General features: G+C 38.3%; 6 protein-coding genes, 1 long non-coding RNA gene, 1 pseudogene and 12 gene segments (V, D, J or C); 17 read left to right on the top strand and 3 right to left on the bottom strand.

Moving 5' to 3' along the window:
- Window positions 1-368: 368 nt before the first annotated feature.
- sez6l2 (seizure related 6 homolog (mouse)-like 2) lies at window positions 369-12,836 on the bottom strand. The gene is made up of 18 exons (XM_041062829.1): window positions 12,779-12,836; window positions 12,452-12,580; window positions 12,136-12,351; window positions 8,791-8,936; window positions 7,923-8,115; window positions 7,273-7,458; window positions 7,010-7,193; window positions 6,580-6,743; window positions 5,614-5,808; window positions 3,864-4,002; window positions 2,840-3,036; window positions 2,453-2,647; window positions 1,934-2,128; window positions 1,638-1,829; window positions 1,293-1,331; window positions 785-902; window positions 519-630; window positions 369-398 (listed from the first exon to the last, which is right to left on the bottom strand). The coding sequence occupies exons 1-18, from the start codon at window positions 12,834-12,836 to the stop codon at window positions 369-371; spliced, it is 2,688 nt and encodes an 895-aa protein (XP_040918763.1).
- Window positions 12,837-13,864: 1,028 nt separating this feature from the next.
- asphd1 (aspartate beta-hydroxylase domain containing 1) lies at window positions 13,865-18,461 on the top strand. The gene is made up of 6 exons (XM_041063098.1): window positions 13,865-13,929; window positions 15,552-16,023; window positions 16,296-16,502; window positions 16,974-17,181; window positions 17,971-18,084; window positions 18,352-18,461. Exons 2-6 carry the CDS (start codon window positions 15,571-15,573, stop codon window positions 18,459-18,461), a joined length of 1,092 nt encoding a protein of 363 aa, XP_040919032.1. The 5' UTR covers window positions 13,865-13,929; window positions 15,552-15,570.
- Window positions 18,462-22,461: 4,000 nt separating this feature from the next.
- cabp5b (calcium binding protein 5b) lies at window positions 22,462-26,036 on the bottom strand. The gene is made up of 7 exons (XM_041062966.1): window positions 25,961-26,036; window positions 25,475-25,744; window positions 24,065-24,095; window positions 23,819-23,962; window positions 23,126-23,235; window positions 22,805-22,952; window positions 22,462-22,490 (listed from the first exon to the last, which is right to left on the bottom strand). Exons 2-7 carry the CDS (start codon window positions 25,523-25,525, stop codon window positions 22,462-22,464), a joined length of 513 nt encoding a protein of 170 aa, XP_040918900.1. The 5' UTR covers window positions 25,526-25,744; window positions 25,961-26,036.
- A 3,571-nt stretch (window positions 26,037-29,607) lies between these two features.
- Window positions 29,608-30,064, top strand: LOC121197994. The segment is given in 2 exon segments: window positions 29,608-29,672; window positions 29,763-30,064. Coding segments are annotated over 2 exon segments (345 nt in total).
- Window positions 30,065-31,854: 1,790 nt separating this feature from the next.
- On the top strand, window positions 31,855-32,289 carry LOC121197993. The segment is given in 2 exon segments: window positions 31,855-31,909; window positions 31,988-32,289. Coding segments are annotated over 2 exon segments (351 nt in total).
- Window positions 32,290-33,903: 1,614 nt separating this feature from the next.
- On the top strand, window positions 33,904-214,422 carry LOC121197996 (immunoglobulin mu heavy chain-like). Its single transcript, XM_041061787.1, has 13 exons — window positions 33,904-34,019; window positions 34,128-34,434; window positions 170,513-170,525; window positions 201,944-201,989; window positions 203,583-203,894; window positions 211,098-211,406; window positions 211,517-211,819; window positions 211,915-212,226; window positions 212,329-212,613; window positions 212,702-213,028; window positions 213,199-213,516; window positions 213,786-214,073; window positions 214,265-214,422. Exons 1-13 carry the CDS (start codon window positions 33,977-33,979, stop codon window positions 214,420-214,422), a joined length of 3,021 nt encoding a protein of 1,006 aa, XP_040917721.1. The 5' UTR covers window positions 33,904-33,976.
- Window positions 41,232-43,570, bottom strand: LOC121197998. Of its 4 annotated transcripts, none has more exons than XR_005896307.1 (3): window positions 43,522-43,570; window positions 42,017-42,209; window positions 41,232-41,901 (listed from the first exon to the last, which is right to left on the bottom strand). It is a non-coding gene; the product is annotated as an uncharacterized LOC121197998 (long non-coding RNA). The 4 variants fall into 4 exon arrangements; XR_005896306.1 differs by lacking the exon at window positions 43,522-43,570 and adding an exon at window positions 42,886-42,946 and having other exon boundaries at window positions 42,017-42,238; XR_005896305.1 differs by lacking the exon at window positions 43,522-43,570 and adding an exon at window positions 42,886-42,937.
- Window positions 58,189-62,177, top strand: LOC121197984. The segment is given in 2 exon segments: window positions 58,189-58,248; window positions 61,635-62,177. Coding segments are annotated over 2 exon segments (372 nt in total).
- Window positions 70,416-70,833, top strand: LOC121197995. The segment is given in 2 exon segments: window positions 70,416-70,483; window positions 70,580-70,833. Coding segments are annotated over 2 exon segments (297 nt in total).
- Window positions 73,122-73,584, top strand: LOC121197986. The segment is given in 2 exon segments: window positions 73,122-73,177; window positions 73,266-73,584. Coding segments are annotated over 2 exon segments (366 nt in total).
- Window positions 82,088-82,727, top strand: LOC121197990. The segment is given in 2 exon segments: window positions 82,088-82,143; window positions 82,232-82,727. Coding segments are annotated over 2 exon segments (363 nt in total).
- Window positions 84,711-85,283, top strand: LOC121197988 (annotated as a pseudogene).
- Window positions 86,151-86,673, top strand: LOC121197985. The segment is given in 2 exon segments: window positions 86,151-86,223; window positions 86,312-86,673. Coding segments are annotated over 2 exon segments (372 nt in total).
- Window positions 93,480-177,902, top strand: LOC121197983 (Ig heavy chain Mem5-like). Its single transcript, XM_041061785.1, has 8 exons — window positions 93,480-93,512; window positions 94,737-94,766; window positions 94,856-95,164; window positions 98,630-98,638; window positions 174,917-174,973; window positions 175,831-176,154; window positions 177,341-177,679; window positions 177,781-177,902. The coding sequence occupies exons 1-7, from the start codon at window positions 93,494-93,496 to the stop codon at window positions 177,670-177,672; spliced, it is 1,080 nt and encodes a 359-aa protein (XP_040917719.1). The 5' UTR covers window positions 93,480-93,493; the 3' UTR covers window positions 177,673-177,679; window positions 177,781-177,902.
- Window positions 111,948-112,439, top strand: LOC121197989. The segment is given in 2 exon segments: window positions 111,948-112,023; window positions 112,113-112,439. Coding segments are annotated over 2 exon segments (363 nt in total).
- On the top strand, window positions 114,524-115,033 carry LOC121197992. The segment is given in 2 exon segments: window positions 114,524-114,606; window positions 114,695-115,033. Coding segments are annotated over 2 exon segments (360 nt in total).
- LOC121197991 lies at window positions 115,761-117,740 on the top strand. The segment is given in 2 exon segments: window positions 115,761-115,881; window positions 117,397-117,740. Coding segments are annotated over 2 exon segments (363 nt in total).
- LOC121197979 lies at window positions 123,083-207,014 on the top strand. The segment is given in 9 exon segments: window positions 123,083-123,156; window positions 123,246-123,424; window positions 136,965-137,087; window positions 163,398-163,416; window positions 174,188-174,235; window positions 193,335-193,625; window positions 194,720-195,046; window positions 205,317-205,637; window positions 205,763-207,014. Coding segments are annotated over 9 exon segments (1,749 nt in total).
- Window positions 129,063-158,734, top strand: LOC121197977. The segment is given in 12 exon segments: window positions 129,063-129,158; window positions 129,235-129,541; window positions 145,458-145,471; window positions 145,864-145,911; window positions 153,599-153,895; window positions 154,036-154,320; window positions 154,484-154,783; window positions 154,921-155,253; window positions 156,338-156,637; window positions 156,774-157,100; window positions 157,671-157,825; window positions 158,323-158,734. Coding segments are annotated over 12 exon segments (2,430 nt in total).
- LOC121197976 lies at window positions 181,144-189,391 on the top strand. Of its 7 annotated transcripts, none has more exons than XM_041061775.1 (18): window positions 181,144-181,989; window positions 182,100-182,396; window positions 182,492-182,803; window positions 182,906-183,190; window positions 183,387-183,683; window positions 183,773-184,090; window positions 184,193-184,477; window positions 184,674-184,970; window positions 185,066-185,377; window positions 185,480-185,764; window positions 185,961-186,257; window positions 186,353-186,664; window positions 186,767-187,051; window positions 187,140-187,466; window positions 187,637-187,954; window positions 188,216-188,503; window positions 188,695-188,843; window positions 188,998-189,391. In XM_041061775.1, the coding sequence occupies exons 1-18, from the start codon at window positions 181,851-181,853 to the stop codon at window positions 189,004-189,006; spliced, it is 4,812 nt and encodes a 1,603-aa protein (XP_040917709.1). In that variant the 5' UTR covers window positions 181,144-181,850; the 3' UTR covers window positions 189,007-189,391. The 7 variants fall into 7 exon arrangements, with proteins under 7 accessions (XP_040917709.1, XP_040917707.1, XP_040917710.1 ...); XM_041061773.1 differs by having other exon boundaries at window positions 182,486-182,803; XM_041061776.1 differs by having other exon boundaries at window positions 181,145-181,989; window positions 183,779-184,090.
- Window positions 214,423-216,820: the final 2,398 nt, after the last annotated feature.

The raw sequence follows: 216,820 nt of genomic DNA, 5'->3' as shown, positions 1-216,820 counted from the left end.
TTTTGGCCTCATAAAGATTAAACTAACTAAATAAATCCATTTCCCTTCACCCTTTCCCCCACCTCCTGCTCTTATTTTGTTTCTTTGTTGTCAATCTCTTACCCTTGTTAAGGCACCAGTCCTAATGATACAGAAAGCTGGACCGTGAAGTAGGACCCATGTCTGACAGACCACCATATCAGTGTAACAAAATCAAAATAATGCACTTCTACAATTGATAAACCAGAGATACTGTGATGTTAAAATGGAAAGATAATTAAAAATGAATGATAAAAGGGGGTGTGAGGCCTTATTATACTAAGGAAATTGACTTCCAAAAGAAATTAATCTTTGTGTGTTTTTTAATTCTCACCAAGACATTTTCTCCTTTAAATGGACACTTCATACTCCCGTGTATCCTGTGGTCAAAGTAAGAAATCAGTCAGTAAAAATTCAGTTGAGACTCTGAATGAATATACATGACATTGTCTAAGATCTCAATGAAAACAAATTAGTATCAGTGTTAGCATTTTACTTACCCCTGCTTCATAAAGAGGGTTGTTGAAATCGGACTCGACCGTGATGGGACTGTAGGAGTGTGTGTGAGAAAGAGACTTCCAGAAGAGCGGCTTCCATTCTAGTCTGCATATGCTGTGGGCGAGAAAATAAAATGACATGTAACCTCATCAATAAAGGCTACAGTCCCTTCATTCTTGTGAACTGATGTGAAGAAAAGTAAACGCTGTTGCTGTAAACTCATTAATGATTAAATATCAAATGTCGTTTGGGTAACCAGGGTACTTACTTTGTATAGTACATATAAATTCCTCCAATCAGGAGGATGACCAGGATAATTGGCAGAATTATTGCCAAAGCAATGTTCTCACTCAGGATCTGATGGGACGGCTCGAATGACTGGGACACTGTGAAATAATCCAGAAGACATAAGAAAAGAAAAAGATGTCTTTGCGACCTAACGTCTTTTTTTTTTTTTGCTGTTCACAATTCACTCGATTTGGCTTTCAATCTGAACTTAGAAAAACATGAAAAATTAAACTGCTAAATCCAAAGAAACACTATGTTTTTAATACACCAAATTAGCACTTTTCCGGAATTTTAATTTTATTATAGCACTGACAATTGTTAGTGTTAAATTGTCCAAAAATAACAAACCTGTCTACCAAAGTGTTGTTCTTAATACCATCACTAGATGGTGCCAAAGTAAAGGATTCACAGATTCAGTGGCTGTTATAATATCACATGTAAAAAAACTTGGACCTTATACACGTCACAGATAGGAGAAGAGGAATCACCTTCTAATTTGTGATCATCCAAGAGCTCTTCGTACGCCACTGTGTGAAGTGAAGATACGAGACAGAGAAATAAAATTAATTATTATAAATCACACCTGGAAGTCCTAATACTATTTCTAAAATAATGGCAGGTCAGATCACAATACTTTGATAACCAAGAAGCACTGAAATAAAACATTGTTAAAGGCAGCTCATCTCAAAAACAGTTAAAATTAATCCAAACCTGGACTCAGTGAATGAGATACTTAAAGCCATTTTCCTGTTCTGTCCCTCGATGGTGAAAAGTGTTCAAACAATGTCCAGGGTAATAAATAAAAATGTTTGTACCATAATGATAACCTTTACCTTTGCAAAAGGGCGGCGGGCTGTTCCACTGAGAGGGATGGCCGGGAACACAGCTGATAATGACCTCACCGATAAGTTCGTAGCCCTCATAACAGAAGAAACGCAGAGTCTCTCCTGCCTGGTAGCTGTGCTTGTACAAGGTCTGGTAACCATTGTCAGGGACTCCAGGGTTTGGACATGGGTCATATTTTACTGTCCAGAGGACAGAAAAAACACAAAGAGGACAGTCATGTATTTGGAGGTTATTTCTAAATGTGCAGAGATAAGCATCATAAACAAACAGCAAAGGCACTTACAGACACACTTTGGGCTGCGGTCACTCCATTTGGGGGTCCCAGTGTCTCGTCCATGGCAGGAGATTTGGCTGGGACCTTCCAGCTGGTAACCCTGGTTACAAGAGAAACGGACGACTGTTCCAACTGCAAAACCTGCTTCCGGACGCACAGAGCGTGCTCCGTTTACCACCTCTCCTGGATCAGGACACTGCTGGACTGTGGGGGACAAAGTGGGACACATATGGAAAAGTCTGACATTTTGGGAAATGCTTATTTGCTTTCATGCTGAGAGTTAGATGAAGACATTGACAGCAGTCAGTTAGCTTAGCTTAGCATAAAGACTGTAAACAGGGGGAAATAGCTTTGATTACTTCTTGGCTGGCTGGTTGAGTTGCTGGGAGGTGGACTGTTTAAATCTTTGGACACCTGTTTACAGTCTTTATGCCATGCTAACACAGGCTAACCAGCGGATATATATTCACCACACATAGATGTGCAGCGTTAAGATCTTTAAAGTATGTCCCAATATCAATGTCTCACCTTTAACACAAGTAGGTGGACTGCTGCTCCAGGACAGGTCCCATTGGCAGGTGATGATGTCAGAGCCGCTGATGTCATATCCTGGTTGGCACTGATAGGTCAGCACGCTGCCTCTCACGGGGGACGAGTGGGAGGAGCTGATCCAGCCGAACTCAATTTGAGGGAGGGTAGGGCAGGTGTCGTTCGGCTCAACCTCTGCACAGCACGGAAAGAGAAAAATTCACTGAAAGAAATTTAAGAAGGCTGTTCACGATCTTGTCTCCAGCGGTGGCAGATCACATTTGTCATGTTCAATTTTCATACAGACTTCTACATAGGCCTACTGTATGGTTTAAAAGGAAGATGTGTATGCTTTGAGCCACAAAATCAGTTCAGGTGTAGACTCACCACGATAATGAATGAGGAATCCCTGACTTAGGATAAAACTGGAATCATCTGGATCACTCTGAAACTGAATGGTGACCTCTGACCCCCCTGACACGACCTGAAAACGCTCTCTGGACCCCAGGTATTGCCCGATCACGTGAGACATGAGATCACGTCCGTCAAACACGGTCAACACATCGGTGTGGCGGATATTTAAGCTTTAAGGAAGAAAGATGAGAATAAAAAAAGAGAGAAATGAGGTTACTATTCAGAGAGATTCTGTTTTTTAGACGAGCAGTCCACCCACCTGCCGCTTTTTATTTATCAGTGCACACTACAGACGGTAAAGGCAGGAGAGTCAGAAGATTATATAAAGCTGCAACATGATAGTATTTCTCTTTCTTTTTCAAGTTCTATTTTATTTTTAAGGCAATTTACAGTATATGTTCAGTGTAACTTATATATGTACACGTGTGTGTGTAAAGACACAGAATGAATTTAATGTTCGACTGCAGATTAAATGGACTTTTGACTGTTAAGGCTGTTCATTTGCAATCAAATGAGAGGTGACCCTTTTTCCCTAAGGGGTAAATGATATTTAAGCACATTCATTTAGGAAAAAAATCTGTTTCTGTGTCATCAAAAGCATTTCTACCATCTCCTACCGAAGCTTTGCAAGAAAAATAATACAAAATGTTGTAGAGTGTTGTCCTGAAACATATACTCCCACTGATACAGATCAGATAGTTTGCCAAACTAGATTTAGCTTTTCAGTGGTTTGATTCAGTATATGAAACACAAAGTTGGATCATTGAATCTGTTGATACATGTACGTAATAACCCTACAGGTACATCACCTGTGCTCAGTGAGATTTGAGCTCAGCAAATTAGAAAATTAGAAGCAACATCTGAGATGTAAAGGGATTATGTTACTATACCTGTTGGGCTACTGGGTTTTTTTGTTTTTGCATTCACAAAAACGTTGTTGTTGGTTACTTTTTAAATTGCCAACAGTTAAGCGATACTTTTTATTAGCAATACTCACATCTGGACATCCAGTTCAATGCGTTTCTCCTCGTTACCATGGATCTGCCATACACAGTCTAGCCCCTTGGAGTAGCTCTGGGGCCAATCAGGAGACAGGATGGTACCCGAGGGCTCGGTCAACTCCCCTCCACACAGAGCTTAAAGAGCAAAAGAGCAAAGAGGCACTGACGTGAGGATGTGGACTGGGAGACAGGGAGAATAATGAAAGGGGTGATGAAATAACAGAAATTAGGGAAAGGAAAGCAGCTAGAGAAGAAATTAATTATTACTGGATGGAGAGAAAATCAAAAAGATACACTATAATAAAGGAGAACTGATCAAGGAGAGGTGATAAATTACAGACAGCACATAAGGGAGAGAGATGTGCAAAATGGTACATGGCATCAAAAGCAATGGTTTACTTCAAACATTCATCAAGTACACGTCTGTGATGTTTGTCCTTATTAGAAACAGTTGTTCACTTATTTGTAGTCTGTGTTAGTTGATGAACATGAAGAATTATCACTTTAACATTTTTACCCCGTTACTGGACAACAGACACATCAACCTGGGGCTCAAACAGATACACAATACAAGCAAATAGGAAAGTATGTCAGCAGGGAGATGACAACTCTGGGCGCAAACTGCAGTAACAGGAGCCAAATGCAGCACTTCTGTTTCAATGCAAAGCCACAATTTTGCCTGTGAGAACATATTTAATTTTTGCTGTGTTTGGAGGACACTGCTGACTTCACATACAATGCCAGGACTCGCTGCTTGCTTCCTATGAAAACCGAGGCATGAAACTGTGAAGCCACACAGACACGTAATCAGCCTTGGCTGTGGAGTGAATCCAGGATTGTTCACGGAAAACATGCGCTGGAAAAGAGCGTGAAGACATTTACATCCTACACACGCTACTTTAGGAACATTTCAACCGTAACATTTATCAGATATATTTCAGTAAGAGCATGGGTAGAATAAGATCACCAGGAGTAAATGCTCGGAAACAGTTTTGCTTTGAGAACACCTATATTTGGGTGAGATCTTTTAAATATGACCAATCACAGGTACAAGCTCTTGATCCCTCAGTTTGTAAGCAGTTAAAAAGTTTCCTCTCTTGAGAGGGACCTCCTCCATCCTACGTGGATGCTCAAGACCTTGTTGATAGCCACATAAAACCTATGACCTCTTCTCTTCTCCATGCGGAGCACTCAACTTAATGGCATGCACTTCCCTATACATCACTGAGTAGGAGCCACTTGTGTCTTTCTGCAAGCAAAAATAACCCACAGCATATGGCTTTCAGAATATCTTTCTGTCACTTTAATGCTTGGTTGAAACAATAACACCTGTGTTTTCAGCCAGTCCCTGACCCGGTGCAAAGTCTCTGCCAGTTTTATATCTGCCACAGTCTCTCTGCTACTCTCAGTTTTCACAGCATGCCAGCAGATCAGCAGATGACACAGACAGCATGGCTGTAGTCTTCGTGCTACAACATCTTGACGCTTCAGGCACCCATCTCAGCACAATTCAATCTGAATATTAATGAAGCAAATGACTTTATCACTTCTTGCGAAAACTCACAATACTCCATGTGTTTGGAAATATGGATTAGCAGAAGATTTAGATTAAGTTAAATCAAGAAAATGGAGCCCAGAAAATAAAACAAGAGGAAGGACATGAGTCTGATTAGAAAACATAAAAATAATTCAATTTCATAAAGGGCTGACATTGAAATACAGCCAAAGCACAATCCCGAAACTCACCTCTGCACACAGGTTCGCTATCATTCCAGTGGGGATTGCTGGGGTCGACACACTCAATCGTCCCTGAGCCTTGTTCCATGACGAAGCCTGGAGAGCAGGTAAAGGTGACAGTGGTGCCCAGCTGATATGTGATGTCACTGCTGCTGAAATTTCCATGGGGCATGTAAGGCTCCCAGCAGTGTTCATCATCGAAAGCTACAAAAAAAAAGAAGAAGAAAAAAGAAATTAGGCGCTGTTTGTGCATGCATATACTGATCACAAATAGTATTTACCTATTCCCCTATTTTTTTTTGTATTCTAGTAGTTCTTCTCCTGCTTGACAAAATTAAATGATCATACCATTTAATTGAGGAGGGAGCAGTGTAGTTTTTCACTTGGGATGAACCAGAAATCTCAAACCCTCTTGGCTAGAAAAAACCAAGGTTTAAGGCGCTAAATGCTTAAGCAGTGAGCATCTCCAAAGCCTAAAATAAATCCCACTGAAGCGTGGGCAGACTGTAAGCACTTATGTGGCTCATTATGGCCCTCTTAAACACAACAACAAACTAATGCGAAGAAGGCCTTGTTTTTTTTTAGAGGGCTGTAGCCTGTTAAAGTCCATTCCCACTAAAGATGTAATATATAACACATCAATTATCTAGCTTCTGTAACAAAATTATCTCTAATTCTAACAAGATTAGAATGGTCAACCTTGAAAAGCCTTGTTGAGATTAAAATACCTTGTAACAATTGACAGATCACCTCAGAGGCTTTTGACTTCATATAGCAGGTGGGCCTGGAAGTTCTCTAATGATTCATTTCCAACTTGTTGTCAGGCAAAATGCTAACCCGGGTATTGATGATTATACAATAATCAGGTTAGAAGGATGAACAGCTCTGCTGCTGCCTTTGTGTTTTGCTGAATGTGGAAAAGGCCTAATGCAATGAAAAGGATGCAAGCTGAGTGTGCGAAGTCTGTGTGCTTACCCTCGTATCGCAGTGCCAGAAGCAGAGGGATGGAGGAAGAATCAGCTGTGAGCTCCAGGTACAGTGTGGAGCCCTCACTGAGCAACCCACGTTCTGGGACATCATCCAGGTCTGAGTCAAAGAGTGGTGAAGACAGGGGACTGTTTCCACTGCGCACAATTAACCTGAGAGGAACAAACCATGGAGACAGTTCCAGAATAGAGGGAGGTCCTACTATGAGTGTCTGAATAAGAAATGAATGAATGTGCATGCGTAGCAGGTTGAAGGTATAGCAACATCAACAAATCTGGTGTAACATACAGAATAAAACAATTTTGCTTTGGTCTAGGATAGTTTTTTTTATTCAAATGGTTGAACTCTGTGCGGTCTTAAAAGCACAGTCAGAAAACAGACTCTGTGACACACAACTTAAAGGAAACGAAAAACTTACTTATCATCATCTTCATCCAGTGCAATCCTCTCAAAGTGTAGGTGAAGTCTATGTCCTTCTTTGGCTTCTATTAACCAGTGGCAGCTCAGGTTGTTTCCATTGCTGTGGTTGCTGACAGATGGCGGGGGTGGAGACAGTATCCGGCCCACTGTTGCATTACGAATCCACCCTCCACAAGACACCGCTAAAAACCACACCCCACGTATTATTTTACGAAATCCAACATTGTTACATTTAATTCGAATCTAATTCAGTCTACTGACCGACACACTGAGGTTCAGGAGTGCTCCAGTGTGGCTGTGTTGTGTTGACACATGTGGCCACCTCATGGCCGCGAACCTGGAAACCTGGATCACAGTGGAAGTGTGCCTGGCCTCCAGGATGGATGTCTGTCACTGTCACTCCACCGCCCTCCGGAGACAGAGGGAACGGGCAGGAGAGCAGAAAGGCTGTTGATGTTGATGAGACAGGAAGGAAATGAAGTTTATTTTGTAAAATGGAAGATAAACAGCTGGGATAAAAGTTAAAAAAAATTCTCTCTCTCGTTATTCTCTGTTGTTGTCAAAACTTCTTCTTTGTTGCTTCTCTGTTGCTTTGTTGACTCCCAGTAAATGTTTTTATTCATCTCTAATCTATTTCTCCTTATTGAACTTAAGCCACAATGCGAAGTTCATTGTTGCTTGGCTGAACAAAGGAGGGCTGAGAACAAACAGAAGAAAGCGTGATGTCTCACTTAGAAACTTTCAAAATTCAAGTGGGAGAAACACGCTCCTTCAATCACAAAGGGAAACATAATTCAGTAAAATCACCTTACTATTAAACAAACAAATACAAAGGGATCTATTAAATCTGGTGCAGTCTTTGGTTAACAAAGAAAACCTGTATAAAGTCATTAGAGACCTGCTGCTTTTACCTTGATAGTGGAGGCTAAACAAGCCGTGGTTGCTCTGCCGGAGACTGCGATAGTGAATGTACACCTGATTGGTTGTACTGCGAATCACCTGACCCTCTCTCATCAGGGTCTCGTTGGCTAACAGCTCTGGTCCTGTGCCTCCGTACCCCATGATCGTCAAGGATTCTTCCTTAGACAGATTAACTTTTCTCACCTAGACGGCAGAGAGAGGAAATAATGACATGCAGTTCTGGAGGCTGTCTCTAACACATAAGCTTGACAGACGTTTCAGCAGTAGGTGAAATTATCACTGATCTACACCTTATCTAACCCATGACATACTGTGTTACTGTCTTTATATGCAAATACTGAAACTTTAAGATGAACAAATGAAAAACACAAATAAAGATAGTGTGCTAGGTGAAATGGTCCGAACTTAATTATCAATATGACGCTTATGTCGCTATTTTTGAAGTATGTATATATATATAATTTTGGCTGCAATTAACTAACATTTTTCTTGAGTCTCCTTGCTAAAAGTTAACACAGTGTAACTGACCATATTGCTGCTGTAACATTACTACTGTCTCTTCATTATTTATTAGACACAGCCTATGTTTCAAAATTAGCATCTGATTGACATGTCACAGGCACAAACTGCATATGCAACTTTTCACCCACTAAATGCCTTAACTATTCTTTATTTGACAAAAATGTTTTAAATCTCATTTTTGAATTGTGTCTACATTCTTGTCAGTAATTAGAGAAGTGCAGAGACCTAGATACTCAGTTCAAAGCCAACATTAAATGGACCTCTGATCATTTTGCAGTGGAAAAGATATTTGAAAAGATTCATGTTTATGGATTCATAGCAGATAATGCACATTACCTGAATTTCCACACCATAACCTGCATACACAGTAATGCTGTAGGTGCATTCCAGAGGGGAAAAAGATGATGATGATGATGATGATGATGCAGGATCTGGTGACTCGACAACATCCTCCATCGCTGACAAAGTCGCATTGCACTGTACTGTGAAGAGAGGGAAAGGCAACAGAAGACAAACTAAGACTGTGGGTTGAGAAACACACACTTTAGCAAACACAGATTTTTTTTTTTTTTTTTTTTAAGCAGCACGATGACTCACATTAATGTAGTTTAAGTACTTTGCTCAAAGGCTTCTTGGCAGTTCATGCCACAGATTTCTTTTTCCCCAACTGATATTTTCCACAGTCAGTCAAATGATTTTTATGACTCAAGGTGCATCATGCAAAGACTAGTAAACATGCATGAACTGTGCTGGCGGATACTGACAAGACTTATAAGCATAAGGGTCAGACTCTGCTTGTCTGTCATTATTGCTGCTATCAAATGCACTGCACTGCATTTTGGGTGTGCATTGAAATGCATGTACTGGTTGTTATGTACACAGACAATAATAACATGTATAGAAGATGTTTTTGTGTGATCTACTGAAACCCTCCACACAAACGGTGCATAGCCAAGTTTAAATGACACAAAACACAACATTGTCCTGTGCTGTTGAACTCTTACAAGCACTGACAGCAAAAAAGCTTGATAGCCAGTGACACAACCCCTACTGTGCAAATAATCAAAATACCAAACAGATAAACTAATATGACTGAGCTCTCCTCTCACAGAGCAAAGTAAGGACCTTTGTGATAAGCATACCCTGAAAACGTGTACAAACATGCACATAAAGTCGATGTGAAAATTCAAGTTATGTTCTGAATTGCTTACGAGTTTTACGAAAACTGGCCCTAACTGCTGTCTCCATACTGTTAGATAATACTGGATGTCAAGGACGAGAAAAACTCAAAGCCACTGATCAATTAGGGTTATGTGTACTAAAGGGGGTTAGTCAGCATTTGCCATGAGTTGCAAGGAAATTAAAAAGTGTGAGGTCTGTGAAGCTAAATTTCAAAAACAAAGGAAGGTTAATTTTTAACATTAACCAATAAACTACAAACTACAAAAATGATCACATCTTTCATCTAGGAAAACGTAAGATAAATTAAATTAAAATCCAATAAAAAAAAATGTAATCAAAAAATATTTTGTACTTCTGAGTACTGGCTGAAGACATGTGATGTGCTGCATTGCCCCACATTAAATAATTTTATTGACCGCATTACTGACTGAAACTGCTGCTATGCTCTGGCAGAATCAAATTATTGACCACCTCTTGTAATACAAATGGCATCTGGGGAGGAAAGGCTTTTGCAGTCCATCTGGCAAACAATGACCAGAAACCAAAATAAAATTGTTAGCTAGAGGCATCAACAAAGGGAAAACAACCCCAAACTTAACACTGTCAGTAAATTATCTGACAGTATGAACTCACCATGCAGACAGGTGGTAAATAAAAAATCTGGCCCTTTAAAGCAGCACCTCAAGCACTTTGTAAGTATGGACATGATTTGTGTGTAACAGGTGTGTAACAGGATTTTTCATGTTAAATAGTTAGCTTTAGAGGTGCTGGTAGGCAGATTTCGTTACCTTTGGAAAGAGACAGGCCCGTTGTTTCATCCTGTTTCCAGTCCTTGTGCTAAGCTAACCTGACCAGCTGCTCTTGTAGCTTAATACCAGTGTTCATCAATCTTCTCAGCTAAATCTGGACAAGAATGTAATTAAGTATATTTCCCAGATTATCTAACAATTTCTTTAAGGTATGTTCGTGTTACCATGAAAGGGTGATTGTGTTGGAAGATATTTTACAGTGTGTTGAAACCACAGTTCCCAAAATTAAGATTCCAGAGGAAGCAGATGACAAACACTCTCTCCTCTCTTTCTCTCGCATTCACCACACACACACACACACACACACACACACACACACACACACACACACACACACACACACACACACACACACACACACACACACACACACACACACAGACACACACACACACACACACAGACAAAAACCTCACTGATCATTCATCTTGTGTGACATTTCTCTCCCCACATCTGGTGTAAATCAGCTGATGCCCCCCCTCCTGCTCAATCACATTTCGTTAATTCTCATCATAGCTATCGCTGTATAGCTCTCATACACCTTCAGTGAGAGCTGCAGTCATCTGAGCCAAAGGAAATGCTGTAATGTTGTCTCACTTAAGCGCATTTCTGACAGCCATTCATACAAGACGCTATTGTGCTCTTCGCCACCCCCTATTAGTATTCTGGTCATGAATGCATTGTTGACTGACTCATACTGATTTGTCAAATTAATACTTCTCTTCTTACAATATTAGGACAATAACAGTGCTGATATTAGTATTTACGGGTTCAGCTGGTTGCTCTTTATTTGGTTAATAAATTGTTTTCATGCCCATTGATTATTATTTGTTTGTTGTAGTAATAACTTAAAGACAGGGAGTTCATTTAGATTTTACTGTCAAGATTGGATCTGGATACAGAACTTTTCATGTGACACTGTCAGTCAAAAGTCACATGATAATAGACATATTTCATGCACAAAATGCTTGTAGATATTAGCCAAAGCCCCTCTTGTATGTTTCATCTCACTGGTTTCAAAACAGCAAGATCTTTTTATAAGTCATCTGATTCTAGTCATTAGTATAAATCTTGTGTTTTGTGACTGACAGGATTTATTGAAGGTAATAAGTAAAGTATAATGACTTCTATCATCTTCATCACCATTCAGTGTATACACTCATCCCCTTTAAAGCTCCCTCGACATTATTTGTCTGTGTCCCTCCAAAAGTTTAAATGAATCCTGCAATGCAGAAGTACAAGAAGTATGTTATTTTTGCAGAAATAAGATCAGAGGCATCAACATACATGTCTGTACTTTAAGTATTGTCACTAATCAGCTAAAAATGTCCCAAATGTTAGCAGTGAGCAAAACAGCCAAAAAAACAAATCAACACTGGATACTGAATATGTCACAGACGGTCACAGACTGCCTCCACGAATTATATATATATGTGTGTCGTAATTTTCTAGAAAATATTATGTACATATGCATCTTTTTCTTTACAAGTAATTCACATTACAGTAAGTAAGTGATTCAATAGGAATTTGTTGTCACTGCTGGTGCCAGTCAAATCTGAGCAGCTCTAGAGCCACAGGTGAGATTCTTAATCACTTGTTCAAGCTTTTTTTTTTTTTGGCAATACTTTATCAGAAACATATAAATCAATAAATAACTGAGACTGAGGGGAAGACAGGTGGTGGCAAGTACCTGGCATGTGCATTGTGGTTATGGTGGTTGTGGTGATCAGAGTGGTGGTTGTCTCCTCCTCTAAGGGCAGCAAAGACATGGTATTCCTTGATCCTGTCTGACTGGCAGTAGAAGAGGAACTTAAAGCTGTGGTGAGCAGCCCTGGTGATATGACTGTCGCTGCTGCCTCGGTCTGTCCAAGCCCAGGCACAGCCTGTGTCGGGTTGGTGGTGGTACCTGCAGAGTCCACAGGTTCAGTTCAATGCATGTCATTTCCAATAAGCAAACACCTGTATCGTACTGTAGCTGTATTAACTAAGCCATAGTCTTAGTGTACCTGTGCCAGCAGAAGCCCGTCCTAAGTATTCCTTACTCTGCAGGGCAGCATGGATCAGGTCACCCAGTGGGTAAGAGTCTGGGGTTGATGTTGGTGGTGTATCAGGCTCGGGAGTCATAAAGCGCATACCTGAAATAACTAGGACTAATTAGGGTTTTTGTTATTTGCAAAAATGAAAAGAAACCTCGTCAGGAGGACAAAGTATTTTGTTTTCCCCAGGTTTGAGATTAACAAAGTCTGTATTAGTCCATGATTGTGGTAAGGACAACAAATGTGTATGCATTAGACAACTTGCTTACACACACACACACACACACATACAGTTACCTGAAACTAGGTGGATCATGGTGACATACAGCATCACAGCAAAGCGTGTGAACCCCATGGCTTTGGATGAAACTGAATGACCTGAGAAGGTTAACGTGAGCAGATTGATTAGCATTAACTATTATGCAAAAATGTAAATACAACAATTGCTGTGGTTGCGTGTATTAGTAGCTTATGATTACTGTAGGAGGTACAGAAATAACCCACACTAACTGGTGTGATAATGAATAGCAAATTATTAGTCCTATCATTCACTATTCTTTTGCAATTCAGACACTGATCATATGTTTACATCACACAGGCCACAATGACTCGGATTAGAGGATCACTGCGATGTGATACTGTAAAAGCTCAGCTCCATCAATCTGGAAAACATCCGTTCAGTTTATTTAATAGACAAGCATGAATAACAATTTAATAAAAGTTATTTTTACAGGTCGTGGAAAAATGAACAGAAACACATCGCACACGGTATAAGGTTAAATATTCCGCTTTCCCCCCCCCCCGCATTTTCTCATCCAAACCTGCAACAACATGCCCGAAAATGCGCTATTCCAAAATTCAGCAAAGGAGCCTACCCTCACCGCAGGTATCTAGACTCTAAACCTTATTGTATTCTCAACCTGTTAATGCTAATGTGTCAGAAGGCACCTCCGCTGTTATTCGAGGCGTTTCCTCGGTGAAAATGCCAGCCTGGTGTGTGACAAAATGATGGGGCTATACGAGGCAGCATCACTCGCACCTCCCCCGGCCCTCTTTGTGCGGAGGACGATTTTTGGCATCACTCATCACTAGGCTACAGTGAGACCGACATTCATCTCGGCAACGCTGAAAGGTGCCTGCCGCTTACCTTTGACCTCCAGGCTGCGTCCTCTGTTCTTTTACTTGCACTGTACCCTGTTGATTTAGGATCCGAGAACACGGCGGGGTCTGTGCTGGTGAGATGCCCCTAGCTGGTTACCGTGTGGTTGACGCATTCGGCTATGATGTGAGGGCATTTGTGTGGAAGCTTCAGGTGCGCTCTAGCGGCCGCACGCGGTAACTGCAGCGGCGCGCGGCAAAAAGCCACATTTTGTCTGTGGGGGCTAGAGGAGCTGTCCACCAGCACGGTGCTGAAGTGGGTCCGACACAGCGCTGCACGGTATATCAAGGTAATCAGACAGATGAGATGAGAGATGCGGCACGCAGTGGGTAAATAGTGTATGTTTCCTCATTTAAAGGCCTGCATGTGCCATACTGTAGCCTGTGCATGGCGCACACTTTTGTGTGCCGTGGTTTCCCGTTATGGGGTGGATGTTTGCGCTAACATGAAATGCGGACATTAAACATGAACCATCGGAGCTGTAGGGGCTGGTGCAGAACAAAAACAAAATGAATGCCGAAGCTACTGCAAGAAAAACGACCACAAGTCCACAGTTTATGTACCACCTTTACGGTGCTTGGCCATGCTGTAGCCTATAGGTGTTTCCACTGGGCAGTATCGTCACTTGGCATGTAATTGATGCAACTACGAAACGAATCCGATGGAATAAGCCTATTAGGAAAGAGCCCTCCCACCTTAAATGCATCCGCACACGCGCACACACACGCCACGCGCGCGCCCAGACGTGCACACTCTCATGTCCTCCCTTATAGGCAAAATGACAAAATGAAAAGAAAATAACAAAAAACAAAAACAAAACACACACACACACACACACACACACACACACACACACACACACACACACACACACACACACACACACACACAGAAACCAACAAACAGAAAACACATTACTACACAATGTTTACTGCTCATGGAAAGTCCTGGTGACAAATGTTATGTACATGGACACATTTTTCAACTAATAGGAAAGGGAACACTTCAGAGTATACTACAAGGGCTGGGCAGGAATCACCATTAGACAAAAATTGGAGGTGAAAAGGAAAATTATTTGAAAATTTGGTAGGTAAATAGAGGGAGATAAGCAACAAAAAGCAACCATTCATAAGTGGTTAAACTTTAGCCTGTTTACTCTACAAACACCTTGGTGTGGCTAAGGAAAACACAATGAATCTAGCACATTAAAAAGAGGAAACAAATGTTTTCATTAGCAGCCAAGGTTGAACAATAGAAGGAAAAGTCAGTGTATGACTTCAGAATATTGCCTGTTGTGAAAGCTTTAGCTACAGCCTCAGCTAGTTTGCTCAGGGCAGCAATGGGTCCAAGATCAGGACTTACATAACACCATGAAGTCAGTCTCATGGGAAACTAAACCAAAGGGTCAGTGGCTAAGTGAGGGACCCGTAACCTGTCCTGAATATTTCACTGATTTCTTCCAAGTGCATGCTGGGACAGGCCTCAGTCCCCCTGGTGACCCTGTAGCGGATTAAACTAAAGAAAATAAATGAATGAGTTGGCTGTTTGAAACCAGGGCAATCCATCGTTCCCTTTAAGGCTGAGCTTTTTGGCACAGAGCCTCTCCTCCCACATAACATGATCTGTAAGATTTTGACAAGCCCCAAAAACTGTTTTTGAACTGGAGGAAAGACCTCTTACTACTGTTGTTTTTATAATGAAGATAAAGAAAAATTAAATTAGAACATAAAAACAAGGCTAATCGTACAGGGCCTCGAAAGTCTGAAATCACTTATAAAATTAGTTTTAGTTAAGTAAAAACATTATTTTTTATTTTATGGTAATACTATAATACAGTACTGTGCTGTGCCTTATTACACATTTATATTCATTGCTATAATTTCTTAATCTCTTTCTTCTTCAATATTTTAGTGTCTCGCAAATTTAAAGGATGCACTGGTCAATGAACACACTGCCCTTGCCTCCATATGTTGAACTGGGTGTCCATTCATTGAGTGGCCTTCTGTGGACTCTACTGCTCCTGTTTCTGTGGCACTGTTATCGGATGGGCTCCGACCTGCCAATCCCAGGCCATGCACATGCTGGAAAGCTCAAGTCGGGCACAAGGCGGTCCATGATGTCCCGCGGTGGTAGCTGTGCTGGAACAAAGTGTAGCGCACGAGCCAAGCTGTCAAGAAGTGATCAGATTACTCCCTTTATTTCCATGGAAACAGAGGAGGATGAGGAGCAGGGACAGGGCTACCTCACCCCTGTGCTGAGTCATGCCTTGTTCCCAGCCCAGGCATCTGCTGAAGCCAAAAAACTGTACGCAGCACTGCAAGAATATGCCAAACGCTACAGTTGGGTGGGCATGGGCCGCATTCATAAGGGCCTCCGCGAGCAGGTACAAGTTTATTCCATGCAGGCCATAAGCCGGTGCTTGCTATTCGCAGTGAATCTTGTGTACATGTGTTGTTCAGTAATGTATTACTTGAATTTCACTGTGATGCCAGATTTGTTTTCACTGCACGCATGACTGCATAATGTTGTAGAAAAGCAGGAGTCCTAACACCTCATTTGGAACCATTTTTGTTCAAGGGTAAACAGCAGAGGAAGGAAACATTGTCAAGAATTAATTATTGATTTCTCACTCTCACTTTTTCGTTCTCACTTTAGGTCAGGCTAAATGATCACTCTGCTATACAGAAGCCTCATCTCTTCTTCCTGCCAGATGTCCCAAGTGTTCCTTTCTTCCCACGTGATGCTCATCGACATGACATTGAGGTCTTGGAAGCCAACTACCCTGTGATCTTGGCTGAATTTCAGGCTGTTTATCAGCGTGGAATTGACTCAAAACTAGGCTGGACCTGTCTGGGACCAAAGGTACACAATGAAAACCTTCAGGGCCACTATGAGAAAGAAGCAGCGCAAGAAACACTTCCATCCTTTGTATGAAAATTATTATTATCTATTATGAAAAGTACTGTGGACAGAAACTGGCGTAGTACCAGCGTAAACATACAGTAGCATTATGTTGATGGAGAAATAGGGAAATTTGTTTAATAATTCTGGTATTTGTGATACAGAGGTTTTTTTTGTTTCTTTGCTCTTATAATTAAGCTTGATAGTGACTTATAGAATGGACTTATGATTTTTTTTTCTCATACATAAAATGTATGTATTTAATTTAGGTATATTTGTTTAGGAGTCTTTGTTTTTTTTATTACAGTTCATTTTCTCTTCACCTATCAGCTCTGATATCAGAGGAATAGAGGAATTGATTGAACATGAGTAATTCTGTTGTACGTCTCTCATTTGAATCATATGTTAATTTAAGGTCATTGTCTCTTTCAGGGCCAGGCAGTGTTTTCCTTGTACAGTGCAGGTGTCTGCGTGGCAGGAAACTGTCGCTCTTGTCCCTGTACCTACCGGACCCTTCTCTCTCTACGTACTTTTATAAACAGCAACTCATTGGGATCTGCAGGATTTTGGCTGTTGGGGCCTGGAGCTACATTGGGGAGTTCATATGGACCCACCAATACGCGCCTCCGTTGTCATCTTGGTTAGTAAAAGAATTATTGTCATTTATGTGAATCTGGCTCTTTGAACTAAAATCTGCCAGATCATGCTTTTTCTTCACACGGTATACTGGACTTTGTTGCTCCAATTTGCTCCAGAAAATGATCACATTATATGGAAAAGAAACTCAAAACTCTATTCTAACACATAGATTTACCCTCTAACTCATAACTAAGTTTGCATGACATTTCCTTACCCTCCTTTTTTAGTCAGTCAGGAGACCCCTCATAAAATGAAGGATATTTCTTGACTGATTTTGAAGGGGATTGCCTGCTACAGTGATGAGTGCCTTGGCTGTCAGATTGCTTGACTCATATGCCAGTAACTCCTTGCTTTGTGCCAGGCACTTTGTAGCAAAACATTTCAGACAAATTGAGGCACAACATGGTTTGAACCATTACAAGACTTCAGCAAATGAATATGTAATATATAATGACTTCAAAATCACAGTAGGAATTATTCATAGTAATGTAAATTAAGTACTCAGTATTCACTTCAAAATGCTAGGGGGCATTTTGGAACTGTTCCGGCCCAACTAATATGTTGTTGTCAGACTTCACTCCACCAAAAAAAAAAAAAAATTACTAAACCACTGCATAATGTGGTACTTTGTGGGGGAAGGTCACCCCTTAGCCCATTTTGTATTATGATCCATCTGGCTATAATCCTCTCTGTTTTAAACACAGACGGGAGTGGAGTGCATGCCCTTCTTAGCTCACGCAAAACGTAATATTCTGTAACCAAAGTTTAAAAACAGACTTCACTTTTCTAGGTCTGCAGACTCCACCTCTGTGTGAGCTGGTGGTGGGAGGGGAGCCTCAGTGCTGGTCAGAGGGACACTGCCTCCTGGTTGATGACTCGTTTCTTCACACCATCTCCCACAAGGGTCAGTGAATCACAAACAACTTTTATTTCTGGCTTTTCAGTTTACTGTATTCATTAATTTGTGGTAATTTGTGGTAGGAAATAAACATTCATATCATTAATTTTACTCTCATTTTTGCTCTTTTGAATTCTCATTGTCAAAATAAAATGCAATGCATAACATCTGTGTAGTTTTTATTTATTTGAAGCTTTTAAGCACCATTTTCAACAGATGAATCAGAATGGCTGTCACATTTTTACCTAAAATTGTACCTGTGTATTTTGAAAGGGCCACCAGATGCCGGACCCCGCGTCATTTTGAGTGTGGACCTCTGGCATCCAAATGTGGCTGCAGCTGAGAGACAAGCACTGGACTTCATGTTCAGCCCTGACCTCTGAATTTGCTCCTGCACTACCAATAAACAACAAACAACATGCAGGGATGCCTTACCTTAGCCCTGCTTGTTGTGGGTCATGCATCTCAATCAAATCTATGGATCACTGTGTGAATTTGCCCTAAGAATTACACAAGCCATCAGCCACGCTTTCAAGTGGTGTTGGATTTATGGTCTACACCGGGAAGTGCCACTTGAAATCATTATCATGGATGATGTTAGACAGTGCTACATGCTAGACGATTTGGCCGCAAACTACAATCTGACATCATTTGCAAGCACAAAGAGATTTAATCTAAGACAAACAGATCTGGTGTTAACTAATGTAAATCTCACAATACCATTAACACTATCTTGACATCATATACTATGCTAGTGAATGCTATTTGCATGTGAACCTATCTGTCACGATTACTGGACTTTGTTTTAAGTTGCTCATGCATGTGCCAAAATGCCTTCACAATAAGAGGCCATTATTTATTTTGAAATGTATGTAGATTACCTATGGCTCAACCAAAAAAACTGTGAAAACATGAAAATCATATAAATGTAAATTTCAATTTATTTTCTTTCTCCAAAATGAATGCCAAATATGTAGAAACTTTTGCATACTGTGGTTATTCTTTCTCTTCCTGTTACTCTCCTCTGTGTATGCTTGTATGTTTCTATCTATAAATATATATTTTTCTTTATTTGTTATTATAAGTGGTGGTCTGTCAGTGGTTTACATATTATATGACATGCATATATCAGGGTTTCTGTCAATTCCATTTTTTTGGAATCCAAATGATAAATAAATAACAAAGACAAACTTATTGACTCTGTGCATAGTTTAATTTTATGAATAGGCGTCAGACTGAAAAAGCTCAGCAAGAGATGAAAGATGATGATGATGGAACTGTGGACTGACAATTTTCAAGGGAGTAATACACTCGTTGACGTAATAAGCATATAGCAGAGCTGATTGGTTTGTGACATACAGAATGAGTTTATATGGGGAAAGACATTTATCTTAATTAAATGAATACTGTTCAAGTAGATTATTTTCATTAGAAAAGAAATTGCACATCTACTGCTTTACGTTCTCTGAAAAAAGAAAAGAAATATATAAATTATTGTTTTATGATAAATTATTGGGGGAAAAACATGTCTGTAGCTTATAACACACATTTCTAATGAATATGCTTTTTTAAAAATTTAAACACACTAAAAAACTAAACATTTTGAAAACACATTCTGGTTCATTAAGCTTGCACAGCTCTTTTTTTTTGGTTACTTTTTTCAGTCACTAGATGAGAATTACTGCAGTGATTTTGTCTTATCTGCCATCTGCTCATCTGAAGGTCCCATGATGAGGATTACAGGGACTGAACTAATCCACCCCATGAGACAGATTATTCCTGTGATTGTTTATATGTAGTTGCATTGCATGTTGCATGTTTCTTCATGATTCAACACTGAACAGCACAGGACATTTACTCTGACTTTCAACTCATATGGAAGCAGTATGACAACGCAAATACCGAATTTTACCATCAGATGTCTGTTCTGGAATAAAACTTTTATCTTAAATCTCCTGTGACTTGTGATGAATTTAACTTGTGATGACTGTCCTCCCAGTCATCACAAGTTAAAGTTCTGAACCTTGCCACGTCACAGCAAGTTTTCAAAGCAGCAATGGCACCTGCAAATCCAAAGCATGGCCTTGTTCTGTATATTGTGCTGATATTGGTCACCAGATACTTTCATTAAGTAATATGTTATGTTTTTCCAGTGGGTACATATCATTTCATTGATTCTATTTCACACATTTCTGACATTCAGTGCCAATCTTGACATGAGGCTTTAGCCTTAAAAGACTTTGACAAGAACATTAATTTGAAAGCCAAAAATAGCTGTTGTCACAACAATTTTCATGTTGTTCTTTTGTTATGCAACAGCTTTAGCAACATCAGAGGGATTATTTTCAGCAAAAGATGCCAAATGAACAAAGTGGGTGGAAAATAATTTTATTATTGTTATTGTTAATCTTCTTGGTATATCCAATATTCATTCATGTTTAGTTAAGCCCTATTTAGTAAGACCTGTGGCCCAGACTGCTATGCATGCCCCATGAAAGGGCAGTAATCAATAGATTGGATGGATGGGTTGAAAAAACAAAGGACTTTCAGACAGAAGACCGCTCTTTATTTCCTTCATGAAGCCTTAATTGCAAGTTTATTATTGCACCCATGACAACAAAGATCCTCTAACCTCAAAGAAGTACTTATTTTAACCCAAAACACAACCTTTTCCTAAATCTATGCAAGGGTAGGGACAAGCAACCGATATGATTTCCCTTTTTTTTCACAACCTTTTTTTATCTCAGAAAAGCAGGTTCTTCAACATGGGATCTGTGAACTCTGAGGCGTTAGTAATCACTGAAAAAAGATTTTTAACTGAAAAAAATGGTACCATTAATAGTACCACTCATAAAGAAAGATAAAGCAGATGGTGAGCAGTATTTACACCCTGGTGATGTGGCAGTAGAGGACACTCTGTGATCATCCAGGTGTCACTGGACGACAGATTGTTTCAAAGCCAGGGTCAAGGCTGCTGTCACGTTAAAAGACCTGTGGCACAGTCAGCCACTACTTCTAGGAGGTCAGTGCTGAACATTTCCTAAATGAACATAGTTATTGTACTGGCTTCTGTTGGCTGAGGCATGTTCATGTAATATTGGGGTTAATGTATTTATGAGTTTCCAAAACTCAGACTTTTTTTGAAAGCTCCAGTTTTGTCGTTTGTCCCTACCCTCTAATATAACCCACCAACCCTATGGCAACAGGTGTACAATAATAATAATACTAAGCTTCGGGAAAAGACGGTTTGGATTAAAATAAGTTGTTCATTAAGGGTAGATGTGTCACGATCACAATAATAAACAGTCAGGTAAGGTTGTGGCTCTGTGGAAACAAACAGCAGTCTCCTGTGTGAGAGTGTTCTGTCGACGCATCCATCCACCCGAACTTCCTCCTAATCACCTGACTTCCTTCTTTTCTTCCATTATAACTGCTGTGTCCACCAGTGGTTGCTGAACAACAACATAACTATATGGGTCATAATGAGCTACTCCTACAGACATCTTGTTTTTTTTTTTTAATCTTTGTGCCCTTTTACACATCACCGAGCCAGTAAACTACATTATCTGTGCTGAGTTCAACGGTTTCAGGGATTAATCCGTATTTTCAAACAAATGAAATTCTCCTCTCTCCTCTTGGGCCAAAACAAATGACTTATAGGATGACCAGTTCTATTAATTGTAATTGTGTGGAAGGAAAAAAAAAGAGGAAAACCTCTAGGAAGGGATACTTGTATCACACACACTACTTACAACATGTAACTCTACAGCATGTTTAGTATAGCACTGCCCGTTTCACTTTAAAGACCATTTTGTTTTACTCTAGTTGTTCAAGGCCAGCCCACAGTGCGGCACACCCACAACAGCTCCACAACACAGATTTGCTGACTCTGTACAGCATCTTCTGCCGAAAGACTTACTAGCTGGACATTACAGACTCCTATATAGACACCTCTAATTTTACAACTGCTATTTATCTGCAGTGCAACCATATTTATCAATTCCTTACCAAGGCAAAACAGTGCTGCCATTCTCGTGGTACAATGACACTCTGTGGGAGTCTGTGAAATTCAGGGCAAATTAGTTGACAACAAACTTGGCAAATTTGCTGAATTGTAAAAATTTAAAAATGTTATGACTATCTGGAGCTACCATTCAAATTCGAATAATTTCATATTCATCACCGTTACAGCAAGAGCAAAACTTCTTTGTTCACTGAAAATGAATAAACTCCAGATGATTGTGTATGAGACAAATGCCACTTAAATAACAGGAAAGTAAAGTAAAATTACTCATAAGAAACATCATCAGCATACCATTCAATAAAAATAAAAAATAAAAATACATCCACTCCATTCACATCCATACATTCATTCTGTAGTCTTCATTTCTGTGACATCATTTTCACAAACTCTGTAAAGAGAATGGACAAAATAGGAATTAGTTAAATTCTTGAGGTTCATATAAAACTGAGAACATTTCTCTCATAGCTGTTGTAAGAACACCCACACTACGTCCTACTTTCTGGTTTTGGCCCTGAATGTAACTATGGGTCAAATTTAGTCATTTTAACGACTGAGCAATGTTTTTCCTTTGAGGACTGTCATAATGATGAGTATACAGTATCTGAACAAATGACAAACATCAGTTATTGAGAGACCTTTTTCACGGCACACGTTATGACTTGTCATTGCAGCAAAAGAGCAATGACAAGTCCTGTATCTCACCCTCAAAGTCAACTGTTCCATCTCCATTGTTGTCAGCTTCTCTGACCACTGCATCAATTTCATTTTTGCTGGTTTGTTCACCTAATAACTTTATCATGGCATTTCTCAGCTCATCAGATGTGATAGAACCATCACCATCTATGTCAAACTGTAGGGAAGGGGAAGAAGAAAAAATATTGCAAAGCTTTAGGGCCTTTTGGATACAAATTCCAAGTATAGTGATGCTATAAATTCTGAGTTGTAACTTTTACAGTGTGTTCATTGAATGTCCACCAGGGTGTGCCAAAGACTAAAAAGAGAGAAACAGTAAGACAAGCTCACCTCTTTGAAAGCATCTTTAAGTTCCTTCAACCCAATCATCCCTGCAGTTTCAGCCAGAAGCTTGGGGGTCATCAGTTCCACAAAATCCTCAAAATCCACCCGTCCCCCCACTGTGATAAGACAAATGATATAACCCATAACTTTCATGTAAGCAGGTAGTAATCAGAAAACACAACTTTTCCAGCTATTTATCTTCTTTGTTTTAAATGGTTGACTTTGAAATGTCAGTGGAGTGAAATACATTTACAGCATGTAGCAATGTGTCACATTAAAACAATGAAAGTCTTCTGTTTCCAATAACTTATTTTTTAAAGTAAAACTATAAATTATTTTTAAAGATTTTTCCAATAAAAACCTGAGTGATGTACTTCTACATTTACAATTTTTTAAAATCATTTTATTTATGACATACTCATTAAGACATACATATAAATCAATCAATCAATCAATAAAATTATATATTCCTAATACATATTCTTTACAAATGTTGTGGTTTTTAAGTGGTTAAGCACAACCACAGCATTTCTTTTTTTTTTAATTCTAACATGCAAAAATGCATTAAAATTGTGTTAAGGCTACACTTCAAAATGCCCATTAAAGAAATGGATTGCATTTTCCATCAGTTCATTAAATTAAAGGATAACTCACTCTGATGTTTTTTTACTTTTTTAGAGATTAGACGACATTACTCACAATTCATGTTGATGTTCTGGCTCAGCTCTATCAGCTCCATTTCAGTTGGCATGTAACCCATGGTCCTCATTAGGTTCCCCAAGTCTTTACAGCTTATGAAACCATCCTTGTCTTTATCAAACTCTACAAAAGCTTCACGTAACTCTAGAGAGCAGACATATGGAAATTGAGCATGGTTTGTGACTAAACTTTGAGAAGGTAAAAAAAACATTAACAAGTACATGTTAAAGCAGTAAAAGACCTTACCTTCTATCTCATCATTTGTAAGACTTCTGGTCTGCAAAACAATGAGGATATGGATACAAATATAAAATTAGTATGTTTTAGAAACCAGTAGTTCACCACAAAATGTGTGCTTCTGTGTGGATATAACCTTGTTCTTTTAAAAAATTAAAATTAGTTGTAACTCAGGCACAACAAATGTATAGATAACCTTAGTTTAAGCTTTTTTGACCACTTCCATTAAATTACATGTAACATTGCAGCAAGCTAGGTTTTAGTGTGACGCACTTAATTGTACCTTTGTTCAAAACGTCACATTCATTCCAACATGTGCCAGCACCACATTATGTTCTCTGATGAATATTTTTCATTTTTACTGTAAATCCTCACATTAAACTGTTTACGTAGGCTTTTAATTTTTGTGCCCTTGTAATATTGTGGCACACATGAACTTACAGTATATAGTGTCTTCATGAAAAGGATGGCATAAACCCACATTAATTCCTGAAACATGTTGGTTTAAACTCATGAGTTTTCATAGGTTTACATTTACATTGCTACACTGCAGAGGTAGAGTCCTGGACTTTTGTTGTCACATTCTACACAAATCAGCCTTAAGTTTCAGATTAACAAATGTTAACGTGTACAGTATTTTTGTACATTCTATGAAAATGGATTGGTGAATTTCGCTGGTAATCTGTAAACATGTTTGACATGAGGACTGACACTTGAATTCAGGTCAACTGTTTCTGTGTAATCCGTTAAATCCTTGCACTTATAAACACTTGTTTATAAGTTGTTCTTACATTTTTAAAAAATCTTTAAGTATCAAACTGATTACAGTTGTATAAAGTATTTTCATTTTGGGATTAATATCATCACAAATGTGCTATATATTTCAATTGCTGGTCAAAATATGACAAAAGTGATGAGTGCACAATGTAGCCTGTGTAAATATGTTTTCATTTGTATTTTAGCTTTGTGTTAATGTAATTTGTGTAATTCTATAAATTCAGGCACAAAGCACACAAACTGACCCATGCATTCGCCTCATGCATCAGTTAAAAAGTTTGCCCTCCCACCTCTGCTCCAGAATGGGACTAGTCCTTTAAGCTTCTTTTCCCATTAGCTTAAAATAAAACCATGTAAAAATTAACAAAAACATAACTTAACCCAACCCCCCCAAAACAAAGCAAAACAACAAAAAAGAAAATATAATCACAAACAATATTTGTACCGTAAATGATCAACGGATGACAGTAAGATCGAAATCCCTGGTAAACAGGGTAAAAAGATGATAAGAACAAAAAATGTGTACAAATAATTATAATAAAGACATTTGAGATTTAGAAAACTCTTTTCTAAAGCTAAAGGCAAGGTAGTAAAAAGCTACCACAAAACCGTGAACTGTACTGTAAAACCATACTGACTTACTTGTCTCCTTGTTCCTCCTCTGAGAAAGATGCAAGCTTGTTTAAGACTCATGATGGCAGCCTTTGTCGAAATCCTAGGCTACTTGTGTTTGTGAGTTCTTAGAAAAAATGATAATAATAAAAATTAAATTCCCTGTGTTATATGTTGCTGTATCATTTGGCTTCTTTTTTCAGTGCCAGCATGTGTGTGTGCAAACTGCAATCTGTAGTGATCTGTGTATGCCAGAGAGGAGGGATGAAGTCTCTTATGGATTATCTCTGCAGCTTTGGTCTAGAAAAGAAAGATAGGCTTAATGCTGCAGATACACACGATTTCATATACGCAATCAAAGATTATGGTTGTTTTTAAAAAGCTGGGTTTTTTTTTTTAAATAAAGAATTAATGTATCTAAATATCATAAATACATTTTACTGCAACAAGAACTGTTTTAATTTGACACTGTGTACTAAGGATAACAATAGCTATGTCACCACCTCTTTATCTCACCAGTCTTTATCCATTTGGAAAGAGGAAACCCATGTAGAATACACATTCTTGTTTGCTTTTTGTTTCTGGTTTGTTGACTCCATCCATTCTTTCACGTGGTACTTGTGAGTAAACGACAGAATACAACAGAAGGGAAAGCAGAGACAGAAAAGGTCTTGATTTGGATTGTGGTTCACATGCCAGTGCATAATATGTCATTTAAAATTATTTAGTCATTTAAAATCATTATTTAAAAAAACAGCTGTGTGTGTGTGCAGCGTGAAAAATAAGCTGTTTTACACATATAAAAGTTTTTTGGAATCAGCTTTGTTCCGTTAAAACTTAATTTCAAATGTCATGAATTTTGTCTGGATTCATGTATGTAAACAGGATCAGTATTATCTGGCATCATGAGCAGGCTGCCAGATAATGCCATGAAATCACTTTTCATATCTTTTTACATAACAGCATTGATTCTGTTCATATGTGCTCTCAACATAGGGACAGATTAAGTCCACCACACGAAATAAAACCGCATTTATATTGCCATGTAAATTACATACCTTTTTATAATGTGAAATGTTAGTGAAAGTAGCATTTCACCCAGACTTATATCACTGTTAACCTTTGAATATGTTCAAAGAACCTGGTGCTGAGTTTTGTCCATTTAAAGAAACTGTGTCTGAAATGACTTTCAGAGTTCCAGTAGCTGACAAGAGGTGGAAAAAAGACGGACACATGAGATTTAATTGCATTACACATGCAACTAAAACTGTACTTAAAAAGATTAAAAATGTCTAATTTCTGTTGAGAGGAGTTGGTTAAATAGTGATGAGTAACTTAGATGTGTCAGGGTTAGGGAAAAATATTTGCCCCTCCCTTGTAAAATCCCAATGCAAATCCAGACTTTTCACATATATCCTGCTGTCCTCTCGTCAACTGACACTTGTGTTCTCATCTTTAGTCTGAAGAAGATGGACAAACTGTCTGCTCTGCTGACAGTTCTCTGTCTGCCCTGTAAGATGCTTCACGCTATAATACTCATCAAAAAATGTTCTTGATGTTCTGGCATTTATTGCTCTTTCGTTCCTACTCGTCTTTGTTTTATTTCTGGTTCTCTAGCAGGTTTGAACGGTCAGGCTCTGGAGTCCATTCCCTCCACTTCAGTGCTGAAAAAGCCTCAGGAAGCCCTCAGTCTTTCCTGCAGGGGAACTGGATTTGATTTCAGTCGGTAAGGACTGAACTGGATCAGACAACCTGCAGGAAAAGCACTGGAATGGATGGGGCTTATTTACTATGATGCAAGTAAAACAAATTATGCCAGCAGTTTTCAAGGACGCATAGAAATCACCAGAGATAACAGCAACAGCATGTTGTATCTGAGACTGTCCAATCTAAAGCCAGAGGACTCTGCTGTGTATTACTGTGCCAGACACACACAGTTGTTGAAGTCAGCAGAGAGGCTTCACAAAAACCTCAAATGACCTATGTCTATAATGGTCTACAGGGCGGAACAGCGGATCAGAAAAGACAAAACTGTTTGGCACCATACTCACATATTCAAAGGAACAACACAAGGAACAACCCAATGTGAAAGCACCACCTGAGGTTATGGGCCAAAGGCCAAGAAGTGTGAACAGCTGACACAGCCAGCCTCTGTGACTGTACGGCCAGGTCAACGTCTGACCATCACCTGTCAGGTCTCTTATTCTGTTAGCAGTCACTACACAGCTTGGATCAGACAACCTGCAGGGAAAGGACTGGAGTGGATTGGTAGCGCACGCGTTGGATCCACAACATTCTACAAAGATTCACTCAAGAACAAGTTCAGTATCGACTTAGACTCTTCCAGAAACACAGTGACTCTAAATGGACAGAATCTGCAGCCTGAAGACACTGCTGTGTATTACTGTGCCAGAGACCCCACAGTAACACAAAGCATGCATAGATATATATTAGTGCTGGGCAACAATTAAAACGTTTAATCGCGATTAATCGCATAATTTTTCTGTGATTAATCGTGATTAATCACATTGTTATGGGAAAAGTTCAATGATGAATTCAAAAGGAGTGTATTGCGCACTTTCATTTTAAAAGTACTGCTATGTGAACAAAAGTGCAATAACATTTGGCTTGCATACACTATTTCTTATAAATATCAACTTAAAGATGAATGTAATCAAATTAAATATAAAACCAAAGCTATTTGCCACTGCCAGGGCATTAACGTTTTATCTAGTTAGTTATAGAAAAACGATTTCCTTTTTTTTCCTGAACAGGTACCAGAAGAAACATTTTTCTCTTATCAGGGAGCAGCATAAACAGTCTACGTTCAGTAGCAAGTGTTCCCGTTAGAGTGAGCTGAAGTGGTCGAACACAAAAAAAACGTACATTACTGGGATTTACTGTCACTGTTTGTTTGGGTGTGTGTTGCATCTAAGTGATACTTCAGACTCGAAGTACTCCAGTGATAAGAAAATTCAACTTTGCAGTGGTTACAAACAACTTTGGTTCTATCAACTCCGCCGTCTGGAAGAGATTTAAAATGAAAATAAGACTTGGTTACCTTTCTCCATTTTCTGGTCACTTCTTTTCTGTTCCGGTTCACGTGAGCGCTGCAGCAGTCTTAGGCCCACCCCAAACGCTCCCATTGGTTGAGACGCGTGATGACACCCATCCCAAGCCAATGCTGATCAACATCCCACCTCACCTGTGGCCCATTGTCTGTACGTGTATTCGGAGCAGGTGAGCTACGGAATATTAAAAATAATAACAATAAAAACTGCGTTAATGCGCGATAAAATAATTGTCGACCTTAACTAATTAATGCGTCAACACGTTAACGCATTAATTAATTAATTATTTGTGTCACATTTAGATATAAAATTAATAAAACAAACTGAAACAACAAAAGACTGATTTTTGTTTCTCATACAACCACACACAGGTGAAGGTAAAGTGTGGTAATTGTTGCAAAAAGTCACTTATAAATGTGTGAACTACCACATTTTCATTAAAGCTAAGCTTCTTTTTGCATTTTGTCACACATGTTGCAGTGCAGCTGTTTTTCTCCAGAGGCTGGATGTGTCTCTGTCTGTCTGTCTCCAAAAACATCTACAAACACTGAAGCCATTAGAAGTCGTTTAGGCAAACCTGCAAACCAGCCACAGCAAACATCAGTTTCTATACTGTTTACCTGAACGTGGTTGATGTCAGTACATGTGTTTGCAGCAAACAAATAAGTAGGCTATATACAGAAAGTGAGAACATCAAGAGATTAACATATAAATGATGTGATGCTTAAAGTGAGAGATAGGAGTAAACCAGTTCTGTCAAGAAAGCAGCAATTATCATTTTATAGGTGGATTTTAATAACTTTAAAAAAAATACTATACAGGCTGTAAACAAGCAAACAGTTGTTTCATTGACTGAATGGAGAGTTTCAAACTATTACAGTTGAGTAATGAAATCAAAATATCACAATCAAGACGGAGGTGATGTCCAGGCATGTTTTCACTCTGCAGACTAATAACAGTGAACAGGCTCTTCTACTGGCTCCAGTAAAATCAACACTGATGGTTTACGTGTTTAATTCTAAGCAAACTCAGTGACCTTCCTCGTCACTCAGCTATAAAAACTTCAGATCAGACTGTCAGTGGAATTCACAGCACGTCAGTTTGACCACAAACCATGTTTTCTGTAGCTCTGCTGCTGCTGCTGGCAGCTGGATCCTGTGAGTCTCTCTGGATTTAGAATAGACAACATTTCTTCTTTCACAATATAACTTGATAATTTATAACAAACAATGTTCTTCTTTTAACAGGTGTGAAGTGTGAGCAGTTGACACAGCCAGCCTCTGTGACTGTGCAGCCAGGTCAACGTCTGACCATCACCTGTCAGGTCACTTATTCTCTTGGCTACTACACAGGTTGGATCAGACAACCTGCAGGGAAAGGACTGGAGTGGATTGGAATGAGACATACTGGAGAGTCACACTACAAAAATTCACTCAAGAACAAGTTCACTATTGACTTAGACTCTTCCAGCAACAGAGTAACTCTAAATGGACATAATCTGCAGTCTGAAGACACTGCTGTGTATTACTGTGCCAAAAAACCACAGTAACACAAAGCATCAGTAGACCTGAACAAAAACCCCTCAGTACCTGAACACTTGTAACATGAAGCCACCAGAGGAGGAGCCCTCAGACCACTAATGATTTCAGACCGTTTCACTGTTAAAGACAGAAACACTCTTTAGTGCTCAAGGAGTTAAAGAAATATAAGTAAATTGGAGGCATTTTCCAAAAAGTACCTTTTCACAATGTTTATATTTTGTGAATCAGTGACAGCATGATTTCAGCTGAGAACTACATTTTTCAAATAAGAAACACGTCATTGACTCCTAAATGATGAATGCATCATGCAGCTTCCCTGCATTTTGAGCTTGTCCAATCTGGATACAATTGAATTTACTAAATTACTAATTGATAAGTTATTGATAAGTTAAAATGCTTCTTCACTCTATTTTTTAAGATGAGGACATACATCATCAGCCTGTTAGATAACCATATATCCTTATATACCCTAAATTATAGGTTTTGTGCAACTGAAGAAGATATTCTCAAAGGCATGTAAGAAGCATTTTCTGTTATATCTAAAGGAAAAACAATGTACTTGATTTACAATGATTCCAAGAATGCCAATTAAGCATAAAATGAAAAAAAAGATGAGGACATAACTGTTTGTCAGATGTAAAAATGAGGTCTCATCCAGGAGGGAGAAAACAATTGGCACAATGTGTTTTTGTGCAGGCAAAACTGGGGAAGACAAAGAAGAGTGAACAGTTGACAAAGCCAGCCTCTGTGACTGTGCAGCCAGGTCAACGTCTCACCATCACCTGTCAGGTCTCTTATTCTGTTAGTGACTACTACACAGGTTGGATCAGACAACCTGCAGGGAAAGGACTGGAGTGGATTGGTAGCGCACGTGTTGGATACGTCACATCCTACAAAGATTCACTAAAGAACAAGTTCAGTATCAGCACAGACTCTTCCAGCAACACAGTGACTCTAAATGGACAAAATGTGCAGGCTGAAGACACTGCTGTGTATTACTGTGCCAGATAATGTGTTTTTGTGCAAGCAAAACTGAGGAAAGCCAAGAAGTGTGAACAGTTGACACAGCCAGCCTCTGTGACTGTGCAGTCAGGTCAGCGTCTGACCATCACCTGTCAGGTCTCTTATTCTGTTAGCAGCTACCACACAGTTTGGATCAGACAACCTGCAGGGAAAGGACTGGAGTGGATTGGAATGAGATCTACTGGAGATTCATTCTACAAAGATTCACTCAAGAACAAGTTCAGCATCGACTTAGACTCTTCCAGCAACACAGCGACTCTAAATGGACAGAATGTGCAGCCTGAAGACACTGCTGTGTATTACTGTGCCAGAGACCTAAAGTGACAAGATGCATCAGTAGAGCTGAACAAAAACCTAAACAAAAGTATGTTTCTCACAGTGTTTATGTATTGTGCTTCAATGACTACACTTTGTCAATTTCAAATAAGAAGAAACATTTCATTAATTCCTAAATGATAAATGAATCATACAGCTTCCCTTCATTTTGAGTTTGACTTATCTGGATACAATTTAACTAACTAAATTAATAACTGATAATGATAATAAAATGAGCTCTGCTTTGCACTGACTCATAGAGCAATAAACTTAAATAATGAAAGGTGCATGAAGGCCTCTCAATGACTCATGTACGGTAAACATTCGTTTTCCAGTTCCACTAAATAACTGAGAGCTATACTGAACCTCCCTGTGAGGAGGAGTCAATGCAAAACTCAGATGTCTTCTACCTCTACTTATCTGACTGCAGAGAGGATGACAGAGGACAGTGGACACACAGTTTAACATGATGGACTATAGGACAAGACTGCTGCTTTTAACTCTCTGCTGGGCAGGTGAACAGTTAAGTTGAAGTTGTCTTTAAAACACTACCAATGTGAAACACTTGACTATTTTCCTTTTTGTCTTGACAGGTGTTGATGGTCAGACTCTGACTGAATCTGAACCAGTGGTAAAAAGACCTGGAGAATCTCACAGACTGACCTGTACAGGCTCTGGATTCACATTCAGTGACTACTGGATGGCCTGGATCAGACAGGCTCCTGGAAAAGGACTGGAGTGGGTTGCAGCTATCAGTTATGACAGTAGCAACATCCACTACTCTCAGTCAGTCCAAGGCCGGTTTACCATCTCCAAAGACAACAGCAGAGAGCAGGCGTATCTGCAGATGAACAGTCTGAAGACTGAAGATTCTGCTGTATATTATTGTGCTTGAGAACCACAATTCGGTTCAATTTTATTTATATAGCACCAAATGATAACAGAAGTTATCTCAAGGCACTTTCCATATAGAGCAGGTCTAGACACTGACTGAAGCTGGTTGAGCTGCTTTAAAGAAAATCCTACAGTTTTCAGCAGACTCCCATTTCCTCACATGATGGATGTCCTCAGTTCAAGTAGTTAAAGAAATTCCTTCACATCCAAACATCCTTCTTTGGAATCACAGCTTTCTATCTTCTCTCACTAAAAGAAAAATAACAAGATAGAACAGATGGGAAAGTGGAGCCACACACACACACACACACACACACACACACACACACACACACACACACACACACACACACACACACACACACACACACACACACACACACACACACACACACACACACACACACACACACACACACACACAAGAGCACTGTTTTACAGCTATAGGTTTTGCTGTTAATTTATGCAGCAGTTAAAATGCTCCTTCACTGTATTTTTTAAAAATGAGGACACACATTATCAGCCTGTTACGTAACCATATATGCTTTGGCAAAATAATAGGTCCTGTACAACTTAAGAAGATATTCTCAAATGTACACGCAGCCATCACATTTGTAGTTGCATTGTTTGTCACATGGCATGAGAGGCCAAAGACTGAGAGAAAGGAGCACATGACACGTTTGATCGCAGAAAAAAGACATTTTCAGTGCAAATCAATTTCAGATACAGTGAATTTGGTCTGGCTTCATATGGTGTATGTAAACAGGATCAGCATTATCTGGCATCATGAGCAGGCTGTCAGATAATTTCATGAAATCACTTTTCATATCTTTTTACATAACAGCATTGATTCGGTTCATATGAGCTCACTACATACCGACAGATTAAATCCACCACATGAGAAAAAAACACATTTCTAATGTATGTAAGTTACATACCTCTTTATAAAACAAAATGTTCTCGAAAGGCATTTGACCCAGAGTTATATCATCATTAACCTTTGGATATAGTCAAAGAATTAGCTGCTGAATAAGTTTAGTCTATTTAAAGAAACTGTGTCATATGACTGTCAGAGTTACAGTAACTAACAAGTGGTGGAAAAAAGGCTGAGATTTCAATGCATTGCAAAAGTCCTGCAACAAAAACTGTACTTAGATTAGAAATGCCTAATTTCTGTTGAGAGGGGTTGGTTATATATTGATAAGCAACTTAGTGAGATCAAAGCTGAGGTGTTTTCTAGGTGTCCCTGTAGTTTTTGTCCACTACTACCTTCTTCAAACAAACTCTTTTTCAGACATGCTTGATGAGCTTGGTAAATCTGGAACAAAAGAAGAGGCATTAAACAAAATGACAGACATGATTTTAATTCATTGGACCGTTTTTCAGGATTTTAATAATTTTAATAATTTTAGCACTTAAGAATAAAAAGTTTTGTGGTGTGTCCATGTTTGTTGGGAAAACCAGTGCTTTAAAAAAAAAGCATGAAATTGAATGCAACATATTTTCATCTTAAAGATGTGTCATTTGACATAATTTGACTGATATCAGAGCCAAAAATATTTGCCCCTCCCTTATAAAAATCCAATGCAAATCCAGACTTTTCACATGTATACTTCTGCCCTCTCGTCAACTGACTGTCTTCCTGGTTAGTGTGAAGCACTTGTGTTCTCATCTTTAGTCTGAAGAAGATGGACAAACTGTCTGTTCTGCTGACAGTTCTCTGTCTGCCCTGTAAGATGCTTCACGCTATAATACTCATCAAAAAATGTTCTTGATGTTCTGGCATTTATTGCTCTTTCGTTCCTACTCGTCTTTGTTTTATCTCTGGTTCTTTGGCAGGTTTGAACAGTCAGGCCATGGAGTCCATTCCCTCTGCTTCAGTGCTGAAAAAGCCTCAGGAAGCCCTCAGTCTTTCCTGCAGGGGAACTGGATTTGATTTCAGTCAGTATGGAATGCACTGGATCAGACAAACTGCAGGAAAAGCACTGGAATGGATGGGGCTTATTTACTTTGATGCAAGTAAAACAAATTATGCCAGCAGTTTTCAAGAACGTATAGAAATCACCAGAGATAACAGCAACAGCATGGTGTATCTGAGACTGTCCAACCTAAAGCCAGAGGACTCTGCTGTGTATTACTGTGCCGGATACACACAGTTGTTGAAGTCAGCAGAGAGGCTTCACAAAAACCTCAAATGATCTATATCTATAAAGGCCTAAAGGGGGCAGCATCAGATTAGAAATGACAAAACAGTTTTGCACCGTACTTACTGAAGCAAAGGAAAAAGCACCAGCTGAGGTTGTGGTCTGTGACTTCTTCATTCTTCTTTTTTTTTTTCTTTACAAATGTGCTTTTCTACAGCAATGGAGCAGTTAATAATATCCCCATCTCTTTTTTTTTAAAGTCATATGAAAGACATTTTGTGTTATATTTCAACTGCTAAAAGAAGAAATTATGCTTGCTCTACAATTATCAAAGGCCACCAATTAAACACATAATGAATGAAAAAAAAAACCATGATAAAAACATAACTGTTAGATATAAAAATTATGCCTAGTCCATGTGGGAGAAAACAGTAGGCTCTACAATTAAGGAATGCTAAGACCATTTCATTTTTAATGCATTTTTTTTTTGCTTGTTTTAGGGAGCAGATACTGTGCAAATATTTCCACTGCATATATTCTGGTGGATTTATGCATCATGCTTGTTGTATTCCACGGGTGTGAAAACTAAAAAGCTGATTTAGCAACCATTTCTGACGGTTCAAAGACAGACAGCATGTCAATGTCCGTGTCTATGCAAACTGAACTTCCTCACAGTCTGCTATAAAGACTTGATGTTATGCTGTCAGCTGCGGCAAAAGAGAAGAAGCTCCCATGAGATCACCCTCAATAACAACCATGTTGTCAATAGCTCTGCTGTTCCTGCTGGCTGCTGCATCCTGTGAGCTTCACTGAGACAGAGGCACTGACAGTATGATCACAGCACACTGACTGTTGAAGGTGATAATTCTAACGAAAGATTTTCTTCTTTCAACAGGTGTAAAGTGTGAACAGTTGACACAGCCAGCCTCTGTGACTGTGCAGCCAGGTCAACGTCTGACCATCACCTGTCAGGTCTCTTATTCTGTTAGTGGCTACTACACAGCTTGGATCAGACAACCTGCAGGGAAAGGACTGGAGTGGATTGGATATGCAGCTGGATCCACAGCATACTACAAAGATTCACTAAAGAACAAGTTCAGTATCAGCACAGACTCTTCCAGCAGCACAGTGACTCTAAATGGACAGAATGTGCAGCCTGAAGACACTGCTGTGTATTACTGTGCCAGATACACACAGTAACACAAAGCATCAGTAGATCTGAACAAAAACCCCTCAGAGCCTGAACACTTGTTACACGAATCCACCAGAGGAGGAGCCCTCAGACCACTAATGATTTCAGACGAGTTCACTGTTAAAGACAGAAACAGTCTTTCAACATATTTATCAATGAAGAAGTTGATAGGACTCAGAAGGATGTATCATAATATTGAATATTAATATTATGTTGTTCATATACTGTTTATGAAAATCCCCATCTACTGAGATGGGTAAAAACTAAATATAATGTCACTTTATATGTCAATATATATATATATATATATATATATATATATACACACAAAGAGGAGACAGTTCAAATTTAGCACGTGTCAATTTTACCTTGATCAACTTCTATCAATTATTGCCTTTAAAGTCCAAAAGACAGGTCATTCTGAGAATGAACTCAGAAGACATATTTGTCTTCCACTTTTTCTAATTTGACTTCAGAGAATATGAAGAAAAATCATTAGATTATAATTATTTGAAATAGTTACTGTAGGGCCATGAAAAATTATTGTTCATGTGATGCAGATTGTGTTTAGTGATGAGGAGAAACCAACTTAAATTTACATAATGTGTTTGTCAACCTATAAACTATAAACATTTACCGTCCAGTTTCACCAAACAGTAACTGAGAGCCAAGTTAAATCCAGTTCAAAACTGTGAGGAGGAGTCAATGCAAACTCAGATGTCTTCCACCTCTATTTATCTGACAGCAGAGCGGATGACAGAGGACAGTGGACACACAGTTTAACATGATGGACTCTAGGACAAGACTGTTACTTTTAACTCTCTGCTGGGCAGGTGAAGAGTTTGACTGATGTTGATCTGACATATTTTCATTTGGGCAACAACTGTGAAACATGACATGCATTTGTTTTTTGGTTTGACAGGTGTTGATGGTCAGAGTCTGACAGAATCTGAACCAGTGGTTAAAAGACCTGGAGAATCTCACAGACTGACCTGTACAGCCTCTGGATTAATCTGGTTCACATTCAGCAGCTACCCTATGAACTGGGTCAGACAGGCTCCTGGAAGAGGACTGGAGTGGATCGCTTTTGTACACACAGGCAGTACCTCTACCTATTACTCCCAGTCAGTCCGGGGTAGATTCACCATCTCCAGAGATGACTCCAGTGGTACAGTATATCTACAGATGAACCGTCTGAAGACCGAGGACACAGCAGTGTATTACTGTGCCAGAGAGACACAGTGAGAGACAGTAATAGGAGAGTCATACAAAAACTACTTCTTCTTTTTACCACCACTGGGCACATAAAACACACATGGAGAAATGTTGAATTTAACACATTTCATACTATTTCAAAAAAAAGTATCTTAAAAAGTTCGACAAAATAGCACAAAATGATGGTTGAAAATTGTGTGGAATCAAAAGTGAATCATAATATGAGAGAGAAACATAATATCACAGTGTCTGTTATAACGCTGCAGTAATCTGAGAGAGAGAAAACAAGTGATGGCTGCTCATTTAAATTCAACATTTCCCCCCCAAAAAAAGTGAAGAGTTAAATTGAAACAAAACAAAGAAAAGAAAACAACAACAAAAACAACAATAATAATAACAAAAAGCCCCTCAACATGTTCATCTTTTAACAGATGTGAAGTGTGAACAGTTGACACAGCCAGCCTCTGTGACTGTGGAGCCAGGTCAACGTCTGACCATCACCTGTCAGGTCTCTTATTCTGTTGACAGCTACTTCACAGGTTGGATCAGACAACCTGCAGGGAAAGGACTGGAGTGGATTGAGATAAGGAGTGGAGATATACTGGAGGCTCTGACTACAAAGATTCACTAAAGAACAAGTTCAGTATTGACTTAGATTCTTCCAGCAACACAGTGACTCTAAATGGACAGAATGTGCAGCCTGAAGACACTGCTGTGTATTACTGTGCCAGAGAGTCACAGTAACACAAAGCATCAGTAGACCTTTAACAGTCTTTGGATAAAAAGGAAGTTGCACAGAAAATGAAGATATGAACAAAAAATTCCTTATTGTAAAGAAAGCATGAGACATTAAGAGAATCAGGTTTTCTGACTGTTACCAAATACATAACTTACTTTGTCTGGGAGCAATTTTGATTTAGAACTTTCTGTGGTCACAAACCAACCACCAAAAACCTGCGTGAGAATCCAGTGGCCTACATTAGAGACAGACCATGTTTCCTAAAGAAATGTAAATACCCCCCCACTCTCTCTGCTGCTTGTTGCTTTCTCTCTGACCTGTGAGTTATTTCTCCTGCTTTTTGATGTTTGTGTGAAAGTGTGAACAGTTGACACAGCCAGCCTCTGTGACTGTGCAGCCAGGTCAACGTCTGACCATCACCTGTCAGGTCTCTTATTCTGTTAGTGACTACTACACAGCTTGGATCAGACAACCTGCAGGGAAAGGACTGGAGTGGATTGGTAATGCACGTGTTGGATACACCACATTCTACAAAGATTCACTAAAGAACAAGTTCAGTATCAGCACAGACTCTTCCAGCAAAACAGTGACTCTAAATGGACAGAATGTGCAGCCTGAAGACACTGCTGTGTATTACTGTGCCAGATACACACAGTAACACAAAGCATCAGTAGAGCTGAACAAAAACCCCTCAGTGCCTGAACACTTGAAGTCTCTGAGAACATTTCAGCATTCAGGTAATTCAGTTGAATCTGTAGCTCACATTCTCCCTTTTACTTGTGTGTAACAGTATGTAAGACTCTGACAGAATCTGAATGGTCTGGAGAATCTCACAGACTGACCTGTACAGCCTCTGAATTCATATTCAGTGACTACGCTATGAACTGGGTCAGACAGGCTCCTGGAAAAGGACTGGAGTGGATCGCTTATATAGGCACTTCTAGTTCTCCTATCTCTTACTCCCAGTCAGTCCAGGGTAGATTCACCATCTCCAGAGATGACTCCAGCAGTAAGCTGTATCTACAGATGAACAGTCTGAAGACCGAGGACACAGCAGTGTATTACTGTGTCAGAGACACAGTGAGAGACAGTAATAGGAGAGTCAAAAAAAACTATTAAGACACTTCACACTACTTCAAAAGGGTTCTACAAAATGATGATTGGAAATTATGTTGAATCACAAATGAGTTATGAGAGTGAAAAAGAATATTTATATATAAAATCACAAGAGGGCAGTCAGTGTCACGTGTCTCTCTGTTACTAAACAGGGACACCCAGATCTGGTGTTCTCACTGATCTGAACTGACTGACACTTGACCCTTGAACTAAAGCAGGTCATACTTCTGCTGGTCTTCTACATGTGATATGATCATAGTCAACATATTTTATTCATTTATTTAAAAAAAAAAAAACAATTCGATGATAAGGTGTTTATCAGCAGCAGTGATTGTGGCTCCGTCTCTCAGTGTTATTAAAATTTCTGAGTGAAGGCTGCAGTGATCTATAAAGTGGACGACACGTGACGGCGGCTCATTTAAATGTATTGTTTCCAAACAATGAATTCTCTTGAATCTTAAATTATTATAATATATTTTTTTCATTTGTGAGTAAAGTTAAAATAGTAAAGGTAACTTAATTATTAACTTTGTGATTGTGTTATATTTCAGCTTTAACGTTACAGTTGTAACGTTTCCTGAAATATTATTAAATTGTAGAAACAAAACAAGGATATTTCCTGGCATATTTTTGCTCTGCAGATATAGTAAGAGAGAAAAGACTCTTCTATTGTCTCCAATACAGCCAACATTGACACTGAACATGTTTGAGTCTATGCAAACTCAGTGACCTTCCTTGTCACTCAGCTATAAAAACTTCAGATCAGACTGTCAGAGGAGTTCACAGCACGTCAGCTTCACCACAAACCATGTTTTCTGTAGCTCTGCTGCTGCTGTTGGCAGCTGGATCCTGTGAGTCTCTCTGCATTTGTCATAGACAACATTTTTTCTTTCACAGTCTAACTTGATAATTTATAACGAACAATGTTCTTCTTTCAACAGGTGTGAAGTGTGAACAGTTGACACAGCCAGCCTCTGTGACTGTGCAGCCAGGTCAACGTCTGACCATCACCTGTCAGGTCTCTTATTCGGTTAGCAGCTACTACACAGCTTGGATCAGACATCCTGCAGAGAAAGAAATGGAGTGGATTGGACATGCAGCAGCTGGATCCACCACATACTACAAAGATTCACTAAAGAACAAGTTCAGTATCAGCACAGACTCTTCCAGCAACACAGTGACTCTAAATGGACAGAATGTGCAGCCTGAAGACACTGCTGTGTATTACTGTGCCAGAGCGCCACAGTAACACAAAGCATCAGTAGATCTGAACAAAAACCCCTCAGAGCCTGAACACTTGTAACATGAAGCCACCAGAGGAGGAGCCCTCAGACCACTAATGATTTCAGACCAGTTCAGACAGAAAAATAGTTTTTCAAATAGAATTTACACTTAAAGTGTGGAAAAATGTAATGTGACATTGAAGTTATAATTTCTGATTAATTTACTCTGAGAACATTCAGCTGAATCTGTATTTCACATTTTCAATTTTACTTAACACAGAACAAAAAAGAATAAGAAAAAAGATCAGTGTAAAGCGTTTTATAACTTCCAGTTTCTGCAGATTTTACACAAGCCTTTTCTACAACAGCTTTGTCATTTAATACCCATCAGCTGTTTTGTTGAGCCATTAAACTTTCAGTTCAACCAAAAATGAATTGATACAGCCATTATAGACAATAAACTTTGTGAAAGTCATGATGCTGACTTTGCTTAAATAGTTCCACACTTTTCTCCATGTGAGGAGGAGTCAATGCAAACTCAGATGTCTTCCATCTCTACTTATCTGACAGCAGAGAGGATGACAGAGGACAGTGGACACACAGTTTAACATGATGGACTATAGGACAGGACTGCTGCTTTTAACTCTCTGCTGGGCAGGTGAAGATTATCACTGATTTTGAGTTGAAGTTGTCTTTAAAATGTTACCTACCTTAAGGCAACAGATTATTTTTCATTTTATTCTCTTACAGGTGTTGATGGTCAGACTCTGACTAAATCTGAACCAGTGGTGAAAAGACCTGGAGAATCTCACAGACTGACCTGTACAACATCTGGAATCTCATTCAGCAGCAACTGGATGGCTTGGATCAGACAGGCTCCTGGAAAAGGACTGGAGTGGGTTGCAACTATCAGATATGACAGTGGCGACATCTACTACTCTCAGTCAGTCCAAGGCCGGTTTACCATCTCCAGAGACAACAGCAGAGAGCAGCTGTATCTGCAGATGAACAGTCTGAAGACTGAAGATTCTGCTGTTTATTATTGTGCTCGACACTCACAGTGACTGAAGCTGGTTAAGCAGCTGTACAAAATCCTACAGTTCTCTTTAGACCCCCATTATTACACATGAATGTTATCCCCTATCCCTTGAACCACTCATATTTTCATAGAGCTTTAAAGTTATATTTTTGGGAGAGGAATGGGTACATATTAAACAGCTTGAACGTACACTGTTGCCCCTAAAGTTGTAGTAATTTTGTTTTCAGACACAGTCCTCTTTTTATTCCTCTTTATACATATCAGTAGTCACTTTGGAAGAGATTGATCAATAAAGTTTTAAGATATACACCATCTATGAAGAATAAACCACATTGTCACAATCATTTCATGAGAAGAGGTAAAATATTTTATTCCAACTTTAAGGGCAACAGTGTATAAATCATGTTATGAATCCTGTTACTTTCTCAGTGATGTAGCTTTAGAAATTCAACAAAAATAATCTTCAAAGAGTGAACTCCCAGAGCTACACATTGTAGACAAATTATTAGAGACTGACAATTTCTTAGTAATTTCTGCATTTATAAGAACTAGAAGTCAAATACATCACAGTCTGTGGTTATTCTTTGATGGCAGCTATGCAACAGGTTGGATCAGACAGCATGAAGGAAAAGCAACTTCAGTAAAATTTAAGTTAACTTGGCTCAAGTCACAACTGTCAATGAACATAATAAATGTCTGGATTCAAGAAACAAACGGTCTAATATGGCAAACTCCAGTCCACTTGTGTCCTCCCTGTGAGGAGGAGTCAATGCAAAACTCAGTTGTCTTCCACCTCTACTTATCTGACTGCAGAGAAGCTGACAGAGGACAGTGGACACACAATTTGACATGATGGACTATAGGACAGGACTGCTGCTTTTAACTCTCTGCTGGGCAGGTGAAGATCAACTTTTCTCAGATCCTGATTTGATGTTTCCTCTTAAGCTGTGAAGAAAAAGCACATGAATGAATTCCTTTTTTCATCTTGACAGGTGTTGATGGTCAGACTGACTGAATCTGAACCAGTGGTGAAAAGACCTGGAGAATCTCACAGACTGACCTGTACAGCCTCTGGATTCACATTCAGCAGCTACGAGATGGTCTGGGTCAGACAGGCTCCTGGGAAAGGCCTGGAGTGGATCGCTTTTATAAGCACAGCTAGTACTCCTATCTACTACTCCCAGTCAGTCCAGGGTAGATTCACCATCTCCAGAGATGACTCCAGCAGTAAGCTGTATCTACAGATGAACCATCTGAAGACAGAGGACACAGCAGTGTATTACTGTGCCAGAGAGACACAGTGAGAGACAGTAATAGGAGAGTCATACAAAAACTACTTCCTCTATTTACCACCACCACCACTGGGTACATTCAATTGTCTGAGAATCACTTTTCCTGCATTGCTGTTTTTAATGAACATTTTAATTATCATTCATGGCTAAATTTTTTCTTAATAGGGTCCAGTGGAAGAAAATTAAATAAAAATCAAGCTTTGTCCATTATAGTTGTAAGAAGAGTAGACAATTATCATATCGGTGTCTTCAGGCTGTGTCATCAAATTAACAATAAACATTAAACGATTCAATTCAGATAAATTCTTGTCTTAGTAATCAATATTTGATCTTCACTGCTGCAAAAGAAAGAAGAAAAGGTGAAAAGAATACGTAACTGAATGAGATAGTTAAAATATACTTTATTATAATCTATATACTAAAAAGGAGGAAGGCCTCGACATTCAGTTAAAAAGACAACTTCAAGTTAAAAAAAATTCAAGTTAAAACACTAGGCAGAGGCCTCATGCAGAGAGACAGACTACATAAAAGGAGTGCCAGGAGTGCTACCACCACTCACCCTTGGTGCAGCAAATCAAACTCACAGCAACCTCACAGCAAATGGTGCAGTCTACAGTGTCCCTGTGTATTAACTCACATGCATTTCAGTGAAGGGCCCTCACCACAGGTGCCTAGCCTCTCCGCAGTAGCACTTCACCTAGAAAGAAAAGAATCTCAAAACAAAACTAAACCACAAGCAAATGAACAATGGTGGTAAAGCAAAAAATATAATGTAACCCAATAAACAATAACAATAATCAGCAAAGCAAAAATACAAAGTAACCCAGTTGGCCAGAAGCAAATTCAAACAAAAGGATTCAAAGAAAGATGACTAAAGGAACAGAAACCTAAACTCAAGGCAAAAGTCAAAAGCAAAAGGTCAAACTAAATCTACCAGCCAAAACTAAATGTAAAAGACACATCTAAACAAGTAGACAAAGGTTAAACTAAGGTCCAACAAAGGCAAATTAAGGGGCAAACTAAGTCTAAAAAAGAGCAAGGGCAAAACAAGGGGCAAACTAAGAGCAAGCTACATCTAAAAAGACCAGGGGCAAAACAAGGGGCAAACTAAGAGCAAGCTACATCTAAAAAGACCAGGGGCAAAACAAGGGGCAAAACAGCAATAGTGCAGGTGAACCTTAAAAGAAGGGAGGGGGGGGGGCACCATTAACCGAGTTCACACTGCTCATTTAAAAGGCATTAAAAAAAAAAGAACAGTCACAGGCCAACTCACCACAGGATGTTAAAAACTAGTATCAAAACCCCTCACAAGCAATGCAGCACCTGGACAGCCACAGCTGGGACAGAGCAGGAGGCAAAGAAAGAGACAAAGGATCACAGGTGTCTTATATAACCTGCTCCTGATTAGGAGGAGTTGGGAGTGACGTAGCTCAAGGCTGCACTCAGCAGCTCCACCTAGAGTAGGGGAGGATTCCCCAACCACACATGATTATCTGGAGTTCATTATTTGTAGTTACTATTCATGAATCTGAAGTTACAAAATAAATAACATGTTTTTCATATGTACAAGATTTTCAATTCTGATGGACAATAATCGCCATTTCATTACTTACAGGGGTTTGGAGTGAGATCAGACTGGACCAGACTCCCTCTGAGGTGAGAAGACCAGGACAGACAGTGAAGATTTCATGTGCCACATCTGGTTATACCATGACAAGCCATGGTATGAACTGGATATGACAGAAGCTAGGGAAAGCTCTGGAGTGGATAAACACAGAAACACACACTCCAAGCTACACCAGCTCCTTTCAAAGCTGTTTCAGTTTTACTCAAGATGTGTCCAGCAGCACTCAGTATCTCCAGATCAGTAGTTTGACAGAGGAAGATTCTGCTGTTTACATCTGTCATTGGAGCAGCTGTTCAAAAAACCCCACATATAACCCCACACACTGTGGAGTGAACACAATGACACGTTTTTACATTTAAATGTGAAAAAAACAGCACTTTAAATAAATAAATAAATAAATAAATAATAGCTCATTATTGACAAGCTACTCAGGTAGAATACAAATGCACTCCACTTCAGTCACAAACATATCTCTATCTATATCTATCTAACTACTCCTCCTATTTTAAAACTCTAGAGGGCAGACAAGGACTGCGTTAGATACTTATCTACATATAAGAAGCAATGGTAGGGACTTTGTAAATGGTTTGTTAAATTATATGCAGTCACAAACATGTTAATGTTCTCTCCTTAATGATTATTTGTTAACAACATTTTTCTGTCATGAAATTACTATAAGTCTATCACGTTGTCCCTTCCAGTTTTGCTGAACACCACTGCTTCACTAATTGTTGCTTATTGTTTCAAAAATAATCATTCAGACTACATAAATTGTGCTTTAACTAATGTAGTGGTAATCTTCATAACCAATTAACTCAATTTAAAACACATTTAACAACACAAGAAGTGAGATGAATCTCACAGACTGACCTGTACAGCCTCTGGATTCACTTTCAGCAGCCACCACATGGCCTGGGTCAGACAGGCTCCTGGAAAAGGACTGGAGTGGGTTGCCTGGATTCATAGTGGCAGTGGTAGTGACAAATACTACTCTCAGTCAGTCCAAGGCCAGTTTACCATCTCCAGAGACGACAGCAGACAGCAGGTGTATCTGCAGATGAACAGTCTGAAGACTGAAGATTCTGCTGTTTATTATTGTGCTCGAGAGCCACACAGTGACTGAAGCTGGGAAGTTGTACAAAATCCTACAATCCTCACCTTTCAAGCTGGTCAAGCCAAAGCATTAATAATGTTTTGGTAATATTACTAATTGTTTTATAATATGTAATTTATGTACATATTGACAATATATTTACAATACAATTTTCTGATAAAAATAAATGAATCTTTGTCCCTGCAATTTAGAAATTCCTGAAAAAAAATTCAAAAACACAAAACAGATTACTTGTTTGTGAAATGGTCAAAAATAGCTCAACAACATGTCTGCTGAAATTGATCTATTTTCTACCAAATAACACAAAATGAAGATGGCAAATTAAGCAGAATTAAAAGTGAGTCACAAAAACAGAACAAAACAAAAAATAAATAAATAAAATAAAAAAATGTCACAGTTATTTATTTATTTTATACAGTGACTGACACTTCAACCCTGGACTGAGATAAACCTTCATACTTGTGCTGGTCTTCTACACCACATATTATCACAGTCAAAATGTTTTTTATCTGCAGCTCCATGTGTCAGCTCCATCTGCAGGGAAATGTCTAGAGACAACATGGACAGTTTTATGCAATAAAACAGTAAATAAAGTTTTCTATATCTAAATATAAATAAAGGGTAACATCTGTCCATGGGACCGCCTGGTGAGCTCAGTTGGTAGAGCATGAGACTCAATCTCTCAGGGTCGTGGGTTTGAACCCCACTCCGGGCGGCACCACCTCCCATGGGCTCACCACCCATGGGAGGTGCCATAGGACTTCTGTGCATTGTGGACTGGGCGGCAGTTGCCCCTGCGACCTGGGCCTGGACCAAGATAAGCGGCAGATGATGACATGACATGACATCTGTCCATGGGCAGGAAGAAACATGTGATTTTAATTGTTCCAGTTTTTGTCATACTTTATTTTATTTTCTCATAAAATGAAAATAGACTAAAAACAAAACAAAATAAAAAAAAGATTTGTAACTTGTTGATTAGTGCAGAACATAAGCATGAATGCATGACTTACCATGGTTTCTTGTTAGCTAAAAGATTTAGTTTTTTTGCACATTGTCATACAGGTTTCACTTCACTTCTTTGGCTGTTTCCCTCCTGGGGAAAACATTTTATCTGTCTGATGCTTCATCCACCTGCAGACACTGAGACATGAAACTGTCTTTTTATGCAAACCAAACATCTATCAGCTGCAAAGTTAACGTTTCTGCCATGATCATGTCTTTGACTGACATGATCATGGCTGCTGTCATTACTTATTTGCATCAAATATGCAAGTAAGAAAGTAAGAAAGTTAATACAGGCTGTATTATGTGAATGAAAATATGTTTTTTATCTTTGAATGAATGCAAGGACAATTTGTTGAATTGTAGAAACACAAATTTGATGAGGCCACTATTTTGTCATAATATTTTATTATTTATTTAATATTTCTTAATACTTTCAGCTCTTGTTTCATTATTATAAATGTAGGGACAATCCACAAGTGTTTAGTGTGAAATGAAGTCAAAATTTCATGGTATTTTTTACATTTCAAACCTCAGTAACACTGAACAGACTCTTTTACTGACCCCAGTTTCAGCAAAAGCGATGCTTCATATGTTTAATTCTATGCAAACTCAGTGACCTTCCTTGTTACTCAGCTATAAAAACTTCAGATCAGACTGTCAGTGGAGTTCACAACACGTCAGCTTCACCACAAACCATGTTTTCTGTAGCTCTGCTGCTGCTGTTGGCAGCTGGATCCTGTGAGTCTCTCTGGATTTCAACATGTAATCAGCGTTTATTCTTTTTAAGTATAACTTGACAATTTGTGACAAAACATTTTCTTCTTTTAACAGGTGTGAAGTGTCAACAGCTGACTCAGACAGCCTCTGTGACTGTGCAGCCTGGTCAACGTCTGACCATCACCTGTCAGGTCTCTTATTCTGTTGGTAGCCATCACACATCTTGGATCAGACAACCTGCAGGGAAAGGACTGGAGTGGATTGGTGGTGCACGAGTTGGATACGCCACAGACTACAAAGATTCACTAAAGAACAAGTTCAGTATCAACTTGGACTCTTCCAGAAACACAGCAACTCTAAATAGACAGAATCTGCAGCCTGAAGACACTGCTGTGTATTACTGTGCCAGAGACACACAATAACACAAAGCATCAGTAGAGCTGAACAAAAACCCCTCAGTGCCTGAACACTTGTAACATGAATCCACCAGAGGAGGAGCCCTCAGACCACTAATGATTTCAGACCAGTTCACCGTTAAAGACAGAAACAGTCTTTCAACATATTTAGCAATGAAGAAGTTGTTAGGACTCAGAAGGATGTATCATAATATAGAATATTAATATTAACCTGAAAATATTATGGAGACATTTTCTAAAAAGTATCTTTTCTGCCTGACTCAGTTTTTATGCATGCTGCTCATAACTACATTTTATAATAAATTTAGTTGTAGGTAGTCTTTGGATAAAAAGGAAGTTGCACAGAAAATGAGGAGGTGATTTAAAATGGATTCTCAGTTATGATGATAACATAAGACATTAAGGTAATCAGGTTTTGTTGCCAAATTCATATCCTCTGTCTGGGAGCAATTTCTCTTAACAAAATTTGTTCAGTTTAAAGTCTTAAAGACAAACAAAACTCTTACGTGATTTTTAATTAAATTAAAATCCGTGAGAAGTTACAGTTATTTACTGTCTTTTGTAAAGATGCAAGATAAAATTTCCACATATCACTTCAATAAAATCTTAATTTTCAAAAAAGTCAGTGAATTTAGTTAAAATTTTTTGGATTAAAAAAACAAAACAAAAAACAACATAGCTAAAAAAATGCAGGTCAGTTTCTTCTCCCCTTTTGTAAACTGAGCAGTTTATCAAAACAGTGCAATCTGCCCATAAGCATGTCGATATTTAAATTAACATTAACATGTTCAGTACTCAGTCAGTCTCACTGGGATGTTAAATGTTAAGAAATGAAATTATTACATAATGCGTACGATTCAATCTAGAAGCACTCTCTTTCAGTGAACTGAAGAAAAAAAACTTAATTTTGATTTAGAACTTTCTGTGTCACAAACCAACCACCAAAATCCTGCTTGAGAATCCAGTGGCCTACATCACAGCAGACCATGATTCCCAATGAAATGTAAATACCAACATGCACTTTACAACAAAATTCTATTGAAAAAAAATTCACATTAATCAATACACTGTCAGGAAGATCATGTCATTTAGTTTGTTTTGATCAGCGGTTTGTGGCAGTGTTTTTTTTCTACAGGCATTTGTTTCACATATTAAAACTAAGAAAATAGCAATGTTATGTACAGTATATTCATGTAGTGGCTATATGGATCAAAAAGGAAAAAAAAGATTCAATTAAGCTTAAACAGCACTGGAACAATTTGTCAGCATGAGTGCCAGGACATAATAGGGAGGGCCCCATGATGTCCTGATGCAAACCTTCAGTGTGTGCAGTGTACTTCTGTCCTGCTCACTGGTCTCATACTTTGTGTGGAGCATCAGACGTCACATCTCCAGCCTCAGGATGATGAACACACTCACTCTGCTGCTGGTTGCTCTCTCTCTGACCTGTGAGTTCTTTCTCCTGCTTCTTGGTGTTGGTACCTTTTATCATACAACATGGACTGATGGTCAGTCAGTGATGCCAGAAAACCTCCCAGATGACTTTCTCCTGTGGTCTCTCTCTCCTTTCATCTCATCAGGTTGTACAGGTCAGAGTATGGAGTCCATTCCTCCCAGTTCAGTGGTGAAAAAGTCTGGAGAGACTCTCAGTCTGTCCTGCAGAGGATCTGGCTTCACATTTAGCTGTTGTACTATGAATTGGATCAGACAACCTGCAGGAAAAGCATTGGAATGGATAGGAGTTGGCTGGTCTGATGCCAGTAGAAACACATATGCCAGCAGTGTAAGAGGACGTGCAGAAATCAGTAGAGATGACAGCAACAGCATGGTTCATCTGAGACTGTCCAACCTACAGCCAGAAGACTCTGCTGTGTATTACTGTGCAAAGTACACACACTGATTAAAGTGAGCAGAGAGGCTTTACAAAAACTCTACAGTTGTTTTTACAATGACCCACAGGTGGCAGTAGAAGGTATGAAGCCAGATGACACTAACCAAGGAGAGAATGACAGTGCATCTAAACACAGACACATGTAACACACTATCAAAGCAACAACTGATGCTGATTTTTTTTTAAACTTCCTGATACATAGGGTTGGACTTAACAGTCTGCATCAAAGGTCAATAATGTTCTCATTATTAATTTTTAACAGCAGATGTCAAGAATTGTATGGAAAGCTCACAAAATACTGCTGAGCAGAACAGAGAAATGAATTGAAAATTGGTTCTAAGTGAACATGATGAATAAAATAAATTGTGTCCTCATCCTTTCCAAAACATAATTGCAATCAAAATTTCAAATGATTATCAAACATATTATTTTCCACAGATGAGTGAAATATGGAGTGTTACTTATCTCTACATATGTGTTGCTGAGTGAAGGAAAAGGAGTAAAACAGTCATATTAACACTCTAGAGTGAGCAGAGATTTATTCATTCATTCATTTTCTACCTCTTAATCCTCTGTCAGGGTGGCGGGGGAGCTGGAGCCTATCCCAGCTGACTATGGGCGAAGTAAACTGAAGTAAAAAATTTAGGGAAGCCACTGTCCAGTTCGCCACAAATCCCTCCTCGACTTAGAGGAATGTAAAATAAACATCCTCATTCTGTTTTAACCAAACAAAACAAAATAATAAGTAAAATACAGCTGTGAACTCCCTGTGAGGAGGAGTCAATGCAAAACTCAGATGTCTCCCACCTCTACTTATCTGACTGCAGAGAGGATGACAGAGGACAGTAGACACACAGTTTAACATGATGGACTATAAGACAGGACTGCTGCTTGTAACTCTCTGCTGGGCAGGTGAAGAGTTTGACTGATGTTGAGCGAAAGTTGTTTTCAAAAAGGTACCAATGTAAGACACAATTTTCCTTTTTGTCTTGACAGGTGTTGATGGTCAGACTCTGACTGAATCTGAACCAGTGGTTAAAAGACCTGGAGAATCTCACAGACTGACCTGTACAGCCTCTGGATTCACACTCAGCAGCTTCTGGATGCACTGGGTGAGACAGGCTCCTGGAAAAGGCCTGGAGTGGATTGCCTGGCATGATAGTGGTAGTAGCAGCAGCACATCCTACTCTCAGTCAGTCCAAGGCCGGTTTACCATCTCCAGAGACAACAGCAGACAGCAGCTGTATCTGCAGATGAACAGTCTGAAGACTGAAGATTCTGCTGTTTATTATTGTGCTCGACACTCACAGTGACTGGAGTTAGTTGAACAGCTGTACAAAATCATACAGTCCTCATCTTTGCTAGTCTGATGGACCACAACTTTCCTACAGGATTACTGTCATTGTGTTGACTATCAGGACAACACTGTGCCAGCTTTAGGAACAAATGCAGACTCAACAGACTCTGATAAAGATATAATTATTTTCTTTAGACACACATACTTTCTGGTTTTGTAGAGTACAAATATTAAGAATTATTTGTTTCATATATTCTAGCCCCTCAGACTGGAGACCTGCCCAGGGTGTACGCTGCCTCTTGCCCAACTTTCAGGTGGGACTGGCTCCAGGCCCTTATAGGATGAACACTACAATGGATGTATGTTATATATATTTTTAAGATGCTGCTTTTGTATGAATTCTTTATTTCATTGATTTATTTTTTTTTAAATAATAAATTAATCTTTGCACTGCATTGCACAAATTCTTGAGAAATATGACAAATAAGAATTAAACATATAAATTAAATAGATAGATTGATAGATAGATCTTTTATTAAATCACTAGAGGGCAGTCACAGGCCAAAAAATGAAATAAAACAACTGAAAATAACAACTTAGATAATAAAATAAAATAAAAATCAAATGCATGATATACCATTGTTCATTCCTTGGCTGTTTCCCTGTGGATGAAAATATCTTCTCTGTTGGTCTGAAGCTTAAAATATCTGTAAACACTGAAACTTGAAACCTTCTTTTTATACAAACTCGGCTGGTCATGGCTGCTGTCATTACTTATGTTTGCATCAAATATGTTAAGTAAGTAAATGTAGGTCAAATTACACCAACACTGATGCTTCATATGTTTAATTCTATGCAAACTCAGTGACCTTCCTTGTTACTCAGCTATAAAAACTTCAGATCAGACTGTCAGAGGAGTTCACAGCACGTCCGCTTCACCACAAACCATGTTTTCTGTAGCTCTGCTGCTGCTGTTGGCAGCTGGATCCTGTGAGTCTCTCTGGATTTAGAATAGACAACATTACTATCTTTGCAAAATCACTTGATAATTTGTTTTAAAACATTTTCTTTTTTTTTTTAAACAGGTGTGAAGTGTGAACAGTTGACACAGCCAGCCTCTGTGACTGTGCAGCCAGGTCATCGTCTGACCATCACCTGTCAGGTCTCTTATTCTTTTAGCAGCTACTACACAGGTTGGATCAGACAACCTGCAGGGAAAGGACTGGAGTGGATTGGAATAAAATATACAGGAGCTTCATACTACAAAGATTCACTAAAGAACAAGTTCAGTATCGACTTAGACTCTTCCAGCAAAACAGTGACTCTAAATGGACAGAATGTGCAGCCTGAAGACACTGCTGTGTATTACTGTGCCAGAGACCCCACAGTAACACAAAGCATCAGTAGAGCTGAACAAAAACCCCTCAGTGCCTGAACACTTGTAACATGAAGCCACCAGAGGAGGAGCCCTCAGACCACTAATGATTTCAGTTGAGAGAGAAAAACAGTTTTTCATACAATAGAATTTACACTTAAAGTGTGGGAAAATGTAATGTGACAGTTTCTTTATGTGAATGATAATATAAGAAATGTTGAGGAAGTTATAATTTCTGATTAATTGCAAATTCTTAACTTAATCTGAGAACATTCAACAACAACTTTCAGATAATTCAGCTGAATCTGTATTTCATATTTTACTTGTTTATAACACAGAACAAAAAAGAATAAGAAAAAAGATCAGTGTAAAGCATTTTATAACTTCCAGTTTCTGCAGATTTTACACAACATGAGCCTTTTCTACAACAGCTTTGTCATTTAATACCCATCAGCTGTTTTGTTGAGCCATTAAACTTTCAATTCAACCAGAAATGAATTGATACAGCCATTATAGATGATAAACTTTGTGAAAGTCATGATGCAGACTTTGCTTAAATAGTTCCACACTTTTCTCCATGTGAGGAGGAGTCAATGCAAACTCAGATGTCTTCCACCTCTACTTATCTGACTGCAGAGAGGATGACAGAGGACAGTGGACACTCAGTTTAACATGATGGACTATAGGACAGGACTGCTGCTTTTAACTCTCTGCTAGGCAGGTGAAGATTGTCCCTGATGTTGAGTTGAAGTTGTCTTTAAAATGTTACCTACCTTAAGGCAACAGATTATTTTATTCATTTTATTTTCTTACAGGTGTTGATGGTCAGACTCTGACTGAATCTGAACCAGTGGTTAAAAGACCTGGAGAATCTCACAGACTGACCTGTACAGCCTCTGGAATCTCATTCAGCAGCAACTGGATGGTCTGGATCAGACAGGCTCCTGGAAAAGGACTGGAGTGGATTTCTACTGATACCAATAGTGCCAGCAAACGCTACTCTCAGTCAGTACAAGGCCGGTTTACCATCTCCAGAGACAACAGCAGACAGCAGGTGTATCTGCAGATGAACAGTCTGAAGACTGAAGATTCTGCTGTTTATTATTGTGCTCGAGATCCACAGTGACTGAAGCTGGTTGAGCAGCTGTACAAAATCCTACAGTCCTCATTATTTCACATGACTGATGTCCCCTGTATAATAGTTTATTTTTAATGAAATACAGCAAATGTGAATTTTGAAAACCACAGATATTTTAAATGGGCTATGAAGTTATATCTTTGTGAAAGGAATGGATACAGAAGAAAAAGTTTAAAATATTGATGATATTATAAGCATTCAAAATAGCTTGAATGCACAAATTATGTTATGAATCATTTTAGTTTTTCAGTGACATAGCTTTGGAGATTTAATAAAAAACTTTTCACTCACAAATACTGTTGCTGGCAGCTGGGTCCTGTGAGGAGCTTTCAGTGGATTAACACTAATAAACTCATCAGAAACACTCAATACTCAGATGAATGATGGAGATAATGTTGATTTCTGTTTCCACAGGTGTGAACAGTAATGACCTCAAGCAGCCAGAATCCATGGTTGTGCAGCCTGGACAGTCTTTGACCATCACCTGTCAGGTCTCTGGTTATTCTGTGACTGATAGCAGCTATGGAACAGGTTGGATCAGACAGCGTGAAGGAAAAGCACTGGATTATACATCGTTATGGTGGAGATGGCTTGGATCAGAATAATCGTCAGAACACACGTTTCTTTACCACACATACACTTCTACTAGTTCAGTGACAGTGACAGGACTGAATCTGCAGCCTGAGGATAGAGCTGCTCATCACTGTGTATCTGGTTGTACAGCATCTGGATTTACATTCAGCAACTACTGGATGTACTGGGTCAGACAGGCTCCTGGAAAAGGACTGGAGTGGATCGCTTTTATACACACAGGCAATTCTTATATCTCTTACTCCTAACCTGTCTTTTAGTACTATTATTTTGCAATATAATACAATGCGATGAACAAAAAATTTGCTTCTATTATCTCCAGTTAGACCAATACTGATGTTTCAGATGTTTGCTTCCTTGTTACTCAGTTATAAAAACTTCAGATCAGTCAGTGGAATTCACAGCACATCAGCTTCACCACAAACCATGTTTTCTGTAGCTCTGCTGCTGCTGTTGGCAGCTGGATCCTGTGAGTCTCTCTGGATTTGTCATAGACAACATTTCTTCTTTTGCAGAATCACTTGATAATTTGTTTAAAAAAATTTCATCTTTTAACAGATGTGAAGTGTGAACAGTTGACACAGCCAGCCTCTGTGACTGTGCAGCCAGGTCAACGTCTGACCATCACCTGTCAGGTCTCTTATTCGGTTGGCAGCTCCTACACAGCTTGGATCAGACAACCTGCAGAGAAAGAAATGGAGTGGATTGGCAGCAAACACACTGGAGATTCATTGTACAAAGATTCACTAAAGAACAAGTTCAGTATCGACTTAGACTCTTCCAGCAACACAGCGACTCTAAATGGACAGAATGTGCAGCCTGAAGACACTGCTGTGTATTACTGGTATCAGTCAGATTACACAAACTGAGCTATAATTAAGTGGTAATGTTGATAACTCAATTTAAAACACATTTAACAATACAAGAAGGGAGATGTCTTCTTCCTGTGAGGAGGAGTCAATGCAAAACTCAGATGTCTTCCACCTCTACTTATCTGACTGCAGAGAGGAATGACAGAGGACAGTGGACACACAGTTTAACATGATGGACTATAGGACAGGACTGCTGCTTTTAACTCTCTGCTGGGCAGGTGAAGAGTTTCACTGATGTTGAGTTGAATTTGAGGTCAAAAAGTTACCACCTTATGGCAAATCACTGTTTTCTTTCTTGTCTTGACAGGTGTTGATGGTCAGACTCTGACACAATCTGAACCAGTGGTTAAAAGACCTGGAGAATCTCACAGACTGACCTGTACAGGCTCTGGATTCACATTCAGTGACTACTGGATGGCTTGGGTCAGACAGGCTCCCGGAGAAGGACTGGAGTGGGTTACCAGGATAAGTAGTAGTGGTGGTAGCAGCATCTACTACTCTCAGTCAGCCCAAGGCCGGTTTACCATCTCCAGAGACGACAGCAGAGAGCAGCTGTATCTGCAGATGAACAGTCTGACTGAAGATTCTGCTGTTTATTATTGTGCCAGTGATTGAAGCTGGTTGAAAAGCTGTACAAAAAAAGTTTATTCTGTATTGTGTTTAAATTTAATGTAGTTTGTCATTTTTTGTGTTTTGTTTTGGATTTCATTTTACATGTATTTTTGTAAGTACTAACTTAATCTATTCCCCTGCATCAGACAAATTCTTTAAAGTTCCTGAGAAATATGAGAAAAATTGCAAAATTATGATCATTTGTTCAAAAAAGGGTCAAAAACAGCACTGACTGCTGAAAAGAACTACTACTATAATACTAATACTTATATCTGTAAATTATATGGATTCTAAATTCGACGTAATCAGTAGGTCTCTGTTAGTGTAAAGCTTCTTTGTCTCACTAAAACAGCGTTTGTCAAAAAAAGAAGGACCAAAGTTGAATTTTAGTGAGATCAAAGTCAACACAACAGCATCAGCAAGCACTTGTTTCTTAGTTTTCCCCATAAAATCACATTCTATAACAACTGGTGTTCTCACTGATCTGAAATGACTGACCCTAGAACCCCAGGCTGAGCTAAAGACTTAATCCTCCTCCTTTGAAAGTCAAAACAATAGAAACTCTTACACACCCCTGTGACTGTGCAGCCAGGTCAACGTCTGACCATCACCTGTCAGGTCTCTTATTCTGTTGACAGCTACTACACAGCTTGGATCAGACAACCTGCAGGGAAAGGACTGGAGTGGATTGGACATGCTGCAGCTGGATATCCCACATACTACAAAGATTCACTAAAGAACAAGTTCAGTATTGACACAGACTCTTCCAGCAACACAGCGACTCTAAATGGACAGAATGTGCAGCCTGAAGACACTGCTGTGTATTACTGTGCCAGTGACCCACAGTAACACAAAGCATCAGTAGATCTGAACAAAAACCCCTCAGAGCCTGAACACTTGTAACATGAAGCCACCAGAGGAGGAGCCCTCAGACCACTAATGATTTCAGACCAGTTCACAGAGTGAAACAGTCTCCCAACATATTTAGCAATGCAGAAGTTGATAGGACACAGCAGGATGTATCATAATATAGAACATTTATGTTGTTCATGTATATGAATACACTTAATCAATTTCATAAATTTAACAACCACTTAATCAATTTAACCTTCATCATTTCTATCAGTTATTGTTTTTTATGTCCAACAAACAATAAGCCAGCTCTGTCCTTTCTGTGAGAACGAGTCAGTGCAAAACCTGTTTGTCTTCCACTTCCTGTAATTTGACTGCAGAGAAGATGAAAAGAATCTTAGTTTTACACAAGGTAAGAGAGTTTTTATGTCTCCCTGGACATTTGATTTTTATTGACTGAAGAACAAGAGCTTATGGCATCTGTGTTTAATGATGAAGAATAACCAACTCAGATTTACATAATGTGTTTGTTAACCTGTTTTTTGTCCAGTTTCACCAAACAGTAACTGGGAGCCAAGTTAAATCCAGGTCAAAACTGTGAGGAGGAGTCCTCCTAGGACAGGACTGCTGCTTTTAGCTCTCTGCTGGGCAGGTGAAGAGTTTCACTGATGCTGATCTGACATTTTCATTTGTGCTACAAATGTGAAACATGACATGCATTTGTTTTTTGGTTTGACAGGTGTTGATGGTCAGACTCTGACTGAATCTGAACCAGTGGTTAAAAGACCTGGAGAATCTCACAGACTGACCTGTACAGGCTCTGGATTCACATTCAGAGACTACGCTATGAACTGGGTGAGACAGGCTCCTGGAAGAGGACTGGAGTGGATCGCTTATATAGGTCCTTCTAGTTCTCCTATCCATTACTCCCAGTCAGTCCATGAAACACACGGAAAAATGTTGAAATCGTTTTACACTATTTCAAAAATATACACTTTGTGCTGAAATAAGTCAATCAAACCCTAAAAACCTTTAAACATCTACAAGCACTGAAACTGTATTTCTATGCAACCCTACAACACACTGGATTTTTCATTGTACTGGCAAAATCATGGCAACACAATACAACATGTGTTTATTTAAATAAAATGTTATAATGAAAGCGGAGGTGAATCCCCGGCATGTTTTTACTGCAGATATAACAACACTGACTCTTCTATTTGCTCCAGTGAGACCAACATCAACACTTCATATGTTTGATTCTATGCAAACTCAGTGACCTTCCTCGTCACTCAGCTATAAAAACTTCAGATCAGACTGTCAGTGGAGTTCACAGCACGTCAGCTTCACCACAAACCATGTTTTCTGTAGCTCTGCTGCTGCTGTTGGCAGCTGGATCCTGTGAGTCTCTCTGCATTTGTCATAGACAACATTTCTATCTTTGCAGAATCACTTGATAATTTGTTTTCTTCTTTTAACAGGTGTGAAGTGTCAGCAGTTGACACAGCCAGCCTCTGTGACTGTGCAGCCAGGTCAACGTCTGACCATCACCTGTCAGGTCTCTTATTCTGTTAGTGGCTACTACACAGGTTGGATCAGACAACCTGCAGGGAAAGGACTGGAGTGGATTGGAAGTGCAGCAGCTGGATACACCACATACTACAAAGATTCCCTAAAGAACAAGTTCAGTATCAGCACAGACTCTTCCAGCAACACAGTGACTCTAAATGGACAGAATGTGCAGCCTGAAGACACTGCTGTGTATTACTGTGCCAGAGACCCACAGTAACACAAAGCATCAGTAGAGCTGAACAAAAACCCCTCAGTGACTGAACACTTGTAACATGAAGCCACCAGAGGAGGAGCCCTCAGACCACTAATGATTTCAGACCAGTTCAGAGAGAAACAGTTTTCCATACAGTAGAATTTACACTGGAAATGCATAAATAATATAAAGCAATTTCTTTATTTGAATGATAATATAAGACAAATCCATAATTTATTCAGTCTTTGAGAACATTACACTATTCAGATAATTCATTTTACTCTGTACCTCACGTTGTCCATTTTACTTGTTTGTAACACACTGAAAGAAAAACAGAAAAAAGATTAACATGAAGTTGTGTTTTATGATGTCAAGTTTTCCTTTATTTAGTCAACATGTGCCTTTTCTAAAACAGCTTTGTCATGAAATTCCCATCAGCTGTTTTTTAACACTCAGTTTAGCTATTTAATTCTATTGGAAATGAATCGACATAGACATCATAAAGATGACAAACTTTTATCAAAGTCGTCTCAAGGTACAGACTTTGCTTAATAAACCAACTTAGTTCCACGCTTTTCTGCCTGTGAGGAGGAGTCAATGCAAACTCAGATGTCTTCCACCTCTACTTATCTGACTGCAGAGAAGATGACAGAGGACAGTGGACACACAGTTTAACATGATGGACTATAGGACAGGACTGCTGCTTTTAACTCTCTGCTGGGCAGGTGAAGATTTTACATATTTTCATTTGTGCTACAAATGTGACACTTGTCCATTCATTCATTTCTTTCTTGTCTTGACAGGTATTGATGGTCAGACTCTGACTGAATCTGAACCAGTGGTTAAAAGCTCAGGAGAATCTCACAGACTGACCTGTACAGCCTCTGGATTCACATTCAGCAGCTATGCTATGAGCTGGGTGAGACAGGCTCCTGGGAAAGGACCGGAGTGGATCGCTTATATAGGCACTTCTAGTACTCCTATCTATTACTCCCAGTCAGTCCAGGGTAGATTCACCATCTCCAGAGCTGACTCCAGCAGTAAAATCTATCTACAGATGAACAGTCTGAAGACAGAGGACACAGCAGTGTATTACTGTGCCCGAAGAGACACAGTGAGAGACAGATATAGGAGAGTCATACAAAAACTACTTCCTCTATTTACCACCACCACTGGGCACGTTCTGTTGTCTCAGTATCACTTTTCCTGCATTGCTGTTTTTAATTAACATCTGAAGCATCAACCATGGCTACATTTTTTTTAACAAGGTCAAGTGAAAGAAAATTAACTGAAAAAAAATCAACTTTTATCCACTGTCACTGTTAGACAAATACCACATCAGTGTCAAACCCATGTTTACAAGTAATTTGATGCAAAACAAAAGGGAAAATGTCAAGAAAGAGTCAACATGTTCTTTCACTCAGTTTTTTAGGGTGTGTCATCACTTTAGTTATCAACTTCAAACAATCCAGCTCAGATAAATTGTTGTCTTAGTTATCAGTCTTCACTTAAGGCCTCAAACACCCCAACATGAAGCAGTTTATTTCAGTGTTTTTACTCTGCACAAACAAGATCGATAAACAAAGTACTTCAAGTGAATCATGGCATAAATAAATGCTGATTTATTTACCTCATTTGTCTGATTTTTTTGCTTTATCTTTCTTACTATTTGTGGCCTCATCAGCAGAGGTGGGACAGATTGAATAAACTGAATATGTCGGATTGTCTTCATTTTCTTCAAACCAAAACAAAACTAAAAAATGTATCATCGTATATAAAATGAAATATTATCACATAATAAGATTAGAGCCACTTGGTGAGGGGGACATGAAGGTTGTGTTAGAGAAGCAGAGGCTGTGGAAAAGAGTGTGGAATAATATTGGTAGAGAGGTCCAGGAGGATGAGAATGCTGTTCGCACGACAAACAACAGCTAAAGTACATCGATCTTCCACGTTTCCTTTTTAACCCTGCAGAGGGAGGTCTATGCAAACTCTTCCTTCTTTATAAACACACCATCAATAGCTGCCAAATCATTGGAGGCAGAGCAGCTGAAACTGTTCTGTACATTTTTGGAGACTTTGATCAGAAATCACTGAATTGGAGTCTTTAATGGAAAACATGATTGTCTGGAGTTTATTATTTGTAGTTACTATTCATGGTAAGAAAATCAGTCTGAATTTGAAGTTACAAAGTAAATAATAGGTTTTTAAAACGTTCAACATTTTTCAATTCTGATAGACAATAATCACCCTTTCATTACTTACAGGGGTTTGGAGTGAGATCAGACTGGACCAGACTCCCTCTGAGGTGAGAAGACCAGGACAGACAGTGAAGATTTCATGTGCCACATCTGGTTATACCATGACAAGCTATAGTATGCACTGGATACGACAGAAGCCAGGGAAAGCTCTGGAGTGGATGGGGTGGATAAACACAAATACAAACACTCCAACCTACGCCAGCTCCTTTCAAAGCCGTTTCAGTTTTACTCAAGATGTGTCCAGCAGCACTCAGTATCTCCAGATCAGTAGTTTGACACAGGAAGATTCTGCTGTTTACTTCTGTGCTCGACACACAGTGAATGAAATCAGTGGAGCAGCTGTTCAAAAACCCTCACACAATGACACCTGTTTGTTTGTTTGTTTGTTTTTTTCCCAACCAGCAATAGACAATATTACCTACATATTTAGACCTTATCTTTAAATTGTTACTGTCATCCCACGTCATGTTTTAATATTACTAATAATATTAGTAAAATTATAATTCTAAATTAATATTAATAATAACAATTTTACATATGAAAGTGAAAAACAACACTTTAAATACCCAAACAAATAACAAACAACAAATAAATAAATAAATTAAATAAATAAATAAATAAATAAAATAAATGAATAAATAAATAAATAAAAGTTTATTGACAAGCTACTGAAACTCTTAAAATTCTAGAGGGCAGACAAAGACTGTGTTAGACACTTGTGCACATATTTCTTATATGTGCATAAGTGTCGAACACAGCAATGGTAGGGAATTTGTAAATGGTTTGTTTAATCATATGCAGCAACTGAAAACAAGTGGTGTAAATGGTGCTTGAATTAATGTAGTGGTAAAGTTGATAACTAAGTAACTCAATTTAAAACATATTTAACAACACAAGGAGTGAGATTCAAGACAAAACTTTTCCTCTCCTCCCTGTGAAACCCCTCATTGTCAGAACACTTGTAACGTGAAGCCACCAGAGGAAGAGCCCTCAGACCACTGTTTTCAGACCAGTTCAGGGTTAAAGGCAGAAACAGTCTTTCAACATATTTAGCAATGTAGAAGTTGATAGAACACAACAAGATGTATCATAATATAGAGGCATTTTCCAAAAAAATATTTTCTGTCTCAGTGTTTTAGTGTTTCATACTATATTTGATTTGAATGTTTCTTTTATTTCTGACGCATCTATAAACACCAACCATTTGTGCAGTGTTTATAATCTTACAATATAATTTACGGGATGTGGGCCTGGTCATGGAGGGCTTTGTGAGTAAAGGAATTTCATTTGTATCTGTTGAGCAAGGGAGAGGTGGTCACCACAGTAGGCGAGCCTCAGAGTCCTGGATATACTGACGTTGGTTTAGGACTGTGGAATGTGTGCCATATAAAATAGTATTGCTGTAGCTGAGTCTGGATGTGATCTGTGAAGGTGTGGATTAGAGCTTCAGCAACAGAGAAGGAGAAAGATGACCAGATACAAGCTTTGTTTGTCAAGTGGAAATAGCAGTTACAGTGATGACTTTCACATGGAGAATGAAAAATGAACATCCTCATTCTGTTTTCACCAAACAAAACCTGAATGATAAGCAAAAGATAGTTGTGAACGCCCTGTGAGGAGGAGTCAATGCAAAACTCAAATGTCTTTCATCTCTACTTATCTGACTGCAAAGAGGATGACAGAGGACAGTGGACACACAGTTTAACATGATGGACTATAGGACAGGACTGCTGCTTTTAACTCTCTGCTGGGCAGGTGAAGATTGTCACAAATCATAATTTTATAGAATTTTACATAGAATTTATTTGTATCACCAGCTTCTTTCACTTTGTTTTTTATTCCCTTGACAGGTGTTGATGGTCAGACTCTGACTGAATCTGAACCAGTGGTTAAAAGACCTGGAGAATCTCACAGACTGACCTGTACAGCCTCTGGATTCACATTCAGCAGCTACCACATGGCCTGGGTCAGACAGGCTCCTGGAAAAGGACTGGAGTGGGTTGCCTGGATTTATAGTAGTGCTGGTAGCAGCACACACTACTCTCAGTCAGTCCGAGGCCGGTTTACCATCTCCAGAGACAACAGCAGACAGCAGCTGTATCTGCAGATGAACAGTCTGAAGACTGAAGATTCTGCTGTTTATTATTGTGCTCGAGATCCACACAGTGACTGAAGCTGGTTGCGCAGCTGTACAAAATCCTACAATCCTTTCAGGCTGGTCGAGCCCAAGCATTAAGAATGTTTTTGTAATATTCATAGTATATTTCAGATATTTCTTTTAATTTTTAATTGTTTTATTCTATGTAATTTATTACATAATAATTTATGTAATATGTACACAATTTTCAAATAAAAATAAATCACTCTTTGTCCCTGCATTCAAGAAATTCCTGAAAAAAATTATTACTAAACATTAGAAAAGCAGAATACAGATTACTTCTTTGTGAAATGGTCAAAAATAGCTCATGTCAAACAACATGTCTGCTGAAATGAATCTACTGCTAATAATATGCAAAAAAATAGACTAAAAACAAAACAGAAAAAAAAAAGATTTGTAACTTGTTGATTAGTACATGAATGCATGACTTACCATGGTTTCTTGTAGTTTTTTGCACATTGTCACACAGGTTTCACTTCACTTTTCCATCTGGAGGAAAAGATTTTATCTGTTTGAGGCTTCATCCACCTGCAGAGACATGAAACTGTCTTTTTATGCAAACTCAACATCCTTCAGCTGCAAACTTAATTTTTCTGAAGTATTGATAACAGCCATGATCCTGTCAAAGACATGATCATTGCTGTTGTCAATACTTCTTTGCATCAAATATGTAAGCAAGTAATAAAATTAATAAAGACATGAATGAAAATGTTTTTATGTTTGAATGAATGCAAGGAAAATGACCTTGTTGAAACAAAATTTGATGAAAATTTGTTTGACAGGATAATATTTTAATTTTTTAATAAAAGACATGTATTTCAGCTCGTTTCATTATTGTAAATGTAGAGACAAACCACAAGTGTTTAGTGTGAAATGAAGTCAAAATGTCTTATTTTGTTTTTGTTTTTCCAGGCTTGCAGACCCTCATAACACTGAACAGACTAATTTCTCTGTATTAAAAACAGTAAAAACATAGTTTTCAGTAAGTTAACATTCCTGATGAAATGTTTTTACTCTGCAGATAGAATAACACTGAATACTGATTCTTTTATTGGCTCCAATTACACCAACACTGATGCTTCATATGTTTAATTCTATGCAAACTCAGTGACCTTCCTTGTTACTCAGCTATAAAAACTTCAGATCAGACTGTCAGTGGAGTTCACAGCACGTCAGATTCACCACAAACCATGTTTTCTGTAGCTCTGCTGCTGCTGTTGGCAGCTGGATCCTGTGAGTCTCTCTGAATTTTTCAGAGTCAACATTTTTTTCTCTGAAAAATCACTGGATAATTTGTTTTCTTCTTTTAACAGGTGTGAAGTGTCAGCAGTTGACACAGCCAGCCTCTGTGACTGTGCAGCCAGGTCAACGTCTGACCATCGCCTGTCAGGTCTCTTATTCTGTTAGCAGCTACCACACAGCTTGGATCAGACAACCTGCAGGGAAAGAAATGGAGTGGATTGGTAGTGAACGTGTTGGATACACAGCATACTACAAAGATTCACTAAAGAACAAGTTCAGTATCAACTTAGACTCTTCCAGAAACACAGCGACTCTAAATGGACAGAATGTGCAGCCTGAAGACACTGCTGTGTATTACTGTGCCAGACACACACAGTAACACAAAGCATCAGTAGAGCTGAACAAAAACCCCTCAGTGACTGAACAGTTGTAACATGGAGCCACCAGAGGAGGAGCCCTCAGACCACTAATGATTTCAGACCAGTTCACTGTTAAAGATGAAGATAAAGAAACAATCTTTCATTATATTTTGTAAAGCAGACGATAGGACACAGCAGAATGTATTATAATATAGAATATTTATATTATGCTATTCACGCATATGAAAATATCCATTAACTGACATGGGAAAAAATATATATATCTATATTGTCCGTGAGGACAAGTCAATGAAAAACACGTCTTCCATGTGTTCTAATTTGACTTCAGAGAAGATGAAAAAAAATCAGGAAAAAAATCTTACAGTTAATCTTATGTTACACAAGGTACCATTTAGTTCTTTTTCATTTTTTCAAACAGTTGAATATAATTTGAGAAAGTACCTTCAGGAGCATGATGAATTATTGCCCATTTGATGCAGACTATTAGTTTAGTGATGAGGAGAAACCAAATTAAATTTACATAATGTGTTTGTCAACCTATTAATAATAAACATTTATTCACCAGTTTCACCAAACAGTAACTGAGAGCCAAGTTAAATCCAGTTCAAAACTGTGAGGAGGAGTCAATGCAAACTCAGATGTCTTCCACCTCTACTTATATGACTGCAAAGAGGATGACAGAGGACAGTGGACACACAGTTTGACATGATGGACTATAGGACAGGACTGCTGCTTTTAACTCTCTGCTGGGCAGGTGAAGAATTTCACTGATGCTGATCTAACATATTTTCATTTGTGCTACAAATGTGACACATGACGTGATTTGTTTTGTGTCTTGACAGGTGTTGATGGTCAGAGTCTGACAGAATCTGAACCAGTGGTTAAAAGACCTGGAGAATCTCACAGACTGACCTGTACAACATCTGGATTCACATTCAGCAGCTACTATATGGCTTGGGTCAGACAGGCTCCTGGGAAAGGACTGGAGTGGATCGCTTATCTAGGCACTTATAATTCTCCTATCAGTTACTCCCAGTCAGTCCAGGGTAGATTCACCATCTCCAGAGATGACTCCAGCAGTAAGCTGTATCTACAGATGAACAGTCTGAAGACTGAGGACACAGCAGTGTATTACTGTGCCAGAGACACAGTGAGAGACAGTAATAGGAGAGTCATACAAAAACTACTTCCTTTTTTTACGACCACCACTGGGCACACAAAACACACATGGAAAAACACCTTGAATTGACTTTATTCATTTATGAGAAAAGTATAAATATTAAAAGCAATTTAAGTGGGTTGATTTTGTGTTTGTGTTGTCGTGTTTAAACTACACAGAAACATCCAGAAACATCTAGAGACAACATGGAGAGTTTTATGAGATAAAAGTCAGTTTGAAGTTTCCTGTATGTGAAAATGAACAAAGGGTAACGTCTGTCCATAGACGAGAAGAAACAGTGATTTTAATTATACGTTTTTTTTTTTTATTCTATTTGGCCCTAAAAATGAAAATAGACTAAGATTGCAACCAAAAAAAGAAAAAAGAAAACAACAAAAAGCCCCTCCACGCCTCACAGCCTGAAATATTATTTAAGTTGTAGAAACAAAACAAGGAAATTTCCTGGCATGTTTTTGCTCTGCAGGTATATTAAAAGTGAACAGACTCCTCCACTGACCCCAGTTAAACAAACAATGATACTTGTATGCACTGAAGGTCAGAATATATTTCTGGATTTAGCTTTTAAAGCTCAGTGTGGAACTGAAACAGACATGCTCCATATGAAAATGGTTCATCTAGTTAGATCATTCCATTTTGTCTGTTTTAAATTAGGAAAGAAAGAAACATCCCAATCGTCCACTAGCACTCTTTTTGAAATTTAACCCCAAACAAAACTTACAAAGTGCTCACATTTCTGTTTAACATTTAGATATGAATGAAATTGTATATACATATTAAAAAAACAGTTGAATTATTTTAACCGATTGAGATGTTTCAGTAAATGCAAGACATTGATTGAGTTATGAGATGACGTCATTAAACTATTGAAATGTAATTCTCAAGTATGTTTTGTTTTCGTGATTGATTTATAATCTGGAATCAAAGCGTGCAACAACATTTAAAAATGACACTGGTAAAAACTGATGTAAATTAGGCAACAATAATAAGACCAATGATAGATTCCCTTATTTAATATAAAACTGGGCCACATCCATGTGACCAGCATCTGTCAGGTCTCTATGCAAACTCTTCCTTGTGACGCAGTTATAAAGACTTGACATGAGACTGTGGAGGTTAAAGAAGCTCACGTCTCTTCAGCTTCACCACAAACCATGTTTTCTGTAGCTCTGCTGCTGCTGTTGGCAGCTGGATACAGTGAGTTTCTCTAGATTTGTCATTGTCACAGTAATCATTTCTTCTTTTGCAGATTAACTGTATAATTTATCACAAAACATTTTCTTCTTTTCACAGGTGTGAAGTGTGAACAGTTGACACAGCCAGCCTCTGTGACTGTGCAGCCAGGTCAACGTCTGACCATCACCTGTCAGGTCTCTTATTCTGTTAGCAGCTACTACACAGGCTGGATCAGACAACCTGCAGGGAAAGGACTGGAGTGGATTGGAAGCAGACGTGATGGAGGGAGCACATACTACAAAGATTCACTAAAGAACAAGTTCAGTATCGACTTAGACTCTGCCAGCAACAGAGCGACTCTAAATGGACAGAATGTGCAGCCTGAAGACACTGCTGTGTATTACTGTGCCAGAGACCCACAGTAACACAAAGCATCAGTAGAGCTGAACAAAAACCCCTCAGTGCCTGAACACTTGTAACATGAAGCCACCAGAGGAGGAGCCCTCAGACCACTAATGATTTCAGACCAGTTCACTGTTAAAGACAGAAACAGTCTATTGTAATGAAGAAGTTAAAGGAATATAAATAAAACTTTGGAGGCATTTTCCAAAAGTATATTTTAACAATGTTTATCGTTTGAGCATCAACGACAAAATTATTTCAGCTGATAACTACACTGTCATGTTCAAATAAATGGAGATACAGATAAGCTGCAGTATACATTAATTCTCCAGTTTCACAAACACTAAATGAGATATACTGTTTAATTCAGTGTGAAACTCAGATGTCTTCCACCTCTACTTATCTGACTGCAGAGAGGATGACAGAGGACAGTGGACACAGTTTAACATGACGGACTATAGGACAGGGCTGCTGCTTTTAACTCTGCACAGGTGATTTTTTTCATTGATCTTGGTTTGTAGTTTTCATTTGTGCTACAAATGTATGACATGCATTTATTTTTTGGTTTGACAGGTGTTGATGGTCAGACTCTGACTGAATCTGAACCAGTGGTTAAAAGACCTGGAGAATCTCACAGACTGACCTGTACAGGCTCTGGATTCACATTCAGCAGCTCTTGGATGGCCTGGATCAGACAGGCTCCTGGGAAAGCACTGGAGTGGATTTCTTCTATCAGTGATGGTGGCAGCTACAAATACTACTCTCAGTCAGTCCAAGGCCGGTTTACCATCTCCAGAGACGACAGCAGACAGCAGGTGTATCTGCAGATGAACAGTCTGAAGACTGAAGATTCTGCTGTTTATTATTGTGCTCGAGAGCCACAGTGATATGAGCGGCTGTACTAAATCCTACAGTTCTCATCTTTTGAGCAGATAGAACCAGCACATGATGCAGTTTTACATATATACTTTCTTCATAAAATAACCAAAGACAGCACCACAATCTTGTTGCCCAATTCTACAAACTTCTGAAGATAATACACACTTCTACAAATAAAGAAACAGCAATGTTTGTAGTTATGTGGAACCTAAAGTGAGTCATGAGAGGTAGGTAAGAAATAATGTTGTAGCTTCTGTTATAAAATCACTGGAGGACAGTTTCTCTCTCCTCTGATACTAAAATGAAACAGACCTGGTGTTCTCATTCATGCAAACTGACTAACACATGAACCCTGGACTGAGCTAAAACTCAACTCTCTGCTGGTCTTGTGCACTGGATGTTGTCATAATGTTTCTACGCTAAAAAAGGAAGAAAAGAACTATGAAATACATTGCATGATATTTTAGTATGACTAATTTTTATTTCTGAAAAAAAGTAAGTTGTAAATGCATGAACTAGGATTTTCATTTGAGGCAGTTTTTTTTGCATAGTGTCACCTGTTTCAGTTCCTGTGCAGCTGTTTCCCTCAGAGGATTGAAGTTTCTCTGTATGTCTGTTGTTAAACCTGCCAAAGAAAACATAATATTGTCAGCTATTTACATGATCCTGACCACTGTCATTACTTGTGCTTGCAGTAAAATTAATGTTATAAAAGAAATAGATGAATTAATAAATTGAGATATTAAAAAATATGTTGTTCAAACATGTTTGAAGTAGCGTAAATATATCTGAAGTAGGACTAAACCAATTCTGTCAAGAAACCAGCACATATTATTTTGGATTTTAACAATTACTAAAAAGACATGCTGACAAACACGGCTTATGGAAAGAAAAATCCCCAGTGTTTTAGTTTCCATGGCTGGTGTACTGATTACTGGTTATAAATTGTTATATGTAAGGCAGACGTGATTCCCAAGCACGTTCTCCCTCTGTAGATAAAATAACACAACACTCTTCTACTGGCTCGTTAGAACAAAATTGATGCTTCACATGTTTAATTCTATGCAAACTCAGTGACCTTCCTTGTTACTCAGCTATAAAAACTTCAGCTCAGATTGTCAGAGGAATTCACAGCACGTCAGCTTCACCACAAACCATGTTTTCTGTAGCTCTGCTGCTGCTGTTGGCAGCTGGATCCTGTGAGTCTCTCTGCATTTAGAATAGACAACATTGTTTTGGGGTTTGTTTTTTTTTGCAGTGCAAAAAAAATTTTTTTTTTTACAAAACATTCTTCTTCTTTTAACAGGTGTGAAATGCGAACAGTTGACACAGCCAGCCTCTGTGACTGTGCAGCCAGGTCAACGTCTGACCATCACCTGTCAGGTCACTTACTCTTTTAGCAGCTACTACACAGCTTGGATCAGACAACCTGCAGGGAAAGGACTGGAGTGGATTGGTAGCAGATCTACTTCGTATACATACTACAAAGATTCACTAAAGAACAAGTTCAGTATCGACTTAGACTCTTCCAGCAACAGAGCGACTCTAAATGGACAGAATGTGCAGCCTGAAGACACTGCTGTGTATTACTGTGCCAGAGACCCCACAGTAACACAAAGCATCAGTAGAGCTGAACAAAAACCCCTCAGTGCCTGAACACTTGTAACATGAAGCCACCAGAGGAGGAGCCCTCAGACCACTAATGATTTCAGACCAGTTCACTGTTAAAGACAGAAACAGTCTTTAGTAATTAAGACATTAAAGAAAAATAAATAATATAATGATGTGAACTGAGTCATAAGGAAGACCTGTGTGTGTGTTTTACTTGTCCTCACTTTTATTCCTACTGGTGCTTCCCTCCAATAATGTCCTTAAAATGGTACAATATATGAAGACTTTGTGAGAAATCAACCAGCAAGTCCTCCAACCTAAACAACTGAGTAGATTGTTTGACCCTACACTCTGATATGACCTGTAGAAGTGTTTCTAAGCAGGTAAACTTAAATTTAAATAATGACAGAGGTATGAGGGCCTCTTAATGACTCATGTACTGTAAACAATTATTCTCCAGTTCCACTAAATAATAACTGAGATCTATACATAACCTCCCTGTGAGGAGGAGTCAATGCAAAACTCAGATGTCTTCCACCTCTACTTATCTGACTGCACAGAGGATGAGAGAGGACATTGGACACACAGTTTAATATGATGGACTATAAGACAGGACTGCTGCTTTTAACGCTCTGCTGGGCAGGTGAAGAATTTCATTGATGCTAAGTTGAAGTTATCTTTAAAAAGGTACCAATGTGAAACACTTAACTATTTTCCTTTTTATCTTGACAGGTGTTGATGGTCAGACTCTGACTGAATCTGAACCAGTGGTTAAAAGACCTGGAGAATCTCACAGACTGACCTGTACAGCCTCTGGATTCACATTCAGCAACTACTGGATGAACTGGGTCAGACAGGCTCCTGGAAAAGGACTGGAGTGGGTTGCAACTATCAAATATGACAGTAGCAGCATCTACTACTCTCAGTCAGTCCAAGGCCGGTTTACCATCTCCAGAGACAACAGCAAACAGCAGGTGTATCTGCAGATGAACAGTCTGAAGACTGAAGATTCTGCTGTTTATTATTGTGCTGGAGATCCACAGTGACTGAAGCTGGTTGAGCAGCTGTACAAAATCCTTTGTTATAATTAGTTATTCTTTCACCTCCAAACACCCTTTTTTGGAACCAGTGATAATTCATTGGGCCTTATTGGCAGAAGATTATCTCTAAATAAAAATTTTAATGTCTTCTACATACAAATCATATAACTTTATAACTGGCAAAGCTTTAGAGCTTAATCAAATATAACCCTCATTGCATGCAATCATTAAAACATAAACACTTTAAAAGTTAAATAGTTTTGACATCTAACCTGCATTTACAAGTTGTTTAGTCTACAGGGGATTGGAGTGAAATCAGAGCTTCCCACCTGCAAAGAATGTGTTTTAAGTTTTAAATCAAATCATAGCACCATTAAACATTCACTAAATTAACAATAGATCAACATGATTGTACATATTAATACAAGCCCTTTACAGGAACTACATAAAATGTTCTGCTTCTTTCTGGAAACGTCTGTCCTTTTCAAATTTAACAGTTTATCCAACAATTTGTAAAATAGAAATTCCTCTGTGTGTCAGTGAGAGGACACACAGACATCAGTTCACATCAGTTCAGCTTCAACATCAACCATGTTCTCTGTAGCTCTGATACTGCTGCTGGTAGCTGCATCCTGTGAGGAGCTTTCAGTGGATTCACACTAATAAACACATCAGAAACACTCAATACTCAGATGAATGATGGAGATAATGTTGATTTCTGTTTCCACAGGTGTGAACAGTATTGACCTCAAGCAGCCAGAATCCATGGTTGTGCAGCCTGGACAGTCTTTGACCATCACCTGTCAGGTCTCTGGTTATTCTCTGACTGATAGCAGCTATGCAACAGGTTGGGTCAGACAGCGTGAAGGAAAACCAATGGACTGGATTATGCATCGCTGGGGTGGAGGTGGCTTGGATCAGAATAATGCTCTGAAGAACAAGTCCCTTTACCAAACATACACTTCTAGCATTCTGTGTCATTAACTGGGCAGAAGCCACAGCCTGAGGACACAGCTGTTTATTACTCTGTACATAGCTCCAATGTGATGGAAACCACCAACAGACCTGCATAAATACCCAGTAGCCACTAATTTCACATGAGGTCACTGATCCTTGAGTTCAACTCAACGTGCACCACACAAGTTATCTTTCTTTTTTTGGTTATGTGACAAAATCCTAAAAAAACCCCAAAACGCTTCCTGTTCATAAGCCCCTCCCTCTCCATGATGTCCTGATGCAAATCATCAGTGTGTGCAGTGTACTTCTGTCCTGCTCACTGGTCTCATACTTTGTGTGGAGCATCAGACGTCACGTCTCCAGCCTCAGGATGATGAACACACTCACTCTGCTGCTGGTTTCTCTCTCTCTGACCTGTGAGTTCTTTCTCCTGCTTCTTGGTGTTGGTACCTTTCATCAGACAACATGGACTGATGGTCAGTCAGTGATACCAGAAAACCTCCCAGATGACCGTCTCACTTTCTCCTGTGGTCTCTCTCTCTCCTTTCATCTCATCAGGTTGTACAGGTCAGAGTATGGAGTCTATGTCTTCCAGTTCAGTAGCAAAAAAGCCTGGGGAGACTCTCAGTCTGTCCTGCAGAGGATCTGGCTTCACATTTAGCTGCTGCAGTATGCACTGGATAAGACAAGCTCCTGGAAAAGCACTGGAATGGATAGGAGTTGGCTTCTCTGATGCCAGTAGAAACAGATATGCCAGCAGTGTAAGAGGACGTGCAGAAACCAGTAGAGATGACAGCAACAGCATGGTTCATCTGAGACTGTCCAACCTACAGCCAGAAGACTCTGCTGTGTATTACTGTGCCAGATACACACACTGGTTAAAGGCTTTACAAAAACCTTCAAGAACTTGTTTTCAATAAAACCTCCAGGGGGCAGTACAGCACCTAAATATTTGATACCAGACGTACTGGGAAAAACAATGAAGGCAACAGCCTTGAAGTGGGTTGTGACTGAGATCTTCAGACATTTGCAGTGTGATTTGTACTTACTGCAGGAGTAAAATGATATTTACAAATGGGTAGAAATAGATGAGAAATTATATGGATTTTCCTCAGGTTTAAGGAAATTACTGTATTAACTAATGTAAGAACAAAATGCTGAACCAGGGGGTCAAGGTGGAAACTCCAGTCAAGATACAATGATTGAATGAAAATGCTGGTTCTGATACAGAGATAGAAAGAAAATGGATTGCAAAAGATCACTGATACCCCTCAGAGATGGATTGTAGTGATATTTCCAGCAAACTATTGTCTTCAGTTCGTATCACAGGTATCCTCAAACTTGTTATAAAATCTCTGCTATATAGATTTAACAGAGGGATAGCTGAAGCTACGAAAAACGGACTGCACCATACGTTAGTCTAAGTCCCAGGTCATGGCTCCTCCAACAGGATTAGGACCAAAAACATACATCTAAAAGCAGCCAAGAAGGGATGAGACCTTTCTGAAGTGGCCTTCTGTGCTGAACTTAATCCAATTGAATATATATGGAAAGAGGTGAAACTCACTGCTAGGACACATTTTGGACACATTTGTCCAACGCTTCTTTATTTTTCCATTTACATTTTGGGAGGAAATGTAATTTCCTTTGTCATATTTTGTGTCAAAATTGATTGTGATGGCTTGATGAGGGTGGAAGTAGATTCAGAACAACAAATAAGTTGTATCGTCGCTCTAAAGCGGACTCTTCTCTCTCTGGGCAGAAAGTGACAGAATCCTCAATCCACAGATGAAACGATTTCTGACCACTGAACAAACTTTATAAACAAATGCACGATGTCTGTCTTTATGCTGAGACTAGAAAATTACAGTCACTCATTCTAAACGCTAGGGGTCAGTCTAAGACTGGCTAAGTTTGACATTAGTACTGATCATATGATTAAAAGCTTGTGCACGGGAAGTAACATCAAGAAAGATCAGAAGTGATCTGACAGGTTTTATCTGACATTAATACAAATACTGATGGTGGTATGTTTGTCAAATCTCAATATACGTTTTCACTTGATTTAACTTCATTTTCACTGATGATGTAAACCAGTGATTCATGCAAAAACGTCTCTAAGCATATTAAAGATTCCCTGAGCTGTTAGGTTGAAAATAACAGCTATCAACATTTTTCTGCACAAATTTTAATAAACAATCCAAGTCTGATCCAGTTCTCTCCTCCCTATGAGGAGGAGTCAATGCAAAATTCAGATATGTTGCACCTCTACTTATCTGACTGCACAGAGGATGACAGAGGACAGTGGACACACAGTTTAACATGATGGACTATAGGACAGGACTGCTGCTTTTAACTCTCTGCTGGGCAGGTGAAGAGTTTCACTGATGCTAAGTTGAAGTTGTTTTTAAAAGGTACCAATGTGAAACACTTGACTATTTTCTTTTTTGTCTTGACAGGTGTTGATGGTCAGACTCTGACTGAATCTGAACCAGTGGTTAAAAGACCTGGAGAATCTCACAGACTGACCTGTACAACATCTGGAATCTCATTCAGCAGCTACGATATGCACTGGGTCAGACAGGCTCCTGGAAAAGGACTGGAGTGGATTGCCTGGGTGGATGATGGCAGTGGTAGCAGCAAATCCTACTCTCAGTCAGTCCAAGGCCGGTTTACCATCTCCAGAGACAACAGCAGACAGCAGGTGTATCTGCAGATGAACAGTCTGAAGACTGAAGATTCTGCTGTTTATTATTGTGCTGGAGAGCCACAGTGACTGAAGCTGGTTGAGCAGCTGTACAAAATCCTACAGTACCATGTGCTCTATCTATCTATCCATAGATACAGATGTAAAATGGTATATACATATATATGAGAGAAATAACAACAACAACAATGTTAAGATGGATGTAATAACCTTCATTTAAAACAACTGAGGATTGATAAATTATTGAAACGAAATCCCGTAGAGCCGTGTGTTAAAGATATAAGATATAATATTAATTTCTCAGTATTTAGTCAGCTCATCCTTCTTGTCATGCACTGTTTTCTGTTTATTTAATAATGCAAAGGGCTATATATATTTTGTACTGTGTTCATGTTTGTCACAGATTCACTGTCAAAGGTGGTGATAGCAAATAAATTCTCCCAGGGAGACAGCTCACATCACATTTAAAGGTGGGTCGGTCACTGATTTGCAAATTACAACAAAAAAAATGTTATCCCTGAGTGAGTCATTAAAAGTAAATTAAAAATAATTTATAAAACATATTTAAAGAAGAGGTGATGCCCAAGCAGATATGATGACAGTGTAAAAGAGTTAGAGTCTAACTGGAGCCAATAGAAGAGTCTTTACACTGTCATCATATCTGACCAACACCGATACTTCATATTTTTGATTCTAAGATGTTAACTTTTCGAAAAGACGAAAGTTTCAGGCAACTGTCCATGTGCATCTTCAATGTTTCATGTTTTCTCACCTTCTCCGAGAGATGGTGCATGTCGGTGACACCCGTGGTTGTCCAGGCGGTGTCTGTGTTTCCATCCGGATGAATCAGAAGCAGAAGCGGTAGCAGAACAGCGCGTTAGCTACTTAGCATCCTGCTTGCCACGTTTTCCGCTCATAGCAGCTCCGTGAAAATCCGTCGCCTTTGAAGACACCTGCTTGAAATTTAAATTTGGTCTGGGCGGTCCTAATTTTTTGATAGCCAATTTGTCTTAATTGTTCCGACGACGGAATGGTAATTCCCGCAATAACACGATAGAGTTGCTGTTGAGTTGCGATGCTAGCCATGTTGATCTTGAACGTGAAAGCGATGCCCGTGCGCTGCACGCGTCAGAGGAGCACGTGACTTCATTGGTACGTATGACGAAAGCACGTTGGCGCAAGCCTTCCCCAAATGCATTGCAGTGTCATTTTGAAAAAAATAAATAAAATTAACATGTAAGCATAGACTGTATAAAACAGCATGTAGGTCTATGAGAGTGTCTGGGGCTGCCGATTGGACAATGATGCTCAGGCTGCTCATTGCTGCTCAGACTTCTGATAGGACAATAATATTCAGACTTGGAACGACAAACGCTGCAAAACAAACAAACATTGTTCAGAGACTTTTGATAATTTGTGGTCGTCATAGCTTTCTCATTAAAAGTTGGATATATCAAACACATCTCATGTGTCACATGTCATAGAAATATTGTCTTACCTTCAGCCCTGGTTGGTGCTCTGCTCCTTTCCCTCTTCCTCTTTTTGCCCTACGCAAAAACAAACATATTAGACTTTCCAGATATCAGCTGATAAAAACTCTTTTCTGGGATTGTGTTGTTTTATCTACTGTAATGATGCAAACATGCAGGAGTTGTATCTGAGCATAGTGTACATACATAATTGTCCCTGGAGGACCAGTCAGGGAATTGCTGGGCATGGAGCAGCCTCTCCTTCTCAGCCTCTTTATAATATTTGCTTTGCTCCTCCAAAGACTTCCACTGTGGACACACGATAACACACTGTCAGTGCACACATTGACACACAACTACATGCAGCTACAGGCTGATTAGTCCACAAACACAAATATTAAACATATTTAAATAAATTCCTTTCTAGAAAAGAACAAAAGTTACTGTCAAGATGTGAAGATTTATGGTTAGAGTGTTGCCTTAGACACTGCTCAGTGTATGACTGCAGAAAAATCTTTTACCAAACTGTGATAAAGTTTGTGTGACACAGAGTGTCTCAAACATACAGAGCAAGGACACTTACCATCTGTCCAAGGACAGTATTTACTGTCACGCTGCCTCTCCATTCCTTCATAAATAACATCAGAAACATACATCAGATACCAGAAAAACTGTGTTTGAAAATAAAAACAAAGGCTCTTGTACACACTGTGTTTGTTTGCATTAATGTGTGTGTTACTTACATTATTCCAATAGGAACCAGGTTCCCCATGCCTGGATGCAGCCTCACCAATGGTACATTTGTATACTGGAGACACAAACATGCAAAAATACAGGCAATTAGACAAACTGCGTCATCTGTGTCATCTGTCCAACAGGTGTCAGGATGTCCCCTCTCATGTGTGTGAACATGTGTGTGATCAACCAGGATCTTACTGGGACTGGCTGAGCACTGATGGCTGCTGCTCCTGGGATGTTGTATTCAGGCCACCAATATGGATGGTACTGTGAAGAGAGAGGGACGGTTTAACAGCCACAATACACACTCAATGAACCACCACAGAGCAAATGTTCAGCATTGGACTTATCTGAAGAGATTGTGTTTGTTTGTTTATTTCTAACCTATACTTAATATCTCTGGCTGTTCAGACCTGACTGCATGGCATTTTGATAATGAACTGGTTGTTGGTAGATAACACCAACCTGACCAACATTCAGTCCAGGAGTAGCCATCAGTGGTTACTCAAAGTTGTGTGGAGCTGTATGAGCTCCATGTCCTCTGCTAAAACTGTCCACCGGCTGAGGGTGGGTGTCAAATCTTACCTGAGCAGGGGCAGCGGGGGCAGCAAGGGCAGCAGGAGGAGGTTGAGGGATGGATGTGTCTCCCAAAAAACCAGCTATCATCTCCTGCACAGTATCCAGTACTTCTCCCCACTCCATCTGTCCTATAACACGATCAAACTCTGCGGTGAGATCCATTCTCTTGACAGTTCGACAGTTTGCAAGTAATCAGTTTTTTCTCTTGAAATGCAGACTTTTCTAGTTTCCAGCTACGTTATGAACTCGAGGTCTACAGGTGGAATGAACCAACACCAGCCACTTACTGTGTCATAGTGTTATAGAATGACATCATTATACATGAATATAAACATTCTAATTCCTGTGAAGATTCTACAGGATCACAATACTGTCTCACACATAACCATTACAAACACTATCAATGTCCCTATCTCTTCCCACTCTGCCCACTGAGATACTCCTTGTTGGAACATACATTGGCTTAATTCTGAGATACTGGTATTGTCTGGTGGAAGAAGTAGTCAAATTCTTTACTAAAGTAAAAGTATTTTTACAACAATGAAAATACAACTCAACAAAGCTGAGGATGGGTGATACAAATGAAAACCATGAATATAAAGACTTGAATAATTTTATTATCAGCATTACAGTTAAAATTTAAATCAAATAAAATGGTTAGTTACAGTCATTTCATGAACAGTACATGCTCTGAGCACTCTACACATGCTGTCCTCTCAGATTAGGTGAAGCTTCCTGTCACTGTTGCCTTTTCATGAGCTGGGCAGACTAATGAGCCTTCACCAAAACAGGATGAATAAACACAAGTTAAGAAACAATGTACGACGATCAGCGGCCTGCAACCTCAAACAGAGTTCAGTTGCAGTCACACCAATGATACACACACATCAGTAACACAAAAACGTCCCGATTGCATCTTGAACCTTTGTGACACGATACATCTTCTGCTCGTTTTATTGTCATGTTGTTGAGTATCCCTGTGTGCGCTGGGTGAAAACCAAAACAGCAGGTAATGAGCACAGGGGTTCAAACACATCTCTGTACTCATGCGGTGTCACATGAGTTAAGTTTTTTTGAATGATGAAAATAGCTTCTATTCCTGTATTAAAACTCTAGAGGGCAGACAAGCACTGTGTTTGACTCTTATCACAGTAACGTCCATGGAGACGAAGCAGTAACTCTATGCTGGGCAGGTGAAAATGTTCACAGATCAAGAGTTGAATCTGTCTTCTGAAATCTGCTAAAGTATAGCGAGTAACCCTTTTCTTTGTTGGTTTGACAGGTGTTGATGGTGAGACTCTGACTGAATCTGAACCAGTGGTTAAAAGACCTGGAGAATCTCACAGACTGACCTGTACAGCCTCTGGATTCACATTCAGTCACTACTAGATGCACTGGGTCAGACAGGAGTGGTGTTTGCCAGACTTGATAGCAGTAGCGGTAGTAACAAACACTACTCTCAGTCAGTCCAAGGCCGGTTTACTATCACCAGAGATGACAGCAGACAGCAGCTGTATCTGCAGATGAACAGTCTGAAGACTGAAGATTTTGCTGTTTATTATTGTGCTTGAGATCCACAGTGACTGAAGCTGGTTGAACAGCTGTTCATCTGCACAGTATTTCAGTATCTCTTGGGGTAAAACATGAAGATTATTCTGTATTGTGTTTAATTTTAATGTAGTTTTCCATGTTGTGTTGTTTAAATACAAAATGAATCATTTCCGCAGCATCATACAAATTTTTGAAAAGCATTCCTGAGAAATGTAATTTCTAAAGAATAATAATACAAAACTAACTACACAATTATGATTATTTGTTCATCAAAGGGTCAAAGGAGACCTCTGCAAATACTGAAACCACTAAAAGTCTTTCATGCAAATCTGAAAACCAGCCACACTATTTACATAATCCTGGCTGCTGTCAAAACTTATGCTTGCAGCAAATGAATACAGTAAGAATGGAAATCATATAAATGAATAGATGAATGAATGCAGTTGAATGCAGCATAATTATGTTCTGACAAGTCTGAAGTTAACCATTAAAGCTGATTCATTTTTTGGAAATAAAATGATGCAAACTGTAAACATAATTTACAGAAATTTAACATTCATTGATCAACACTGATCTCCTTTTATTTGCGTGTGTATATAATCATTGTTATTGCAGTGGTGGTTTTAATCAAGATGATTTCCACTATCCATGTTGAACTTTTCACAGGCAGTCCTTTATCTTAATAATCTCATTAAGAAACGTAATAATGAACCTGACAATTATACCAGAATCTATCTCATGTTTAAATGTAGAATTGTTTTCAATACAGTGCATTTGTGGTGGTTTTAGTAGCATGCAGGGACATGTTAACATTGAGTGTGTCATGAAATGAAAGTGATTCCCAGGCATGTTTTCACTCTGCATATATAATAACACTGAATATTGCCTCTTCTACTGGCTCCATTTAAATCAACAGTGATGCTTCACATATTTAACCCCATGCAAACTCAGTGACCTTCCTCGTCACTCAGCTATAAAAACTTCAGATCAGACTGTCAGTGGAATTCACAGCACGTCAGTTTCACCACAAACCATGTTTTCTGTAGCTCTGCTGCTGCTGTTGGCAGCTGGATCCTGTGAGTCTCTCTGGATTTGTCATAGACAACATTTCTTCTTTTGCAGAATCACTTGATAATTTGTTTCAAAAAATTTCTTCTTTTAACAGGTGTGGAGTGTCAGCAGTTGACACAGCCAGCCTCTGTGACTGTGCAGTCAGGTCAACGTCTGACCATCACCTGTCAGGTCTCTTATTCTGTTAGTGACTACTACACAGCTTGGATCAGACAACCTGCAGGGAAAGGACTGGAGTGGATTGGAATGAAATATACAGGAGCTTCATACTACAAAGATTCACTTAAGAACAAGTTCAATATTGACTTAGACTCTTCCAGAAACACAGCGACTCTAAATGGACAGAATGTGCAGCCTGAAGACACTGCTGTGTATTACTGTGCCAGACACACAGTAACACAAAGCATCAGTAGAGCTGAACAAAAACCCCTCAGTACCTGAACACATGTAACATGAAGCCACCAGAGGAGGAGCCCTCAGACCACTAATGATTTCAGACTGATTTTTTTAGATTCTATAAATGATTCTTTATGTAGTATTAAGGTGAAGACTTGTTTTTAGAAAGTCATTATCCAACAATACATGGATCTTCAGAAAGTCTCTGCAATCACGTTAATGTTTAACAACAAACAGACACACAAACATCATTCTCTGAACCATAATTGTACTACTTTTTTAATCAGCAGTCTCCAGCCAACTTCATGGTCATGACAGTCAAACTACACAAAATGATGCTTTCACCAACAGAATAGTGTACTTTTCAGATAATGATGTTCCTCCTTCTCTGTTTGTGAGACGAAGAACAATGCTTTAACGTTTAATCATTTGTTTCATTCAAATCAAATTTATCTTGCTGATTTATTATCAACATATCATCTCAATCAATAATATAATATTAATTAAATATTAAAAAACGTTTTTAAAAATCAGTTTTTAATAAAAAAAAATTCCATATCACAAAATTCAACTTCCCAGGACTGTTATCTAACTGCAGACTAACATTCTCTAAGTTTAACAAAGAAAGTCTACAATGGTCAAGTCAAACCCAGTTCTCTCCTCCCTGTGAGGAGGAGTCAATGCAAAACTCAGATGTCTTCCACCTCTACTTATCTGACTGCAGAGAGGATGACAGAGGACAGTGGACACAGTTTAACATGATGGACTATAGGACAGGGCTGCTGCTTTTAACTCTCTGCTGGGCAGGTGAAGATTATCACTGATGCTGATCTGACATATTTTCATTTGGGCAACAACTGTGAAACATGACATGCATTTGTTTTTTGGTTTGACAGGTGTTGATGGTCAGACTCTGACTGAATCTGAACCAGTGGTTAAAAGACCTGGAGAATCTCACAGACTGACCTGTACAGGCTCTGGATTCACATTCAGCAGCTTCCCTATGAACTGGGTCAGACAGGCTCCTGGAAAAGGACTGGAGTGGATCGCTTTTATACACACAGGCAGTTCTCATATCTATTACTCCCAGTCAGTCCAGGGTAGATTCACCATCTCCAGAGTTGATTCCAGCAGTAAAGTCTATCTCCAGATGAACAGTCTGAAGACAGAGGACACAGCAGTGTATTACTGTGCCAGAGACACAGTGAGACATAGTCATAGGAGAGTCATACAAAAACTACTTCCTCTATTTCCCACCACCACTGGGAACTATCCGTTTCTTCACTATCACCTATCTTGTAATATCAATTGAAAAATTATTTTTTTCTTTCATGCAAATCTCAAAACCAGCCACAAAAAAACATACATTCATCATTTATGTGATCCTGGCTGCTGTCAGCACTTCAATCCCTTTAATCATTAAAGTGGGCTCATGGATTTGAAACAAATGGAAAACAAACTGTAAACATGGATTACCCAAAGTTACCATTCCTGATGGTTGCTCCTTTTACTTTACAGTTATACTAGAATTTATATCATGACATTTATATTTATTTTAATGTTGAACTGTTCTCAGTATAATACATGTTTAGTGGTTATTGTAGTTTACTATAAAAGTAAAATCAACTGTTGATTCATGGCTGTGAATACAGGGACATGTTAAGATTGAGTATGTAATGACATGGAGGCATGTTTTCACTCTTTGCATAATACTTTATGTGAAGAGTGAAAACATGCCTGAAGAGACTCTTCTATTGTTTCCAGTTTCACCAACACTGATGCTTCACATGTTTAATTCTATGCAAACTCAGTGACCTTCCTTGTTACTCAGCTTTAAAAACTTCAGATCAGTCAGAGGAATTCACAGCACGTCAGATTCACCACAAACCATGTTTTCTGTAGCTCTGCTGCTGCTGTTGGCAGCTGGATCCTGTGAGTCTCTCTGGATTTGTCATATGTTAGAGTAAACATTTCTTCTTTTACAATATAAATTGAAAATTTGTAATTAAACATTTTCTTCTTTCACCAGGTGTGAAGTGTGAACAGTTGACACAGCCAGCCTCTGTGACTGTGCAGCCAGGTCAACGTCTGACCATCACCTGTCAGGTCTCTTACTCTCTCAGTAGCTATCGCACAGCTTGGATCAGACAACCTGCAGGGAAAGGACTGGAGTGCATTGGAAGTGGACATGTTGGACACGCAACATACTATAAAGATTCACTAAAGAACAAGTTCAGTATCGACTTAGACTCTTCCAGATACACAGTGACTCTAAATGGACAGAATCTGCAGCCTGAAGACACTGCTGTGTATTACTGTGCCAGAGACACACACTAACACAAAGCATCAGTAGAGCTGAACAAAAACCCCTCAGTGCCTGAACACTTGTAACATGAAGCCACCAGAGGAGGAGCCCTCAGACCACTAATGATTTCAGACCAGTTCAAAATAAATGTGCCTGTGTCAAAATAAATGTTCGTGCCACAATTTTAAGGTAAGACTACTGGAAGACAGGACAGACCATCATGTATTCCCACAGTGAAGACTGAATGACGCTATTTTTTAATATGTTCACACTATTCACTTTAAATACAAACCACAAAAAAATGAGAGCTCAATATTCAACTTCTGACCTCCATAAAAGGTCTATGATGGTGAACTGCACTTTACCTCTCTCCTCCCACTGAGGAGGAGTCAATGCAAAACTCAGATGTCTTCCACCTCTACTTATCTGACTGCAGAAAGGATGACAGACAACAGTGGACACACAGTTTAACATGATGGACTATAGGACAGGACTGCTGCTTTTAACTCTCTGCTGGGCAGGTGAAGATTTCACTGATGTTGAGTTGAAACTGTTTTTAAAGAGGTACCACTGAAAAACACTTGACTATTTTCCTTTTCATCTTGACAGGTGTTGACGGTCAGACTCTGACTGAATCTGAACCAGTGGTTAAAAGACCTGGAGAATCTCACAGACTGACCTGTACAGCCTCTGGACTCACAATCAGTGGCTACTGGATGAACTGGATCAGACAGGCTCCTGGAAAAGGCCTGGAGTGGATTGCAACCATCACTGGTGGCAGTAGCAGCATCTACTACTCTCAGTCAGTCCGAGGCCGGTTTACCATCTCCAGAGACGACAGCAGACAGCAGCTGTATCTGCAGATGAACAGTCTGAAGACTGAAGATTCTGCTGTTTATTATTGTGCTCGAGATCCACAGTGACTGAAGATGGTTGAGCAGCTGTACAAAATCTTTCAGTCCTCATATTTCTGACTACATTTTTGTAATATTGATACTAAATATTAAACATTGTGTTTCATTTTTTTCAAATCAAATGTTTTATGTTCCATAAAATGTAAACGCATTTTAAGAATATTATTTTATGTATGATAATAAATTAATCTTTCTCCCTGCATAATACAAATTCCTGAGAATTATTCATCTAAGGCTTCAAACATGCAAACGCTCAAATCTTATGCAAACTGCCACAAACTTAAATTTTCATGGTACTGACATAATAACAGCTGCTGCAATTATTTACGAATATGTAGATAAATAAGAAAATTCATAAATGCAAGGTAAAAAATATGAAATTCAATGTTTATCATGTTTGAATGAAAGCAAGGACAGGCAGTTGTTCAAAATAACAATTAGTTACTATTAAATTATAGAAACAAAAATTGGGTGAGGCCTCAACTGAAAACATATGTTGTGATTAATGATGAATTTACTCTGCTCATCTTTCTTGTAATTCAGGTGGAGATATATTAAATTACATATATGTATATTTTTTTACATGCATATATACAAATTGATGATGATTTTTTTCAGTGGTTGCCCATCAACACCATAATTATTGTGATTCTGATTTAAATGAATATGCTTTCATTTATCTGTGATGATCAACAAGTCTTCCAGCTAAAACAACTACAAAGGTGGCTCATCCATCCTGAGGTTCATGATCCTTTTTGTTGTTTCCAATTATATAAGAATTTACATAATGTTTGAACACAGAAAATGCTGTCATTACAACACATGAGCATTAACAGTCTGTATCAAAAAAAAAACTGAAAGTTGTTTCATTACTGTAAACGCAGGAAAATTTTCAAAATGTTCCAGTTCAGTGGGAATTGACATAAAAATGACATTAACATGTCCTGTGAGTCTCTCTGCATTTGTCATAGGCAGCATTTGTTCGTTTGTAGTATAACTTAATCATTTGTTTTAAAATATCTTCTTTATCAACAGGTGTGAAGTGTGAACAGTTGACACAGCCAGCCTCTGTGACTGTGGAGCCAGGTCAACGTCTGACCATCACCTGTCAGGTCTCTTATTCTCTTAGTGACTACGCCATAGCTTGGATCAGACAACCTGCAGGGAAAGGACTGGAGTGGATTGGTAGTGCACAAGTTGGATACACCACATCCTACAAAGACTCACTAAAGAACAAGTTCAGTATCAGCACAGACTCTTCCAGCAGCACAGTGACTCTCAATGGACAGAATCTGCAGCCTGAAGACACTGCTGTGTATTACTGTGCCAGAGAGTCACAGTAACACAAAGCATCAGTAGAGCTGAACAAAAACCCCTCAGAGCCTGAACACTTGTAACATGAAGCCACCAGAGGAGGAGCCCTCAGACCACTAATGATTTCAGACCAGTTCACTGACAACAGTTTTTGAACAGAATGCATTTAGCAATGAAAATTTGACATAGATCCTTAATTCTGATGGTAATATAACACTTTCAGGGATTCATGTTCTCTGATTGTAACAAAAGTCATAACTTGTTCAGTTTGTGTGAAAATTTTACAAACCTGGGTCTGTATAAATTCTTAAAGATAACACAGATGTTACCTGAATTTTCAGAACATGAAATTACAGTCAGGAAGAGATCATACGTCAGATCATTTTAGTTTGTCTGTTATTGTTTGTTTTTTTTTTATCTGACAGGGTGCAGGTTAATTCTTCTACATAAAACAGTCCTTCCTTCACAAAGATGAAGGTCAGAGATTTGCTTTCTTTATTTTAGTTGTGTTTAATTTAAATAAAAAATAAAATAAAATAAAATAATCTGGAACACTCCCTCAAAAATGACATTATCTAAATCATTTTCAAGTTTTTACTGATACTGATCATTGATGCTTTTAAGGTTGAATAACCTGAAAATCGTGATCATGGTCATAGCATTACAACCAAAACATAGAATAATGACAAACATTTTCTATTTGACTCCAGAGATGTATGAGATGTGCTGTTTCTCTTTGAGGAGGAGGGGTCAATGCAAAACTGACACCTTCAGTCTCTTCATATGGGTTGAAGACCAATGGACAGGAATTCAGTCTGACAGACACAGAGTAGAGTGGACAGAGACAACTGGATTTCACAATGATCAGAGCTGATCATTTAGTTTTTTGCCTGATTTTGTTTTGTACCGTGGCTGGTAAGGACTATACATTATTTCTGACAAACATCCTCATATTTGCAGACAATATGACTGTACTCATGAGCTGTTCACATTATTTTTAGGTACTCAGGGTCAAACACTGACTGAGTCTGAGCCAGTGGTCAAAAGACCTGGAGAATCCCACAGACTGATCTGTACATATTCAGGGTTTGGTGGTAATTATGCTAACGCTTGGATCAGACAGGCTCCTGGAAAAGGACTGGAGTGGATCGCTTACATCAGTGGTGGTGGTGGCAGCATCTACTACTCTCAGTCAGTCCGAGGCCGGTTTACCATCTCCAGAGACAACAGCAGAGAGCAGGTGTATCTGCAGATGAACAGTCTGAAGACTGAAGATTCTGCTGTTTATTATTGTGCTCGAGAGCCACAGTGACACAGGAAGGAGCAATGCTGTACAAAAACTTATCAAGTCAAAAAAACAAACATTTTTGATTTTCACATTCACAGAATAAATTTATCATCATCACACCAAGAGAAACAAAGTCTCAGGAAAAACCTGCATCATTCAAACAGGTTTTTTTCATCTCTCCAATTACATATTGTAAAGATGAAAAAAAAAAAACCTGTTTGAATGATGTATTTGTGACTGTCAAGATTAAATATGCTTTTGATCTTAGTATGAATGTGAATTTATTTATTCATCTTCGTCTGACGTTTTCAATTTTTTTCTTAGTAGAAAAATGCAAATTGTACGTAATTGTGTTAAATAATAATTGCTTTATAAGTGTCAAAATAAATGTTCATGCCACAGTTTCAAGATAAAACTATTAGTGACAGACAGGACAGACCGTCATATATTCCCACAGTGAAGACTGAACAACACTATTAAAAATGTGTTTTTTCAGTGATGAATTGGTTTGTCATTCAACAAGACACAAATCCTCAGAAAGTGTCTCATCCCTAAAATCATTATTTAAAAATCACAAAACAAAATTATTATCTGACTATATATCAGAATCGTAATGAATCAGTAGTCTTCAGCCAACTTCAGTTCTCTGACCGATGGCAGAGTGAAGGAAAACTCAAAAATGTTTGCATTTTCCAAATGTGAGTTTGCATCCTCACAACGCAACTGTGTATTACTTTTGCCTTTTCTGATATAAACAATAAACCAGCACAAAAATATATGAAACACTGGCATTCCTTTTATGTTCACTCTATTCACTTTAAATATAAACCACAAAAAAATCAATCAAAAATGAGAGCTCAGTATTCAACCTCTGACCACTCACTCTGCAGTTTAATGTATAAGGTCTATGATGGTCAACTCCACTCCACCTCTCTCCTCCCTGTGAGGAGGAGTCAATGCAAAACTCAGATGTCTTCCACCTCTACTTATCTGACTCCAGAGAGGATGACAGAGGACAGTGGACATACAGTTTAACATGATGGACTATAGGACAGGACTGCTGCTTTTAACTCTCTGCTGGGCAGGTGAACAGTTTCACTGATGCTAAGTTGAAGTTGTTTTTAAAAGGTACCAATGTGAAACACTTGACTATTTTCTTTTTTGTCTTGACAGGTATTGATGGTCAGACTCTGACTGAATCTGAACCAGTGGTTAAAAGACCTGGAGAATCTCACAGACTGACCTGTACAACATCTGGATTCACATTCAGCAGCTACGATATGCACTGGGTCAGACAGGCTCCTGGAAAAGGACTGGAGTGGATCGCCTGGGTGGATGATGGTAGTGGTAGCAGCAAATCCTACTCTCAGTCAGTCCAAGGCCGGTTTACCATCTCCAGAGACAACAGCAGACAGCAGCTGTATCTGCAGATGAACAGTCTGAAGACTGAAGATTCTGCTGTTTATTATTGTGCTCGAGAGCCACACAGTGACTGAAGCTGGTTGAGCAGTTGTACAAAATCCTACATTCCTCATCTTTACTGCTCCATCAGAGCAGTAAAGATGATTTCTGGCTGTATTTTTGTAATATAGACATTAAATATTAAACATTGTGCTTCTTTCTTTTAAGCAATTGTTTTATGTTACATAAAATGTAAACACGTTTTAAGAATACTATTTTATTTATGATAATAATGAATATTTTCCCCCGCATTATACAAATTCCTGAGAAATCTTATAACTAAACATTTCCCATGGTTTTGTGATTTGCCCTGGTTTAGCTTTTTGTCACACATTTAATTTCACTTCCTCGGCTGTTTCTCTTTCGGAGGGAAACATTTTCTCTGTTTATCTGAGGCTTCAAACATTTGCAAACACTGAAGCCTTAGTGTCATGCAAACTCTCCCATCTACCGCAAACTTAACTGACATAATCACAGCTGCTGTCATTATTTACAGATATGTAAATAAGTAAGAAAATTCATAAGTGCTGCATGAAAGATGTGAAAATCTTATTTTAAATTATTTTTATTAATTATTGTTATTATTATTAAATTATTTTTCATCATATTTGAATGAATGCAAGGACAATTTGTTTGAAATAATAATTAACTATTATTAAATTCCAGATAATTCAATTATATTTGATGAAGCCTCGACTTAAAACATGTTATGATTAATGAGAAATTTACTCTGCTCATCTTTCTTGTCATGCAGGCGGGGATATGTTAAATCACATTCATCATCATCATTGTTGTGGTGGTGATTTATATGCTTTCATTTATCCGTTTTACCTTAAACAACTACAAAGGTGGCTCATCCCTCCTGAGGTTCATGATCCTTTTTGTTGTTTCCAATTATATAAGAATTTACATAATGCTTGAACACAGAAAATGCTGTCAAACAGATGTAAGCATTAACAGTTTCTATCAAGAACAAAGTTTACATTACTGACAGCAGCTGTATCTGCAGATGAACAGTCTGAAGACTGAAAATTCTGCTGTTTATTATTGTGCTCGAGAGCCGCACAGTGACTGGAGTTGACTGAGAAGCTGAACAAAATTCAACAGTTTTCATTCTTACTGGGCCGATAGACCCCAGTAATGAAGTTCACTTTTAATAGAACACATTTTTCCCTTTGTCACATAAAATTGTAAAAACTGTTCCAGAGGGAGGATAATTATTTAACAATTAAAATTGTATCTAATTAAGTATCACAATAATCACATCTTCATGGAAAGGGCAATAAAATGGTTGTTAAGAGTATTATTTTTGTACTGTATAAAATAAGAAAGTACTCCATTAGCTTCTCATTGTTTCAGTCATTTGCAATGATATGGAGAACTGGGTTGAAAATTCAAAGGACAATATTCAATGAAAACAGTTACAGTTACTGGATTCATATTCAGTATCTACTACATGACCTGAGTCAGACAGGCTCCTGGAAAAGGACTGGAGTGGGTTGCTACTATTAGTGATGGTAGTAGTACCAAATTCTACTCTCAGTCAGTCCGAGGCCGGTTTACCATCTCCAGAGTCAACAGCAGACAGCAGGTGTATCTGCAGATGAACAGTCTGAAGACTGAAGATTCTGCTGTTTATCATTGTGCTCAAGAGCCACAGTGACTGAAGCTGGTTAAGCAGCTCTAAGAAATCCTACAGTCCTCATCAAACCCCCACTGCATCACATACTTGATGTCCTCTGTTCAAGTAATTCAAGATCTACAAACGCAATACATACTTAACCGCTGTTTGACATCTAGCAGGCCTTGTTAGTCTTTTCATTCTGGTGACTTTACTTCACTGTGTGTAACACACTTATTTATTTTGCAGATGCTCTTTTCCAACACACACATACACAAAAACTGAGTTTTGCAACTATTAATGAAAGCTTTTAATATTCTACGACAGTTGATGGACACATCTATGATGGACAAGTCCTGTCCAGTTCTCTCCTCCCTGTGAGGAGGAGTCAATGCAAAACTCAGATGTCTTCCACCTCTACTTATCTGACAGCAGAGAGGATGACAGAGGACAGTGGACACACAGTTTAACATGATGGACTATAGGACAGGACTGCTGCTTTTAACTCTCTGCTGGGCAGGTGAAGAGTTTCACTGAAGTTGGTGTAACATAGTTTCCATTTGTGTTAATGACATGTTTCACATGATGTTTTCTTTGTTGACAGGTGTTGATGGTCAGACTCTGACTGAATCTGAACCAGTGGTTAAAAGACCTGGAGAATCTCACAGACTGACCTGTACAACATCTGGATTTGCATTCAGCAGCTTTGAGATGCACTGGGTCAGACAGGCTCCTGGAAAAGGACTGGAGTGGCTCGCCTACATTAGTAGCGGTGGTGGTAGTACCAAATACTACTCTCAGTCAGTCAAAGGCCGGTTTACCATCTCCAGAGACAACAGCAGAGAGCAGCTGTATCTGCAGATGAACAGTCTGAAGACTGAAGATTCTGCTGTTTATTATTGTGCTCGAGAGCCACACAGTGACAGGAATTGGCTGAGAAGCTGTACAAAATCCAACAATTTTCACTCTTACTGGGCTGATAGACCACAGTTATGAAGTACTGTATCTGTCTCACATAAAACCATAAAAACTGTTGCAGAAGGAAGACAATTTTTTAACAATTAAATTTGAAGTAGCAATTAAAATATCACAGTGATCACTTCCACACAAAAAGGATAAAGACAATAAAATGGTTGTAAAAATGACTGTCTTTGTACTTTATGAATAAAGGAAGCACTTCATCTGCATTTTTTTTTTTTTAAATTTGTATTATTTCTGACAAAACCACACAGACAAAGGTGATAATTACAAAAACACAAATGCATGAACTGCCACAGTTTTCATCTGTGGACAATAGCAAAGTGTTTCAGTGCAGGGTGAAATGACATTAAAATATCACATGTAAAGCTGCGGTGATTTCCTGGCATGATTTTCCTCTGCAAATATAATAACCGTCTCTTTCATTGGCTCCAGAACATTGGGGCTTCATTCTATGCAAACTCAGTGACCTTCCTTGTTACTCAGCTATAAAAACTTCAGATCAGACTGTCAGTGGAGTTCACAGCACGTCAGCTTCACCACAAACCATGTTTTCTGTAGCTCTGCTGCTGCTGTTGGCAGCTGGATCCTGTGAGTCTCTCTGCATTTGTCAGAGGCAACATTTGTTTGCTGGTAGTATAGCTTGATAATTTGTTATAAAACTTTTTTTTTTTCAACAGGTGTGAAGTGTGAACAGTTGACACAGCCAGCCTCTGTGACTGTGCAGCCAGGTCAACGTCTGACCATCACCTGTCAGGTCTCTTATTCTCTTGGCAGCAAACCCACAGCTTGGATCAGACAACCTGCAGGGAAAGGACTGGAGTGGATTGGAAGGAGAGGTGATGGATGGAGCACATACTACAAAGATTCCCTAAAGAACAAGTTCAGTATCGACTTAGACTCTTCCAGCAAAACAGTGACTCTAAATGGACAGAATGTGCAGCCTGAAGACACTGCTGTGTATTACTGTGCCAGAGAGCCACAGTAACACAAAGCATCAGTAGAGCTGAACAAAAACCCCTCAGTGCCTGAACACTTGTAACATGAAGCCACCAGAGGAGGAGCCCTCAGATCATCTGTTTCTGTACAAAAAAAGAAGAGTATTCGTCACAGTTTGATAATGAGATTTTCAGTGTTATGTTTAAATGATTCATGAGGCCAAATAACTTTCCCTTGTTCATAAAAAGGTCAAAGACAGCCCAACAACATGGTTGCTGAGATTTAACTCCTACAAATAGTACACATCTCTGCAAATTAGGAGACAGCAATGCCTGAAAATATATGGAAATGTGCCATAAAATGAGAGTGAAAAGAAATGATGCAGTTTGTTATAAAATCACTAGAGGGCACTCAGCATCAGGTTTTGCTCTCCTCTGTTAAAGGAGACACTCTGATCTGAACCAACTGACACTTGAGTCGTGGACTGAACTAAACTTTAATATTGTTGCTTGTGTTGTACTCTGGATATTATTGCAAAAAAAGTTAAATTTATGAGTTAATGTATGAACAAAAAGAGACATGGGCAGAAATTGCTATGTTTTTTTCTTCTTCATTTTTTGTCACATTTCTATTCTATTGTGCTATAATCAATAATAAAGCAAAAATAATAATAAAAACCCTACAAGCCACAATGACTGGTCATTTATTAAAAGTGTATTTTATTTCTGACACACCCACACAGATAAAGGTAAAATGTGATGATACGGTGCACAAATAAGTGGCTCACAAATGAATGCATTACCACAGCTTTTATCTGAGCTAAACAGTGTATTTTTATTTTTTGCAAAGTTTTAGCATGTTTTTACATTTTTCACTTCCTGAGCAGCTGTTTCCCTCCAGAGGCTCCGCGTTTCTCTGTATGTCTGTCTTTAAACATCTGCACACACTGAAATGCAAAACTTATGGAAAACTGCAAACCAGCAGCAGAAAACCTAGGTTTTCATACTATTTACATAATTCCTGTCAATACTTCTGTTTGTAGTAAATAAGTAAGTGAGTGAGTGGGGTGTTGGTGGAGCCAACCCCAGCAGACAACCACTGACACTGTTTTTCACACCTACGGGCAATTTAGAGTCACCATTTAACCTAACCTACACGTCTTTGCACTGTGTGGAAAAACCATACAGGCATGAGGAGGCCATGAATGACGAGCTGAAAAAGTTTGCATACTGTCTGTGAGGAGGACTCAGTTTAAGTGTAGTCCACCTTAAACCAGATAAATTCTCTGCAGGTCTTCTTTTGAAAAGTTAATGATCTCAGCAAAAACTTATAGTATTTTTTCTGAAACTTTATTTTTATGCAAACTTACAACCGATCAACCATAAGCTTTTCATTGTACTGCCATGATCATGGCTGCTATCATTGCTTCTGTTTGCATCAAATATGTAAGTAAGCAAGCAAACAAACAAATACATGAAGAAATACATAAATGGTTCACAAAGTTCATGAAAATATATTTTTCTTTATTTCTGAAAGCCTTTCACTTCCAATGTGAATAAAGTGAAGGGAGTATTTGACATATTACATTACAATTAGTTAAAACAAACATTTAACTATTATTAACTATTAAAATTGTATCCTGCCTCTTGTCCCTCTGTGATCCTCGATGTTGGTTGCAAAAGAACTGACAATGTTTTAACATAGAATTGTTTTCAGTACAACGCATGACGGCATTAACAGTTTCTAACAAAAACAAAGTGAACAGCTGTTTCATTACTGTAAATTGTACTGTAAGGACAATTGCAATGTGCTTCAATTCACAGTGAAATAAAATTAAAATATCACATGTAAAGCAGAGATGTTTTCCTTGGCATGTTTTTACCCTGAAACACACAACAGGCTGTTGTATTGGCTCCATCTGCACCAACACTGATGCTTCACTTGCTTAATTCTATGCAAACTCAGTGACCTTCCTTACTCAGCTATAAAAGCTTCAGATCAGACTGTCAGTGGAGTTCACATCATGTCAGCTTCACCACAAACCATGTTTTCTGTAGCTCTGCTGCTGCTGTTGGCAGCTGGATCCTGTGAGTCTCTTTGGATTTGTCAGAGGCAACATTTGTTCTTTTGTAGAATAACTTGATAATTTATCAAAAACTATTTTCTTCTTCTAACAGATGTGAAATGTGAACAGTTGACACAGCCAGCCTCTGTGACTGTGCAGCCAGGTCAACGTCTGACCATCACCTGTCAGGTCTCTTACTCTCTTAGCAGCTATGTCACAGCTTGGATCCGACAACCTGCAGGGAAAGGACTGGAGTGGATTGGTAGTGCATGTGCTGGGTGCACCTCAGCCTACAAAGATTCACTAAAGAACAAGTTCAGTATTGACACAGACTCTTCCAGCAAAACAGTGACTCTAACTGGACAGAATGTGCAGCCTGAAGACACTGCTGTGTATTACTGTGCCAGACACACAGTAAAACAAAGCATCATCACACCTGAACAAAAACCCCTCAGAGCCTGAACACTTGTAACATGAAGCCACCAGAGGAGGAGCCCTCAGACCACTAATGATTTCAGACCAGTTCACTGAGAAAAACAGTCTGTGAACATATTTATAAATGAAGAAGTACAAAGAATATGAACCTTCATGTTTTAAGGCAGCAGTACTAACCACGGCACCACCATACCCTCAGGTTTCCTCTGTGTATGCTGGCTTCCTCCCTCAGTCCAAAGCCTGTGTGGGTTAGTTTAACTGGCGACACTACATTACTTGCAAGAGTGAATGTAAGAGTTAATTTTTTTTCTTGTCTCTATGAGTCAGCCCTGTGATAGACCTGACCAGGTGGTACCCTAGCTCTCGTCCAAGCTCAAATGGACTTCCTCAGTTTTATTGCTAGTGGTGTTTCTCTCTCGTGATGTCCTGAAAATGGAATGACCAACCTAAACGACTAGACAGACTGTTTGACCCTACTCTCTGATATAGCCCTTAGAAATGCTCCCTGAATGAGTGCCCTTACTGCTGCAGGAGATGAAGATACACTTTTAAACATCAAGGCTTGGTTAGGTTTAGGGAAAGTTCATAGTCTGGGACAAAATAATTAATTTGTATTATTGTCAAAGTCTTAAAATTGTGCTGACTGTGCTCATTAATGTGGGGAAACAAACTTAAATACCAAAAGATACAAGAGGGCCTCTTAATGACTCATGTGCACTAAACATTAATTACCCAGTTCCTCTAAATAATAACTGAAATCTATAGTGAACTCCCTGTGAGGAGGAGTCAATGCAAACTCAGATGTCTCCCACCTCTACTTATCTGACTGCAGAGGACAGTGGACACACAGTTTGACATGATGGACTATAGGACAGGACTAGGGATGTAAACGGTTAATCGACTATCGATTAATTGTCGATAAGAATTTAATCGATTAATTAAATTAATTGTCGGTAATTTAACATTGTAATCCAAGGCCGTTTTCCACAGGACGTACTTGAACTTTACACGAGATTCTCGCGGGTGGTGAGACCCGACACAAACATGAGGCGGTCAAAACGGAGTGGAGTGTGGGAGCATTTCAAATTAATTAATGATGATAAAGACGCCCAATGTAAACTCTGCAGTACTACGTTTGAGTTCAACAGCTCTACGAGTTCGCTAAGATACCACCTTCATAACTTGCATGCAGCCGTGTTGCAGGGAGGAAGTCCATCGCCATCACAACCTACAATCGCTGATGTGGTGGCAAGGCGGGTATGTGACCACAGAAAAGCGGAGGGCATTACTCAGAAGATTTGCGTGCATACCGGGCACGTCGGTCCCATCTGAACGCGTATTCTCAGCAGCTGGTCTCACTGTAAACAGGCTGCGCACACGACTTACTCCTGACCATGTTAATATGCTTATTTTCTTGAACAAAAATACAGGGGTCTAGGTCAGGAGCCTATTCAAAACACATTGAGACAGGAATGTTTTTGTTTCAGGAGAGGTAGTCTATATCTTCATTTGACTGTTCTGAGGGACGCCCTCTAATTTTACTGTCACCTTCCTCAGGGATGATTTAAGTTGTGTTCAGTTCTAATTTGAAGTTTCCAGGGCTAGTAATCTTACTGTTACCTTTCTCAGACCAATGGGGATTATAAATCCTGCTGCTAATGTTTCAAGTTTTTCATATAAGTAGTTTACCAGATTATTATATATAGGCTTAATATTGTGTAGGCTAAGCCTACCCATATTGTTTAGATTTCTATTTTAAATTTATTTTATGTTGCTTAATGTTTCACGTGCAACAGCTTGAGCCAGTGCACAACTGTTTTTTATGTATTTTAATTTTCTGTGCATAATTTTATTTTGTTAAACTACATAAATGCCATTGTCTGTACCTTATCCCAACTGGTACAATAAAACATCAGTTGAGCAATATAACATGCATTTTTATTCAGTATATTTTGCTTTCTATGTTAAAGACACTATTGATACCATGAGAAATTTACATTCTCAGGAAAAAAGCCGCTTATCAGTTAATCGTTAATCGATCGATAAGGTCAATCAACTAACGATTAATGAATTAATCGATAATTTGCATCCCTAGACAGGACTGCTGCTTTTAACTCTCTGCTGGGCAGGTGAAGAGTTTCACTGATGCTGAATTGAATTTGTTTTCAAAAAGTTACCACCTTGTAACAAATTCCTCTTTTCTTTCTTGGTTTGACAGGTGTTGATGGTCAGACTCTGACTGAATCTGAACCAGTGGTTAAAAGACCAGGAGAATCTCACAGACTGACCTGTACAACATCTGGATTCACATTCAGTGGCTCCTGGATGGCCTGGGTCAGACAGGCTCCTGGGAAAGGACTGGAGTGGGTTGCCACTATCAGTAGTGATGGTAGCAGCTACATCTTCTACTCTCAGTCAGTTCGAGGCCGGTTTACCATCTCCAGAGACAACAGCAGAGAGCAGCTGTATCTGCAGATGAACAGTCTGAAGACTGAAGATTCTGCTGTTTATTATTGTGCCCGAGATCCACACAGTGACTGGAGTTCGTTGAGCAGCTGTACAAAATCCTACAGTCCTCATCAGACCCCAACTTCGTCACATACTTCATGTCCTCAGTTCAAGCAATTCAAAGTAATTCAAATTCCAAATATCATCTGTGGAGCCAGTGATATTTTTGTGAGGCTTTAAAGGTACATTTTTCAGGGGAAGAATATTTCCTAAAAAAAAAAAAATTCATATACCTTGAAATGCCTTGTAATCATATTACAAATCATGTTTGTTCTTCAGCGACAGAGCTTCAGAGATTTATTCAAAACAATCCTCAACAAGGGCAGTCACAGACCTACACACAGCCACAGTTTAACACATGAGACACTGACATATTCTAATGTGTTAACACTTCAAACACAAACCATGCTGTGCACCCATCATCCAACCACTATGACAACCAAGAAAAATTATCTATTTAATGTAAATTCAAGTAAGACATATCACCAAGATCAGGATTTTATCTGTGATGTAATAATTCCCAATGCAAACCTGCTTGACATCTGACTTATTAGTCTTTTCACTATGGTGACGTTGCTTTGCTGTAAATCAACACATTCATTTCTTTTGCCAAGAGCTTTTTTTTCTAGCTCAACAGCTTAAAAACTGTAGTTCTAAACAAGGTCTATTATAAATGATTCCTGTTCCCCCACCCTATGAGGAGGAGTCAATGCAAAACTCAGATGTCTTCCACCTCTACTTATCTGACTGCAGAGAGGATGACAGACAACAGTGGACACACAGTTTAACATGATGGACTATAGGACAGGACTGCTGCTTTTAACTCTCTGCTGGGCAGGTGAAGAATTTCACTGATATTGAGTTGAAACTGTCTTTAAAGAGGTACCACTGAAAAACACTTGACTATTTTCCTTTTCATATTGAAAGGTGTTGATGGTCAGACTCTGACTGAATCTGAACCAGTGGTTAAAAGACCTGGAGAATCTCACAGTCTGACCTGTACAGCCTCTGGACTCACAATCAGTGGCTACTGGATGCATTGGGTGAGACAGGCTCCTGGACAAGGCCTGGAGTGGGTTGCCACTATCACTAATGGTGGTAGCAAATACTACTCTCAGTCAGTCCAAGGCCGGTTTACCATCTCCAGAGACGACAGCAGACAGCAGGTGTATCTGCAGATGAACAGTCTGAAGACTGAAGATTCTGCTGTTTATTATTGTGCTCGAGATTCACAGTGACTGAAGCTGGTTGTGCAGCTGTATGAAATCCTACAGTCCTCATCTTTCTGGCTGCATTTTTGAAATATTTACATTAAATATCACATGTGTTTTTTATGTTCCATAAAATGTACATACATATTAACAATATGTATTTTGCATATTTTGGTGATAAGAAATGAATATTTTCCCCTGCATAATACAAATGCCAGAGAAATATTATAACTAATCATAAACAATTTCCCATGGTTTCCTGATTTACCCTGGTTTCTTCTAAGATAAAGGATTTAGTTTTTGTCACTCAGATTTAATTTGACTTCCTCAGCTGTTTCTCTTTTGGAGGGAAACATTTTCTCTGTTTAACTAGAGCTTCAAACATTTGCAAACACTGAAACCTTATTGTGATGCAAACTCGAATTCTACCTGCCGCAAACTTAACTTTTCAGAGCACAAACATAATCACGGCTGCTGTCATTTACAAATATGTAAACAAATAAGAAAATATATATGCTGCATCAAAGATGTGAAAATGAATTACTATTATGTTTCAATGAACACAAGGACAAAAAATTTGTTAAAAAAATTAACTACTCCTTTTAAAACATATGTTATGATTATAGTTTAATTTACTCTGTTCATGCTTTTTGCGCACACACACACTAAAACAAACAATTATGTTTGCAATTATATAGGAATTTACATGTTTGAACATGTGAATGCTTTCACTACAACTCATAAGCATGCATTTGCACTGGGATCTGGATCCTGTGAGTCTCTGGATTTGTCATTTTTTCTTTTGCAGAATAACTTATGATTTATAACAGCATTTTCTTCTATTAAAAGGACTCCAACCTAAAAAAAAAAAAAAAAACGTGGGAAATTTTACCCTAACCTCTGACCCTTAGAAGGGTAAATAAGCGTCCCTACAATGGCAGATGATGCAGATAAATTGTCACTCAAACATTATACCTAGGTTTGTGGAAAGATCATTGATTTGGATTAAAATTAGCATTTTGTACTATTGTCTTAAAATGATGCTGACTGTGCTCAGTAATGAAGGGCAATAAATTTAAATAATGACAGATCCATGAGTGACTTAATGACTCATGTACTGTAAACATTCATTCCCCAGCTCAACTATATAATAACTGAGAACTATACTGAACCTCCCTGTGAGGAGGAGTCAATGCAAAACTCAGATGTCTTCCACCTCTACTTATCTGACTGCAGAGAGGATGACAGACAACAGTGGACACACAGTTTAACATGATGGACTATAGGACAGGACTGCTGCTTTTAACTCTCTGCTGGGCAGGTGAAGAGTTTAGTTAATCCTGGCATAACATAGTTTCCATTTGTGTTTATGACACATTTCACCTGATGTTTCTTGTAACAAATTCCTCTTTTCTTTGTTGGTTTGACAGGTATTGAAGGTCAGACTCTGACTGAATCTGAACCAGTGGTTAAAAGACCTGGAGAATCTCACAGACTGACATGTACAGCCTCTGGATTCACATTCAGCAGCTCCCACATGGCCTGGGTCAGACAGGCTCCTGGAAAAGGACTGGAGTGGATTGCCTGGATCAGTAGTGGCAGTGGTAGCATCTACTACTCTCAGTCAGTCCGAGGCCGGTTTACCATCTCCAGAGACAACAGCAGACAGCAGCTGTATCTGCAGATGAACAGTCTGAAGACTGAAGATTCTGCTGTTTATTATTGTGCTCGAGAGCCACAGTGACTGAAGCTGGTTAAGCAGCTGTACAGAAACCTACAGTCCTCATCAGACCCGAAGTGCATCACATGCTTAATGTCTTCAGTTCAAGTATTGCAATTGCGTTCTCTTTATTATATTAATGCCTGTAAACTGTTATAAAATAAAATCTATATCTATATCTATATCTATATCTATATATATATATAAAAATATTATTTAAAATGTAACTTTAAATTAATAAATATTAAACACGTAAAAAAAGGAAAACCCAATAAATGTTTTCTTCACAAAACAGTCAAAGACAGCACTTAAATTAAACCATTAAGCACTTCTCTCTTGTTCTCTCTCCATCTGTGTGAGTTTATGCGTCTGTCTGTCAATAGTGTGAAGTGCTTTGCACTGAGTAAAGCAATAGTGATTGCAGTAACATCTTCATTTAACAAGTGAAAAGGCCACAGTGTCCAGCTGAAGAGATTTCTTTATTATCTGGTTTAATTTTCTGCCCTTTAAATAGACTTTTATTCAAACTTGCTCTGTGAATAAAGCTATGTGGGGGGGGCAAAATCTGACCCAACACAGGGCTCCTCCTCATCAACCCACACCAGGCATATTAGAGAGAGAGACAAAGGAGGACAGGCCCCCAAATCAGACCCGATATACGGCCTCAAATCAGCCCACATGAGGCATATTAGAAAGAGACAAATGAGGACAGGCCCCATGGACACAGAAGGCTCCCCAAATCAGCCCACATAAAGCTAATGGGGATCCGGAGGGCAAAATCAGACCAAACACAGGGCCCCAAATCAGCCATATTAGAGAGAGACGTCCCCCTATAAACCATATTAGACAGAGAGAGACAGGCCCAAAACTGCCCTAATGCTGGGCCCCCAGATCAACCCCTAGCATGCTGATTAGAGGGAGAGAGAGAGACAGATGTGTGATTGTGTGTCTGTGTGTGTGACAGAGACTGGCACAGCGGCCGAGCAATCGAGACAGGTCAGCGTGGCGGCCGTGTGTTTGTGTGTGTGAGAGAGAGAGAGAGAGACAGGTAGCACAGTGGCCGATCAAACACCTCAAAGCTAATCCAAGCTCATGATGACAGGGGGCCATCAGAACACAACAGGCTGAGAGAGATCAGCATGGCAGCTGACAGGTGGCACGGCAGCCGATCAAACACACCCCAGCAGCAGAATAAAAACTTAACTTACTATTGGTTGATTTCTTCTCATGCTGATCTGTTTGTGGATCTGAAAGAAGAAGAAGAAACAGCTCAGTCTGAGTCTGCAGGTCAGAGCGAGTTCACCTGTGAAGACATGGGGTGGACTGATCCTGTCCAACACTCACACTCTGTGGACATCAGTTCACTGAATATAAATCCATCTTTGTAAAGCTTTATACACACAAAGAAGAAAGCTTTACTGAGCAGCGTTTCACACTCTTTAAATTGTTTATTGATTAAATTCTGCTCAACGTGTAAAACGGAAAATCAACACTGATCAATCTGATGACGGTATTTTACCTTCAGCTCTGGATTCTAATATAACTAATAAAGGTTTACGTGGGTAAAAACTGTGTCTCTGTCCAGCTCTGTGAACTGAGGAGGCCGCTGAGGCCTAATAATCTCTGTGCGGCTGCGCTGTCCCGCGTGTCATATTCAGCCTTTATCTTTACCCCATGAACCACATCACGGCCCAGAATTTAAACATGTCACACCCCAAGACTTAAGATCTACTACAGAACCAGGTGAGCTCCACCTTAAAACATAACCCCAGGTGCAGAGGGTTTGTGCGCGAGCGTGTGCGCGGGCGTGAGCAGAAAGTGGCCTCTGTGGCTCACAGGGTGGAAAGGCCTCTGTTGCAGCATCTGAAGAACAGAGATTCACAGGCTGATACACCTGGTCTGATACACCTGGTCTGTTTCTCTCAGTGTGCTCACACCGTCTCAATACTCACTCAGAAACTCGGTGGAAGTCTGCGTTCCGCGCACACGCGCTCTCCTCTCCTCCAAACCGGGGCAGTAATGGCGGACTCGGTACACCATGTGGTGGTCACAGTGGTACCGTGGTTTAGCTGAACTACGAGCTGAAACCAGCTCCAACACACGGCTCAGCGTCCGGTTTTATCAGGTTACACTTTGACTCAAAGTCCCGGGTCTTCACCTGATGAACAACAGTATTTAACAGATTTCTAAATAACAATAAATAAATTCACAGCCAGCATCTCCATTTACACCCGTTTCTAGCGTCCTCGCGGCCTGCACTTGCCCTTTCTAAGTCCCACCCCTCTAACAACCAGGTGGGTCTCTGATTGGCGAATGAATGGCCAGTGATAACTGAGCCAGACCATAATATCACAGGTCATGTATTACGAATCAAAACATAGAAACCAATAGGGGTGTGCGGTACCGCAAAATTTGGTATGATCCCATACCAAATCTGATATGGGATCATACCAAATTTGGTATGGGTATCAGCCAGTACTGCTGATGCCCATACCAATATCAACACTTTTTTACTCAGAAAAGCAGCTTATCTACTTTTGTGTAGGGCGGAACAATGTGTCATAAATTATGAAGTGAATGCAATATTTAAATGTCACGAAAAATGTATATTCTGGAAAACTGTATACAAGCATACCGCGTCCGACTGAGCCGCAACAAACTTAAATAATGAAAGATGCATGAGTGACTTAATGACTCATGTAAAGTCCCTGTGAGGAGGAGTCAATGCAAAATCAGATGTCTTCCACCTCTACTTATCTGAGTGCAGAGAGGATGACAGAGGACAGTGGACACAGTTTAACATGATGGACTATAGGACAGGGCTGCTGCTTTTAACTCTCTGCTGGGCAGGTGAAGAGTTTCACTGATGTTGACTTTAAACTCTTTAAAGAGGCCCCACTGTAAAATACTTGACTATTTTCCTTTTTGTCTTGACAGGTGTTGATGGTCAGACTCTGACTGAATCTGAACCAGTGGTTAAAAGACCTGGAGAATCTCACAGACTGACCTGTACAGCCTCTGGATTCACATTCAGCAACTACTATATGGCTTGGATCAGACAGGCTCCTGGAAAAGGACTGGAGTGGATTGCCAGGATAAGTGATGGTAGCAGCTACATCTACTACTCTCAGTCAGTCCAAGACCGGTTTACCATCTCCAGAGACAACAGCAGAGAGCAGCTGTATCTGCAGATGAACAGTCTGAAGACTGAAGATTCTGCTGTTTATTATTGTGCCCGAGATCCACAGTGACTCAAGCTGGTTGAGCAGCTGTACAAAATCCTACAGTCCTCATCTTTCTGGCTGTTTTATTGTAATATTGACATTAAATACCACATATTCTGTTTATTATTCAAAACATTGTTTTATGTTCCATAAAATCTTTGATATGGATATTGTCACACAGTTTCCGTTTTCAAGCTTGTGTTCATGTATTTTCTTACAGAGGCTTAATTTTTCTTATTTGCATCAAACATCTGAAACCCCCCAAAATTTTAATGTATCTTTGATGAGTCCAAACCTCCAACTCCCCATCGCAGACTCAAGTCTACATATGTAATTTTTTTTTTAAGCATTGCATTCGATTCTATTTTTCCTAAACAAAAGGCAACAAGACTAAAAGAAATTAACTGAATGATTAATTATTGTTTAAATCAGAATGAACACTGATTTAAACAATATAAATATACAAAGTAAGTCAACAATATTAAAACAAATGATATGAACTGAAATGAAATGTAGATGTGTGGATCATTGAGAGGACAGAAAAACTCACATCAGTTCAGCTTCAACATCCGCCATATTCTCTGTTGCTCTGATACTGCTGCTGGCAGCTGGATCCTGTGAGGAGCTGGACATCATCTGGGGTGGAGGAGTACTTTGACCAAAATGGTGCTCAGAAGAACAAACTCAGTTACCACATCTACATGTGTACTAAGTCTGTGACATTAACATGGCTGAAACTGCAGCATGAGAACTGACAGATTGAGCTTGTTGATAACTGTGAAACAAGCAACTAACAGACCTAGCAAACTCAGGGACCATGACACCCAACCACTGATTCCTTGAGCTCAGCTTAGCATATACCATAAGTTTTTTTCAGGTGAATGACAAAAACCTACAAAACTAAATAGCGTTCCCTGTCTTGGGAAGTTATCATGTATTCCACATGAAAGGACACGCAACTCTGAAGTAATTAAACAAATGATGAAATAACAAATGAAACAAGTGCGGAAAACATGAGCCCCTCCCTTTCCATGATGTCCTGATGCAAATCATCAGAGTGTGCAGTGTACTTCTGTCCTGCTCACTGGTCTCATACTTTGTGTGGAGCATCAGACGTCACATCTCCAGCCTCAGGATGATGAACACACTCACTCTGCTGCTGGTTGCTCTCTCTCTGACCTGTGAGTTCTTTCTCCTGCTTCTTGATGTTTTACCTTTTATCGGACGACATGGACTGATGGTCAGTCAGTGATACCAGAAAACCTCCCAGATGACTGTCTCACTTTCTCCTGTGGTCTCTCTCTCTCCTTTCATCTCATCAGGTTGTAGAGGTCAGAGTATGGAGTCTATGTCTTCCAGTTCAGTGGTGAAAAAGCCTGGAGAGACTCTCAGTATGTCCTGCAGGGGATCTGGCTTCACATTTAACTGCTGTGTTATGAGCTGGATCAGACAATCTGCTGGAAAAGCGATGGAATGGATGGGGAACGGCTTCTCTGATGCCAGTAGAAACACATACGCCAGCAGTGTAAGAGGACGTGCAGAAATCAGTAGAGATGACAGCAACAGCATGGTTCATCTGAGACTGTCCAACCTACAGCCAGAGGACTCTGCTGTGTATTACTGTGCCAGATACACACACTGGTTAAAGCAAACAGAGAGGCTTTACAAAAATTCAACAGAAATGTTTTACAGCGACCTACAGGTGGCAGTAGAGCATCTTAATTGAGATTAAAATAAACGAGAACATGACAATGACACTAAATGTGCCAGCACAAATGCACACTATGAGAGGAGCAGCTACAGTTACAGTTTGTGACTTCCTGCTTCACAAGGCCTGAACGACATGTTTTTATGTGTGTTTGTTTTTACTGTTTTATAGCAGTAATAGTTAACAATGTTCCTAATAATGACATTTATGCATCAAATGTGAACTGAACCAGCAGGCCCTGTGACTGTTTCTTTCCCTGGCCCATCAGCTTTTTAAAAAATGCATCATAATGTGTATTGAGCACCTTTTTTTTTTTAATGTCTTATTCTGATGTTTTTATGGTTATTATTTAAGCTTTAACATTTATTCTTATATACTTTTAAATGCAGTCAAGGTTACATTAAAGTTCTTAGGAATTAAAGGCTGTGTCTGTGTGTCAGTGAGAGGACAGAAGAGCTCACATCAATGCAGCTTCAGCATCAACCATGTTCTCTGTAGCTCTGATACTGCTGCTGGCAGCTGGATCCTGTGAGGAGCTTTCAGTGGATTCACACTAATAAACTCATCAGAAACACTCAATAGTCAGATGAATGATGGCGATAATGTTGATTTCTGTTTCCACAGGTGTGAACAGTATTGACCTCAAGCAGCCAGACTCCATGGTTGTGCAGCCTGGACAGTCTTTGGCCATCACCTGTCAGGTCTCTGGTTATTCTTTGACTGATAGCAGCTATGCAACAGCTTGGATCAGACAGCCTGAAGGAAAACCAATGGATTGGATTTTCCATCAGTGGGGTGGAAGCAGTGGCAACTTTTGGCAAAATGATGCTCTGAAGAACAAGTTCAGCTACAGCAGAGACACTTCTGCTGGAACAGTGACAATAAAAGGATAAAATCTGCAGCCTGAGGACACAGCAACCACCAACAGATTTGCACAAATAACCAAATCACACACACTTTGACAATGAGAATTTAAGGTATGGGCAGTTACTCTCTGAGAATTGTTTACTCTAAAATGTATTTGTTTTCAACTTTACTTTTCTGGTGGAGTCTCAGGATATATATTTAATATCATATTTAATTTTTCTGACTTCCATGTTCCCTATTCACACCTGGAGAGGGATGTCAAAGTAAACTCTTTCCTCATTACAAACACACCATCAGCAACTCTCATCTAATTTGTGACTGAACAACTGGACTGTAGTTAAACAATTACAGTGCTAAAGTGCAGTCATCAAGGGTGAATTATTTACACTCTCTTCTTCCATGCTGTAGCCTTATTTGGTTATTTGGTCATATGGGTACAGATCTTATGCTGCTATGTCTGCATCCTAGAAGGGAGTGGACCTTGGAGTCTGCCTGGTGTGTAACTGTATGTTATTTGGCTGTTGCGTTAATGTTGATGAACAAGACACTAAACTTGAAATGCATCAGAAAATATCTGAATTCTACTGACTTAGACGGATTCTTCCTGGTCATTAAACTTTCCTTCTGGTTTCACCAGATATACAAACAGACAGACACATGACAGTTCAGTTGTCTCCTCCCTGTGAGGAGGAGTCAATGCAAAACTCAGATGTCTTGAGTCTCTACTTATCTGACTGCACAGAGGATGACAGAGGACAGTGGACACAGTTTAACATGATGGACTATAGGACAGGACTGCTGCTTTTAAGAGGAGGAGAAGAGATTCACTGATGTTGAGATGAATGTTTTCAAAAAGTTACCACTTTATGACAAATCACTGTTTTCTTTCTTGGTTTGACAGGTGTTGATGGTCAGACTCTGACACAATCTGAACCAGTGGTGAAAAGACCTGGAGAATCTCACAGACTGACCTGTACAGCCTCTGGATTCACATTCAGTGACTACTATATGGCTCGGATCAGACAGGCTCCTGGAAAAGGACTGGAGTGGGTTGCAGCTATCAGTGATTATAGTGGTAGCGGCAAATACTACTCTCTGTCAGTCCAAGGCCGGTTTACCATCTCCAGAGACAACAGCAGAGAGCAGCTGTATCTGCAGATGAACAGTCTGAAGACTGAAGATTCTGCTGTTTATTATTGTGCTGGAGGTTCACAGTGACTGAAGCTGGTTGAGAAGCTGTACAAAATTCTACAGTTCTCTTCACACCTCTATAACCTCTAATGACTGATGTACTCAGATCAAAAAGCCCAAAAAAATGCGATAAAGTTACACCAAACAATCTGGGAGAACCACTAATGTCTGACTGGGGTACCATTTTCAATCTATACAGAAATATGAATGTAGAAATTAAATTTATCAAAAGACAGCTCTTTCTGATTCCATGACAGAGGTTCAATAAAACATTTTGACTGTCAGGGTTTTCCACAGTTTGTACGTTTTCCTGTGCATGACAGTAACTGGGTTTTTGTATATATAAAGTGTGAACAGTTGACACAGCCAGCCTCTGTGACTGTGCAGCCAGGTCAACGTCTGACCATCACCTGTCAGGTCTCTTATTCTGTTAGCAGCTACTTCACAGCTTGGATCAGACAACCTGCAGGGAAAGGACTGGAGTGGATGAGTAGGCACACAAATGTCAAAGATTCACTAAAGAACACGTTCAGTGTCAACTTAGATTCTTCCAGCAACACAGTGACTCTAAATGGACAGAATGTGCAGCCTGAAGACACTGCTGTGTATTATTGTGCCAGAGACCCCACACCAACACAAAGCATCAGTAGACCTGAACAAAAACCCCTCAGTGCCTGAACACTTGGAACATGAAGCCACCACAAAATCAGTTTTCAGATTTGTTCAGCGACAAGAATTTCTGCATTCTACACAAGAATAAGGGATTGAAATGAACACAAAGTCAACCATCTACATGTGACTGGTTAAAATGGAGTCATCTAACAAAAGTAAGTTCCTCTTTAGAAACATTTTGAGATTTGATAGTTTAAAATGTAACCACTGCAGTTTTGGTGTAATGCACATTCGTCAGATTGCAGTAATGACAGTATTTTATATGGCCATGTTTAACACTAAAGTTCTGAGAAAGTGTTTAAATATAATCACATTTTCAGATTTACTACTTCTGGCAAAAGTAGAAAAAAAAACCTGGCTTATTGGGATTAAAGTGTGTGTCAGTGAGAGGACAGAAGATCTTAATATCAGCTTACACAGTTTGGAAACTGTTATCAGAGATCAATGAATTACAGTGTTTGTCACAGAATGGTAAATGGACTTTATTACATGTAGTTAATTTTTATAGTGAGAAAATGAGTTCTTCTTTACTTTTGTTCTAAATGTCCATCTAATGAAGTACAAGTTTGTTGGATGATCATCTCTATTTCTTTGCTTACAGGAGTCTGAAGTGAGATCAAACTACACCAGTCTCCCTCTGAGGTGAAGAGACCTGGAGAGACAGTGAAGATGTCATGTATCATATCTGGGTTTGACATGACAGATTACAACATGCACTGGATGTGACAGAGGCCAGAGACAACTCTGGAGTGGATCGGGAGGATGGACACAGGGACAAACTCTGCTAGCTATGGCAGCTCCTTTCAAAGCCGTTTCACCATGACTCAAGATGTGTCCAGCAGCACTCAGTACCTCCAGGTCAAGAGTCTGACAGCAGAGTATTCTGCTGTTTACTTTTGTGTTCAACAAAGTGACTGAAGACAGTGGAGAAGCTGCATAAAATCTCTGCAGACAACAGTTAGCAATGTGATCTCAGTGACATCTGGGTTTTCTCTGAACCTGCAAAAACCCTTAGAAAAAGTCTGCAACAACTTTCTCATTGAAGTGAAAACTACTGTGAATTATTTTAGTTCATCTTCTGCTCAATTTGCCATATGGGAGTAGTTAGAAACCATGATTCCAAGATAAATTACATTTGAATTCATTGGGAAAAAAAGATTGCATATAAACATTTGCAAAAATCAATTTAAAACACATCAGACAAACTTTAAACCAACTGAACTGAAGGAATGACTTCTGAACATTTTTCGATTTCACTAAACCACCAAGTCCAATATAGTTTTCTCCTCCCTATGAGGAGGAGTCAATGCAAAACTCAGATGTCTTCCACCTCTACTTATCTGACTGCAGAGAGGATGACAGAGGACAGTGGACACACAGTTTAACATGATGGACTATAAGACAGGACTGCTGCTTTTAACTCTCTGCTGGGCAGGTGAAGAGTTTCACTGATGCTGATCTTAAATCATTTCTATTTAAATTACCACCTTTATTCATATGATCTTTTCTTTTTCATCTTGACAGGTGTTGATGGTCAGACTCTGACTGAATCTGAACCAGTGGTTAAAAGACCTGGAGAATCTCACAGACTGACCTGTACAACATCTGGATTCACATTCAGTGACTACTGGATGGCCTGGATCAGACAGGCTCCTGGAAAAGGACTGGAGTGGATTGCATCTATTAGTCAGCCTAGTGGTAGCAACAAATACTACTCTCAGTCAGTCCAAGACCGGTTTGCCATCTCCAGAGACAACAGCAGACAGCAGGTGTATCTGCAGATGGACAGTCTGAAGACTGAAGATTCTGCTGTTTATTATTGTGCTCGAGAGCCACAGTGACTGAAGCTGGTTGAGCAGCTGTACAAAATCCTACAATCCTCACCCTCACTGAACTGATAGACCATTAGAACAACAATAAATAAAAAAAAAAAGTTCATGTTACCATCTGTAAAACATAAGAATTCCCTGGAAATAAGTTTATTAAAATTGCACTGAAATAGACCAGTAGAGGGCAGTTAAAGCCTTGCTTTTTCCTCCTTTGAACAAATAATCAGTATTACGTGACTGACCCTCAAACATATTTTCTAAATGTGAAAATGTGAAGAAGCATTTGTAAAATGAGATCATACTGCATGATTGCATTTGATTTCATAGTACTTCACCCCAAATGATACAACATACAAAACAACAAGAAGGGGTAGTTTTTTTTCTGTGTTGCATATTGTGATGCCTGGAGAAGATGGGGGAGTTTTTCCTCTCTCAATGAAATGGGATAGACTGTAACTACTGAAAAACAAACAAAAACAGAAAAACAAAACAAGAGAATCATGCAAACCAAAAGAAACTAAACAAATCTCACAGTTTAACATGATGGACTACAGGACAGGACTGCTGCTTTTAACTCTCTGCTGGGCAGGTGAAGAGTTTCACTGATGTTGAGTTGGATTTGTTTTCAAAAAGTTACCACCTTATAAGAAATTTTAGTTATTGGTTTGACAGGTGTTGATGGTCAGACTCTGACTGAATCTGAACCAGTGGTTAAAAGACCTGGAGAATCTCACAGACTGACCTGTACAGCCTCTGGATTCACATTCAGTGACCACGCTATGAACTGGGTCAGACAGGCTCCGGGAAAAGGACTGGAGTGGGTTGCATTCATCAGTAATCCTAGTGGTAGCGACAAATACTACTCTCAGTCAGTCCAAGGCCGGTTTACCATCTCCAGAGACAACAGCAGACAGCAGCTGTATCTGCAGATGAACAGTCTGAAGACTGAAGATTCTGCTGTTTATTATTGTGCTCAACACTCACAGTGACATGAGCTGTTTTAGCTGCTGCACAAAAATAGTTTGTCTATTTAAGATAATTTTGTTTTGTCTGTTTCATATCAGGACAGAAAGAAACATCCTAATCCGCCACTAGAACTCTTTTTTAAATGTAACCATACACAAAACTTATAAAATGCTTACATTTCAAGTTAACATTAATCATGTGTTTAGGTATGAAAGAAGTCATTCATACATAAAAAATAAATATGTTTGAACTGATTGAGATGTTTTAATAAAAAAACACTGACTGAATGAATGAATGAAATGACTGTCATTAAACTATTGAAATATGAATCTCAAGTATGTTTTGTTTTAGTAATTGATTAATAATCTGGAATCAAGGCTTTAACAAGCCTCAGTGCAACAATAATTAAAAATGAAACTAGAAAATGTTAAATACACAACAGCAGTTTTTGGAAAATAAATCCCAAGAAGTTTATTCAAGACTCCAAACTGAACAACATGTTTTCTTAACATTTAGGTATTATTATTCTATAGATAATAAAAATAACAATAATAAGAACAATGACAGGTTCCTTCATTTAGCATAAAATTGACCCAAATCCATGTGACCATCACCTGTCAGGTCTCTTATTCTAACGAAAGCTACTTCACAGTTTGGATCATCCAATCTGCAGGGAAAGGACTGGAGTGGATTAGTACTGACACAGATGTCAAAGATTCACTACAGAACAAGTTCAGTATCAGCTTAGACTATTCCAACAACACAGTGACTCTAGATGGACAGAATGTGCAGCCTGAAGACACTGCTGTGTATTACTGTGCCAGAGAGTCACAGTAACACAAAGCATCAGTAGAGCTGAACAAAAACCCCTCAGAGCCTGAACACTTATAACATGAAGCCACCAGAGGAGGAGCCCTCAGACCACTAATGATTTCAGACCAGTTCACTGATACAGAAACGAAGGAAACAGTCTTCAGAGTTTATAGGACTGAATAAGTCTGTAATCTTCATTCCATTAAAGTGAATGGGACCCCACTTGATGTCCCATCACTCACAGTAATAGACAGAGTTCTTGCTCCTGTCAAAGTTGTATTCAAAACTAAACTAACCATTCCACTTTCACAAATACAAATCCACAATTAGAAAGGTGAAATGTCTACAATGCAAAATACATCCAAAACTTTGGTTCATTTTATTACATTTTGAAAAAATAAAATCAGTTTTCAGTTTTCCTTCATGGATAAATTAGTAACGATGAAGCCAAGATGAATTACATTTTAATTGATTGGAAAAAAATTGTTTGCGAATTTATAACATTTCTGAAGTAAAATATATTTAGGAGTTAGAATTTTTATTGAAACATAAGTGGGGATGAATGCATAGGAACATTTTCCACAAATCAAATTAAAATATGTTGGACAAACTTTAAATCAACTAACTTGGGGTACTGACTTCTGAACATGAATTTTTTGGTTTCACCAAAACACCAAGTCCTCTCCACATCTGTCCTCTCTGTGAGGAGGAGTCAATGCAAAACTCAGATGTCTTCCACCTCTACTTATCTGACTGCAGAGAGGATGACAGAGGACAGTGGACACAAAGTTTAACATGATGGACTATAGGACAGGACTGCTGCTTTTAACTCTCTGCTGGGCAGGTGAAGAGTTTCACTGATGCTGAGTTGAAGTTGTTTTTAAAAGGTACCACCTTGTAACAAATTCCTCTTTTCTTTCTTCGTTTGACAGGTGTTGATGGTCAGACTCTGACTGAATCTGAACCAGTGGTGAAAAGACCTGGAGAATCTCACAGTCTGACCTGTACAGTCTCTGGACTCACAATCAGTGGCTACTATATGGCTTGGGTCAGACAGGCTCCGGGAAAAGCACTGGAGTGGATTGCAAGTCATTATGACAGTAGCAACATCTACTACTCTCAGTCTTTCCGAGGCCGGTTTACCATCTCCAGAGACGACAGCAGACAGCAGGTGTATCTGCAGATGAACAGTCTGAAGACTGAAGATTCTGCTGTTTATTATTGTGCTCGAGATCCACAGTGACTGAAGCTGGCTGAGCAGCTGTACAAAATCCTACAGTTCTCTCTCTCACTGAACTGACAGACCATTAGAAAGAGTTACATTTTTGTTTTTTCTTTGTTTTTTCTCCCTAATTTATCACAGAACAAAAGTTTCTTCTTTTTACAGGTGTGAAGTGTGAACAGTTGACTCAGCCAGCCTCATTGACTGTGCAGCCAGGTCAACGTCTGACCATCACCTGTCAGGTCTCTTACTCTGTTGACAGCTACTGAACAGCTTGGATCAGACAGGCAACATGGAAAGAACTGGAGTGGATTAATACTGACACAGGTTCAAGGATTCACTACAGAACAAGTTCAGTGTTGACTTAGACTCTTCCAGCAACACAGTGACTGTAAATGGACAGAATGTGCAGCCTGAAGACACTGCTGTGTATTACTGTGCCAGAGAGTCACAATAACACATATATTATCAGTAGACCTGAACAGACCACAACCCCTCAGTGCCTGAACACTTGTAACATGAAGCCACCAGAGGAGGAGCCCTCAGACCACTAATGATGGTCTTGTTACTGTCAAAGTTTTATTTAAAAACTACCCATTTCATTTTCACAATGACAAATTGACAATTCGAAAGGTGAAATGTCCACAATCCAAAATACATTCAAAACTTTAGCTCTTTTTTTTTTTTTATCAGATTGTGAAATGATAAAAGCAGTTTTCAAAAATGTTCATAGATGTTGATGATCAGAAAACTACTGTGAATTATTTTAGTTCATCTTATGCTCACTTTGCCATTAGGGAGTAGTAGAGACCATTATGCCAAGATAAGTTACATTTTACTTAATTGGAAAACAGCTCAGGTGGCAAAGTGGTGCAGTGGTTAGCAATGTCGCCTCACAAGAAGAGGGTTCCAGGTTCAAATGCATAGTCTCCCAGTTTGCATTTTCTCCTGCTACTCCAGTTTCCTCTCACTTTCCCAAAAGACATGCACATTAGATTAACTAGATATATTGTCCCTAGGTGTGCCTGTAGTCAGCTGGTATAGGCTCCAGCCCTAACCCTGATGGATCAAGTGGTATAGAAAATGGGTGGGTGTGAATTTGTCTTTTTGTATCATTTCTGATATAAAATCACCAATTTGAATTTTTATTGCAAGATAAGTGGGTGCTAATGCAAATAAACTTTTTCAACAAGTTATTGTTAACCTAAATTAAAACATGTGAGACATGTTTGAGCTGAGTTGGATGAACAAAATCTGAACATAAATTTTTCAGTTTCCCCAAACCGCCAAGTTCAATCTTGTTCTTTCCTCTTTGTGAGGAGGAGTCAATGCAAAACTCACGTCTTCCACCTCTACTTATCTGACTGCACAGAGGATGACAGAGGACAGTGGACACACAGTTTGACATGATGGACTATAGGACAGGACTGCTGCTTTTAACTCTCTGCTGGGCAGGTGAAGAGTTTCACTGATTCTGAGTTGAATTTGTTTTCAAAAAGTTACAGCCTTATAACAAATCACTGTTGTCTTTCTTGGTTTGACAGGTGTTGATGGTCAGACTCTGACTGAATCTGAACCAGTGGTGAAAAGACCTGGAGAATCTCACAGACTGACCTGTACAACATCTGGAATCTCATTCAGCAGCTATGCTATGGTCTGGATCAGACAGGCTCCTGGAAAAGCACTGGAGTGGGTTGCCACTATCAGTTATAGTGGTAGCAACAAATACTACTCTCAGTCAGTCCAAGGCCGGTTTACCATCTCCAGAGACAACAGCAGAGAGCAGCTGTATCTACAGATGAACAGTCTGAAGACTGAAGATTCTGCTGTTTATTATTGTGCTCGAGATCCACAGTGACTGAAGCTGGTTGAGCAGCTGTACAAAATCCTACAGTCCTCTGTCTCACTGAACTGACAGACCATTAGAAAGAGTTACATTTTTGTTTTTTCTTTGTGGTTGTTCAAAATCATGAAATCAAGAAATCAAGACAAGCTCATTTTAACACATCAATAAACATTTTTTTTCTCTAATGATCAAGTCCTCACAAAGCAGCAAAAGACAGCACAACACTGCTGAAACCATTTATCTGAATAAACAGAAAAAGCCGTACATATATGATTTTCGGTTTGATACATTGTCTTTCTCTTTCTCTTTCTCACACACACAGGAAATCAATTATTAACAGCAGCTACAGATGAACAGTCTGAAGACTGAGGTTTCTGCTTTTTATTATGACCATAGCCTGATCTGACCTGATGTCATCGCTGCTGTGGATCACTTTCTACACGTCCAAGACACAAACTTTTGCAAAGTAGGGATCCGTACTCTCCATGACTGCTGTGCTAAATGTAGGAGGGAAGCTCTGTTGGAAAATAAATGTGCTAGGTCTTCTAAAATGTATTGATTATACCTTAGCCTAGGAACCTATCACTCACCCCTCATACTGTAAACAAATTCTCACAGGGATCCAGTTTAAAGAGGAAAACATACAAAGGATATTGTCAATTTGCCTTACGGAAAGCTGACACTCTTGGTGGTTGTTTTAATTGTTTGGATTGGTGCTTAAGTTCAAACCATAACAGAGCTGTTAACAAAGACTCACCTGCACAGTTTCTGGACTTCACATCGGAGGCTCAGCATGGAACTGGCTCCTGGTAAAGGACTGGAGTGGGTTGCTTTGGTACACACATCTAGTTCTCCTATCCATTACTCCTGATCAGTCCAGGGTAGATTCACCATCTCCAGAGATGACTCTGACAGTAAAGTCTATCTACAGATGAATAGTCTGAGGACAGAGGACACAGCAGTATGTTACTGTGCCAGAGACACAGTGAGAGACAGTAAATTGAGTCATAAAAGAGATACTTCCCTAATGTAAATTTAGGTAAACACAAATCATTTCATCAGAAAAAAATTCCAACATCAACCATGTTCTCTGTAGCTCTGATACTGCTGCTGGCAGCTGGATCCTGTGAGGAGCTTTCAGTGGATTCACACTAATAAACTCATTAGAAACACTCAATACTCAGATGAATGATGGAGATAATGTTGATTTCTGTTTCCACAGGTGTGAACAGTATTGACCTCAAGCAGCCAGAATCCATGGTTGTGCAGCCTGGACAGTCTTTGACCATCACCTGTCAGGTCTCTGGTTATTCTCTGACTGATAACGACTATGCAACAGGTTGGATCAGACAGCGTGAAGGAAAACCAATGGACTGGATTTTCTATCAGTGAGGAGCAAAGCACAGCAGCTTTCATCAAAATGATGCTCTGAAGAACAAGTTCAGCAACAGCAGAGACACTTCTGCTGGAACAGTGACTATGAAAGAACAGAATCTGCAGCTTGAGGACACAGCTGTTTATTACTCTGGCCTCACAGTGATACAAACCAACAACAGACCTGCACAAAGGCCAACAGGAGTTAACCACACATTGTGAATGTACAATACAACTAAAGATGGTATGAAGTAGTGTGTGTACAGGCAGTTATTCCATGACAGAGAAAAATTTTTAAGTATTTAAATATATTTGACTAGCTCTGAGAATTTGACTTTCTCTCATTAAAACTTGTGATTGTTTTACTTTGTGTGCTTGTATTTCTTTAATTGAGGAAAATATTAAAAGAGCATGTTAAAAAAATATTTGCAGAAATCAAAATAAACAGTATGTACACAGTATTAAAAGACACAATTATTGAAATACAGTCATAGTCTGCAAACAATACTTTAATTAATTATTCTAAATGATGCTCATATTTGTATGAAGGACATGTGGCTGTGGTGTGAATACACAAAAATATGTGAAAATGAACACATATTCATATTCTAAAAACATATTCAAGTTTGAAAAACACCAAACTTAGGGGACTGACTTGTTCAGCTGCTTCCACATGTGAGGAGGAGTCAATGCAAAACTCAGATGTCTTCCACTTCTACTTATCTGACTGCAGAGAGGATGACAGAGGACAGTGGACACACAGTTTGACATGATGGACTATAGGACAGGACTGCTGCTTTTAACTCTCTGCTGGGCAGGTGAAGAGTTTATATGATCTTGATTTGACATAGTTGCCATTTGTGTGACTGACATATTTAATGCTATGTCTTCTTTTCATATTGACAGGTGTTGATGGTCAGACTCTGACTGAATCTGAACCAGTGGTTAAAAGACCTGGAGAATCTCACAGACTGACCTGTACAGCCTCTGGATTCACAATCAGTGGCTACTGGATGGCTTGGGTCAGACAGGCTCCTGGAAAAGGACTGGAGTGGGTTGCCACTATCACTAGCAGTGGTAGCCAATACTACTCTCAGTCAGTCCGAGGCCGGTTTACCATCTCCAGAGACAACAGCAGACAGCAGGTGTATCTGCAGATGAACAGTCTGAAGACTGAAGATTCTGCTGTTTATTATTGTGCTCGAGATTCACAGTGACTGAAGCTGGTTGAGCAGCTGTACAAAATCCTACAGTTCTCATCTTTACTGAACTGATAAACATGAAGCCACCAGAGGAGGAGCCCTCAGACCACTAATGATTTCAGACCAGTTCACTGAGAAAAACTTCTGCATTCTGCCCTAGAATAAAAGATTGACATTAACACAAAGTCAACTAGCTACATGTGATCAGTTAAAATGAAGCCATCTGTTAAAAGGAAGTTTCTCCATAGAAACTTTTTGAGATTTGATAATTTGAAATGTAACCACTGCAGGGTTGGTGTAACACACATTCATCAAATTGCAGTAACATTTTATATGTCCATTGAAGGGTATATAATATTGAACACTGAAGTTCTGAGAAATCATTTACATATAATCCAATTTTTCAGCTTCCATCAGGCAAAATGGAATGATGGAAGCTGTTTGTTTGTTTTTCAAATAATAAACCCTGCCTTATTAGGAATTAAAGTGTGTGTCTCTGTGTCAGTGAGAGGACAGAAGAGCTCACATCAATTCAGCTTCAACATCTTTTCAACATCAGTTTACACAGTTTGGAAACATTCTTTTCAGAGAGCAATGAACCTTTAGAGGGCAGTTAAAGCCTTGTTTTTCCACAAATCAAATTAAAACATGTCAGATAAACTTTAAATCAACTTGGAGGAATGATTTCTGAACATTAGTTTTTTTAATTTCATCAAACTACCAAGTCCAATCTAGTTCTCTCCTCCCTGTGAGGAGGAGTCAATGCAAAACTCAGATGTCTTCCATCTCTACTTATCTGACTGCAGAGAGGATGACAGAGGACAGTGGACACACAGTTTGACATGATGGACTATAGGACAGGACTGCTGCTTTTAACTCTCTGCTGGGCAGGTGAAGATTTACCTGATGTTGAGTTGAATTTGTTTTCAAAATGTTACCATATTGTAACAAATCGCTGTTTTCTTTCTTGGTTTGACAGGTGTTGATGGTCAGACTCTGACACAATCTGAACCAGTGGTTAAAAGACCTGGAGAATCTCACAGTTTGACTTGTACAGGTTCTGGATTCACATTCAGTGACTATGCTATGAACTGGGTCAGACAGGCTGGAAAAGGACTGGAGTGGGTTGCACTCATCAGTAAACCTAGTGGTAGCACGAAACACTACCCTCAGTCAGTTCTAGGCCGGTTTACCATCTCCAGAGACAACAGCAGACAGCAGGTGTATCTGCAGATGAACAGTCTGAAGACTGAAGATTCTGCTGTTTATTATTGTGCTCGACACTCACAGTGACTGAAGCTGGTTGAACGGCTGTACAAAATCAAAACACAAGGACAGCACCACAATCTGCTGACTATTGGCAGTTATGACCTAAACTGGTAATCTGTGTAAATATTTCTGTCACATTATTGTTTATACACTGTCTCAGAAAATTGTACACACACTTGCACCTCCCACAGACAAAACAATAAATAAAAAATGAAAAAAAAAATCATGTTAACACATGTCAACAGGAACACATTTAATGAAGTAGACCAAATATTTTAGGTCCACTTCAGACCAGTAGAGGGCAGTTAAAGCCTTGTTTTTCTCTCCTCTGAACAAATATCAGTATCGTGACTGGGCCACAAAGATATTTTCTAAATATGAACATTAATAAAGACAGTACGCTCTGCTTGACTGATAATGCAGTTTCATTTTTATACATTCACTGAATGGAAGAGGCATTTTTTTGTTACTGCTAGATCTCATTTGACTTCATTCTACTTCACCCACCTTAGTACAGAGGACACTTAGAGAAACTTGACTTTACCAAATGATACAACAGACAAAACAACAAGATGGGGAAGTTTTTGAAAAATAACTCCCAAGAAGTTCATTCCAAACTGGACCACAGATTTCCTTAAGTGACAACTGAGAAACAAAGTCTTGATATTAGAATTAACTCTCTTTTAAATAATCTGAATAAAGTTTGTTAATATGTCAGATGTCAAAACTTGTATTAATATTTTGTATTATCAAAATACATACGGCCGTGGTATTAACTCAGACATTTTACAGACACACAACAAAAATATTTTTAAAATTTCAGAAAATCTGTCTCAGGGGTTTGACTCATAAACATGAATTCACCACTTTCAAAAAATATCTGTCGTCTTCTTCTCTCCTCCCTGTGAGGAGGAGTCAATGCAAAACTCAGATGTCTTCCACTTCTACTTATCTGACTGCAGAGAGGATGACAGAGGACAGTGGACACACAGTTTAACATGATGGACTATAGGACAGGGCTGCTGCTTTTAACTCTCTGCTGGGCAGGTGAAGAATTTCACTGATGTTGAGTAGAATTTTTTGTCAAAAAGTTACCACCTTATGGAGAAATCACTGTTTTCTTTCTTGGTTTGACAGGTGTTGATGGTCAGACTCTGACTGAATCTGAACCAGTGGTGAAAAGACCTGGAGAATCTCACAGACTGACCTGTACAGCCTCTGGATTCTCATTCAGCAGCTACTATATGGCCTGGGTCAGACAGGCTTCTGGAAAAGGACTGGAGTGGGTCGCCTCTATCAGTAGCAGTGGTAGCAGCCAATACTACTCTCAGTCAGTCCGAGGTCGGATTACCATCTCCAGAGACAACAGCAGAGAGCAGCTGTATCTGCAGATGAACAGTCTGAAGACTGAAGATTCTGCTGTTTATTATTGTGCTCGAGATCCACAGTGACTGAAGCTGGTTGAGCAGCTGTACAAAATCCTACAGTCCTCATCATTACTGAACTGATAGACCATTAGAAACAAACAAACAACAATTTTTTTTTTTTTTTTAAAGTTTGTGTTAACACATGTAAAAATAGGAATCACTGGAAATAACTTATTAGACCATATATTGTAGGTCCACTTCAAACCTTTAGAGGGCAGTTAAAGCCTTGTTATTCTCTCTTCTGAGCAAATAATCAGTAACACGTGACTGAACCACAAACATATTTACATATATAATGTAGTTTAATGTTTAAACATTCATTGAATGGAAGAGGCATTTTTTGTTACTACTAGATCTATTTTGACTTCATTCTACTTTACCCGCCTTAGAACAGGGAACACTTAGAAACGTGACTTTCCCAAATGATACAACGTACAAAACAACAACAAGATGGGGTAGTTACATTTCTTTCTTTGTTATATTGTGATGCCTGGAGAAGATGAGGGAAACAGTTTTCCTGTTTGCTTGAAATGGGGTAGACTGTAACTACTGACTAACAAACAAAACCATAAAAACAAAAAAACAGAAACAAGCAAACAAAAATAAACTAAATAAAACTCACAAAATGTTAAAATTTCAAACAGAAACAAGAGATGTATTATTGGAAGTGACTGAAATGATTGAAATTTCATTATATACTAGACAATGACCGACTTATGAAAGGGCCTTAAATTCTAGGTATGCTTCCTTTTAGTACTTGACTTATAATAAGGAATCAAGGCTTTTACAAGCCTCCGTGCAACAATAAATAAAAAGGGCACTGGAAAAATCTAAAGATGTTAATTACAGAACAGCAGTTTTTGGAAAATAAATCCCAAGAAGTTCATTCTAGACTCCAAACCGGACCACAGATTTTCTTAAGACAGGTATGTATTTTTGTAGATATTAACAATAACAATGGTCAGAACAATGAAATAATAAGCTTTGTGCTTCAGCCTATTCCTTTTTCGGTTATTGATTGTGATATTTGTATGAAATGATCTTTGTTTATTTTATAAGATGTATGTAACCGAAATAAATTAAAATTGAAATTCAAGAACAATGACAGATTCCTTTATTTTGCATTAAATTGACCTACATCCAAGTGAATAGCATCTGTCAGGCCTCTATGCAAACTCTTCCTTGTGACGCAGTTATAAAGACTTGACATGAGACTGTGGAGGTTAAAGAGGATCAGAAGCTCACGTCTCTTCAGCTTCACCACAAACCATGTTTTCTGTAGCTCTGCTGCTGCTGTTGGCAGCTGGATCCTGTGAGTCTCTCTGGATTTAGAATAGACAACATTTCTTATTTTTCAGAATCACTGGATAATTTATCACAAAACATTTTCTTCTTTTAACAGGTGTGAAGTGTGAACAGTTGACACAGCCAGCCTCTGTGACTGTGCAGCCAGGTCAACGTCTGACCATCATCTGTCAGGTCTCTTATTCTGTTAGCAGCTACTACACAGCTTGGATCAGACAACCTGCAGGGAAAGAAATGGAGTGGATGAGTAGTGACACAAGCGTCAAAGATTCATTACAGAGCAAGTTCAGTGTCAACTTAGACTCTTCCAGCAACACAGTGACTCTAACTGGACAGAATGTGCAGCCTGAAGACACTGCTGTGTATTACTGTGCCAGACACACACAGTAACACAAAGCATCAGTAGACCTGAACAAAAACCCCTCAGAGCCTGAACACTTGTAACATGAAGCCACCAGAGGAGGAGCCCTCAGACCACTAATGATTTCAGACCAGTTCACAAAGGTTTAGTTTGATCTACACAGCCACGCAGGTTTCAGTTCCTAAGTAGTTCATCTCCTCTGGAGGCTCTGAGTTTCTCTGTGTGTCTGTGGTTTCAAACACACTTTGAATAATGAAACCTTCAAAAGTCTCAGCCAGCTGCACAAAACTCAAAAGTTCATTTACATTATCTTGCTTTCAGTTCACATTTTTTTTTCAGCGATAGAATAAAAAAACAAGTGAATTCATCAACTGTGAAACATTTTTCATGATTGTTGAATTTCTGAATTTAACTGTTTTAAATTTTAACATTTTTATTTGTCTGTGTCAGCCTTTCACTGCAAGACAAGGATGTGACTTTTTTTTTTTTTTAACTTATTTGTGTATTGCGATACCTTGAGAAGTGATGCCTAGAAGAAGAAGAAACCGAAGAAATCAGCCTTACTGGCCAAGCACGTGAACCCATACAAGGAATCTGACTCGGTTTGCTAGTGATTCTTGAACATACACATTAATACAGTAGCCGTGCAACTTGCCTGGATGACAGAGACATACAACCCCCAAAGCAGTGATTCTAGTTAAACCTTTAGAGGGAGGTATTAATATTCTGAAATATTCTGATCAGAAAGCACTGGATCACAGTGTTTCTTACTGAATGGAAAACATGAGTTTATTCTTTATAGTTATTGATCATGGTAAGAAAAAGATTTCTTCTTTAGCAAACTGAAGACTTGGTGTTTTAACTATCACAAGTTTGATGGATGATGTTTATCATTTCTTCATTTATAGGAGTTTGGTGTGAGATCAAACTGGACCAGTCTGCCTCTGAGGTGAAAAGACCCAGAGACACAGTGAAGATGTCCTGTATCATATCTGGATTTAGCATGACAAGCAACAACATGCACTGGATAAGACAGAGGCCAGGGAAAGCTCTGGAGTGGATCGGGAGGATGAGCACAGGCTCAAACTCTGCTATCTATGGCAGCTCCTTCCAAAGCCGTTTCACCATGACTGAAGATGTGTCCAGCAGCACTCAGTACCTCCAGGTCACTGTCTTCACAATGACTGAAGACAGTGGAGCAGCTGCACAAGTGCCTCCACAGACAACAAGTAACAATGTGATCTCAGTGACATCTGGGTTTTCTCACCACCTGCAAAAACTCTTGTCAACATTAGATCTGTATATAGTGAAACATGTTCAGAGGTGGCGGTGATCAGAAAACTGCAGTTGTTTATGTAGTTCATATGCTGATTGGCACAGAGAGAGATGAGAAACCAATCTGTATAAACCATGTTTGTAAATTTGTCAGATTTCAGAACCAAAATGAACATGTTGACATTAAATCAGAAGGAATGTAGGAAAGTGGTGGGCGTGTTAATGCTCACAGACATTTCAGACCAGTGAAAATGGTCAGACTGCTCTTAAATCAACTGACTTGGAGGAATGGCTTCTGCACATTAATAGTTTCACCAAACAATTGACGGCAAGCCAAGCCCAATCTAGTTCTCTCCTCTATGTACTTGCCTGACTCTATGAAATTTAATTTTCTTTTTTCTTTTTTTTTTTATCTGTGAAACATAAAAAGAAAGATCATGATAGAATGGACAGTAGAATAGATAACACATTTCATTCTCAACCAAATCACCCAGAATAAACTTTCTGTCCTCTTCAAGGACACTGACAGTGTTCATTTAGATTATCTTGTTTACAGTTCAATAATAATAATAATAATAATAATAATAATAATAATAATAATAATAATAATAATAATAATAATAATAATAATAACAACAACAACAACAACAACAACAATAATAATAATAATAAAGAAATGAAGAACAAACAAAACATATGATATTACAATTTCTGACTTAAACAGTTTTACAAGTTAACAATAATAAAAAAGTGAAGTGAAACAGTGAAGACGCTATGCAAATCAACTGAGAGAATCCAATTTTAGAAAAAAAAACAAAAAATATGTGTAATAATTCCATTTTCTCAGTTTACTCACTTAAATGAATTCACTTTTTGTAGTCATTGAAATCCAGATGTTTCAGGTCATTATTTGCTATTTGTTTAAATACAGTTTTATTTTGTGTTATGCGAGTTCACTCCATTGCATATGACTGACAGCAGACTGTGATGTAGGAGGAGCTTACTGAAAACAAATTCTCACCGGGAACCAGCTTACTTCATATTTAAAGAGAATTCCTGCATTTGAAGACATACTAGGCTTACAGAAAGCTGACTCTCTTGGCAGTTGTTCTGTGTCTTTCCGTTGGTGCTGAAGGTCAGACCATAACAGAGTCTGAGCCAGCAGTTAAAAGACCTGGAGAATCCCACAGACTCACCTGCACAACATCTGGATTTAACTTTGGAAGCTCAGTGTGGAACTGGATCAGACAGGCTCCTGGTAAAAGACTGGAGTGGATTGCTTTGGTACACACAGCTAGTACTCCTATCTATTACTCCCAGTCAGTCCAGGGTAGATTCACCATCTCCAGAGATGACTCCAGCAGCAAAGTCTATCTACAGATGAACAGTCTGAGGACAGAGGACACAGCAGTGTATTACTGTGCCAGAGACACAGTGAGAGACAGGAATAGGACAGTCAAACAAAAACTACTTCCTCTATTTCCCACCACCACTGAGAAGATTCAGTTTAGTATGTACTACATTTATTTCAAAGCTGATTTCAGTGACTAGATTTTATTATCATAACAAGAATCCCCTACTATTATACTACAGAAATTCTAAGAATATAAAAAACAGTCCTAATTCTCCACTGGCCTCCACTCATTAAACTATTTAAATATACATTATAGGTAGGTTTTGTTTTGGTAAAGAATGTTTCATCTGGAATCACAGTCTTCACAAGTCAAATAATGATAATAATGATTATAATGATAATAATGACAAGTGTCGTCTTCCAGCAACACAGTGACTCCAAATGGACACTGTCTAATATTAGTGGCTCACAGTAATTTCTGCACTTTTTAAATCTGAACGGCAGCATGACTGTAACACAAATTAATTGAACTTCTTCAGATACAATCACAATAATCAACATAGGTCTGTGAAAAAGGAGGGAAAAAACACTGGATTTTTTTAAAGTAATAAGTTTCCTGTTTCCACATGTGTACCCTCAACAAGACTATGACTTTAACAGGATTTCCTGTCTGTTATTATTAGTCAAGTGTCATGATACTGAAGTTGTGAGCAAAAACAATTCCCACTTTCTTTTTAGAAAACATTCATTCAGAAAACAAATTAAGAAATTGCTTCAGAACTCCGCAAAATTTTTACTTTAATATTTGTTCTTTGATTTTTCTCTTGTGTGCTGTCCTTTTGCGTATGGTTTCTACATTCCTGCAATTTCTTGAAACACAAATTTTAGTTTTTCAGTTTTGGGACAAAAGAATAAATGTAAAAACTAAAATGCAACTAATAATTAACTATAATAAAACTAATAATAAAACTAATACATTTGCTTTGTAGTTGTCAAAATTGATGGCCAAGTCCACTCACCTCTCTCCTCCCTATGAGGAGGAGTCAATGCAAAACTCAGATGTCTTCCACCTCTACTTATCTGACTGCAGAGAAGATGACAGAGGACAGTGGACACACAGTTTAACATGATGGACTATAGGACAGGACTGTTGCTTTTAACTCTCTGCTGGGCAGGTGAAGAGTTTCACTGATTGTGATTTACATTATTTTTAATTTCAGTGATCATCTTAATTCACATGATACGCTGTTTTGTGTCTTGACAGGTGTTGATGGTCAGACTCTGACTGAATCTGAACCAGTGGTTAAAAGACCTGGAGAATCTCACAGACTGACCTGTACAGCCTCTGGATTCACATTCAGCAGCTCCCACATGGCCTGGGTCAGACAGGCTCCTGGAAAAGGACTGGAGTGGATCGCTTTTATCAGTAATGGTGGTGTTAGCATCTACTACTCTCAGTCAGTCAAAGGCCGGTTTACCATCTCCAGAGACAACAGCAGACAGCAGGTGTATCTGCAGATGAACAGTCTGAAGACTGAAGATTCTGCTGTTTATTATTGTGCTCGAGATCCACACAGTGACTGAAGCTGGTTGAGCAGCTGTACAAAATCCTACAATCCTCAACAGGAGTATAGATCACAAAAAAAGAGTAGAGGTTTTATTCTATAAGATGACATTGTTATTAATAAACTAATGGAAACTGGCCCTGAGAAAGTTCATTAGTAACCAACAACAACAATAACCAAAACCCATATATGAGAAACATACTGATCCCATGCTCACATAACACTTAAGGACAAGACAACAATCTTTTGATTGTTTCATTGTCAAGATATAGATATCAGTATATGCATATATCATTAGACATATAAAGTACATCACGAAAAAATAATGTTGCAGTTTCTTATTTAAAAACACTAGAGGGCAGACAGTGACAAGTTTTTGTCTCCTCTGAGACACTCCAATCTGCCAGTCTCTTCTATCTAAACTGACTAGTGCTAACTGTGGACTGAACTGGAGATTTAATTTCACATCAAATCTTCATGAATGCAGAGAACAACCGGTCAAATACACTCACAAAAGGAGAAACGCTGAAACACCGGTCAGCATATTTATTTCTGATGTGTCAGTCTGTTTTTATCTCTCTCTCCCTCAGAGCCCACCATTGCTCTTCTCCTGACTGAACTTTCGTCATCATGTATCTTTACCTTTCAGCACTCTACCTCCAAAATCTCAGAATGGTTAAAATGCAAATTCCCACACTGATGCACAGTCCCCACCCATTCTGCCTGCTCAGTATATACATGCTTCATATCAACCTCTGTAGCTACAGACTCAGTCAAGTTTCCACCATGACATTTGTACAAAGCTTCTTCCTCTTGGCTTTTATTTCAGGTGAGTGTAGTCAGCAGTTCTGGATGTTTGCTGGCTTCCTGTCATCTAAACTCTGTGTCTCTTTCAGCCGCTCAGGGCCAGTCCCTCACCTCCTCAGAGCCAGTGGTCAGCAGAGCGGGAGAATCAGTCACTCTTTCCTGTAAAGTGGAAGGACTTGCTCTTGCTTGGCTGCACTGGATCCGTCAGAAACCGGGGAGCGCACTGGAATGGATCGGACGCATTGATGGCGGAACTGGCACAATATTTGCCCAGAGCCTCCAAGGGCAGTTTTCCATCACCAAAGACACTTCCATAAACGTTGTGTATTTAGAGGTGAAGAGCCTGAAACAAGAGGACACTGCAGTTTATTATTGTGCACGAGAAGCACAGTGACACAGTGAGTCTACAAAGCTGTACAAAAACTGATGTCTGTATAAGAAGTACTGAAGCATGTCAGACTTTCAAAACACATTCCCCACTGCATGATATTCAGTTACCAATGAAACACAGTATATCACTGAAAATGAGTTTGTCAGTGATTGGACTGGTTGTCCTGAAGCATTTAATCATCTAACGAGATCTTTGAACATCTCTATGTGTCCCCATTGTCTGGAATCTCTCTTTAAATCCACCAACACTTATACTGAATTTAAACAGTGTTAGAAATCATGTAGTAGATTATACTCTACACTTTTATGCTCGTATAACCAACCAAGAAAAGCAGACACACACACACACACACATAAAGATTCTGCTGTGTATTATTGCTCTCAGTGGCCACAGTTGTCGACACATGTGACTGAACCACACAGAATATTCACATATTATCCACATTGAACATGTTTGTTTACAAAGTCCTTTGACACATTTTTGACAGTGATGTTTTATTTTGTTTTGTTTTTTTGTCATCATAGTGTTACCAAAGTCAATCTAATGACCAGTTCAGCTAGTTTCATAATTTCAAAACTCATAAAATAATGTTGAACTATATATTTCACCATAGTCACATTTTTAAGGCATCAGGGAACTTTCTAAATTTCTTTCTAAATCGAACAAACAAAATGATTTGCAGTGCATGTGTTAACACTATGTAGTCTCACCTATTTAAAGTTAAGTGAAAATGACTCCTTCCTGTTTGTGTTAACTGATGTATAGCACCATCCCATGGCCTTTAGAAAGATACTTAACTATGACAAGCAATATGATTACTATGGAAATATTAATACACATTTTGAAATTATTTCTAATTTGAAATTTTGTACGAGTCAAGTACAATCTAGTTCTCTCCTCCCTGTGAGGAGGAGTCAATGCAAAACTCAGATGTCTTCCACCTCTACTTATCTGACTCCAGAGAGGATGACAGAGGACAGTGGACACACAGTTTAACATGATGGACTATAGGACAGGACTGCTGCTTTTAACTCTCTGCTGGGCAGGTGAAGAGTTTCACTGATGTTGAGTTGAAGTTGTTTTTAAAAGGTACCAATGTGAAACACTTGACTATTTTCCTTTTTGTCCTGACAGGTGTTGATGGTCAGACTCTGACTGAATCTGAACCAGTGGTGAAAAGACCTGGAGAATCTCACAGACTGACCTGTACAACATCTGGAATCTCATTCAGCAGCTACAGCATGAACTGGATCAGACAGGCTCCTGGAAAAGGACTGGAGTGGATCGCTTACATCAGTAGTGGCAGTAGCTACATCTACTACTCTCAGTCAGTCCAAGGCCGGTTTACCATCTCCAGAGACAACAGCAGAGAGCAGCTGTATCTGCAGATGAACAGTCTGAAGACTGAAGATTCTGCTGTTTATTATTGTGCGCGAGAAGCACAGTGACTGAAGCTGGTTGAGCAGCTGTACAAAATCCTACAGTCCTCATCTTTACCACAATTATCTCACATGATTAATGTCCAGAGTTTGAGTAGTTAAAGAAAAGTCAAGAATAAAGTTACACTACACACTGACAATGTTTGATTAGAAAAATAATATTTATAAACAGACATACAAAGTCTGTATCATTAAACAGGAATCTGGCCTATTCCACAACAGAACTTCATTGAAACGAATCCTCAGTGGAGACGGCAGCAGAACAATAAACAGCATTTGTACAGTTAAATGGTTTTGCTAATTGTCTCTGACTTCAAACACAATTTGAATAATAAAACCGCACATTACAGCACACAAGAGGCGCAGTGAGAGACAGTGAATAGAAATGGACAGTAAATGTCTTCAAAAATAAGTTTAGGTATAAAAAAACATTTTACAGCAAAACCAGAAATTTTAATATTTATTTGTAATGGTTGAGATGTGAGTGATGGTATGACCATTGATAAACTATTTAAATATAGATGAATATAAGTTTTGTTCTGGTAAAAAGTATTTAATCTGGAATTAAGGCTTTGACAAGCTTCAGTAGAAGAGTGGTGAAAAAAATAACAATTGCAATTAACAATTATTATTATTTCTGTTCCTTTATTTAGCTCCACATTAACCCACATCCATGTAACCAGCATCTGTCAGGTCTCTATGCAAACTCTTCCTTGGGATGCAGTTATAAAGACTTGACATGAGACTGTGGAGGTTAAAGAGGATCAGAAGATCACGTCTCTTCAGATTCACCACAAACCATGTTTTCTGTAGCTCTGCTGCTGCTGTTGGCAGCTGGATCCTGTGAGTCTCTCTGGATTTGTCATTATCACAGTAATTGTTTCTTCTTTTGCAGAATAACTGAATAATTTATCACAAAACATTTTCTTCTTTTAACAGGTGTAAAGTGTGAACAGTTGACACAGCCAGCCTCTGTGACTGTGCAGTCAGGTCAGCGCCTGACCATCACCTGTCAGGTCACTTATTCTATTAGCAGTTACACAACAGCTTGGATCAGACAACCTGCAGGGAAAGGACTGGAGTGGATGAGTAGTGACACAAGAGTTAAATTTTCACTACAGAACAAATTCACTGTCAACTTAGACTCTTCCGGCAAAGCATTCACTCTAAATGGACAGAATCTGCAGCCTGAAGACACTGCTGTGTATTACTGTGCCAGGGGGTCACAGTAACACAAAGCATCAGTAGATCTGAACAAAAACCCCTCAACACTTGTAACATGAAGCCACCAGAGGAGGAGCCCTCAGACCACTAATGATTTCAGACCAGTTCATTGTATCTTTGCATCTATCTTTCCACCATTTGTGGCTTGCAACAACAACTTTTTGCTTTTCAAGAATGATAAACTGACTATGTCACAAACATTAGTTTCTCTACAGTGAGTTTCAAGCAAGAGCTGAAAATCTAATCACAGCCCACATTTGTGGGTATTTTATATTTCAGTGCTGATGAACATGTAACATTGAATGTTCAAGCTCTTACTAATTCTTTAAATTAGAACGAACATCAGTCTGTCAAAAACAAGATATCATTGGATTTTATATATTTATTTATTTATTTTTTGTCCTGCCAACAAGCCTTGGCTCACAGAGACAAAGGTTTCTCTTTACTGATTTCCCATCTCAATAGCAGCATTACAAGACACATTAATTGAAGTTCTTTAGATACAATCACAAAAATCAACTTCACTCTGGTGTAGTAAGCCCCGGCTCTTAAAGGCTCATGTGTCTGTGTGACAGACTTATATGTCTGACACTGTGGATTTACTCTGAGATCAAACTGGACCAGTCTCCCTCTGAGGTGAAAAGACCTGGAGAGACAGTGAAGATGTCATGCAACATATCTGGGTTTCACATGACAAGCTTCTATATGCACTGGATATGACAAAGACCAGGGAAACCGAGGGGGTCGGGCAAATGAACACAGGCAGAAACTCTGCTAGCTATGGCAGCTCCTTGGACCTGTCAGGTCTCTGGTTATTCTTTGATTGATAACATCTGTGCAACAGCTTGGATCAGACAGTGTGAAGGAAAAGCAATGGACTGTATTTTGCTTGTTCAAGCTGTTATGTTCAGTTCAACACAAAAGTGGTTTGAATAAGCACTGTTTATTAGGTTAATAGCGTTATGTGTCTTTTGCAAGGGCTGTTTTAAGTATTTGTGAAACTAATGATCTCCTGGGATTTTCATGCCCACCAGTCTCTAGAGTTCTCACTGAATGCTGAGAAAAACAAAAAACAACCAGTGAGCAGCAGCTCTGTGGGCAGAAACACAGGTCAGAGGAGACTGGCCTCACTGACAAAGGGGCAACAGTAACTCAGATAACCACTATTTACAAATGTTTATGCTGAGGCACGCAGTTGATAGGTTCAGAATCTGGCCTGCCTTATGTCAACAGTCCACACTTTGGGCACCTTCATACCAATTATGATTTGAGTACCACAGCATGTCTGAGTATTGTTGCTGACCATGTGCATCCCTTTGAAGTCACAATTTACCATCTTCTAATGGCTGCTTACAGCGTGATAATGTACAATATCACATAGCAAAAGTCGTCTCAAAGTGCTTTTATGAACACGACAATTAGTTCAGTGTACTTCAGTATCTTAACATAATTATCATTTTGTCTTTCCCAGACAATGCATAGTTGCCAGACATATGCTGTTTTACAACATTTTCTTTGCTGTTTCAGAAATGCTTCACTCATGAAAAGGTACATCTGTGTTTCATGTTCCCTTTTTAACCTGCAGAGGGAGGTCTATGCAAACTCTTGCTCCTTTATAAACGCACCATCAGGGAGTCTTTCTGTCAAAAGATTAATACAAACACTGCTTTCAGACAACGCTGAAGGACAGGGATTATACAGAATGAAACATACAGTTATCTGGGGTTTATATTTTGTACTGTGTATTCATGGTGAGAAAAGTCACTTTTGCTTTAATGTATCTTTTGTGTGTGTGTGTAAATGGATAATGATCACCATTTTTTACAGGAGTCCGGAGTGAGATCAAACTGGACCAGTCTTCCTCTGAGGTGAAGAGACCTGGAGAGACAGTGAAGATGTCATGTATCATATCTGGTTATAGCATGACAAGCCACTATATGCACTGGGTACGACAGAGGCCAGGGAAAGCCCTGGAGTGGATTGGGAGGATGAACACAGGCTCAAACTCTGCTAGCTATGGCAGCTCCTTCCAAAGCCGTTTCACCATGACTGAAGTTGTATCCAGCAGCACTCAGTACCTCCAGGTCAATTCTCTGACAGCAGAAGATTCTGCTGTTTACTTCTGTGCTCGTCAAAGCACAGTGACTGAAGACAGTGGAGCAGCTGCACAAAAACCTCCACAGACAACAAGTAACAATGTGATCTCAGTGAAATCTAGGTTTTCTTACCAGCAGCATTTGTACACGTGTTCTTCATTTTATAATATTTATTTAATTCTCTTTTTGATGTTACCTCAGTCAGAGTAACACGGAAAAATCTCTCAGTAGTGAAAAATCTTTCAGTACCCACTGACACTTCAGTGCTGGACTATTTTTTAATAAGAGTGATGACAGAAGTCTGGATTAGAAAGTCATTTGGTTTGGAATTTTGAGATGACATTTTGTGGCTTTCTCTGTCCATCACCTTCCATGCACCTATCAAACAGCCATGTTTTTTTATTTTTAACCATTTCAGTCTGTTTAAGGCCCTGTCACTCCACTGAAACTGACATAAGAAAGTTGTGAAGAATCTTCTGTTTACTACACACTCTGAATCAACCTCTGTGCTGCTCTCACTGGGTCATAGTGCCTCTCTTGACACCACCGATAACTGTATAATTTAACACCAACTGCACTTACATAATTTAATCAAGGTCCTAAGGAGCATTCAAAACCAATATCTACTTCGTAAATTTTTTGTTTTTTCTTTTCAGTCATGCATCAAGCATTCTTACTCCTCTTTCTCAAAAATACAAAGAAAGAAAATCAACTAAAAACATTTCTATTGTTGCATCTGTATTGTAGGTCCACTTTAAACCCGTAGAGTGCAGTTAATGCCATGTTTTTCTCTCCTCTCTCTCTATAATGAGGCACTTACAGCAGCTCATCTCATCCATCTGAACTTATCTTTGAACTATGAGAGTCAAAGACTAACTTTGAACAGTAAACAGCTGTACATGTTTTTATATTTTCTTAAGTTGTAAAGGAAATTGAAACATTATTAGTGTTGACTGATGGAAGGAACAGTTAAAATGATTAAATAACAGATGCAGACAGTAGGTCTAAAGGTAATCAGCTAAAAGACTGAAGCTTCAGTTGTTTATTGCTGTGCTCAGGTGAGCGTGATGATTCGAGAAAGAGTGACGGTGAACGGTACAAAGAGGAGATGTGACTGATGAGACTGCTGAAGCCTGTTCTTTATCTTTTTGATTGGAAGGATTTTTGTTTAACATCTTTGATGTACAACTGCAAACCTCTAACTCCAAAAATGTTACATTTTTTGTTCCTTCACTTTATTGGCAAAAGAGAAATTTAAATAGTCAACAATATGCAAATGGAAGAATTTCAGCTGTATTTAACCAAAATGTTGTAGGAAACGAAAAGATTATTCAACAATATGCAAATAATGGTTCCTCATAAGGAAGTGAAGTGTGTGAGAGGACAGAAGAGCTCACATCAGTTCAGTTTCAACATCAACCATGTTCTCTGTAGCTCTGATACTGCTGCTGGCAGCTGGATCCTGTGAGGAGCTTTCAGTGGATTCACACTAATAAACTCATCAGAAACACTCAATACTCAGATGAATGATGGAGATAATGTTGATTTCTGTTTCCACAGGTGTGAACAGTATTGAACTCAACCAGCCAGAATCCATGGTTGTGCAGCCTGGACAGTCTCTGACCATCACCTGTCAGGTCTCTGGTTATTCTTTGACTGATAGCAACTATGCAACAGGTTGGATCAGACAGCGTGAAGGAAAAGCAGTGGACTGGATTATGCATCGTTACGGTGGAGGCAGCTTTTATCAAAACGATGCTCTGAAGAACAAGTTCCTTTACCACACACTGGCTGCGTCTAGTTCTGTGAGATTAACAGGACAGAATCTGCAGCCTGAGGACACAGCTGTTTATTACTGTGTACGTGCTCAGTGGTATTACTTCCACAGCCTTACAAACCACTGACAGACCTGTACAAATACCCAGAGACTCATGTGGCTGAACTACACACATGTTCTGAATTAGGTAATTATTAAATTAGTAGTTAATTATCTCAATGGATTTCCACTTCAGATGACATCATTATATAAAACTAATCACAACAAGTGTATTATACATTTTCATGTGTTTATTGTGTATGTGTGTGTGTGCGTGTGTGTGTGTGTTTGTGTGTGTATATTGTGATGCCTGGAGAAGTTGAGTACAAGGTTGACACGTCTGATCAAGTTACAGTATTCACTGGATTTGACAGAGGCAAAACAAAGCTTTGGAGTGGACTGCACGGACGAGCACAGGGACAAACTTTGTTAGCTATTGCACCTCCTTTCAAAGTCATTACATTATAACTCAGAATCTGCTGTTTACTTCTGTGCTCAACAAAGTGATTGAAGACAAGAGGAGCAGCTGCACAAAAATGTCCAAAGACAATAATTCAAAATGTGATCTCAGTGACATCTGGGTTTTCTCATCACCTGCAAAAACACTTTCATATTTTCACATTAGATTTCTCTGTATTTTAAACTGATGAGTAGATATTTATTTTCATCATTGTGTTACATCACTCACTGTAATAGACAGGGTTCTTTCTATTATAAAATTTGTATTTAAACTACACATTTCACATTCAAACCATGATTTAGGTTCATTTAGTTTAAAACATGGAACAAGCTGAAAAACATTTGATCAGACAAGTTTGGATGGATGAGGAGATATTTATAAAGGTGAAAAATCCAAAGTTCAAAATATATTTAGAAAAAAGGTTAGTTACATACCAGTCCAGGGTGTACCCCACCTCTCGCCCATAGTCAGCTGGGATAGGCTCCAGCTCCCCGGCGACCCTGACGGATTATGAGGATAGTTATATGGCATGGTGAGATGACAGCAAAGCATTTTCAGAATTAGTCAATTATTTTGAAAATTTCTTGACAACACCATCATTTACATATTCAGCAATATGCAAATTATGGTTCATCATAAGGACGTGAAGTGTCTGTGTCTGTGAGAGGACAGAAGAGCTCACACCACTTCAGCTTCAGCATCAACCATGTTCTCTGTAGCTCTGATACTGCTGCTGGCAGCTGGATCCTGTGAGGAGCTTTCAGTGGATTCACACTAATAAACTCATCAGAAACACTCAATACTCAGATGAATGATGGAGATAATGTTGATTTCTGTTTCCACAGGTGTGAACAGTATTGACCTCAAGCAGCCAGACTCCATGGTTGTGCAGCCTGGACAGTCTTTGACCATCACCTGTCAGGTCTCTGGTTATTCTGTGACTGATAACAGCTATGCAACAGGTTGGATCAGACAGCGTGAAGGAAAACCAATGGACTGGATTTTCCACCAGTGGGGTGGAGGCAACTTTTATAAAAATGATGCTCTGAAGAACAAGTTCAGCTACAGCAGAGACACTTCTGCTGGAACAGTGACTATAACGGGACAAAATCTGCAGCCTGAGGACACAGCTGTTTATTACTGTGCACGTCAACCCACAGTGACACAAACCACCAACAGGCCTGTACAAATACTCATCAGCACACATGACTGAATCAGACAGTGGGAAGGAAAAAACTGTTTGTCAGAGACATTTCGTTGAAACAACTGACAGACAGAAAAGCAGTTAAGCATTTTAATGTATCTACTTTGCCGTTTCATGACGACTGAAGATGTGTCCAGCACCACTTCACAAAAACCTCCAAACACAAAAAGTCGTAATGGGATCTAAGTCACATCTGGGTTTTCTCAGCATCTGCAAAAGCACTTTCATATATTCACATTGGATTTTTCTGCATTTTCAATTGATAATTAGATATTTATTCTCATTATTATGTTACAATACTGACTGTAATATAGAGGGTTCTTTCTACTCTCACATGTTTATTCATACCTAAACTACCCATTTCACATTCAAAAACACAAACCATGGATAAGTTTCATTTAGTCTGAAACATGGAACAAGCTGAACATTTGGTCAGAAAAGAAGTTTGGATGGATCAGAGAATAATTAGGTGAAATGTTCATGTCCCAAAATATATTCAGAACATTAGTGTATGACATGGTGAGATGAAAACAAAGCAATTTCAAAAATACTCACAGATGTTTGTTGATCAGAGCAACAGTGTTGATTATGGGGCTCAACCACCATATTTTGAAAATTTCTTGACAATGCCAACATTTACGTATTCAACAATATGCAAATAACGGTTCTTCAAAAGGAACTGAAGTGTCTGTCTGTCAGTGAGAGGACAAAAGAGCTCACACCACTTCAGCTTCAACATCAACCATGTTCTCTGTAGCTCTGATACTGCTGCTGGCAGCTGGATCCTGTGAGGAGCTTTCAGTGGATTCACACTAATAAACATTAGAAACATTCAATAGTTGCTACAGCTACAGCAGAGACATGTCTGCTGGAACAGTGACCATAACAGGACAGAATCTGCAGCTTGAGGACACAGCTGTTTATTACTGTGCACGTCAACCCACAGTGACACAAACCACCAACAGACCTGTACAAATACTCATCAGCACACATGACTGAACAAAACATGTTCCGAAAAATGAACATTAATAAAAAAGACATTTTTTCATGTCATGAATTTTAAGGTTTTTTTTTTTTTTTTTTTTAATGTCTTTTGACTTCCACTACAGCTGATATCAGAGTAGAAGAGAAACACAGACGCTTGATTTCTCCTGTTTCCACACCACTGGTCAGAAAATAACAACCAACAAAGCTAAAATCAACAGTAGCCAAAATCTTCAGTATGAACAAATACATTCATATGTAGCTCCAGTTTTTCTTGGTGGACATGAAACTGCTAGAGCAAAGCCCCAAAATTAGTATTTAACATTTTCCCCTGCTGTTGACACGATACTCTATGAGGTCTGTGCAACCTATTTGTTCCTTATAAACACACCAATTATTTAGTCTGAAACATGAAACAAGCTGAAAAATTTTTTTTGTTTAGACAAAAAGCTTGACTGCATTAGAAGCTATTTAGAAAGGTGAAAGGGCAACAGTCCAAAATTTATTCAGAACATTGGTGAATTTTATGACATGGTGAAATGACAACTGTAATTTTTGAAAAACTCATACATTTCTATCAAATAGAATAATACTGCCAATTGTTAAACTGATTTTCTGCCCAGAGCGATGAGAAACCATGATGCCAAGATGAATTATAAAATTTGTCAGATTGCAGGACCAAAATTTTCATGTAGAACCATTAATTAAGGAAATATGGGTAAAAGTGGCTGTGCTGTTACAGCTTGTAGATATTTTACAGAAAATGAAACTGACTTGGAGGAATAACTTGTGAACATTAATATAATCAAACAATAAACTGAAAGACAAGACCAATCCACTTCTCTCCTCCCTGTGAGGAGGAGTCAATGCAAAACTCAGATGTCTTCCACCTCTACTTATCTGACTGCACAGAGGATGGCAGAGGACAGTGGACACACAGTTTAACATGATGGACTATAGGACAGGACTGCTGCTTTTAACTCTCTGCTGGGCAGGTGAAGAGTTTCACTGATGATGAGTTGAATTTGTTGTCAAAAAGTTACCACCTTGTAACAACTTCCTCTTTTCTTTCTTGGTTTGACAGGTGTTGATGGTCAGACTCTGACTGAATCTGAACCAGCGGTGAAAAGACCTGGAGAATCTCACAGACTGACCTGTACAGCCTCTGGATTCACATTCAGCAGCTACTGGATGGCTTGGGTCAGACAGGCTCCTGGAAAAGGACTGGAGTGGATTGCTTGGATCAGTAGTGGTGGTGGTAGCAGCCAATACTACTCTCACTCAGTCCAAGGCCGGTTTACCATCTCCAGAGACAACAGCAGAGAGCAGCTGTATCTGCAGATGAACAGTCTGAAGACTGAAGATTCTGCTGTTTATTATTGTGCTCGAGATCCACAGTGACTGAAGCTGGTTGAGCAGCTGTACAAAATCTTTCAGTCCTCATCTTTAACAGGCAGTTGGATCACACTAAAATGTTTTTATTTTCTGAAGTGTTGCTGTAATGGAAAATGGAAAGTGGAAAATGACCCTGATAAAAGCTGATCATTAACAAACAACAACAATAAAAACCACATAATTAAAGAAAACACACACACACAAAAATAATGTCAGATGTGGATCTAAATTCGACCAACTCAAGTCCTGGAGGTTAAGCTCGTCATTCTTCACATGTGACAGCGATGAAATAATTGATCTCTGGGAATTAATCCTTCTTTGTGTTTCCTTTCTGAGCCGCAGTGAAGTGATAATACAAGGAGGGGATTTGGATCAAAAAACACAAAATCTTTGGAAAAATGCCAGTTGATCTGTTTCATTCAGTCTGCAAAAGTCTGTATTACAGTAACTGGCTGCTGTCACTGCATATGGAAAGTAGTATGCAGTTTCTGTTGTAACAACACCAGAGGGCAGTCAGTGACACGTTTTCAGCACCTTCTGACACATCAGATATTTTTTTCCTCCCTGTGAGGAGGAGTCCATGCAAACCCAGATGTCTTCCGCCTCTACTTATCTGACTGCACAGAGGATGACAGAGGACAGTTTAACATGATGGACTATAGGACAGGTCTGCCGCTTTTAACTATCTGCTGGGCAGGTGAAGAGTTTTCATGAGTTTCATTTGTCAAGATTTCCATCTCAGCTACCCTCCAACTTTACGTTATTTTAAACTGAACGTTCCCTTAATGAAACTCTACTGATGTGCAAATGAAAACATAAATAAATCAACAAATAAAAACTTTGACTTCTGTCTGGCAATTGGAGAAGAAACAACTGAACATTTCAGCTGTATTTAAACACATCTCTGAAGGATGCAAATTAACTATTTAACTACATATTATTTTAAAGGAAGGAATAAAAACCAGTCAAAATTAACTGCATTTTAACTCACTTGAATTTTTCCTTTTTCTTAACGTGTCAGACGACTAAACACAGATTACAATTTTGGTAGTAATAAAATCCACAAAATAAAATATCTCAGGCAAATTTCAAAACAATTAAATTGGGGGTTTCATCTGCAAACATTAATTCTCCGGTTTCACAATCAAACAATAAACTGAAAGACAAGACCAATCCAGTTGTCTCCTCCCTGTGAGGAGGAGTCAATGCAAAACTCAGATGTCTTCCACCTCTACTTATCTGACCGCAGAGAGGATGGCAGAAGACAGTGGACACACAGTTTAACATGATGGACTATAGGACAGGACTGCTGCTTTTAACTCTCTGCTGGGCAGGTGAAGAGTTTCACTGATGTTGAGTTGAATTTGTTTTCAAAATGTTACCATCTTGTAACAAATCACTGTTTTCTTTCTTGGTTTGACAGGTGTTGATGGTCAGACTCTGACACAATCTGAACCAGTGGTTAAAAGACCTGGAGAATCTCACAGACTGACCTGTACAGCCTCTGGAATCTCATTCAGCAGCTACTGGATGGCCTGGATCAGACAGGCTCCTGGAAAAGGACTGGAGTGGGTTGCAACTATCAGATATGACAGTAGCTACATCTACTACTCTCAGTCAGTCCAAGGCCGGTTTACCATCTCCAGAGACAACAGCAGACAGCAGGTGTATCTGCAAATGAACAGTCTGAAGACTGAAGATTCTGCTGTTTATTATTGTGCTCGAGATCCACAGTGACTGAAGCTGGTTGAGCAGCTGTACAAAATCTTTCAGTCCTCATCTTTAACAGGCAGTTGGATCACACTAAAATGTTTTTATTTTCTGAAGTGTTGCTGTAATGGAAAATGGAAAGTGGAAAATGACCCTGATAAAAGCTGATCATTAACAAACAACAACAATAAAAACCACATAATTAAAGAAAACACACACACACAAAAATAATGTCAGATTATACTGATCCCTTCCTCACAAAACAGTCAACAAGATGATAAAAATCTGCTGAAACTGCTGTCCAGGTATGAATATCTGAAATACTACATGTAAATATTTCAGCCACATTCATATATATATATATTTTGACATATAAGGTAGATCACAAAATAGGATTGAAATCTAATGTAGTGTTCACAAAAAAAAAAAAAAAAAAACTCAGGAGGGCAGTCAGTGTCAAGTTTTCTGTGGTTTTTGTCAATATAAGGAGACACGATAGTAGTTTGTAGAGAAATTATTGCACTTTCACCAAACAATAACTGAGATCATATCTAATTTTTTAATCCTCTGTGAGGCGGAGTCATTGCAAAACTCAGGTGTCTTCTGCTTATCTGTACTTATCTCACAACAGAGGATGACAGGGGACAGTGGACACAAAGTTTAACGTGATGGACTATAGGACAGAACTGCTGCTTTTAACTATCTACTGGGTTTGATTTGTTCAGATTACAATTTTGGTAGTAATAAAATCCACAAAATAAAATATCGCAAATATCGCAAATTTCAAAACAATTAAATTGGGGGTTTCATCTGCAAACATTAATTCTCCAGTTTCACAATCAAACAATAAACTGAAAGACAAGACCAATCCAGTTGTCTCCTCCCTGTGAGGAGGAGTCAATGCAAAACTCAGATGTCTTCCACCTCTACTTATCTGACTGCACAGAGGATGACAGAGGACAGTGGACACACAGTTTAACATGATGGACTATAGGACAGGACTGCTGCTTTTAACTCTCTGCTGGGCAGGTGAAGAGTTTCACTGATGTTGAGTTGAATTTGTTTTCAAAATGTTACCATCTTGTAACAAATCACTGTTTTCTTTCTTGGTTTGACAGGTGTTGATGGTCAGACTCTGACTGAATCTGAGCCAGTGGTTAAAAGACCTGGAGAATCTCACAGACTGACCTGTACAACATCTGGAATCTCATTCAGCAGCTACTGGATGGCCTGGGTCAGACAGGCTCCTGGAAAAGGACTGGAGTGGGTTGCCACTATCAGTGGTGATGGTAGCAGCTACATCTACTACTCTCAGTCAGTCCAAAGCCGGTTTACCATCTCCAGAGACAACAGCAGAGAGCAGCTGTATCTGCAAATGAACAGTCTGAAGACTGAAGATTCTGCTGTTTATTATTGTGCTCGACACTCACAGTGACTGAAGCTGGTTGAGCAGCTGTACAAAATCCTGCAGTCCTCATCTACAACAGGCTGTTGGATCACACTAAAATGTTTTTATTTTCTGTAGTGTTACTATTATTTTTTAAAATATGATGGAAAATGACCCTGTAAAAAGCTGATCATTAACAAACCACAATAATAAGCACGTAATTAAAGAAAACACACATCCCTTCCTCACAAAACAGTCAACAAGAGGAAAAATCTGCTGAAACTGTTGTCCAGGTATGAAATACTATATGTAAATGTAAAAATAGTTTATTTATGTATTTTAAATTTAAAAAATAAATAAATAAATAAAATTTTATAGATAGATAGACAGATCGAAGGAGGGCAGTCAGTGTCAAGTTTCTGCTACTACTGATCTTTGTGAAGAAATTATTGCAGTTTCACCAAACTGAGATCTGATCTAATTTTTTAATCCCTTGTGAGGCGGAGTCATTGTAAAACTTAGGTGTCTTCTACTTATCTGTACTTATTTCACGACAGAGGACAGTGGACACAAAGTTTAACGTGCTGGACTATAGGACAAGACTGCTGGGCAGGTGAAGAGATTTTCAGTTTGATTTGTCAAAGTTTCTACCTCAGTCACTATTGAAATTTATTTATTAAATTAAATTATTAAAATTAACAATACAAGTTTTCGAAATACAATGAAGCCTTTGACCTCTGGAAACTAGAGACGTAAAAGCTTAGCATTTCACCTGTATTTGAACACATCTGTGTAGGATGCAAATTAACAACTTAACAACATGCAAATACTGGTTCCTCATAAGGAAGTGAAGTGTCTGTGTGTCAGTGAGAGGACAGAATAGCTCACGTCAGTTCAGCTTCAGCATCAACCATGTTCTCTGTAGCTCTGATACTGCTGCTGGCAGCTGCATCCTGTGAGGAGCTTTCAGTGGATTCACACTAATAAACTCAATAGAAACACTCAATACTCAGATGAATGATGGAGATAATGTTGATTTCTGTTTCCACAGGTGTGAACAGTATTGACCTCAAGCAGCCAGAATCCATGGTTGTGCAGCCTGGACAGTCTTTGACCATCACCTGTCAGGTCTCAGGTTATTCTGTGACTGATAACAGCTATGCAACAGGTTGGATCAGACAGCGTGAAGGAAAAGCAATGGACTGGATTATGCATAGTAGGGGTGGAGGCGGCTTTTATCAAAACAATGCTCTGAAGAGCAAGTTCCTTTACCACACACTGACTGCGTCTAGTTCTGTGAGATTAACAGGACAGAATCTGCAGCCTGAGGACACAGCTGTTTATTACTGTGTACGTGCTCAGTGGTATTACTTCCACAGCCTTACAAACCACTGACAGACCTGTACAAATACCCAGAGACTCATGTGGCTGAAGAACACACAAACATGTTCTGAATATGAGAATTAATATAGATATTACAGCTCAACTGAGTCACAGCATTTATCAATGTTAATGAATTTATTGAATTTTACAGGATATTTTTGTTTCTAATAGAAAGAATTATCGCACTTGATTTAGAGAAGCTTCATTTTAACTGAAGTGTATGAGTGATGACATTTTTATGTGTTCAATGTGTGTGTGTGTGCATTGTCATGTCTGGAGAAGGTGAGTAAAAGATTTTTCCTGTTTCCATGCAGTGTGGTACAAAATGACATCTGACAAAGTTAACTTGTCAGGAAGATGTCATGTATCACATCTAGATACAACACAATCATTTCTGATCAACTTAAAATATTCACTGGACACAACAGAGGCCAGATAAAGCTTTGGAGTGTTCTGCATGCATCAGCACTTACTGTGCTAGCTATGGCAGCTCCTTAGCTGTTGGTAATACAAACCAACAGACCTGCACAAATACTCAGAAACCAGCAAGACATGTTTTTCATGTGAACATGAATAGTGACGATTTTTGATAGATTAGATGTCAGCACATACTTGCTCAGAGAGACGTCATTAAGTAGTTAAATGTATCTGGCTAGCTTTGAGAAAGAACACTACAACAATTTGTACTAGTAGCTTCACCGTAATTCACAGTGACCCCCCCCCCCCCCCCCCCCCCTCCTCCCACACACACACACACACACAAATTACAATCAAACACACAAATTAATACATTTCTCTTTGTTACGTGTTTCCTGTTACACCTGCAGAGGGAGGTCTATGCAAACTCTTCCCTCTCTATAAACACATCAACAATTTGCAGAACACGGGGACAGGTTGATACATTTAACACCAGTCAAAGAGCACTGAACTTCAGTTTTTATCACAGAATGGAAAATATAGTTGTCTGGAGTTTATTATTTGTAGCTACTTTTCAAGGTGAGAAAATCTGCTTTACTTTTTTTAATGTCCTACATGTGATGTATAAGTTTGTTGGATGATGTTTATCATTTCTTCATTTATAGGAGCTTGGTGTGAGATCAAACTGGACCAGTCTGCCTCTGAGGTGAAACGACCTGGAGAGACAGTGAAGATGTCATGTATCTCATCAGGGTTTGACATGACAAGCTACTTCATACACTGGATAAGACAGAGGCCAGGGAAAGCTCTGGAGTGGATTGGGAGAATGAATGCAGGCAGAAACTCTGCTATCTATGGCAGCTCCTTCCAAAGCCGTTTCACCATGACTGAAGTTGTGTCCAGCAGCACTCAGTACCTCCAGGTCAATTCCCTGACAGCAGAAGATTCTGCTGTTTACTTCTGTGCTCGATACACAGTGACTGAAGACAGTGGAGCAGCTGCACAAAAACCTCCACAGACAACAAGTAACAATGTGATCTCAGTGAAATCTAGGTTTTCTTACCAGCAGCATTTGTACACGTGTTCTTCATTTTATAATATTTATTTAATTCTCTTTTTGATGTTACCTCAGTCAGAGTAACACGGAAAAATCTCTCAGTAGTGAAAAATCTTTCAGTACCCACTGACACTTCAGTGCTGGACTATTTTTTAATAAGAGTGATGACAGAAGTCTGGATTAGAAAGTCATTTGGTTTGGAATTTTGAGATGACATTTTGTGGCTTTCTCTGTCCATCACCTTCCATGCACCTATCAAACAGCCATGTTTTTTTATTTTTAACCATTTCAGTCTGTTTAAGGCCCTGTCACTCCACTGAAACTGACATAAGAAAGTTGTGAAGAATCTTCTGTTTACTACACACTCTGAATCAACCTCTGTGCTGCTCTCACTGGGTCATAGTGCCTCTCTTGACACCACCGATAACTGTATAATTTAACACCAACTGCACTTACATAATTTAATCAAGGTCCTAAGGAGCATTCAAAACCAATATCTACTTCGTAAATTTTTTGTTTTTTCTTTTCAGTCATGCATCAAGCATTCTTACTCCTCTTTCTCAAAAATACAAAGAAAGAAAATCAACTAAAAACATTTCTATTGTTGCATCTGTATTGTAGGTCCACTTTAAACCCGTAGAGTGCAGTTAATGCCATGTTTTTCTCTCCTCTCTCTCTATAATGAGGCACTTACAGCAGCTCAGTGATCTCAGTGACATCTGGGTTTTTCCACTTTAATCTTATTTATAATTTCCCTTGATTCTTACACTTTATAAATACAAATACTTAATATAACTTTTTTTTTATTGTCTTCATAAAGCCCAGTAAGACTCCCGGTGAGAAAACAGTCATGAAAGTAGAATCTATTGCAGGGTTTTTGTATTTCATTTCAATAGATGAAGAAATTTACTTAAATAATTCAAGGTTACTCCTTTGTTCACTTCTGGCGGTTGCATTCTTACAGTCACCCAAGAAAAAATTGACTTGTTTCCACATATTTTAACAGCACCCTGACCTCATCCTGTTTTCTCCAACTCGAGGCAACCTGACAACAGTATACATATACTGTTTGTATGAAAATGGCATGGTTTACTTTTATTAGGAAGCAATTAAACAGGATTAGTAGCTATGTGAATAAATATACAGTACTGTGCAGAAGCTACATTTACACCAAAGTAAACTGCATGTTATCTATTTTCAATAACCTTAATATAGCATCAGTAGTTTCACTCATTTAAGGTTAGCATGCAAATATGTTGGACATAACTCCATAAGACTTATGCACAAGTAGTTGTTAGTAGATGTTGAGCACCATCTCATGGCCTAAATGAAAACACTTGACTGTTAAAGCCATTGTTATTATCATCATATTATCATTCTTATAATACTTGTAATAATAATAATAATAATAATAACTATTATTATTAGTGTTGGATCCACCCAGTAGCATTTATTTTGAATGTCATTTAAAAACATAAATATAATAAGCAATGGAAGGATGACAAATATTTTTTGAGCACTGTGAGGAGGAGTCAATGCAAATCTTGATCTCCTCTATCTGTATTTATGTGAACTGAAGATAGACAAAGCCACCAGCCACACATACAACACACACCCATCATGACTTTAAATTCGTGTATAACATTTCTGCTGCTATCAGCAATTTCTGGTGATTCCCGCACTACGCTCATCTTTTTTGTTGTCAAGGTTTGTGCTTGGCTCTGTTCTGATCAAACTGCTTTTCTCCGCAGGTGTTTTCAGTCAGACGCTCACTGAGTCTGAACCAGCAGTAAAGCGGCACGGAGAATCCCACAAACTGACCTGTACATATGCAGGAATATCTGATGATTCTGCAGCCATCGGCTGGATCAAACAAGCTGAAGGAAAAGGCCTGGAGTGGGTTGCCTACATTTCTGCTCCTAGTGGTAGCACTAAAGCTTATTCCAAGTCTGTCCAGAGTCGCTTCACCATATCAAGAGACAACAATGTGGACCAGGGGTATCTGCAGATGAACAGTCTGACCGCTGAAGACTCTGCTGTTTTCTGTGCTCGAGAGCCACAGTGACACAGGAAGCCACAGAGCTGTACACAAACCAGTACAGATGTCAGGATGACATAAAGAAGCATTCTAAATACTTCCTAAATTCAAATTATAATCTAAATTATAATCTATAAAATTCCCAGATTTTATGATGAAGTCAGAGTGGACCATAAAATCCTAATTCCGGCCATATTTGTCAAAGTCGAAATTTGTCTTGAGTCATTTTCCATTTTTCATTTTCCAAATTGATGAAACAAGTTTTAGAACTACTGCTAAACAGGCAAATAGACATTTTATCAGGATTGTAGGAGTTCTAATAAATCCCTTTTTATTGGACGACATCAGTACTATATTTTAAAATCTTCAAGGTTTCTGGAATACTTTTGAGAAGTTGAAAGCTTAAGGCTTCCTATTTAAAATAGCTGCATTTAGTGTATGATACTGGGTTTGACTTTTGGATGTTTGAATTTGATTTGAATATGACTGTTTAACAATGTGAAGTAAAAGTAGTACAAAAGTGGGAAGTGTTTAAAATGGAACTAACTTCTAATTTAATTACAAATTAAATAATAGGTATCATATATTCAGTGATATCATTCATTACAACGATAACTGACAACAGATAAGGTGATGAAAGAAGCAGGGGTTTTTTTTTTTTTTCTTTTTAAAACTATGTAACTGTTTTGTAATATATCTGCTTTATTTTAATATAATTGATGGATTGGTCAAAATCTGTTGAATACAAAGTAAAGCAATAAAGCAACTGGCTCGCAAGCACAGGACATCCCATGCATCATATTTGTTTTTAAATGATCTATACTGCATACAGCACGTGTCTGAAATTATACTGATGCCAAAGCGATATTAACAGCTGTGTAAAAACAGCTCACATTCAGTCAAATCTGAAATTTAGCTCTAAGATGCACGGATTCCAGCAGTCTATGATTCACAACCTCCTCCTTCATATTTCTTCTCACATTCTCTGTCCTCTGTTACATGATGTTCAGCCAACGTAAGCGTGCAAACTTTTTCTGAATTTCAGTTACAACAGCCAGAGAAAAGGTAAAATGGTTGACCAAGTACAAGTTATAGCTCAGTGAAGCAAGAAAAAAAAGATGCACATCAAGAAGAGGAGTGTTTGTATGATTAGGATATTTGCAAACTCAAAATCGCCCTTTATCACAGCAGCTGGGTCAAAAGCCAGAGTTTATCAAAATGCTGAATGAAACTTGTAAAACTATACAGTAGTTTAGTTGAGACAGGCACCAATAACCAGCAATCAAATATATCTGTTGAACTTACTGATTAATTTAAGCTGATGTCTGCAGTCAGACTCTCCCTCAACACAATCCCACAAACTCACCTGTACACCTGCAGGAACATCAGATGACAAGGCTCACATCGCCTGGATTAGATAAGCTTAAAGAAAAGGCCTTGAGTGGGTTACCCACATCTCTGCTCCTAGAGGAGGAAGCTAAGTTTATTCCAAGTTGGTTCAGAATCTTTTGTCCATATCCACAGACACCAACATGGACCAGGTGTATCTGCACGACTGAAGACTCTGCTGGTTATTATTGTATACGAGATCCCCAGTGACACAGGATGCTAGAGAGCTGTCCACAAACCACTGCAGATGTCACTGTGTCAGTTACCAAGTGGATTTACACCTTCAGCTTGGTAACTGCTTCTAATGAGGCGGAGAAACAAATTATTCACATGGTTTGACATCAGTAAATAAACATTCATTATTCATTATTGCTTCCATTTTTAGTGAGCAATTTTATAACAACATCAGTAATCTCATGATTTATATTATCTCTTTATTTTCATTTGGTTGTGGTTTGTTCATGGCTCATGGAGTCTCCTAACAAGCTGAGAGAGTATCGATATCTCAGAACTGTTGCTGCTTTTTTTAAAAACACACATAATATTTGTAAACAAAACAAGCAATCCAAAATTATAAAGTCCAAAATAGTTTTGTTGATTAGAATTTAAGCTTTGTTTTTCCTTACCTGAGGCTGACAACATAGGTCCCCTTACTCTCCAGTGCAGAAAACAGTGTCTGGTTTTTGTATTAGTGTTTATCACTGTGATTTGGGTGGGGTATAGCTGGCACACTGAGATATACGTCCATACAAAAACCTAAAAACAAAACTTTTACACTCATCTCTTCCTGTGATTAAAAAAAAGGACAAGACAAAATAGTTCTTCTTTGAATATGAGGTAATGACCATGTTTATCATTTTTAATGAGCAGATCAATAGTTAACAGTTATTTAATTAGTGGTTTTATGTCACAGTGAGTGCACAGATGTACATTTTCTTCTAGAAAGTCTTAACTTTAAGAACTGATTAAAAATCAACAAAAGAGACATACTTGAAGGATGAAACCAGGGTATCACATGTACCAGGATTTCTATGCATTTCATACATTTAGTGAAGTTTTTAATGGTGTTTCTGGTGCTTCAGGTTTTTGTTCAAGCAGTGAATGGAGATGAAGCACTGTGATTATTTTGACTACTGGGGCAGTGGGACTCAAGTCACAGTACATTCAGGTAAGCCACATTTAAACACTATATTTGCTTTGCTCGCTTTTGTTTTTCATTTAAAATGTGATTATTGATGGTTGAGAACTTTAAGTCCTGAAGTTTGTACTGATCAGACAGAGCAGATAAAGCAGAGCCGTCAAGATGGTTTTAATGCAGCTGTTTCTTAGAGAGCATTTCAAAAAGTTCCTCTTTGGCATTTTCACTTAATTCAGGAGGTGGTTTTTAATTTGCTATACAGTTTATTCAGCTGGATATTGTGATTGTTACTGATGAATGGCAGTATCTGTTTATTCACATTATTATTCAATTACTTTTTCTCTTTCTGTGGATTACAATCATACACCATACTGTACCCACATTATTTTAAGAAGAAATTATCATAAATGTGAACACATTAATATTTATCTTACATCTGCTTCATTCGCTTTAAAGACAGCAAGTGACATGATGTGTTTCAGACAGTTTAACTCTTAACAAAGACATTCACAAGTAAATACTTTTAGTTGAATGAATTGAAACAACACAGTACATTGACTTTAAAAGGAACAAATGTGCATTTGTAGTGAACGTTAAATTGATAATCCTGGATTTAAAGTTTAGAAGACTCACCTTACTTTTTAACATTCCACTTTTTCAGTTTACAGATTTATTGTAAAACTGAAAGAACAAAATGTTGGTTAGATTTAATGTAACACAGTAAGAAAAACATTTAATAGATTCATTATATTGAGCTCTTGATTCAATAAAACAATGCAGTAGCTTTGGATTTGAGATACTGTTGCCGTGATATTAGCACTCTCTGCTTCAGTCTATTTATCTGTGAGCCGACAGACAAATATAAATAATCACTAAAACAATAATTTATTGTTCTTCAGTTTTATCGTGCAAAAAGACATTCTAACCTGTTGATAGCTTTTCTTTAAATCTACTTACATTATTTTAAATCTACTGTTTATTAAGTTCCTTGTTCTGTTTAATTATTAAGATAAACCTGCCACTGCTCCTACAGAGTCTTTAAAAACAAATACTGAAACAAATTTGGTTTCAGTATTACCAAATAGCAATAAATATAAGCTTTAAAAAAAAATATGAAATAACATTTAAAAATGTGATCCAACTTTCAAAAATATATTTGATTTTTCAGTTACATTGTATATAGAGTATCTGTGTGGAGTTTGCATGTTCTCCCTGTGCATGCGTGGGTTCTCTCCGGGTACTCCGGCTTCCTCCCACAATCCCAAAAACACGCATGGGTTAGTGGCTTAGGTTAGGTTAATTGGCTACTCTAAATTGCCCGTAGGTGTGAGTGTGTGCATATGTGGTTGTCTGTCTTTGTGTGTCTGTGATTGACTGGCGACCAGTCCAGGGTGTACCCTGCCTCTCGCCAATAGTCAGCTGGGATAGGCTCCAGCTCCCCCGTGACCCTGACGGATTAAGCGGTATAAAATGAATGAATGTATTTATTAGATTATCATGATCAGTTTTTTTCAGTAGAGTGATTAATTCTGTTTCTTAATTTACTTGAATTTAAACTTCTACATCTCTTCCACAGGACCAACCACTGCACCAAGTGTGTTCCCTTTGATTCAGTGCCAACCTGAATCTACAAACACAATCACTGTTGGTTGTCTTGCACGAGACTTCTCCCCAAATGGTGTCACTTTCAAGTGGACCAATGCCAGTGGGCCTGTCCAGACTTCAGAACAATATTCTTCAGCTGGCCCAAACAACAACCACACATATACAAGAGTCAGTGTGCTCCAAGTATCAAAAGCTGAGTGGGATTCAAGGAAGTCTTTTCACTGTTCAGTAACTCATTACGGATCTTCAAGAAATGTGCAAATACAAAGTATGTAATTTTTCATTTTTCAATTTGTAAACATGTCTCTCTAATCTCCTTAGAATATAAAAGGCCAACATGTGATCCCCATTCATTTGCTCTTATCTTTGAATGTTCAGCAATATTTATTCCCTCACATTTGTGACATTTCCTTTGTCTGTCTGACACACACATTTTTCCTTTCAACAAAGAATCTTTCACTTGCACACAAATAATCTGAAAGTAAAAGGTTGTAACTTTGCTATTTTCTCCACCTGTTCAGAGCCTGCAAAACTGATTTTGCTAGATTACTATGTGCCAAGTGAAGACACCCAGGCCCTGGTCTGTATACTTGAGGATGGTCTTGGTGGAACACTTGAATCATTTAAATGGAGAAAGGGTGGTGAAGAGTTGGACGGCTTCATTGAATATGGCCTTAAGCAAACTGGAGACTTATATTCAGCTGTCAGTGTCCTGAAGGTCAAGAAAACAGACTGGGAGAGTGAAGCTGTTTACACCTGTGAGGCAACTTATAGAGGAAATAAGTATATAAAAAAGACCTCAAAAGGTAAAGTGCTATTGTAATTCTTAAAAATAATAATAACAAACATATGAAGTCAATATTTTTTCTGATTAGTCAGATGTTAGAAAATGGTTGTGACCCCGTCTCTCTGCTGCTCTCCCTCATGTAGCTCCTATCACAGTGACACTGAACCAACCAAGTCCCAAAATAATTTTCAGCAACAATCAAGCAGAGCTGAGCTGTGTCATCGATGGACAAGACAAGACCATTGTAGATCAAACTCAAATCAAATGGCAAATTGATGGACAAAGTGTGACCAGCAACGATACAAAAATGAGCAGTGACCTCAGCAAGACCAGCAAGCTAACTCTGAGTTACGCTGAGTGGCAGAAAGTCAACAAAGTGAGCTGCTCTGCCAGTACAGGAGAAATGACACCAGTTATTCAAGAGCTGACAGTTCACAGAGGAGGTATGTTACTGAGTGATGGAAACTGATTGGTACAATAGCAATCTGTGAATCTGGGGGAGGCAACTAACTTACACTGCAAACATGTCAGGCAGTAAAAGCAAATGTATAGCTTATATGTGAACCTCATTTCTTTTAGATGGAAGAAAACCAAAAGTGACAGTCCACATCCTCCCAGAGCAGAACATCAACCAAGGTGCTGAGGTCACTCTGGTGTGTCTGGTCTCCGGTCCTGTGCTACAGGATTACTACATTGCCTGGTCAGAAGTTCATGGACCAAACTCCAGCAACTATGCTGATGGCATCAACTTCAGCCCACAGAAGACCCAACACGGTTACTCAGTGACAAGTGTTTACACCACCACCAAGGAAAAGTGGGAGCAGAAAGACAACATGTTCGTCTGCAATGTCCGGCCTGCTGGCAGCAATGGGTCCATGAAATCAAATTCCGTATCTACAGCCATGGGTAATTCCATTGAATGTAACTCTTAGTATAATCAGCTATAAATGTGGCATTTTGTGCAAATATGTCGTTCTGTCTCTGTGTGCACTCTCCCCCATGGGAACCTGAGCACTCTGTGATGTCACCAATTGTTTGGTTGTACAATTAAGAGTCAACATGTCAGTTTAGTTTTGTTCGTCCTCATTGTGTCTTTGTCACATTGTCTAAGAGCTTGAGAAGTGTGCTGAGTGTTTTAAATAAATGTTGCATGGAGAAAATTTTGTGACATGTTCATGAATGACTTCAATATTTCCACACAAAATGAAAAGCAAGCACAAAGATTCACTTTGCATGAGTAAAGTCCCACAGCACTGTCTGCTAATGTCTCACTGTTTAACTGATTCAGTGTCCACACATGACAATGATCAAAGAGTGAATGATGCTTTGTTTCAGTTTATTAGCAATATTTAATAGAAACAATGGTGTCTATGTGTTATCTTACTGAAAACCTTTGTTAATACACACACACACTCACACACACATTCCTCATCTAAACACCTATACCTTCCTCTTCTTAGATTTTCCCTCAGAGTCACAACTGAGTTTTGCTCTGAGCTGCATAGAAGATGCCACTGAAGAGGATGAGTTCAGCAGTCTGTGGTCCACAACGTCCTCCTTCATATTTCTCTTCATAACCTCTCTCTTCTATAACATGATATTCAGCCTGGTGAAGGTAAACATGCAGACTTTTTCTGCCTTTCACTTATACCAAGTTCTAAAGACTCTATAAGACATAATATAAGATAAATAAATTCACTGAAAATAAGTAAACACTTTGACTAAGTACATTACAAGTTATAAAGTAAAGCCAAGTAACAATGACATGCACATAAAGTGAAGATCATGTTCATGATATTCATGTGAATATTATTATTGAATAATCCTATTGAATAATAATTATTATTCAATAACAATATTATTATTATTGAATAATAATAATATTATTCAACGTTATTACTAAAACATAACTGGGACCAAATCATTATTTCTGACCAGTCATTTGCTCTGTCTGGCTACAATAAACCTTTTAAGTAAAAAACAAAAAACTTACAGGTTCACTGTGTTGATTTGGATGAACACAGTTATATTGTCAAGTGTTCTGAAATCCGTCACATTCAGTGCATTAAATGTTTTGTACAGAGTTTAGTTGCATGGCCAACCAGCACAAATGGGATTTATAACTGTAGCTGTGTGAAGAGCATCTTCAGCCACAGAAAATGTGCTGCTTTGTAGGTTTTAAATGCTCCATGGTGCATACTATCATATTAACAATTCTGTTCAAAACACAACAGATATAATCTTTAAGTAACCAATCAGAGCAAGTAACCGTGTCTCATTGTATAAGGATACATCTTTTTATACAACTTCTTAAAGAATGTCATTAAAATGAGCTAATCATCCAGTCAATCACTTAATATACTTGTTGGAAACACTGGTCACAGACACCATTTGGGTGTCCACTCTCCAGCTGGGTGAAACCCCAGATTGAAGTCATAAGTCAAACCTTTTTAGTCTTTAAAAACCTGTATTTGACAAATGACTATATATTTTTTAAAACAGTTTGATGTTTTTTTCTTTTTCAGATGAAGAGACAATAGAGGATGAGATGGATACACAGCGCAGACAACTTCTTTTTTTTTTACTTTTCTATCTACACTGTTGGCCATAAAGTTGAATTAAAATATATTTTACCTCTTATCATGAAATGATTGTGACAATGTGATTTATTCTTGATAGATAAAGTGTAAAACTTTATTGATCAATCTCTTCCAATGTGATTACTGATGTGTATAAATAGGAATAAAAAGATGAATGTGTCTGAAAAAATTATTCCAACAGTGTAGTCTGAAACACATGTACATGAGCTACAACCTAATGTATATTTGCTAAATTAAATGGTCGCCATTAATAATGATTAACTGATTGCACTGTAGCAGAAACAGGTGTATTCTGTACATGGCTTTGCATTTCATAGTTTGACTAAATAAATCTTTGCTTTTCATGTTTGATTATTTTGTTGATACTGTTAGTTTTCATAAGTAAGTCAAAAGATCTAGGAACATTAGAAAGAAAACAAATTCAAGTCAACCTACCATACAATTCTCTTATCATTCAAGCTCTGACGGTTTTTCAGTTTCCCCTTTCTCTGCACCTCTGGGACCACAGCTGCAGCAGTCAAACTTTGTAGAAACCGTCAGAACAAACTTCCTCGAAGCAACGCACCCATCTATCTGTTTATATACTTTTATGTATCCAGGCACAAAGTAGCTCACATGCAGACAGCAAAGGCAACACAAACATACAGGATCATTTTTTGACCCTTTCTTTTTCCTTTCTCTCAGTCTTCACAAATTTGAATTGTTCATCATTTCATCATTCTTCCACTACAGCAGGAAGCTTTATCAGTAACAAACGCCTTAAAATTTTACAGTTGTAGATTCTAAGAAAAAAGTTCAACTCTCATTACATATTTGTTTAATATATATCTTAATACACATACACATGAACACATACATTAGTTCACACTCACATATACATATATGTGTAGATGTATGCACAGACAGACAGACAGAGATAGAGAGATAGGTAGACAGATAGATATGCTTTTTTTGATCCTCTAAGGGAAACTGTTATGTTACTGCAGCAAAGTATCCAAGCAATAAATAGAAGAAAACCAACAGAAAGGAAGGAAAACTAAGAGAGCTGCTGCTGCAACAACCTGCCACTCTCAAGATGACACTACTCAGGGCTGTTAAGATTTTCTTATACAAAATTATATTATTCATTTAATGAAGTTGGAGCCGCCTGGTTAGCTCAGTTGGTACAGCATGAGACTCACTCTCTTGGGGTCGTGAGTTTGAACCCCACTCTGGGGGCGGCACCGCCTCACATGGGCCCCCCACCCGTGGGAGGTGCAGTAGGACATCGGTGCATTGTGGACTGGGTGGTAGTCACCCTCGCAACCTGGGCCTGGACCCAGATGATGAGATGACATTTAGTGAAGTTTTTAATGGTGTTTCTGGTGCTTCAGGTTATGACTACTGGGGGAATGGGACTAAAGTCACAGTACAATCAGGTAAGCCACATTTAAACACTATATTTGCTTTGCTCTCTTTTGTTTTTCATTTAAAATGTGATTATTGATGGTTGAGAACTTTAAGTCTTGAAATTTGTACTGATCAGACAGAGCAGATAAAGCAGAGCCGTCAAGATGGTTTTAACGCAGCGGTTTCTTAGAGAGCATTTCAAAAAGTTCCTCTTTTGATGTTTTCACTTAATTCAGGAGGTGTTTTTTTTTGCTATACAGTTTATTCAGCTGGATATTGTGATTGTTACTGATGAATGGTAGTATCTGTTTATTCACATTATTATTCAATTACTTTTTCTCTTTCTGTGGATTACAATCATACACCACACTGTACACACATTATTTTTAGAAGAAGTTACCATAAATGTGAACACATGAACATTTATTTTACATCTGCTTCGTTCGCTTTAAACACAGCAAGTGACATGATGTGTGTTTCAGACAGTTTAACTCTTAACAAAGACATTCACAAGTAAATACTTTTAGTTAATATTGAAACAACATAGCACATTGAATTTATAAGGAACAAATGTGCATTTGTAGTGAACGTTAAATTGATAATCCTGGATTTAAAGTTTAGAAGACTCATCTTACTTTTTAACATTCAACTTTTTCAGTTTATAGATTTATTGTAAAACTGAAAGGAGAACAAAATATTAGAAAAACACAGAAAAACATTTAACAGATTCATTACATTGAGCTCTTGATTCAATAAAAAATACAGTAGCTTTGGGTTTGAGATACTGGTGCAGCTATATTAGCACTCTCAGCTTCAGTCTGTCTGTGAGCTGACAAACAAATATAATCACTAAAACAATAATTTATTGTTCTTCAGTTTTATCATACAAAAAGACAAGTTACATTCTAACCTGTTGATAGCTTTTCTTAGCCATTATTTTAAATCTAATGTTTATTAAGTCGCTTGTTCTCTATGATTATTAAGATAAACCTGCCACTGCTCCTACAAAGTCTTTAAGAACAAATCCTGTTTTGGTTTACATGTGTTCAGTATTACCAAATAGCAGTAAATATAATATTTAAAAACATATGAAATGACATTTAAAAATGTGAACCAACTTTCAAAAATATATTTGATTTTTCAGTTACTTTGTATATATCTTGAATTTATTAGATTATTCATTTCATAATGTTTAATTTATGTATTTATTTAACATTGTCTAATTCTGAGGGTGAGAGATTCAGCCAATTATGATGTGATCAGTTTTTTTCAGTAGAGTGATTAATTCTCTGTTTCTTAATTTACTTGAATTTGAACTTATACATCTCTTCTACAGGAACAATCACTGCACCGAGTGTGTTCCCTTTGATTCAGTGCCAACCCGAATCTACAAACACAATCACTGTTGGTTGTCTTGCACGTGACTTCTCCCCAAATGGTGTCACTTTCAAGTGGACCAGTGCCAGTGGGCCTGCCCAGACTTCAGAACAATATTCTTCAGCTGGCCCAAACAACAACCACACATATACAGGAGTCAGTGTGCTCCAAGTATCAAAAGCTGACTGGGATTCAAGGAAGTCTTTTCACTGTTCAGTAACTCATAACGGATCTTCCCAAATTGTGCAAATACAAAGTATGTGATTTTTCATTTTTTAATTTGTAAACATGTCTCTCTAATCTCCTTAGAATATAAAAGGTCAACATGTCATCCCCATTCATTTGCTCTTACCTTTGAATGTGTTGTGTACTGTGCTGTTTTCTCCACCTGTTCAGGGCCAATTAGTACAAAAATGACTTTGCTATCGGTGCCAAGTGAAGACTCCCAGGCCCTGGTCTGTACAATTGAGGACAGGTACAAGGGAACACTTGAATCATTTAAATGGAAAAAGAATAATGCACCTTTGAATGACTTCATTCAGAGTCCCATCGTGCAAAGTGGAACGTTAAATTCAGCTGTCAGTGTCCTGAAGGTCAAGAACAGAGACTGGGACAGTAAAGCTGTTTACACCTGTGAGGCAACTTACATGGGATCAACGCTTACAAAAAAGGCCTCAAAAGGTAAAGTGATATTGCAATTGCTACTTAATTGTGACATAAGACAGTCTATGCTGGATTTTGACATAAATGACATGACAAAAATATGAAGTCAAGATTTTTTCTGATCATTCAGATGTTAGAAAATGGTTGTGACCCCGTCTCTCTGCTGCTCTCCCTCATGTAGCTCCTATCACAGTGACACTGAACCAACCAAGTCCCAAAAGAATTTTCAGCAACAATCAAGCAGAGCTGAGCTGTGTCATCACTGGACAAGACAAGACCACTGTAGATCAAACTCAAATCAAATGGCAAGTTAAAGGACCAAGTGTGACCAGCAATGTTACAGAAATGAGGAGTGACCTCAGCAAGACCAGCAAGCTAACTCTTAGTTACGCTGAGTGGCAGAAAGTCAATAAAGTGAGCTGCTCTGCCCGTACAGGAGAAATGACACCAGTGATTCAAGAGCTGACAGTTCACAGAGGAGGTATGTTACTGAGTGATGGAAACTGATTGGTACAATAGTAATCTGTGAATCTGGGGGAGGCAACTAACTTATACATGCAAACATGTCAGGCAGTAAAAGTAAATATAAAGCTTATATGTGAACCTCATTTCTTTTAGATGGAAGAAAACCAAATGTGACAGTCCACATCCTCCCAGAGCAGGACATCAACCAAGGAGACGCTGCTGAGGTCACTCTGGTGTGTCTGGTCTCCGGTCCTGTGTTACAGGATTACTACATCGCCTGGTCAGAACTTCATGGACAAAACTCCAGCAACTTTGCTGATGGCATCAACTTCAGCCCACAGAAGACCCAATACGGTTACTCAGTGACAAGTGTTTACACCACCACCAAGGAAAAGTGGGAGCAGAAAGACAACATATTCTACTGTAATGTCTGGCCTGCTGGCAGCAATGCACCTATGGAGCCAAAGAGAGTGTCTACGGCCATGGGTAAATCCACTGAATGTAACCTTTAGTATAATTAGCTCTCAATGATGGATTTTGACATAAGCAACCTGACAAACATATGAAGTCAAGATTTTTTCTGATCATTCAGATGTTAGAAAATGGTTGTGACCCCGTCTCTCTGCTGCTCTCCCTCATGTAGCTCCTATCACAGTGACACTGAACCAACCAAGTCCCAAAATAATTTTCAGCAACAATCAAACAGAGCTGAGCTGTGTCATCACCGGACAAAACAAGACCATTGTAGATCAAACTGAAATCAAATGGCAAATTGATGGACAAAGTGTGACCAGCAATGTTACAGAAATGAGCAGTGATCTCAGCAAGACCAGCAAGCTAACTCTGAGTTATGCTGAGTGGCAGAAAGTCAACAAAGTGAGCTGCTCTGCCTTTACAGGAGAAATGACACCAGTTATTCAAGAGCTGACAGTTCACAGAGGAGGTATGTTACTGAGTGATGGAAACTGATTGGTACAATAGTAATCTGTGAATCTGGGGGAGGCAACTAACTTACACATGCAAACATGTCAGGCAGTAAAAGTAAATATAAAGCTTATATGTGAACCTCATTTCTTTTAGATGGAAGTAAACCAAATGTGACAGTCCACATCCTCCCAGAGAAGCACATCAACCAAGGAGACGCTGCTGAGGTCACTCTGGTGTGTCTGGTCTCCGGCCCTGTGTTACAGGATTACTACATCGCCTGGTCAGAACTTCATGGACCAAACTCCTGCAACTTTGCTGATGGCATCAACTTTGCTCCACAGAAGACCCAACACGGTTACTCAGTGGCAAGTGTTTACACCCCACCCAAGGAAAAGTGGGAGCAGAAAGACAACATGTTCTACTGTAATGTCTGGCCTGCTGGCAGCAATGCACCGATGGAGCCAAAGAGAGTGTCTACGGCCATGGGTAAATCCACTGAATGTAACCTTTAGTATAATAAGCTCTAAATGCTGGATTTTGACATAAGCAACCTGACAAACATATGAAGTCAAGATTTTTTCTGATCAGTCAGATGTTAGAAAATGGTTGTGACCCCGTCTCTCTGCTGCTCTCCCTCATGTAGCTCCTATCACAGTGACACTGAACCAACCAAGTCCCAAAATAATTTTCAGCAACAATCAAGCAGAGCTGAGCTGTGTCATCACTGGACAAGACAAGACCACTGTAGATCAAACTCAAATCAAATGGCAAGTTAAAGGACCAAGTGTGACCAGCAATGTTACAGAAATGAGGAGTGACCTCAGCAAGACCAGCAAGCTAACTCTTAGTTACGCTGAGTGGCAGAAAGTCAATAAAGTGAGCTGCTCTGCCCGTACAGGAGAAATGACACCAGTGATTCAAGAGCTGACAGTTCACAGAGGAGGTATGTTACTGAGTGATGGAAACTGATTGGTACAATAGTAATCTGTGAATCTGGGGGAGGCAACTAACTTACACTGCAAACATGTCAGGCAGTAAAAGCAAATATAAAGCTTATATGTGAACCTCATTTCTTTCAGATGGAAGAAAACCAAAAGTGACAGTCCACATCCTCCCAGAGCAGGACATCAACCAAGGTGCTGAGGTCACTCTGGTGTGTCTGGTCTCCGGTCCTGTGCTACAGGATTACTACATCGCCTGGTCAGAACTTCATGGACAAAACTCCAGCAACTTTGCTGATGGCATCAACTTCCGCCCAGAGAAGACCCAACATGGTTACTCAGTGACAAGTGTTTACACCACCACCAAGGAAAAGTGGGAGCAGAAAGACAACATGTTCGTCTGCAATGTCCGGCCTGCTGGCAGCAATGGGTCCATGAAATCAAATGCCGTATCTACAGCCATGGGTAATTCCATTGAATGTAACTCTTAGTATAATCAGCTATAAATGTGGCATTTTGTGCAAATATGTCGTTCTGTCTCTGTGTGCACTCTCCCCCATGGGAACCTGAGCACTCTGTGATGTCACCAATTGTTTGGTTGTACAATTAAGAGTCAACATGTCAGTTTAGTTTTGTTTGTCCTCATTGCGTCTTTGTCACATTGTCTAAGAGCTTGAGAAGTGTGCTGAGTGTTTTAAATAAATGTTGCATGGAGAAAATTTTGTGACATGTTCATGAATGACTTCAATATTTCCACACAAAATGAAAAGCAAGCACAAAGATTCACTTTGCATGAGTAGTTTTCAATGAAGCCCCACAGCACTGTCTGCTAATGTCTCACTGTTTAACTGATTCAATGTCCACACATGACAATGATCAAAGAGTGAATGATGCTTTGTTTCAGTTTATTATAAATATTTAATAGAAACAATGGTGTCTATGTGTTATCTTACTGAAAACCTTTGTTAATACACACACACACACACACACTCACACACACTCCTCATCTAAACACCTATACCTTCCTCTTCTTAGATTTTCCCTCAGAGTCACAACTGAGTTTTGCTCTGAGCTGCATAGAAGATGCCACTGAAGAGGATGAGTTCAGCAGTCTGTGGTCCACAACGTCCTCCTTCATATTTCTCTTCATAACCTCACTCTTCTATAACATGATATTCAGCCTGGTGAAGGTAAACATGCAGGCTTTTTCTGCCTTTCACTTATACCAAGTTCTAAAGACGCTATAAGACATAATATAAGATAAATAAATTCACTGAAAATAAGTAAACACTTTGACTAAGTACATTACAAGTTATAAAGTAAGGCCAAGTCATGTAAACAATGACATGACATGAAACAATGACAAACAAAAAAAAAAAAGAAAAAAAAAGTGAAATTACTGGTTCATTGCGTTGAATTGGATGAACACAGTTACATTGTCATTGCATTAAGTGTTTTGAACAGAGTTTAATGGCACGGTACGAGTTTATTGGAGATAATTATCCAGTCAAACACTTAATATCGTTTTTGGAAACACCGGTCACAGAGACCATTTGGGTGTCCACTTACCAGCTGGGTGAAACCCCAGATTGAAGTCATAAGTCAAACCTTACTGGTCTTTAAGAACCTGTATTTGACAAATTACTATATATTTTTTAAAACAGTTTGATGTTTTTTTCTTTTTCAGATGAAGAGACAATAGAGGATGAGATGGATACACGGCGCAGACAACTCCATCTTTTTACCTTTCCATGTAGCTTGAAACTCACGTATATGAGCAATAACTAAATGCATATTTGCTAAATTAAATGGTTGCCATTAATAATGATTAACTAAGCCACTGAAAATGGATTTCTCTGTCAGCTGTAGAGAAACTAAAAGACAAACAAATTGTCTTTTGTAAAACAAATTGTACTGTAGCAGAAACAGATTTTTTTTCTGTACATGGCTTTGCATTTCATAGTTTGACAAAATAAATCTTTGCTTTTCATGTTTGGTTATTTTATTGACACTATTTGCTTTCATAAGTAAGTCAAAAGATATGATACATATATGATACTACAATATTTAAGGACAACCACATAAACATTTAAGTGAGCACGAATGTGAGTGATGGTGTGCTTGTGATAAAACATAAAAAGCTTTGGTGGGGTTTCCTTTGAGTCACACCACAGGGATCTAAGAATATCTGAAAGAAAACCACGTCAAGTCAACGTACCGTAAACTTCTGTTATCAGTTCAGCTCTGGAGGTTTTTCAGTTTCCTGATGTTTCTGAAAATATCATCTTTCGAAAGCTACTTCCCCTTTTTCTGCACCCCTGGGACCACACCTGCAGCAGTGAAACTTTGTAGAAACTGTCAGAACTACAAATAAACTTCCTCAAAGAAACAGACATATGTAAGTGTATACATTTGCATATCAGCATTTATCCATGTTTGAAGTGGCCCACATGCATTCAGCTGACACATTCTCTCAGACAAATGTGGGATTAAATGTTCAAAACTGTGGCCAAACCTTAGCAAAATTAATAAATATGAAAAAAAAGCAGAAGGTTTGAAGATTCACATTAATTACATTTAATCTTTCATCATTACTGTGGCATTGTTACTGTAACATGACATTATACAGTTTGTACACTACTTATTGGTCAATGACAGTAGTCAAGGTGGTTTTATCTTTCTTAACCAAGTGTCGCACAGAGCTAATTCTTTCTGCTGTTTTAATATCTTAGTGTTATGAGCAGAAACTGAAAGGCTCTAATTTTGTGTTCCTGAACGCAGCTCATGTTAGGTTACTTTTATTTTACATGTGAAATGAGTTTTTGCACAGGTTTAACTCACAGGAGCTTGACAGAGAAAATTGTCCTGATGCAATAGCTGATGATATCAGGAAAACATCTCAACCTTTGTACTTGAATTACTTTCAGACTTTTCAAATGATTGATAAATCTGCTATGTACTTCTTGAGAAGAATATCAAGCCACCAGATGAACAGTTTCACTTGTCTTATAGAGTTTTATGATGCTAGCTTGTTGATGTGCAAGAGATATATTTTGGTTCACGTGGCAGGTGGGTAATGGAAGTGAGAAAAATGAGTGAAGACTATCATCTAGAGGAAAAAGGGCTTTGTGAAGGTTAAATGACTGGTCACTTGGTACAGAAAAGAAATTAAAAAGGGAATGTGATTGGGGACACAACACTGGGACTGATATGATATGATATGATATGACATGACATGACACATTACATTAGAAGATATTATTTTATTTTTTTCTTGTTCTTTCTTTATGGCACGAGGCTGCCCTCTAGGTTTACACTGAGAGAGGAGTTTAAAAATGAACCACACAAGCTGGAAAAATGTCCTTCTACCGCCATCTACAGGTTTCTACGTGCATTGCTCCCACTCTGTGAGGTGCACAACTTCACAACAGACTTCACAATACACCACAGATCTCAAGTGCAACAGACTTGAACATTTCAGCCCACAGAGGTCAGCGTAACATTGCTTTTCTTCTTCTTTGAAATTAAGTTTGAAGCTGATATTTTAAAAACCTTTTGGCTGGGATTTCTCTGAGATCACAGGCTCAGAGGATGAATCAGAATGATACTGGTGCTAAATATGAACACACAAATAAATTCCAAAACATTTACAGAGTCTATGATTCAACTACTTTCAATGACTAAATTGCAGTTTATGTTTTCAGTAGAAGCTGCTCTATTAGAGACTTTAACAATACAGAATCATATAATGCTAAACAAAATATACAAAATTGCTCTGTTTTGTTTTTTTTGTTGTTGTTGTTGTTATTTTTTGTCATTTTTCTGTCATTTATCACAACTCGTTCAATAGAATCTTTCTTTGTTATCAGAAAACAGTGTGGTAAGGTTTTGGGAAGGGCTTCTGTCACTGTGCTTATTATAGTGGCTACCACACAGTGTTACACACCGTAACAAAAACCATGCTCTAAAAACTCATCTGTATCTTTCCTGTAAATCACTTTATTGTCAAAGGATATATCTGTATTGTTCAATTACATTTCTTACAATTACTGAAGTAGCACAGTGATGAATGTGCTATAACATGAGTCACTATCAAAGTGTACAACACAATAGCCCTATAATGTGATATTATGTGTTTGTTAACCGGGTCATGCTGCTGATTTAATTATATAATTTATGAGGTGACAGTTATTGGTGGTGTTGTATTTCATTATACTGAGAGGTGTTTCAAATATTCCCTCGCCTGCTTGTGTGTGTGTGTGTGTAATTCTACATACTTACATACTACAATATATCTTTTTCCGTCTCTTCAAACTGTTCATGTTTACACGGTGTTAGGTCACTGTTCACACTTTAAGGACTGTTGGGAGCCTTTTAAAAAGGTAATTAGTTCAGTAATAAGCACTGAAAGGGTAGCTGATGTTATTATTATATGGTGAAAAGATGGTTGTCATACAATACAACCTGACAGTATTCTATAATACACAACCAAACCTCACAAACACGATACTATGTGGTTTATTTTTATTTCTACTCTTTAAAAAAAGAAATAATATGAATTGCATATCACAGAGGACGCCTACACTATGGCACTGGTTTTTGTATTGTGGTGTATCACTGTGAACTGGGGTGGCCACAGTGACTCACACAGTTACAAAAACTTCTCAAGAGAGGCAAGGGTCTTTGTACTATAAACAGAAGGTGAATATGGACTACTCCTTAATGCTATAGGTGAATGGAAAATGTTTTTATGTCACTGAAAGCACCACTTGTACACTACTGCTGTGATGTCCAGATTAGACTTTTGTGTTAGGTCACCCAAAATTTGGACAATAAGTCCAGAGTATAAAAATATACTGAGTATGAAGTATACTGACAAAACCTAATTATCAATAACTATAACTATAACTATTTTTTTTTTTTTCAGTTTTAGTAATATATACAAACTACTACTCCTAAATCAATAAATCATTAAAAAAAAAATAAGTCAACTATTGCAAAACACATACACACACACACAAAAAGCAAAAAGAAAAAAAGAGTTTAAAATAACAGCATTGGTGTGTTTTGGTAGCCAGTGAGCAGGCTGGAGATTTTGTGCAGGGTTGTAACATAGTGTACTACAACTACCACAATGATAAATGCTATGACAAAAACCTATTTCCACTAAGAGGGAAATGTGTGTGCTACTGATACAAACAAAACAAGTTAGTGTAGATCAGACTGCTTTCTGCTGCCTGTATGTTTCCAACACAACTCACCTGTATCATTCTGTGTGTGTGTGTACCAAATGCCATGGCAATCCATGCAAAGTTTTCATTAAAGTCAGTTTTACTCATTCAAGGGATCAGCAAAGCCACTGGGATTCATCATCTGGGGACCATGAATGTCTGCACAAACATTTTGTCATTAGCCATCAAATAGTTGCTGAGATATTTTAGCCTGGACCAAAGAGATGGAAAGACCAACCAAGAGGCCAACTTTGCCATTTCTAGAGCAACGCCCCTAGCATGGCTGAAAACCACCATCAAATTTTAACAAATGTGATTTTCAAAAACACAAAATAATTAAGGTTCAATAAAATGCAGAAAAAGGAGACAGCAGTTTCATGATTGTGCCTGCTGAGTTCATACACTACACAAAACTAACCATGCACTATACTGAGCAGAGGTTTTTGTATGAGTATGTGCCACTGTGTATGGTGGGAACCACAGTGATAAATTGTAATACAAAAACCTGTTGTAAACTGAACCGAAGCACAAACTGCAAGAAAAGGAAAAAGAGAAGATCAGGTAATTTCCTGAAATCACTGGACTTTGATGAAAGAAGACGTTCAGTGGAAGAGTAATTTATATGGAGGTGTATTTTTCAGTTTTACTCTGAATAAACAGGAAAATCGCCACACGTCAGAAACGCTTTGCTGTTTGCTTCACAACAGCAAAGAGATTTCACACACTGACAAATATAAAAAGAGCAGATTGGTCAGCACTTCAGTTAATTTAATGTTATTTAAAATGTGTTTTGAATGTGAGATAATTGTTAGAAATTTTTTAATTATTATTTAATTATAAAAATAGCTACTACTCTTACCCATATTACTTAACCCATACGTTTAACTGTACTTCTATATTAGGACACATACATAGTTCTAACTAAAGATGACAACTCCCTTTGTGTTCGGTCACTGATGGTATTTGACTGACATCACCAGGCTCAGAGGAAAAATATAAACACACAAAAAAATTCCAAAACATTTTCAGAGTCTATGATTCAACTACCACAAAAAATAAATTAATATTTTAAAATGTGTGATCTATTTGCTTTTTCAAAATAAAGTTATGTAATTAAAAGGCTCAAATGGTACTGATGTAGCCCATATCTCTCCAAGGTTAGCAACAGTAAAATGCATACTTGTGGACGTTCATTCAAAATAGTCAACTTGCAATTATACATGAATACTTAGGCCAGTACTTCCTGTTTGCTTTTTATCTATTGGTATTAAATGTTCAGATGTTGTGCTCCAAATTGCAACATACATTTTCAGTAGAAGCTGCTCTATTAGAGACTTTACTAAGACAGAATCATATTATTCTAAACAAAATATACAGAGAATTCCTCTGTTATGTTGTTGTTGATTCTTGTAAATCACTGTCTCTGTCCATTATCAAACTATTTCAATAGAAAATTCCTTTGTTATCCTGACCAAGTCAGAAAATTGTGTGGTAAGGTTTTGGCAAGTGATTGTGTCACTGTGCTTATTATAGCAGTGGCTGGGGTTACCACACAGTGTTACACCCCATAACAAAAACCATGGTCTAAAAACTCATCTGTATCTCTAATCAGAAAACGAAAAAGAAAGCTCCCAGTGAATGGCCGATGGGAAAATCACATTATTATCAAAAGATAAATCTGTATTGTTAAATTACATTTCCTGCAATTACTGCAGTAGGACAGTGATAAATGTACTATAAGACGAGTCACTGACTGTACACAGGATTCTGATCTTAACCCAGACTCTCACTGATCAAACTCAGTCGATGTGTACAATGTCACCTTTTGTAAATCTTATTCAGTTCAACACAATGGCCCTGTAATGTGATATTATGGGGTTTTTTTTTTCAGGTTGATGCTGCTGATTTAACTCTGTGGTAATCTATGAAGCGACAGTTATTGGTGGTGTTGTATTTCATTATACTGAGAGGTGTATCAAATCTTCATTTGCCCGCATGTGTGCGTGTGTAATTCTAAATTACTACTATACTTATATCTTTTTAATTAATTGTAATTAGTTAAATGTAATTTTAATTTTAGGAGACATACATATTTATAACTAAAGATGTCAACTCCCTTTGTGTTAGGTCACTGGTGGTATCTGTCTGAGATCACCAGCTCAGAGGAGGTATCCAAATGATACTGGTGCTAAAATAAAAACACACAAATAAATTCCAAAACATTTTCAGAGTCTATGATTCAACCACCACTAAAAAAGAAATTAACATTTTAAAATGTGTGATCTATTTGCTTTTTCAAAATAAAGTAGTAATGAAATTAAAAGGCTCACTAACCCCAGAAGATGTGGAAGCAAATGGTACTGATGTAGCCCATATCTCTCCAAGGTTAGCAACAGCTAAATGCATACTTGCGGACGTTCATTCACAATAGTCCACTTGCAATTATATACGAATACTTCAGCCAGTACTTCCTGTTTGCTTTTTATTTATTGGTATTAAATGTTCAGACGTGCTCCAAATTGCAGCATACATTTTCAGTAGAAGCTGCTCCATTAGAGACTTTAATAAGACAGAATAATATTATTCTAAACAAAATATACAGAGAATTGCTCTGTTATGTTTTTTTTTATTCTTGTAAATCCCTGTCTCTGACAATTATCAAAAAAATAGAAGATGCCTTTGTTATCCTGACCAAGTCAGAAAATTGTGTGGTAAGGTTTTGGGAAGTGCTTGTGTCACTGTGCTTATTATAGCGGGAGCTGGAGCTACCACAGTGTTACACACCGTAACAAAAACCATGGTCTAAAAACTCATCTGTATCTCTCCTGTAAATCAGAATACAAGCAAAGCTACCAGTGAATGGCCGATGAGAAAATCACATTATTATCAAAAGATATATCTGTATTGTTAAATTACATTTCCTACAATTACTGCAGTAGGACAGTGATTCAACTACCACTAAAAAAGAAATTAACATTTTAAAATGTGTGATCTATTGGCTTTTTCAAAATAAAGTAGTAATGAAATTAAAAGGCTCACTAACCCCAGAAGATGTGGAAGCAAATGGTACTGATATAGCCCATATCTCTCCAAGGTTAGCGACAGCTAAATGCATACTTGTGGACGTTCATTCAAAAGAGACCATTTGCAATTATGCACTAATAGTTTTGCCAGTACTTCCTGTTTGCTTTTTATTTATTGGTATTAAATGTTCAGATGTTGTGCTCCAAATTGCAACATACATTTTCAGTAGAAGCTGCTCTATTAGAGACTTTAATAAGACAGAATCATATTATTCTAAACAAAATATACAGAGAATTGCTCTGTTATGTTTTGTTGATTCTTGTAAACCACTGTCTCTGTCCTTTATCAAAACCGGTTCAATAAAAAACATTTTTGTTTTCCTGACCATGTCAGAAAATTGTGTGGTAAGGTTTTGGGAAGTGCTTGTGTCACTGTGCTTATTATAGCAGCTGGGGTGACAGCACAGTGTTACACCCCATAACAAAAACCATGGTCTAAAAACTCATCTATCTCTCCTGTAAATCACAATACAAGCAAAGCTCCCAGTGAATGGCCAATGAGAGAATCACATTATTATCAAAAGATATATCTGTATTGTTAAATTACATTTCATACAATTACTGCAGTAGCACAGTGATGAATGTGCTATAAGACGGGTCACTGACTGGACACAGGATTCGGATCTTAACCCCGACTCTCACTGATCGAACTCAGTCGATGCTGCTGATTTAACTCTGTGGTAATTTATGAGGCGTCAGTTATTGGTGGTGTTTCAAATACTCGCCTGCGTGTGTGTGTGTGTGTAATTCCACGTACTTGCTTTAATATACCTTTTTCCATGTCTTCAAACTGTTCATGTTTAAGAACGACACCTATAATGTTATTGGGTAATAAGCACTGAAAGGGTAGCTAAAGTTATTATATTCTATAAAAGTGATTTTTCAATGAAAGAAAAAAAACAAAAATACAACACTGTGTGTTTGCTGCTGCTATTAAAAAAATAATTAATTCATAAAAAACACACACACAAACATTCACTATTATTGTAAAGTAACTGACCTGACGTACTTTAATCACTGGTACATGCTGTACAAATCCAGTTAATTAATCCAGCCACTGAACAATGTGAACTCATAAAAAGAGAAAAATAAGTACTTGCAGTGGCCATTACATAAAAGGCATCCCATAAAAGGTTTAATTTTAATTTTTGCTCTTTAAAAATAAAAGAAAGAAATAATATCAGTTGGGTAGCACAGAGAAGAGTATGACGCCTACACTGTGGCATTGCTTTTTGTATTGTGATGTATCACTGTGACCTGGGATGGCCACAGTGACTCACACAGTTACAAAAACTTCTCAAGAGAGGCAAGGGTCTTCATGCTGTAAATGGAAGGTGTATGTAAACACTCAGTACAACCCTAAGAAGCTCTGCCCTCATTATTACACAGTTCCCCAAGTAAACGTGCCATATGATTCACTTTGTAATAAAATACAGTAAATGTGAACATGGACTAATGCTGTAAATTAATAGAAAGTGTTTTCATGTCACTGACAGCACCACTTGTAACACTACTGCTATGATGTTCAAATTAGAAACTAAAGACAACTTTTATGTTAGGTCACACAACATTTGGACAATAAGTCCAAAGTGAGTATGAAAATATACTGAGTATGAAATATGTGTCATCCTCAAAAAACCTAATGACCATGTTTTATGCTACAGTAGTTTTGTTTCTTATTCAAATTCCGTGAAAATTATTTATCCATGGTTTGTCTGTGCAATGCATTTGATAACTGTGTGTGTGTGTGTGTTCATTGTTATAATTGTGAAGCCATTTTAAGTAATATATCCAAAATTACTATTCCTAAAAAGGTTTAAGATAAAAGCACTGGTGTGTTATTGTAGCCAGAGAGCAGGCTGGAGATTTTGTGCAGGGTCGTATCACAGTGTACTATGGCAACCACACTGATGCATCCTATGACAAAAACCTCCTTCCATTAAGAAGGAAATACTGTGTGCAGTACTGACACAAACAAAACAAGTTAGTGTAGATCAGACTGCTTTCTGCTGTCTGTATGTTTCCAACACAAATCACCTGTATCATTCTCTGTGTGTGTACCAAATGCCATCACAATCCATGCAAAGGTTTTCATTAAAGTCTGTACAAAATTTCATCTTAAGCCATCAAATAGTTGTTGAGATATTTTAGCCTGGACCAAAGTGATGGAAAGACCAACCAAGAGGCCAACTGTACCATCCCAAGAGCCACACCACTAGCATGGCTTAAAATCACCATCAGATTTTAATAAATGTGATTGTATAACACAAAATAATTAGAGCTTGAAGGGTAAAAAAATAAATATAAAATGGAGAAAAAACAGATAGCAATTTCATGATTGTGCCTGCTCATACACTACACAAAACTAACCATGCACTATTTTGGGCAGAGGTTTTTGTATGAGTATGTGCCACTGTGTATGGAGTGGGGACCAGAGTGATAAATGATAATACAAAAACCTGTCCTGAATTGAACTGAAGCACAAACTGCAAGAAAAAGAGAAGATCAGGTAATTTCCTGAAATCACTGGACTTTGATGAAAGAAGACATTCAGTGGAAGAGTAATTTGCATGGAGGTGTATTTTTCAGTTTTACTCTGAATAAACAGGAAAATCGCCACACCTCAGAAAAGCTTTGCTGTTTGCTTCACAACAGCAAAGAGATTTCACACACTGACAAATATAAAAAGAGCAGATTGGTCAGCACTTCAGTTAATTTAATGTTATTTAAAATGTGTTTTGAATGTGAGATAATTGTTAGAAATTGAGGATTATTTAATTATAAAAATAGCTACTACTCTTACCCATATTACGTAAACCTTACGTTTAACTGTACTTCTATATTAGGACACATATATAGTTATAACTACAGATGACAACCCTCTTTGTGCCCTCTCAAATAAATCAATGAATGACTTTATGAATAAATGAATATATAAAGTTCTAATGGATTTAAAAAGCTCACTAACCCCAGAAGCAAACTATTAGTGCATAATTGCAAGTGGACTCTTTTGAAAGAATGTCCACAAGTATTTCCAAATTGCAGCATACATTTTCAGTAGAAGCTGCTCTATTAGAAACTTTATTAAGACAGAATCATGTTATGCTAAACAAAATATACAGAGAATTCCTCTATTATGTTTATTTATTCATGTAAATCACTGTCTCTGTCCTTTATCAAACCATTTCAGTAGAAAACGCTTTTGTTATCCTGACCAAGTCAGAAAATTGTGTGGTAAGGTTTTGGGAAGGGCTTCTGTCACTGTGCTTATTATAGCGGGAGCTACCACACAGTGTTACACATCATAACAAAAACCATGGTCTAAAAACTCATCTATCTCTCCTGTAAATCAGAATACAAGCAAAGCTCCCAGTGAACGGCCGATGGGAATATCGCATTATCATCAAAAGATAAATCTGTATTGTTAAATTACATTTCCTACAATTACTACAGTAGGACAATGATGAATGTGCTATAAGACGAGTCACTGACTGTACACAGACTCTCACTGATCGAACTCAGTCAACATGTACAATGTCACACAATCATATCATGCTAAACAAAATATACAGAGAATTGCTCTGTTGTGTTTTTTTTATTCTTTTTTGTTCTCGTACATCACCGTCTCTATCCTTTATCAAACCAGTTAAACAGAAAACGCCTTTGTTTTTCTGATCAAGTCAGAAAACACTGTAATAAGGTTTTGGGAAGTGCTTGTGTCACTGTGTTACTTATTATAGCTCGGGTTACTACACAGTGTTACACACCATAACAAAAACCATACCCATGGTAATTTATGAGGTGACAGTTATTGGTGGTGTTGTATTTCATTATACTTAGAGGTGTTTCAAATATTCCCTTGCCTGCGTGTGTGTGTGTGTGTGTAATTCTACATACTTACTTCAATATATCTTTTTCCGTCTCTTCAAACTGTTCATGTTTACACTGTGTTAGGTCACTGTTCACACTTTAAGGACTGTTGGGATCCTTTCAAAAAGGTAATTAGTTCAGTAAAAAGCACTGAAAGGGTAGCTGATGTTATTATTTAATAACTGTTTATATATATTTTTTTTGTTAAGTGTTATAATTGTGAAGGCAGTTTTAGTAAAATATACAAATTACTACTCCTAAATAAATAAATAAATAAATAATTAAAAAACAATAAGTCATTCATATGATTTCATTTTGACATTACTTACACACACACAAACATTTTTATAAAGTTTAAGATAACAGCATTGGTGTGTTTTGGTAGCCAGTGAGCAGGCTGGAGATTTTGTGCAGGGTTGTAACATAGTGTACTACAACTACCACAATGATAAATCCTATGACAAAAACCTATTTCCACTAAGAGGGAAATGTGTGTGCTACTGATACAAACAAAACAAGTTAGTGTAGATCAGACTGCTTTCTGCTGCCTGTATGTTTCCAACACCACTCATCTGTATCATTCTCTCTGTGTATACCAAATGCCATGGCAATCCATGCAAAGTTTTCATTAAAGTCAGTTTTACTCGTTCAAGGGATCAGCAAAGCCACTGGGATTCATCATCTGGGGACCATGAATGTCTGCACAAACATTTTGTCATTAGCCATCAAATAGTTGCTGAGATATTTTAGCCTGGACCAAAGAGATGGAAAGACCAACCAAGAGGCCAACTTTGCCATTTCTAGAGCAACGCCCCTAGCATGGCTAAAAACCACCATCAAATTTTAACAAATGTGATTTTCAAAAACACAAAATAATTAAGGTTCAATAAAATGGAGAAAAAGGAGACAGCAGTTTCATGATTGCGCCTGCTGAGTTCAAACATTTCACAAAACTAACCATGCACTATATCGGGCAGGGGTTTTTGTATGAGTTCGTGCCACTGTGTATGGGGTGGGAGCCACAGTGATAAATGATAATACAAAAACCTGTTGTGAACTGTGACAAACCTTGTCACAGCTTTGCTATTTGCTTCACATCAAAATATCATTATCAAAATAACTACTACTCCTACCCATATTTCTTAACTCATAATTTTGGCCTGAAACAGTCCACTGGGTATGAAATACGCATCATCATTTGTCAGTGATTTTACTGCAAAATGTGTAAATGTATATCAATAACAATATTCAAATGTAGTTTAATAGCATTATTAACATTGTTGTGAAGCCCTTTTCAGGAGTGTGCACAGCATGAAAACTATATATTAATTATATATTATATATAATATATATTAATATTATTTGTATGAAAACCACTTGTCTGGTTGTGTAGCCAGTGAGCAGGGTGGAGTTTTTATACACGGTTATATCACAGTGCACTACAGCAACCACAGTGATACATCCTATGACAAAAAACAGAAAACAAGTTAATAGGTCTGTATGTCCAAGAAAGCTCTTCCTAAGAAAAGCAAAAATGTTAAAACACTGAAAGGTTTAGTTTTTCATATGATTCCATAGTTTTACTGTTAAAAGGCAGTGAACTATAACAATATCCCTGCTGAGTACAAACAGTACAAAATAATGACAACACAACATCAGGCAGAGGTTTTTGTATGAGTGTGTACTGGTGTGTATGGGGTAGTGGCAGCACAGTGATAAACAGTAATACAAAAACCTGTCCTGAGCTGAACTGAAGCACAACGTGCAAGAAAAAGAGAAAGATAAGATCAGGTAATTTCCCAAAATCACTAGGTTCTAAGGAAAAGAGACATTCAGTGGAATAGGAGTTTTTGTTAATTTTATGTTACTTAAAATGTGTTTTAAATGTGAGCTAATGGTCATAAATTAAGGATGATTTAATAATCAAAATAACTCCTACTAGAAAACTAGGACACATTCAAAGTTTTAATTCAAGATAACAACTGTAGCAAGAAAAAGGTTTCAATAGCAAAAATTTTAAATAAAAGTTATTTGATAATTCCATACTTTTTGAGTAAAAAACTACTGAAATATAGGAAATAATATGTACCATCAGGCAGAGGTTTTTGTATGAGTATGTACATCTGTGTTACTGGGGGGGTGGTACCACAGTGATACATGGCAATACAAAAACTTCAACTGAAACCTAAACTGAGCTGAGGCCCAAAGTCACTGTGCCTCAAGACACAGAAGATATTCAAAAAAATTTCCAAATTTATTAGACACTGAAAAAAGGTGATGCTCTGTGGAAAAGTTGATGGGTAAATGCATTTAGTGTTGCTTTCAGTTTTACCCTGAAAAACAGCTCAGAAGGGTTTAACTGTCAGCTTTTTCTCAGCAAGTATATTTCTTATACTGAAAAACAAACAAGGTTTTTTGTCCTCTTACATTTGACTTGGTGCCAGGTTAATGTACAGTATGTTTTAAATGTGCTAATGGACATGAATTAAGGATCCAATACATATTTAACTATAACATTAACTTCTGTTTGCTACTCCTAACTTGAAATGTATTTCTATACTAACACACAAACTCAAATACTGTTAGACTTAAATTAGATGTGACGTCAAAAGAGCAAAGAAAATGTGTACATGTTGAACCTGTGGTTTTCAACATCCTTACTGGTTAATATTTATGCAACCCAAAGGAAACAATCTTCACCACAACAGGTGTTTCCGCAGCCAGTTAACAAACTGAAACTTTAGACCTGAAGCCAAAAGGCTCAGAGACCAGCACTAATAACAAAAAAGCAGGCCAGAAAAACTACAGCATGGCTTCTTTGTGGATTTGTATGTTTTCACATTAAATAATTAAATTCTGACAGAAAGCATTTGTTTGGGCCACTGCTCCGTCTGAACAAGTACTATCAACTAATGCCACTTTAAAGTGAGTAGATGGTCAGTTCTAAGTATGTTAATTATCAACCAGCAAACCAAGATATGTGCAAATGTGTCCACAAACCAATACAGAGAAGGGTGTTCTTGCAGACTTGCAGAGGAGCTGACATGCACATCTCCCAGATATCAACAACAGATCATGTGGATCAACTTTCAGGAAGCAGGTTCAAAACGGGAAATGAAAACAAATGGAAATGTACATTCACTTAGGGCTGTTTAATTAATCTCAATAATTATCCAATAAACAAACATTACCACAATCATGATGAAAAACTGATGAGTAATTTAACATAAATGTATCTGCTCTGCATGTGGCTTAGCCCTCTATACAATAGATGACTCTAACAAGTCTCTAGAACTGAAGAAGCAGTAATACCAGAGGAGAGGAAGATACCAAAGTCAGTACAAACAATATGCCATGACAGTCCATTCAGTTGATGAGATGTTTCAGTCTGGATCAAAGTGGTGGACTAAAGACAATCTGACAACGCCACTGGGCAATGTGGATATGATACACATATCTATAGAGCCATGCCGCTGGCGTAGCTAAAAATGACATACCAACATCTTAAGTTATAATGCCAAACGTGGGCCAGTATCACAAGAAAAGTTAGAAAATTATATGAGTATTTCACTAAATATTGACCGCTATAGTCCGCCTCTGTAGTTGGAAAATTACAGAAAGCTAGATCCTGTTTTATTAATCAACAACATCAGCTTTAAACTGGGTCTTGCTTTGTTTTTCTTGTGCAAGGCTACTGGAGTTCTGCATGTTAAAAAGATGGCATTAATATTATTCTAAGCATTCTGCAATCACAAGCATTACACAAACCAATGAACCTATAAGCATGTTTCTAATAGGTGCCCCCAAGCAACTAATAGGAGGTGAGCAGACATGTTCACAGAGTGAGTGTTTTATCAGTTCTGTTGCACTTATTATACAATGTCAGCAGCACTGGACAGATACTCAACTACAGTCCACACTAGCAGCTCTGAGATATTATTATTATTATTATTATATATCAGCATATATAATGTAGAAACCATATTATAGCTGAGTGAGTACATTTCAGATTAATCTCAGAACATGGGTGTTTGCACCAAGATGCATGCCAATCTAGATAGATGATGAGATTTTTTCACTGGATTACTTCAGCTTTTAGCTGCTGGTAGTGCAAGAGAAAAAGTCAGGGAATCACAAAGTCTGTAGGATTCATCCCATGGGGACCATGACTGACTGCAAATATTCACTGACAATACACTGAATAGCAGATGGCAACAAAAGAACGCCATTACCATCCATAGAACCACACCACTAGTATGGTTACAAAAAAACAATGAATCACACATCTGCAAATCCCACACCTGTCTGTCCTACAAATATGAGTGTGTGATGTAGTGGTCACAGGTAAAGCAAACAACTCTTAAGGCTCTGTTTTATGTTGTGGTGGTTTCCTTCTTGTTTTCTTTTCCTTCTTGTCAAAGGCACTTCCTGAACAATAGCCATTTTGTTGACAAAGTAAATATTATAATAAATAAGAAAAAAACTTGTGAAAAGGGGCTAATATGGATCGTTGAATTACTAACTGGCAAATGAGTCTTTTGCCTGAATATGGGCAAAACAGCTGCAGCTGGTTGATTTTTTTTTAATTTTACTGAGAAGACTGATTAAAGTAGATCAAGCTTAAAATAATTTGGCTGAATCCAGTGTATCTGGTTGTGTGAACTCCATGCTGCAGGAACTGGAGCTGAAGGGAGGGTCTGATAAAGAGGAAGTGGTCACTAACTGTTGGCAAACACACTTAACTTTATGTAACCCAGACCACAGGATATTAATATCTCAAGGGGAATGGTAAAGCAGGAATTGCTTTGTCATTGAAACCTGTTTACATTTTTTGGTTTAAACAACATGTTAAGAATTTGTATTAGGAGCAAAGTGTTATATATCGCTGTGATGGCTACTTTGACTACTGGGGAAAAGGGACACAAGTCACAGTAACTTCTGGTGAGTAACAATTTCATATATTTTGGGTGACGACAATTACCATTTTTCTGGTTTAATGTTAAATTTATGTTGGTTTAAAATGCACTTAAACTAGGATGTAATCTGCAGGAAAAAAAAACAAAAGCACAGAATAAAGTTTAGGTACATAAAGGTCTTTACTGATTAAGTTTCATAAATTATTAGAAGATACAACCTGTGAAATATTTTTGCACTGAAGTGCTATTGAAACCTGTCACTGTGACGATTACTTTGACTACTGGGGAAAAGGAACAATGGTGACTGTCACATCAGGTAAAAGAAGTTTTTATTGTCTTCATTTTGAAAATGTGATGATTACACTGTTTAATATAGAATATTTACAGTGGCAACAAAAGCTTGAGGTGCTAGTTTTTGTATGTTGGATATGTTGCTGTATTGTACTGTGATGATGCTTTTGACTACTGGGGAAAAGGCACGATGGTCACAGTCACATCAGGTAAGACAATCTTTTTCTTTCTATGCATAAAGTTTTATATAAAAACATTTTTTGTATTTTTGAGGATTACAGTTGTGAAGTTGTGACACCATGCAGGTCATTCATTTCTAGAATACTGTAAAGAAATGCTTCATAATCCATAGATTCAATTTAAACTTTGCTGGTGAAAACCATGTTCGGTTCCATCTTCCGAATCCTTTTCTGCAAAGGCCGAGGAAATGTGTCAGAGGGTAGATTGTCATGAAATAACCTGCTATGGAAATGGTAGATATCTGGGAACAGGTTTTTGTATGCAGTGCTTAATAATTTGTTACACTGTGACTACGCTTTTGACTACTGGGGAAAAGGCACTATGGTCACCGTCACCTCAGGTACGTAATTTTATTGTTTCTGACAAGACAGAGAAATTCCTAATCACATCACTGAAATATATATCATCATTTTCATGGACTCACAACCATTGGCCATTGATAAGACAGCCAACAGTATTTTGTAACCGGCAATGAATTTGCCAAAAGTTTAAAACTCTTAGCTGTTTAGTTTGGTTGGAACATTAGTCTATCAACACTTGTGCATTCTACTTTGATTTTAACTGTTGCTGAAACCAAACTGTATAACATGAACTAATGGGTTACTGGAGTAATGAGTTTTTGTGAGAAGTGTGAATTGAGTCTCTTAACTGTGACTACTGGGCTTTCGACTACTGGGGAAAAGGCACTATGGTAACAGTGTCACCAGGTAAGATTTGTACCATTTCAAATCTACAGTAGGATATGATTCAGACTTTGAAGTGTCATGTTTAAGTTATACTCTAACTTCTCATCATGTCGAGTCTCAATTCAAAAGGGCATTGTTTTAACACAGTATGTACTGTAAAAAGTCAAACAGCAATATTCTCAGTAGAACACACTGATAGATAATTATGGCTGCTGTGTTTTCCGTCATTTAAGTGGATTTTACAACAGTGGGGTTACATAAATGTTAAGCTAAATTTTTTACGCTCGCCATTTGTAGATGTAGCCTTTTCATACTACAAACTAAGTAGATTCAGTACTGTGTTACTACGGAGTTTTTGACTACTGGGGAAAGGGTACAATGGTAACCGTTTCATCAGGTAAGAACACTATTTAATCTCAAATGTAACTGCTGAAACTCAACAAAAATAATATGCTTTTGTACAAATATGCCATCAACCTACTTAATGATTGTTTACTGACTTTACGCCTTGCTTCCGTTAAATTAAAAAAAAAAAAGACTAATGAATTTTGTCAAAGTTATGCATTTAAAGTAATTTACCCATTTATAACTAGAATAACACAAAACTACCCCACATAATATAACTGAGGGAGCTTAATTTTAGCGCAACAGAATAACTCGAGATAAAAGGAGTAGAGAAACATAAAGGTCTGTGTATGGAGCTTACTAGAAATTTCCACATTCAACATTTTAAAGGTAATGCCTTCCATGCTGTGCTTTGTTACACTACTGAATCAGCTCAACCGACTTCTCTCTGTTTTAACTAATGCTTGGTGAAAAATGTGTCTTGTGTTTTTCATTTAGTATTTTAGTTACACGTTTTGTCTTTCCTTTCTTAGCAACTTCAACCCGACCAACTGTGTTTCCTCTGACACCATGTGGTTCTGGGACTGGAGACATGGTCACTCTTGGCTGCCTTGCCACCGGCTTCACACCCTCCTCACTGACTTTCACATGGAACAAAAATGGGGCTGCCTTGACGGACTTCATTCAGTACCCTCCAGTACAGAAAGGCAATGCCTACACAGGAGCCAGTCAAATCCAAGTGAGGAGACAGGACTGGAATGAAAACACTTTGCAGTGTGCTGTGACACATGCTGCGGGAAATGCACAAGCTGACATCCCTTCACCAAAACCACCAGCACCACCAACACCACCACCACGTAAGACCTATGCTAAGTCTTAAATAAATGCCTTTTCAGTAGCTGATTTGAATTCTAGTAGTTTTACATGGCAGAGATGTTAGCGTACTTTCAAATTGGGCAACAAGTTTTATGTTTTCAAATTAAATGTATTAATTACAGAATGTTACAATGTACAAACAGTTTGGTAATAATAACTGATAAATGATGTAATATTTCATTGGTAAAATACAGGGATTAAACTAAGGTAGAATACAGTATCAACCAGAACACCCTTAGTCAAAGACACTTGTAGATTTTACAGTAAACAAATACATTTCTACTAATCAAGTACTACTAGGCAACTTATGATGGTCATATATAAATGCTATTGGTGTAATTTGTCTACAAAAAGTTCATTTGTATTATTTTCTGAGAAGTATTATTAGATACAGACTTCACCATATTCATCTCCAGCTGCTCACTGTGAACAAAAAAGACAACATGATTGGTTTAACTGTTTTAGAAACAATTATACTCCAATCTGTCCATCAAAACCACCAGAAACACATAAGACAGCAGAAAAAGGAAATAATACTTTTGCAAAATTAAATAAGGAGAAATGTACTTAACAATTTTATATTTCATACCAAGTAGGCCTTGCAGGAAAAGCAAACAGTGAGTTGGAATGAGAAGGCTGAAGCTTGCTCATGTATATTCACCTTTTGACTCAGTCTATTTTATTCTTTCCTAATATAAATGTCCTCTGCACCTGTCTAAAAATGATTATTGCACTGGGCTCTGCTTCTTTCCATCTGTTTGCATAACCCCAATTCTTCCAATTCTGCCTCTACTTTCACTGTATGTTGATAATTAACATTCACATTAAGTCTGTCTTTGCTTGCCTGAAAATTCAATGTATATGCAGAAGCAAGAATTCAAGCTCAGCTGTTCAATTAGGCATTTTTACTATAAAAAACAAATTTTCCTTATGACTCTTTCTGCACACTTTAGTAACAAGCTACAGTTAATTTGAGAAGTTTGTGTGTGCATGTTGCATAACATACAGTAGAGTCATAAACTCAGTTACATTCTACAGGCTATAATAAATCTAGATCACATGAAAATTGTAGCTCATTGTTCATCTTTGCTTCTGCATATATAGGTTTATATGGATATTATACCCTGCTTCTGCATACATATATTTGTGTATGTGTTTGTTTTTCAGTGGTAAAGTTGCCAAGTGAATTGTTGGCTTCCGCCTCTGATGAGGGAGATCAGGCTTCCTTCTCCTGCTTTGCCAAAGAATTTTCACCCAAAGATTATGAGATTGAATGGCTGCAAAATGGAGAGGAAATCACCAAGAAAATATATGAGGTCAAAACACCTACTGGGGAGGAAACGTTGGCAAATGGAACTAAGCTGTACAGTGCAGCAAGTTTTCTCAAAGTGCAGTCCACTGATTTGCCTGCTGGTGTTAAGTTTACATGTAAGTTTAAGGGGAAAAATGGTGCAGAAGTTAATTCAACTGTGATCTACAACGGTTGTATTGGTGAGTAAATTTCAACATTTCTCTGAAATATTGTTGAAAATTTTAAATCATTTTCAATGATTTTGCGTTTCATTTCTGTTCAATAATTGTTCATTGATTTCTCACTCAGGTAACACACCATGTATTGAGCCAGACGTGGATGTAAAGATCGAAGGCCCCGCAACAGAGGATCTGCTCGTACACAAAAAAGGATATATAAAATGTGAAGTCAAGATAAACAGGCCATCTGTTGAGAAAATTTATTGGGAGAACCAGGATGGAGATGAAATGGCTGATGCTGTAATGACTCCCCCTAAAGGAGCAAAGGGCACATTTACCCTTCCACTTGAGATCACGTTTGAAGAATGGACCCAGGGAGTAAAGCGCTCCTGCGTTGTTGAACATAAAGATTGGTATGAGCCACTGAAGACCAGATATGAGAGGAATATTGGTAAGACAATTCAGCAATTGTGCACTGAAAGCATCACTAAAAGCCTGTGTTTAACTCCTCTTGTCACACTATCAAACATAGTTCTACATGTGGCAGGAGGCCTAACTGTTCTCTCATGCTTGCAGGAGGACAGACTCAGCGTCCTTCGGTGTTTATGCTACCACCACTAGAACAGACTAGCAAAGACATGGTGACCCTGACTTGCTATGTGAAAGACTTCTACCCTCAGGAGGTGTTCATCTCTTGGCTTGTTGATGACGAGCCAGCAGACTCAAAGTACGACTTCAGTACCACAGACTCTGTAGAAAACAATGGATCCTATTCTGCTTATGGCCAGTTATCACTCAGCCTTGAGCAGTGGAAAAACAATGGCGTGGTGTACAGCTGTGTAGTTTACCATGAATCTGTGGCTAACAGCACTAGGGCCATTGTCAGATCCACTGGACAAAGAACATTTGAAAATACCAACCTGGTCAACCTCAACATGAACATCCCTGAAACATGCAAGGCCCATTAGATGTTATTTTGTGTCGCTGTGTGTTCTGCTGTTTGTTGTTTAATGTTTGTTGCTTGTGATATGACATTGTGTTTGTCTCTTTAATGCAGATTCAAAATCAAAATAAAAAAAAAGCTCTTTGCAACTCTGTTGTTGTTTGTCGCATGCATGTCATGTCCTAATTCAACCAATATTTTGAGGTACAAGTTAATTGTAAGTGCACAGTAACAGTGCTATCCTAATGCAACACAAACTAGCTGTAGTTATTGACATGTTTCTCTTTTAAAGCACAACAATATATATCAAACTTACTGTAATCAATAGAAAAATGTTGCACCACAACCCAATAACTTTGGTCAAACATTCATGTAAATCTTTGTTTGTGACTTGTCTTTGTTTACACGTGTTTAACTCTACTGGGCCTTGCATCCCCAACACAACACAGATTATTGTTTCAGGACTAACTCCAGCTCTGTGGTCTCTCAGTCAAATGATGAATATACTGAGTCACAAGCCAAGTCATGCATTCCACACCTTTAATGGGGTCTTTTAAAAGCAAGTCAGCATCACTGTAGGACCACTGTAATCAACACAATTAACGTTTTAGAAGGACATGCAAAACTATTAGGTTTTGTATGGTTGTCATTTTAATACATGGACTGACTGACTGACTGACTGACTGGTTTACTGAGTGAATCCACTCTAACCTCTGAAGCTATAAAATGCTGCAGCTCAATAATAGAATGTATTGGTCATTGTTTCTTGAGCTTTTGTTCAAAGCTGTGTGTGGACTGTCCCAGGTATTAACTGAATAATTATTGCACATTACATCCAGATTACATCCTGATTGTAAATAACAACCAAACGGACAGTGTCATGGAGGCAGAAGAAGATAACATGGGAAGCACTGCGCTCACCTTCATCCTGCTCTTCCTCATCACTCTGTTGTTCACCATTGGAACTACTGCTTTCAAGGTAACAGTGAGTTTGCATATTCAACTTGTGCACAGATTAACATCAAAATAACTATGACATTACTTGAAAGATGATGAATTAACTTGATGGCGTCCTGTGGTATATTGAGTTATGTCTTCTCAACAATTTAACATTTTGACCCCAACAATTGTACATTTCAAGGCCATTATAGCAAACTGAAGTACGTCACTTGCTGTTATTGTTACTGTGTTTGTGAGTTTAGAACTAGCATGAAATATTTTCTTTTCATAAGTTTGTAAGTGAATTAATTTATCAAATACAAACAACAAAAGAAGCCAGATACAACAAAATACCTATGTATTTGTCCCCTGTATATTTATTTTAAAACTTATCTGTAAAGTGCGTGAATGGTGCAGTATTTCACTCAATAATATCAAAGCTGAGCTGACTTGAAAAAGACCTTAATATAATGATGTTAATATAACTATCATGTGCATACAATGGTCATATACCACATTTCTAGTATAAACACACATTTCTGTGGCAACAACAAGCAAAACATTTGATAATTTTGTTGCAAAATTACTAATTCATATTTTTTGTTATTTTCTGTCTTCTCAGGTTAAATGAAACAAGGCAAATCTTGTTTCATTTAACCTGTAAATTTAACATTTTGACCCCAACAATTGTAAATTTCAAGGCCATTATAGCAAACTGAAGTACGTCTCTTGCTGTTATTGTTACTCTGCTTGTGTTTAGAACTAAGATCAAATATTTTCTTCTCACAAGTCTAAATGAATTAATTTATCAAATACAAACAACAAACTACAAAAGAAGCCAGACACAGCAAAACTATTTGTACCATACATATTTATTTTAAAATGTCTCAATAAAGAGCTGACTCGAAAAAGACCTTAAGATAAAAGAAATATTTAGGTTTATTCATTTATTTAACAGAAAAGTTTTATTTTTAGTTTAACTTTTATTTATTTATTTTAAAGAGGTCAGGCCAGCATTGAGCATTTATGTCTGTATTATAATATTTTATGGTACAGCAATACTGTAACTGGCATGTGCATAGATTGGTCTTATACAATATTTCCAGCATAAACACACCTTTGTGTGGCAACAAATAGCAAGAGATTTGATCACTTTGGTGTGAAATTATTAATATATATTTTTTGTGTTGTTTTCTGTCGTTTCAGGTTAAATGAAACAAAGCAAACCTCTTAAAAAAGGAAAAAAATCATTTTCTCTCTTATGAACTCATAGTATTATGTAAGTAATCACAATTGTCCTTGTTTTCATTTTAATTTTTCATTTTAATTACAGAGTATTGTGTCTTTTTTAAAATAAAAGTTTAAGTGAAGATAACTGATTTTGCTACTCCAACTATTTCCTTGTTCTATTATTTTGAAAATATTTGTATTGTGTTGTTACGTTCATGAATGTTTAAAACAATATTCATAAAAGTTCTCTTTAACATTTTATCCTTCTTATTTATTTCTTTTTTTTTTATTATATAACAAGATGTTATGCTTACCACCTCCCCAGAACCTGGAAAAAACAACCCTTGTTCCTCTCAACATGTAAATTTGGAGACTTTACAGTCGCTCAATTTTCGGATCTGTTATTAATAGACATGAAAATGAAAACCTTTAGCAAAGCCATGAGAAGTCTCATGAAATCTATGTGAAAACATATGTAAACTGATATGAGATATTTAAATTTGCTCTCTGTTTCTCTTACTGGCATAACCACTCCTCACACCTGGTGTCTGAGATGCACCGTTGCTCCGTGTATTGTTTCACTTCTGTGTTTTGGCCCTTTTTGGGACCTGTGTGTTACTCAGTGCTTCCGCTTGCTGCTAACCCTGATCACTCTGCCCTGTCATGCCGCAACATCTGTGCAACAGACTTCCAGCCCCATCTCCACCTGACTTTAAGACACCAGTCACTATAAAAGTATGACTCTGCCATCTAGCTTAAATACTAAAATATTGCACATAGAACTGAAAATATGCAGGTGGTTAATTGACCACAATCTGAAGGTATGTATAACTGAAGAAACCAAATTCAGCTCATAATTTAATATGTTTACATCTAACATTTAGAACGAGACAAGTAAATCTCTGCTCTATCTCAGGACGGCGAGTTAACTCTCCAAAAATCACACTGCACCATGTCTGGCAAGGTGAATGGGGGGCCTCACCAGTCAGACTCATCTGCACCCTAAGTGACTTCTTTCCAGACAAACTGAATGTGGAGTGGCAACGGGACAACCAACCTCTAAAAACTGCAACAACTGAAAGGAAACTGCAGAGTATGGAGACAAAGAACAAAACCTTCAGTCTAAGCAGTGAGATTGAGCCAAATATGGCAGAGTGGGAAACCGGCTCAAATTTCACATGCAAGGCCACTCACAATGATACTGAATTTCAAGAGACAATAAATATTTGTAAAAGTAAGTATGTTGCACAATATGAAGATGACTGTTATAAATGTTTTAAGAAAAAAATGCATGCTGCTATAAAGATATTTTAAAGTGATTAAAAAACATGATTTTTCCTACAGTCCAAGCAAACAGCTCTCCGTCAATTCATGTGGAGATTCCCAGCTTCAAGACTGTCATGATGGCAACATCACCAGTGAAAGCAACATGTTCTGTCCACACTGTTTTTAAGGCAGAGGTGACCTGGCAGATGGATGGAAACGTTGTAGAAAGTAGCAAAGTGGAAGAGGCTGCAAATAAAACTCATATAATCAGTCATGTGACCTTTCCCTTAAGTGAGTGGAAACAACTGAATCGTTTGACATGTAAAGCTGAACATAGGTGTTTCTCATCCACTGAGAGGACTGTGAATGTTTCAGGTAAGCTGACTATACAACAAGAAAATCACACATATTATAACTGTAATTGACTGTAAGGAGATAATTCTGCTTTCTTTCCTGTCTGTAAGATCCAGTGTCTGCAGTTACAGCTCCATCAGTGGAGATCAGGAGATCTCTCCCAGATTTGCTGAAGGGTGCAAGTGCTGTGTTTGAGTGTGACATCAAAAATGTCTCCTCCACTGACCTCTACGTCTCCTTTAAGGCCAACAATACTGATATCTCTGAAAAACAGTTTGTTGAGCTTCCTGAAGCCACAGGCCTCCATTCTATCACTAGACATTTCTCTGTCCCTGAAAATCACTGGAAGAAAGACACATCTTTCACCTGCAAAGTCCATCAAGGCTTTTCCAAAAGCTTCACATCAAATCCAATTGGCAATATTTTTGGTGAGAGGAGTTACCCTTCTTTCCATTCATGACAGCTCATTTGACGTTTCACACTTTATCAATAGATTGATTCATTGATTCACTGACTCATCTCTCATTTAGTGGACCCATCTGTGGAACTTCTTCTGGTCCCCAGTCAAGAGTCAGGACCACAGAGACTCTTATGCTCAGGATGGGGCTTCAACCCTCAAATTAAATGGGTTCCTGAGTCTCAGCAAATAACTTCTTTGAACAATGAGCTCACCATGGGAGCAGATGGACATGTGGCAGTAACCAGTCAACTTCATATCCCTCAAACAGAGTGGAAAACAGGGAAGGTCTTTACATGTCAAGTGTCTGACAGGTCTCTGAATAAAGATGTCAGCAAGGAAATCAGCATCTGTTCAGGTAAAAATAAGTGGAGGGTCACAACCTCAACTGTCCACCTACAACAGTGTGGCTATTCAAACAGTGGTTTTAACTGAATTTGAAGTATTGCTTCATCATAGTCTTAATATATAACAAGGATTGTTCACAGTGATGCATTTTACTCAAGGTTTGGTCTTGCTTCGTGATTGTTTCTCCTTGTTCTTGTCACTGTCAGTTTACTCAAGCGACCCCCCTTCAATTCATGTGGAGATTCCCAGCTTCAAGACTGTCATGATGGCAACATCACCAGTGAAAGCAACATGTTCTGTCCACACTGTTTTTAAGGCAGAGGTGACCTGGCTGATGGATGGAAAAGTTGTAGCAAGCAGCACAGTGGAGGATGCTGCAAACAAAACTCATATAAACAGTCATGTGACCTTTCCCTTAAGTGAGTGGACACAACTGAAAAGTTTGACATGTAAAGTTGAACATAGATGTTTCTCATCCACTGAGAGGACTGTGAATGTTTCAGGTAAGCTGACTATACAACAAGAAAATCATACCTATCATATCTGTAATTGACTGTAAGGAGATAACTCTGCTTTGTTTCCTGTCTGTAAGATCCAGTGTCTGCAGTTACAGCTCCATCAGTGGAGATCAGGAGATCTCTCCCAGATTTGCTGAAGGGTGCAAGTGCTGTGTTTGAGTGTGACATCAAAAATGTCTCCTCCACTGACCTCTACGTCACCTTTAAGGCCAACAATACTGATATCTCTGAAAAACAGTTTGTTGAGCTTCCTGAAGCCACAGGCCTCCATTCTATCACTAGACATTTCTCTGTCCCTGAAATTCACTGGAAGAAAGACACAACTTTCACCTGCAAAGTCCATCAAGGCTTTTCCAAAAGCTTCACATCAAATCCAATTGGCAATATTTTTGGTGAGAGGAGTTACCCTTCTTTTCATTCATGACAGCTCATTTGACGTTTCACACTTTATCAATAGATTGATTCATTGATTCACTGACTCATCTCTCATTTAGTGGACCCATCTGTGGAACTTCTTCTGGTCCCCAGTCAAGAGTCAGGACCACAGAGACTCTTATGCTCAGGATGGGGCTTCAACCCTCAAATTAAATGGGTTCCTGAGTCTCAGCAAATAACTTCTTTGAACAATGAGCTCACCATGGGAGCAGATGGACATGTGGCAGTAACCAGTCAACTTCATATCCCTCAAACAGAGTGGAAAACAGGGAAGGTCTTTACATGTCAAGTGTCTGACAGGTCTCTGAATAAAGATGTCAGCAAGGAAATCAGCATCTGTTCAGGTAAAAATAAGTGGAGGGTCACAACCTCAACTGTCCACCTACAACAGTGTGGCTATTCAAACAGTGGTTTTAACTGAATTTGAAGTATTGCTTCATCATAGTCTTAATATATAACAAGGATTGTTCACAGTGATGCAGTTTACTCAAGGTTTGGTCTTGCTTCATGACTGTTTCTCCTTGTTCTTGTCAATGTCAGATTACTCAAGCGACCCCCCTTCAATTCATGTGGAGATTCCCAGCTTCAAGACTGTCATGATGGCAACATCACCAGTGAAAGCAACATGTTCTGTCCACACTGTTTTTAAGGCAGAGGTGACCTGGCTGATGGATGGAAAAGTTGTAGCAAGCAGCACAGTGGAGGATGCTGCAAACAAAACTCATATAAACAGTCATGTGACCTTTCCCTTAAGTGAGTGGACACAACTGAAAAGTTTGACATGTAAAGTTGAACATAGATGTTTCTCATCCACTGAGAGGACTGTGAATGTTTCAGGTAAGCTGACTATACAACAAGAAAATCACACATATTATAACTGTAATTGACTGTAAGGAGATAATTCTGCTTTGTTTCCTGTCTGTATGATCCAGTGTCTGCAGTTACAGCTCCATCAGTGGAGATCAGGAGATCTCTCCCAGATTTGCTGAAGGGTGCAAGTGCTGTGTTTGAGTGTGACATCAAAAATGTCTCCTCCACTGACCTCTACGTCACATTTAAGGCCAACAATACTGATATCTCTGAAAAACAGTTTGTTGAGCTTCCTGAAGCCACAGGCCTCCATTCTATCACTAGACATTTCTCTGTCCCTGAAATTCACTGGAAGAAAGACACAACTTTCACCTGCCAAGTCCATCAAGGCTTTTCCAAAAGCTTCACATCAAATCCAATTGGCAATATTTTTGGTGAGAGGAGTTACCCTTCTTTCCATTCATGACAGCTCATTTGACGTTTCACACTTTATCAATAGATTGATTCATTGATTCACTGACTCATCTCTCATTTAGTGGATCCATCTGTGGAACTTCTTCTGGTCCCCAGTCAAGAGTCAGGACCACAGACACTCTTATGCTCAGGATGGGGCTTCAACCCTCAAATTAAATGGGTTCCTGAGTCTCAGCAAATAACTTCTTTGAAGAATGACCTCACCATGGGAGCAGATGGACATGTGGCAGTAACCAGTCAACTTCATATCCCTCAAACAGAGTGGAAAACAGGGAAAGTCTTTACATGTCAAGTGTCTGACAGGTCTCTGAATAAAGATGTCAGCAAGGAAATCAGCATCTGTTCAGGTAAAAATAAGTGGAGGGTCACAACCTCAACTGTCCACCTACAACAGTGTGGCTATTCAAACAGTGGTTTTAACTGAATTTGAAGTATTGCTTCATCATAGTCTTAATATATAACAAGGATTGTTCACAGTGATGCAGTTTACTCAAGGTTTGGTCTTGCTTCATGACTGTTTCTCCTTGTTCTTGTCAATGTCAGATTACTCAAGCGACCCCCCTTCAATTCATGTGGAGATTCCCAGCTTCAAGACTGTCATGATGGCAACATCACCAGTGAAAGCAACATGTTCTGTCCACACTGTTTTTAAGGCAGAGGTGACCTGGCTGATGGATGGAAAAGTTGTAGCAAGCAGCACAGTGGAGGATGCTGCAAACAAAACTCATATAAACAGTCATGTGACCTTTCCCTTAAGTGAGTGGACACAACTGAAAAGTTTGACATGTAAAGTTGAACATAGATGTTTCTCATCCACTGAGAGGACTGTGAATGTTTCAGGTAAGCTGACTATACAACAAGAAAATCACACATATTATAACTGTAATTGACTGTAAGGAGATAATTCTGCTTTGTTTCCTGTCTGTATGATCCAGTGTCTGCAGTTACAGCTCCATCAGTGGAGATCAGGAGGTCTCTCCCAGATTTGCTGAAGGGTGCAAGTGCTGTGTTTGAGTGTGACATCAAAAATGTCTCCTCCACTGACCTCTACGTCACATTTAAGGCCAACAATACTGATATCTCTGAAAAACAGTTTGTTGAGCTTCCTGAAGCCACAGGCCTCCATTCTATCACTAGACATTTCTCTGTCCCTGAAATTCACTGGAAGAAAGACACAACTTTCACCTGCCAAGTCCATCAAGGCTTTTCCAAAAGCTTCACATCAAATCCAATTGGCAATATTTTTGGTGAGAGGAGTTACCCTTCTTTCCTTTCATGACAGCTCATTTGACGTTTCACACTTTATCAACAGATTGATTCATTGATTCACTGACTCATCTCTCATTTAGTGGATCCATCTGTGGAACTTCTTCTGGTCCCCAGTCAAGAGTCAGGACCACAGACACTCTTATGCTCAGGATGGGGCTTCAACCCTCAAATTAAATGGCTTCCTGAGTCTCAGCAAAGAACTTCTTTGAACAATGAGCTCACCATGGGAGCAGATGGACATGTGGCAGTAACCAGTCAACTTCATATCCCTCAAACAGAGTGGAAAACAGGGAAGGTCTTTACATGTCAAGTGTCTGACAGGTCTCTGAATAAAAATGTCAGCAAGAAAATCAGCATCTGTTCAGGTAAAATAAACCATTTCCATAAACATGTTGATGCAGTAAGTGTAGAATAATTACATTCATACTGTCCTGTCATGTTTCCTCTCTTCAGTAATTCCAGCATCATCTCAGATAGTTGGTGTATACATTCAAGGACCACCGCTCCAGCAGTTTCACAACAAGGAACAGGTGACTATCACCTGCCTTCTGGTTGGCCCTCGTCTTAATGATTTCTCCATTACCTGGAAGGTTGATGGGGACAAATATTCTCTGAATGTCCACACGGAGCCAGCAGTGAGTCACAGCAATGGGACAGAGACTTTGCGGAGTTTCCTCAATGTGTCAGCAGAGGACTGGCACGCATATAAACAAGTGTCTTGTGAAGGAAAGCACCAATGCTCCAGTCAGAGCTACAAGGACCATATACGCAAAAGCAGAGGTAGAGTTAAACATAAGAAACATGAAGTTGATTCTTTGTAATTGTTAATGGCTGTGTCTGAATTTCCAGAGGATTCAACATAATCTCAGAAGGCAAGATTACATCAGAAAGTCACCACTGAAAAAATAATGTTCTCCATGATGCTTGTTGTCTTCTCTCTGTTTCTCAAGACCTCTATAGACCAACAGTGAAGATAATACAACCAACTGCCTCTGAGCTGTCTACATCAGACACCCTCACACTTACTTGCCTAGTTTCTGGATACTTCCCACCCAATGTCATAGTGTACTGGGAGGAGAATGGCCTGACACTCCCATCATCTCGCTACACCAACGGTGCTGAATGGAAATACTCAGGGAGCATCGCTTATTCAATGACCAGCAGACTAAACGTATCCAAAACTGAAGACAAGAGCTCTACATATTCTTGTGCTGTCAGACATGAGTCATCTGAAACTCCTTTTGAAAGCACTATAAAGAATGTGTTCGGTGAGTTGAGAATTATTATTTAATACAACTGCAGTTTGCTGGTGTTGTTCATTATATCGTAGTCTAATTATTCTCTGGTCTCAAAGTTGCCAAATAGTCACAAAGGTAAAGAAGAAAAGATGCCTATCGTCTGCAAAACATTTGCTCTTACTTAATTAATCTGATATCATTTATTTTTATTAAATCATGTTGCTTTCCACTTCTGTGAAGAAACTTTTTAACACAACTTGTAAATCAAACCTCTGTGACTATTTGCCCCAGCCACAGTGACCCACAGCAAACCTTCAGCCACCTTGCTCCAGGGAACAAATGAACTTGTGTGCCTGGTGATTGGCTTCAGCCCTGCATCCATTAACATCACTTGGTCTCTTGATGAATCCATGGAACTGCTGCACTACAACACTAGTGAGCCCCAAAGAGGCCAGAACGGAAAGTTCAGTATCGAAAGCCGCCTTCATCTTTCTCAAATCACCTGGTTACCTGGGGGAGTCATCACCTGCAGGGTGACACATGCAAACACCACCTTATCCCTGAATGTAACAAAACCAGGTGCTAATTCATCCATTGATCTGCCTCTTCCTGCACACTATAGATTGCACATTCTAGGTTAACCACTTACTGTATTTCACACTCTGAGTCACTTTGGTAACTACGCAGATTACTTTATTAAAATCTCCTCCCAGTCCTCCTTCCAAGGCAGTAAGTGTTCACTGACAAATCTCATTTCAATTCTTTCACAGACACCTTGGAGCGCTGTAATTTCTTCGATGATATCATGCATGCTGATGTGACTCAAGACATAGGTGTGGAAAGCTGGTATATGGCTTTCGCTTTTCTCCTGTTTTTCCTCATCTCTGTCATCTACAGCGTTGTGGCTACCATAGTTAAGGTACGATAAAGCAGCTGTGCTCATTATGGTATTTTAAAGTAATCTTCCAGTGCAGTTCACTATTTGATTTTTACGGTCTTAATATCTCTGCCATGTTTCATATTGTCACCAATCCTAACACGTTCCCTATGTTTGTTTGTTTTTTTCCTTTTAGACAAAGTGATAATGATGACAAGACTCATCTCATTTTATGATCCAAATGTGGACATTGAGGTTTTTGGATGACATAGGGCATGACTAGTTCTACATTTCTTTTGTTTTAAATTTCTTCTTCCTTTTCTTTCTTTCTGTTTTTACAAAACTGTCCTTTATACCATATCCACTCCTTTTGATGTTTAACTGCATTTGCTATGGAATGTATGTAATGCATATATGTAAAAGGAAAAAAGACTATAGAAAAATAAATTAATTAAAAAAAAAAGTTTCCCCCAAAAAATGTCTAATTCTGAATTTGAGTCTTTCAAAAAATTCAAAAATAGTGAACAAACATTCCATGCTTGGACCTGTTATCTCATTTAAAATAATAATAATAAAGATTTACATATATGGAAAATGAAATTTGTCATAATTTCCCTCATTCATTACAATAAAACAAATTATTACACATACTGATGTAAAATATATTTTAATACTTCATGTCTGCACATACTTAAAACTACAATGTACTGTCTCACGTTCAAAAGACTGCGTCAAGTTCCACATGTGCCAGAGATGACTCACCACCTCTTTGTGAAACACTGGTCCTGTAGTAATGTGAAGATGCTGACAGATCTGAACTTACTAAATACAGAACTACATTCACTTAAAAGCACAGGCTGTCATTTCTGTCCCTTCTCTCTGTACACAGACATACAAACACACAGTCACTGTAAATGTGTGCACACACTGTCTCCGAGTTAGAGCTGCATGTGTAGGCCTGCCTTTGTGTACCTTTAAAGGAATTCACATCTGGGAGGGATGACATTAAGCACAGCCAGGCTTACTATTGGCTACCTCTGGAGTGATGTGGGACCGTGTGCCCCAATTGGCTGGGGACCCCATGGTAGCTAGCTCAAATCTGTGGCGCTGTTGCTGGGATGGAGTCACAGCATGCTGAGCAGTCTCACTGACTAGGGGCCGACAACAATGAAACAGGACACCATGCCCAACTGGCTGCCTGAGAGTGTCTCCGTCTCTAATAACCCCCTATCCCTCTCATTATCTTACACCAAACCCCCTACCTCCAGGTTGTTGCTTGATCCCTTCAGTAGTTCCATATAAACCAGGGACAGGTAACAACCTCACACCTTTCCACAGCACTTACCATGACCATAATAAACTCAATCATTTGTAATGATGGTCTTTAATTATGTAAATACAAGTACTGAGGAGGGTGCAGTTCGTACAGTTCTCCTTCTCCTACTCTTTTCCTTGTAAACTTCATCATTTACAGTATCTTGGACCTCCAGTGACACTGAGATTTGGACGGTTCATGTGTGGACACCACACAGCATGACAACAAGGCCCCATAGTTGTGTTTACATATGTACTTTAGCATATCCTTTTCCATTTCCTCAAACTGCTCATGTTGAACAAGGACACTTTAAACTGTGTAGGGAGACTTTTTACAAGGTAATTAGTTGGTAATAAGGTAATAAACTTTATAAATACAAAGAAGAGTAACTATTGTATTGTTTACCACAGAGAAAGGTATGGCAGTTACACTATGGCATTGGTTTTTGCTCCACTGTGTACTGGGGAGGCCACAGTTTATTTACATGAAAGAAAAAATCCAGTGGCCATAAAAAAATAGAAACCCCCTCAGTTTACTTCTAACTGTAAAGGTGTGTATCTTTAAAACTTTTATTTATATATTTATTTAGTAAGTTATTTATTTACTTATATTCACCAATTTATGAATCTGATCTATTGAAATTGAAATGTGACACCTGAATGGTAACTGTCATGGTTGTGCTAAAACGAAATGTGCAGCGCTAAAATATACACAAGGCTTTTAGCTTATAGTTCATGAACTACAACATTAAATATCTCCAGGATGGAAAGTATGGTTGATTGAAGAGGAGTATGTTAAGGGAATATGTTCAAAGAATACATTTTTTTTAAATCATTGTGAGTAACGTAAATCAAGCTTAAATTCCGGTTGTGTGAACACCAAGCTGCAGGACCTGGAGCTGATAAAGAGGAAGTGTTCACTAACTGCTGGCAAACACACTTCATTTTATGTAACCCAGACCACAGGATATTAATATCTCAAGGGGAATGGTTAATAAATAGTACAGCAGGAATTGCTTTGTCAGTGAAATCTGTTTACGTTTCTTGGTTTAAACAACATGTTCAGGATTTGTATTAGATGTAGATCATAATATATCACTGTGACGACTACGTTAACTGCTGGAGAAAAGGGACAAAGGCCACAGTAACATGTGGTGAGTAACAATTTCATATATTCTGAATGAAGACAATTCAAGAATTTTCTGGTTTAATGTTAAATTTATGTTGGTTTAAAATGCACTTAAACTAGGATCTAATCTGCAGAAAAAACAAAAGCACAGGTAAAAGTTTAGGTACATAAAGGACTTTACTGATTAAGTTTCATAAATGATTAGAAGATACAACCTGTGAAATATTTTTACACTGAAGTGCTATTGAAACCTGTCACTGTGACGATTACTTTGACTACTGGGGAAAAGGAACAATGGTGACTGTCACATCAGGTAAAAGAAGCTTTTATTGTCTTCATATTTAAAATGTGATGATTACACTGTTTAATATAGAATATTTACAGTGGCAAAAAAAGCTTAAGGTGCTAGTTTTTGTACGTTGGATATGTTGCTGTATTGTACTGTGATGATGCTTTTGACTACTGGGGAAAAGGCACGATGGTCACAGTTACATCAGGTAAGCCAATCTTTTTCTTTCTATGCATAAAGTTTTATATAAAAACATTTTTTGTATTTTTTAGGATTACAGTTGTGAAGTTGTGACACCATGCAGGTCATTCATTTCTAGAATACTGTAAAGAAATGCTTCATAATCCATAGATTCAATTTAAACTTTGCTGGTGAAAACCATGTTCGGTTCCATCTTCTGAATCCTTTTCTGCAAAAGCCGAGGAAATGTGTCAGAGGGTAGATTGTCATGAAATAACCTGCTATGGAAATGGTAGATATCTGGGAACAGGTTTTTGTATGCAGTGTTTAATAATTTGTTACACTGTGACTACGCTTTTGACTACTGGGGAAAAGGCACTATGGTCACCGTCACCTCAGGTACGTAATTTTATTGTTTCTGACAAGACAGACAAATTCCTAATCACATCACTGAAATATATATCATCATTTTCATGGACTCACAACCATTGGCCATTGATAAGACAGCCAACAGTATTTTGTAACCGGCAATGAATTTGCCAAAAGTTTAAAACTCTTAGCTGTTTAGTTTGGTTGGAACATTAGTCTATCAACACTTGCGCATTCTACTTTGATTTTAACTGTTGCTGAAACCAAACTGTATAACATGAACTAATGGGTTACTGGAGTAATGAGTTTTTGTGAGAAGTGTGAATTGAGTCTCTTAACTGTGACTACTGGGCTTTCGACTACTGGGGAAAAGGCACTATGGTAACAGTGTCATCAGGTAAGATTTGTACCATTTCAAATCTACAGTAGGATATGATTCAGACTTTGAAGTGTCATGTTTAAGTTATACTCTAACTTCTCATCATGTCCAGTCTCAATTCAAAAGGGCATTGTTTTAACACAGTATGTACTGTAAAAAGTCAAACAGCAATATTCTCAGTAGAACACATTGATAGATAATTATGGCTGCTGTGTTTTCCGTCATTTAAGTGGATTTTACAACAGTGGGGTTACATAAATGTTAAGCTCAAATTTTTACGCTCGCCATTTGTAGATGTAGCCTTTTCATACTACAAACTAAGTAGATTCAGTACTGTGTTACTACGAGGCTTTTGACTACTGGGGAAAGGGTACAATGGTAACCGTTTCATCAGGTAAGAACACTATTTAATCTCAAATGTAACTGCTGAAACTCAACAAAAATAATATGCTTTTGTACAAATATGCCATCAACCTACTTAATGATTGTTTACTGACTTTACACCTTCCTTCCGTTAAATTAAAAAAAAATGACTAATGAATTTTGTCAAAGTTATGCATTTAAAGTAAGTTACCCATTTATATCTAGAATAACACAAAACTACTCCACATAATATAACTGAGGGAGCTTAATTTTAGCGCAACAGAATAACTCGAGATAAAAGGAGTAGAGAAACATAAAGGTCTGTGTATGGAGCTTACTAGAAATTTCCACATTCAACATTTTAAAGGTAATGCCTTCCATGCTGTGCTTTGTTACACTACTGAATCAGCTCAACCGACTTCTCTCTGTTTTAACTAATGCTTGGTGAAAAATGTGTCTTGTGTTTTTCATTTAGTATTTTAGTTACATGTTTTGTCTTTCCCTTCTTAGCCACTTCAACTGGACCAACTGTGTTTCCTCTGATACCATGTGGTTCTGGAGACATGGTCACTCTTGGCTGCCTTGCCACCAGCATCACACCCTCCTCACTGACTTTCACATGGAATAAAAATGGGGCTGCCTTGACGGACTTCATTCAGTACCCTCCAGTGCTGAAGGACAACGTCTATACAGGAGCCAGTCAAATCCAAGTGAGGAGACAGGACTGGGACGCGAGGGAGGCTTTCCAGTGTGCTGTGACACATGCTGCAGGAAATGCACAAGCTGACATCATAAAGCCAAGTAAGACCTATGCTAAGTCTTAAATAAATGCCTTTTCAGTAGCTGATTTGAATTCTAGTAGTTTTACATGGCAGAGATGTTAGCGTACTTTCAAATTAGGCAGCAATTTTTATGTTTTCAAATTAAATGTATTAATTACAGAATGTTACAATGTACAAACAGTTTGGTAATAATAACTGATAAATAATGTAATATTTCATTGGTAAAATACAGGGATTAAACTAAGGTAGAATACAGTATCAACCAGAACACCCTTAGTCAAAGACACTTGTAGATTTTACAGTAAACAAATACATTTCTACTAATCAAGTACTACTAGGCAACTTATGATGGTCATATATAAATGCTATTGGTGTAATTTGTCTACAAAAAGTTCATTTGTATTATTTTCTGAGAAGTATTATTAGATACAGACTTCACCATATTCATCTCCAGCTGCTCATTGTGAACGAAAAAGACAACATGATTGGTTTAACTGTTTTAGAAACAATTATACTCCAATATGTCCATCAAAGCAAACAAAAACACATAAGACAGCAGAAAAAGGAAATAATACTTTTACATAATTAAATAAGGAAAAATGTCCCGAACAGTTTTTTTATTTCATAACAAGTAGGCCTAGCAGGAAAAGCAAACAGTGAGGTGGAATGAGAAGGCTGAAGCTTGCTCATGTATATTCACCTTCTGACTCAGTCTATTTTATTCTTTACTAATATACTACATGTCTTCTCCTAATATCTGTCTGCGTCCACTTCACTGTATGTCCATAATTAACAATCACATTAAATCTTGCTTGAAAAGTCAATGTATATGCAGAAGCAAGCATTAAAGCTCAGCTGTTTAATGGTTCATTTTTATTATGAAAAACTAATTTTCCTCTTGACTCTTTCTGCACACAGTGTAATCACTGTGTGCATTTGTGTGACCACATTACATAACATACAGAAGAGTCATAAAGTACAGGCTACAGAAATCAAGATCACATAAAAACTTTAAATTCACTGATCATCTTTGCTTCTGCATATTTATGTTTATATGAATATCATTCCCCACATTCTCATATATATATATTTGTGTATGTGTTTGTTTTTCAGAGGACCGGTTGCCAATTCTTGAAGTGTTGGCCTCCTCCTCTGATGAAGGTGAGGCTTCCTTCTCCTGCTTTGCAAAAGACTTTTCACCAAAAGCTCATGAGATTGAATGGCTGCAAAATGGAGAGGAAATCACCAAAAAAGTGTATGAGCTCAAAACACCTGCTGGGGAAAGAAAGGACGACAATGGAACTAAGCTGTACAATGCAGCAAGTTTTCTCAAAGTGCAGTCCACTGATTGGCCTGCTGATGTTAAGTTTACATGTAAGTTTAAGGGGAAAAATGATACAGAAGTTAATTCAACTGTGACCTACAAACATTGTGTCAATGGTGAGTAAATTTCTACATTTTCGCTGAAATATTGTTGTAAATTTTGAATCAATTTCAATGATTTTGCAGTAATTTCTATTCAATAATTGTTGAATTGTTTTTTTTTCACTCAGAAAAGGGATGTATTGAGCCAGACGTGGAGATAAAGATTGAAGGCCCTGCAACAGAGGATCTGCTCATACACAAAAAAGGATATATAAAATGTGAAGTCAAGATAAACAGGCCATCTGTTGAGAAAATTTATTGGGAGAACCAGGATGGAGATGAAATGGCTGGTGCTGTAACTACTCCCCCTAATGGAAGAAAGGGCACATTTACCCTTCCACTTGAGATCACGTTTGAAGAATGGACCCAGGGAGTAAAGCGCTCCTGCGTTGTTGAACATAAAGATTGGTATCACCCACTGAAGAAAAGCTATGAGAGGAATATTGGTAAGACAACTCAGCAATTGTGCACTGAAAGCATCACTAAAAGCCTGTGTTTAACTCCTCTTGTCACACTATCAAACATAGTTCTACATGTGGCAGGAGGCCTAACTGTTCTCTCATGCTTGCAGGAGGACAGACTCAGCGTCCTTCAGTGTTTATGCTACCACCAGTAGAACAGACTAGCAAAGACATGGTGACCCTGACTTGCTATGTGAAAGACTTCTACCCTCAGGAGGTGTTCATCTCTTGGCTTGTTGATGACGAGCCAGCAGACTCAAAGTACGACTTCAGTACCACAGACCCTGTAGAAAACAATGGATCCTATTCTGCTTATGGCCAGTTATCACTCAGCCTTGAGCAGTGGAAAAACAATGGCGTGGTGTACAGCTGTGTAGTTTACCATGAATCTGTGGCTAACAGCACTAAAGCCATTGTCAGATCCACTGGACAAAGAACATTTGAAAATACCAACCTGGTCAACCTCAACATGAACATCCCTGAAACATGCAAGGCCCAGTAGATGTTATTTTGTGTCACTGTGTGTTCTGCTGTTTGTTGTTTAATGTTTGTTGCTTGTGATATGACATTGTGTTTGTCTCTTTAATGCAGATTCAAAATCAAAATAAAAAAAAAAGCTCTTTGCAACTCTGTTGTTGTTTGTCGCATGCATGTCATGTCCTAATTCAACCAATATTTTGAGGTACAAGTTAATTGTAAGTGCACAGTAACAGTGCAATCCTAATGCAACACAAACTAGCTGTAGTTATTGACATGTTTCTCTTTTAAAGCACAGTTACAACAATATATATCAAACTTTCTGTAATCAATAGAAAAATGTTGCACCACAACCCAATAACTTTGGCCAAACATTCTATGAAACAAATCATGTGTTCATTTTGTGTGTAGATGGTGCATAGACACTGTTTGTGTGACTTTTCTTTGTTTACATGTGTTTACTCTACTGGGTCTTGCATCCCCAACACAACACAGATTATTGTTTCAGGACTAACTCCAGCTCTGTGGTCTCTCAGTCAAATGATGAATATACTGAGTCACAAGCCAAGTCATGCATTCCACACCTTTAATGGGGTCTTTTAAAAGCAAGTCAGCATCACTGTAGGACCACTGTAATCGACACAATTAATGTTTTAGAAGGACATGCAAAACTATTAGGTTTTGTGTGGTTGTAATTTTAATACATGGACTGACTGACTGACTGGTTTACTGAGTGAATCCACTCTAACCTCTGAGGCTATAAAATGCTGCAGCTCAATAATAGAATGTATTGGTCATTGTTTCTTGAGCTTTTGTTCAAAGCTGTGTGTGGACTGCCCCAGGTATTAACTGAATAATTACTGTACATTACATCCAGATTACATCCTGATTGTAAATAACAACCAAACGGACAGTGCCATGGAGGCAGAAGAAGATAACATGGGAAGCACAGCGCTCACCTTCATCCTGCTCTTCCTCATCACTCTGTTGTTCACCATTGGAACTACTGCTTTCAAGGTAACAGTGAGTTCACATATTCAACTTGTGCACAGATTAGCATCAAAATAACTATGACATTACTTGAAAGATGATGAATTAACTTGATGGCGTCCTGTGGTATATTGACTTATGTCTTCTCAACAATTTAACATTTTGACCCCAACAATTGTACATTTCAAGGCCATTATAGCAAACTGAAGTACGTCACTTGCCGTTATTGTTACTGTGTTTGTGAGTTTAGAACTAGCATGAAATATTTTCTTTTCATAAGTTTGTAAGTGAATTAATTTATCAAATACAAACAACAAAAGAAGCCAGATACAACAAAATACCTATGTATTTGTCCCCTGTATATTTATTTTAAAACTTATCTTTAAAGTGCGTGAATGGTGCAGTATTTCACTCAATAATATCAAAGCTGAGCTGACTTGAAAAAGACCTTAATATAATGATGTTAATATAACTATCATGTGCATACAATGGTCATATACCACATTTCTAGTATAAACACACATTTCTGTGGCAACAACAAGCAAAACATTTGATAATTTTGTTGCAAAATTACTAATTCATATTTTTTGTTATTTTCTGTCTTCTCAGGTTAAATGAAACAAGGCAAATCTTCTGTTTAAAAAAAGGAAAAATTATTTTTACTTATGAACTCATAGTGTCATTTATGTAATCCCAATATTGCTTTTTTCATTTTAATTACAAGAGCTTTATGTCTTTTTGAAAATAAATGTTTAAATGAAGATGACAACTGAAGTTGCTATTCCAACTGTTTTCTTTGTTCTTCTATTTTGAAAGTGTTTGTATTGTCTTGTTACACTTACGAATGCTTAATGCACAATACTCAAAAAAGTGCTATGTAACATTTTATCTTTCCTATTATGCAGTCGCTTATGTATATGTTTTTTTATTCAGTTGCTTTGCATATGTAAACTGATATGAGACATTTAAATTTGTTCTCTGTTTCTCTTACTGGCATAACCACTCCTCACACCTGGTGTCTGAGATGCACCGTTGCTCCGTGTATTGTTTCACTTCTGTGTTTTGGCCCTTTTTGGGACCTGTGTGTTACTCAGTGCTTCCGCTTGCTGCTAACCCTGATCACTCTGCCCTGTCATGCCGCAACATCTGTGCAACAGACTTCCAGCCCCATCTCCACCTCACTGTAAGACACCAGTCACTATAAAAGTATGACTCTGCCATCTATACTAAAATATTGCACTTAGAACTGAAAATATGCAGTTGGTTAATTGACCAAAAATCATATGTATAAATGAAGAAATCAAATTCAGCTCACAATTTAAGATGCTCACATCTAACATTTAGAATGAGACAAGTAAATCTCTGCTTCAACTCCAACTGTGAGTTGTTTCTTCAAACATCCCACTGCACCATGTCTGGCAAGGTAAACAAACAGACAGACAGACAGACAGATATGCCAGACTAGGAAATTCCTGTGCCACAGCAGCAGGTCGAAACACGCAATGTACAACACAAAGAATAATAAAAAATAAAATTAAATATAGTAAAATTAAAATAAACGGCAAAGCACACATATGTGTATATACAAAAGCAAACCATACATATAACAGTAAATTATACATGAATGAGTTGGACAGAACTGAAATGAGTAAGGACCAGCAATATACAAAAACAGAATAAAGGTGTATAAACACAAACAGTAGATTTTTGAGTTCCTCTGTCAGACAGAGGTGAGTGAGTTATTGTACAGTGTAATGGCTTGTGGCAGAAAGGATTTTCTGTAAGGGGTACTAATGCAGTGGAGCTGTAGCAGTCAGTTGGAGAAGGCACTCTGCTGCCACCGTGTGGTGGAAAGGGTTGTCAGGATCATCCATGATGGAAAACAGTTCAATGTCCTGCTCTCCACCATCGCCTCCAAAGTGTCCTGTTTGCAGCTGATTACGGAGCCAGCCTTCTTAATCGCTTTATTAAGTCTATTGCAGGAACTGGCTCCAATGCTGCTCCCCCAGCAAACCACAGCAAAGAACAGTACACTGGCCACAAAGAGTGGCAAAAAACCTCCATCTCATCAGCAAGCAGAGTCTACCACTGACCACCAGGTCAGACAGAACACTGCCCATACGGACAAACTGTAGTCTGCCTGTCAGGTAGGCAGTAATCCAGGAGACCATGGAGGTGTCAGATGACAGTGTCCTCAACCCCAAAGTTGGGGCAGGCAGGCAAACTGTAGAGAGTCCAGCAAGGATTTCACCTGCAGCCTCAGACAGGCCAAGACCAATCTCTCCAGCACCTTCATCACACAAGATGTGAGGGCCACTGGCTCATAGTTCCTGAACAGGGAGTCAGACTCATCTGCACCCTAAGTGGCTTCTTTCCAGACAAACTGAATGTGGAGTGGCAACGGGACAACCAACCTCTAAAAACTGCAACAATTCAAAGGAAACTGCAGAGTGTGGAGGGAGTGGAGAAAACCTTCAGTCTAAGCAGTGAGATTGTGCCAAATATGGCAGAGTGGGAAACCGGCTCAAATTTCCCATGCAAGGCCACTCACAATGATACTGAATTTCAAAGAACAAGAAATATTTGTCCAAGTATGTTTCGTGTTTCACAGCACAATATGAAGATGACTGTTATAAATGTAAGAAAAAAAAGCATGCTGCTATAAAGAAATTTTAAAATGAATGTGGAGATTCCCAGCTTCAAGACTGTCATGACGGCAGCATCTGCAGCGAAAGCAACATGCTCTGTCCACACTGTTACTGAGGCAGAGATGACCACAGGTGTTTCTCATCTGCTCACAGGACTGTGAAAGTTTCAGTTCAATTGACTATACAACAAGAAAATCATACGTGTGCTGTTAGACATCTGAAACCCCTTTTGAAAGCACTATAAAGAATGTGTTCGGTGAGCTGAGAATTATTATTTAATACAACTGCAGTTTGCTGGTGTCGTTCATTACAACATAATGACTTTGGGGTTTTTGGATGGCATATGGGCTGACTAGTGTCACATTTCTTTCTTTTTAAACGTCTTCTTTATTTGTAGTAATGTTTTGGAACTGCTTTATATCACATCCACTTCCTTTGATATTTCAGTGTATTTGCTGTGGAGTGCACGTAACGCATATGTGTAAAAGGAAAAAAAGGCAATACTTAAATAAATGAATACATTTTCTGTGCCTGGATTTGTTCTTGCATTCAAAAAAATAAAGATTTACATGTACGGAAAACAAAGTCGTAATTTGCCTCACTGATTACAATAAAACAAATGATTACACATACTGATCTAAAAGTATATTTTAAATCTTCATGTCTTCATTTGCACTTAGCACTACAGTGTACTGTCTCACAGTACCAATATGTATTACTCACAATGTCCACAAGAGTGCAACAAAGCTCCACATGTGCCAGAGCTGACTCACCACTTCTTTGTGAAATACTGGTCCTGTAGTAATGTGAAGATGCTGACAGATCTACAGATCCAACCAAATATCCTCAGGATAATTATCTTCTCCTCATCGACTACAGCTGAGGCACCATTTACCATGACCACAATAAAGTCAATAATTTGGTCTTTAATTATGTAAACACAAATACAAGTACTGAGGAGGGTGTAGTTTTTACAATTCTCCTTAGATTACTCTTGTCCTTGCAAACTTTTGCATACTCTTCATTTACAGTATCTTGGACCTCCAGTGACACTGAAATGTGGACGGTTTATGAGTGGACACCCCACAGCATGAAAACAAGGCTTCATAGTTGTGTTTACGTACTTTAGCATATCCTTTTCCATTTCCTCAAACTGTTCATGTTGAACGAGAACACTTTAAACTGTGTAGGGAGACTTTTTACAAGGTAATTAGTTGGATAATAAACTTTATTTATTTATTTAGTTAGTTAGTTAGTAAGTTATTTATTTACTTATATTTACCAATTTATGAATCTGATCTATTGAAATTGAAATGTGACACCAGAATGGTAACTGTCATGGTTGTGTTATACAGTGCATTAAAACTTGTCAATAATATGACTTTGACAAAAACTTTAATCAGAGAAGGTAGAAATTCTTACCTAAAACGTGAAATGTGCAGCGCTAAAATATACACAAAGCTTTTAGCCTATAGTTCATGAACTACAACATTAAATATCTCCAGGATGGAAAGTATGGTTGATTGAAGAGGAGTATGTTAAGGGAATATGTTCAAAGAATACATTTTTTTTTAAATCATTGTGAGGAACGTAAGTCAAACTTAAATTCATTTGGCTGAGTCCAGTGTATCCGGTTGTGTGAACACCAAGCTGCAGGACCTGGAGCTGATAAAGAGGAAGTGTTCACTAACTGCTGGCAAACACGCTTAATTTTATGTAACCCAGACCACAGGATATTAATATCTCAAGGGGAATGGTTAATAAATAGTACAGCAGGAATTGCTTTGTCAGTGAAATCTGTTTAGGTTCCTTGGTTTAAACAACATGTTCAGGATTTATAATAGATGTAGATCATAATATATCACTGTGACGACTACTGCTGGAGAAAAGGGACAAAGGCCACAGTAACATGTGGTGAGTAACACTTTCATATATTTTGAATGAAGACAATTCAAGAATTTTCTGGTTTAATGTTAAATTTATGTTGGTTTAAAATGCACTTAAACTAGGATGTTATCTGCAGAAAAAACAAAAGCACAGGTAAAAGTTTAGGTACATAAAGGACTTTACTGATTAAGTTTCATAAATGATTAGAAGATACAACCTGTGAAATATTTTTGCACTGAAGTGCTATTGAAACCTGTCACTGTGACGATTACTTTGACTACTGGGGAAAGGGAACAATGGTGACTGTCACATCAGGTAAAAGAAACTTTTATTGTCTTCATATTGAAAATGTGATGATTACACTGTTTATTATATAATACAGTGGCAACAAAAGCTTGAGGTGCTAGATTTTGTACGTTGGATATGTTGCTGTATTGTACTGTGATGATGCTTTTGACTACTGGGGAAAAGGCACGATGGTCACAGTCACATCAGGTAAGACCATCTTTTTCTTTCTATGCATAAAGTTTTATATAAAAAAATTTTTTGTATTTTTTAGGATTACAGTTGTGAAGTTGTGACATCATGCAGGTCATTCATTTCTAGAATACTGTAAAGAAATGCTTCATAATCCATAGATTCAATTTAAACTTTGCTGGTGAAAACCATGTTCGGTTCCACCTCCCGAATCCTTTTCTGCAAAAGCCGAGGAAATGTGTCAGAGGGTATATTGTCATGAAATAACCTGCTATGGAAATGGTAGATATCTGGGAACAGGTTTTTGTATGCAGTGTTTAATAATTTGTTGCACTGTGACTACGGTTTTGACTACTGGGGAAAAGGCACTATGGTCACCGTCACTTCAGGTACGTAATTTTATTGTTTCTGAAAAGACAGAGAAATTCCTAATCACATCACTGAAATATATATCATCATTTTCATCGACTCACAACCATTGGCCATTGATAAGACAGCCAACAGTATTTTGTAGCCGGCAATGAATTTGCCAAAAGTTTAAAACTCTTGGCTGTTTAGTTTGGTTGGAACATTAGTCTATCAACACTTGTGCATTCTACTTTGATTTTAACTGTTGCTGAAACCAAACTGTATAACATGAACTAATGGGTTACTGGAGTAATGAGTTTTTGTGAGAAGTGTGAATTGAGTCTCTTAACTGTGACTACTGGGCTTTCGACTACTGGGGAAAAGGCACTATGGTAACAGTGTCATCAGGTAAGATTTGTACCATTTCAAATCTACAGTAGGATATGATTCAGACTTTGAAGTGTCATGTTTAAGTTATACTCTAACTTCTCATCATGTCCAGTCTCAATTCAAAAGGGCATTGTTTTAACACAGTATGTACTGTAAAAAGTCAAACAGCAATATTCTCAGTAGAACACATTGATAGATAATTATGGCTGCTGTGTTTTCCGTCATTTAAGTTGATTTTACAACAGTGGGGTTACATAAATGTTAAGCTCAAATTTTTACGCTCGCCATTCGTAGATGTAGCCTTTTCATACTACAAACTAAGTAGATTCAGTACTGTGTTACTACGAGGCTTTTGACTACTGGGGAAAGGGTACAATGGTAACCGTTTCATCAGGTAAGAACAATATTTACTCTCAAATGTAACTGCTGAAACTCAACAAAAATAATATGCTTTTGTACAAATATGCCACCAACCTACTTAATGATTGTTTACTGACTTTACACCTTCCTTCCGTTAAATTAAAAAAAAAAATGACTAATGAATTTTGTCAAAGTTATGCATTTAAAGTAAGTTACCCATTTATATCTAGAATAACACAAAACTACTCCACATAATATAACTGAGGGAGCTTAATTTTAGCGCAACAGAGTAACTCGAGATAAAAGGAGTAGAGAAACATAAAGGTCTGTGTATGGAGCTTACTAGAAATTTCCACATTCAACATTTTAAAGGTAATGCCTTCCATGCTGTGCTTTGTTACACTACTGAATCAGCTTAACCGACTTCTCTGTTTTAACTAATGCTTGGTGAAAAATGTGTCTTGTGTTTTTCATTTAGTATTTTAGTTACATGTTTTGTTTTTCCTTTTTTAGCCACTTCAACTGGACCAACTGTGTTTCCTCTGACACCATGTGGTTCTGGGACTGAAGACATGGTCACTCTTGGCTGCCTTGCCACCGGCTTCACACCCTCCTCACTGACTTTCACATGGAACAAAAATGGGGCTGCCTTGACGGACTTCATTCAGTACCCTCCAGTACAGAAAGGCAATGCCTACACAGGAGCCAGTCAAATCCAAGTGAGGAGACAGGACTGGAATGAAAGGGACACTTTGCAGTGTGCTGTGACACATGCTGCGGGAAATGCACAAGCTGTTGTCCCTCCACCAACACGTAAGACCATTGGTAAGATACAGGGATTAAACTGAGGTAGAATACAGTATCAACCAGAACACGCTTAGTCAAAGACACTTGTAGATTTTACAGTAAACAAATACATTTCTACTAATCAAGTACTACTAGGCAACTTATGATGGTCATATATAAATGCTATTGGTGTAATCTGTCTACAAAAAGTTCATTTGTATTATTTTCTGAGAAGTATTATTAGATACAGACTTCACCATATTCATCTCCAGCTGCTCATTGTGAACGAAAAAGACAACATGATTGGTTTAACTGTTTTAGAAACAATTATACTCCAATCTGTCCATCAAAACAAACAGAAACACATAAGACAGCAGAAAAAGGAAATAATACTTTTGAAAAATTAAATAAGGAGAAATGTACTTAACAATTTTATTTAAGTAATTTATATTTTATATTTCATAGCACGTAGGCCTAGCAGGAAAAGCAAACAGTGAGGTGGAATGAGAAGGCTGAAGCTTGCTCATGTATATTCACCTTCTGACTCAGTCTATTTTATTCTTTCCTAATATAAATGTCCTCTGCACCTGTCTAAAAAGGATTATTGCACTGTGCTCTGCGTCTTTCCATCTGTCTGCATAACCCCAGTTCTTCCTAATCTCTGTCCGACTCCACTTTCACTGTATGTTGATAATTAACATTCACATTAAGTCTGTCTTTGCTTGCCTGAAAAGTCAATGTATGTGCAGAAGCAAGAATTAAAGCTCAGCTGTTCAATTAGGCATTTTTACTAGAAAAAACATTTTCCTTTGACTCTTTCTACACACAGTGTAATCACTGTGTGCATTTGTGTGTACACATTGCATAACATACAGAAAAGTCATAAACTACAGGCTATAATAAATCTAGATTACATGAAAATTGTGGTTCATTGTTCATCTTTGCTTCTGCATATTTAGGTTTATATGGATATTATACCCTGCTTCTGCATACATATATTTGTGTATGTGTTTGTTTTTCAGGATGCCCTTTCACAACTCTTGAATTGTTGGCTTCCGCCTCTGATGAGGGAGATCAGGCTTCCTTCTCCTGCTTTGCCAAAGACTTTTCACCCAAAGATTATGAGATTGAATGGCTGCAAAATGGAAAGGAAATCACCAAGAAAATATATGAGATCAAAACACCTGCTTGGGAAAATATGTTGGCAAATGGAACTAAGCTGTACAGTGCAGCAAGTTTTCTCAAAGTGCAGTCCACTGATTTGCCTGCTGGTGTTAAGTTTACATGTAAGTTTAAGGGGAAAAATGGTGCAGAAGTTAATTCAACTGTGACGTACAACTCTTGTGTTAATGGTGAGTCAATTTCTACATTTTCTCTGAAATATTGTTGTCAATTTTGAATCAACTTCAATAATTTTGCAGTAATTTCTGTTCTGTAATTGTTCATTGATTTCTCACTCAGGTGACAAACCATGTACTGAGCTAGACGTGGATGTAAAGATCGAAGGCCCTGCAACAGAGGATCTGCTCATACACAAAAAAGGATATATAAAATGTGAAGTCAAGGTAAACAGGCCATCTGTTGAGAAAATTTATTGGGAGAACCAGGATGGAGATGAAATGGCTGATGCTGTAATGACTCCCACTAATAGAAGAACGGGCACATTTACCCTTCCACTTGAGATCACGTTTGAAGAATGGACCCAGGGAGTAAAGCGCTCCTGCGTTGTTGAACATAAAGATTGGTATCACCCACTGAAGACCAGATATGAGAGGAATATTGGTAAGACAATTCAGCAATTGTGCACTGAAAGCATCACTAAAAGCCTGTGTTTAACTCCTCTTGTCACACTATCAAACATAGTTCTACATGTGGCAGGAGGCCTAACTGTTCTCTCATGCTTGCAGGAGGACAGACTCAGCGTCCTTCAGTGTTTATGCTACCACCAGTAGAACAGACTAGCAAAGACATAGTGACCCTGACTTGCTATGTGAAAGACTTCTACCCTCAGGAGGTGTTCGTCTCTTGGCTTGTTGATGACGAGCCAGCAGACTCAAAGTACGACTTCAGTACCACAAACCCTGTAGAAAACAATGGATCCTATTCTGCTTATGGCCAGTTATCACTCAGCCTTGAGCAGTGGAAAAACAATGGCGTGGTGTACAGCTGTGTAGTTTACCATGAATCTGTGGCTAACAGCACTAAAGCCATTGTCAGATCCACTGGACAAAGAACATTTGAAAATACCAACCTGGTCAACCTCAACATGAACATCCCTGAAACATGCAAGGCCCAGTAGATGTTATTTTGTGTCACTGTGTGTTCTGCTGTTTGTTGTTTAATGTTTGTTGCTTGTGATATGACATTGTGTTTGTCTCTTTAATGCAGATTCAAAATCAAAATAAAAAAAAAAGCTCTTTGCAACTCTGTTGTTGTTTGTCGCATGCATGTCATGTCCTAATTCAACCAATATTTTGAGGTACAAGTTAATTGTAAGTGCACAGTAACAGTGCAATCCTAATGCAACACAAACTAGCTGTAGTTATTGACATGTTTCTCTTTTAAAGCACAGTTACAACAATATATATCAAACTTTCTGTAATCAATAGAAAAATGTTGCACCACAACCCAATAACTTTGGCCAAACATTCATGTAGATGGTGCATAGACACTGTTTGTGTGACTTGTCTTTGTTTACATGTGTTTAACTCTACTGGGTCTTGCATCCCCAACACAACACAGATTATTGTTTCAGGACTAACTCCAGCTCTGTGGTCTCTCAGTCAAATGATGAATATACTGAGTCACAAGCCAAGTCATGCATTCCACACCTTTAATGGGATCTTTTAAAAGCAAGTCAGCATCACTATAGGACCACTGTAATCAACACAATTAACGTTTTAGAAGGACATGCAAAACTATTAGGTTTTGTGTGGTTGTCATTTTAATAGTTGGACGGACAGACGGACTGACCTCTGAAGCTATAAAATGTTTTGCTGCAGCTCAATAATAGAATGTATTGGTCATTGTTTCTTGAGCTTTTGTTCAAAGCTGTGTGTGGACTGTCCCAGGTATTAACTGAATAATTATTGCACATTACATCCAGATTACATCCTGATTGTAAATAACAACCAAACGGACAGTGCCATGGAGACAGAAGAAGATAACATGGGAAGCACAGCGCTCACCTTCATCCTGCTCTTCCTCACCACTCTGTTGTTCACCATTGGAACTACTGCTTTCAAGGTAACAATGCTGTTCAATTTGTGCACAGACTGACATCCAAAATAACAATGACATTACCTGAGAGGTATGAATCAACTCTGAGGTAACCTGTGGTTATGTCTTATCAACAATTTAACATTTTGAGCCCAACAATCATTATCGCAAATTTCAAGGCCATTATAGCCAATTATAATATATTATGATACACCAATATTGTAAATGTCATGCGCTTATAATATATTATATATTATATATTATATATTATATATTATATATTATATACATATTTCCAGTATAAACACACATTTCTGTGGCAACAAATATCTTTGGTTGGTTGGTATATTTGGTTACTTTGGTGCAAAATTACTAATCCATATTTTTCTGTTGTTTTCTGACTTTTCAGGTTAAATGAAACAAGACAAACCTGTAAAAAAAAAAAAAAAAAAAAGGAAAAAAAAAAAAAAAAAAAAAAATTCTGCTAACTCAGCACCATGTAAGTAATTACAATTGCACTTTTTTCATTTTAGTTTCAAGAGTTCTCTGTCTTTTTGAAAAGAAATGTTTAAGTGAGGATAACAAATGATGTTGCTGCTCCGGTAAGGTCTTGAAAAAGACCTTACAAAAGAAATGTTTAGGTGACAGTGGGAAAAGTTTTAAGACATCTTTAAAAAGAGGTCGGACCACTAGCACTCACAATTTATGTCTATACTGTAATGTTTTGATACAGCAGTGTTGTAACTGGCGTGTGCATACAGCGATCATATGTTTCCAGTATAAACACACATTTCTGTGGTAACAAATACCAAAGAATTTGATCACTCTGGTGCAAAATTACTAATCCATATTTTTTCTGTTTTCTGTCTTTTCAGATTAAATATAACAAGGCAAAACTTCTGTTAAAAAAACTTTTTTTTCTTATGAACTGCTAGCATCATGTAAGTAATCACAATTGTCCTTTTTTCATTTTAATTTCAAGAGCTTTATGTCTTTTTGAAAAGAAATGTTTGGTAACAAATGAGGTAACAACTGATGATAATATTGTTAGCTCCACCTTGAGAGTGGCAGCTTGTTGGAGCAGCCTTTAGTGTCACAATGACTTCCAAGAACTTTTGCTACTTTTTCGTGGTATATCTATCTATCTATGCTGCTACTCCAACTTTGAATTAAAAAAGACCTTAAGACAAAAGAAATGTTTAGGTGGGAAAAGTTTTACTTTAAAGAAATTTTTAAAAAGAGGTCACAGCAGCATTCAGGTTTCATGTCTATATTGTAATATTTTATGATACAGCAGTGTTGTCACTGGCATGTGCATACAGTGGTCATATATTTCCAGTATGAACACACATTTCTGTGGCAACAAATAGCAAAACATTTGATCATTTGGTGACAAATTACTAATCCATATTTTTTTCTGTTCTCTTCTGTCTTTTCAGGTTAAATGTAACAAGGCTTCTGTTAAAAAAAAAAAAAAAAAAAAAAAAACTACTAAAAAAATTACAGTTTCTTATGAACTCATAGTATCATGTAAGTAATCACACTTGTCCTTGTTTTCATTTTAATTTTTCATTTTAATGACAGAGCTTATGTCTTTTTGAAAATAAATGTTTAAGTGAAAATAACAACTGATGTTGCTACTCCATCTCTGACTTGAAAAAGACCTTAAGACAAAAGAAATGTTTAGGTAACAATGGGAACAAATAGCAAAACATTTGATCATTTGGTAAAAAATTACTAATCCATATTTTTTCTCTTTTCTGTCTTTTCAGGTTAAATATAACAAGGCAAAATTTCTGTTAGAAAAAAATCTAATTTCTTTCTAATGATCTCCTAGCATCATGTAAGTAATCACAATCGTCCTTTTGTCATTTTAATTTCAAGAGCTTTATGCCTTTTTGAAAATAAATGTTTAAATAAAGATGACAACTGATGTTGCTACTCCAATTGTTTTCTTTGTTCTACTATTTTGAAAGTGTTTGTATTGTCTTGTTATACTTACAAAAGCTTAAAAGTGCTATGTAACATTTTATCTTTCCTATTATGTAGTTGCTTAATTTTCATGTCTGTTATTAATAGACTTGAAAACAAAAACCTTTAGCAAAGCCATGAGAAGTCTCATGAAATCTATGTGACAACATATGTAAAATAAATTTGCTCTCTGTTTCTTCTCAAATAGCAAAACATTTGATCATTTTGGTGCAAAATCACTAATCCATATTTTTTCTGTGTTTTTCTGTCTTTTCAGGTTAAATGTAACAAGGCTTCTGTTAAAAAATTAAAAAAAAAAAACTAATAAAAAAATTACAGTTTCTTATGAACTCATAGTATCATGTAAGTAATCACACTTGTCCTTGTTTTCATTTTAATTTTTCATTTTAATGACAGAGCTTATGTCTTTCTGAAAATAAATGTTTAAGTGAAAATAACAACTGATTTTGCTACTCCATCTCTGACTTGAAAAAGACCTTAAGACAAAAGAAATGTTTAGGTAACAATGGGAACAAATAGCAAAACATTTGATCATTTGGTAAAAAATTACTAATCCATATTTTTTCTCTTTTCTGTCTTTTCAGGTTAAATATAACAAGGCAAAATTTCTGTTAGAAAAAAATCAAATTTCTTTCTAATGATCTCCTAGCATCATGTAAGTAATCACAATTGTCCTTTTGTCATTTTAATTTCAAGAGCTTTATGCCTTTTTTGAAAATAAATGTTTAAATAAAGATGACAACTGATGTTGCTACTCCAATTGTTTTCTTTGTTCTATTTTCAAAGTGTTTGTATTGTCTTGTTATACTTACAAATGCTTAAAAGTGCTATGTAACATTTTATCTTTCCTATTATGTAGTCGCTTAATTTTCATCTGTTATTAATAGACTTGAAAACAAAAACCTTTAGCAAAGCCATGAGAAGTCTCATGAAATCTATGTGACAACATATGTAAAATAAATTTGCTCTCTGTTTCTTCTCAAATAGCAAAACATTTGATCATTTTGGTGCAAAATCACTAATCCATATGTTTTCTGTGTTTTTCTGTCTTTTCAGGTTAAATGAAATAAGTCAAACCTTCTGGTAAAAAATAGAAACAAAAAAAATTTAATATAACAATAAACAAAAAAAAAATCACAGTTTCCTAAGAACTCATAGTATCATGTAAGTAATCACAATTGTCCTTGTTTCCATTTTAATTTTTAATTTTAATAACAGAGCTTATGTCTTTTTGAAAATAAATGCTTAAGATTACAACTGATGTTGCTACTCCAACTATTTTCTTTGTTTATTTATTATTTTGAAAAGATTTGTGTTGTCTTGTTACATGTATTGTTTAATACTCAATATTCATAAAAGTGCTATTTAACATTTTATCTTTATTATTGTTTTTATTATATAACATAATGTTATGCTCATCACCTCCCCAGAACCTGGAAAAAACAACCCTTGTTCATCTCAACATGTAAATTTGGAGACTTTACAGTCGCTCAATTTTCGGGTCTGTTATTAATGGTCCTGAAAACAAAAACCTTTAGCAAACCCATGAGAAGTCTCATGAAATCTATGTGAAAAACATATGTAAACTGATATGAGATATTTAAATTTGTTCTCTGTTTCTCTTACTGGCATAACCACTCCTCACACCTGGTGTCTGAGATGCACCGTTGCTCCGTGTATTGTTTCACTTCTGTGTTTTGGCCCTTTTTGGGACCTGTGTGTTACTCAGTGCTTCCGCTTGCTGCTAACCCTGATCACTCTGCCCTGTCATGCCGCAACATCTGTGCAACAGACTTCCAGCCCCATCTCCACCTCACTTTAAGACACCAGTCACTATAAAAGTATGACTCTGCCATCTAGCTTAAATACTAAAATATTACACATAGAAATGAAAATATGCAGATGGTTAATTGACCACAATCTGAAGGTATGTATAACTGAGGAAATCAAATTCAGCTCATAATTTAATATGTGTACATCTAACATTTAGAACGAGACAAGTAAATCTCTGCTCTATCTCAGGACTGCAAGATGTCCCTCCAAAAATCACACTGCACCATGTCTGGCAAGGTGAATGGGGGGCCTCACCAGTCAGACTCATCTGCACCCTAAGTGACTTCTTTCCGAACAAACTGAATGTGGAGTGGCAACGGGACAACCAACCTCTAAAAACTGCAACAATTGAAAGGAAACTGCAGAGTGTGGAGGCAAAGAACAAAACCTTCAGTCTAAGCAGTGAGATTGTGCCAAATATGGCAGAGTGGGAAACCGGCTCAAATTTCACATGCAAGGCCACTCACAATGAAAATGAATTTCAAGAAACAATAAATATTTGTAAAAGTAAGTATGTTGCACAATATGAAGATGACTGTTATAAATGTTTTAAGAAAAAAATGCATGCTGCTATAAAGATATTTTAAAGTGATTAAAAAACATGATTTTTCCTACAGTCCAAGCAAACAGCTCTCCATCAATTCATGTGGAGATTCCCAGCTTCAAGACTGTCATGATGGCAACATCACCAGTGAAAGCAACATGTTCTGTCCACACTGTTTTTAAGGCAGAGGTGACCTGGCAGATGGATGGAAACGTTGTAGAAAGTAGCAAAGTGGAAAAGGCTGCAAATAAAACTCATATAATCAGTCATGTGACCGTTCCCTTAAGTGAGTGGAAACTACTGAATCGTTTGACATGTAAAGCTGAACATAGATGTTTCTCATCCACTGTCCCCTCAATGGGTGTGAATGTTTCAGGTAAGCTGACTATACAACAAGAAAATCATACCTATCATAACTGTAATTGACTGTAAGGAGATAATTCTGCTTTGTTTCCTGTCTGTATGATCCAGTGTCTGCAGTTACAGCTCCATCAGTGGAGATCAGGAGATCTCTCCCAGATTTGCTGAAGGGTGCAAGTGCTGTGTTTGAGTGTGACATCAAAAATGTCTCCTCCACTGACCTCTACGTCACCTTTAAGGCCAACAATACTGATATCTCTGAAAAACAGTTTGTTGAGCTTCCTGAAGCCACAGGCCTCTATTCTATCACTAGACATTTCTCTGTCCCTGAAATTTACTGGAAGAAAGACACAACTTTCACCTGCAAAGTCCATCAAGGCTTTTCCAAAAGCTTCACATCAAATCCAATTGGCAATATTTTTGGTGAGAGGAGTTACCCTTCTTTCCTTTCATGACAGCTCATTTGACGTTTCACACTTTATCAATAGATTGATTCATTGATTCACTGACTCATCTCTCATTTAGTGGACCCATCTGTGGAACTTCTTCTGGTCCCCAGTCAAGAGTCAGGACCACAGAGACTCTTATGCTCAGGATGGGGCTTCAACCCTCAAATTAAATGGCTTCCTGAGTCTCAGCAAAGAACTTCTTTGAAGAATGACCTCACCATGGGAGCAGATGGACATGTGGCAGTAACCAGTCAACTTCATATCCCTCAAACAGAGTGGAAAACAGGGAAGGTCTTTACATGTCAAGTGTCTGACAGGTCTCTGAATAAAAATGTCAGCAAGGAAATCAGCATCTGTTCAGGTAAAATGAACCATATCCATAAACATGTTGATGCAGTAAGTGTAGAATAATTACATTCATACTGTCCTGTCATGTTTCCTCTCTTCAGTAATTCCAGCATCATCTCAGATAGTTGGTGTATATGTTCAAGGACCACCGCTCCAGCAGTTTCACAACAAGGAACAGGTGACTATCACCTGCCTTCTGGTTGGCCCTCGTCTTAATGATTTCTCCATTACCTGGAAGGTTGATGGGGACAAATATTCTCTGAATGTCCACACGGAGCCACCAGTGAGTCACAGCAATGGGACAGAGACTTTGCGGAGTTTCCTCAATGTGTCAGCAGAGGACTGGCACGCATATAAACAAGTGTCTTGTGAAGGAAAGCACCAATGCTCCAGTCAGAGCTACAAGGACCATATACGCAAAAGCAGAGGTAGAGTTAAATATAAGAAACATGAAGTTGATTCTTTGTAATTGTTAATAGCTGTGTCTGAATTTCCAGAGGATTCAACATAATCTCAGAAGGCAAGATTACATCAGAAAGTCACCACTGATAAAATAATGTTCTCCATGATGCTTGTTGTCTTCTCTCTGTTTCTCAAGACCTCTATAGACCAACAGTGAAGATAATACAACCAACTGCCTCTGAGCTGTCTACATCAGACACCCTCACACTTACTTGCCTAGTTTCTGGATACTTCCCACCCAGTGTCATAGTGTACTGGGAGGAGAATGGCCTGACACTCCCATCATCTCGCTACACCAACGGTGCTGAATGGAAATACTCAGGGAGCATCGCTTATTCAATGACCAGCAGACTAAACGTATCCAAAACTGAAGACAAGAGCTCTACATATTCTTGTGCTGTTAGACATGAGTCATCTGAAACTCCTTTTGAAAGCACTATAAAGAATGTGTTCGGTGAGTTGAGAATTATTATTTAATACAACTGCAGTTTGCTGGTGTTGTTCATTACATCGTAGAGTGTCTAATGTTTCTCTGGCCTCAAAGTTGCCAAATAGTCATGTGCGCACAAAGGTAAAGAAGAAAAGACGCCTATCGTCTGCAAAACATTTGCTCTTAATTAATCTGATATCATTTATTTTTATTAAATCATGTTGCTTTCCACTTCTGTGAAGAAACGTTTTAACACAACTTGTAAATCAAACCTCTGTGACTATTTGCCCCAGCCACAGTGACCCACAGCAAACCTTCAGCCACCTTGCTCCAGGGAACAAATGAACTTGTGTGCCTGGTGATTGGCTTCAGCCCTGCATCCATTAACATCACTTGGTCTCTTGATGAATCCATGGAACTGCTGCACTACAACACTAGTGAGCCCCAAAGAGGCCAGAACGGAAAGTTCAGTATCCAAAGCCGCCTTCGTCTTTCTCAAATCACCTGGTTACCTGGGGGAGTCATCACCTGCAGGGTGACACATGCAAACACCACCTTATCCCTGAATGTAACAAAACCAGGTGCTAATTCATCCATTGATCTGCCTCTTCTTGCACACTATAGATTGCACATTCTAGGTTAACCACTTACTGTATTTCACACTCTGAGTCGCTTTGGTAACTACGCAGATTACTTTATTAAAATCTCCTCCCAGTCCTCCTTCCAAGGCAGTAAGTGTTCACTGACAAATCTCATTTCAATTCTTTCACAGACACCTTGGAGCGCTGTAATTTCTTCGATGATATCATGCATGCTGATGTGACTCAAGACACAGGTGTGGAAAGCTGGTATATGGCTTTCGCTTTTCTCCTGTTTTTCCTCATCTCTGTCATCTACAGTGTCGTGGCTACCATAGTTAAGGTACGATAAAGCAGCTGTGCTCATTTAATATTTATGGGTAGTTAAAATTGAAGTTTTTAAATATTTCTACTCAAAACTAAACTGTCACCAATCCTAACACATTCCCTATGTTTTTTTTTCCTTTTAGACTAAGTGATAATGATGACAAGACTGATCCCAATTTATGATCCAAATGTGGGTTTGGGGTTTTTGGATGGCAAAGGGCATGACTAATTTTACATTTCTTTCATTTTAAATTTCTTCTTCACTTTCAATTCATTTCTTTCTTCTTTTTTCCCCCCTTATTTCTGTTTTTACAAAAATGTTTTGGAATTGCTTAATATCATATCCACTTTTTTGATGTTTCAGTGCGTTTGCTGTGGAATGTAATGCATATATGTTAAAGGAAAAAAAAAATAAAATGAATACAATTAAAAAATGATTTCAAAATGACTTTCAAAAATTTATACAGCATTTATTTATACATACATAACTTCCATGACTGTACTATCTTCAGGCATTTAAAAAACATGATGATGATTACACATACTGATGTAAAAATATACTTAAAATCTTCAGGTCATCATATACTTTGTACTACAGTGTACTCTCACAGTACCAACATGCCTGTATTACTCAGTTTGTCCACAAGAGTGCAACAAAGCTCCACATGTGCCACAGCTGATTTGCCACCTCTTTGTGAAACACTGGTCCTGTAGTAATGTGGAGATGCTGACAGATCTGAACTGAACTTACTAAATGGTATGATACAGAGCTGCACTCACTTAAAAGCACAGGCTGTTATTTCTGTCCCTTCTCTCTATACACACACATACAAGCACACAGTCACTGTAAATGTGTGCACACACTGTCTCCGAGTTAGAGCTGCATGTGTGGGTCTGCATTTGTGTACCTTGTGGGTTTAAAGGAATTCACATCTGGGAGGGATGACATTAAGCACATTCAAGCTTACTATTGGCTACCTCTGGAGTGATCTGGCACTGTGTGTGTCCCCATTGGCTGGGGACCCCATGGCAGCCAGCCCAAATCTGTGACGCTGTTGCTGGGATGGAGTCGCAGCATGCTGCTGCCAGTCTAAATGCCAAGGGGCCGGCAACAGGGAAGCAGGGCACCATGCCCAGCTGGCTGCCTAAGAGTGTCTCCCTGTCTAATACCTCCATACCCTCTCATTCCCTAGCACCAAGCCCCCGGCCTCAAGGTTCTTTCTTGACCCTTTCAGTCGTTCCATAAAAACCAGGGATAGGTAACAACCAAACATCCTCAAACATATTGAATAACAACCCTCTCTACAACAACTATTGCTGAGGCACCGCTGAGCAAGGCACTCAACCTCAAACTGTCCAGTGGCCAACAGTAGAAAGCTGTGGTGTATTCAGCAGTGGCCAGCATTAAATATGTTGAATTGTATGTGAAGCAGTGCAGTGCTGAAAGGAGCATAAATTCTCAGCTTTAACTGGGAAATAAAGATTTATCTTATCTTAAATAAAGAGAGAATAATCTTATCTAAACTTAAACTTAACAAGAGCGAAGTGGTTTGTTGAGCAGCAGCACTTCTGTGTGACATGTCCCTTTAAACCATATCAATTTAGAAGGAAAGTAAAATATGTGAAGAGTAAAAGGTTCACAACAACTTTATCAACTTTTTCATCAATAAATGAATGTTGTCATTCTAATGATGATTACAGTATCATCACCGCTGTCACTGTCATGACAGCATCATCTTCATGCCATCCTCAGGGCACACATAACACACACACACATACACACACACACTTTGCGTGTAGTACAGAAGGTTCTACTGAAACAACTGCCTTATAATTCTGAAAAGTGTAAGCCTAATCAAAAGTCATAGGTATAATTACCAAATTAAATGACCAGTGTGTAGGATTTAGGGGCATCTCTTGGCAGAAATGGAATATAATATTCATAATTATGTTTTCATTAGTGTATAATTACCTGAAACTAAGAATCCCACCTACTTAGGGAGTGAGTCCTCTTCCTCAGACCCGCCCCCCGTTTCTACAGTAGCCCCGAACAGATCAACCAAACACTTTTTTACATTACTTGAAGGCCACTGTACGTTCTCTGTATGCTTGGAAAGAGAGGGATGAGGGCAAACTCTCCACTAGATGTCATTAAATCCTCCACACTGGCTCCTTATAGAAAAAGGGGCACACCACAACATGAACTGCATCACTCCATCTCAAACTAAAGTATCCTGATCTCATTACTTTCTTCATCCTTCTAAATGCTACAACTGCTTCCAAATACAGGATGAGCTAAAGTAAATCAAGGCATGGCAAGCCTTAAAACACCATGGTTACAAGGAGACCAAACCCAGAGTCCAACTATATCAACCACATTATGCCACTGGATGAATAAGTACCAAGGTATACAAGAACACAGA

This window comes from Toxotes jaculatrix, chromosome 18, assembly GCF_017976425.1.
Source record: "Toxotes jaculatrix isolate fToxJac2 chromosome 18, fToxJac2.pri, whole genome shotgun sequence".
Classification (NCBI taxonomy): domain Eukaryota; kingdom Metazoa; phylum Chordata; class Actinopteri; family Toxotidae; genus Toxotes; species Toxotes jaculatrix.
This window is presented reverse-complemented; position numbering and strand designations above follow the sequence as displayed.

Excerpts from the sequence above, each read along its gene's own strand:
- sez6l2 (XM_041062829.1), bottom strand. The coding sequence starts at position 12,836 with ATGGGGTTCACACGCTTTGCTGTGATGCTGTATGTCACCATGATCCAC. Across the intron at positions 1,332-1,637 it reads CCCGCCGCCCTTTTGCAAAG|TGGCGTACGAAGAGCTCTTG; the intron begins GTAAAGGTTATC and ends CACTTCACACAG. Across the intron at positions 399-518 it reads ACCCTCTTTATGAAGCAGGG|GATACACGGGAGTATGAAGT; the intron begins GTAAGTAAAATG and ends CTTTGACCACAG.
- asphd1 (XM_041063098.1), top strand. The coding sequence starts at position 15,571 with ATGCACTGGTCAATGAACACACTGCCCTTGCCTCCATATGTTGAACTG. Across the intron at positions 16,024-16,295 it reads ATAAGGGCCTCCGCGAGCAG|GTCAGGCTAAATGATCACTC; the intron begins GTACAAGTTTAT and ends TTCTCACTTTAG. Across the intron at positions 18,085-18,351 it reads TCACACCATCTCCCACAAGG|GGCCACCAGATGCCGGACCC; the intron begins GTCAGTGAATCA and ends GTATTTTGAAAG.
- cabp5b (XM_041062966.1), bottom strand. The coding sequence starts at position 25,525 with ATGAGTCTTAAACAAGCTTGCATCTTTCTCAGAGGAGGAACAAGGAGA. Across the intron at positions 24,096-25,474 it reads GAGGAGGAACAAGGAGACAA|ACCAGAAGTCTTACAAATGA; the intron begins GTAAGTCAGTAT and ends ATTGTTTTGCAG. Across the intron at positions 23,236-23,818 it reads CCAGAACATCAACATGAATT|TGGGGGGACGGGTGGATTTT; the intron begins GTGAGTAATGTC and ends GTCTTATCACAG.
- LOC121197996 (XM_041061787.1), top strand. The coding sequence starts at position 33,977 with ATGGACAAACTGTCTGTTCTGCTGACAGTTCTCTGTCTGCCCT. Across the intron at positions 203,895-211,097 it reads ACCAACACGTAAGACCATTG|ATGTCCCTCCAAAAATCACA; the intron begins GTAAGATACAGG and ends CAGGACTGCAAG. Across the intron at positions 213,029-213,198 it reads CCATATACGCAAAAGCAGAG|ACCTCTATAGACCAACAGTG; the intron begins GTAGAGTTAAAT and ends CTGTTTCTCAAG.
- LOC121197983 (XM_041061785.1), top strand. Across the intron at positions 174,974-175,830 it reads TATGGTAACAGTGTCACCAG|CAACTTCAACCCGACCAACT; the intron begins GTAAGATTTGTA and ends TTCCTTTCTTAG. Across the intron at positions 176,155-177,340 it reads ACCACCAACACCACCACCAC|TGGTAAAGTTGCCAAGTGAA; the intron begins GTAAGACCTATG and ends TTTGTTTTTCAG.
- LOC121197976 (XM_041061773.1), top strand. The coding sequence starts at position 181,851 with ATGGAGACAAAGAACAAAACCTTCAGTCTAAGCAGTGAGATTGAGCCA. Across the intron at positions 183,191-183,386 it reads GGAAATCAGCATCTGTTCAG|TTTACTCAAGCGACCCCCCT; the intron begins GTAAAAATAAGT and ends TGTCACTGTCAG. Across the intron at positions 186,258-186,352 it reads GAGGACTGTGAATGTTTCAG|TGTCTGCAGTTACAGCTCCA; the intron begins GTAAGCTGACTA and ends TGTATGATCCAG.